General features: G+C 42.3%; 6 protein-coding genes across 14 annotated transcripts in view; 4 read left to right on the forward strand and 2 right to left on the reverse strand.

Moving 5' to 3' along the window:
* The first annotated feature begins 18539 nt into the window (after positions 1-18539).
* On the forward strand, positions 18540-120499 carry mpped1 (metallophosphoesterase domain containing 1). 2 transcript variants are annotated; one of them, XM_039792315.1, is made up of 7 exons: positions 18540-18626; positions 26454-26860; positions 29549-29730; positions 52446-52671; positions 106810-106925; positions 112506-112619; positions 117613-117731. In XM_039792315.1, the coding sequence occupies exons 2-7, from the start codon at positions 26682-26684 to the stop codon at positions 117729-117731; spliced, it is 936 nt and encodes a 311-aa protein (XP_039648249.1). In that variant the 5' UTR covers positions 18540-18626; positions 26454-26681. The 2 variants fall into 2 exon arrangements, with proteins under 2 accessions (XP_039648249.1, XP_039648250.1); XM_039792316.1 differs by lacking the exon at positions 18540-18626 and having other exon boundaries at positions 26682-26860; positions 117613-120499.
* Positions 120500-121304: 805 nt separating this feature from the next.
* On the reverse strand, positions 121305-191791 carry LOC120553669 (EF-hand calcium-binding domain-containing protein 6-like). Of its 6 annotated transcripts, none has more exons than XM_039792321.1 (33): positions 191690-191777; positions 191169-191218; positions 190907-191035; positions 189910-190068; positions 188289-188509; positions 183056-183177; positions 182859-182919; positions 167763-167899; positions 165171-165289; positions 163347-163480; positions 162778-162926; positions 162501-162602; positions 158362-158452; positions 155570-155824; positions 155218-155378; positions 153188-153325; positions 152086-152299; positions 147565-147679; positions 145970-146097; positions 143816-144045; positions 142799-142862; positions 142607-142725; positions 142353-142523; positions 139460-139615; positions 137899-138109; positions 137622-137816; positions 134214-134378; positions 133606-133812; positions 130280-130463; positions 130006-130193; positions 127157-127306; positions 126464-126640; positions 121305-123420 (listed from the first exon to the last, which is right to left on the reverse strand). In XM_039792321.1, the coding sequence occupies exons 4-32, from the start codon at positions 190055-190057 to the stop codon at positions 126518-126520; spliced, it is 4458 nt and encodes a 1485-aa protein (XP_039648255.1). In that variant the 5' UTR covers positions 190058-190068; positions 190907-191035; positions 191169-191218; positions 191690-191777; the 3' UTR covers positions 121305-123420; positions 126464-126517. The 6 variants fall into 6 exon arrangements, with proteins under 6 accessions (XP_039648255.1, XP_039648251.1, XP_039648254.1 ...); XM_039792317.1 differs by having other exon boundaries at positions 190907-191077; XM_039792320.1 differs by lacking the exon at positions 191169-191218 and having other exon boundaries at positions 190907-191077.
* Positions 191792-198566: 6775 nt separating this feature from the next.
* sult4a1 (sulfotransferase family 4A, member 1) lies at positions 198567-224999 on the reverse strand. 2 transcript variants are annotated; one of them, XR_005638196.1, is made up of 8 exons: positions 224654-224999; positions 211316-211446; positions 210291-210371; positions 208996-209122; positions 208741-208835; positions 204137-204275; positions 201728-201815; positions 199089-199199 (listed from the first exon to the last, which is right to left on the reverse strand). XR_005638196.1 is itself a non-coding variant. In XM_039792324.1 (7 exons), exons 1-7 carry the CDS (start codon positions 224820-224822, stop codon positions 199087-199089), a joined length of 855 nt encoding a protein of 284 aa, XP_039648258.1. In that variant the 5' UTR covers positions 224823-224999; the 3' UTR covers positions 198567-199086. The 2 variants fall into 2 exon arrangements, 1 of the variants encoding a protein (XP_039648258.1); XM_039792324.1 differs by lacking the exon at positions 201728-201815 and having other exon boundaries at positions 198567-199199.
* An 846-nt stretch (positions 225000-225845) lies between these two features.
* Positions 225846-249244, forward strand: pnpla3 (patatin-like phospholipase domain containing 3). Its single transcript, XM_039792325.1, has 9 exons — positions 225846-226466; positions 227678-227910; positions 228795-228860; positions 234480-234689; positions 237318-237378; positions 237506-237685; positions 237777-237909; positions 239035-239142; positions 247472-249244. The coding sequence occupies exons 1-9, from the start codon at positions 226280-226282 to the stop codon at positions 247695-247697; spliced, it is 1404 nt and encodes a 467-aa protein (XP_039648259.1). The 5' UTR covers positions 225846-226279; the 3' UTR covers positions 247698-249244.
* A 2598-nt stretch (positions 249245-251842) lies between these two features.
* On the forward strand, positions 251843-267656 carry LOC120553672 (sorting nexin-4-like). The gene is made up of 14 exons (XM_039792326.1): positions 251843-251955; positions 253379-253503; positions 253680-253818; positions 255406-255555; positions 255645-255692; positions 255793-255848; positions 257084-257156; positions 258641-258702; positions 263415-263480; positions 263652-263741; positions 265519-265618; positions 266254-266399; positions 266552-266666; positions 266768-267656. The coding sequence occupies exons 1-14, from the start codon at positions 251866-251868 to the stop codon at positions 266813-266815; spliced, it is 1308 nt and encodes a 435-aa protein (XP_039648260.1). The 5' UTR covers positions 251843-251865; the 3' UTR covers positions 266816-267656.
* Positions 267657-271301: 3645 nt separating this feature from the next.
* ttll12 (tubulin tyrosine ligase-like family, member 12) overlaps positions 271302-281763 on the forward strand; it is an 85346-nt gene continuing 74884 nt past the window's right edge. For both annotated transcript variants that reach the window (XM_039791863.1, XM_039791862.1), the window contains exons 1-2: positions 271302-271507; positions 272487-272656. In XM_039791863.1, the coding sequence (XP_039647797.1) occupies positions 271367-271507; positions 272487-272656 (311 nt within the window). In that variant the 5' untranslated portion in view covers positions 271302-271366. The remainder of the gene's footprint in view (positions 271508-272486; positions 272657-281763) is intronic.

The following is a 281763-nucleotide window of genomic DNA, read 5'->3' on the forward strand; positions in this document are numbered from 1 at the left end:
GTTAGTTTAATCCGTTCTTGGCCCGACGCGCCACTTCCTCGTCCTTACCGGTCCTCATAAAAGCAGTTGTTTTTTGTACCTTCAGACAGAGCCACACTAGCTCTTTCCCCCTGTTTCCAGTCGTTATGCTAAGCTAAGCTAACCCCACTGCTGGCTGTAGCTTCATATATTGTATAATTGATGGATATGAGAGTGCTATTAATCTACTCATCTGTCGACAAGAAAGTCAATTTCCCAAAAGGTCGGACTGTTTCTTCTTAAACATTGTGTAATCTGTAATCCATTATCAAGTCATTCATTATTATTATTACTATTATTATTATTATTATTGTGCATTCCTAAAGTCATATTGTAAAGTGGTACTCCCAGTATTTAGTGAATGGCCAGTATGAGCAAACCAATGTATCGGTCAAACCCTAATTCTGCACACCATGTACTATTTCTTCTTCTCTCCCATCCATCCCCAGATTTCTGCCCCTTCATTCACGTTTTTCTGCAATCCTCTCTTTCCCCCCCTCCACCTCCCTCTTGCTATTTTGCTCTGCTTTGTTTTCTGTGTTGTTGTTCTGTTTTTGTAATATTTATACTGAACGTGTCAGAACTTGCAGAAGCCCACATCACAGATGTACAACGCACATACACATGTGTAAGGCGTGTATGTTTGTGTGGACATACACAGGTGTATGTGCATGATGTGTTGAGAGATGTATTGGCCCACACAGTGTACAGGGATATCTTCTGAATTGGATTTCTCCATTGGCCCCGATGTGCACGAGGCAGAGAAAACCAATTGGTGCACTTAAAACCTATTTTTAACACAAAAATGATTTGAAAGACATGTGGGGAAGTGGGGAAACGTAAACCATTCCACCTTTAGTGGGTGCTTTATTCCTTTGAGCACAGGGAAAGATACAATGGGGTGAATCAGAAAGTCTATATTGTAATTTTTTTTTTAATAAAAAAAAAAAAGATATATAACAAGATGAGATAAACTACCTGCAAGTAACAGATTGTTACTTTAGAGAGAAATGTATGTGATGTAACTAATATTTGGAACTTTAATTGCACTTGAATTTTATATTTTAAACTGTAGGGGGAAAAAAAGATCTAAGTTACGTATTTGTTACCTTTTTTTTTTGTGTTGTTTTGAAATGTGCCACATGTGGCGGCTCCTGTTATTGCCCCCACTCTGTAGCTTGCAGTGACCCCCAACATCTCTCATTTACAGTAGCTTCAAGTCCCCTTCTCACACACAAAAAAAAAAACATTTAGGTTGAAGCTTTAGCATCTTAAATCTGTATGCGCACATCGAAAAAGACAACGTGAGCGTTAGATCACTCATACTTGCCAGCACCACTACAGCGTGTCTGTGTTTTCACTGCCCAGTCCTGCTTCATCCCTCAAACATGTCCTAGAGCTGCCAGAGAGAAGAGGCATCATCACAAAAGCTTCTTGTATGATGGCACTGCTTACATACTACATACAGTATATGCCTGTTTCTAAAAAAAAAAACAAAAAAAAAAACAACTACTTACAATATCTGCATTCACCCAGATGCAATCTCTTTCCATTAAATAGGAAGTATAGTGTGTATACTATGCTTTTCTTTTATAACCCAACTAAATGTTTCTGTGTCATTCCCAATGGTACTAATATGTCTATGAAATCCTATACCATGTATTGAAGATGGGCTCTATATCTGCACAATGGGACTGGAGTTGAAAAGCACGTACAGCATGGTGTGACTGGAGTTGGCCTGGAGGTGAATGTAGTGGCAGTCGGAGCGAGAGGGATCTGCTGTCTGACTGTCGGTGTGTCCGTAGCACTTGCAGCGTCAACTTTGAGCCAGTGAACTTTTATCTGTGTGTTGTTAACCCATAAAGAAGCAAGCCTTCCCTGACTGATGATTTTTTTTTTTTAAATGCTTGTCGGTGTTAAAGCTCCTCTAGAAACTAAACTCACGTCATTCATGAAAAGAGAATGCTTCTTGTCTTTGTGCTGAGCACAAGGAATATTAGGGAGTGTCAGTGCTCATTTAGAGCTTATCAAAGCTCAATGATTATAGATCAGAGGGAAAGTTTGGATTTTTTTGAAGTGGGGTTATGTGAGGTATTTATCCATAGTCACGCTATATTTTGAATATTTTCACAGCTTTGCCTTGCTGTCAGGCAGCCATTTTCGACGGGGAATTGAAGCCGTTATCTATGAGGGGCCATCTGGGACATTATTCACTATTACCTCACACACATACAAATGAAAGGCTCTTATAAACCCAATACTGAAACATTCTCATATACTGAAACGGGATTTCACTTTAAATAGTGTATATGAGAGTGTTTCGGTTGTGTGTGTGTGTGTGTGTGTGTGGGGGGGGGGTTTGTTTTACTATATTCATGGAGTCCAAAAACCGGGAATACAGTATACTTGTGGGGTCTGCACAGCCTTGTGGGGCCCAAAATGCTGGACCCCACAAGTTTTAAGGGCTGTTTGAGGGTTAAGACTTGGTTTTAGGATTAGGGTTAGAATTAGGTTATGGTTAGGGTGAGGGTAAGGGGTAAGGGTTAAGGGTTAGGTATTCAGTTGTGATGGTTAAGGTTAAGGTAAGGGGCTAGGGAATGCATTATCTCGATGACGGGTCCCAACAAAGATAGTGAAACAAACGTGTGTATGTGTCTGTGTGAGGTGTCAGTATAGTATGTGAGAGTATAATTTTTCACTAGTGTGTATGAACCACCAGATGGCCCCTCATAGTTATCTAAGCTCTCTTCAAAGCCACCAGACTCCTTTGACAGAAATTCATTTCATTTTTCATTTATTTGACCTCACAGAACACGGTAGCTCCTGGTCTAACTTAGCCTCACTGTATTCCAGACACTTGATTCTCTCCCACAAATTCTATAAATAGAAACTTTCTTTATGCGCAATATATTTGTATATGTCATCCTTGTTCGACTCAAGCCAACCTCCATTTTCCAGAGCCAGTTGTTTAGGAGAAATCAACCCGAGTTTCCAATGTTAGCCTACGAGCATTCGGAAAATGGCGAAGGGAGGGTCTTCAGCCAGGACGACAGGCAGAGGGAAAGACGTAAGACCGCAATGCACTAGTTTTGAAACTTGATCACCCACCATCAAAATGACAGAAACATAAAGGTCTCATCGAATATATATGGGTTACTTTTTGCAAATATTTGTACTTCTGGAAGGGATACACACATTAACAGATGCCCTTTGTAGTGATGGTCAAATGAAGCTTCGCAAACCAGTGTCTTTACTTTCTGAGCTCACTAGATGGCGCTCTCTGTTCAAAGAAAAAGGTGAAATGAATGGCAATTCAATGGGTTTTCAAACCCTTTGTTGAAATTCCTAGCTGTTTAGAATACTGTGAGTCCTCACAGTAATCCGGAGACAGTGTCTACAGACTGCTTTTTTCAAGATTTCTCCCAAATGATTTGCCCAAAATGTGTCAATCAAACTAGTGTGTGTGTGTGTGTGTGTGTGTGTGTGTGTGTGTGTGTGTGTGTGTGTGTAAGACATGCCCCCAGAGACTGATAAGCCAATCAGGCTTATCTTTTCACACATTGATATCTTATGGGACGTTATACCGTGCTCTGTGAGTAAATGTTACCGCGTTCTTGATCGATTGTTTGTTGTGTGACTTTGGCGTTTTAAAGAGTTAGGAAATAACAAAGCTAACAAAAACTAACTGATGGAGGCAGCGGTAGAGCAGCAACTCCCGTGTTCTGCGAGGTAAAATGTCCGGTGGCTTTGAAGAGAGCAGAGATAACGTGTTCAGTTCCCCGTCCGAAAGAGCAGTCTGACGGCAAGGTAAAGCTGTGAAAATATTTAAAATCTAGCGTACGCTTAAAATGAAATTGGTCTAAAAAAGGTTTAGCTGCCGCCCTCCGTCCACAGCAGGACATTGCTTAGCTTCCGTGTGAGTACTCCTGTATGCTTCTCCAAACCGGGGGGGTGCCGACCGCCATCTACTGTAGCCAACACACTGACTATGGAGAAGTAACCACACTATAAAAGATCCAAACTATCAGTTGACGACCATACTGTAGGTTGTGCATGTTTTAGCCTAATAACTGCAAAGCATGTCCATGGCATCCACATTAAATTATAAACGGCAAAAGCTTTAAAGCATCTAACTTTTGATTTTCATAGTGCACTGAAATGAAACTAACAAGACCGGAAGGCATAGAAGAAAACATGTACTTACTATTATTTGTAATCAATAGGCTAAAGCAGGCAACTCCACAAGAATGGTCCTGAATGGCACTGAACAGTTAGGGGTTGTATTCCAAAATATTATCATAAATGTATTCCATGGAAAGAACCCATAACAAAATGGGGAAAAAGACATAGTTTTACAGGCATTGGCTGATAATCACCCCTTTAAAGTATATATAATCCCAAATGTCGGCGAGGTCACTGGGACGATCCAAAATAAAGCATACTGTCATTAGGTATAGTTCCAGGCCTTGCCAATTAGCTGCCACACAGACAAGTTATGGTACGGCCTACTTCCTGTTTGAGGTGGGCACTGTTCAATATGAGTGTGATGAAAAAAATGATATGAAATGCTCTAAAATTTATAATTGACTGTTTTTTTCATTTTTCATCCTGAGAATGTATTCTATTGTGAATGGGTGGTGTGTGTGTGTGTGTGTGTGTGCGTGCAAGAGAGAGATTCTGAGTGTGTGTGGGTGTGTGCGTGAGCGAGTGAGCGTGAGAGCAGTGAGTTTTTGTGCCGGGCGCCTGTGATAGAGAAAGAGACTGTGTGTTTGTACTTTAGTCCAATTTGTAGAGGAATAATTTTAACGTTTGTGTTAGTCGGTTGTACCCAAAGAGAGAAACTGTAACGCAGTGTTGTGCCATTGTTTGGTCCATGAAACTCCAGTACTGAACAAATTAAATAAAACAGTAGCAGAAAACAGACTCCGGTTGTCTTTTTTTGTGTGTGTGTCCGTGTAGAATGTGAAACAGACCCAGAGAAGCCCTTGGAGCGGCTCCTATCTGCTCATTATATCTCTTATCTTTCCTCAGATGTGGCTCTGTGTGCCGTTAACGCACAACCCGCCTGAAGCACGCTCTCGGAAAATTTAGCTGACGCTGCTAATTTTGCTCTTATCTTCAAGTGACACAATCAGTGCAGCAGATCTGGATGCTACATCAGAAACACTCATCATCATCATCCACACTGGGATGATATTGTTTTTTTTTTTTTCATTCACATTCTCTTTCTTTGTCTTAAAGAGAAAGGGGATGTGAAATAACCCGTTTCAACCGCCTCGCTGTGAGGACATGTACGCTCTTCCGTGTTCCTTCCGTGACATTCGCTGGTTTCAGGAGTTGATGAATCCTGCTTGTAGCTGTCGGGAGCCCACCTTGTCCTGGTTAAATAGCAAACTGAAAACCCCTGTAACTGAATTGTTACCACAAACTGACAAACAAACTGCACACACAATAATAGAATAGAATAGATGTTAATTGGCATTTGCACAGGTACAGGGCCATACAAGTACATTGGAATGGTTGTGCATCGCTCTTAGAGGGAGCTCTACAAAAAATATAAGAAAAAAAATACAATGAAACTATATAAATATAAAAAATAAAGTAGAAGTGCAATATGAAAGAGAAAACAGCTGTGAGATAAATAAAAAGTATAATTGCAAAAGTGCTTCCCCCTGCTCTCTCTCCCTCTCTGCCCGTCTCAGATACAGTATTATGGGACCACTAAGGTCTATATAATCTTTTATATAGACCTTCTCTTGACTTCAGATACAGTATTAGGGGACCACTAAGGTCTATATAATCTTTTATATAGACCTTCTCTTGACTTCAGATACAGTATTAGGGGACCACTAAGGTCTATATAAAAGAGACTTCAGATACAGTCTTAGGGGACCACTAAGGTCTATATAAAAGAGACTTCAGATCCAGTATTAGGGGACCACTAAGGTCTATATAAAAGAGACTTCAGATACAGTCTTAGGGGACCACTAAGGCCTATATAAAAGAGACTTCAGATCCAGTATTAGGGGACCACTAAGGTCTATATAAAAGAGACTTCAGATACAGTATTAGGGGACCACTAAGGCCTATATAAAAGAGACTTCAGATCCAGTATTAGGGGACCACTAAGGTCTATATAAAAGAGACTTCAGATACAGTATTAGGAGACCACTAAGGTCTATATAAAAGAGACTTCAGATACAGTATTAGGGGACCACTAAGGTCTATATAAAAGAGACTTCAGATCCAGTATTAGGGGACCACTAAGGCCTATATAAAAGCATCCAAAGAGCACCATGTCATGGGACCTTTAACACAAAGAAAGCAGAAAGTGAGGGACATCCGGGGGAACTTCCAATGGCACCAGAACTATCCCGTAAATGAACCGTCGTCGACATAGACTAGGTTGAACTTCTCTCTCAAGCAGTGGTGGCCGGCCAATCAGAGGACGCGCTTGCAGCGTCCCAACAGCTACCAAGCTTAATGACCAACTCAGAGACAGAGTGGGACGTTTCTCCCAGAGTGGGTGCTCAGAGTCATTCAAGATAATACATCTATTAAATATTTGAAATGAGCAAACAAATCCTTTTTCACCGTTTGGCATTTCTAATATTAGAAATGATGTTAACAGCTAAAATGGGTCTATTCTGTATTCTCTTTAAGTCAGTGTAGCATCAAAATGAGTTTGAAGCTGCTATTTAAGGTAAAATAGCTACGCATTGTTATGCTAATAATGGATTTATTTATTGGGCATATTTCCCAATGGACATTTTGGTCATTAAAGATTAAACCTGCCGGACATCTACGTGGTCAAACCCTGCATGGATTTAATTTCTACAAAATTTGGGGACATGATGTATCTCACTGCTTGCATGTACTCATTGAGCCAGAGCAGACTGTATACTTTGCACAAACAAAGGTGACATCTTTGCTCTGCTTGTCTTCCTCCAGTGTTACTGGTTTTGGAAATATCCAGCATTGTTTTCCTCTGTCAGGAGGAGCCATTTCCTTTTGTTTGTTCCTCTAAAGTATAAAAAAAATAATAACGCAGCTTCCACAGAGCAAGATAATCCATCACAGCATGGCACCGTCATTTGGTTTGATCAAAGTTTGTGCTGCGAGTGTGTTTTCATCTCCCTGCTGCATCACACGGCACTCTCCTCCCCGTCAATCAGCTAACACCAGAAGAAGAGAAAGTTTGCTCCAGGAAATAAACATGTCACCTTACAAACTTTAGTGCTGCGTCCCTGTTCTCTTTCTTGTTGTGCCTTCTTCTGAGATAAGCTGCGGACTCAACAATCTGAGATTGAAGGGTCAGTGTATCTTTTGGTCATTCGATTTTCATTTCATAAACAGGTATTAAAAAAAACAAAAACGAATGGTTATTTGATTTTCGTTCTAAAATACAAAATTTGAAATTGAAATACAAGGCGTTTTTTTTCCTTTTCCTGGTCAAAAGCGGATGATAGATATTTAAAAATATGCTGTGATATTCATTTTCTATTTCACATAACAAAAAATAAAATTACTCTAAAATCACATCAGAGTAGGAATCCAAAGTCATTTTAGCCTGTGCTGAAAGCAACATTGGTACACTGGCGCTGTTGCCTTGGAAATAACAACATCCGGTCTCTGAATATAAAAAAACAGGCCTTTTTTCATTTCTGTTTTCTAGTGGTTTTATTTTTTTGTTTTACGTATAGACTATAAGTATGTCGAAAAAAGTGATAAAAAAACAATAGTATAGTATATCGAAAAAAGTGATAAAAAAGCCATAGTATAGTATGTCGAAAAAAACAATAGTATAGCATGTCGAAAAAATTTATGAAAAAAGCCATAGTATAGTATGTCAAAAAAGTGATAACACACTTGGCTCCACATGCCTGATAAAAAAACATAGCATAGCATGTCGAAAAAATTAATGAAAAAAACCATAGTATAGTATGTCGAAAAAAGCCATAGTATAGTATGTCGAAAAAAATGATAATAAAACATAGTTATAGCATGTCGAAAAAAGTGATAAAAAGCCAAAATAAATAAATAAATTAAAAAAATAAAAAAAAAAAAAAAAAAAAAAAAAAAAAAAAAAAAAAAAAAAAAAAAAAAAAAAAAAAAAAAAAAAAAAAAATAAAAAATTTAAAAAAAAAAAAAAAAAATATTTAAAAAAAAAAAAAAAAAAAAAAAATTAATAATATAAAAAAAAAAAAAAAAAAAAAAAAAAAAAAAAAAAAAAAAAAAAATTAAAAAAAATTAAAAAAAAAAAAAAAAAAAAAAAAATAAATATAAAAAAAAAAAAAAAAAATAAAAAAAAAAAATTTAAAAAAAAAAAAAAAAAAAATATATTAAAAAAAAAAATAAAATAATATATAAAAAAAAAAAAAAAAAAAAAAAAATTTATAAAAAAATATAAAAAAAAAAAAAAATTTTAAAAATATAAAAAATTTTTTTTTTTTTATAATTAAAAAATAAAATTTATTATTTAAAAAAAAGAAAAGAAAAAAAAATGATATTAAATGGAAAAAAGTCATAGAATATATATATATGTTACATATATATACATATACATATACATACATATACTGTATATATACACTATGGCTTTTTTTAATCTTTTTTCAACATACTATACTATTGCTTTTTACTGACATTTTTTTTGACATACTATATTATGGCTTTTAAACAAAAAAAACATTTGACATACTATGGCTTTTTTCCCCTCTTTTTCGACATACTATGCTATGGCTTTTTTCGACATACTATACTAAGGCTTTTCTTCTCTTTTTTCGACATACTTCACGATGGCTTTTTTATAACTATTTTGACATACTATACTCTGGCATTTTTCAACATACAACAGATTGAACCGTCAACCTCCAGTGTTCGTGAGGTCATAACCTTCACCTTATCTTGCTCAGCTATATCCACACCTGTAAAGACTCTGGTTTGAAGTTGTATTTATTGTTCACATTTCAGAGGAGAGAGTTGACAAACTGTCTACCCATTTGTGGGATTTGAACATTCAACTTCCGAGTGTGAGTCAGTAGCTTAACTCAGTGAGCTATTCATAATTTTGCCATTGTGAAAGTTTGTTCTATTATTTGTTGTTCACACTTTGTATTATAAACCTCTAAATAAATTTACTGCCATGATGATTGAACAAATGATCATCTCCAAACCAGCTTTCTATCACGCTGAGCTATCAAATCTACAGCACTGAATACTGTTTCGAGTATTTGACTTGTCCCTTCCACTTTTAGATTTCGAAAATGGACACCACCTCAGAGAGATTGAGCTCGCAACCTCCAATCTTCATGAGACTTTAACCTTCACCTTATCTTGCTGAGCTATATGCAAAGCTTGTAAAGCTTCTGGATGGAAGTTGTATTTATCGTTCACATTTCAGAGGAGAGAAGTTGAAAAACTGTCAAGACAAATATGTGATTTGATCCTTCAACCTCAGGTTGTTGAGTCAGTAATTTATCTCAGTGAGCTATTCCTGAAGCCAACATAGTAAAATTTGGTTTTATTATTTGTTGTTCACACTTTGTATTTGTCTATTCCTATGTACATACACTTTTATGGAATGCAGTTTAACTGATTAACAACACTTTTAGACATTTTGTATGTATGTATATTTTGACATACATACTCCTACAATTACTACTTAAAAAAATCACAACATACAATACTGTGAGTACAGTATGAAGAACACATGAATGATGTGAAGGAACTTCTCAGTTGTGGTCAAGAAACTCATCCCTTTGAGGAGGTATAGGGATTAGACACTTGGAGAAACCCTGGTTGGAGTCAAGAGTACTTTCCTATTCCCATTTGCTACAAGGACTTCTCCAAACTTCTTAGTTTTGGTACTTTCCTTTTACTTAACATCCACACCCACCTACTTAACTGGGGCATTGAACCCATGACCTGCATGTCCTCTAACCAGCATTCGATCACACTGTGCTATCTCATCCGATACTAATAGTTGGTTTAATGGAGTATGTGACTTCTTCATGTTGGGTGTTAGACCTTAAAATGTAGCATATCCATCAGTATTGAACCAACAACCTTCTGAAGAGGTCGTGGAGTATTTATCATGTTGAGATATCTGTGCAGATGGAGTTGTTTGGGTTGGAGGTTGTATTTATCATTCAAGTTACTGAGAAGAAAAAATGTAAAACTGATGACTGAGCTTGGATTTAATCCTTCAACCTCAGATTGTCGTGATGGCATCTCATCCTGATGAGCGATTCCTCTATCATTTGTTTTTCACACTACTGAGGACAATCCTTGGACATCCCAAGCCAGATAGGAGAGCCAGGGTAGATGCTTGATGCTAAACACGTTGCCACTTCTCTCTCTGCTTAAGTTTAAAGCTCTAGCATCTAGCATCTACCCTGGCTCCCCTGTCTGGCTAAACAATATTGGAATGTCCAATATCAGTCAAGTCTAATACTAGTAAAATACTAATTGTCTGTCAATCACCCTGACAGACAATTTAGTTATAGGTTGAACAGCCAGAATGACAAAGTCATTTAAACCACAAGAACTTTTCTCACCCACAGTCTTCTCCGTAATTTCGCGAAGGTAGGCTGGCTGGGTGTGGTCGGATGGTGTCACGGAAATGTTCATTATTGATTTTCATCACAATCTTTTCCTAAACCATAAATAAATGTAACTTCCAGAGGAGGTGGCGGAGGTGGTGGGTGAGTCAATAACTCATCACACTTTCACCCCGGAAACCAGGTGTTTGTGTCCCGCGTGTCACAACATGCAATAATAGTCGTTGTCAGGTTCAAGACCTGCTCGCTGCCTGCCACACTTAGACAGGACACTTAGAATAGGAAAGAGGTTAGGAAAGGTACAGCAGGGTAGAAGAGATTAGTAGAGTAATATGACAGGGTAAGCTTAGAGAAGAGTAGAAACTAGAGTAGAGAAACTCAGAAGACTAGAGACTAGAGTGTGCGAGTGGAGGAGAGGTGGGTGCCGAGTCTGGGGGCCGGTTGGCCCCAGACGGTGAAAACATGTTTTCAGTTTTTGGCTATTTCCATTCGGTTGTATATGTTATAGGGTTAGATATGTAAAGATTTACATATATACATACATTATCTAAAGATGTTTTACAGTTTCTCTATCATAGCATTTGTTTGATCATAATTACTGATAAAATAAGACACATTCTGTTCTATTTTCTGTTCTATTTGTCTGTATCAGTGAATATGATCGAGCCATTTAAATCAATTTCAGCTAAATTCAATTGTATTTATAGTATCAAATCGTACTTCAATTCAATTACATTTTATTTATAGTATCAAATCATAACAAGAGTTAGACTTTACAGATCTAGACCACACTCTATAATTTACAAAGACCCAACAATTCCCCCAAGAGCAAGCATTTGGTGCAAAAGTGGCGAGGAAAAACTTTTGACCCAGGGTCTTGGTGGGCGACCATCTGCTGCTGCCGGTTAGGACACAGAGACAGATACAGATATACAGATATAGAGAATTATGATTCATAATAATTATAGCAGTTGGTATGATGAACAGTGGTAATTATAGTAACAATAAAGATAATGGAACTATGACTAGAAATAATAGTTGTAGCAGTTCAGGGCGTAGCGGGGTGTTGCGGGGCATAGTAGGGCATAGCAGTGCGTTTACATATGGGGGGTTCCCATGTATCGTCTTCCCTTGCCACCCTGCCAAGATCTCTTACTACCCCTTTGCCACCCCATGTCAAATTTTCTAGATCCGCCACTGCCCAGATGTTAATGGCCTATAACTCTGACTGACAATGGCAGTGTCCTCTAATGATGGAATTCATGGCCTGTTTAGAATATTACTGTAAGCCCTCAGCTGCTTTGCTCTTGGTCATTAATCACATTTGACAGGCAGATCTGTTATTTCCTACGTGTTCCTTCCAGGTTGTCCAATCAGCAGCCGGCATCTGCAGGCATTTGCAACCATGCCAGATGCTGAGATTACTCTCCCTTCGTTATCTTGTTGCCTTCCTTCCATCCTTCCCTCTGCTCAAAGTTCACTGGATATGAGGTGATAAAGACAGAACATGGGCTGATTGAGTGACAGAATCACTGTTTGGTCTAATTACCAGATGGATCTGGGGCATTATAGGGCAGGGTAATACAATACATGTTACAAATCTGTAAAAATACAATTATATTTAGTTTACGATTCCACTACAAATCTTACAAAATGTATTGTGACACATCAGAGGGAAGGGACTGGAACGCTGAGTGATCTGCAGTCTTTATTAGTGCAAACACACATACTGACAGTACTGTGGCTTCATCAGTCATATTAGACAAGGCCATGGGGCATATACATATAGTATGTGGTCAATCTAGACTAGGTGTACATCTATCATTAAATGGTAGAATGAACACAGGATGTGAAATCTATTGGATAATGGAGCCAAGGGCAGGAGTTGCCAGAGTTAATACCCCACCATCCCACTATTACAGTTTTCACAACTGCTTACACACAATTCCACATTATGTCGTGCTACTAGCTAGCGCCGCTAGCACTCCTCTACTGGAGCCCCTGATGGATGTGCTGGGAGTGAATCTGATTACACTACATTAGGCTGTGGGTCCACTTACCTTGCTTTTGTGTGTGTGTGTGTGTGTGTGTGTGTGTGTGTCTGTGTGTGTGTGTGTGTGTGTGTGTGTGTGTGCGTGTGTGTGTGTGTAAATGGACTGTATTTATATGCCGCTTTTCTAGTCTTAAGGACTACTCAAAGTGCTTTTTCATATTACAGGCACCAATCACACACATTCATACTCTGTGGCCAAGGCTGCCGTACAAGGTGCCACCTGCTCATCAGATACAGTAAACGTACACACATATTCACACACTGATGTGTGTGTGTGTGTGTGTGTGTGTGTGTGTGTGTGTGTGTGTGTGTGTGTGTGTGTGTGTGTGTGTGTGTGTGTGTGTTTGTGTTTGTTCGTATGGGGTGGGTGGGGGGGATGAGTCATCATCATCAATCAATAAATGTGACCCAGATCTCATCAGAGATGGTTCTCCTTCCTTCTCTTCTTTGCCCTCCTCCTCCTCCTCTTCCTCTTCCTCTTTGAACTTGTCCTCGTTGTCCCCTGCCTCTCCGTCCTACTCCCCTTGCTCTTTGTCTATTGTTGATATCCACTGTTCAAAGCAGGTAATCTGACCTTTGACCTATTTATAGGCCTAGACTATAAAGCAGCGGTTGGCTATAGTGATCAGTTAAGCAATTAGTGTTCACACATGTAAGGAGTGTGTGTGTGTGATCTGGTGAATAAGATTAACATTTTGATTGGTTGTGTTTGGAAAAGGAAAAGCCCCTAACTAACGCAATGGTCGCGGTTCAAGTCTCGATTCTGTTCCCAACCCAACTCCCTAAGATCTGAACTACTGCCCCCCCATAATGTTCTTGACTTGAAATGAGTGAGTAATTTACACATGTGGCTGGTTATTTAGGCAGTGCAAAAATAAACTTCTACAACGTTGGCATTTTTCACCTTTTTGTGTTTATATACCTTACCTTCCCAGCAGGTGCTGTACAGAGGGAGAAAGAGCTGAGTGATGGGTGTTCGGTACATTCTAAATCATTGATTTGCCATAGATTATGGCCAGCAGATGGCGGACTCCCTCCAAGCTGAGACTCTGGAAGCTTCCATCCTAACTTGGGTGGTTATGGATGCGTGTGAGCTTCAGATTGTGGTCTATTTGTTTAGCTCATTAGCAGCCTAAATCCCAGTCCAATTACCTGCGGATAAACAGGAGCAGAGGTGGGGATACGCTGTAATGTGACTGATTATCCCTTACACGGCCAATAATGTGGGGAGTCAATCCCTTTTATTCATTTCAGCACAGGTGTAAAGATTTAACAGGCTGGAGCTTATAAAACACAATTTATTGATTTGTGTTTAGTTTGATCAAAGATGCCATGTCATGTTCAACAATTATATATTTCTCTGTATATATATATATATATACTGTATATGGAGTGGTGGCCTAAGGGTTCAAGAAGCAAGCTTGTTACCGGATTCCCTGGACTGACAGATAAATCTTGGTGGGAAAGTGAAAAGCAGCACTTTTACAGCCCCTCCCTCATGAGCAAGGCCCTTAACACCAGTGATGGGATCAAAAAACATCCCTGGCATTTGCAACACACCGGCTCTATTTTCAAACCACACCAACCTCACACAAACGATGACATAAAAACCGGCCCATAGCGGCCCATAGAGGGCGGCCCTTCTGGCATTTGCCCAAATTCCAGATGGCCAGTCCGTCACTGACACCAACCCTTAACCCCAACTGCTCCGGTGAGCTGCGCGCTAGAGCATGTGTGCAGTTATATTTCAGATCCAGATTTTACATGAAAAAACACCAGATTTTTTGTTTGTTTGTGTCTACTGTCACGTTTCTGATGTCTATGAGTTGTTGGCAGTTCCAACGGTGAGCCACCCCCTCCCCCAAAAACATATCACATGGTTTCATTTCAATAACTGTATAATCCTATTAATCATCTCACGACCCCCATAGATTTATCTTGTGATGCTGTGGAGGGGCCCGACCCCCAGAATGGGAAACCCTCCTCAAGCAGCTTCAAGAGTAAAATGCTGCTAATACAATGATGCATCAGTATTGACAATTTAATAATGTCATGTATAATACTATATCAGTCGCAGCATATTTCTGCAGAACATGTACTTTTACTTTTGATGCTTTAAGTTCATTTGCTGAATATATTTCTGTACATTTACTGAATTAGGATTTTGAATGCAGGACTTGTAATGATGTGTTTTCACATTCATGTGCGTTAGTTTTACTTAGAGTAAAGGATTTGACTACTTCTTGCACCGCTGGTAAGTAAGTTAGTAAGTAAAGTTTATTTGTATAGCACTTATCACAGACAGAGTCACAAAGTGCTTCACAGGCAAAATAAATACATACATTACAACAGATCAATAGTCATAAAAAGCACAATAAATCACAATAAATCGTAGTAAAACACAAAAGCATACATATAAAATAATACAGTCAGCAATGTGGCTAAATGAATGCCGGACTAAAAAGATGCGTCTTTAGCTGTTTTTAAAAAAAGATTTCAACAGAGGCAGCCACTCTTAAAAGTCTAGGAGCGATTGTTTCAAAATCTCTGTCACCTTTAGTTTTCAGCTTAGTACAGGGAACAGCCAGTAAGCCCTGATCAGAGGACCTCAAAGATCTGCTGACAACATAAGGGTGTAACAGCTCACTAGCCGTTGCATGACCATTGATGGCTCTGTGTATAATCACAAGAATCTTGAACTTGACCCTGAATTGAACCGGCAGCGAGTGTAAAGAGGCCAGGATAGAGGTAATATATCATGACCAAACCTGATTTTGTCTGCAGCCTAGCAGCAGCATTCTGGACTGATTGTAAACGATCTACAGATGATTTACTGAGGCAAGTAAAAAGAGAGTTACAGTAATCCTAACACGAGGAAACAAAGGCATGTATAACCATTTCTAATTCAGCGCAGGATACAACACGCCTGAGTTTTGCAATGTTTCTGAGGTGGAAAAAACAAGTGCGGGTTAAGGACTTAACACGTTGTCAAGGCTCAATAGAGGATGGATACCCGAACTGAGCCCGTCGGGACCCGTCGGTTGACATTTCCGAACGCGTTCCTACAGTTGCTTAATAAAAGGGGGCTTTCCACACAAACAAACGTACATGTGTCATTAGTATGAGAAAAAAACAAGATTTTAACTGTGTCGGGCTCGGACATGAATATCTTAATGCCTGTCGGGCTAGGGCTGGGTTCGATTACTGCTCTGTCGGACGCAGGCCGGGCTCGGACAGAAAAATGTGGCCCGATCCGCACTCTAAGGCTAAAAGCCTGATCTAAAGTCACACCAAGATCTATTTGGCTGGAGCGCAGGTTGGAGTTCAGTCACCCAATACTGCTAGCCACCTCAGAAACAATGCTGTTTGCAGCAACTATCAGAACCTCAGTTTTGTCGACATTTAACCGAAGAAAGTTACTGGCCATCCATTCTTTTATAGCAGACAGACACTCCTGTAAAACAATTAAATTATCAGACTGGTCGGGTTTAAAAGACAAATACAATTGAATGTCATCTGCATAGCAGTGCTATGAAATACCTTTACATTTACTGATAATGTGTCCAAGTGGAAGCATATAAAGGGAGAATAAAATCTGTCCCAGAACCGAACCCTGGGTCACCTCACATGATAAGGCAGTGAACTCAGACATGTCAGGGCCAACAGCCACAGAAAAACTCCAATCTAACACAGGTGAGAGGTGTGTCATTGTGGAAGTCTCTCTTTATCTCCAGTATGAACACCCAAAGGTTCAGGAGCAATGTTTAACCAATAGCAACACTTTACAGTTAGGGTTAACCTGCACCATCACATCATAGAAAAATTCAGAATGACATCAGGGGAAGGATGCATTGGTAGTGTAGGTGGAAGGCGGGACGTTTTATGTTTCTGTCTCCTGCATGGGGCCAAATGTCTCAATCTGTCCTTTGACTTGTTTTGTCCCTACCAGGAATTTCGAGAAATTAGAGAAAGGAGGCAGATGCATGCTGTAAATGGTGCATGACTCTAAAGAAGTTGACTTGTATTTGTAATCAGGTTGTAAGAAGTGACAATGGCAAGTTTTTAAGAAAATTTGGATCGTGCAACAAGGCAGGCCGGCTTGGTTCTTTTGGGGAATGATTGTAAAGATTTACAAAGAATATGTTTACGGTATTTACTCTCTAACTGGGACGTTTCGGGAATGATTGCTGCGGACGAAGTACACATGGCGATACAAATTAGGTTTAACCATGTATCCAGCTAACATAAATATATAGCTAAAATAGCTCACGTTACTGTATTGCGTGAACAGTTAACTTCATTCAATATTGTATGTGGCATTTTCTTTTGCGGGGTGCAAATGTTCCACCTAAACAAGTTCCTTCCCGAGACTATTTTACAGATCCACAGTCGCTGCATCCTAAGCTTAGCGCCGCCCAGGTCGATTGTGATTGGTTTAAAGAAATAAAAACAACCCAGAGCATTTTTTTCCTACTATTCCAGAATGTATCTGTGGTGTAGCCAGACCTTACTCCACAGCGCTGTGGAGATGGATCTGGCAATGCGAGACTACTGAAGGGACAACAGAAGACTACACCTGAAACGATTAGTCCAATAATTGATTAAGTCCCCTGGTTCCAGCTTCTCAGATATTATTACTTTTCCTCAACTAAGCTGAATACCGTGAGGGTTTGGGCTGTTTCTTGGACAAAACAAGCTGAGAATCTGTCAAATTGTGATGATCATCTCTCAGTATTTTCACGATTACTGTTCTCAAGTACAGTACTGAGGTACTTGTACTCTATTTGAGTATGTACATTGTCTGGCACTTGATGATACTTCTACTCCTCTACATTTATTTTACAGTAGGGCTGCTTACTTTGAAGATTGAAGTTTGATGATCAGTTTATTAAATATGATACAATGTCATAGATTAAACACCAACAGTATGCAACGTTTATTAGTAGGCTACAACATAAATTGCTGCATACAGTGATGCATCCATAATAATATAATGTAACACAGACAGGGGTCAATCTGTCTAACGAGAAGTATTTTTTTTATCAGCTAATACTGTAGGCTACTTCTAATTCAGTAACAATTTGCACGTAGGACTTTTACTTGTAATGGAGTATTTTGAGATCTGAATATTTCTACCAACACAAAATAAATAGGCCACATAAACAAAAAATTTTTTTTCTTTTAATTAAATGATGCTATTCTTGTCAGTGTGGCAACGGCTTTGAAAGCGCATCTAAATCATCATGTTGGAAGATTAAATGAACAGAAAACATATTCGATCAGTAGAATGAATAAACATGTGAAAGACCACAACTCAAATATTTGAAGGGGAGGGGTGCAGGGGATATGCCCCCCACATGCCCTTGTGCAGCTCAAAACAAAAAGATGTATGTAGATTGAAACTGCAACTTCTGGCTTAACTTAATAAAAAATATTAAAAAAGCATAAAAATTCACTAGAATGCAGGACATGAAGTGTTTGACGCTGAAAATGTTATGGGGGAGGACCCCCAGACACCACCGTTATTATATGTGTGTGTGTGTGTGTGTGTGTGTGTGTGTGTGTGTGTGTGTGTGTGTGTGTGTGTGTGTGTGTGTGTCCGCCACCAGTGTTGAAATAAAACCTACGCCCTTGAACCTCAGTATTTATAAACCCCTGGTCACGGCCCTGGTGGCCCCAGTGGGAGCCTTTCTCTGTCGCTGTGTGACCGGGGATGAGCCCTGTGGAGCCGCGCAGCAGCTCTCGGTCCTCCCTCCTCATTGTACCGCTCACCGGGAAACACGGTGGGCAGGACTGATGAGAGAGAGAGAGAGAGAGAGAGAGAGAGAGAGAGAGAGAGAGAGAGAGAGAGAGAGAGAGAGAGAGAGAGAAACGGATTTCTCCAGCGGTGCACCACGGGGAAGCCTGCGCATTCAAACTGACCAGCGCGTCTCTCTGAGCGCACACACCGTCCTCTCTCCACATCATCCCTGAGCAGCGGACCACAGGAGCCGGTAGGTTGATTCCTCTTCATTATCTTCTAGGTGCATTTTTTTTTTGTGCAGAGGTGTCATTTTAAGTATGCATGCGAGACCGGAGCAGAGACCTGCATTGAACCCTCGTAGCGCTGCGTCTTCCCCGGGGTTAATCTGGGCTCGGGACCCTCATCCGAGTGTCTTGGTTTTTTTCCCCTCACATGTGAGGGGGATTCTGCGGTGGCCTGAGTAGCTTGGAGTTTAATAAAGGCATGCATTCACCCTCCCAGATATAACGCTTTCTAGCAGGTCTCACCGGAACGCTTTTATGTTAGATCAGATTTCAGTAAGAGCGCATCGAAAGGGCAAAGTCTCCGGAGCACAGCTCAGGGCTGGAGAGGTTTACTGGAGCTTCCGAACAGAAAGAGACAGTTGGTGCAGCAGCCGGTGGGACCAAAGTTTGATCGTAGTTCAGTCAAACAGAGCGCAGGATGCAGAATCTTCGGAGCGCAGGGAAACTGCTGCAAAATGTGCGCGAAGCTGATAATTCACAGAGCACTTTGATAATTCAGCTAAAAAGGATTTAATGTCTCATTTTAATTAAGGTTTGCCAAATTTTGCCAGCAAACTAATTCATTGAAACTAAATGAAAGTAGTGTGGAAGTGAATACAGGATGAATTATAGATGAAAGGGATAGTTAGTTATAAATGGCATATTGCAGAGAGAGAGAGAGAGAGAGAAAAAAAAAATCTGTTGATTTCATTCTTCCATAATTTTCCATCTTGGCTCTCTTTTTTTTTATCGAGATGGAATTTTCCTCATAGATTCTGAACTCAACATTTCATAGCGCTACGGCTCCCGTCAGACCAGCGCACGCTTAAGATCTCCAGGCTGTGCATGAAACAGATACTGTAATACAGCAGCACACTCTGATGCACGTTCATTTTCTGCGTGTGTCCATATGGAGCAAAACGAGCGAATAAGCAGAGGAGATTACCACACGGTCTGATGTGACCGGCCGCTTGTTAAACAGGAGGATGTGCCCAGAGGAGAGAGCCGCAATCAGACAGCCTCTCTTCTGTTTTTTATCAATCACTCCAGAGCCTCACCAACATCTAACATACAGTACAGTACAGTAGTACAGTACAGTACAGTACAGTACAGTACAGTACAGTACAGTACAGTACAGTACAGTACCGGACAGGACAGTAGTACAGTACAGTACAGTACAGTACAGTACCGGACAGGACAGTAGGACAGGACAGTACAGTACAGTACAGTACCGGACAGGACAGGACAGTAGTACAGTACAGTACAGTACAGTACAGTACAGTACAGGACAGGACAGGACAGGACAGGAAAGACAGTAGGCTACAGTACAGGACAGGACAGGACAGTATAGTATAGTAGAGGACAGGACAGGACAGCTCAGTACAGTACAGTACAGTACAGTACAGTACAGTACAGGACAGTACAGTACAGTACAGTACAGTACAGGACAGGACAGGACAGGACTCTCTCTGCTGTATCTTTATCTGTGGGACTGTTCTGGTCCATATTGCTGCTGCCAGGGGCTTTGTTCCTCCTCTTTTCTCTTCTTTTTTTTTCTTTTGATTTCTCTTCTCTTCTTGCCCCCCCCCCCACACACACACACACACACTGTGCGCTTTGGATATTGCACTAGTCGATTTTGCGATTTCGATAAAATTGCGATTAATTGAGCTGCTCTTCTCTTCTCTTCTCTTCTCTTCTCTTCTCTTCTCTTCTCTTCTCTTCTCTTCTCTTGACTTGACTGTCATTAACTGCAGAGTTGAACTCAGTGTCTCAGTCCATCTGAAAACATCATTGTCCATAAAGTCTGTGTAGTGTCTTGGATCATATCTTGCGGCAGTGTGTACCATGATCGAACTTCCAGAGTGTTTGCACATTAGGAAACGCAGAAATGCATATGAAAGTAGATAACATTTTTCCATGTTTTATTTCGAGACTTGAAAAGTAATGATTCTGATTGTGACGCATCTCTGTAATTTGATTTATTTCAACATTCATTGGTGAGTTCATTCTACATCTAAATGGCACAAGGGTGCAAATCTTTATGTCGGCTCCTTTGTGCACGGTCTTGTTATGACAAAAAATTCACGTTCATTCCAGAATTCTGACATGGTACAGACATCTGGATGATGTGCTCTGTCTATTTTAAGCATCAAGTAATCAATTGAGTTTGTTGTAGTACTTTACTCTTCAAATTATGATCTATACTTTACAACTAAGGCAACTTTTTCACTCCACTGACGATATCACAGAAAAGAGAATAATGTTACCAGGGGATATGGCTGAGGAAAGTATGACTGAAAGCTTATGAATATATGAAATAGTCTCTTACTTAAAATAAAGGGGATATATTTATTTACCATGAATATAGTACTGTAAAGTGTAACTTGCTCTTTAAAGAACACGAAGCGTGTGTAGACTCATGACCATTCTTTGTTTTGTAATGCATGTCGAAGATGGTCAAAATACCAGTCTTTATAACAGCATACTTAAAAATACAGTAAAATGTGATTCTCAGGTAAAATTATAAATGAAATGTACATACAGTATATGTCAGTAAAACATTAAGATAATCAGATAGATGATATTGTTAATGTGTTGTATACAATTATAGAGACTAAGGCTACATCCACCCTACTACGTTTTAATTTCCAAGCAGCATTTGGTAACAAAAACGATCTCTGTCCACACAAGCATTTTGGCTCCTCATCAGAAATGATCCTCATATTAACATACCTACACCTAAGCGCAAACATTGATGACTCTAAACGTTCTCAAATTATAGACTTCAGATCATTTACCATCGCTGAGCAACATGACAAAGAAGATTATATTGTTTTTAAGCAATATTTTGCCTTAAAAATCATTTGTTTCAGATACGTCTCTAAGGCCATTCCTACTCCCTATTGCACGTTCTGTCAACCTGAACAAACTGGAACTTTCCTGCACATGGTCTGGGAGTGTGAACAGGTGCATGATTTTTAGAATAAAAAAACATCAATTATATCTGATGTGATAGGATGTCGAATTCTTACTGACCTGATCGTTTTGTTACTTAATAACAACTCTAAATTACATCTGCTTGGGAGACAAAAGAAAGTTTGGTTAGCCGGCTCGACTGCAACCAAGAAAATGATAGCTCAGCGCTGCATGTAGGCAGTTAGTTAGTCATCCCAACGCAGTTGCTAGTTGTTTAAGCTGCTACAGAGCTCTGTCACAGCTCGGTCGTATCAGCGGCAGTTAGTTGATGTGTTTAGTCGAAAATGGGTGACTTTGAGACGGGTACAGAGCACCGCGAGCTGCCGCTCGTTTTGGCTGATATTACGGTTAAATTTAGTCAACAGAATACAGGTGTTTTGCCGGAACGAAAATTAAGATTAGGCACCAAAATGACTGGTTAAGATTAGGAAAAAGATCGTGATTTGGTTTAAAACATTCCCAAGGAACACGCTTTTCCTGGGTGAAAGTCTATAGTTTTCAACGGGAAGTGAACTCCGCTCTCTGGCTTTAAAATCCTGTGTTTTAACGCGCACCCATCCTGGAATGCTTACGAATTACAGTGCTTAACTTTCTGTAGCTTTTTGAACGAATGGTTCATGAGAACAGGCTGGTTATCCATGTGGATTTAACCACTAGATGAAACCAATGCCAGGAATGGAATGCTAGTTGTGTGGTGATGCCAGAGGAGCGGGCTGTGGGTCCAGACCAGAAGACTGACATTCTCTCCTCAAGTAGGCACATTATATGTAAATCACAACTCTCCTTGCTCCGCCCCCGCAACCCCACCCCTCCATGCCAAAACGGTGATAGAAAGTTGAAACTGTAAAAAAAAAAACTATCAGCGTAAAAACGGACTGAACTGAAAGAATGACTTGAAGAAAAAACAATCAGAAGACGTGATTGAAAATCACATCAGAATAAAAAAAAAGAAAATCTAAATAAAATGAAATAAATTTCAATGGCTGTGTTTTATTTTTCAGTGGAATTTCTTTCAGTGCCAATGTTTCCTTTTTCAATGCCAAATTTTATTTCCAATGCCAAAACAAACTGTCACTGTTCTAGTGCCGTCACATTGTGCCGTCTTTTCATTTTGTCTCTCCCTGTATTTAGTCCTGTATTTTAAGGAAGAACATTTATTTATTTACGATACATTATTCATTCACAAAGAAAATTGGTGTCCTTAAAGGTTGGATTTTTCCTAATCTTTTTAATTAAGGCATTAAGATCAATTTCCAAAAGATGATTTTTGTATTCCTTTTTAGTCAACTTTAGCATGGGTGTCCTAATTTTTTCACATGACTGTAAGTCGCTTTAGGCAGGGTATATCTGTAATGCCATATTTTCATATGGCAAGTAGAGATTTCAATGGACTCTTAGTCTTAGTTATTTAAAACTGTTGAAAGCTGAATTTTAATAAATGATAGAATACAAATTATTCTGATTTAATAAAAATGATATCAAAGCACAACTGTAGTCGGAGCTGACTTTGTTGGTATAAACACTCCAGGTGGAGTTATCTGACACGTATAAGGAATTGAAATTAAAATTAGAGTTAAGAGTGGACAAAGGATGCTGTTAATGTTTGTGAGCTGAATTTTCAGTTGTCCTGTGCAGCCTACATGATCCAGAAAACTGCATTTGGGCCCCAAAGTGTTATAATCCCGCAGCATCTGCTAATGCATCTTTCTGTCTCACACTGGCAGTGTGAGGGGCTGTCACATTCATGACAGAAACACATTTCAGGGTGCACGCACACGCCTGCGTACACATCAACCATCAGCAACACACACATGCAATGTATGCACTCCTGAAACACATTCACCGAGCATGCTGGGATTTGCCCGTGACAAAACAACCGCGGTGTGAAGTGTGAAGTGTGTATCCGTCACGTCAGTGCGCTGTCAGCGTGTGAGGCTGCAGTGAAGGAGGAATTCGAGATGGCAAGGCGACATCGCATGGCGGTCCAGGCGGACTTTGCCAAAAGCTGCCTGTCCCCAAATTATCACCTCCGTCTCCAGCATCGCCGTTATCTCAGCGACTCTCAGCAGCCGCCACATCCCCTGAAAATGAGCCGCGCAGCTGAATCCATTCTTAATGGGCGACACAAAACGTGCAGGCCTCACACACCAAGGACGGGGAATTTAAAGGATTTTATCAATTCGGTGTATTATTTCATATCTCTAGAGCAAAATAAAGAACATACTGTACACAACGGCATTTAAATGAACAACAAGAAACATTTCCAAGAGCAAAGACTACAGGACATTTGCAAATAATAAATCATTCGAGCTCTTGAGCTACAATTTGCAACCTGACTAACATTCTGCATAACATCCGTTTTTTCATTAAGCTACCTATTCAAGGGGAAAATGTTGTGCTCCGGCTGCTTGTGTGGTTCTGTTAGCTGTGAATATCAGATTTACTACAGTAAGTACTATGGAAGCTGCGAGGGATGCAGAAGTCGCCTGTAAGCTTTTAAAATCACAACAGTTCTATCATTTAATAGAATGCTTTGGCAACAAAGCATACTGGTGTTTGCACACCCTTCTAAAATCAAGGGTTTCCTTCACTGTAAAAAAGATTTTTCAGTTTTTGTCAGCAATACATTTTGTGTTAACAAAACAAAAAACATTGAGTTGTTCTGACTATTGTTATTGCAAGTTCCCAGTTGATATTAGTTGTTATAAAAACTTGGGAATTAGTTTGTACCCTGAACTTTTATCGTTAGGGTTAGGGTTAGAAAGAGTTGTTCAAACTCAAAATAATTAATGCAACTAGTTTACTCGTTATTTTAAGTTGATACAACTAAGCCCCTTTTACAGTGTTCTCAGGCTGCATGAATAACTGTTTTTCAGGTTGTTGTTGTTGTTGGGGAGGTCCCTTATAAACCTCCATGTAAGATGGATGTTCTTTTTGTGGTCTCATTGATTTGATATATTGATAATTAACATCTTTGAATTTGAAAATGCTATATTTTAATGCCTGTATGAACATGTTTGGCACTTTTATCAGTTTCTTTTACTTTGGCAGATTTGTATAGTTTATAGTGACATACACTGTTCTCCCAAATTAGTTGACTTTACTAGAAATTTGCGTGGAAACCATTGGCCTTAAACCGTTTAAGTTTTAACACAATGTGACACTTAACAGGTCAAGTTGTATTACCACAGAGTGTTAAGTTGATGCAGTAGACAAATCAAGTTTACTATAGTAGACACAGCTAGACTTATCGAAACTACAGAAAGAATTGTTCTAAATATGTTCTTTTCCTTATGACAGCCTGATTTTAAGAACAATGTACTCTATACATTAATTCCAGTAAAACAGAAAATATAACAATGCACAAATTGCAATTTCCAATATAGTCTGTAGAAGACATTTCAATCAGGAGACATCACAGATTTCCTATCTATAGGACCTAAGTTATGTCACTTCCCAGACCCCTTCAGTACTCCCCCCACCCACCCCCGGGTCTCGGTCATGGTGCAACAATAAATGAAGACAAACATGAAGACTAAATCAGCCATACAAAACTAAAATCAAGATAACATAAATGCACACCCAAAACATTAACAGAACATTATTAAAACACACTTTAACTAGGACAGAAACCGTTCAGAACATGTTTTTTTTCCCATGAGCCTTTGCACCACTTCAGCCAAGAATGGTTCCAATGACCCCGCCCCTCCCATACAGAAACTTATCATCCTTAGTTATCTCTGCTAAATATGAATATGTGCACTGCATACTTAAGCTGATTATTACAAACAATTTATGTGATTTAGTAATGAATATGGTTTTACACAAAACATGAAAGAATAAGTAGTGACCACTACATTTTTTAATTCCAACTAAATCTGGGTTTACTTTTTGATATGGTTGATCCTTTTACAATTGTAAATGCATGTGTGGAAACAATTTGCTGCAGTGAACAAAAGTCACTACATAAATAGTATCTCGTAGTTTCCACTAATAGATAAGAAGTGAGTGTTGTCATGTCTTTAGGTTACCTTACACACAGACTACGGTGGCCCTGCAAATTAAGAAAACACAGGTCCAGACTAAGACTTTGTTTAACTATTCAATTCAATTTTATTTATATTATCAACTCATAGAAAGAGTTATCTCGAGACACTTTACAGATAGTAGGTCTAGACCACACTCTATAATTTACAAAGACCCAACAATTCCAGTAATTCCCACAAGAGCAAGCAGTTAGTGCGACAGTGGTGAGGCAAAACTTCCTTTTAGGGAGAAACCTGGGACAGACCCAGACTCTTGGTCTAAACCACACTCAATAATTTACAAAGACCAAACAATTCCCCCAAGAGCAAGCATTGTTTGTGCAACAAATTACTAGGAGCACTGTGGCCCCTAACAGAAAATTAAAGGGGCGCAGGCAAAATATGTAGGGGCAGACACCTTAAATCGACCTGTAACGCAATTATTCACATTTCTCCTTAGTTACAAAGTCAATAGATGATGTCAGACCTAAATGATTTTTAGAAATCAGAGGTTTTGGAACCTGTTCTCTCTAATATTTCATACCTTAGTTTAGATTTTGTTGCCAGACAAGGTGACAACAGTCCAAAACTCCAAAATATTCAATTGACAATGATATCAAATAAATAAAGCATCAAATCTTCCAATTTATGAAGCTGAAACAATAAATATTTGGCTTGATATATGGCTTAAACTGTGAAATCATTTTTTTTTTTGGCAAATTTGTGTTCAAGTCAAGTCATCGTTTCAACACTAATCTGAATTGCCAACACGCTCTTCATATTAGCCGTGCTCTGTTGTGTTCCTCTCAGGTGCGGAGGAGCTGCAGAGAAGAAGAAGAAGAAGAGGAGGAGGGAGGAGGTGATCGCTGTGACTGTTGGCTCAGCGAGGGTTAGAGCCTGTCAGCAGCCTCCCAGCAGCAGCCTCTCCTCAGGCCTGAATCTAAAGCGAAAAACCACAAGCAGCTAAACATCCCAACCCGACACCTCGCGCTGGTCCAGCCGCTCTGATCCGCTCTGATCCGCTCCAGTCCCAGTGTCATGGCCTTCACCCTGTCAGAGATCATGGCAGCGAGACGGCAGCAGTCGCAGGCTCAGGCGCAAGCCCAGCGAGGCAACAGGACAGCGGTGGAGGTAGACGAATACAGCACCAACCCCACTCAGGCCTTCACCTTCTACAACATCAACCAGGGACGCTTCCAGCCACCACACGTCCACATGTGAGTCCAATATTGGGGTTTTTTAGGATTACTTTTCTCTCTTTCTTCATTCTTTATTTTCTTTCCTCATTCAATTCAATTCAATTTTATTGATAGTATCAAATCATAACAAGAGTTATCTCAAGACACTTTACATAGAGATAGAGTAAGTCTAGACCACACTCTATGATTTACAAAGATCCAACAACCCCCACCCCCAAGAGCAAGCAGTTAATGCAACAGTGGCAAGGAAAAACTTACTTTTAGGCAGAAACCTCGGACAGACTCGGGCACTTGGTGGGCGCTGCCGGGGCACAGAGACACTGATACAGATGTAGAGAAATATGATTCATAATATTTATAGCAGTTGGTATGAATTACAGTGGCAATTATAGTAACAATAAAGATAATGGAACTATGACTAGAAATTAATAGTTGTAGCAGTGCAAGGCGTAGCAGGGTATAGTAGGGCATAGCAGGGGCGTAGCAGGGCATAGTAGGGCATAGAAGGGCGTAGCAGGGCATAGCAGGGCATAGTAGGGCATAGCAGGGCATAGCTGGGCATAGCAGGGCATAGCAGGGCATAGCTGGGCATAGCAGGGCATAGCAGGGCGTAGCAGAGCATTTAAGTTCCTTTGTTCCATCCCTTTGTTATAGACTATGTTTTTTATGTTTTTATTTTCTATGTGCTATACCTTTCGTCGACTTATTTTTGGGAACCCAACATGCCAAGCCCCTTGAGGGGTTTTCTGGTTTTCCTTTGCATGTCGTTTTTACTTATTTTGTCTTTTATGTAACATTGTTTTGTTGCTAAATGTCCTAAATAAATCCAATATAATATAATTAATATATAATGTTTTTGAGATTCAAACCAGAAATTATTATTATGCATTAAAAAAGTGTTTTGGTGTTTAAGGAAATAAGCTTTTTTGACTTTCTTTCCATAAGAGAGATGATTCATTAAGAATGGAGCTGGAGTCAGGACGTGGTTAGATTAGCTAAGCATAAAGACTAGGAGCAGGGGGAAACAGCTGGCCTCGCTCTGTCTAAAGTTTTTTTTTTAAATACAGCAAGAAACACCTCTAAAGCTCACTAACTAACACCTTGTATCTTAATTATTAAACCTGTACACATGCAGAAAAAAATAAAATGCCATTGTTACAGCAGCATTTGTAAAAATGGATTTCTGGACTTGACACTATGGTGATGTCATTTTGAAATGAAACGAAATAACAATCTGATCGTGTTGGAAACACCAACACAAGAAGCTCCCAGCTGTAGTCAGTTCATGGATGTTGTTAGAGGGAGGCGTCAACCTCTAATTTTCTTGTTACATTTCTATATGTTGTCATATTCTATTTTAGCAAGACGCCTGCCTGTTTCTGGTTCTGCTCTTGTTTTAATTAGCCGTGGCCGCTGTTTGCTGTTATTGCAAACTCAACACTTCCTCTGTGTTTACCTGCTGTTTTATTAATAATAAAGGATATAAAAGCATATAGCGTGTATATTTCCACAGCACTGATTCCATCATTACAATAAGAGTCATGTCATACTCACTCTCTACTGCTCAGAAATGCTGTTTTGAGTTACTAAATGGATCACTATTGCTTTCCCCCCCGATGGAGTGGGACATCACTTACTATACCCTTAACTCTGAACAAAAAAACCCGGCAAAGTAGAGGCAACTGAAATGAATTTGTGAATAAATGAACAGTATTTCTGAGGAAAAGCGACACTAGAGTGGTGAGTATGACCTCCACTGTACTAATGGAGTCAATTGTGGAAATATGTCATAACTATCATAGTTTACCAAGTGAGGCATTATAGTAGGCTACATATAATTTATACACCTTCAATGTTGTTTACCTGGCTTGTATTAACACAGTTTTGAGGGCATTTCCGGCAACGCAGCTGTTGGCCTTCTCTGACTTCCACAAGTTCAGCTTTAGTTTTATTTTCAACTTTAGTTGAGTGTAGTTTATACCACCGATGAAACGGTCTTTTGAACACTGCTATATTGATGCTAAGAAAAAGTTCCCTCCGTAGCTCCGTGAAGCATCACGTAACATTTCCTTACATTTCCGTATACTCAATAGAGAGATGAAACATTTTTCATGAACCCTCATCTGTATTTCATTACTGTGTGACTCGCACTTCCTATCGGCTGTCCCACATGGATGCATATATCTCCTTTCCCACTTCCACTCGTCTCTCTTTCTCTCTTGTGGTGGGGTGCAGAGGAGGCAGAGTGGAAGGAGGAGGCAGGGCTGGGTGTAATCGTACCTGGAGGAGAGCTCACTAAAGTGGGCCACGGTTATTCACCAGCTCCCCTCTTTCCCCCTGGAGACCGTGTGGATCTGCACACTCGCTGGAAATCCCACAGGACTCTACTCTTTTTCTATATCTGTGCTTTTATTCTTTTTCTATCTCTGCACATTTCTCTTTCTGTCTCTCTCAGCGCCACGCTTTTATTGTGGCCTCTCGCTACGTCTCTTGTTTCCGCCTCTGCCTCTGAGTCTGTGGGGATGATTTTCTGCTGGATACTAATTCAAACTTCTTTCATTGTCTTCCTCTTGTCTACCAGAGAGACTTTGCGTACAGTGCTGTGTCTCTTTCCTCTGCATTGTTGAAGAGCCGCAGTGTGACCCCTTTTCCCTTCCCCTCTCCCCTAACTTTCTTGTCTTCTGTTGTTCTTTTCCCCCGGTTCAGGGTGGACCCGATGCCCCACGACACGCCCAAGCCGCCGGGCTACACCCGCTTTGTGTGCATCTCGGACACTCACTCCCGCACCGACAGCATCCAAATGCCGTACGGAGACGTGTTCATCCACGCCGGAGACTTCACTGAGCTGGGACTGCCCTCTGAGGTCAAGAAGTTCAACGATTGGCTAGGTCAGCATCTCTGAAAGTTGTGGCTCTGGATCCAGGGCGGGTCAGGGCCCTGTTTTCTGTAACTAGGTTCCCCTTGTGACACTTGAATAATAAGGCCAGGGTCAGTGCCTGGCTAAATTTACTCACTGTGGCTGCGATGCTGAAAGTTTGAATAGGAGAGGATTCTTTGAAGTTTTCAGAATCTCAGGGCTTTTCACTATAATTTAAAGGACCGTATCAGTGGTTTTGTATGTCTTAGAACTTTGAATGCAAGTTGAAAATCGACTTTACTTTACTGATGATCATTACATACATGATGAGTTCAAGGACGCTCTGAGAACATCAGAGATTTGATTCAGCGGTGTAAGAAGCAACAGGATTTCACAGTCCGCTCATTGTTTGTCGTCTGTGTTAAATAAAGAGGTCATGAATGCAGCGCTTTGTGGCAGCTGATACTCAAACCTTTAATAAAAGGTTCCTTGAACACACCACAAGGGAGAGGTTTTCAAAGGTCTTCTGCTTACAACTTCCACACAATGATACATTTGACAAAAGAATGAAGTTGACTGAAGGTCTCTTCAAGTGGATTTTCCTAACCTACTGATATGAATTGAAACCAACGGCTGCCAGGAATGAAGAAAAAAAAATCTAACTAAAAACGGATGCCTAGCTTTGGAAAACAGGCCTATCTGTGATTTGTGTTAAACATGCAAAACCCGCAGTATGGTCCTTTAAGTGTGATGTGGTGCGGTGTGAGTCTGGTTTGTGTTACAGTCCTCTCAGCTCTGACAGAGACTGCAGGGACACCCCAGATCATAACTGTATGGTTTAACACCGACAGCAGGAACAAACCAGCTAGAGAGGTTCATTCTTCAGTTTTCAGAAGCCTAAATGATGGAGGAGATGATCCCAAATTAATTGTTTACATTACATTTTTAATTAGATTTGTCTTATATCAAGCCAGATTTCTGACACTATTTATAGATACAGACATTTCATGTATTTTCATCCTCTTACTACATTCCCTACATATCCAGTTTTCTTTGTTAAGGCCAACTCATTGTTGCCGCATTAGCATGTCCGTGAGGGTCTGTGCCGTGTAAAATGTGTCCATTTGTCCATGTCCCTGTGGAGACATCTGCGTGGTTGAGTGACTGTGCCCGCTACAAGCACACCAACATGTGCATTTGTTGCAAAAAACAAACTGGCCGCTTGTTTTCGTGCGCTTGTGCTGTATTCCCCATCACTGGTCCTATTTTTGTAAAGCGGTCGCACACGTTCGTTTATTTATTTTTACTTGTTCAGCCAAATGCAAAAAACAAAGGAGCTCTTCTTCTTGCTGTAATGAGATCGCCATCTTATTTTCTAGTGCACATGTGTGGAACACGTCTGTGTACGCACGCTCCCTGGTGTACTATGTATAGAAGCTCTGGCACGGCTGCTGTTTTCCGCAGTCTGCAGTAATCTACGTTTAAGGCGTAGCGGAGCATGGTAGGGCATAGCAGGGGCGCAGCAGTGCATGGTAGGGCATAGCAGGGCGTAGCAGGGCATGGTAGGGCATAGCAGGGCGTAGCAGGGCACGTATGCAGGGCATAGCAGGGCGTAGCAGGGCATGGTAGGGCATAGCAGGGCGTAGCAGGGCATGGTAGGGCATATCGGGGCATGGTAGGGCATAGCAGGGCGCAGCAGGGCATGGTAGGGCATAGCAGGGCGTAGCGGGGCATGGTAGGGCATAGCAGGGCATAGCAGGGCATGGTAGGGCATAGCAGAGGTGTACGGAGCAGGTAGGGCATAGGGATGGTAGGGCATAGCAGGCACAGGGGCATGGTAGGGCATAGCAGGGCGTAGCGGGGCATGGTAGGGCATAGCAGGGCGTAGCAGGGCATGGTAGGGCATAGCAGGGCGTAGCGGGGCATGATAGGGCATAGCAGGGCGTAGCAGGGCATGGTAGGGCATAGCAGGGCGCAGCAGGGCATGGTAGGGCATAGCGGGGCATGGTAGGGCATAGCAGGGCACAGCAGGGCATGGTAGGGCATAGCACGGCATAGCTGGGAGTTGCGGGGCATGGTAGCACACAACACGGTCTCACGGCAGTTCATGAAATGGTCACGTTATTTTTAATCTATTGATTCGTGTTCACAGGGACGTTTTTGTCGTTTTTTTCGTGGTGGCCAGCACGGGGAAACAAAACACCACATGCGGGACGCGATCCCCGTGCCGGCCACCACGAAAAAACATCCCTGCGAACACGTATCAATAGCTTAAATAACGTGACCATTTCACAAACTGGGTTGTAGCGCATAGCAGGGTGTAGCGGGTGTTGCAGGGTGTTACGGGGCATAGTAGGGTATAGTAGGGCGTTGCGGGGCATAGTAGGGCATAGTGGGGCGTTGAGCAAGACCACGGCGCCAACTGCAACCACGGTTAAGTTGCCACCCCAATCCAAGGAAATCTGCGAGGCGATAAGACTCAGTGAATGGAGTTTGCTCAGTTGACATCCCTTAAACTCAAATGTCACAGCAACAAAAAAAGACACGGAGATGCAGTTGAAAGCCCTGGGGGGGGGGGTGAGTAAGTAGAATTTGAGTTAAGTCAAAGCTTTCCGGTTGCAAAGCAGAGGTTGTCCACATACGTTTGACCCCCATTAGTATGTTGAACAACTGAAATGTGATATAAATAAGCATTAAAGGGTAGCATATCAGATATTTAGTCATAATAATAAGAATACAATATTTCTGGTTTGTTACTGTAACTATAAAGAGCAGGTTATTTAGTGTTCGGACTTCCTTTTGTCAGGCAGAGGCGTAGAAACTTCACCGAGCTCAGACTTTTCTTCTTTGACTTTCTGCGTCGCCAGCCTCCACTGGAAGCGTCTTATCTCTGTACCGAGTTGGGAGCGAGTGTAAAGTCTTATCATCGCTACTGGATATCTGTTGGAAACTGGAATGAGGTGACCTCGTACGAAGCAGCGTGACAAAAAAAAAAAAAAACCTGTTGAATCAGTAAATCTACAACAGTGGAGGTAGCAGAGCAGTCCAGCTATCATCACTATCATCATCACTGTGGCCGGCGTCATCCACACTGGCACAAACCTCCCCGGGAATGGTAGAAGCTTGTTAGCGGGTGCACAGGCCTTTGTGTATTTGTGTCTTTCTCTGAGGGAGAGGAAAGGAGAAGGGGGAGATAAGGGGAGAACTTGTTGTCCTTCCCCTTCTCACACACACACACACAAACACACACACACACACACACACACACGTGCGAGCTACAGGGAGCGCAAGCTGCAAATCCGCTAGCCCACACTCCAGCGGCGAGAAAGGCAACGGGAGAGACGGCAAAGAAAAGATAAGCCGAGCCAAACGCGCCTGCTGCTGCCTCTGAAGTCGCTCTCTCCTCTCTTCGTCCCTTCCTCCTCTCCTCTGTCCTTCTCCCCTGCAACTCTGCCAGCTCTTCCTCTTCCTCTCGTCTGCTCGTATAAATATTTATAATCTGGCTATTCCTATTCTTTCATTCCATCCTGCTCCCCGTCTCTGTCTCACACACACACACACACACACACACACACACACACACACACACACACACACACACACACACACACACACACACACACACACACCGTTCCATTCTGTAGATGAATGTAACTCCTGCTGTTTAGTGTGTGCACTGCAGATTTACAGGGAGATCAGGTTTAGCGTATTCATTACGGAGGCGTCGGTTCAAACTGAGCCTCGGTCAGGGAGCGCTATCTGCTCCCCCAAACTTTCTACTCTTATCTTTCCTCCACCGGAGTCTCTTCTCAATCTTTTCTTTACCTCCTCTTTCACTCCTATTTTTTCGTTAGCGTAGCTGCTTCAGTTTTTTTCTCCTTTTGTCCCTTTTATCTCCCTCTATCTTTCTTCCTCCCTCAAACTCATTCTTCCACCTCTATCCCCTCTTTCTTTCAGTGTTAAGTTTTCATTTTCCTGTCTCTCTCTCTCTCTCTCTCTTATCACGTTCTCCTCCAACCTCTCTCCAGTTTCAGCCCTCGGTGGCAGTGATTCTTCTCTCAGCTCTTATTTTTAGCAGGAAATCAGCCGGCTCTCGGGGGCCGCTGGCAGCCGCTCAAGGCTTTGTCAGGGATGGTGAACGCTGCAGGAGAGGGGGTGTGGCGGTAGGCGAGGAGAAGAGAGGAAAAGAGGGGAGGACTGAGGAGGCATGAGATGAAATTCATGCAGGGAGAAAGGAAGTTGGAAAAGGAGGGGATGGCAGGGGAAAGAGGAAGTGGAAGTTTAAAAAAGACTAGAGAGGAGGGGAGAGGAGGAGGAAGACTTCTCCCGAGAGAAGGGCTGCCTTACCTGGGTAAACTCACAGCTCACAGACCTGGAGATGATGCCACATTTCTGCCCTCTGTTGTCATGGTGACCCATGCAGGTCCAGCTGTCAGTCACTTTATGAAGACTTGAGTTAGAGAGTGAGTGGTTCGAGACGAGTGCAGTCTTGTTAGCTTTTTGTGAGTCATTTTACCTTACTTATTTAGGTTTTCTAATGGATTGTTAAACAAACAATTGGATTTAATCAGTGGTAAGAAGTATTCAGATCCTTTACTTAAAGGAAATTATATTATGCTTTTTGGCTTTTCCCCTTTCCTTTATTGTGTTATATATCTTTTTTGTGCATGTTATAGGTTTACAAAGTGAAAAAGTCCCCCCCAAAGGGACTTACCATCTCCAACAGAAAACACTGTTCACCAACTGCTTCAAACAGCTCTACTGTAGTCCAGCCTTTACTTCAGAGACAAACGTGGTCACTTTGGAACACATGTTATAATGCTCGCCTAGCTGCTAGCATGGCACGCCATCATACTTTGCTTCTGACTGGCTAGTAGTCCTTACCTAGGTACTGTCAGGGCACACCCTCATACTCTGCTTCTGACTGGCTAGTAGTCCTTACCTAGCTACTGTCAGGGCACGCCCTCATACTCTGCTTCTGACTGGCTAGTAGTCCTTACCTAGGTACTGTCAGGGCACGCCCTCATACTCTGCTTCTGACTGGCTAGTAGTCCTTACCTAGGTACCGTCAGGGCACACCCTCATACTCTGCTTCTGACTGGCTAGTAGTCCTTACCTAGCTACTGTCGGGCACGCGCCCTCATACTCTGCTTCTGACTGGCTAGTAGTCCTTACCTAGGTACTGTCAGGGCGCCCTCATACTCTGCTTCTGACTGGTTAATAGTCCTTACCTAGGTACTGTCAGGGCACGCCCTCATACTCTGCTTCTGACTGGCTAGTAGTCCTTACCTAGCTAATGTCAGGGCCGCCCTCACACTATGCTTCTGACTGGCTAGTAGTCCTTACCTAGGTACTGTCAGGGCACGCCCTCATACTCTGCTTCTGACTGGCTAGTAGTCCTTACCTAGGTACTGTCAGGGCACGCCCTCATACTCTGCTTCTGACTGGCTAGTAGTCCTTACCTAGGTACTGTCAGGGCACGCCCTCATACTCTGCTTCTGACTGGCTAGTAGTCCTTACCTAGGTACTGCGCATGTGCGACTCCCAACAAAGAAGAGATGTCTCACTCTGTAGCTAAAACAGAGAGCTCAACACACAGGGTGAAAAGAGGAGCTGCAGCAATGTGCAGTACAACAAAAACCATATACAAACTAGGAAGTTTATTATCAGAAGGCGAAGCACTGTTACTTGGGTGGAGTGATTTGCTCGCAGCACCTGAGAAGTCCTATGGTGAGGAGCAGAGAGTAACAACGGTGCTTTTCAGGTGTTGCGCTAATTACTCCGCCCAACTAGCAGAAGTAGCAGTGCTTCGCCTTCTGAGAATATAGTTCCCAGTACGTATACGGTTAGAAGATGGCTGTGTCTCATGTGACCTTGTTATTTGTACACGCTGTGACTCTACAAATCACAACATGTAAATAGGAAAATGTTGGCGTTATTTTGTCACTTATTGGGAGCAGTAGGCTAGATGGAGCCGGTTACCTCCAGGATCTGTGCTAAGCTAGGCTAGCGGTGGGGGCGTCAGACAGAGTTACGACACACACAGAGATGAGAAGGGTATGTATGGATTTATCTAACCCTGGGGGATACGGTGAATAAGACAAAGTCCAAATAAGTTGCCGTGTTCCTTTAAGTGAAAGTACTAATACCACACCGTAAAAATACTCTGTAAAAAAACGAAAAGTCCTGCATTGAAAATGTTACTTTTAAGTAAAAGTATGTAAAATCAGGAAAATGTACTTAAAGTATTAAAAGTAAAAGTACTCATTACACAAAAATCCTCTCATTTTAGAAACTAGAAACAATCAAAACAGTTCTGTCAGTCAACTAAGTAACTAACTAAAGCTGTCAGATTAATGTGGTGGAGTAAAAAGTACAATGGAGTACTCAAGTAGAGAGTGGCACCTCGAGTAGTACCTCAAATTGGTTCTTAAGTATACTGTACTTGAGAAAATGTACCTAATTACATCCCCCAACTGGATTTAATTAGTAAATCAAAAGAAAACTATTCAAACTAATTTTGATAAACAATTAATTGTTGAAGTCAAGTACCAAGAATATATATGCCAATCATTGTCTGTTTTCAGCTTCTCAATGTACTGCTTTTCTTTGCTTCATATGGTTATGAACCAAATATCTTTGATTTATCTAATCAAGTAATTAAGGAAACATCATGATGGACAGTTGTTTTGTATTTTATAAAGGAAATTATAGAATAAATGGTGAAGACGTTTATCAATAACAAAAATAATTGTTAGTTGAAGGCCTAATTCACAATCATTTCCTACTTATTTAGGACTGGTTCCAAATCCCCTGTTTCCTAAAGGCCCTGACACACCAACCTGACAGCCGACCGAGGAAAGGCAGTCGGACTGATCAGTCTCCCCAAGTTGGTCAAAAAAGTGCGGAGACGTAATACGTCTCCGTAACAGCAGGTGGTGCTAATGTGTATTGTCGCCCAAAAAAGGAAACGATGGAACATCTCTCTAGACCTAGTAAACACAGAGAACGCTGTCGTCAGTCCTTGTTTTCATCAGAGAGGGTTGATAGTAGTCAAGAAGGATCGTTGTTGTGAAGAAAATACCACGGCTAGTAATAAGAAGATACTGGCGTTGTCAGCTCCGGTTTTCTCGTACACTGATTCGCTAGTCAAGGGCTAGCACTCCACCAATCAGATTGGTCATTGAGTCCAACAAGTCAAATCGGCCAAAATGAACGCCTATGGCTCCTCCGACTGACACACCGAACAGACTCGAGTCACCGACCTCGCCAGACTGTCCGACGGCCGTCAGTGTGTCAGCGCCTTTAGAATGATTTCTTCTCCTCCGATTCGTCCTCCAGTAAACATTATTTCAGTAGCAGGTGACAAAAAAATGGTTTCACATGGGACACAAACGCCGGTCTCCTGGGGGAAAGTCCTGTTTGTTTGACCCATCCACCCCCCCTCAACCTGCCCCTTTACGTGCCCATTTATACTTCTTCGCCTGATTCTTCGTTTGCTCCAACAATGATTACTAGGGCCACTAGAGGTTGTCGCCTAAAAGGGTTAAAGTAACTATGGGTCGTTATAGGCTGCTTGCACAATCAACCTATATACAGCGTTTACTGGGTGAGGACGACGATTTGCGGTATTACCAAGCAATGATAATGTCATAAAAATGAATGCGGGCTTGCATTTACTGTGATGATTACACAAGTCAAGCAAGAATTCGAGAGGCTGCAAAGGGAGTTCTATTCTTTACAAAAATGGAAACCAGTGGTTTCTGCAAAAAACTGTGCAGCATTTAAACACAGCATCAAATGTTAAGTTTACATAATTAGTATTTAAGAAACTAAAACGTGCAAACAAACTGCATGGTCCTTAAAGGATAAAAACTTTTATTTTTACAGTATATGTTTCCATTGGTGGTTGCTTTCTTCATACATTTTGTGTTTTTCTTCATAAGCCTGTGTGTGTGTGTGTGTGTGCATGTGATACCAAAAAGGACGACTGTAAGCGATGTTGAAAAGCCGCTGTATGTGCAGGAGCGAGCATGGGATTGTGGGGGATGGAGGCAGATTGTGCGGGACAGGTGAGAGGAGAGACAGTGGGGAGATGTTGTGAAAGGGAAAAGGAGGAGAGGGTTACTTAGGGCGACGGGCAAGGCTTAAGCTTGTGAGCAGCAGCACTTCAGTCCAATTGTCTCCAATAATGGCCTCTTTGATCAGGCTTTCAGCACACACCCGCGGCTGTGAATACACACACACACGCCAACAGGCATCCACGAGGGTTTCGTAAGCCGAGCCGACGCTTCTCTGAGTGCTCGCGTGTTTGTTTGTGTGCGCTGCCCTCGCTGTAGACTTGAGTGACGTCTTTATTCATGCCGAGTGATAGCGTGAGCCGGAGGAGCCGAGCGGGAATCTACTGCAGTGAATGTTGTTTAAATATGGATATCATTGTGCTGCCGAGTTGACGCGAGGTCAAGTGAGGAGCAGTTTTAATTCTTAAAGGCTTTGTTCTCTCGCTCTTTCCGTTCTGTCCGTCTGACTTTCACTTCAGCGACTGACCAACGCAGGCCAAAATGCTGAAGATTCACGATAGATCAATTAAAGCCGGCCATTTGCGGTGATTTTCTGTCTTTGTGGGTATTCAGGGCATTTCCTCTCTTTCATGAACCCTAGGGAAAAAAAAGGAAACATCATCCCTTATTTGTTTCACGTAGCGGAGGGTTTTTAAGGAACATTGCGATACTCATTAATTAGGCCCACACCTGTGGGCTTGAGTGCTTAGCTTGCTCCTCTGCAGAGCTGGAGCTGTCGTCAGCTCGGATTTACAATTTACAGTTACAATGTTTCCAATGGTGACCAAAGTTGCCGCAAAATAGCTGTCAAAGTGTATTATAATAGAAACCTTTCAGAGTAAGTGAAGTGAGTATAGTGACTACAGCGGATGCGGAATGAGTCCTTAACCCCAAGTGAAGGAGTTCAAGTACCTCAGGGTCTTGTTCGTTAAATGGCATAAAAATTCTGCTGTAACAGGGGAGATTGTTAAAACCAATGGAACGCCAGCTTTCGTCTTGGTATTAACATTATGTCTCGGTGTCCCCTTAATAAAGAAACAACCACAGGCCTCTCGCTCTGACTCTGGGCTGCGAGGTCTGCAACTCTTTATTTAGCCCCTGCTCTACTCTGTTCCCCTAAACTGCTGAATAATAGATAAGTGACGACCATGATGCGATTGCCGTGTAGGCACTTTAAATGTGAGTTTGTGTTTTTTCTTTGCCAATGGAGAAGGAGTGTATGTCTCCCATCTACCTCTGCAGCTGCGTGTGTGTGTGTGTGTGTGTGTGTGTGTGTGTGTGTGTGTGTGTGTGTGTGTGTGTGTGTGTGTGTGTGTGTGTGTGTGTGTGTGTGTGAGTGTTCTTGTTTAACTATATTCGTGGGGTCCAAAAACCGTGAATCCAGTATACTTGTGGGGTCCGGACAGCTTTGTGGGGCCAAAATGCTGGACCCCACAAGTTTAAAAGGCTGTTTGAGGGTTAAGACTTGGTTGTAGGATTAGGTATAGAATTAGGTTAATTAAATAATAGGTAAATTGTAATTTCCCCACTGGGGATCAATAAACAGTATAAATTATTAAATTATTATTATAATTATAATTATGGATAGGGTGAGGGTAAAGGTTAAGGTTAGGCATTTAGTTGTGATGGTTAAGGTTAGGGTAAGGGGCTAGGGAATGCATTATGTCAATGACGGGTCCCCACAAAGATAGTGCGTGTGTGTGTGTGTGTGTGTGTGTGTGTGTGTGTGTGTGTGTGTGTGTGTGTATATGCACGTGTGTGTTTGTGTGTGTGTTTGTGTGTGTCTGGCCCTCCGTCACTATCCTCGGTCAGCTGTTGCCCCCCGCCTCCCCTTTGGACCTCCTCTTCACCTCCTCAGCTTCACTCGTTCTCCCAGCTTGCTCCCTTTAGCAGCGAGGGCATTAAACTTTCATGACTGCTGTCTTTTTCTAGCGCACTCTTCTTCTCTCCTCCTCCCCTACCTTCCTTCCTTCCTCCTTATTCCTTCTCTTGCCACTTTCCTCCCTTTTTCCCTCTCTCCTCCTCTCGTTCTTGCGTCCTCCCCAAAGCCTAATTTTCCTTTATTCTCACACTCTCTCTCTCTACTTTATTTCCTTCCTATCTTTTTTTTTCTTCTTCACCTCCCTTCCTTATTTTTACCCAGCAGTGAGCGTTACTGGAGCAGAGCATAACAAGGAGGTTTGACACTCCTTTACGGATTTTAATATTGGAAAACTCGACAGAATTTCAAGTGACTGTAAAGTTAAGCAAACCGCTTCCCATCTGTCCCTCACTGCCTTTGTGTCGTCTATTTGCACACTTGAAAGACTGTGTTCCTGGCGTTTATGTGCGTGTGTGTGTGTGTGTGTGTTTCTTTCATTTCCTCCAAGTTCAGAAAACATTCGGAGGAGACAGAAGCCTCTGTGGATATCACTTATGGAATGATGGAAATCTTTTTCATAATTTTCTCTCTCTCTCTCTCTCTCTCTCTCTCTCGCTCTCTCTCTCTCGCTCTCAGATTTGTTTTTTGGGTCAGCGTCAGTGCGTGTAATTTTCTGTTCGCAAACTGTTGCTGAATCTGCATTAACCCTTTCTTTCAAGCAGAAAGAGAGGGCCAAGCTGTTGGAGAGTGAAACACAGAGCCTTGACTGGTCAAGCAAATGTGTCGCCACATTAGAACAACAATGCATCATTTTACTACCTCGTCTGCAAAGCTAACAACTGTTGTTTCAACAAATAAGAACAAAGATGAAAAAATCCGATTTTTCTTTTGTCAACGCATGTTGCAGGGCAAAAGAAAACCTGATCACCAGCTAGTTGCTAACTGTGAGTGCCTGCTGTTGGTGCTAGGCAGTGGGTTTATCAGAGACGTCTTGTGGAGAACGAAACAAAGTTGATGAGAGCTATGAGACTAAACCAAACCAGACTAGAAAACCAAAACAATGAGCTAAAAGGCTCTAAAATGCTGCAAGGAGCTGAGGAGACCCGCACAGTTGGGTGATCATTCTCTGTCCCGACTCGTCGTTTACGCACACTTGGTCAGGACGCCTTGGCGTTATGTTTTTAACGCTCTGGGTACCTCTTTTGGCGTACTTTTTCAAAGGTCAGGTTATGGTTAGGTTAAGGCAACAAAACGCAACAGACGACGTTTTCAAAATTCTGTTGTTGTGCGGCAGCCCCTAAACGACTTCACAGATACACTCGCTTACCGTCCCACAACGATCCCAAATGGCAAATCTGATGTTTTACTGGTCGGGAGTAGGAGTGGGGGCTGGGGACACCATACAATAGTTTTTTGAGCCCTGTAAGCTAGTTTAGCTGCAGATGTGTCTTTTTGTTAATAATCGACGTCGTGAGCCAATGCCAGTTATCTCAAAATGGCATTAACCCTCTGAGGTCTAAGGGCATTTTCACATATCTTCTTAAATTTACCTTTTTAAGGGTATTTGCATATTCGGGATCCCCGTGTGTTTCGTATCAAAATGTTTAGAACAAACTCAGCTTTCCGTTTAGTGAGACCCAATTTTTTTCTAGAGCAATGTGTAAAGAGATAATATGGCGTTAAAGCTGAAATGTTGGCTTTTTGAAAGTCCTCAAATCTCACACACTCACCTGTCAAAAAAATACACAAACAATATGATTATGCAAAGACCCTCAGGATCGTGTACATACCTGCAGGCGGCACGTGGCACTTTTACACACATTTACACAGGCCGCCTTGTGGAGGTTGTGGGAGGATGGAGGTTTTAGTGGCGACAAGACAGCAAATCTGGGATGTGTCTGACTGGAGGCGGCAGGCACTTGACAAAAGAGCAAAGACACTGAGCGAGAAGGGATTGGAAAAGCACCAGAGAGAGAGAGGAATAAAGGGATGAAGGGGCAGAAGGAAAGACGTAGACCAGCTGTTTCCACTCCTTAGCGCAGCCTCGCTTTTAGCCTGTCTTTTAGCCTATGTTTTCCGCCAACATTTGCACTCCTCCTTGCTCACTTTCTCTCTTTTTATCGTCTTCTTGATCTGGCGGAACACGAGGAGGTTGCCGCCCTCTTTTGCGCCGCCGCTGATTCCCTCACAGACAAATTGAAAGTATTTGTTGCTCAAAAGCAGCCCTTTGAATTCAAAGACAAAAGATGGCGGGGCGACAAAGAGGGGGGAATGTCTGCCCAAATGTTTAAATATAAAAAATCATAGTGAACACTGACAAAGTGACCTAGTCATCATGTACTGTGTGAAAACTCTTTCTTGGCACTCTGAGAGTTCATGGTGAAGCTCCTAACTTCCAGAGGAGACGCAGAGAAAAGAAAAAGGAAATAGAAAAAACACTTCAATCTTGAGTACTCTTGAGCACACGAACTTATAACCGGTTTCGGAACGGTAGCACGTGAATTTGTTTGCGATCATCTATCTTTGACATAAGCATAAAGGTACATCCTGCCGACTACTGCGGCGTATGAGGGTTGTAGTTTCACATTTCGGCTAAATGTGGCGCCAGTAGAACTCTTAAAAAAAAACAGACATGGGACAGATGGCGAGTGGCCAGTCACTGAATTCATCAGCATTCATGAGAAGCCCACGTCGCTCGTTTGGGAAAGTCGCGGCTTAATCTTCAACCACATTACCCTGGAGGCGACATCGACACACCGAACGCGGAAGCGGAGCAGACAGGATGAAAGAGACAGAGACGGAGTGGAGGAGAGGGACGGAGAAAAGAGAGACCACCTACGAGGCCGCTTGATGAAGCGCTGTATCTGTCTTTGTCACTGCTTCTTTATGTGTGTGTCCTAATGTATGTTTGTGTCTTAACGTGTGTGTGTGTGTGTGTGTGTGTGTGTGTGTGTGTGTGATGCATTATGTTCAGTGAGTACATTGTGAAGTGTTAGGAGGTGCTGCTGTACTCAGATAAAATGTGTGTTTTTGGATGCGCGGCTCAGTAGGTGGTGTTTGTGTACGCCGTCTTATAATTGCCGGCTGTCTTTGTTTTGCGTCTGCTTCTGTTGTGTGTGTGTGTGTGTGTGTGTGTGTGATGAGACGCGGCGGTGTGTGGGCGGTGGGTTCAATGAAACGAAACGAGTCTTAAGTTTAAGCCGAGGTGAGAAGGCGGGAGCCTCGCCGCTTCTCTTCCTCTTTCGTCATCCATCTCTACCTTGTTGCTTGTCTGTCCCTCGCTCACCTCGCTCCGCTTTGCTCTCCTTCATCTTTCTTCGCTCGCATCCGGTCTTCCCTCTCTGTCTCTGACTCACACATGCTGTATAGGAATTAGGACTGATCCGAGCTGAGTCTTTAGCTTGTCTGTCTTTGAACATCGGGTGCCGTTGCTTTTGAAGCTTCCCTTTTGAATTATTGCATTTCTGTTTATGCACGCACAGATAAAGGGCCGGCTAAAGCTGCGCTGTTTGGTTTTAATCTCACTAGGTTCTATACGTAAAGAAGACACACAGAAGCTGTGGGGTGTATACATACACACACACACACACACAAACACACACACACACACACATATACAGTGGACACGGGCATATGTGCACGCAAAAACGTAGACGGAGTTTGGTATTATAGAATTTGGGCCATCCATTCATTAACACAACAAAGTCCGACATGGCCGCAAACAGGAAGAGGCACGCTGTCAGACAGGTTGTAAGCAAGCCAACCGTTTTCCAGATGACCTAAACCACACGTGCATTTTAAATACATGAATATATGAATACATTATTTTAAATGCATCCGGTCAAAGTTGAACCAAGAAGTTGGTCTGTAAACTGTGATGGATGTTTACAATGGCAGTTTTGGTGGAAAGTAACATCCATCACAGTTAGGTAATACTGTACTTAAAGCCATAGTGCGTAGTTTCTGTCCCCCACCATGAGGAATTCTAAGTAATGACAACAACACTGTCGGCGCGTCCACATGATACAAGCCTTCCGTGATCGCGCGCGCGCCCCCACCCCTCCTCCACACAGTTGCTAGTAGCCAAGGAGGACACGGAGGATTAAAAAAACATGATGGACTCTTCAGAAGAGGTCATTATCTTAACTTGAGTTTCTCGCCAGACGCCACAATCTCCTGAACATAGTCCTACTGAGAGATCCAGAGAGAGTTGTGTGTAGCTGATAGTCTTAATTAGCTTTGGAGCAACTCATTTGGCAACGGCTGGAATGTAACGGACGTTCATTAATATCAAAAAGTTACACACTGAAGTTTTAAGTACAATTTTAATGTACTTGAGTGTTTCCATTTTATATAACTTTATACCTCTACTCCACTGAGTTTCAGAAGGAAATAATATATACATTTTTACTTCACTACATTTAGCCTATAGCTACAGTTTGTACCACATTAGAGTACTGCTTACCTGCTGATGTATAAATAATATCGATCCAATAAACTAACAGGATCCATTTTGAGTTCTGAGTTCTTTTCATTTTGATACTTTAAGTACACTTTGCTGCTAGTACTTGCATACTTTATCATCTTTTGGACTTTTGAATGCAGGTAATGGAATATGTTTATAGTGTAGTATTACTAATTTTATTTTAAGTAAATAATCTGAATATTTCTATTTCTGGCGCTGCTTTCTGTAGGTATTGATCTTCAACTCTCATCAAGAAAGCAAATAAGCAAATGTCCTAAGATGTCAACCTACTCCCTTAGGACACCTGTTCTTAAGCTTACAAAATGAAAGGGTAAAGGGCCTCGAGTGATGCATGACTTAAAGAAAAAAAGGCAATTTGGCCTGCAAAACAACGTTTTAAAAGCAGCTGAGAAACGTTCAATAACGTTACCTCACACACCACTGTGTTGATGAACTAAAGCTCCAGATGTGGACTGATGTGGTCATATAAATAAGATCCAGGTTGTAATAAAGTGGACTTTTCCTTTCATTTTATTTTAGCAGAATTTTTTAGCTGCATTCACTCATACTGACAAACATATACACACTGCTATTAATTTAATCATTTTTGGTTGGCAGGATATATTTGGCCCCTGTTTTCTGCAACTGCACACACACACACACACGCACACACACACACACACACACACTTTGGTATTAAGTTATTTGGCAGGATGTTTTGGGTTTTTGGCCACTCGTTTTTGGTATCTATGCAGACACACACACTTAGGAATTAACTTTGTCTTGGCAGGCAGGACATTTCTGGCTTTTTTCCCCCCCTGCATGTACACAAACACGCATATAAGAGCACATACACACACACACACACACGCACACACACACACACACACATGCACACACAATGGGCAGTAATCCTCCTGTACATGCCAGAGCTTTGGGCAGAGCAGGGATTTTCCTCTTCAAAGAGCAGACCACCCATCGCAGCCTCGGAACAATGGTGGCCGAACTCCGGAAGATTTCCTGTGGCGGGGTGGGAGTCCACACACACACACACACACACACACACACACACACACGCACACGCACGCGCACACGCACACCTACAAATACACACTCACCTGTCAAAATACACAAACAATATGATTATGCAAAGACCCTCAGGATCGTGTACATACCTGCAGGCGGCACGTGGCACTTTTACACACATTTACACAGGCCGCCTTGTGGAGGTTGTGGGAGGATGGAGGTTTTAGTGGCGACAAGACAGCAAATCTGGGATGTGTCTGACTGGAGGCGGCAGGCACTTGACAAAAGAGCAAAGACACTGAGCGAGAAGGGATTGGAAAAGCACCAGAGAGAGAGAGGAATAAAGGGATGAAGGGGCAGAAGGAAAGACGTAGACCAGCTGTTTCCACTCCTCGCTTTTAGCCTGTCTTTTAGCCTATGTTTTCATCCAACATTTGCACTCCTCCTTGCTCAATTTCTCTCTTTTTGTCGTCTTCTTGATCTGGCGGAACACGAGGAGGTTGCCGCCCTCCTTTGCGCCGCCGCTGATTCCCTCACAGACAAATTGAAAGTATTTGTTGCTCAAAAGCAGCCCTTTGAATTCAAAGACAAAAGATGGCGGGGCGACAAAGAGGGGGGAATGTCTGCCCAAATGTTTAGATGCCCCCCCCCCGCCCACCCTGCACTTACACACTTACACCCACATCCTTTTTTTTCTCGGTCTTTTGTCACAGAACGCAACACATTCATTTTCATTTGATGCAGCAATTGTATTTTTGTGATTGATTTTTTTTTCTTTGTGGACACACACAATACGAGACTGTGTTGTTGAATTTCTTTGTTTTGTCTTTGTATTTTTTATTTTTTTATATTGACAGCAGTTGAAACCGATTCACACACATTGGCTGCTTTTAGTCAGAGTTAACTATGTGGTGTTCAGCTAGTTGGTATTCACACCTGGTCATTTTGCAGCTTTTTTTACGGGGGGAAACTTTCAAAAAATGTACCCATGAAATTGCAATTTAATTCTGCCAAGTAAGAGCGTGTGTGTGCGTGTGTGTGTGTGTGTGTGTGTGTTTTATATTTCTCCTTGCGATTTATTTCTCTCAGTTTACAGTTGGCTGTCAAACTTCATGGGTGAAAAACTGCTAATGTTGCAGAATTCCTGAGGAGACACAGATAGTGTTTATTTGTCGAAACAGTTTATGAGCACCGTGTTGCCTTGCTGTTTGTCTTCCTCAGGCTCACACACACACACACATACACACACGTACATAGACACACAAACCGTATATTCATTCCCCTTACTTATTTTTGATGTTTGCATTTTAGTCATTTAGCTGATGATCTCACCCAAAAACTAAAATATCTTAACATGAATCCAACATATTATTAGCAAATATAAATCAGCCTGTTTGTGAAATAAACCCATTGATGATAGGCTTACTGGCCTATAGGTAAGGGAGTCACTAAGGTAGCCATCCACAGATAGAGTTCATCCTATGTAATTATTGTATATTGTATATATTGTATATATATATATAAAATCATTCCAACAATTATTATTTTAATAGCTTAGTATTCTATGCACTAAAAAGGTATGTATAAAGGCTTTTACAAGATTTGTACAAGTTTTGAGCACCGACCTTGGAAATTCCAAGCCCGAGATGGCTGTGTGATAAATGCAAGTTAATTCCAACTTATTCTTAAAACTGCACTATTAATATTTGTATATTAACAAAAGGCTCAAATGCAGTGGCGCAAAAAGCTGGTATGCGCTATATGCGGCGCATCGGGGCGCAGCACCATGGGGGCGCCAAAGCGATGGCTAAAAAAAAAAAAAAAGGATTTAAAAATTATTTTTTATATCTAGCTGCTTTTGTGCGTTTCAAAATAATTTCTTACATAACATTGTAGAGGACTAACAGGCTAGAATAGGCGCCCTATCTCATAAGATACCATCATAGAATGTTGACACAGTAGTGAGTTGTCATCTATGGAAAAATATGGATAAAGCAAAAAAGCTGTTGGGGGCTAAATGGAAAAAGAAAGAGGGAAAAGGAGATAGCATGTCAAGGGATGCAACAGCAGTTAAAGAAGTGGATGGTGAAAGGCAACAGGTAGGATTTAAAGTGTGACGTTTGTGCTTGGAGGCTTGTAAATATTCATGTTACTGGGAACACTGGGAATGTAGCAGCCAAATGGGGGTTTACGGCTAGCTTAGAATATGCAAAACCCAGGCTGCTGAGCTACAATAAATGACAAGAATCTGGAAAACATAACTAATGCAATAACTCTGGTACTATGGAATCATGCATAGGCCTATATTTAGTTTTAACATTAGCTGTGGGACATATACAGGCTATAGTTACATCTGTTGGGTGACATGGAAGCTGTAATTACAGGGTCACATCTCTCTCTCTCTCTCTCTCTCTCTCTCTCTCTCTCTCTCTCTTTAAAGGTCTGTGCTAAGTGGCTCTCCATATTTGTACTTTTTAAAATCACAATACAAAATGTGAATGTAATTTCAACAGCAGTACAACCTTACTACATACTAGTTGTCTTATCTGATGCCATCACTAGGCTAATTTAAGAATTGAATTGAGGCTGCTATATTTAACAGTGAGTTCATTTCATTCAGGTGTGAGGATGGTGGATCAGGAAAGACAGGGGAAGGCAACAGGTTGGTCTAACATGAGGCGGAAGTATAGGGGGAGCCACTTGATACCTACAGATTCATTTCTTAATATTATTAATATGGAAACGCTAATATGGAAAATCTATTACATAATGTTTGTTTGACAATATGTCTTAGTGGAGAAGAACACAGGCAAGGAGTGAATGAGACAGACATGAGGTCAGCAATGGCTAGAGATGAGACCAGTGATGACATCACATAGAGATGAGACCAGTGATGCCATCAGGTAGAGATGAGACCAGTGATGACATCAGGTAGAGATGAGACCAGTGATGACATCAGGTAGAGATGAGACCAGTGATGACATCAGGTAGAGATGAGACCAGTGATGACATCAGGTAGAGATGAGACCAGTGATGACATCAGGTAGAGATGAGACCAGTGATGACATAAGGTAGAGATGAGACCAGTGATGACATCAGGTAGAGATGAGACCAGTGATGACATCAGGTAGAGATGAGACCAGTGATGACATCACGTAGAGATGAGACCAGTGATGACATCAGGTAGAGATGAGACCAGTGATGACATCAGGTAGAGATGAGACCAGTGATGACATCAGGTACAGATGAGACCAGTGATGCCATCAGGTAGAGATGAGACCAGTGATGACATCAGGTACAGATGAGACCAGTGATGACATCAGGTAGAGATGAGACCAGTGATGACATCGGGTAGAGATGAGACCAGTGATGACATCAGGTAGAGATGAGACCAGTGATGACATCAGGTAGAGATGAGACCAGTGATGACATCAGGTAGAGATGAGACCAGTGATGCCATCAGGTAGAGATGAGACCAGTGATGCCATCAGGTAGAGATGAGACCAGTGATGACATCAGGTACAGATGAGACCAGTGATGACATCAGGTAGAGATGAGACCAGTGATGCCATCAGGTAGAGATGAGACCAGTGATGCCATCAGGTAGAGATGAGACCAGTGATGACATCAGTACAATAGCATGTGCCATCAGGTAGGAGACCAGTGATGATCAGTAGAGATGAGACCAGTGATGACATCAGGTACAGATGAGACCAGTGATGACATCAGGTAGAGATGAGACCAGTGATGACATCGGGTAGAGATGAGACCAGTGATGACATCAGGTAGAGATGAGACCAGTGATGACATCAGGTAGAGATGAGACCAGTGATGACATCAGGTAGAGATGAGACCAGTGATGCCATCAGGTAGAGATGAGACCAGTGATGACATCAGGTAGAGATGAGACCAGTGATGACATCAGGTAGGAGTTCTATTAGTTAGACCACACACAACTAAATGTCCAGTATGGTTTGAAGTTCTGTTGACCAACCTATTCACGGTGTCCTTTTTGGGGAAAAAATAGTGCAGACTGAGATGGAAAATATAACAGTTAGCCTATATGTCTGACACTGGGGACGTAGTAAACACATCAGAACGCAAATTTAAACATCCGCAACACATATGCTCGAATGCCATCAATGATGATTTATTTATTCTAATGAAAATACAGTACAAGAAAAAAGTGGGATACAATAATGTGTGTGGTGACGATTAGGTTGCCAAGGGCAACCGTTAATGTTGAGCCCGTATTTATATATATATGTATGTATATATATATTAAATTTAGCATTTGGCAGCTAAAGAATCAGGCATTTTTCTCAGGGGTTGGTGGAGACCAAACCAGAGCTAAAAGCAAAGTGAATATTGGACTTACATTCATCAGGGGGACGAAACACAACTCCAAAACAACATATACAGGGATAATCTGTAAATGTGTTTAGAGCTTGTTCTGCTGCCACCAAGGGGACCATAAAATCAACCAGGTTTAGTTTTAAATGCCCTTTAATAAGAATATCTGGTATATCCAGGTATATTATATATAATATATATATTATCGAACAATAAAAAGATAAATCCTATTAGAAAATGTTTAAATAGATTAGGACCAGTTTACTGAGTCCGGACCACGGCAGCAGTTTTGGACCCGAGCCGGATTAAAAACCTGAATCTTCACTGTCCACGGGAATGTTGTAGGCAACTGCTGCCAGAGACTGGATTTTCGAATGTCAGTGACCATTCTCTACCCGTGTGCTTTTTTTATCCACGCGCAGTAAGTTGAATAGATATCCAGAAGATAGCGGTCACACACAGCATTACAAAGCCCATACAATATTCATGGCAGTCCACAGACTATAAGACTTATAAAAATAAATAATAATAATAATAATAAAAAACAACGGGGAAATTTGCATGAAGATGAGCCAGGAATTTTGAGAAATAACAGCCCAGACAAATCGTGTTCGGGCAGAGAATCAAAGCTCTGGCTCAATTCAATTTAATTTATAGTGTCAAATCATGAGAGAAGTTATCTCCGTTTTAATTTGTAATTTACAGAGACCCAACAATCCCACACACACACACACACAGCAGTTGGTGTGACATTGGCGAGGAAAAACATCCTTTTAAGAGGCAGAAAGCTCAGACAGAACCTGACTCTTGGCGGCCTGCCATCTGACGCTGCCGGTTTGGAGACAGAAAGAGAGCTACAGACAGATATACAGAAATATGATTCATAATAATTATAGCAGTGGGCATGATGAACAGTGGCAATTACAGTAACAATAAAGATAATAGAACTATGAATAGTAATAACAGTAGCCCGTGTTAAGACAACATTTTTCTCCATCTCGTCCCTGCAGCTGCTTCACAGTAAAAGCCTTCCAGTAGTGCCGACAACTGGACGGCTTTCAGCTGCAGTTTGTGTTAGCCTGAAACGCTAATTTGCCGTTGAATAAAAGTTCATCCAAATGTACTGTATATTTGTAAATTTTTGTTCAAAGGGAAACATTGTTTTGTCTTATTGAGTTTGTGAAATGTCATTTTACCATTGTAGTTTCTGAGTTTCTCAGTAGATATCTTTTCTCAAAACATTTTGCATGAATAGATATTACATGTAGGACATTTCAATTACTGATATGACCAGTCCAGTGTGTTAGTTCGTGCAGTGCATTCCAAAGGTTTTGCAGCCAACAAAAGTTGCACTATGGTTCCAAAAGTGTAATGTCTACTTGACTATTACAATATTTCCTCTGGCAATACATTTATCAATATTTGTGAGGGAAAATCTAGAGCAAGGTAAATACTGGGACTTCAGGACCCACAGTGCAGAAACACATTGATGATCCGACGTTGGACATTCAGCGAACGTGCAAGGATTTAATGCATTTTTGGTAAGAAGACAGACCCGTTGCCTTCAATCCTTTGCATGAGATAGAAATACAGGCGCTCAGTTGTCCTGTGGGCTCAAATAGGGATTTAATCAAAGATCATGATAACATTTTTATTTTTTAATATCCATGGACTATCGAGCGAACGTTACTTCAAATGCCAAAGTCTGACAAAAAACAATCGGAAATATCTTTTGATTGTGCGGTGGTGTGTGTGTGTGTGTGTGTGCCCATGTGCCTTTGTGGAGGTGCAGCCCCTCATTTATGGGTCTATTTTGGTGTCTGCTTGACAACTAAACACAAGCCCTTCTGAAGGGGGGGGGGGTAAAATAAAAAAAAAAAAAAAAAATTAAATCATATTAATAATTATCCAACAAAAAAAAATAAAAAAAAAAAAAAATTTTTTTTTTTTTTTTTTTTTTTTCTCCCTCTCCCCCCCCTTTTTTTTTCTTTCTCTTTGTTTGTATTTTTTTTTATTAAAAAAAATTTTTTTTTTTTCTTTAAAGCTCAGTTTAATTACTCCTTTTCACTAACGTGACACGTTCATGCACAGATGCACGCAAACTCGCACACACGATGGAAAGTCACTTACAAACACACATGCTGACACAAAAAAAAAACGCCGTGCTGATTGAACTCGCCGTCAGCCACTCTACCTGACAAAGCAGACCCCCAGATGTTTGTCAGCGTTGGTTCTCCGTTGCCTCAGCAGAGCTTTGAAAACATCATGTAGATTTGTGAAAGGCCGGCGCGCCGCTGTGTTTGATGGGCGCAGATCGATCGCGGGCCCTGCTGTGCCAGGCTCTGAATAGCCAATTAAAGCCATTGAGACAGAATAATGGGGATGGGTGGTATGAAGGAGTCAGTGTTTGATTAGAGGGGGATGATGAGAGAAAGGAGGAAAGACGCAGAAGCTATTGCCATAGTCGGTAAATGTTTAATATTCTGCGCCGTAAACTTCACAATGATCACTCTGCTTTCCCTCCTCATCATTCCTCCAGATAAAGTTCAGCTACGCTTCCATAAACAGAAGACAGCAGTGCACTGGGTTGAGACCTTGACTGATGGGAGGGAAGCTAAGACAGATGTACAGATTTGCTAGAAATGGAGGGGAAAACAATGCGAAAAGCCATGTCGCATGCGAATGCCAAGCCGTCTGGGATGGGTTTCATATCGTCCTCTGATTTTCCCTGTCCTCCTTGTCCTTCCCCCACTCCGTCTACCACCACTCTTTCCTTCGTTTCCTTTTTCTTGTTGCGTTTGTACTTCATCCTCAAATGCTGCCTCCTCTCCACATCCTCCTTGTCACTCCCCAATCACTCTTTCATTTTCCTTACTTCCCCTTACCTGTTTCTCCCACTGTTCTCCTCCTTCCTTCGCCACATTTGTCCTTCCCTTTTCTCCTTTTCACCTTTTTACTTCCCCTCTCTCCTCCCATGCCAGGTACCCTGCCCTACGACATCAAGATAGTAATTGCCGGAAACCACGAGCTGACCTTTGACCAGGAGTTTATGGCTGATCTGATCAAGCAGGACTTCTACTACTTCCCCTCTGCCTCCAAGTTGAAGCCAGAGAACTACGAGAATGTCCAGTCGCTGCTCACTAACTGCATCTACCTGCAGGACTCCGAGGTCACCGTGCGGGGCTTCAGGATCTACGGCGCCCCCTGGTGAGTAACCACTGCCACGGCAATGCACACAAGAGCGAACACCTACTGCAGGTACAGAAGAAAGTACTTATTTTAAGTGACATTTATTCACCAGCTTCTATAAAAATAACACTCAGATCAGTGTTACGCAATATTTTGGCCTTACATTTCAAGGTTGCACTTTGGTGCAATTTTTTTATTTCAAGAACATCATCACAGAAGTATCTTGTAATTACAGAATCGTCAGACCTCAATTTCATTCCGATAGTGTCTTGTATGGGAGGAATGGTCAATGAAACATTTTGGTAGCCACTGTTGATGAATCCACATTTCTGAGACCTGAGCGCTTGCTTGCTGCTGCTAAGATGCGAGATAAGTAATTTGCTTTTCGTATTTTTTTGCCTCTCTTTGTGCAGAAAACATTTACCACACGTGAAACAACCAACACTATAAAAAAATATTTCTCTCTAAAGGTCAGCACGTACTGATTGTGTCTTGTAGCACTGCATCACTTGATGCTCATTTAGCACACACCAGAAATGCCATACAGACAGATAAGCTGGGAACACCTTCTTCGAATGTTATCAGCTGATTGAATGGCCATTATCAGTTGTTATCACTACCGTAGATGTGAGGCTGTATGGCCCAACTCTACCTCCTAGTTGGCTCAGTAGGCCGTTATCATCTAATAGTAGGCTGGTTCACCCATTCGTGTCAATATTAGACTGCTCAACCGCAGCGTTGTAAGATGACGTAGTATAAAGAGCAACAATGGTAAAGAGTAGTATAAAGAGCATGAAATGCATGAAACCAAAAGTCACCAACTTTTTAAAATTACATTGTAAGTTAACTTTCTCACGTTATTCATTTATGTTTTGTTTGAATTCACAAGCATACCTGCGTTTTTGTGCTGTGTGTTGTCCTTTTCAGGCTATTAATATCATCCCTGCTGTAGTGAGCTTGGTGCTTCCTTCTGGGGAGTGATGAGGTCAGAATCTAGATGCTAAGTATTAACAGTGTGCATGTTCTACCTTCATATAATCCATAATTGACTTGCTGAACTAGCATAAAAATATGGGTAACACAAGTCATGTAAAGTTTCAGTCAACTTTATTTATATATATCCCATTTTATACTGTACATAGTAAAATTCAACACAATGTGCTTTACATACAAATGACATAATAACAATCAGTGCAGAGTATACAAATGCTAAGATATGCAATATAACCTGCTTTTAAAATTGTTCAGTGTGGGGGTCTCTCTCAGGTCCTCAGGCAGCGTGTTCCATCTACTTGGGGCATTAATACAGAAGGTAGCCCCTCCTGCTTTTGTTATTATGAGGAATAATTAAAGGACCTCTGCCTGTGGACCTGAGTGTTCTTGCTGGTTTGTGTGTAATTAGCATGTTTTTATATACGGAGGTGCAAGACCACTCAGAGTATTTATACAAGTACCAGAGTTTTAAAATGAATTATAGTTGAAGGGGAGCCAATACAGAGATCTAAGAACCGCTATAATGTGCTCATACTTTTAAGTAACGGTTAGAACACGTATAGCTGCACTATGAATTAGCTGTAGTCGCTGCACAGCTGATTTTGAGAGGCCGGTGAATAGACCATTACAGTAGTGTAGTCTGTTGTTATTTTTGCATGGATTCATTTCTATTTTTTCTTCTTTTTTTCCCAGGTTTGTTTATTAATTTCAAAATAGCAATACAAAAGCAGTTGAAAATTTTTCTATTTCTATTCATTTTAATGATTACACCCAGATTTCTGGCTTCACTTTTGCTCTCCAGAGACAGAGATCTGAGATGATCTGCAATTTTCTGTCTCTAAACCCATCAAACCAAAGAGGAGTATTTCTGTTTTGTCTTTGCTCAATTGCAACAAGTTCTTTGACATCCAAAGATGAATATCATCAATACGTTAAGTCAGAGAATGTATGGAATTTAAGTCATTAGGTCATAATTTTGTGTTTATGTATAAGATGTTCGAGTGGGAGCATATACAGATTGATTAGTAGGTGTCCAAGAATTGAACCTTGGGGCACCCCACACATAGTACCTGCTCTGTCCGAGGCAAAGTCTCCAATGGACGCAAAAAACTGCTGGTTCTGCAGGTAGGTTTTGAACCAGTTTAAAACTGGGTCAAATAGGCCGACCCATTTTTCTAACCTCTTTAGTAGAATTTCCTGGTCAGCAGTATCGAAAGTGGCACTGAGATCAAGGAGCACAAGAACAGATAGATTTTAAGAGTCTGTATTTATGCAACCTGATCTCACAGAATTCCGTGAAATGAACACGGGCCCTTAACTCAAAATCCGTGGCAGTTTCACGGAATTGCAACAAAATCCGTGAAACTGCCACGGAATAATTCCGTGAAATGAACACGGATCGCCAACGGATCGCCGAAAAAGAAACACGGGCTTACGTGACACGCGAGAAGAACGGAGCGGTTGGGTTCAGGAAAAGGTCGTGGGTGGGCTTATGGTTCCGTACCATACGCGGGACATGCTTAAAAAACAAACAAAAAAAAACACAACTGACAAACGCACACCACACGCGGGACACGAACTCCGCTGTCTTGGGTGAAAGTCCTGTGTTTTACCCATCCGCCACCGCAACCAACCTTCTTGTGCGGAATTCCGGCCTTACATACTACTCACTACCGTGCTACGTCATCTTGTCATTGACTTTACATTGGTATTGTTTTCCGTGGTGGCCACACGGAATTTTCACACATTCCGTACCACTACCACGGAATGAGCTGTTACCAGTCCGTGCCCATTTTACAGAATTCAGTGAGACCAGTATGATTTATATGTAGATTGTTCATAACTTTGATGAGTGCTGTTTCTGTGCTATGGTGTGACTGAAAACCTGATTGATAAATGGCTAGTAGGCTGTTTGATGTCAGATAGTTATTGAGCTGAGAGTAAACTGTTTTTCAAGAATTCTGCTGAGGAATGGTGAATTGGAGATGGGCCTATAGTTTGCAGTAACTGTTGCATCAAGGTAGTTCTTCTATTGACGTGTTTTAATGACAGCTGTTTTAAGTGTTGCAGGAAATATACCTGACTGAAGAGACCAATTGACTATTTTAATATCTCAGCCAGCTGTTATTATAAAAATGTGGTAGGGAGAGCATCCAAACACATGTTCATCTTATTATTCACCTTAACCACTTGTGTCCAGATATTGTGGAAGGGTTAACAATCTAACTAATGGTTTCGTCATGTCATAATGTAGTTTTGAGACCTTTATTGGGTTTATATTTAGCATATTCCTAAATTTATTTGTTTTTAGTCAAATAGTAAGGAGGAGGAATAGGGTCGATAGGGGCCTAGCAGCATATTTTTGCCCAAGGCCTCATAATCCAGCCATGATTTGGTGCCAAAGTTAAAATGTTGGTATTGTGATAATATTCTTCTACTGTTCTTATTTCAACTTTATCTCTGCATATTTGAATCACTAAAATGCTTTTTTATTTAGCTTCCACTTACATTGCTTTCTATTTTTCTGCAACTCCTTGTGGACAGGCTGCTATGTGTGTGAGTAGTATGAGGGTGAGCATGTAAGTGGTTAGCTGGTGGTCCATGATCTTCTTTGTGTGTGTGTGTGTGTGTGTGTGTGTGTGTGTGTGTGTGTGTGTGTGTGTGTGTGTGTGTGTGTGTGTGTGTGTGTGTGTGTGTGTGTGTGTGTGTGTGTGTGTGTGTGTGTGTAGTGCACGGGGCATGTCTTGGTGTGTGTGTGTGTGTGTGTGTGTGTGCCCCCAGTGCAGGATAATTGGTTTGCTGTGATAGCAGCTTCCCCTGAGTTTATTGCTCAAGCCACTGCAGAGAGTTGCCTGAGGTGGACTGACAGGAAGAAGGGAAAGGGGAAAGAAGAAGAGAGTAAAATAGTGGGGCAAAGAAGAGATGTAGGAAATAATGAAGAGGTGGTGATTGATATGGAGGAAAAAGACAGACAGACAGAGAGACAGACAGAGAGAGGGAGGGAGATTTAGGAAGAAAATATTTTATTCAGATTCACCGGCTGGCCCAGGCTGGTGTAATGGGCACATGAGGTGACGAACGAAAGTGTGTGTGTGTGTGTGTGTGTGTGTGTGTGTGTGTGTGTGTGTGGGGGGGGGGGGGTTGTGTAAGAATATCTCTGTCTGAATGTGTGAATGTGTGCTGTGGGCTTGTGAGTGTATGCACCAGTGTGTGCTCTCACTTGCCTTGGACTGTATGATGCTGTGTGTGTGTGTGTGTGTGTGTGTGTGTGTGTGTGTGTGTGTGTGTGTGTGTGTGTGTGTGTGTGTGTGTGTGTGTGTGTGTGTGTGTGTGTGTGTGTGTGTGTGTGCGTGTGTGTGTGTGTGTGTGTGTGTTCCTGCAGCACAGAGGGGCTCCAGCTGGCTCCGTGTATCCCCCCCTCTGCACTGTCTGCTCCCCTCTTCCCTCCTATCTTACCTCCTCCTTCTATCCTTCTCTGCTTCCTTCCATTCTTCCTTCTTTCCTTACCCTCTCTGTCTATGCTTCTATCCTTCCTGCAACCTTCAATTATCCCTTCTTCTATCCTTTGCTCTTTCTTCTTCTTTCCCTCCATCTGCTTTATACTTCCTCGTGCCTTTCCTTCCTCCATCAGTTTAGTCGTCTGTTCCCCTGAACTCCCTCCTTCCCACTCTTTCTTCATCTGTGCACCCTTTTCCACTCCTGCCCCTCACCTCCCCAATCATTTGATGGGCTCTGCATGTAGATGGATGACACACACACACAGCAGCTCCCTCCTCCACATGCTCCACTCTCTGGCAGGAGTAGCGGGGCAGTGCTTGTTACAGTCCTTCCGTCACCATGGCGATGCCAAGCTGACGCTGCTTTACAGTGTTGATTACACTACCCCCCCCCCCCCCCACACCCCCCACCCCTCACCACAACCACTATCACCATCCCCTCCACCACCCGCTCCATTCCCTAACAGGAAACATATTCAATACAGATCCAATTATACTCGTATATGTACCTCAAATTTTGAACTGCATAGACTCTACCATGTCATTGTTCACTTAAAGTAAGCTGTCCTGTATTGTTAAACGAAGAAATAATGAATCACAGCACCCTAACCCAAGTAAACAGATGGAAACAAAAATAATATGAAAAGTATAGTGTAATATGGCAGTCATGTGATGAAATCACAATTGTATTTCATATATGGTAAAAAGCAGTTTTTCCTTTTCTGAGAATATGATGATTTTTTTGGATATCATCAGGCTTCGATAGCATTTTTATCAAATCCAACTTAAGTATCAAATCTTTTAAATCCCCTATTGAATCTATTTAGGTTTAGCTTTTAAAATTATATTTAACCTTTATTCAACCAGGAGTAAAGACTCATTGAGATTAAAAATCTTATTTTCAGGAGTATCCTGACCAAGTCAGGCAGCAGCACAAATATCACAGTTGCAGACGTAGTAAAAAAAAACATATATCATTTTAAAATGAAAACAAAGAACAAAAGCAAGTTATTGAAAATCACTTTAAAGGTGCTCTAAGCGATGTTGTGTGACGTCACTTCTTGTTGACGTTCAAAGTATTGTCAAACAAAATGGAGGCTAGCTCGCCCCTCCCTCCTCCTCATCCCGTCCCCTCCCCTTCCGTGCTTCCGAACACTAACCCCTCCCCCCCCAACTCCCACCCCAAACTCCTTCTTGTCGGTTATTGGCTGGAACACAGTTTGTTATGTTTGGTGGTGCAGGTTGGCCAGTTTGTTTTTGTTGCCGTTTGTGGAGTTTGGGCTGTCTACAGAGACCACGTTTTTTTACAGTGTGTTCAGGGGACAGGTAGCTAGCAGATAGTGAGGAGATGTTTTTTACAGTGTGTTCAGGGGACAGGCAGCTAGCAGATAGTGAGGAGATGTTTTTTACAGTGTGTTCAGGGGACAGGCAGCTAGCAGATAGTGAGGAGATGTTTTTTACAGTGTGTTCAGGGGACAGGCAGCTAGCAGATAGTGAGGAGATGTTTTTACAGTGTGTTCAGGGGACAGGCAGCTAGCAGATAGTGAGGAGATGTTTTTACAGTGTGTTCAGGGGACAGGCAGCTAGCAGATAGTGAGGAGATGTTTTTTACAGTGTGTTCAGGGGCCAGGCAGCTAGCAGTTAGTGAGGAGATGTTTTTTACAGTGTGTTCAGGGGACAGGCAGCTAGCGGATAGTGAGGAGATGTTTTTACAGTGTGTTCAGGGGACAGGCAGCTAGCTGAGTAGTAGGAGATGTTTTTACAGTGTGTTCAGGGGACAGGCAGCTAGTAGATAGTGAGGAGATGTTTTTACAGTGTGTTCAGGGGACAGGCAGCTAGCAGATAGTGAGGAGATGTTTTTACAGTGTGTTCAGGGGACAGGCAGCTAGCAGTTAGTGAGGAGATTTTTTTACAGTGTGTTCAGGGGACAGGCAGCTAGCAGATAGTGAGGAGATGTTTTTACAGTGTGTTCAGGGGACAGGCAGCTAGCAGATAGTGAAGAGATGTTTTTACAGTGTGTTCAGGGGACAGGCAGCTAGCAGATAGTGAGGAGATGTTTTTTACAGTGTGTTCAGGGGACAGGCAGCTAGCAGATAGTGAGGAGATGTTTTTACAGTGTGTTCAGGGGACAGGCAGCTAGCAGATAGTGAGGAGATGTTTTTTACAGTGTGTTCAGGGGACAGGCAGCTAGTAGATAGTGAGGAGATGTTTTTACAGTGTGTTCAGGGGACAGGCAGCTAGTAGATAGTGAGGAGATGTTTTTTACAGTGTGTTCAGGGGAAAGGCAGCTACCAGATAGTGAGGAGATGTTTTTTACAGTGTGTTCAGGGGACAGGCAGCTAGTAGATAGTGAGGAGATGTTTGCTGTATGTGACAAAAAAATGTTGTAGCCCAAAAAACGCGTGACATCAATTAGAGCACCTTAAAATGTGTACATCATGTTTTAATGCTAAACATATACTGTATGTGAAAGGGACAGTCAATCCTTAAGCTTAACTGTATGGCTATCATAGTGGCTACTTTACCTACAGTAAGCTTATCTTCACAATAGGAAAAATATATATATTTGCTGGATTCATTTCATTGTATATTTTTAAACGTATTTTAAATTTTGAATAACGATGACATCATTTATGCGGCCCCCCTGCACTAACTCCTAGGACCCCCTCCCCTAGGGATCACGGACTCCCTGTTGAATATCTCTGATCTGTCTATTGTCTCTTTTCCCATTTCCCTCTTTTCCTGTTTTCTGATTGGCTCGGTGTTCCTTCATTTCTGCCTGTCACCTCATCACATTCTCCATCCTTGTTGTCTGCCCCTGTCTTCATCACTTCCTGTCTCTTTTTGCGCCACCATCAATATATCCACCTGCATCCACGGGCCGTTTAGTCGCTCCCTCTGCCATCCCTCACAGCTTCATACTCTCCTTTCTTTTTTTTTTTTTTTTTTTTTTTTTTTTTTCTCTTCTCTCTCTCCTTGCTCTTCTCCACAGAAGTATTCTGATGCTGGATGCTTTTCAGCGGGCTCTTCCAGTCCATCCCACGCGGATCGCTCACACACACACACACACACACACACACACACACACACACACACACACACACACACACACACACACAGGTTATACTTTACTTGAAGGTATCTACATAAGAGTGACATGACACTGTCATGAACGTGTCATAAACATTATAAACAAGTCAAAAACGTTTATGACATAACGCTGTGTCATTCAGTTTTTGTCATGACAAGTTAGGGTTAGGGTTAGGGTTCATGTGTCATGACACTGTTACCCACAAACATATCCAGTACTTAACACATATCCCCATCCTAACCCCACACTCAACCCAGCCTAAATTAGATTGTGCTTGCTCCATTCTCCTCAAACTCTCCAAATTTGTCACTGCATGCATCGGCGGAGCGAGGGGATGGCGTGGAGAGCTCTGCTCCACTTCTTCCTCCTGACGCTAATGCGAGTTTGCAAGTCATCTGTCACGGACACAGCGCAAAGCCACCCTCTGTCTGAGCGCTAAAGGTACGGGGATGGGAAACTCCCGTGCGTGTTTCAGTCTGAAGGGGACAGTGAATAGGATTGTAGGATGCATGGGTATAGACCTTAGTGATCCCCCATGCACAGAACTCACAGCCCCCTGTCACTGAAGAAAACTTGCAACACACACGTACAAGAAAAGAGGAAAGCATGCGCATGAGGTGTTTTACATGAAGTCATACAGATTGACAAGTAACTCATGGATTGGACAGCTTTGATGATGTCATCCTGCATCATGAGGACATACGAGGGAATCAAATTCCCTGACTCACATCAGATCATGCCGCACTATAATGCTTCTTATGGTGACACTTATGTCCGGTGAAGGGATAGACCGATTATCGGCCCTGAACCGATTTATTCTTGGAATCCTTTCAAAAATTAGGATTCCAGTAGAATCCTTTCTCTCTTATTTGTGAAAATACCTCATATAACTCCACCCCTCAAAGAATCGGATTGAATTGATAAGAACCGGAATCAAAAGGAAGAATCTCATTTGGAATCAGAATTGTTAAAATCTAAACGATCCCCAACCCTACTTGGAGGGCCCAGTTTTCAAGCGGTGCCAATCCAATTGTTTGGTCCGCACCAGAGTTCTGATTGACTGCTTTCACACCAACCCAAACAAACTGCACTGAAAGGTTAAAGGTCCTATGACATGCTGCTTTTTGGATGCTTTTATATGGACCTTAGTGGTCCCCTAATACTGTATCTGAAGTCTCTTTTATATAGACCTTAATGGTCCCCTAATACTGTATCTGAAGTCTCTTTTATATAGACCTTAGTGGTCCCCTAATACTGTATCTGAAGTCTCTTTTATATAGACCTTAGTGGTACCTAATACTGTATCTGAAGTCTCTTTTATATAGACCTTAATGGTCCCCTAATACTGTATCTGAAGTCTCTTTATATAGACCTTAGTGGTCCCCTAATACTGTATCTGAAGTCTCTTTTATATAGACCTTTAGTGGTCCCCTAATACTGTATCTGAAGTCTCTTTTATATAGACCTTAGTGGTCCCCTAAACTGTATCTGAAGTCTCTTTTATATAGACCTTAGTGGTCCCCTAATACTGTATCTGAAGTTCTTTTATATAGACCTTAGTGGTCCACTAATACTGTATCTGAAGTCTCTTTTATATAGACCTTAGTGGTCCCCTAATACTGTATCTGAAGTCTCTTTTATATAGACCTTAGTGGTCCCCTAATACTGTATCTGAAGTCTCTTTTATATAGACCTTAGTGGTCCCCTAATACTGTATCTGAAGTATCTTTTATATAGACCTTAGTGGTCCCCTAATACTGTATCTGAAGTCTCTTTCCTGAAATCCAGCCTTGGTGCAGAATTACAGCCACTAGAGCCAGTCCCACAATGAGCTTTCCTTAGGATGTGCCATTTCTGTGTCTGTAGCTTTAAATGCTATTGAGGCGGAGAGAGGGGGGGGCAAGGTGGAGGGTGGGGGTGTTGACCAACTGCCACTTTGCTTGTTTGCAAGCCATGATGTCTCTCTTTCTCATGGGTGGGCCAAATTCTCTGGGCGGGCAAAGCAGAGAAAGGGGAGGTAACCTTGCTCCTTATGACCTCATAAGGAGAAGATTCCAGAACGGCCCATCTGAGCTTTCATTTTCTCAAAGGCAGAGCAGGATACCCAGGGCTCGGTTTACACCTATCACCATTTCTAGCCACTGGGGGACCATAGGCAGGCTGGGGGAACTCATATTAATCTTAAAAACCTCATAAAGGGATATTTTCATGCCATGGGACCTTTAACTACCATTTGTTTTTTTCAACCTGGACCCTATTTCCCTATGTTTTTGTGAAGTGACTGATGGGAAAAACAATCTTTGACATTGGTCCAGTATTAAGAGAGATTGCTGCAGTCGGCAGCAGAGAAACAAGCTACAATGTAGGTTAATAGAACAACTGTCCAGCTTGTATTTGCCTTCACAAAAGTGCTCGTTTTCTTGCTGACAGGCTCAGGTTAATATTCTAAGTGTCTACAGTACAGGCACTTTATTTCCCCCCCCACCCTGTATTTATGTGAGCCCACAAATATATTTTATGTGAGCATTTTGAGTAATGTACACACACTGCAACTGTTACGGAAATCACAGTGCGTAGTAAGATTTCTGACTTATTGTTATTCTTATTACTGTTAACCTTTCTTTTTTTTTTTTACTATGGCACACCGGCAAGTCTGAGCCAAACTCAGTAGTGATGTAGTGGAATAAATAAAAGCTCCATTGTATACACCTAATTAAAAAAATTATGTTTTTTTTTTGGGTGGGGGCGGGGGGTGTGCAAAAGCTTTTATTTATTTGCTAAACAAATACAGTCCAGCAAGGATGAACAATGTTCTGTAGCTATATTTAGGCGACCATTTGTCAAAAGAAAAAGTCTTGCGTTGACTCTCTCAGTGAGCCTTTACTGCAAGACTTATTTTCCTCAGGCTAAGACTAAATAATGATAAGGATTTCTAGTTGTTTCCAGTGTATTATCCATTATTTCAGTCTTTTTTTTTTTTTTTTTACATTTTAAGTCAAGTTTTCTGCTGCAGATTTCTTCACTTGTAAAATTATAGGACATCACAGATTGCAAGTTCAGATGGAGACACTCCAGCACTTTCGTTCCATTTTATTAGCATAGAATTATAAGGTATTATCTGTCTTTCATTTATTAATTAAAAATTGAGCACCATCTTTCTATCACTGGACGGAATAGTGCTTTTACAAAAACAACTAGTTTTGAAATGAGATATTCGCACAGAAAAGTACATAATAGTTTCACCAGCTGGTATCATAGATCTTGGATGCTCGAGATCTCAGAACTGCTCTTTACTCATAATTTAGCAGCTAAGATTCTCGGCAGCCGAAACCAATCTGGCAGCCTCGGCAGATTACATCTGAGTCATTATTAATAATGAGCTGCATGGCCGGGACACGCAGCTTTGCACGTTCATGGATCTGCTCCTCTGCGAGCACAAACACAGCCATGAGTACGAGCGTCTCGCTCTGGGCAATTTTTTCATCAGCAGCCAATTAAGAACAAACTTATGTCTAATAGGAAAACGAGTGGAAACATCTTCTTCTCTTTATTACAGTGATGCATTCTTCTGAATCTACTTCATATATTACATTGGAAGTGAGGCATTGTCTTCTTTAACCCTCAAGTTGTCCTCTGGTCAGATTTGACCCATTTTCAAAGTTTTTTAATATCAGAAATATGGGACGTCGAAATAAGCGCAGAAAATGTTGAAAAACAGACAAAGCGTTGGGAAAGCATTAGCAAAAGTGCAAAAAAAAAATTTAAAGTGACAAAAACAACAATAAAAACGTGTTTTATTTCATGGTCGATGTAAGACAACACAAAGGTTAAACTAGAAAAACAAAGTCTTCACCTTGACATTAACATAAATGTTCAAAAGTGCATTCATGGCCAGATGTATGGCAGAAAAATAAATGTGCATTTTTATTCTACTGGCCCCCTGCTGTACATGGCACAAGACACTCTGTAATTGATTGGTCTACCAACAGAAATTATTTTGGGATTTACGATTAACTATTTTCTGACAATCCATTTTCTAGAAAATAGTTGTTGGATGTATTGATAATGAAAACAATTATTGGTTTCAGCCTGACAGTACACAATGACATAATAATAGTAATCACTTAGAAAACAATTCAAGCAATTCGATTAAACACAACTTTTAAAACTATGAGCACGATATGAAAAATGAAGGTCGTAAAACTAGATTTTGACACAAAGCCTCTCTACAGGCCAGAAGACGGGAGGTGGAGGACCCATCATGCTTGATATTATATTTGCAATGTAAATGTGCAAATTTCAAACAAATTATCAAATTATGTAGAGCCTGATATGGAGTGAACCTGGGTCTGGGGGTCTTGGGCCTTGTGGTTCAGACTGAAAACAGGTACCAGGTACTAGTCAATGTCAATTTTATTTGTATAGCACCTTTCATTACACGTAAAATCATATAATCATAATACACATTAAACACAAAGCATGAATAGGTATATTGTGTATAGGAATACACAACAAAAACAAACAAGACATACAAGTGTGACCGTACAAATTCACACACACACACACACACACACACACACACACACACACACACACACACACACACACACACACACACACACACACACACACACACACACACATTGTAATTAAACAAATTCCTCCTCCATGCAGTGGGGGGCACCAAATTATTGTCAATATTTGGAAAGTATTTTTCAAAAACCACATTGTCTTAACATGAATCAGACATATTGTTAGCAAATAAAAATCAAGCTATTTGTGAAAAAAACAAACACATTGATAAGTTTCAGATCCAGTTACTCATAAGGATTTACTGTGCCACATGTTTGTTTAACATTAAAACATGATTTATAAAATCATGCCAGCAATTATTATTTTAATAACTTAGTATTTTATGCACTAAAAAGGTATGTATAAAGGCTTTAGGTGCCCTGCACGTTATTTTAGGCCCAGTTTAATATGCAACTTAGTTTTATACAATATATGTAGTAGTGGGTCCCTGCTCCGTCTCTCTCAATTATGGGGTCCTTGGCTTAAAACATGTTGGAGACCCCTGGACTACATTACAGTAGTACGTTACAGTAGTATAACCTGCTAGTGCGACATGAAATACGATCCAGAAAGTCTGGTTTGAGTAACAGATCCGAGAGTTTGAAAGCTTATGTGACGCCAGAACACAAAAACAGTGGTTTCTAACCCTCATACAGCACTGAAAAGGTCTGGCAGGGTTATCATGAAGTAAGGAATACAGGTTTCACATAACAAAGCCATCTGCTGCTGCTGCTGCTGCTGCTGCTGCTGCTGCTGCTGCTGCTGCTGCTGCTGTTGCGCGACCTGACCGGAAGTCAGGACAAGGTGCTAAATAAATACTGTGAAAGTATCGAAATGCTCTATCCACAGAGAAATGCACACAGAAACTGTGCCTTAGAACAAGCAGTCAGGACTTCGGTACGATTGTGATGTCACAACTACAGTATATAAAGGTAGGAAGTGCCGCTACAGTGCCGTTAGAGTCATTCCCCGGCTGCAATGAAGGTGCAGAGACTGGCCACAGCAGCACCTCTGTGTTGCCTTGCGGCATCTCGGCTGTTTCGCCGGACCGGCCTCATTCAAATGAGTGACAAAGCACAAGTTGGTCTGAAGTACCCCTAAACTTGATCCCGGCACCCCTAAAAAAATAATTGCAAAACAAAATAAAAAAAATAGTCTGGGTTGTGAGCTAAGGAGTTCTGCTCTGGGAATCTCACAGCGCCGTTAAACTTAACCCAGAATCTAATGCCTAGATCATTCAGAAAAAAATGTTGAGCCATTTTCAGAAAAAAAAGTGCTTGTCAGCTATTGGTCTAAATCGCATAAATCTCAAATTTTCAAAAGTTATTGATGCATTTTGGAAATACCTGCTTTTCAATAGATGGATATCAGATTTAATTTGTTATACCACCTCACCTTTGTAGTAATGGCCCTGTGGCTCAGCAGAATTGTTGGTGTCTAGTTACATAACTCAGGGTTTCCCCTAACACGATGGTCCAAAATTATGTTAGCTCAGTATAATAACTAAAAAGAAATTGCGTTCAAAGAGTGCCAGGCACCCCTGAAGCTCTGATCCTAGAATCGTCCCTGGTGAGTGCACAACAATATTTCATTTAAAAACTATTCACATTTTGGCTGGACAAGCGTCATTATGACATATCTTTTTAATGGAGTTTTGTCCAAAAAGGTACAACAGATCCCTCACCTGGCTGCAGCACTCAGCCCCAATGCACTTATTTCTATAGACATCAATCCTCATAAATATTTAGTCATCTCCTAAAAAGACTGGTCGCTCGCTGTAGTTGTTATCCAGTCCCTCCAGAAAAACATGATTATGCGATTGCATAATTCAATGCATAATCAGCCAAAGTCCGCATAATTATTATTTATTATTATTTACACTTTTGCCGCATAAATTGCAGTTTTCCGTGCAAAATATGCGGTGCTTGCATGATTTCATAATCCCCGCATTTTCGTTGCAAAAAAGTCACATATCTTATATCTTAGCAGAAAGTTGAAAAATGTTGCGTTTACTTCACACAATACTTTTTTTTCTCTTTTTCATCAAGTTCCCACAATTTTTGCAAGTTCCTGCAATTTCATTGCAGAAAATTGCATAAATATCCCACATATTCCATTGCATTTTTTAAGAAAACGTGCCGCATAATCAAGGATTTTTGCCCGCAACAATCACAAAAAAACTCAACGCATTTTTCTGGAAGGACTGGTTATACAAACAAAAAGTAGGATATAGTGCATTTGTTGGGGACTATTTTCAGCATATTATTCACATTTAGTGTTCTAGTGAGTATTTGTGGCAGCAGGATGTGGAATTGAGTCAAATAAAGTACAGTGAGTGTGTGTGTGTGTGTGTGTGTGTGTGTGTGTGTGTGTGTGTGTGTGTGTGTGTGTGTGTGTGTGTGTGTGTGTGTGTGTGTGTGTGTGGTAATGAAGGAACATGTCACCCAGTTCAACAGTGTGGCTCACTGATGTGATTTTGACAACAACGGAGCTCTGTGGCACAGAGGAAGAAGCTATATCAGGCTTTGATACAGACACAATACTTGTGAGCAGATACATTCCTTGGTTTGGGTATTTTTGTGGGGGAAAACATAGAATATCACCAGCCTCCTCCTTTCAAAATGTAGCCTATTTTCCAGGCGACAACAGACGTGTCAAAGCTTGACAAGAGACTATTTTGGCTCGAGGGTGTTTGACAGATGCTTGGAATAATTGAATTTCAGGGGGCAGCCCTAATAACTTTAAAACTAATAGGGTGACACACTTGATTCCAAATCCTAGGGGGATGTTTAGTAGGGTCAAGTCTGACTCGGAGAGAACTGTTCATTGGTTGAAAGTTGTTGTCTTCAAGTACCGTCTGGTCTTTGAGCACTTTTTTTTTTTTACCGTTGAACTCGACAGGAAGGTTGAGACAGAGACAGGTAGGAACAAGCAAGCGAGGACAGGCAAGGGGGCAGATGAGGACAGCGGAGGCAAAATGTCTATATAGGCTGCTACTTATGGGTTAAATCTTTTATAAAGATGGTCTCTGAGGAATGTAAGACAGGCAGGGGAGACGGACAGCTCGTTCACACACACACACACACACACACACACTCAAACAGACAGAGAGATGAGAGACAAAGTAGTGTGTTTGTTGATGGGGGATTTTTCTTCTTTAAATGAAAACGGCAGAAATGTATCGCTCCCCGCTGCTCCGCGTGGAATAATTAAGGACGGAGATGCAAAAGACTTCTTAATTAGATTTTTTAATTATTGAGGATTCACTTCTCCTTCTATAGTGGCCCAATTAAGAAAGCTCATCAAAAACTAAAGAGATGAAGAGAGGCCTCCTCTCACCCCCATCCCCCCATCCCCAGCCCCATCTCGTCTTCTCCCCCCTCCAACACACTCTCTCATTTGACAGAAATGGACTACCTGTGCTCCGTTTGATAGCTTGTCCTCGCTGATGAGTGAGAAATGGAAGTGACTCTCGCCGACTTTAATTAACTTGCTTGTTTTCGCGGCCCCGGTGAAAGTAAAGGGAAAATGGAGGGAGAGTGGAGCGGTGGAAAAGGGAGAGGTAAAATGCAGCGGTGGCGTGCAAAGCTTTCCCTTTCATGATAATGAGTCTAATGATGGTGGAGATGGCATGAAGGTAATTTGACCATCTTTCTCTTTTCGGAGCGGCTAGAGTTGGCTTTGTTCCCCCTCTGATGAGAAGACACTTCAGAGAAAGAGAAGTTTGAATGAAAAGACCGAATGAGTGACAAATCCAACTTCTTAAAGTCCCCACCGGTGGCGTTGCATGTTTTAGCCCATTAACTACAAATTGTGTGTTTAGTTTGCGTTACTGCCAAACGTTTTCTGAAGCATCCTATCAGTGTTTAGACTGATTTCCTCCCTTGCAGGCAGCCATTGGTTTCACTTCATTTCAGGAAGCTATGAAAATCAACTTGCAGAAACTAGCTAATCCATCAGAGTGAACGTTTAGTGGCCTTTGTTTTACACTGTCATCATGTGGGAGTGTGGTTGAAAGCGGCGACCATTTTGAAGAACATACCCTGTTGGTGTGTTCGAGGACAGTCTTGACTTTCAAGGTGTGAGAAATGGCCTGAAAGACACAAAACGATGACGATTCTGGCCGTTTTGTGCATTGAAGAGGCTGCAGTTTGGCTGCCAACTCTCAAATCTTGGGTGTTGGAGTTTCATTAAATGCTCAAGAGGAAAACGAACACATGGGCCATTTTTTATTTTTGTATTCTTCAAATCAAAAGTTCCTGAGAAGCAACCTCCTGCGGTTGTGCAAAGGCATCACTAGTGTAATATTACACAGCCATTAAAAAGCCCTTACACAGACTGCATTTTACCTCTCATGAGTAATTAGTTTCAAATCAGTTTCGTTTGGAGTTCAATGATGTAGTTGAGTAGAAAACAACTCTGTCCTTCCGTTTCCTGCACACAATTAGAATGAAAGATGTTACAGCATAGACGTTTCGGCAACAGCGTGGAGTGTCACCCGCCGTCTCGACCACAAACTTCACGTTAGCATCACGCTCCTGGCCGACAGCATTCATGCAACACTGAGGCGAGCGTCTATACTGGCTCCATCTGGTCCTCCAATTTCAAAGCCCCGAGCTGCAGGGCAGGGAGGTTTTGGCGATCTGAGCAGAGTTGTCCAGTGGCAGTAATTGTACAGTGCAGGTTACAGCTCCTCCATACCCAAGAAGTTCCTGGGTCTCGCTTCCTAGCTGCTGGGCAAAAGTCAAAGGAGAGTCTGGGATTACAAACCGTAGCAGACTGTGCTGCTCTCTGGCACCTCTGCTCCGTCTAGGCTGCAAAGTGTAGATAAATGTATTTATTCAGGCCGTTTTTTGGGGGGGCATCAACCTTGTGTTTACGTGCATATAGTCAAAAATAATAGACTTATAGTATGTGTCCACTGTCAGCGTCATTTCCACGCTTCCCATTAATTTCTATGGAAGCAGCCGTGCAATGCATTGTGGTAGCATCACTGCAACATTATGCAAATGAGGAGCGGCAGGCTCGGCTCGACGCCTCTCAAAAGCCCACGAAAATACAGTATCTAAAACTAAAACTGACCGTTGTCGATCTGAAACGAAGACAGATTCAGCAACTGCCTGGCCTATTTCTCACTTAAAATGTTTGCAGAAACACATTTCGGTGAACTATCTTCGTGTAACCCTTTAGAGGTGGGGAACAGAAATGGATTACTCTATAAAAATGATTAATTATGGCCAGTGGAATCAGAAGTTCTATGTTCGACTACGGAGCCCAGGATTAACCAAACAATACGCCAGGAATGACTCAAACAAAGTTATACTTTCTTGAGAAACAAAATCGCTTCCCTTTTATTACATGGGTGGGAAGGATAGCCAAAAACATATGAAAATTACACACTTTAAAATTGCACAAATCTTACCCGGGGTAAGTAGAAAAATAAAAAATGTAAACAAAACTCACAGCTGTGATTTAAAGTTTGGAATTTCCGCGTTCTCAGTCACTTCAATTCTGTTTCAGTTTCAGTTCGGTCCACTGTGGAAGTGGAGAGAGTTTGTCCTACCGCACAGTTGGTGGTGGGTGTGTGTATGTAATGAAGTGTTGAATTCTGCAGGCCGCATCTCTAGTTCTCCTCTGGGCGCGGCTGCGCCATCAATATCTCGATCCAGGCTCCAACATCCAGGTAGATCAAAGGTTCAAAGGGTCCAACAAAAAACCTTGACCTACAGTGAGTAAGGTCAGAACAATCATTTAGCTTTTTTCTTTTAGCTTTCAATCATGAACTAGAATATTATTCATGTTAAATCATCATATTAAACTGAACATTGTAATACTGATATCACAATATCGGTAAACTATTCTCAAAATATGCTTAGAGATGATGATTGAAAAACCTCTTCAATATAATATCAAAATACTGCTTCCACATAATAGAACACAAAATAACAGATACTAGTAAGCAGACACTGTGTGTACCCTTGGCCATGTGAAGGCATGTTTAAACACATCTCAAATAAAAAAATGTAACACATAAATTTAAATATTAATGTGCCCAAAATACACAGATAAAAGTGCTAAATCAACACCACTTACAGTTAAGTGTTAATGTATAACAAATACTAAAACAACATATTACACAGCACTGGATTAAGTCTGCAGCTTTAACATACCAAGCGTAATGGTTTTAGCGTTAGTGAATGGTGTCTGCCATTGTGCTAGTTAGCATCTCAGCTACGCTGCGGTGCGTTAGTGTTAGCGGCTAGCGCAACGTATGTGGTTAGCATGGTAAAACGATCGCTCACCGATGCTTTTCTGCGTGAGGGACACCCCGCTTCTCCGGGCTGCACTCTCACAGGTCCAGGGCTCCACACTGGATTGTTTTAAGAGTTTTTAATCCGAAGTTTTAACAACTTTTTTGGAATGTCTTGACGAGGTAGGTATCGTTCGACGCGGGGTTTGCTCTCTGTTCTTCCAACAGCTCAAGGGGAAGTGAACTCTGCCCGTGCAGGTCAACAGTCCGAGCTTCTTCCTGATTGGCTGACAGCACGTCCCCAACCCACCTCCTTCAAAATAAACTTCCTATTTATTTTCTCTCACATTTGAATTGGTTTTTAGACAAATATGTTTTTAATCTTTAACATTAATAACATACTGAATGAATTGACTTTTTAATATAAACTTAGCTCTTAATATAGATTTTTAACCTTGGTTACACCCTCCCCTCTTGAATTCATGCACGCCTCTGTGCATGGGAGCGGCTGTTTAGTAACAGGTCTGAAGGATGAGTTCAGGTTTGTTCTTGAATCCTCAACTTCCAACAAAGCATCAGTAAGAGCCGTAGTGAGGCCTTGAAACAGAGACTGGACAATGGATATAAGTGGGCTTCCAAGATGTGAATACTGCAGTCGTTCAGGTCTTTCTCTGTTTCTGGTTGAACGTCTTACAGTGCTGCTTTGTCCATCAGTGTCAATAATTTCAGATGGCACTGTATCACTGGTAACTTGTGCACCATCATCCATCTCTCTCTTTTTTTTCAACAGGGGACATCCTTTTCAGGAGTTTGTATAGTTTTCTCAGTAAGGTCATCTCCAGCAGATCCAGGGACACTGAAAGGTAAGTATACACTTGTCGATTCTTTAGCCCTCGTTTCTTTTTCAGGTGTTGTACGAGAAGTAGCAGGCGAACATCCACTCCCGACAGCAGCTGGCAGAGCATCAGGTAGGTCTCCTGTATCCGCGCTACATGAGTCGCCAGATGAATTAACGGGTAAGCGATCTTCACCCACTGGAGCATCGACAGGTTTGGATATGTTTCTTCCCTCGTTCTCTGAGAAGGTGGACTCAGGATTGATGTTTGATCTGGGAATTTCATAGACAGTTGTAAATCTTCCAATTTCTTTGTCTGGCTGTTCTCTGAACCACTCGTATGGAATGTCATCCTCGGAGTCACACTGGTCATTGACATCATCAGACTGTTCAACTGACTTGCGTTCGTGTTGCCTGCGTGCTTTTGGCAAATCTGGCTTTTCAACACTCAGTGGGAGAGAACCACAGGGAAGTAGGAGGTCTCTGTGAAGAGTCCGCAAAGGGCCTTCCTTGCTCTCTGGTCTGAGGATGTAGACTGGAAGATCCCCAGCTTGCTTCACCACCACATAAACATCCGACTCCCACTTGTCAGCAAGCTTATGTTTGCCGCGCAGACGGACAGCTCTCACTAACACTCTGTCGCCAGCCTCTAACTTGGAGGCATTGACGTGCTTGTCGAATCTTGCCTTGTTCTTTGCTGCTATCTTTGTGGCGTTTTGGGTGGCTATCTTGTAGCTCTCTTCCAGATGAGACTTGAGCTTTTGTACATACTGTGAGTGAGACTTGTACTCACCATCCCTCAAGGGTAACCCAAGTGCCAGATCGATGGGCAGCCTTGGGCGCGACCAAACATGAGTTCATAAGGTGTGAACCCTGTTACATCATTCTTCGTACAGTTGTACGCATGTACTAAGGGTTTCACAAAGTCGCCACTGTGATTTGTCTTTATTGTCAAGTGTTCCCAGCATGTTCAGCAATGTTCTATTGAATCGTCGACTGGATTCCCTCTGGGATGATAGGGAGTCGTACGGATTTTGTGGATTCCAGCAATTTTGCATAGCTCTTTGATTGTCCGTGACTCAAAGTCAGGTCCTTGGTCACTGTGCAAGCCTCAGGGATTCCATAGTGGACCATGAAGTTGTCCCAAAGGCACCCTGACGGCGGTCTGAGCTTTCTGATTTGGCGTCGGGATGGCAACTGCATACTTTGTAAAATGATCGGTGATCACCAAGATGTCTTTTGCACCACTTCTGTCAGGCTCTAAAGACAAGAAGTCCATACAAACAAGTTCCAGAGGCCTGGTGGACTTTATGTTCACCAACGGTGCTGCCTTTTCTGGCTGTGCTTTTCGCGGATGCACCCGATCACAGGTCTTAACTTTTCTTTCCACATCAGCTGCCATCTTTGGCCAGAAGAATCTGGTCTGTACCAAATCCAAGGTTCGTTCAATGCCTAGGTGGCCCATATCATTGTGAAGGCTCTGCAGAACTACAGTCCGGAGCCCCTCAGGTAAGACAAGTTGATATGTGACTCTGCCATTGTCTTGACGTTTCCTGTACAGCACTTCGTCATGCATTTCAAGACGATTCCACCCCCTTAGAAGGAAGGGGATACCAGAGAGTTCTTTTCTGACTGTTGGAGGTACTTTTTCTCCACTCTCCATTTGAGCTATTACCTCCGGAGACAGGGGTCAGCTCGCTGTTTGTCTCCATTTCTCTCGACACAGATGGGGAAGACCAGGTAAATCACCATGCTGCTGTTCGTTCACAAAGCTGTCCGGTAAGGCCTTAGGAGATGCCAGAGATTGCACCAGCGTCATGCCTCCATCTCTGTCTCCACATTCATCAGGTACACCACAAACAAGATGCCTCTCACAGATGGCGTGTACAATGTCTTGGCTCACAACACTCCCCCAAGATCGGCCAAATGTGTTTGTGTGAACTGACTGATGCGCTCCTGTTCTTTCTGGGACTTTAGGTCATTTGAAAGCTCTCCGTGTGGTCTTCTAGAGAGACCGTCTGCATCAGAGTTCAGTTTGCCGGGTCTATACTGGAGCTTGAAGGTAAAGGCTGACAAGGCTGCTAGCCATCTGTAACTGGTGGCGTCCAGTTTGGCACTGGTGAGAATGTACGTCAAGGGGTTACTGTCTGTCACGACAATGAACTGGTTTCCGTACAGGTAATCATTAAATTTTTCAACGACAGCCCACTTTAAAGCTAGAAATTCTAACTTGTGGGCAGGGTAACGTGATTCACTGCGTGATAGCCCTCTGCTGGCGTATGCAATCACCCGCATGTGACCGTCCCTGCTCTTGATATAGGACTGCCCCAAGGCCCAGGGTACTGGGCGTCTGTGTGGAGGACGTAGGGGCAACTTGGGATCAGCGAACCCAAGAACAGGAGCTGTGGTGAGCTTTTCAATGATGGTGTTGAATGCTAGCTCACATCGGTCAGTCCAGCGATCACCGGGCCTCTTTGGATCATGGTATTGGTTAGTCTGGGTCTTGTTTTTGATGTTCTTGTGCAGTGGGGGATAGCCAGATGTCAAGTTGGTGAGGGGTTTGACAATGGCGGAATAGTCTTTTATGAATCGTCTGTAATAGCCTGAAAATCCGAGGAAAGACCTTAGCTGTTTCAGGTCTTGGGGCCTTGGCCACGTTTTCAGGGCTTCCACTTTTCCAGGGTCAGTCCCCACTCCATCCTGTGATACGATATGCCCCAGGTACTTGACAGATGTTTGAAAGAACTTGCATTTCTCCGGGGAGAGCTTAAGGCCGAATTCTCTGAGACGGTTCAGGACTTTCATCAGCCTCACCTCATGTTCTTCCAAAGTCTTGGAAAAGACAATGATGTCGTCAAGAAATACAAGAACCTCCTTCAAATTCATATCTCCCACACATCTCTCCATCAACCGCTGGAACGTACTCGGAGCATTTGTGACTCCTTGAGGCATCCGGTTAAATTCCCAAAATCCCATGGGACAGACGAAGGCGGTTTTGGGTTTGTCTTTTTCCTCAACCTGGATCTGATAATAGCCGGACTTTAGGTCAAGGACGGAAAACCACTTTGACCCAGTGAGTGAGGAGAACGCCTCTTCCATATTCGGGAGGGCGTAAGCATCTTTCACAGTCTGGAGATTGAGTTTCCTATAATCAATACAGAGACGGACCTCTCCGTTCTTCTTCCTCACTACCACTATGGGTACGACGAATGGAGACTCAGATTCTCTGATCACTCCAGCTTGAAGCAGTTCTTGTAAATGCTACGGACAGCCTCCACGCTCATGGGGATGTATGGGGGGGGTTCTGTGCTTGAATGGCGCGTCTCGTCTGAGAGCTTGATTTGGTGTTTAACCCGATCAGTTTTGCCGAAGTCAAGATCATGCTGTGCGAAAACTTCAGGCATGCTGTTCAGTTTCCAGGTGATATGCTCTTTCCATTCAGCAGGAACTGGAGAATCACTGAAGTTGAATGTGATGTCTGACTTCTGGAGAGAGTCTGATTTTGAGGTAAGTACACTATGCTCTTGTGAGAGAACTTTCTGAAAGACACTGATCTCACCAATAATACATCTTTGGGGGACAATAACATCGTGGTCTGACTCATTAGTAAGTACTACTGGGACTTTGCATGGCTTTGTAGTGGGCAAATCAACAAGGCAGGTTTTCACCAGTAGACCACCTGGCAACGAAGATGAGGAAGGGTGCTCCAGAACTACTGATTTCTCCGTAATGAATCCACTGACTGCAACACAACCTTCCAAGACCACGGTCTGGCCAGCTGGGACCAACTGGGGGTCTTTGCCATGCATCTTCACCAACCCAAGGTTACCATCCTTACTCTGCTGCTGCCTGAGCTCAAGGACTTTGAGCACTGCCTTGTAGCCATGTGCTGTTGGCTGTTGTGCCTCAGGAGAAGTTTCACAGTACATCTCATATAGTACATCAAGCGTGTTGGTACCGATCAGCATGAGTGAGTCAGAAGCAGCGTGAACATCTGGAACCACCAAGGCGAGTGTTGGCACCTCGATCTCCGCTCCCACGAACTCTTTAGGGAAAGTGACACTCAGCTCAATGTATCCAAGATAAGGTACACACTGACCATTGGCTCCCTTGAACTTCCAGTAAGTCGAACAGTGGTTTGATTTCATGTCCAGAAAGGTGTTGCTGATAGAAAGACTGAGGGACCGTGGTGACTTGGGAGCCCGTGTCCAGTAAGGAGATTGTGGAGCTCCCCTCCACTTCCACTCGTGCGTGTGCTCTTTGTGCCTACTAAGCCTTTAGGTAGCTTGAAGGGACGACCTCTTGTATAAGACTGTTTTAGCATGACACGTTGCTTGGGTTCAGTGGGACATGGTTGACTAATATCAGTTCGTTGTCTCCTCCGACAGGAACTGAACTCAGTTTAAAGGGAAAGTAGGGTGTTCTGTGCTTCCCACAACTGCTGTCGTTGTCTCAGTTCTTTCCGTTTGCTGCTACCAGAGCAGGGTTGGCATCGGACTCACAGGTGGCAACGACGTGCCATCCTCCCTCCCCACAACGAAGCAGTACCAAGGCTTTGGCTTGGAAGTTGTACCCTTGTGAGAAGGTAAGTTGGTTCCTGTGGTTGCATGGTCAGGTTTTTGTGTGTCACCGTTGTTGAAGTTTCTCTTTTGGGAGACACGGTCTTTTTTTCTTCATGAAGGATGTTAGCTGACTTTCAAGTCTGCAACTTGTTTCCTTAGCTCATTTATGCTGCTAGTGTCAGGCTCAGCTTGGGTCTCACCGCAGTTACACACAGTTTGCACGTGGGACACAGCTTTGCTTCTGGTGCCCAAGTGTTGTTTCATTCTCATGGCCTTGGCTTCTTGCCTATCTTCCTCAGTACGTAAAAGCATTAAGAGTGCAGCGAATGATGGGGGTTCTGTTTTTTATGTTCTAGGCAGAGGTCTTTAAGGAGAACGTTGTCCCAACAGCCCCTGCAGAACTGTCGGACGAGGGTGACCGTCCACGTCCTGTGCTGGGACGCCTCTCTGTGCACAGCTTTACACAGGGAAACTTGAAGACGCTTGCAGGTAGGAAGACGGGTTTTCTCCAGAGTCCTGGAACGGTGTTCATGAACCGAACAAACAGTTCCTCCCCATCTTCAACGGTGGCAAATGCAGAGTCTAACATTTGCAGATATGCTGTAGGGGATGCTTCAGGACCAAGATGTCTAACAACATCAGAAGCTGGGACAAGAAGACTCTCAAGGATTTTCCTTGTTTTCTCAAGATCAGAAACAGAAACATCTTTCATCATTAAATCAACATGAGACCGCCAAGTGTCGTAATCAACCTCACTGTATGGTCTAAGGATTTTCCCTTCCCAGAAAGCTCTCAACCTCAGAGTGGAATGAGAGTGTGATGGTTTGTCTTCGCTCCTTACAATGTGCTCCACCACTATCTTTTGCACCTCAGGTGGGTTGAGTTCACTGGGGCTCAGAGTCATGGGTGTCTTTGAGTTAAATGAGGGAGCAGTTGTTCTCTTATTAACATCCAAGAGATCAAGTTGGATGAGAGGGGAAACATCAACCAGCTGTTGTGAGGGAACGTCATGCTGGCTGGTCTCTGCAGCCTGCTCAACTTCCTGTAGGTGTTGGAGTAGGAAAGATCCTCACTGGTCCAGCACCCCCAATAGACTGCTCTATTTGGGACATTACCTCCTTTAACACCAGCTCAAAATCCTTTCCACTGAGCTTGGCTATTTCCTTGAGCTTGTCAAGTTTTTTTTGTGTTTTTGTGTTTTTTTTTTTGTGTAGACACTTGCAAGGGCTCGAACATAGTAGGTGATATCAGGACTGTCTGGTAATGGGTGAGTGTAAGGCAAAAGAGGTTCTAATGCTTGTACAGCAGTGCCGTGGGTTATACTCTACTATCATGTTTGTATGAAACTCTGTAGTTGGGTCATCTATCTTTACAGTCCTACTGATTGAACCATATTTTTTCAAAAAGTCAAAAATGTTTTCATCTTTCTCGATCCTGTCAACCCACTCACTAGAACTGCATTTGGGACCCTCGATGCTCAATTTATCAATAATATCCATTTTCTAGTGGTGTGTCGAATTATCATGCAGTAAACCAAAGCAGTTAGTTCCAGGTAATTGTTTGGCAATGAACTGGGCCCCGGCTTGGCTCGGCCAAATTTTATGTAACCCTTTAGAGGTGGGGGAACAGAAATGGATTACTCTATAAAAATGATTAATTATGGCCAGTGGAATCAGAAGTTCTATGTTCGACTACGGAGCCCAGGATTAACCAAACAATACGCCAGGAATGACTCAAAGTTATACTTTCTTGAGAAACAAAATCGCTTCCCTTTATTACATGGGTGGGAAGGATAGCCAAAAACATATGAAAATTACACACTTTAAAATTGCACAAATCTTACCCGGGTAAGTAGAAAAATAAAAATGTAAACAAAACTCACAGCTGTGATTTAAAGTTTGGAATTTCCCCGCGCTCAGTCACTTCAATTCTGTTTCAGTTTCAGTTCGGTCCACTGTGGAAGTGGAGAGAGTTTGTCCTACCGCACAGTTGGTGGTGGGTGTGTGTATGTAATGAAGTGTTGAATTCTGCAGGCGCCGTATCTCTAGTTCCCTCCTGCGCTGCGGCTCGCCATCAATATCTCGATCCAGGCTCCAACATCCAGGTAGATCAAAGGTTCAAAGGGTCCAACAAAAAAACCTGACCTACAGTGAGTAAGGTCAGAACAATCATTTAGCTTTTTTCTTTTAGCTTTCAATCATGAACTAGAATATTATTCATGTTAAATCATCATATTAAACTGAACATTGTAATACGATATCACAATATCGGTAAACTATTCTCAAAATATGCTTAGAGATGATGATTGAAAACCTCTTCAATATAATATCAAAATACTGCTTCCACATAATAGAACACAAAATAACAGATACTAGTAAGCAGACACTGTGTGTACCCTTGGCCATGTGAAGGCATGTTTAAACACATCTCAAATAAAATGTAACACATAATTTAAATATTAATGTGCCCAAAATACACAGATAAAAGTGCTAAATCAACACATTCCACAGTTAAGTGTGTAACAATTATACAACAACATATTACACAGCACTGGATTAAGTCTGCAGCTTTAACATACCAAGCTAATGGTTTTAGCGTTAGTGAATGGTGTCTGCCATTGTGCTAGTTAGCATCTCAGCTAGCGCTCCAGGTGCGCTAGTGTTAGCGGCTAGCGCTAACGTTAGCGGTTAGCATGGTAAAACGATCGCTCACCGATGCGTTTTCTTCGTGAGGGACACGTCCGTTCTCTCCGGCTGCACTCTCACAGGTCCAGGGCTCCACACTGGATTGTTTTAAGAGTTTTTAATCCGAGTTTTAACAACTTTTATTGGAATGTCTTGACGAGGTAGGTATCGTTCGACGCGGGGTTTGCTCTCTGTTCTTCCAACAGCTCAAGGGGAAGTGAACTCTGTCTGCGCAGGTCAACAGTCCGAGCTTCTTCCTGATTGGCTGACAGCACGGCCCCAACTCCACCTCCTTCAAAATAAACTTCCTATTTATTTTCTCTCACATTTGAATTGGTTTTTAGACAAATATGTTTTTAATCTTTAACATTAATAACATACTGAATGAATTGACTTTTTAATATAAACTTAGCTCTTAATATAGATTTTTAACCTTGGTTACATTCGTGAAATAAAAGATCGTATTCCCAACGAGCCGCCATTATGGTCTTTTTTTAAAATCCAGGAGCAGACAGCCCCACGTGATGCATTCGTCCAATCAGGTGTAGCCATAACGGCTGTAGGAGGGTGTATCCTGCACAAGGTTAGTAACAAGCATTTCTGTGGCATGAGTGTACACAGATGGAAAGAGAGAGGAGCTCCGTGTGTCAGAGCTTTGACAACGCACTTTGCCTTCTTCAGAGCTCGCGAAACGTCAGCTCACGGAATTAAGTCTATGCTGCATATAGTGAGTCATGAGCAGTAGAGCACACCTTTGCTACAGGTTTGACTGTCGGAGCTAATGGCGCGTTAGCTGGAACTTTGTTCTGCTGAGTCTTGGAAGACAGCGTGTGTTTATTTCAACTATGCGTTCCCTTCTCTAGTCTTTGAATCAGTATTGGTCCGTGGGGTAGGGACGAGGTTGAGGTAGTCGGTTGGGCACTCAAGGTGTCTGACTTGGGCACCACTGTGGTTCGCATCATGCCTTCATTTGTATCAGCTATGACCGTGAGCGTTGCCCAACCTTAACCGTTTTTTTGATAGTTGTAAATATACAGCTGCCAAAAATGCTCAGTGTTCCAGTTAACTCTCAGTTAGATACCTTTCTAAGTTGAGTTCCATAGTCTACTAAAAATAGTTCAAACCTGGCACCCAGGTTGCTCAGTTGGTAGAGGGCTCGGTCCAGGGCCGGTTCTAGGATCAGACCTTTAGGGGGGTCAGCCCCCTAATGAGAATGTGACACGAATAAATTGCCTTGCAAAAGTGTTAACCCCCTGCTGTGTGTGTATATATATATATATACTTATATTGTTTGTTCTGTTTGACCTATTTGTTTAACTTATTTTAGAGAATGTGGGACATGCACCTACAACACCAAAACAAATTCCTTGTATGTGTAAAAAAACGTACTTGGCAATAAAGCTTTTCTGATTCTGATTCTGATTCTAAATCAGTAATTTCACTTTTATTATAACAGAGGATAAATGCAAAATATTGAACATGTGAACAAAACTGCAAAAGTCCTTTTATGTACTACCAGAATCAAATGAATTGATAATGAGGTGTAAACAATAAAGAAATAAAAAATATAACTTTCCTTGACTGGGTTACAGGTGTATAGCATTGGCGACAGCGACACAGGATATTAAACCTGTTTCTTTGGACCTGTAATTGTTTGCCATCTGTCACTAACAGACAAGTTCCAACAGACACTAACAGAGCCCCCCTAGAAAGGGTCTAAAATCGCCACTGGCTCAGCCATACGAAGAGGTCTATTCCTCGGCGCAGAGGACCAGGTTTGGAATCCGACCTGCAGCAGTTTCCTGCATGTCTTCCCCCTCTCTCTCCTCTTTCATGTCTGAGCTGTCCTGTTGATTTAAGGTGGACATTTCTAAATAATAATAATAATTGAAACCAATAGCAGACTGGAGGGAAGGAAATGAATGTAGAAACACATGGTATGCTTTGGAATGCTGTTGGAGGTAATGTAATGTCTGCACGGCTTGTAGTCAATGGGCTGTAACATGCCGCACCGCAGGTGTGTTCCTTTAGAGATGTAAAGAGACAGAGAGACGTACAGTTGGGAGTTCATGCTTTTCTGGGCCTCCTCACCAGAGCCCACACTAAATTAACATTGGATTCACTTTGAGACTCCCAAATCCCCCCCTGGGCCCTGTCCTCTCCTCTCTCTCTCCTCTCCTCCACCATCCCTTCATTCTTCCATCTCCCACCTCCATCCCCGTAGCACTTCCATTCCCACAGGACCCAAATAAAGTAGCCTACGAACACTGAACATTAATAAACGGGTACTTAAGGGGGGTTGGCGGAGGAAAGAAGAAAGAAAAAAATTGTCCTACTTTAACACTTGTCACTTTCCCACCCCCACCACCACCCCCTTCTGTTTTTTTTTCCTACTCTTCTCCAATTTCATCTTCTCCTCCCTCCTAAGTGTCTGCCAGTCTACAGCCCTGTAGCTGAATAAACAGTTATAAAGGGAGGAAGAACAGACGAGAGGACATTTACTGTGTCGTTTCCCTGGAGGAATTTCTCTTTAAATTACCTGTTAAATGGCCTCCAGGGGCAGGACTTCAATGTGCGTGGGTGTATGTGTGTGTATGTGTGTGTGTGTGTGTGTGTGTCAGCATTTGTGTGCGCTTGTGTGTTATGGCACGCTACGGGGCATTTTCCTCCATTTCACACATGCCTTCCCTCCCCGAGGCATGTAGCATTGTCGAGGAGAAAAAATGGATTAAAGTGATTCCGTCCGTATGTTCCTTCTCGCCTCAGTCACTCTCTTCTTGCCTCTACACACACACACACACACACACACACAAACACACACACACACATACACACACTGCTCCCCACCTCTTCTTCTTTCCGTCTCGCCAGTTCATCAGCGAGCGGTTATGTTCGGTGTTTGACCACGGAGTCAGGGGAGTCGGGGTGCCATGGACACTGCAAAAAGTGTCCACGTCCCCGGAAGTCTTTTTTCGTCACATGCTTGAAAGCAGCAAATGAGAGGACTCCTTCTCTAAATACAGTTTTGTTCATCGCAGCAATTTTTGCACAAACAAATGTGTTCACCGTGAAACAAGGCAGATTAACTTTGATTGATCCACTCGCATTAAAATGAGCCTTTCAAGCAAGATAAACATGTTGATGTACCGAAATTTAGGGACATTGTCTCACTGAGAGAATACTGACAGACACACATTTGCAGACTCTGACAGTGTTTGGATTATTTAATCATAATTCCTGGTCATTTATTAGCGGTGTCTGACGGGGTTATTAGTTATTAGCACTTGCAAGAGACAAAGTGAGACGACACTTTCCTAATAATGAGTCACCACACAAAATCTGTGGCTGTGGATTTACAAAGACACCGCCGCAGATTTCCCGCAAATTTAAAAAAAAATTAATAAAAATTCAATTAAAACTAAAGAATGTTCACACATCTCCACCCCAAGCAAACATGCAGATATTACAGTATTTTAAACTGAAGAAAAAAAAGATTCTGTTTTGGTCTGCTAAAGAGGTCCCTTTGTTTGCTGGTTAGCTTTAAGTACCTGTTGGCTGTGGCTACAGGAGGAAGAACGCCTATCCACCAATCGGAAGGTTGGTGATTTGATCCTTGGCCCTTGCAGTCTAAGGGCCCTATTTTAACGATCTAAGCGCATGGCGTGAAGCGCCTGGCGCAGGTGTGTTTAGAGCGTGTCCAAATCCACTTTTGCTAGTTTGACGGCGGAAAAAAGGGTCGCCTGGTTCTAAAGGGTTGTCCTTAGTGTCTTCATTAATTCATAGGTGTGTTTTGGGCGTAACATGCAATCAACCAATCAGAGACCATCTCCCATTCCCTTTAAAAGCCAGGCGCATTTGGACCTTGGAGCATTGCTGTTATGACGGAGGATTTGCACCCTAATATTTTTATTTGTAATCTTCTGCATGTGTGTGTGCTGCTGTGCGTCCCTGTGTGTGTAACAAGCATAGTGTGCGCATGCTGTGCACCAGCCTAGGCGCATGTTACTAATTTGCGTTTCCGCCTTTAATTTGACAGGGCAGCTAGGTGAGAAAGGGGAGAGAGAAGGGGAAGACATGCAGGAAATCCTCACAGGTCGGATTCGAACCCTGGACCTCTGCGTCGAGGCATAAACCTCTATGTATACAGTATGTTGGCCTGCTCTACCCACTGACCAACCCGGCCACACTCGATTCAAATATTTAATCGTGATTAATCGCATGATTGTCCTTTTGCAAAACAATCACACATTTTTAATCCGTTCTGAAATGTTTTTTAGGTCCATTTTTATTGTATTGACATTACAGAAGTCTCTCGTTAGCAGGTTCTTGGAAGCTACTTCAGCCTCTAATCTAGAACTGACATCAGGGATCATGCCGTGAAAATGCGTTGCCTTACGCTAAATAATAAATGACTGCTATGTAATGTACCCATCTCATTATTCTGTGGCTAACAGCAAAACAGATCTGCGTGAAATCTGGTCGTTGTCGCAAAGTGACGCATGCGCAACTCACATCTGCACTCGACTCACATCGGGTAGTGACAGCGTTAACCGCGCATCAAAACAATTAGTGGCGTTAAAAGGAACTTGCAATAACTTACTAACACGTTAACTATGACAGCCCTATTAAATATTCAAACTGTAATGATTGACAGTTGATACACTGTGTTCCTAAAATGCACTGTCCCTCTGACCCAGTGTTTGCCCTGTTGCCCTATCAGTTAACTAAAACACATCATAACAAAGCCAGCTGAGCTGCATTAGGACACTCTGTCTGTAAAGGTAACCTCAGCCTTCCAGAAACAAATGATTGAACTAAAATGGGGAAGGCAGATCTGGCCTTTTGTTTATCAATCATAGGTACAATGTTGTTTCCCTTTCGCAAGACACGGACTTCAGCTTGCCAGAAATTCGGCTGATATTTGAGACGCTAGCTGTTCATTTTCGTGTTCTATGCTGTACCTAAACAGGAAGCTTCCTTGGCATCGAGATAGCTCCAACATGTCTTGATGCTGCAGTGCATATTCTGGTCTGCTATGATGGATTTCTCCCTGTTAATTGCTGAATGTCAGTGCTCTAGTATTTCTAGTGTGGCTCTGCTGGAAATGTCTCAGAAGAACGTTGTGTTGTTTGCCAGTTAATTACTCATCCCAGCCAGTTTCTTTTTAATCAAGTGCTTCAAGTGTTTTTGGGAGGATTTCCCCTTTAAATCTAATCAAATGGTCTGTTAAAACGGGTAGTTTTCCAAGAACTGATTTGCATTTGAAACGAGAGAAAAGATTTGAGTTGTTGTTTCAATGAAATTGTTATCGATTCTTTATTTCTAACTTAATACAACATACAACGCATGGTTTCTTGCACAACGTTATTTGAATTGAAAACAAGGAAGCCAAATTGTAAACGGGTTAAAGGTTCAGATCTCCATTTCAGTGCGGTTGTACTGGGAGCAGGATATTTTTTGCAGCGTGCTGGGACCACAGGACAGGCTTCATCCTTTCCCCGGAGGGCAGATCGCTGCGCCGCGCCGCAGTGTGTCCCTTCTGCCACGTTGGCATCGGGGCTAACAGTTCTTGCCACAAAACCCCCCCCCCAACAAGCCACCAACTCTGGGTGATCTGGCTATTCTCCACCATTCACACACTGAAGTGCAGAAGACCGGAGGAGGGGGGGGGGAGGGACCTCTCTCTCCCTTCCTTTTTTTTCTATTGTCTTTCTGTTCCTTTTTTTCCTGCTCTCCCCCGCCCCTCGTTTCCTTCTCTCCACCGGAGAACTTTGAAATAATTTGCGTCTCGTGGGTTTTCTACACATTCTAATTTCCAACTAAATGGGACATCTGTTTGAGAAAAGGAAGATTTGCCACGGTTGCCAAGGCAACTATCACTCTGAAAGGAAGGGGGCAGGTTGCGGGAGGAAAGGAAAAAAAAAAACAGCTTTTATGGACAGAATTAGACTTTGGTGGAATATTATCCCTGCAAGACAAACAGCAGCGGGGCCTGTTCTCTCTTTCTCTTTCTCTCTTCCCATCCCTCTTCATGTCATCCTCCCTCTCTGTCTCTTTATCATCTCTCATTCCACTTACCCCACTGTCTGTCTGTCTGTCTGTCTCTGGGCTCTTTTCTCTTTTCTCGCACCCTCATGTCCCCCTCCCCTTTTCCCTGTTTCCCTTCCTTACCCTCTTTTGTCTCTCTATCCCTCATGCTGCAGCATCATCAGAACTATCATTGTGAAATCTGGCTCCAATTAGAGCCCTAAACCCCACTGTCCAACCCCCAGCCGCCCACCCGTGACAGCTTTTCCGCTGTCTGAAATATTCTCATCCGTGGTGTTGAAGCCCACCTCACACTCCCTGGTAATTGGTCATTATTTAGAACAGGAAGGGACAAATGTGCTTTCCCCAGCGCTTCTAAATGCAAGTTAAACGGCCCTTTATTATGCCCGCGCTAACAGTAAGGAATGGTGGTGTGTGTGTGTGTGTGTGTGTGTGTGTGTGTGGTGGGGGGGGGGGGTGTCTTGGCAGTTGTGTAAAATGTCACATGCTGCAGTCCAGACACGACAAGACCATGTGGGGATTTCTTCCCCTTCCCTGTTTGAAGGCAGGAAGTCTGAAAGTTGGAAAACAGGTGAAGCGCCGCTGAGTCTGTTTTTTTAAATCTGCTGTGTGCCCAACCTCAGGGACATAACAATCCATCAAGACACTCTGACAGGTTTATGCGGTGAAATGGAGCTGCTTTACCTGCTCCAACACAAACCTCAAACCGGGGCTTGATTGGAATAAAAAAGGTGACAGTACTCGAAACTAGCAGAATGCACAGCAGAACCTCACAAATCACGCACAAGCAATATTAATGTGAGAAATATAGTTACAATATTTCCTGAGGCGCTTTGTTAGAAGCACTATGTGTCAGTGGCTCTTAGTTCAATTGATATCCATGCAAGAGTCAGAGTGGTGGCCGAAAACAGCACCTGAGGAATATATCATGGAAATTGCTAAAGTAATAATACTGTTTAAAACATCAAATCTTGCAGCTATGGACTTAAGGCTGATATGTTGATAGATTTCAACCTTTATTACAACTGAATATGACAATATTTTACAACAGTGTATTTTCAGGTTTCAGTTGCCCTGTGATCCAGAAAGAGCGTTGTAATCTCTTTGGTTCAGGTCAAATGGTCTTTGGCGTTGTTATTGACGCTAAAAGTCTCCTTTAGCGTCGGATCTAAACACGCTTTATCTAAACGCGCTGGGTCGGGACCATTGGCGTCACTTTTGACACAGTTAGTTTTAGGGCAAGATCGTGGGTGGGATTATAAAAGGTACGTTTCCGTGACATGCGGGACAAGAACGGGACAGTTGGGTTTAGGAAAAGAAATATGGGACAGTTGTGTTTAGGAAAAGAAATATGGGACAGTTGTGTTTAGGAAAAGAAATATGGGACAGTTGGGTTTAGGAAAAGAAGAACGGGACAGTTGGGTTTAGGTAAAGAAGAACAGGACAGTTGGGTTTAGGTAAAGAAGAACGGGACAGTTGGGTTTAGGTAAAGAAGAACGGGACAGTTGGGTTTAGGTAAAGAAGAACGGGACAGTTGGGTTTAGGTAAAGAATAACAGGACGGTTGGATATAGGAAAATAAGAACAGGACAGTTGGATTTAGGAAAAGAAGAACGGGACAGTTGGGTTTAGGTAAAGAATAACAGGACGGATGGATTTAGGAAAATAAGAACAGGACAGTTGGGTTTAAGTAAAGAAGAACGGGACAGTTGGATTTAGGAAAAGAAGAACGGGACAGTTGGGTTTAAGTAAAGAAGAACGGGACAGTTGGGTTTAGGAAAAGAAGAACGGGACAGTTGGGTTTAGGAAAAGAAGAACGGGACAGTTGGGTTTAGGAAAAGAAGAACGCGACCAGGGGCTTCGGACTGGGGGGGGGAAAGGGGACTGAGTACCCAGGACCCTCATGTGAGGAGGGCCCAAAAAGATGCTAGAATGAATAGTTGTGGATGGAGGGGCCCATAGAAAATGCCTTTCTCCTCCTTCCTCCTACTCCTTCTACTCTGTCTACTGGTGGATTACAGCCTTGCATAGCCTTTAGCGCCACTCTTTTGAAAAAACTACGCTGTAGTCTAGTCTAGTCTTGAATTTCCCCTTGGGGATCAATAAAGTATCTATCTATCTATCTATCTATCTATCTATCTATCTATCTATCTATCTATCTATCTATCTATCTATCTGTCTTTCTATCTATCTGTCTATCTATCTATCTATCCAATCAATCAATCAATTTTGTCATGTGGAGAACTCAACGGTTTTATCTAGGGCTGAACGATCAATCGTTTTTAAATCGAAATCGCGATTTGAGAGACTGCAATTAATCAACTGTGAATATTTAGTTGAATGTTTGGCGTGACATACGGTTCAACATATTTTATTCCTCTTTTTATTATTATATTTACTGTTTTCTCATAAGATGCTGGAATAATGTTACATATCACAGATTGTTGTTGATTTTCAGTGGATTTTTGATTAATTTTGTATGACTTTATTTAAAATGATGGTAGAAGGTGCATTATGTAGATGCTGCTATTGAACTGAGTCATATCTGACATTTCAGTTTACAAGAAAGTAGTGATATTTTTATTTTATTTATTGGAATTGTTTTTAATTATAACTTTAGCTTTTGTGATAAATGTTCTGTTTGACTCTTCAGTGTTCCATGTTTGTTAAAAGAAAAACACTTATTGCTGGCTGTTCATACCCATGTTCTCATCCTCGCATAAGAACCGTTTTGATGGCGTTTCATGTTATAGAACTCCATGACATGTTTTATCTGTTACACAGTGAATATTGAACTTTAGCTTAACTTTTATTTATTTTTTATCGCCAATCGAATCATAATCGCAATATCTGGCAGAAAAATCGCAATTAGATCTTTCCCCCAACTCGTTCAGCCCTAGTTTTATCCCAGAGAGTCTACACTGAGTTGAAGTTAGTTTAAGGTTGGTATTGACTTCTTGTATCTGTGAGCCCTGTCATGTGTACCTTCAATTATTAGAAGTATGTATGCAGTGACAGTACTCAGTGGTGAGTACAGGCCTAGTACACACCTCATTCGAACACCCCCAGTGCCCACACACACAACGCACGCTTGAATTAGGCCTCCTGTGTCGCCTGTGCAGCTCCAGGCAACTCCAAATGACACAGCAACTCACCCACCTGCTCTGTCAGCACACACACACACACACACACACTTTCATCCACACACACGCTGCAGCCTACACCTGCTGTACCGAGGGAGGCTTATGCAGGGCTGAAACCATGTGCTCTGATCCAGCCCGCCTTCATCCCCCTGCGCATCCAGCACACATCCCGAGCCTCCGCAGAGACTCCTGCGCTCATCCCCTCTTCCTGGTTATGTTTGTCCACCCATCTGCCTTGTCTTCAGGTCCCTCCCTCCTCCTCCTCCTCCTCCTCCTCCTTCCACCCTCCCGTACTCACATTTTCACACTCTCCTCCCTGAGAAGATTTTTTTTTTCCCGTTCTTTTCAGAATTCTTTTACACACTCCACTTCGGCCGATTAGCGCGTCGTTAACGTTTTTCCATGTCGCTGTTCCCCCCCCCCCGCCCCCTTCCCAGTGAGAGTCGTCTCCGGCGGGAGCTCATTATCGCCGGGCATGAAGCTGACTGCCAGGGTCCCGGCTGATTTGTCACATCCCAGTTCCCTTCCGCCGTCGAGGCCCAGCAGATTGGGGGTGTTGTTGAGTTGGTGTATGTTTGTGTGTGTGTGTGTGTGTGCGGGGGTGGGGGGGGGTTATGGAGAGGATTGTATAGAACTGCCTGCTCTGGGGAGCATCGCAAAGTGTTTTTCTACGGCCTGTGCTTGTTACTGTCTTGTTTCTTGACAGTAACTCTTGTCGGCAGAGAGGGACGACGGCGAGTCATGTTGCGCGTGCATCGAGCGTTTCCCATGTGCCGTTTGTCACGTCGCTGGTATTGTTTACAGTAATTCATGCAGTTTTGTTTATGGCTTTGTATTGTACTGTGAAATGGAAATTGCGCCCTGGCAGTGCTTCATCCACTTACAAGATGCATGAGATGGGCTGGAGACTCGGGGAGGAGGAAATCATAACACAGGCAAAGATTTATGACTCAAATAGACATTTTTCAGCATGTGGGCTTCATTAGTTTGTGTAGATCAATTCATCTAGGAGTCTGACAATGGTTTGACTTAAGTATTCTGTGTCAGCATCGTATTTCTCCGAGTTGTACATTGAAATAAGGATGGACAATGTTAACATTGCATCGAATCTAACCACAAACCACATTCCTGGGATTAGTTTTGTATTGTTTGGCTTTGTCTCCTGCAGGCTTTAGTATCCTTGAAAGTTGCTGTATTTGACCAAATAAATTAACAGTCGTAGAGCTAAATGAATAGATGAATGAAAGGACGGCCTCAAGTGCTTGATTAAAAGTCATTCAGGGGTTAATTCATTATTGCACCTAACCAGTCCAAACAAAACATTAAGGCCTCACTTCTTCCCAACCCTCTGATGGAGGTTTGATTCTGCCTCACCTCAACAAAAAACAGGCCAATCTGAGTCTTTATATGTCAGCAAACACTGAAAAGTCTGAGTGTGGTTGAGTGTGAGTAAGTTTTTTTCCCCCAAGTAGATTTTCAAGGTATGATTGAACCTAATCAACTCATTAGTGGTCCTCAAAGTGGGGTCCAGGGACCCAATGAAATGACTGTTGAATTAATTTAAATGACCAGTTGATCCCAATTAGAGTATTATGAGAAATCACTCTGCTACTATCTCCTTTTGCTGACTGGTAGAATATAAATTAGAGACTCGTCCTACAGTCAGCGATAGATATACTGGGGTGATAAATAAGAAGGTGGGACACAGTTGGATTACAAACCGCCATGGGCCCTCAGAACTCAAGGGCCCCAGGACACTCCAGCCTCACTGTGTGGCAAATGATTTCTGCCAATTCAATTATAACTTGGTTTGTGAGTAGGTCCAACTGACATGACAGGGCACTTGGTGATTTAATTAAGGTGACCCACCTAATTAAGTTGACTTGCCCTTAGTCTATATCAACGACGACTCATTTAGGGGATTGCTCAGGTGCTGCCGAAAGATCTGTCGAATGTCCCTCATTGTCGGCCGGATGTCCGTTACCTTGGGCTTTCTCTGTGTTGTCATTCTAAACTCCGGTGGATTTGTGAGGACTATGGTTAACTGCTCCTCAGATCTCTGCAGGGTAAATCCAGACAGCTAGCTAGACTATCTGTCCAATCTGAGTTTGCTGCTGCACGACTAAAACTACTTTTGAACGTACACGTTCTACTTCTAGGCTGGTTTTTAAAGCAGAGTTTTAAGCCAAAGGCGCTCTCCGTGCAAAGTGTATTAGCTCCAGTAGAATAACTAATCTCCGTTTAAAGTAACACACCCAAACAGCATATTTCATCAACATCCTCGTATACAGAGCATTCGCGTGCCGGGGTAAACGGAAGTCAGCATACACAGCATTGCTGGTAGTTGCCATGGTAACGTTAGTAGTCTCAGAGAACGAGACGTCATGACCCAATCAGGCAGTGAAACATTGGCGTCAGAAGTATGAATCAAGCTTAGCTCGAGATCAGTGAGTGATAAAGTCACAAGTTTGCTTTCAGCATCAGCCGGCAGAGATTCCCACTCATTGTCTGTTACGTTTACTCAGTCCTGATATTACTCACAGTTTAAAGAAAGTGTATTTCCTTCATTTTCCTTCCATGCCGAACTTCACTTACCTGTAGCGTTAGCTGCTAACGTTAGCCGCCATGCAGAGTAGCCGCCCTCCCTCGACATGCAGAGCAGTGAAATCCTCGAAAACAAACTCACAGATATTTTTAGCTTGAACCGGGCGGAAACACCAAAATGTATGTTGCACCCTCAGAATGAACTGCCAAGAACACGTCCATCTTCATTTTGCAACGTGACGTCAAGACCCAATCAGGCGACGAAACATCGGCGTCAATGTCGGAGTTGCCAAAGGTCTCCATTTGCGGCCGTTGAGACTACGACTCAACCCCGCAGATTCCTAACCAAAACCGGGTCAGAAGGGTTTTCAAATTTCTCCGGTTTAGGGGCTCGGAAACGTCAGAGCAGTGTGAACGGAAGGTGTAAACGTAGCAAAAGATATTCATTTTAAAACCAAAACGTAGCAATGTAAATGTAGCCCTCGTCAATTTTCCAAAGACTATAGAAAGAAATACACTTGTGATATCAATGCGTGTGAAATGATGCACGAAGCTCCTAGAATCTCCGCTGTTGTGAGGCTGCAGTCATAAAAGCGTTTGATTCATGTGTAATGTGCCTTCTCTGAAGGATGGCTCCGTCACTGTCTGCAGTTCAATACTACATCAACCACCAGTTTGAACACACTCCCTGTAGGACCACATCTTGTGAACTGAGGGTGCGTGACGTGAAACCCTCCTGACATCAGACTTGGATAGAGAGCCAAAGTGGCTGGTGAGAGAGAGAGAGAACGATGGAGAGGGAGTGAGTGTCAGAAAAGCAGAAGAGAGCAGGAACAGGGGACCTCCACCATTCATCTGTCACTAATCCAGTGAATTATTCCTTCCCTCTGCTTGTCCGGCACTATCCCACTTTTCCGTCTTTGCTTTTGCGCCTCATGTCTTTTGTTTGGTGATGTTGTGTCTCCTTTCATTTCAGGTTGTTCCCCCCCCCCACCCCGTCTTCCTTTTCCTCCACCGCTTGCTCTGCATCGTTCTCTTTGTCTGCCTATCTATCATTCCTCATCCCAGAAGCCTCCCTCTATTCCTTTTTCTTCTTTTTCCACACACACCCTCCACCCCTCTATAACGACTTATTTTATTTAAAAAAAGACAGGAAACATCCAGGAGACTGAGACCTGCCAGGTGTGTCTGAGTGTAATTGATGCAGGCCTCGAGGTGTGATATTTCAGCATTTCAACAAACAAGCAGATTTTACAGCCTTGGGGATGGATGGATGGATGGATGGATGGATAGATGTACAGGAAAGATGGATGGACAAATGAGAGGAAGTTGGTGTGATGGCGGTGCGTTTTTTTGGAGGGAGGCAGCTGCCAGTGACAGCAATCACTTGGGGGGGAAACGAATCTGTGCTGTTTGAGAGGAGGAAAACCCATTATTCACAAATGTTTTTCAGCTGTTCTTTTCCTGTCCTGACAGAATATTAGATGATATTGAAGCTCGTCCCAAAAGGGTTCAAGGATCATTCCGGTTCCTATCGGTAATAACGGCATCGTGCCAAGTAGGGAGTGCATGTACGATGCCGTCGTGCTCATTGTATCTGGTTTATCTTGTCCATATACAAACAGAAATGCTGAATGTCTATCATTCATCTATCATACAATTTATTATCTAGTGCACTATATTCTCTAACAAGGCCGCGTCCACGCCATTCTACTGACAATCCCGCAATGCAACGAAACATTAAAAACATGAGATTTATCGGTGCTGATGCAAAGGGATGGGGACTCACAAGTGTCCAAAATCTCAATTTACTGCTTTCTGTAGAGCGGGGGGTTTAACGCTGTGAGACTGTGGGCCTCCACCCAAAATGAAGACAACTGTGCCCCGGAGACAACTGTGGAATGTAAGACGTTACAATGGAGTCAGTGAGTTACGCTGGTTTAGGAACCCCTCCTTTATTTTGCCTGTATTTATTACCAGTTTGGCAAATTGCGCCCATTAAAAGAATGGCGAACTAGACATATTTGGCCAAGTTTTGACTCTGAGGAAAGTTTTAAACACCTGAGCAGCCTCTATGAGCGGACGAATTAGCTGCCAGACTCCAATAACTAACGTTCAGTTGTTTTTAAGAACACCAGCATGCACCTGTCTCTCCCGCCTAACACAGTTCTGCCTCGCATCTCCTCCTCCCTCCCAGGCAGGGATCAAACAACCAATCAATTTATCATACAAATTATCAACAGGTAAATCCATGAAAATCCTGAAATGAAGGTGTGTTTGTTTGATGAAATAAACAGCCTCTGCCTGTGTGATATACTATACAGCTCACACACATATGGGCGAGTGAGGGTCATCAAAGAAACAGTGAGAGAGTGGGTGTATGCGTGCACGTGTGCGTGCGTGTGATGGTGCTGATGAGTGTGACAGGCTAGTGCAGAACATACACTCCAGGCCTCCCACACACACACACACACACACACACTCACTAACTAACTCACTCACTCACAGACCAGGGAAACGCTTGTATGTCCTCTCACTGTTTTTTTTAATAGAGCTCGCTTGGTGTGTGTGTGTGTGTGTATGTGTACGTGGCGTGCATGTGTGTGTGTGTGTGTGTGGGTGTGTGTGTGTGTGTGTCAAATGGACAGATGTCCCCACTCTCTGTCCCACAGATGGGCTCTGTGATGCCACAGTCTCCTTGTCCAGGATTCACAGGATGCTTGGACACACACAAGCAAACCAAACCCAACTCGGCCCTCTACTGAGTTTCTGAGTGTGTGTGTGTGTGTGTGTGTGTGTGTGTGTTGCTAGTGTATCAGCGGAGAGAAGACTGTGTCAAGCATAAACTAGACTCTATACAGTATAAGCGTGTAGAGAGCTCTGGCAATCTTCTAATCCTTCCACCATACTTTCTGCTGAGACCCCCGCTGCACTCACTGCTTACCTGCAATTACACCGTTACAGAGATCTTACTCTCCCTCTCTCTCCCACACGTGCGCACACACACACACACACACACACACACACACACACACACACACACAAAGAGGTAGGCTACTTAGGATAAGAGAATTCCATAATACTCCCAAAAACCAGAACTGACATGTGTTTACATCTGTGTGTGTGTGTGTGAGTGTGTGTGTGTGTGTGTGTGTGTGTGTGTGTGTGTGTGTGTGTGTGTGTGTGTGTGTGTGTGTGTGTGTGTGTGTGTGTGTGTGTGTGTGCGTGTGTCCTGGGACCTGCTGTGAGTTACATAAGTCATGCTGAGGGCCAACATGTCTCCAATCTGCCTCTCTGCAGAGAGGTGTGGGGGTGAAGACACAGTCAGTCACCGCCACACAGGTGGAAGCGGGGGCCACAGGCAGGCCACATTAAAGGGTTAGTGCGCCTCGAATCCAACACGACCCGCTCTCTCCTCTTCTCTGCCTTCTGACCTGTTAAGTCACATTTTCTTTTTTCGTTTTTGTCAAAGTTGCAGTGTAACATGCGCGGGGTCAATTTGGGTCATTGGATTTTTTCATAGCTTTGGCATTATCATTCCTATTGGCCACCCATGGTAACATTGTACTCCTTAGTTAATTGCTGGGACATCAGCAGAAATAGATCCAAGAAACACGAGCAGTCAGACCTCCAGGTTAGCCAAACTTATTTGGAAAAGACAACAAAGGGGGAAGTTACCCAAACTGACTTTGTTGTACTTGAATATTTATTTTTTCCAGTTTCAGGTAACACTGCGGGGGAATTTAGAAAAGAATCCAAGTTGAACGGTATCAAGGATGTAAACCTGTTTCTCATTAGCTTCTGTTGTACAAATGAGAAATCCAAGTTTGCCTGAATGGTCAGAATCGTACAGCTCTCTGAACTGGAGTTTTTTTTTCATATATCAGATTCAACAGATGTGTCTGCCGGTGAGCGTTGCCGGTTTGTTTCTTTTTCCTCCTTGTCAAAAGTCTCTCCATCTTGTACTCGCGCTATTCTGCTCTCCGAATAAATCGCGCTGACCTGAATCTTGAGAGCCTTCCCGGCATCGAGTGCGTATGGATCCGATCCACGGGCCTTCTTCACAGCAGACGGTTGAACTTGTCAAATCAGGAAAAGCACAGGTGGAACTAACAACAGTAACAGTGGCTCTGTTTCTGCCATTACCTATGGCAATAGTTGCAGTTCAAATCTCTGCTGTGAAAAAAAGTCTCACCTTTATTTTCACTCTGCTTTATTTCCACTATGGCAAAAGACTGTAAGATGCAGCTTTTAAAAAAAATATTATGTTTATATTTTGTAACCTTAACCCAAATGTTCCTTCCTCATATATTGCAAACATCTTATATGGTGCTTATCGATGCAGTTGTGTGTGTGTGTGTTTATGCTGTATGTAGAGGAGAGTAAAATTAGTGGTGAGTTAGGGGATGGATGGAGTGACGTGGTGTTAGGACACACACACACACACACACACACACACACACACAGTGACGGTGAGAAGGGCACGGCAGGGGAGTCTCTGTCATATCTTCCAGCACTCTTCCTCCCATCCATCCATCCATCCATCCATCCATCCATCCCTCCCTCACTGCTTCTGTCCCTCCTCCCTGCACCCACTCCTCTCCCTCTGTCTCCATTCTTCATCTCCCTCATCATAACTTCACCCATATTCCACTTATTCTCCCCATCTTGTCTTATCTGCTGTACCAAATATGAAATGTGTCTTTTTGCGTCCTCCTTCTTACCACTGATTGACCTAAACACGTTCTGTTGATACGGTACCTCTGACGGCGACGGCATCCTATCCGTTTCCAGCAAAACAAGGTGAAAAAAAAATCCATGTTAGGTTCTTCTTTACAAAAGAAATAAAGGTGATGTGCATTCTTCTTAGAAAACTTAGTTTTTAGAAATGTCTCATGATATCGTGTCTCTAGAAGTTAAATACACACGGCGTACTATCGAATCGCAAATACTTCTAGAATCACGATGAATGAAAATAGCGATACGAATCCAATCGGCACCCATGTATCGTGAAAGAAGTGAATCGCAACAAAAGCACATGGTCCCAGCCTCACTTCTTACTGTCTCTCTCCCCTCCTATTGTTCAGTGTCTCTCTCTCTGTCTCTCTCTCTCTGTCTCTCTCTCTCTGTCTTCCTGCTGTGAGGATGAGCCCACTCCGGCAGGCTGACCCGCGATTAAACATCAAAGTCCGTACATGATGGGAATCGAATGGCATGCGTGTGCAGTGCTGTCGAGTCGAGTCGATGATAAATAATTCAATGAAGAAAAAAAAACATAAAGCAACCTGTTCCGTCTCTGCGTCCCCCCCCCCCGCTGTGCTGAGTGGGCCGAGCGAGTCAAACTCTCACATGCCTGCCATGTAACACCACGGGGCTATGTGAGCGCCGAAGCACACGTGCACATTTTTGCCTGTACACACACACACACACACACACACACACACACACACGCACGCCTGTTTGTGTTCACGAGCGCCGCCGTGTCTATTGAGTTATAACTGTCAAATTTGCCTAAACGAGCACCGCTAATCCCATTGTGTGGGAGGGAAAGAGGGGATGGCGGCGAGGAATGCGAGGCCGGGTAGACCCGTGTGCTTTTCGAACACGCTTCCTTTCACGTGTGGCGTCTGTTTTACATCTCCAGCTGAGAAGAGGAACATTTTGATTGTGTCCTGTTGTCTTGTATTTTAATGCAGCGTTTCTCAAATGGGGGTACACGTACCCCTAGGGGTACTTAGGTGAGATTTTGAATTTATAAATATCACTCATGCATAATTCCTAAAACAATTATACGCTAATAATGAATACATTTAGTGATTCTAAACATTTGAAACGTAGCATTTAAATGCTTTTCACTTGCAATATTGCTGTTTGGTAAATCGGACAATGATAACGCAGCGCTGTGTTGTGCCTCTTTATAAAGCTAGGCCTGTTTTTTCTACCCAAAATGTTTTGTGCTGCTCAGTGGGTACTTAAAAAACTGAAAAGCAATATTTCAAAGGGGGTACATTCTGGGAAAATAGTTTGAGAAGCACTGATATTGACTTTGCTTTGAATGGTCTTCTCTGTCGTGATCAGATCAGGCGTGATGTTAGGGAACAATGGCTCTGGTGCTGGCGTTCTTACTGCTGTTGCATTCGAGGAGAGACTTTTTCGACTTTTTGTATTGTTCAATTCAATGTCAAGTGGCTCCGGTTAAGAGCTTGCAGCTCACAACGTAACTCCTGATCACCTGTGGCTGTCAGTGGGTTTAAACACACACTGTGGGAGTGATATTTTGGAACCAGGAAGTAGGACTTTACGATTACACAGTGCACAATTACACAGTAGGACATGAACTCCGCACCCCCTGCTTGAAAGCCTTGCGTTTAATGACCCACCCATCAACCCCAATCTCCTCCCCCACGCAGATAAGAGCGGTCTTATTCAGCAGCAGTCAACGGTGGTGCATACAGTCATAAATACGTTTCGTAGCTATATGTACGAATGGCGTGGACACGGTTGGACCTCACAAGTCGGCCACACAGCTACTGAACAGCGGCAGGTGATTGTGAAGCATCCTGTGTTACCCCTGCTGTGTGGACCCGAAACCAAGCACCGTGATACGCTGACGGGGCAGGAAAAAAAGCACAGAGAAGCAGCGAGGAAAGCCCGGCTTCTGGCCCGCACCTCAGGGGCGAACAACAGAGGCTGGGTCGGCTTCTGAGGCGTCCCAGCTGGCGGCCTCACCTGCCACGTGATTTTGCGGAGGCTTTGCGATCGACCTCCGCCAAGGCGCTGAAGTCCCATGGGACTTTTTCTAATAGAAAAAAAAGTTCCCCATGAGGAAGGACAAAGAAGTCCAAGGATGTAAGGAGACAGACGTCAGGGAGCATATAATAATATATAATATGCAGCTATGCTTGTGTGCTGCACGTCAAACCCAGGACAAACATCACTTCACAAATGTGTGTGTTTTTTGTGTGTGTGTGTGTGCCGCCGCGCTCCACTCCCCCAACCTGCCTCCCAGCAGGCAGCTATTAGGGTCGTTAAGTCATGAGCAGTTAATTAAACCTAGCAGAGGTGATCACGGCTGGGTGTTTTGGCCGCGTCAGTGCCTGATGTAGCGATTAGCACGAGGCCCGTGTTACACACTAAGATGGACCTCGTTACAGTAATCCTCTTTAATTCTCATGTCTTCCCTTTTTTTTTTTCTCTTCTTACCCTACAACCGCAGCACTTCCTCACCTCCTCCTCATCCATCTGCGTCTGCATGTGTTTGCTATTTTGTTGTTGTTCTCTCCCTCCTAAGTCAGGATCTCCTTTGACTGTAAATGTTTTGACATTGGTGCTGTTACCTCAGTTGCAGTACTAATACCAGAATTATAGTTGTATTTGATACGTTCACTTTTTTATTTTTTACAAAACCCTTGCATTTAAAGACCAGAGCTGGCTTTATTCAATTTTTTTTGGATTGGTTCCTACTGAGGACATTAATCTGTAAATTAAATTTTTCTAGTTTTTCAAAAGGGAAGAAATGCATTTGTAGTGCATTCATTGGGGACTCTTTTTAGCAGCGGATTAATCCCCATTTGGTGCTCTAGTGAGCATTTGTGGCGACAGGAGGGTGTGTGTGTGTGTGTGTGGGATTGAGTGAAAACGAACTGCAGTGTGTGTTCCTGGTAGTGAAGGAACATGTCACCCAGGGCAACAGTGTGGCTCGCTGATGGACAACAACGGAGCTCTGTGGCACAGAGGAAGAAGATATATCAGGCTTTGATACAGACAAAATACTTTTTTAGTTGATAAATAAGCACAATTAAAACATAAAGCTGCGCTAGTCAATACATTGATATGAACGATGGATTACATGACTGTGGTTGATGTAGGTGTCACTCACAGCAACGACTCCACAGAGAATTATGAGCCAACTCTGCAGATTGTTTTAGCGTCTTTTAGCTCGTTGTTTTGGTTGAATGCAGCCTGCGACTTTAATGTGTCCCAAATGTCTTTCAGTGAAAAAGCTCTCTCTAAGGAAATATGTGATCAAAGAATAAACGTTGCCAGTGTTTTTGGTACTTGAAAATACACAGTGCTACCAACACATTTTGGTAGGTATTCAAAAAGTACACTCTAAGAAATAAATTCCTGTAATTAAAGAACGGAAATGTAGTGTGTAGTTACAGTTAGAATACAGAACATTTTGTTAGGCCTATATAAACTTCTCTCATACAAAGCTGCCCAGTTAAGTCAACTTCTAAAACATTGGAAAAAGTGTCAAAAAGGTCGGGAAAAAAAGCTACAAAAGTGTCACAAAAGGCCAGAAAAAAGTAACAAAAACTTGAGACGAAAAATGTGACTTCTTTAATCTCCCAAAACCAACCTCTGTGGCTGACAAAAGTTGTCGGAGCACAGATTATGCAATTCGAAATGCAAAAAAAAATAAAAAATCAACTGCGAATGACGTTCTATGGACAATTTCTGTTGAAATATACAGTCATACCACTGTTAATACACAGATATTTCTTAGAGTGTACTATAGTTTAATACGCAGTCCTTTCCCCCATCTCTACACTGTGCCTCTCTCCTCCCTGCTGGACCTCAGAATACCTTCACTGTTGATGTGGTTTTCAATAATTCCCTCTCACACACACACAGGAGGCAGCCTCTCAGAGAGGGGGCTGCTCTCCTGGCAGCAGGTCGTCTCCCCCTAACGAGGAGAGTGGGGGGGAGAACTGAAGACACACAGAGAGAGATGGAGAGAGAGATGGAGTAATATGTCAAGAGGAGACAGACAGGGAAGGAGGAGGAGAGGGGAAATGGACAGAGAGCTGTGATGAGGGGGAGAGATGAAGATGAGAGAGAATGAGGGGAAAGAGAAAGAGAGAAGGCAGGGAAGGGTGCTCGGCAGCCCTCGGCAGAACCCTTCAATGATTCATGGACTTACTCCAGTGATATCAGTGGGCCTCCGTTAGTTAGACACACACACACACACACACACACACACACACACACACACACACACACACACACACACACACACGCAGTGATACATGCAAGCTCAAAAACTTAAGCAAAGAGCTGTGCATTGCCGTGCTTAGTGTTAAATCCTTTAGTGTGTGTGTGAGTGTGTGTGTGTGTGTGTGTGGGGGTTGGGGTGGATAGAAGTGAAATGAAAGTAATGGTTTGAAAGCTGTTGTTTTTCTCCCAGTGTGTTGCCTTAAAGACGTGCCGGGGGATCGAGCGCTCTAACACAAACATCTGTTTTCTTCTTTTTTAAAAACCCGTACCAAATGCCAGCCCAGCACATTATAACAATCTTTAATGTGCTACAGCTACACGCTTCGCCTGATTCTCCTCCTCAACGTTAACACAATTTACTTGTACCATTGTAATCCCTTACCTGATAAAAAAAAAATGATAATTCATAATTCTAAAGCAGGGATAATATCCATGGAATTACATTCAGTTAGTCTCAGGTTGGCTCGGCAAACACACGAGTCGGCCTCTCATGGAGAGAAGCTACGGCCAGTTCCTTGTAAGAGATTATCTCTCTTTAAGAACCGCGGTGGAGACGCCTAGCCTGACGAGCCAGACCCACATCCAGATGTTGGGTCTGGGAACTCACCATTGGTCAGGGCTCAATCCGAGGGGCGGGATAAACGGTTGTCTTTCAAATTCCCTCTGCACGCAATAGGATAGCGCTACAACCAACCAGAGCAACGCTAGTCGATGGATTCAACTTTTGCCGTATCCGGTCGGCAAAACTCCGAACACATCTTCCCTTTTTTTAAGAATGATTTCTGTGCCGTTCTTTTCTCAAAGAGATGCTGAACTCCAAGTCTTCCAGAAGACCTCTGTTCCCAGCAGCAGCAGCCATAAGCCCCGCCCACAGGCTCTATACACGATGTGATTGGCCTGACCAAAATTTGTTTTTCCAGCTCGCAAGCCAGCGGAGAGTTGCTAGACTGACCCTGGCTGCACATTACATTTGCTGCCGCTAGATTTCTAGGCTAGGAGACGCTGTTATCGCAAATGAGTTGACTTTACTAGGAATTAGCGTGGATACCTACTACCTTACACGGTTTAGGTTTTTAACAGGTCAAGTTGTATTACCACAGAGCAGTAATGCAGTAGACAAATCAAGTTTACTATAGTAGACATCACTGAAAACCATCAGTTAACATAAGTTACTTTTGTTTAAATATAATAAATACGAAAGATTAGGTTCTACTTATATAAACTATAGACAGAGCACTTTACATAAATATGTTTCTTTCCTTATGACAGCCCGATTTTAAGAATTAAGTACCCAATACATTAGTTTCAGTAAAACAGAAAGAATAACAATTCTCAGATTGTATTTTCCATTGTACTCTGCATGTATGTTTCTCCTTGGTCCACCTCCCTACCCAGACCCCCCCCCAGGTCTCGGTCATGGTGCAACAATAAATGGAGACAAACATGAAGACTAAATCAACCATACAAAACTAAAACCCAGATAACATAAATGCACACCCAAAACATTAACACAACATTGTTAAAAAACACTTTAACTAGGACAGAAACCGTTCAGAACATGTTTTTTTTCCCATGAGCCTTTGCACCACTTCAGCCAAGAACAGTTCCAATGACCCCTCCCATACAGAAACTTACCATCCTTAGTTATCTCTGCTAAATATGAATATGTGCACTGCATACTTAAGCTGATTATTACAAACAACTAATGTGATTCAGTAATGAATATGGTTTTACACAATACATGAAAGAATAAGTAGTGACGACTAGATTTTTTTATTTCAACTAAATCTGTGTTTACAGTATACCGTCGGCATGGATGTTTTCCTGGCACGGTGGACACCATGAAGAGGTTTGCTGCAAAATGAGATATAAACCATTTGACAAAGAGAGGCGCCTTCTCCTATAGAATGATTGATGTCCCAAAACGATCCAAGCAGCGGTACTTTATAAAGGATCCTGTAATCCTCGGCTGACAAAATGATAGACTGCATCGTCACTCTTTTAAGTATACTGAATGTCAAACCTGAGTTCTTTTTCTATCCAAAATTAGATAAACAGCCTCCAAAAAGATTAAAATAAAGTTTTTAATTCCAAGGTATGTTTTCACGAGTTTTGACAGGAACTCAAAAGCAACATTGATCGATCACAGATTGTGTGGGAGTTAAACAACAGGCGTTGGTAGCCGGAGACCCGGAGCTCTGGAGCGGCTAAATACAACCAGCAACTGCTGCTCGGATTTTATCCTCCATCACACCATAAACTGTTCAGGTTACAGCGCTTTAGTTTAAAGGTCCCATGCCACGAAAATGTCACTTTATGAGGTTTTTTAACATTAATTAAAAATTAATTTGCTTTCGAGCAAAGTGGCAGTTGGTCAAGGCCACACCCCCACCCTCCACCTTGCCCCCCCACCCTCTCTCCTCCTCAATAGCATTTAAAGCTACAGACACAGAAATGGCACATCCTAAGGAAAGCTCATTGTGGGACTGGCTCTAGAAAATACCTCTATTTTAGGTATATAATGGTCTCTTGGTGAAGTATACCACAATGGGGGCAATCCCATGCACCCCCCCCCCCCCTGCAAAATTGCACCTTGGTAAAGAGTATATGATTGGTAGTTAAACATGCAAAAGTACAATATGGTCCTTTAAGTTGACTTGAACTCCTCTATCCATGGATCCAAGCATCTGGTTCTCTCCATCCTCATGAATCTTTCTCTTTGCTCATCTATGACTCTGTTATGCATGTTATACAGTAAATATATATATATATGAAAATAAATCAACATCCGTTGGTCGTTTACCATATCTCCTCTACTCCTTTGCTCTCTCGTCATCCCTCCATTCACACTGAGAGAATCGGGAGCATCAACTGCACCACAAGAGCTCGTTCCATTTTAATTGAGACGTCCGTGTGAAGATGGACATGAATATTACATTCCACGCGGCCTATTAATATGCTAAGACCAGTCTAAATGTTTTAATATTCGCAGTGTGAATTATTGAAATTGTGTTCATGGGCAGCATCAGATCATTCGTCAGAAAAGTTTTGTCTCTGGTGTTCAGGAAGCGAGGGGATTTTAATCGCGTGCACTCCAGCTGAAATAGGACGCGATTTCCCATGATGCACTCCCACATGTGCTTGACCACCCCTCCCTGCGCACGTGACCTGGAGTCCCCATTTTTAGCTTTCTTAATTAGAGAGAAGGACTGTGTGTGTGTGTGTGTGTGTTTGTGTGTGTGTGCAGGCCTGTCTTTCTGTCTCCCCATCTGTCTTTGAAGTCACCAAGCATGTCAGACCACACACACACAACACACACACACACACACACACACACACACACACACACACACACACACACTCCGGATATTATTCTAAAAAATCCTCATCTGATGTTTCACTGAGCACAGACGTGTCGGGCAGCGACCACAGCGATAAAGTTGGCGTTTCGAGTGACTGCACTCGGCAATTTAAAAAAAAAAAGGCTGGTTGCGCGGCGGGACGTCGTCGCCAGCGGTTGCACACACACACACACACACACACACACACACACACACACACACACACACACACACACACACACACACACACACACACACACTGTTGTGCGGGTGTTGGAGAGGAAGATGGATCGGGGTACAGATTGTAAGTGACATGTTAATTTCTTCTCCGTCACTCACGGCCGAGGCGTCCGTTATCAAAGTAAAGGGACACGAGCCCCAGCCATCAAGGCTCTGTTCTTCTTCTCTTCTTTTCTCATTTCTCCCCCCTTTTCTTCCCTCGTCTTCCTGTCGTGGAGCGTCCCAGGGCTGTTTGTGATCAAGGAGATGTTTAATGTAGCTTTTTTTTCCCCCAGGGACCAGCTTGATTCCTCCCCTCATCCTCCGCTAGATGACTGCTCTTCATAAGACCCCCCCCCTTTGCGTCTCACCTTGATGGTCAACCCTCATGTTTAGACACTAAAAGGAAGGAGACTGACATTGTGTTTCTTCCTTGTGTTTTTCATTTTAAAAGGGGGTGCAAACTGCGTGGGGTTAGCATAGGGGGGGCATTCATTCAGACATCTGGAGGTGAGAGGTCAAGGAACCTCTTTGAAAAATGCCCCTGCCAGTTTTTCCTATGGCAAAATTTGGCCTAACTTTGAAGCATTATTTAGCCCCCTTCCTGACAAGTTTGGGCGGATGCCTTCAAGCAGGGGTGTCAAACTCAACTTCACTGAGGGCCACACCGGAAAATAAGAATCACATCAAGGGCCAGACATGTTTACTTTATTGATATGCTTTTATTAAATCAAAAAAGCCAAATACCTTTGACTGTATTATTGCATGTGTCATATTGCCTTCTCACTTACAGTTTGGTCGACATAAAGTCCTAAAGAAGTCAGGAGAAAGTTCCTCAGCCATCGTAGAAAAAAAGCGCCCAAAAAACATCGGCAAAAGAGACCACATCGGAAAAAGTTGTCAAAAACTAGGTGGGCCAAAATGTATTGTGAACCTAAATTGATACGTGGGCCGGAACATAATCTGCTAGGGGCCAGATTTGGCCCGCGGGCCTTGAGTTTGACACGTGCCTTAAAGCAACACTATGTAACTTTTCCCTCTTCGGCCCCCCTACAGGTTGTCTCATTGGAACTACAGCTGCAGCTAAAAGTTCCATAGCGTTGCTTTACAGTCCCTCCAGAAAAACGCGATTATGCGATCGCATAATTCAATGCATAATCAGCCAAAGTCCAAAGTCTCATATTTATGGGGGATTTTTTCAATAACGGCGCACTTTCGCTGCATAAATTGCCGATTTCCGCGCAAACTATGCGATTATGCATGATTTCATAATCCCCGCATTTTCGTTGCAAAAAAAGTCCCATAATATATCTTAGCAGAAAGTTGAAAATGTTGCGTTTACTTCACACAAGAGCAGCCATTTTCCCCTGTTGCCATGGGAACGTTATGAAGTGAAGTAATTACGCGACGTGAACATCATCGAAAAGCAGGGTGTTGGGGGAATCACTTTTTTTTCTCTTTTTCATCAAACAACAGTTTTTGCAATTTCCACCAATTTTTGCAAGTTCCCACAATTTCTTCGCATAAAATTGCATAAATATCCCGCATATTCCATCGCATTTTTTAAGAAAACGTGCCGCATAATCAAGGATTTTTGCCCGCAACAATCACAAAAAAACTCCGTGTTTTTCTGGAAGGACTGACTTTAAGTCAGTGGCTCCCAACCTTTTGGGTCTGAGGTCCCCCCACAGCCCTGTCAGATGAACTCACGTACCCCTTCATCGATTCCCAATGTATTTTTCAAATGTATGACACTATTTATATAAAGGTGGATATTATATGAGAAACAGTTTGGTCAGCAATCTGTACTGCTAGCCTACTAGGTTACTACTACTTAGAATGAAGCTGAATATTTGACAGTTTATCCACTGAGGTTACTTTTACTGTAAACAACAATTACAACCATTTATCCACTACTTAGAACTCTAACTGTTCAGCCATTACTTTTAGCTACCTGTTAAAACGTCTGTGCTCACTTGCTAACTCATTTTCTCTTACATAACTGCAACATCGACTGGAGCTGAGGTGTTACAGTTGACCTATATTATTTTTTATCAAATCATAATTTCAAAATTTTCTAAATTGCACTAGTTGGATATAATCTTTCAACGTACCCCCCTGGCAACTGCAGCCCCCTGTACACGTACCCCTGGTTGGGAATCACTGCCTTAAGTCATCTAGTTTTAATATGATACCAATATCTGCACTATAGCTTTAAAACAGAGCCCGCTAAAAAGGACTAAAGCACTCATTTGAAAGAAAATGGAGGCACCGAAAATTGGTGCTTGGCTCAAGAATATTGCGCAATGTATGTCCTTGGAGATATATATATATATATAGAGGGGGGGTATGAGAAAATCTGGAGGCCATTTGACCAGTTTGTTAAAGAAGACATAGGGGAGCTGCTTCTGTGATACTGTCATATCATTTTCTTTTTTCGATTGTTGTAGTAGGGCAGAGGTTGAGAGAGAAACTGTATTGTCGTTTGGGACCCAGGACGGGTTCTGAAAATTGTATTGGCTATGAAAATGAATAAAAACTTAAAAAAATAAATAAAATAAAAAAAACAATAATGGAGCCCGCTACAGCCTCTTAAAGAGCCTCTAGTAAGGACCCACACACACACACACACACACACACACACACACACACACACACACACACACACACACACACACACACACACACACACACACACACACACACACACACACACACACACACACACACACACACACAGCCACCATTTCTTATGTTACAGTAAGGTTAGTCAGTTATAACAGAAAGGACATAAAGGGTCTGATTTGACAATGAGTTTAAATTCATCAGAAGAGCTTACAGCACCGAGAGGCCACATATTTGCTGTCGGTGCCCAAACGTTGCATATATGCTAAACAGGAGAACTGCATTCACAAAGTGATTATATTAATTAGACCCTTGTCAACACGGACTCATCACAACCATAAAAGGATCAACAGTGTCAGCAAAATAAAAAATAAAAATAAAAAAAACGTCATCAAAGTGTAGTATGGTATTTTGTCCACAGCACAAATTAGAAGTAGTTCATTTAGTTGTGTTGTACGTACATGTTCCTGCTGTTTGGTTTTGTGGCCACTGTGTTCACACACACACAGTGTGTGAGTGGAATGTGAACAAGTTGTTAGGTCCAGTGTTCCCCTCAACTCTGATCCCTTTTTAATGAGCAGCGTTATTAATGTAAAGGTTACTTGATGTGAGAGTGAGGTGTGTGACATATGATTCAAAACATCCCACATGATGTCTGTACTTCTGACAGTGAGTGTACTAACCAATACTCTGTTTTTCTTTCTTTCGGTCTGTCTGTGTGTGTGTGTGTGTGTGTTTTGTGTGTGTCTGCAGGCAGCCCTGGTACTACGGCTGGGGCTTCAACCTGCCGCGGGGTCAGGCTCTGCTGGACAAGTGGAACCAGATCCCCGACAACACAGACATCCTGGTCACACACTGCCCCCCACTGGGTGAGACACACATTACAGCACATACACGCACGCACACACACACACACACACACACACACACACACACACACACACCACACACACAAACCATAGACTGACACAAATACAAATACTGTATATGCATGAACAAACATAATGGCACTGGGCACGGGCATCACAAACACATACTTGTACTTGTGGCCATTTGTTTATTTTGTTCATACACACACACATGCTCCATGATGCATTTGAAGGTGCACATGTGAACAGATCACTGAACTGTGAAAAGACATTCTAATGACATGATCTTTTAATCTCTCTCTAAATATGAATACAAACCATATATGCGCAAAATATACACAAGCCAATGCAAGTGGTGGAGAGAGAGAGAGAGAGAGAGAGAGAGAGGAGAGAGAGAGAGCAGCAGCAGGAGGAGGTGGAGTGTGTTGATATGGATGGTAATACAGAGGTAAACACACGCTGTAAATGTCTCATCAAAAGAAAGCAACATGCATTTGCAGCCTGCAGTTATTTTACATTTCCCTCAAGATCACATTCAAGTTTGTGCCCTGATTGTTAGCGTTACAGTAAATCAGATCAAGTGTTCTTGAATAACAGCCTAATCTGATAACGACTTCTCATTTATATACAAGCCTATATTTAATCAGCATTTTCTTTTCACCACTGCAACCTTCCTGTAAAGCTCAAGTCTACACTCGCGCAAGGCACCGTGGCGCGGCGGGCCTCTGCAGATGGCGCGCAAGCTACGAGCGTGCACGCAGATGTGTGTGCTCAACTCACTGTTTGTTGTTCTTTTTCCAAAACGCGGCGGGCATAGAACAAAATAGATAGATAGATAGATAGATAGATAGATAGATAGATCCAGTAGCTTAGACAACCATACCACAACAAACACACATATATCACACATACATAAACATCACTCACAGAAATGTAAAGAGTTGACAATCTGTGAAGTGATTCCAAAGGTCTGGTATGGACTGACCATGTGATGCAATGAATGACCAGGATAAGGAGCTATGGTAGAGTGTGTGCAGTGGTGGTAGTGCAAAAGTGAACAGTGCAGGGATTGAACAGTGCAATAGCTTATTATTAAATATTAACTATGGCTATGAAAAGAAAGAAAAAAATCGTAGAGAAGAAGTCGAGAGCGGAAGTAAAAGAAAGCAGGCCGCCTGCGTGATAAACACCGTCGTACTGGAGTTCTAATGATCCAGAGGTGCACAGCCAACGCCACGCCAACCTGCAGAGCCTTTGCGCCGGACAGGAAAGGCGCGGCGACGTTCCTTTTCTGGCTCGCGGAACACCGCGGCGACCATAAACCTTCCTGTAACGCCCATTTGGGCTCAGTTTAGATCAGTAAATTCATCGGAACACCACTCCAGCCTGCTGCGTCCGTTTGATGAATACGCTGCATGGGCTTGGGGAGAAGGCGTCACATCTGTGCCTGAAAAACAGGCCCCAAAAAACTGCAGTAAATCTGGCCCCTCTGCCGTTTATTTATTTAATTATGTATTTATGTATTCATTTATTGACCTAAAAGTAGTCACATTTAAATATATTGGGTCTAGAAATACTAGCACCAGCCTATAAAATATGCATCATGTTTTATATTTGATCATCATACAGGAAAGTGATGACAGTGAGAGTACGACATGCAACAAAGGTTGCCAGCTGGGCCTGAACTGGGGACATTGCAATTAAAATGCTAGTCCACCATCATGTGAGTTTTTGTAAACGCTCTCTACGATGCTTAACCCCTCCCCCACCCCCCACCCCCACCCCAGAGGACTTGACTCTAGTGGTCCTGGCAGCAAGTACATGAAACAAACACAGGACTTTCCCCCAGGGGACCGGCAGTTTGTGTCCCGTGTGAAACCATTGTTTTTGTCACCTGCTACTGAAATAATGTTTACATTATATTATTATCCTACGGAGGAGAAGGAATCATTCAAGAGTCGGAACAAACACAGATGCTGGCTCACAAGCGAACTGACATCCTGTAGGCACGTCTCCGTCTCACACACATCAACACACACAACACACACACACACACACACACACACACACGCTCGTGCACACACAATCTTATCTCTCTCTCACTCTCTCTCTCTCTCTCTCTCTGACTCTCACTCTCTCACTCACACTTTCACACCTCATCTCCCGCTGCAGCTGTGGTGCTCAGACGAGTGTGTGTGATTGATTTCTGTGTCTTGCGTCGCGGCTGCGAACACCGGCGCCCGTTTATTTTTCCATTCAGCTTAGCGAAGTGTCTCCAGCTATCTGCTCGTATGAGCCACCGGCATATGGAGCTGCTACAGCAGGCTACTAATGCATCACACATACACACACACACATACACAAACAGACGTTTTACTATCTTTGTCGGGACCCGTCATTGACATAATGCATTCCCTAGCCCCTTACCCTAACCTTAACCATCACAACTGAATACCTAACCCTTAACCCTTACCCTCACCCTAACCATAACCTAATTCTCTCCCTAATCCTAAAACCAAGTCTTAACCCTCAAACAGCCCTTTAAACTTGAGGGGTCCAGCATTTTGGCCCCACAAAGCTGTCCGGACCCCACAAGTATAGTGTATTCCCGGTTTTTGGACCCCACGAATGTAGTTAAACGAGAACTCACACACACACACAAATATACACACACACACACACACACACACACACACATTCTCTGAGCAACAGAGGGAATGGCATGAGAAAGAAAGAAGGATAAAGGAAAAAGGGGATGGAGAAGAAAAGTGTGGACAATTAAAGAAGTGAATTCTTTTAAGCACTAGAGGTCAAGAAAAGAAATCTTTCTTCGAAATCTTTTTTTTTTTTAAAAGAGTGTGAAACGAATGATGGCCCAGAAGGTGACGGAGAAAAAAAAGGAGTGTGAGCAAGATGTCGTTTTGCACTGCACCGAAAGCTCCCGTCTTTTATGAGGCGCGGTCAAAAACGGCAGATCGGCAGCTAGGGAGGAAAAATATGGCCTCTTTATCTGGCTGTGAGAAAGAAGTTAACAGCAGAGAGACAAAGAGAGAAAGCGAGATGAAAAAAAGAGGAAAACAGGCGCAGTGCCCATAGCAGCAGCTGCTTTGAAACAAGCGGCACATTAGAGCAAAATACCCCGAGACACAAAAAGCCCTCGTAACTTCTCACTTCACTTCCACAGTCTCACAAGGCTTGTAAAGAACACATTTACAGTTTTAAGGCATTTCATACTTAAACTGATACTAAAAGTACGGTTGTTGTTTTTTTACAGGTAGATACATTTAGAGGACAAAGAAGTCCGACTGTATTACTTTACCTGCATGAGTGATTCACTGCCAGCTGAGAACATGGAAGTTTTTATGTCTGTGCTGAATCTGAGAGGGTCCATTAACTTCGACTTGAGTGGGATTTTTAGCACTTTGTTTGGTAGTCAAAAAATAAGAAATGCATAGAGAATCTTAAAGTCGTCCCCTAGAGAGTCTTTTTCTTTCTCTTCTTTTGAACCGGTGAAGACTTACTCAAGATACCGTATCATGAAACTTGCTACTTCTCATTTGTCACAGCACATAAGCATACTATTATATGGCCACAATCTTTTGTCTAGTTTTGGTCTAAGTCTAAGCAAGGGGCTAATTCAAACGACAGTTTGACATGAGAACTGACATGAGATTTGCGGCTTGGAGTCGAGGCGCAAAAATAAGGACTCCCGACTTTACTTGGACTGATTTGAGACCTGGCTTACTTGAAAATCGACCGCCTAAAAAACTTGACTTGAGACTTAAAGGTCCCATGGCATAAAAATGTCACTTCATGAGGTTTTTTAACATTAATATGCGTTCCCCCAGCCTGCCTATGGTCCCCCAGTGGCTAGAAATGGTGATAGGTGTAAACCGAGCCCTGGGTATCCTGCTCTGCCTTTGAGAAAATGAAAGCTCAGATGGGCCAATCAGGAATCTTCTCCTTATGAGGTCATAAGGAGCAAGGTTACCTCCCCTTTCTCTGCTTTGCCCGCCCATGAGAGAGAGAGAGAGAGAGATGTCACGGCTTGCAAACAAGCAACAATTTTTACAAAATAAAACTATGAAAAGCAGTTTTGGGTCGTCTTTCCACTTTTCCAACCATCACAACTCTAGTTGTGGTTGAAATAAACACATAGTTTACCGATCTACATGTGAAAATACGTTGGCTCTATACACGCTAGAAGTTTTGTTTATTTAAATGGAGTCTGGTGGGTTTAAGCATTACTTAATTCATCATTTTTTTATCTGTAATCTTAGAAACAATGTTCATACAAAAGTGCAATCCCAGAGACGACAGTAATGACCTCTTTCCTCCACAGACATTTTTGGTAAAGACAGAACTTTCTGGACCCCCACTTTTATGGTGTCAGTTTTCTGGCAGCTTCCAGACAAATTGTGCCATCAGTGGATTACAGATCTTTAAATTTGCCTCTCTTTTCTCGAGAAGCTGTCTGCCTGAAGAGGATGAACCTGATTTTGGACACTGGTTGGAAAAAAAATATGCAGTTTATAAGACGTCATATCAAGCTTTGAGAATTTGATGAGGTATACAAATTTCTGGCATTTCACAGGCAAAAGTTTCGATTGATCAAAACAATCCTAGCGGGACTTTAAGTCTTTCGGTTTCTTTTTCTCATTTGATAATTTGTTCTTTTGTTCACTTCACTCTATTTTTCTTTTTCCTTGTCTGGCCAGAGCGACAGAAGGCAGGGGAAGATGGAGGCACGAGCTCCTCAGTCATTTTATTTCTCCGACTTGATGCTTTTATTGACTCAGCATGAGCAGCATCCCTCCTCTCAGAGCAGCCACTAAATCATATACCCTCCGTGCTTCATCCTTGTCACACACACTGTGTAGTCTGCATCTGTGTGTGGCTGTGATTGATCTTTATTTTTTTTATGGCTGCTTTTGTCTTTTGTGTGTGTGGTGTGATCTGCAGTTTGCCATTAGACAAGGACCCGAAATGGCGAGCGTGGTTCTAAAACGTGATGTATCGCTTTTTGAAGGGAGATGAAATTTATGACCCTCGCGGAGGCACATTCAGCCGCGGAAATCACCGAAAATCACATCACACGGTTGCCCGTTGAACGCATTAGTGAAATGATCCAGAGAGGATCATTACTGTACAACCGCCAGTTTGTGTAGAAAACTAACAGGATTAAAGTGGCTGTGTGTAACTTTGTGTGTGTAACGGCCGCTTTTAGACAAAGGCGGTAGTACTTTTACCACACCTGCTGTTGTCAATTCCAGCTTTGTCGAGTCCAAGACAAGTCCAAGACCAGGACTAGTCGAGACCGAGTCCACAAAGGTTCAAGTCCAAGTCAAGACCGAGTCAATACCGAGACAGGAAAAAAATAAAGATTCCTCTTCAAGACCACTATGTATATCTTCTATTTTAAGATGATCATTTTCCTTTAGCCTACCTACCATTTCAGCACCTCGTTATCTCATTTTGGGCCACAGCTCTTCGTCTGTGGCCTGGTGACGTTCGCAGGATCCGTGGAGAAGCAGCGGGTTTAGAGTGAGGTGTGTTTGATTCGCATGTCGCTGTGTGCAGGTTTCCTGGACTGGGTCCCGAAAAAGATGCAGCGCGTGGGGTGCATGGAGCTGCTCAACACAGTCCAGAGGAGAGTCCAGCCCAAATTACATGTGTTCGGACACATTCATGAAGGTACGCGCATGCGCTTGTAAAACACACACACACACACACACACACACACACACACACACACACACACACACACACACACACACACACACACACACACACACACACACACACACACACACACACACACACACACACACACACACAATACTGCGGTTACTACCCAGGCACGTATGGTACATATAAAACATCGACATTGTAAATTAACATGACAGTTTTTACATCAAATGAAAATTCGAGTTCAAGCAGAGGTTGAGTAGTGTACTCACATTGACTTTAAAAATCTATATTTTCTCCTGTTGTTACGTACTGTATAATAAAGCATTTTTTTTTTACAATTATGGAAACTTCACCTGCAAAAAGTCTGACCATGTTTAATGGAAAAAGGGGGAAAAAATGAAATTGATATGCAAGAAAAAAACAACCATGCGTTTTAAATTCACATATATTCATGATTTTATCTCAAGCTTTTGAAAACAAAATATGTGCACACACACACACACACACACACACACACACACACACACACACACACAAGAGTTATCTAACAAAGTTAGTATCTTCATACATATCCATATGTGGATTTACACAGTGAAGTCAACAACAACAATAAAAACCTGCTATTTTTGAGTATAATTTAGAGAACAGCTAAATGATTTTTTTTCTCCTGAAAATGCAGACGAGTTTTTCAGCCCTGAGTAGTGTCTGCAGTCAACCTCACAATCTACGACAACCTCCCCCGAGAAGGCGGAACAGCTTGTATGTTACCTGAAAACAAGCCTGTCCTGTGGAGCCCCCACTACTGCTTGTAAAGCTTAAATGAGCATTTTAACATTTTGATCTCCCTGGATGTTGTCAGTTGGTCAATAAGAAGACACTAAAGAGTGTTTGGTGGTCTTTTAGTACATCAATCAGACGGGAGTGGGAGAAAGAATCCCAGTAGAAATCACACCCTTGACTCATGTGTGTGTATTCATTTACATCCCCACATACTTATTTGCAATGTGATGTTTTTCAGTCAGGGATGTGCTCTAAATATAATCTGATCCCCCCCTCCTTTTTGTATTTACAGAATTACACATTTTGAGGTTGACATAAATCCTAATGACCTAAATTCATATGGTTGCGACATCATGTTTAGCATCAAACTAAAGGGGCCTCTAGCTTTACCGTATTCTGAAGGCGGCAGTTTGTTTGCACACATTTCCACCATCACTCTGTCTACATTTTTCTCACATATCTAAACATATACCTTATTATGTAAATCCGACAGTCACATGTAGATGTAGCGCAAATAGAGGAAAAGTCATGTATCTAGATCAGGGGTCTTAACTTAAAGCTTTAGTGCGTAACTTTTTGATATTAATGAACGTCCGTTAACATTCCAGCCGTTGCCAAATGAGTTGCTCCAAAGCTAATTAAGACTATCAGCTCCACACAACTCTCTGGATCTCTCAGTAGGACTATGTTCAGGAGATTGTGGCGTCCGGTGACTTTCCCGCGCAGAAACGCGAAAAGGGTGAAGATAATGACCTCTTCTGAAGAGTCCATCATGTTTTTTTTAATCCTCCGTGTCCTCCTTGGCTACTGGTAACTGTGTGGAGGAGGGGTGGGGGCGCGTGCGCAATCACGGAAGGATTGTATCATGTGGACGCGCTGACAGTTTTGTTGTCATTACTTAGAATTCCTCATGGGGGGGAGACAGAAACTACGCACTATGGCTTTAAAGAGAGACGGAGCAGGGACCCCCTACTATATATATTGTATAAAATTGAGTTGCATATTAAACTGGGCCTACAATACAGAGAAGGGCGGCCTAACGCCTTCATACGTACCTTTTTAGTGCATAAAATACTAAGCTATTAAAATAATAATTGTAATTCATGTGGCACAGTGAATTCTCAGTTATTAACTGTATCTGTGGATGGCTACCTTACCTATAGGCCAGTAAGACTATCATCACAGTTTTCTCACAAATAGGCAGGGCACGCCCTGCTATGCCCTGCAGTGCCTGCTACTGGCATTTCTTAAAACCAATCACAATTGCCATGGGCGGTGCTAAGCTCCGCACAGAGCCACTGCAAGATAGTCGTGCGAGAGAAATCTCAGATTGGACAGATAGTCTAGCTAGCTGTCTGGATTTACCCTGCAGAGATCTGAGGAGCAGTTAACCATAGTCCTCACAAATCCACCGGAGGTTAGAATTCCGACACAAAGAAAGCGGAAGGAAACGGAAAATACATGCATCCGGCAGATTTCCGTGCAGCACCGGAGCAAGGACACTAAAAAGGGAGTTTTTCCTCACCACTGTCGCACTAAATGCTTGCTCTTGGGGGAACTGTTAGGTCTTTGTAAATTATAGAGTGTGGTCTAGACCTACTCTATCTGTAAAGTGTCTTGATGAAATTATAACATTTATAATTTGGTGCCCCCCCCCCTGAAGTAACTCTGAGGACCCCCTGTTGAAGATCTCTGATCTAGATCATAGTATTATCTATGCCTTAAGCTCAATATTTGTAAGTTCATTAAATTGACTGAAAATTCAATTCTAGCCACGTAAGCTTAGATAATATGGATGTAATGTAGGCTACAAGAGTTTTCTCGAAGAGCAACGATGAATGATGAAAATGATTAAAGGGTACATTCGAGAATAGCCGAGCCGCATTTCATCCCAGGCCAGCCAGGGGCAGAGAGGCCGTCTCCCTGGACTGAGGATTGCTTCCTCGGTCAGGGCTTCAGGTCAGCACTGAGCCCCGGGAGCAGTGCCCCCCCACCCCCCACATCAGAGAGAACCAGATTAGAAACTCAGATTTTGTAACAGGAGAAAAAGGCCGCTCTCTTTATAAATGTGAGGACTCAGAGATATTCAGAATGATAGACGTTATCCTCAGTGTGTTTTTTGTATTCATGCATTCTAAATCTGAAAGGCCCAACACAGACATCTGTTCGTATCCAAGAGATGGTTGAAAGTGACACCTACACTTAAAAAAAATCACTGATAGCGCAAAGCTAAATTGCAGTACTTTCGGAGAAATGGTATTTAACTTGTGTTTGACAAAATGGTAACACTTTTACATCTGCCATTTGGAAGGAACGTTGATCCAAAGTGCCTTTGAAGCAGCGATTTTTTTTTTAACTGTAGCGGTGTTAGTGTCACACTGATGCTTACATTTTCTCAAACTGAATTCTCAGCATTTTCGAACGCGCTGCGATACCTGGCGCTTAAAACGTCCAATAGATGATGTTTGGGTATGTATTGTGATCCCCATCAGATGCATCTCAGTTGCTATTCGTCCTGGGCTCCACTGTGATTGACAGTACTCCCTCTGATTAGTTTGTATCATTTAACCATATATTAGTGGATTATTACTGCATATTTGTGTGCCTTTTGGGGAGTCAACATTTTAGTAGCATGCGGTTAATGGGCTGCAGTGAAGTTTTGCACTATTATGATAAAAGAAAAACTGCACATGCTGAAAAATGCGTGTGTTTAAACTGTATATTAAGGCATTCCTATTAACAGGCATAATGTACTGGATGGGAGGAGAGAATGGAAATGTATACAAATAGATGCTTTATGACTGACTACTGCAGCTCAGACATGTAACATCTGAGATAGGCATGGTGTCAAACACTGAGGACGAGAGACTATGGTCAAAACAGAGAAAAAGAGAGAAATACAATGACTGATAAGACAACTGGTCTATTTTCAGTAATAGTTGAGAAAATGAAAACATTTAGCAGTAAATTAAAAACATGCATGTATTACAATAAGTCCTCCAACCCATATGCCCACATAGGTCGTCTAACACAGGGGTTCTAAACTGGTCTCCCCCTGTGAGCCACATTTCCCCATGGTCATAAAGTCGCCACCCACTTTTATAGAATTCAAAACAAGCATATCTATTTTTTCAGAAATAGGCTTCGAAAACACACGCACATCATTTAAAAAAAAACCATTAATACACATATTTACGAAGTGTATTTCAGAGCACATTAATAAGAAACTGAGGAGGATCATGCCAACTGCATTGGACAAAAGTGACCATGAAAATAAATAAAATATCAAAACTGCAAAAAACAACAACAAATAAGCCTGAACATCAACAACAAACTTAAAGTACACGTTAATCAAATGATGACTACGGCGCTAGACTGCTGCACGGCTCTGACTCGTGTCCGTCAAAATGAATCAGATGCGCATTAAATATTATTTATTTAATTTTGACCAGCTGTCTGCGAGCCACCCAGAACAGTTCCTACCAGTTGAGAACCACTGGTCTAATACACACATTAGTCGAGGGAGTAATACATGACTAGCACCCTCTAGTATGACCCACAGGAGCCAGTTTAAGACCGACGCAGTTGTCAACTTCCCGTCCAGCGCCCGCGTCGTTTAAAAAGCAAATGCACCTGCGGGCGGTGTGTTCAGGTGCTTTCTGTGAGTATTGCTATCTTGAGGCAGTGGGAAGCGATCGCGCCATTGACCAACAAAAACCTGTTCTAAAGTCAATAACGCAGCATTTCATTGTTATTTTGACAGCCCATTAGTAAGCACAGCAGCAAACATGCAAACAAAAGATTACAAACAAAAATATTACAATGTGAAATAGTATTATGATATGATCTGCTTGCTCATGGGAGATGATCTCTGATTGGTTGATTGCATGTTACACCCAAAACACACCTCTGATTAATGGAGACACTAAGTACAACCCTTTAGAACCATGCGCCCGGCGCACAGACCCTTTTTTTTTGCCGTCAAACTAACAAAAGTGGATTCATAGACGCCCTAAACGCACCTGCGCCAGGCGCTTCACGCCGTGCACTTAGATAGTAGGGCCCTTTGTGCGTTCCTGTCAACTCTTAAATGTATTTAACCTGAGCACACCTGTAAGACAGAAACATAGATGCTCCCGTTTTAAGGTTCGGAAACGTGACTGTCTATGTTTATGCTGATGGCGTGCAGGAGCTCACCTTTTCCACTGCTCCCCAGGTTACGGCATGATGACCGACGGCACCACGACGTTCGTCAACGCCTCGGCCTGCACGGTCAACTTCCTGCCCATGAACGCGCCCATCGTCTTCGACCTTCCAAACCCCCGGGCCACATGACTAAAGCCAGGTCGCCCAAAAACGCCGGCCGCCGATCAGGAGAGCTAGGTGAGGTCGGGGGATGAGAGCGGAGCAGGTTTTCTGTAAATACCAGGCAGTCGTGTGTGTTTAACGCCACACACACACACACACACACACACACACACACACACACACACACACACACACACACACACACACACACACACACACACACACACACACACAGTATGGCACATGCCTGGAGATAGAGCGGACTCAGTGAGGAACGCTCCCTCATGCTATATTAATGTTATTTTTTATCTGCCACCATTTCTTCATCTCAACGCTGCGTCTAAAAGCAGACACACGGACGAGGCGGAGAGACGCTTTTACATGCGGACAAACGGACATTTCTCTGTCCTCTTTTACTGCACTGACAATCTGATGGGACTCTCAGAGAGACAGGAGGCACCCAGACGTCCCGGTTGGCCCTTTTTTTCCACTTCATTTATATGAACTGTAAATCACAAAGTGAAACGACCCAACGCCTCGTCTCCGGGACGGTTGTGGATAAGCCTCGACCTCGACAGCAACGGAACGTTTGCCCAGGGGGATTGGAACGGAACTTTTCCCCCCACTTTTTAAACATTACTTTTCCTCATTTCGTCCCGCCTCTTTCTGCCACCCTTATCTTCCTCCTGTTTCTCTCCCCTCCTCTGGCCCGGAGCACGGTGTGGTGTGTGTGTGTTTTTGCCAGTGTGTGTGTGTGTGTGATCAAATTGAGTGTGTGAGGGCAGCAAGAGGTCTCTGCCAGGGGCTGTGTGAGAGTCAGGGTGTCAAACATGACACCGCTCCCCTGGGCCCCATTACAGCCCCCATAAGCCTCTTAACCACATGCAGCACTTTCCCTTTTTTTTTTTTTTCTCTCCTCTCCACTCCTCCTTCCACGTAGCTCCCCTATCACCTTTTCTCCTCTTTTTTTTCTCTCCCTCTCAATCCTCCATGCTGGTACTAACTGAGAAGGCGGGCCTTTTGGACTGCAGGTAACATACGACGTAAAGGTGCTACATGCTAACGCTGCTTCTGTACAGTCACGCTAACCTCCCAATTTCCAAGCCGCGGTGGTCATTTCAAGCACCCTCCCTCGAGTTGGGAGAGATGGAACTTTTTATCCTTTTTTTTTTTTTTTTTTTTTAAAGAGGAGTAAATCTGTAACTACATGTAGTGTAACTGGTCTTTGTAAATGTACTCTGTCAATGTAAAGAAAATAAGAACTTGAAGATTTCCACGTTGTTGCTATGCTTTAAAAAAAAAAAAGTTCATATTTGTGCTTATTACATTACCTTTGGTCTATTTCTTAGTAATGTAAATGCTTATTATGGTATTTTCTCTCTCTGTGAAGCTGCTCGGGCCCCATTATGGTGATTATTAACTATTTCACGTCTCTTTAGCGGTCGTCTGTGTTTTAAAAAGAAAAAGCTTCATTTTTTTTCCTCCCTTTGCTCTATTTTCTGAATTTGGCTGTTCTCAGTAAGAGTCTGAATGTGCTTAGCATAACAAGACCACGTCACACTTTGATCCTCCTGCTCTCCGACATTAGGTTTGAACGTTCCCTGGGGCTGCAGTTTACTCCCGCTTCCTCAGCACATCAGCATTCATTGTGCCAGCTGATGTCTTAATGTTTCTGTGTGTGTGTGTGTGTGTGTGTGTGAATAATGGTGGGAGGTGCGTGCACTTGTAAGAGCACGAACAACAGTATGAGTGTCAGTATGTGTTATGCTAATGTTATGTGGAGCAGTTTGAGTTTTAGACAACGAAATTGCAGACATGTTGGCTGATCGTGGCTTCTTCAAGAGGCTAGGTTTAGGTTTAGAATTAGGATTAGGTTTAAGGTACGGTGCACAGGGTGAAGCGAGTATGGCCACTGCAGCTTTAAGAACAAGGGCGAGTAGTGAAATCACATTTATCAATTTGACAACACATACATCCAGAGCTTAAATTGGAAGTCCTAGAACTAGGGCTGGGTATCGCTCAAAAATGTTCGAGACCGGTAGCGATACCAATACCGGTTCCTAAACGATGAAATACAACATTACACATTACGGCACAAATCTTTTTATTTATTTTTCAGCTCCTACTACTTGAGCCCTGTGCGTAACGTAGAGTTTTCCCTGCCTGCCTCTACGACGTGTAACGTTAGACAGCCAATCACCAGCATTATTAGATATTGGTAGAAGCATGCTGCATGCTTATTGGCTCACTGACTCTGATGAGATTTACTCCTTAGGTATTACAATTGGGCATTGAATAACGAGGCACTTTTCGATACTCAATGCTTTAGAGTGCCTTTAAAGTTTTGAAATGGGTACCTAATACCCTTTTCTAAATGTGGCATATGTGAAATTGGTGAATATGACAACGCATTCTCATGAAAGAAAATTAATGCATACCAAATCGTACGATATCCTACGAAATTAGGCGGCAACCGGTTGGTCATGTGACGATCGGTCACATGACAGTTACGTTTAGCGGTCTTTACAGTTCAATTTAGCCGACAAAAGGTTACTGGGAGCCGTCTACAGAGCACCGTGAGCTATCAGTTGTTTTAGCGGCCGTTGCTAGTTGAGTTTAGCCGACAAAAAGTGACTTTGCACCGCGAGGTGACGGTCCTTTCAGGTGCCGTGGCAGTTTGTAAGACAAAAAGTAAGCATCATGCAGCGACAACACGTAAAGCTATAGTGCGTAGTTTCTGTCGCCCCCATGAGGAATTCTAAGTAATGACAACAAAACTGTCGGCGCGTCCACATGACACAAGCCTTCCGTGACCATGCAGCTGCTAGCAGCCAAGGAGGACACGGAGGATTAAAAAAACATGATGAACTCTTCAGAAGAGGTCATTATCTTCACTCAAGTTTCTGCGCGGGAAAGTCACCGGACGCCACAATCTTCTGAACATAGTCCTACTGAGAAATCCAGAGAGTTGTGTGGAGCTGATAGTCTTAATTAGCTTTGGAGCAACTCATTTGGCAATGGCTTGTTACACACTAAAGCTTTAAGTTTAGGCACCAAAACTAGTTAAGATTAGAAAAAAGATGGTGGTTTCGTAGTTATATGTACGAATCGTGAGAGAATAACAGCCTAAATATGAATGTGCTGGCAATATTGTTGGTGCAGGTTATACAAGTTAGTTATTAGTTATTAAACAGCTGGTGGAACCATCAATGGCGTCCAAAGACGATCGTAGGTTTATTGATCACAAATCTTTGAATGTGTGAGCAGGTAATAGGGTTTTAGATTTAGTGGCTAATAATGAACACTGCAGTATGATGCCAACTCAAATTGACAAATTGTCCACAAAAATGTTGCCCAGTCCTTTTAATTTATCAAACAGAATGATGGCAGTCAAACAGCCATGTGGCAAGCACAGTCACTGACTTCCTGAATGGATTTGATTTTCAATTCGATTCAATAACAATTCGATTAGGGATATTTCAGTTGCAAAACCAATTTTGCTCGGATATGAAAGAGATTCTACAAATGTACAAGGCTCCCTCTAACCTGGTGCATTATTCAAATGATTCATGTTTACATAAAGAATTGACCCAGATCCAGTTACGATAACGTACTTTTTATTAAACACGAACACACTACAGCAGTCAACACAATAAAGTGCAGCTTCACTGAGTGACATATCATTCAGATATCTTGAGTTTAGAGTCCAAGGGACCCCCTTTTAAAATGGCCATGCCAGTTCTTCCCTCGCCAAAATGTAGCCTATCTTTGGAGTTTTATTTTAGTTTTATCTTAGGTCTTCTAGTTTGATATGATACAGACAGAGATCGATTCTGGATTTTATAAATCGATATTGAATCATTCAAAAAAATATTGGTTTGAATCAGGAAATAAAACTATAATGTCATGAGTTCAAATAACAATCTTTGCGCTGCATCGCTTACTGTACCTTTAATTGTTCATTAAAAAAACTAAAAAGTTGCGCCATTTTGTTAGTAGCAAGTCCAACTTATTGGTTTTGTAGCGGTTATTTGTTGAACTCTGGCACAATATATCATTACAACCGAGGATTTTAGGCATGAAGTGGGCAGACTTTAGATCAGGGTTAGCAGTGATAGTTTGAATGTATCCAGAGGACAGTGTGCAAGCACAACATAGGGCGTGTGTGTCTGTGTGGGTGGGTGTATTTAATAGGAATAGTAGGAGAGTTTAAAGGTCCTGACACACCAACCCGATTATCGTCCGTCGGACAGTCTGGACAGTCGGTGTGTTGCGTTCTGTCGTCAGTCAGAGCGGCCGTCGGCCTTCATTTTGGCCGACTTGACTGGTGGAGTGCTAGCCCTTGACTAGCGAATCAGTGCACTTATGTTAGCGTGACGAACAGCCTCTTAAAATCTGACGAAAATCTTTCAAACTGACCTTTGTTGATCTGAAATGAAGACAGATTCAGCAACTGCTGAATCTGAATCGCTTTAAAGGTTTTCGGAAACACGTTTCAGTGAACTATCTTCGTAAAATATGAGATTGTATTCTGAACGAGCCGCCATTACGCTCGGTTGTAAAATCCGGTAGCAGCCAGACCCACGTGACGTGTTCGTCCAATCAGCTGCCGGTTTAAATTTTTTAGCCGACAATACAGATCAGCGACGCCTGCTGTTATGATGACGTATTACGTCTCGTCCCACGCGCAGAACATACGCTCAAATCGGCGTTGCTTCGGTGTTTTCCGAGGCCCTTTTTGGACCAACTCAGGGGAGACTGATCAGTCCGACTGGCTTTCCTCCTGCCGTCGGGGTCGGTGTGTCAGGGCCTTAAAAGGAGAGGGAGCGCTCAGCCTCATCATTTAAAACACAAAGTTAATTAATTAATGTCTATGAAGGAAAATGTTCCAAGAAAGGAATAAAGGGAACTATTGAAAACCAAAAGATTGGAGGATCTTTCATCTCTCAGTTTCATAAAAAAGCTGTCTGTTTGGTCCGACTCTCCACTTCCAGTCCTCATTTAGACGTCTCACTTTGATGCTCTTCTGCTTCAGTAGCTGTGTTATGTGTTTCCTGTTTTTCCAAGAAAAAAAAAAAAGAGAAAAAAAAGTGCTGTACTATTTCTTGATTTCTTTCTTGAGGCATGCTTAAAAGGAGTTAATGACTTCTGCTACTCAGACAATCTGCATATGAAGAGTTTTGTTCCAAAATGAGATATCTTCTGTTTGGGGAAAGAAAATAAATATAGGGACGCCTACACAGGCTGAATGATTGACAGCTGAGACTTGAAAGCAGATTGCGGTGGTACTTTTTTTAAAAGCATCATTAGTAGCGTGCGTCCTTGGTAACATTTTTACTGACTGGACCCTCTATATTTCAACAAGACTAGATGGTTATGAACTTCAGGTCTTTTCCTTTTCTTTTTTTTTAAATGGATGTATAGCATTTTGGAATGAAAGTGTTCATATGGTATTGTATTTTGCCGTCGTTGTTGGGGGCTTTTTTATTTTTAAACTGTAAAACAAGTAAACGAAGACCCAACAGTGGCAACATGTTACTGGGTTGCTCCTGGAGACAACTCTAAAAATGTAAAGTACCTCTCTTTCTTAAAACCAGAAGGATTTTGCTGGTTCTGAGAGATTATTCACTGATTGAATAAAACCTTATCTGTGACCGGTGGATCATGCTTCCTTACTTCCCTTCCTTATGTCTCTCCCCGCCTTTATTTTCTTGTTCTAGAGAGAGAGAGATAGAGAGAGAGAAAGAAATTAAGGCTGCTGAGGAAACTTTTCCCCGTCTTGGTTCTTCTCTTTTGTTCCACTCAAAAAGGTATCTGTGTCTCGTATCAATTATAGAGCCCGGAGCCAGCGAGTTAATTTCCAGTAGCAACAGCCCTCTCCGTCTCTGTCTCCCATTTTGTTCCGCAGGTCTTCCACACCTCTGCACATTCTAATGAGAACCCCCGTTCAAATAATTACATTAGTAATCCCAGGGGAGACCGGGTAATTTATTCGCAGATGGCTTTGTACTTTGCCATTAATACAACTAGCTTTCATATACTCTTTCTCACTGTGCCTATCCAACAATAATCCTGAGCTCCTTTTATTTTTTTTTCCTCAGTTTCTGATCATCCCTTTTCCATTTCCATCTGCTAGTCCCTCTCTTAGATTCCTCAGATAATGACTCCCAGCTCTCTATGACAGACGTCCCCTCTACCTTCTCTGCCATCCATCACACTTCACACTTCCCGTCTGAACAAAAGATGCGGTCCTTCCCGTCGTCTGCATTGCTAAAAAGGCACTTTATTTGATTGGCTTTGGAACACAAATCAGAGTCAAATAGTCACAGAAGGTGGACAACCCTGGGAACAACTCAAATTATTTATCAATCTCTCCTTGGTTCATCTTTATTTCCTCATGTTTTTCAGTCATCAGATCCCTTGATGGATGGATTTGTCGTGTCAGTGGCAGATCTTGCCGTCAGGGTCAGATAAACCCACCAATGGGCCCGGGGGCAGAAATGAGCTATGGGCTTGGTGGACAACAGGAAGGACAGGGTGCATCTATTTTCAAGCGAGCAGCGGGGCGTTCGGACAGTCGCGCAGGAAGTGAAACGGCGAGAGCATCCAGTCAATTTACCAAAATACACCCCCCAATATCGCATTTCTCCTCTACAACGCCATGGATGACGAGAGATCATCTTGGAGGTTGAAAAACATGATAGACATGAGAGATTTTTTTTATAAAGACAACGTCAGAAAAGTGAAGGCATGGAGGTTAATTACAGGAGTGCTTGGAGTGGAAGGTAGATGCTAGCTCAATAAACACCTGATTGTTCTGTAAAGTACAAAGTAGAGACAATATAATCTGAGAGTCGGGCAGCAAGACTCTGAGACCCTCCTGGTGTGGTGTGGGGCGTGGCGGAGGACGGAACAAAACCGGAAGGCAGAATAGACGCACCCAGTGGAAAATGGGGGTCACTAGGCTCGTTCGAGATGAGCCAGGTCTGCACAGAATCGATCACCGACGATCGCAGCCCAACGCATGCCGGTTAGATTTGTGTCCGACCTGATTCCGACGTCATGCACACGTGGGCAATGATGACCTCACGAGACCAAGGCGGCTGCAGTTCTGAGACGCAGGCAGCGCAGTTGCTTTTCACCGACTGCAAGACCCAGGGCATGCTGGGAAACGCCGGCCTCTCAGCTGATATAACAGCTGATTGGTTCAGAATCGACTCGACGTGATGACGTTTTATATAAACTTTATATTGATTTTGATTTGGAGGGATTTTAACTGCTATTTGTCTGATTTAAAAGCTTATTGTGTACAGAACACATGTTGTGAGGCTGATAGTTACGTTTAGAAGTCAGAGAGACTAAATCTGTTCAGATTATAGATCATCTACAGTGTAAATCAGCAACAGATCGCATGTGAGCATTTTGACAGCTACTCTGTCATAATAAAAACAACTGGAGACTGTGTACCAGCTGATATTTGGGTCTGATAACATTTTATTAAATCGGAATCGGACAACAGTGTTTCTGTCACTTCCTGTTCAGCCTGAAGGCTGCTGGACATGGCTGGAAACTGTCCGACTTGAGAGCGGATTTTTGTCACCGCCCCCGGCTGCTGCTGCCTGCTCTCGTCTACTTTACAGGCGAGGCGCAGTTCATCTCCAACGAGCCTGCTTTCTCAATCAGCTTCTTGTATCAGCGATCCTGTTCCTTCATGTACACCCTGTTTTCTGTGTCTGGTTTGAAGTGGGTGGGATTTTGGTGGAAATAATTATACATTCAATGCCAAAGTTTTTCAAATTCTTGCTCTTCTACGATATCTGAACATGGAAACCACTGCATGGTTTAGGGTTCAAGTTGATTGCAGGTCTGTCTATTGCTATTCCCGACCCCCTTACTTTCCGCCTCACTAGTGAAACACTATTGTTGGAAGTAGAATGTAACTCTGAGGTGCTGAATTTCCAACATGAACATAATTCCAAAGAACACCGAGCTATAATGTTTAGTGTCAATATTTAATGTTACAGAGAAATACATTTTCAGGGCATTTAAAGCTACATTGTGTAAGAATTTCTCCCATCTAGCGGTGAAATTGTATATGACAACCAACTGAATATTACTACTAATATCATAATAATATTAATATTACTACTGTGGCTGAACCCGAAATGATCTCTTAGTATCTCCATCGTTTACACGCAGCTGTTCTAGCCACTCCAATATTAACTTTGGTCTTGTAGCTTTGCCTCTTTTTCGCTTCCTTGGCGACTCCGTTACATGTCCTCGAGAATAGGTGTGATCCTCCATCTTCAACAGGCTTTCAAATCTGCCAGCAGTCGCGAGTAATCTCCCGGCTGGCATTCGTCACGGTGCCACTGAGTGTTAAAGCACGAAAGGCGGAGGTATGTCCCTCTTTGGCTAATGTATTTTAAAGATGGAGGCGCTACATGGCTGCCGCCATTCGAGCGACTCGCTCGTTTGTATTCGCAATGATTCTGAATGTCAGATTCTACTCTTACGAGAATACTTTGATTAGTTGGTGGAAGTAATTACACATGAATGAGCACATAGTTGTGAAAGAACAAAGGGCTTTTTACTAAGAATCAACTCAAAACATTACACAATGGAGCTTTAAGATTATGTAAAATGCGGAGTGATCTGCTCACCATTTCAGGTTATATTTTGCTTTCTACAGTGCATAATTACCATATAACAAATTGCACTTAACCAAAGGACCACAAAGTTATTGCCAAACACTAAACCTGGGGTCCCCTGAGCGTCTGGGGCCTCAGCAGCACTAGGCATCTGAATGGAGGTCAGCGAAGAAAGGCCCACAGGAAGTTGTTGTAGCGGATCCTTCCTGCGGTGTTGGCATCAAAATAAGAGCTGAGGTGGAAGAACTCCTCCTCTGACAGTCTGACGCTGAAGCGGCACAGCACCTGCAGGGCAACAGCGGCAAGAGTTGGAGTTGGAGTGCCTACGTGTGAACATTTGTGTGTGTCCTATGAGTTTTGGGTTGGGGTTTAGGAGACGTCATCCCTGAACAGGCTGCTAATTGTTTCTATCGATTAGCCCAGGGAGCCTTGTCGTCTGTGAAATGTACAGCAGGTAAACGACAGGGACAATAAAACGGGAGTGTCAGCTGCTGCTCTCCTGGGCCAAAATGTCAGAGCCATCTTGTTTCAACCTTCAGCTTAATTGAACAATTAAAATTACTGATTGGCTGTCAAGTGGTGTGTGTGTGTGTGTGTGTGTGTGCACTTGTGAGTGTGTGTGTGTGTCTTGAGCATCATGGATTTCCAGCCACCCTCCATCATTCTTCTACATTTTGATAGAAGAGACACAAGTGAAGCGATCTCTTCAATAATTCATGAAGAACCAGTTTGTCTCTGAGTGTTTTGACATTCTTCAGATGCAGCAGAGCAGGTGGAGCTCTGCGGGGTAACCGACCTCACCTGCCTAAAGTCCTGCACCGAGACACTTCCCGTGCGGCTGCGGTCACACGTCAGGAAGCAGCGTCTGATGGAGGCCCAGGAGGAGTGAACCACATCGTGCATCCTCAGCATGACCTCCACGCAATCTTTGCTCAGGACACCCTGGCTCGCCTGAACCGGACCAGACCGTTGCAGAATCCCATCCATCAGATGGGGTACAAGGCCCAACCAGGAAGTCACGAACAAGCAGAAAGAAAGAAAAAACAAATAAAGGTGAGAGCCCACATTAGCGCCACTATTTCATTTCTTCACAAGCTGAGCCGCAGAACAAAGTGTTGTTTGTTCTATGATCAGATAAAAAAAGGTTTTGTCTGTAAACTCGTGTAGAGACACGCCATAGAATCAGATGAGATGCAATGGGGGGGGGGTCTCGGCAATTTTACACAGATGGTGGTGGGTTCGGTCAAGACAATGCAGGTCTTTGTGATTCCAAAGTTGGTTTGGAAGCTTGCAGCTCATGGGTTGCCAGATAAGGGCCCTCACCCACACGCTCCATTAAAGCTTGGGGGGCTCAGCTCAGTCGCTCAGCGGGAGTCTTTTAAGAGCGTGCCCACCCGTGTGTCATTGTTCAAAGCTTCATATACACCTCCCCATGCCAGAAAAGCACCGCAAACTCACCAAACTTGCCCAGTTTGCTTGTCATAGGAGACGATAGTCGAGAGCCTGAGGGTGGGAGGTCCCCGCTGAGTTTACACAATCTGGCAACCCGGCGTCCGCCCCTCTCCCCCCCCCCAAACACACACACACACACACACACACACACACACACATACTTATAACCCAATTTAAACTTGCAGCCAATAACAGTACAATACATCAGATGTTAAACAGAGGAAAGGAGAGGGACTGCAGAGTTAAAATGAAATGTGCTGCTCAGCATGGGCATGTGTAGCTGAAAGTACATACCCCGTGTCCCATTTCACATTAACTCCAACTGTGATGACTGAATACATGAGGGAAAAGTACATTTCCAAATTGCTAACATGCATACTAAAATCTCGACCCGCTCGTCTGGTACAGTCTGCCATGAAGGTGACGGGGGAGGAGTGGGGAACCTCTCCCTTCAGCCAATCAGTATTCTCCACCCAGACGATACAGAGTGCCCAAATGCAGACTGAACCGTTTTTTTAAAAACTCATATGTGCCAACATTGATCAATATGTTAAATAATAATGCTTTTCGAGGCTGTATGCGTTGTGCAATAGTATCACAGTGTTTTGTTTATGTAGTGTGCAATTTACTGTATGGGTCCTGTGGCTCTCATTGATGTCCATTTTTTATTATTTCTATTTGTTGATCTTTATTGTAAGTGCAGCTAAAGTTGCCAGGTGCGGAGTCCATGAAAAGTTTTCCCCAAGAGGACAATAAAGTATATTATATTGATAAGCATACAGTACAGGCCAAAAGTTTGGACACACCTTCTCATTCAATGCGTTTCCTTTTTATTTTCATGACTATTTACATTGTAGATTCTCACTGAAGGCATCAAAACTATGAATGAACACATATGGAATTATGTACTTAACAAAAAAGTGTGAAATAACTGAAAACATGTCTTATATTTTAGATTCTTCAAAGAAGCCACCCTTTGCTTTTTTATTAATAAGGGAAAAAATGCCACTAATGAACCCTGACAAAGCACACCTGTGAAGGTAAAACCATTTCAGGTGACTACCTCATGAAGCTCACTGAGAGAACACCAAGGGTTTGCAGAGTTATCAAAAAAAGCAAAGGGTGGCTACTTTGAAGAATCTAAAATATAAGACATGTTTTCAGTTATTTCACACTTTTTTGTTAAGTACATAATTCCATATGTGTTCATTCATAGTTTTGATGCCTTCAGTGAGAATCTACAATGTAAATAGTCATGAAAATAAAGAAACACATTGAGTGAGAAGGTGTGTCCAAACTTTTGGCCTGTACTGTATATCAGCATATATCAGTGGGCAGCGGTGGCCTAAAGGTTAAAGAAACGGGTTTGGGACCCAGAGGTGGCTGAATCAATTCCCAGAATGGCAGGATAAAATCTGGGTGGGGAAAGTGAAAGAGCAGCGCTTGTCCCTCCCTCATTACCATCACTGAGGTGCCCTTGAGCAAGGCCCTTAACCCCAACCGCTCCAGTGGAGCTGCTCAGTAGCCAGCAGATCAGACTGTGGTTGTACTGGGCAGCTTCCAGATATGAATGTGAAACTGTGTGAATGTGATCAGGTCATTGTTGAAAATGAGAATTTGTTCTCAATCAACTTACCTGGATAAATAAAGGTTAAATAAAAAAATAGATATAACTGATCCCCATGTGTATCATATCAAAATGCTCAGAACAAACTCAGCTTTGTGTAGTGACACGCAAAATAGTTCTAGAGCAAATGTGTGAAGAGATAATGTGACCCTAAAGCAGAAATATTTTTCAAATCTCTTGTGAAAACATACCTAGAGCTACAATTGTTTTGGTGCTTTGGAAATGAGTTTACAAAAGTATTGGGTTCACAAAAGTAGCGTAATATATGAATAAAATAGTAAATAAATGTCTTAAATGAAAAATGAAAAAATGAAAGGAGTGTTGTCGAACATTGCTTGGATTAGCCAGTGCGTTGTTTGTCCTCAGAGGGTTAAGTCATTCGCAATTTGCATTTTATTGCCCCATGTTGCATCAAAGTGGAGGAGATACAAATGTATATTAGGAAAAACTTATTTCTTTAGACAAAATGATTTACACCCTTCATTTTTAGCTCAGTATTAGATGGGTTGGAGACACATTTAAGAGCTTAATACATGCAGACATAGAATTGCAGTAGAATAAAAATGTTTACCGGTGTAATAGGAAGAGGGAGTCTGCGTCGCTCATATGCCGTCTTGGTCTCTGCTGGTTTTAGGTTCAAGAGGAAGTGACGAAGGAAGTCGTGATATGAAACGGAACCATTATTGGTGATGTCAAACTTCTCAGCCAGACGCTCCAGCTGCTCCTGAGTCATACTGATGCCGAGAGATTGGAGGATCTCTGCAACACACAGTCAGTCCTGAGCATGTAGCAGGTAGAAGGAATAGCTCAGGGTCATATATGATTGCCTGTGGTTTGCTGCTCACCCAGGAAGGAGGTGGTGCTGATGTGTCCCTCTCGCAGAGGATCTTCCTCGGTACAGTTCCTCTGGATATCTTTCCAGCAGCGCTGCACAGCCCCACGCAGATTCCTCTCCGTGCTGCCCAGCGGGCTTCCTGTTCCCGGCCTCCCCACTGAGGCAGAACGCCTGGAGGTGCACTGGGGGGCAGACTGAGAGAGGAATGAGAGGAGGTGAGGAGTAGGGCTGCACGACTACACTGAAGAAAAGTCTCATCTTTAGTTATTTAAGAGTGGTTTGCACCAAGCAGCTGATTCCAGCGCCCTGTGTCGACCAGTGGTAGAATGTAACTAAGTACTCAAGTACTGTACTTAAGTCCAAATGTTGATGCACTTGTACATTATTTCAGTCTTTTCTTTTCATGCCACTTTCTACTTCTACTCCGCTACATTTCGGAGAGAAATATTGGACTTTTTACTCCACTACATTCATCTGACAGCTTTAGTTACTAGTTACTTTACACATTAAGATTGTTGCACACAAAACACATGCAGTTTATAAAATATTGATGTTTTATTATAAATGAAACTACCCAACAATACACAGGCCAACAAGTCCAGCTGAAATCATTAGACCATTAAACACTTGATTGACAGAACTGTTTGGATAATTTCCAGTTTCTAAAATGGGAGGATTTTTCTGAGTACTTTTACTTTTAATACTTTAACTACCTTTTCCTGATGATACTTACATACATTTTCAATGCAAAGCTTTTACTTGTAATTGAGTATTTTTGTGAACGACAAGAGCGAGTCATATGTTGTAAGCTTATGTGTTAACACACTTTGCATTACGCACATAAGGTTAAGAACATGAGGTTAAAGGTGCAGTAGGTAAGCCTTATAAAACTAACTTTCTGTCATTTTTGCTGAAACTGACCCTATGTTCTAGTAGAATTACATGAAGCAGGTCATTTAAAAAAACATCTGGCTCCTCTGGCTCCATCTACAGCCTGTAGTGGGATTTGCAAAAAACCCTGTTCAGATGCACCAATCAGGGCCAGGAGGGGTGTCTAACTGCGTGTCAATCACTGCTCATGCACACGCATTCATTCTCCGTTGTGGGGGGAGGGGCTTATGATACCGCTGGGCTTTAACGGAAAGGGGGGGAGGGACTGAGAAGTTGTCGATGTTCAAATGTTTGGTTAAGTCCTGGATCTTCACAATCCTACCTACAGCAAATATAAGAGTTTTATCAACTTCAAGTTTACAGTATGTTCGGTTATCTGAATACAGATGTAAAAGTAAGGCATTGTTATTTTTTTTATTTTTTCGATTTGTTCACGACTGAGTGGTGTTGATTTGGTTACATTGCCATTAAGAAAAGAAAAGATTGACAATGAAAATAAAACATTTTATAGATCCGTGCATTTGTGTGTAACTTTTATTGTTAAAAACTTCGGCCACCGGGCATCTTCACGTTATCAAATTTGGCACTCTTTATCACCCTTGCACTGGTGTCTACACAGGAGGTGTAATGTTCATATTTTTTTTTTTACTGTGGTGCAAACTTTTCTCTATATGTTTCTTCTTGGGACAAAAGGTGTCGAAAAAGGACACGCGCTTTGCTCTGTTTATTTGGCGTGTACATAGCGTGTCTCACAGACATACACACAAAGGAAAAACACCCCGCTCAACTGTAACTGCTCTTTGCTTTCAATTTCATCAATTTCATCTGTATATCAGTGTATATATACTGTCTATTTATATAAGGGTGTTTATTGTGTAAATATGTCTGTTTTTTATTACTATTATTATTATTATTATAACTGATTCTAGTTTCTTGTTCATATACTTTATGTATATTTTTTTCTCCTATGTCTACTTAATGTGTATTTGTGTTATTCTGATGTGTGTACATTGTTTTTCTTTTGAGCTGCTGTGACAGGAATTTCCCCAGTGTGGGATTAATAAAGTCTATCTTATTTGTCAAAATGTCAAATATCTCTAAAATATAAGCCTTTCTCTAAAGAAGAGGCCAGACTCTCTGTACAAATGAAATGGACCAGAGTCTGGTAGGACCAGGCTAGTGTACCACAGTCTGGTAGGACCAGGCTAGTGTACCAGAGTCTGGTAGGACAGGGTTAGTGTACCAGAGTCTGGTAGGACCAGGCTAATGTACCAGAGTCTGGTAGGACAAGGCTAATGTACCACAGTCTGGTAGGACAAGGCTAATGTACCAGAGTCTGGTAGGACAGGGTTAGTGTACCAGAGTCTGGTAGGACCAGGCTAATGTACCAGAGTCTGGTAGGACTAGGCTAGTGTACCAGACTCTGGTAGGACCAGGCAGGTGTACCACAGTCTGGGAGGACTAGGCTAGTGTACCAGACTCTGGTAGGACCAGGCTAATGTACCACAGTCTGGTAGGACCAGGCTAGTGTACCAGAGTCTGGTAGGACCAGGCTAATGTACCAGAGTCTGGTAGGACCAGGCTAGTGTACCAGAGTCTGGTAGGACCAGGCTAATGTACCAGAGTCTGGTAGGACCAGGCTAGTGTACCAGAGTCTGGTAGGACCAGGCTAACATTCCACTGCCAGGTGGGAACACAAGCACCTAGAGCTGTTCACTTGTGATCTGATCACTCATATCGGACTTCAATGCCAGGTGTAAAAGGGGCCTAAGGGGGGATTTCACACCTGAAAGTCCGAAACCACAGTCCGGACCAAGGTTTATGTTTTTGTAACATTGTATACATTTGATCCGACGGGCTTCCCCGTCTCCTCGTATGCTCTCTCTGCGTCGGAGTTTTTTCAACTGACTGCTCCTCTCCCCGTGCTACCGTCGGTCTGACACAGGCATTGTTGATTAAATGCATTTTCGCTATGGCATTAAATTTGAGTCTCAATTTAAAGCCAGCAGGGAGACATTTTCATCATGGGGAAAAAAACATGTTTGGAAACACATGATTTACATTTTGCAGGGAAATTGGAAAGACTCAATTTTTTGGAGCTAGCAAAATCTATCCTCTGCTCAAACCTTTATTTCTGTGTCTGCTATTATCCACATAAGTGAGCGAAGATAACCTTTCTCATTCAGTCTGACTGATTTTCCAAATCCTACCTTTCTTGCTCGGTGTGCTTTTGTAAGTGGCACACACTCACACAAATCTGAAGAGTGCACAGAGCAGAGAGGGGCAGCAGGGATACTGTGATGAAGTGTCCAAGGGTTTGTAAGTGCTCAGAGCAGTGTATTTGACGGGGAAATAAGTAAAAGTGAGTGAGAGAGAGAGAGAAGAGAGAGAGAGAGAGAGAGAGAGAGTTATTAGTGTGCTTCAGTCTTCAGTCATGTGCTGTACCTTAGTGCGTTGCAGAATGGCACCTACAGTCTCTGGGCAAAATGCTGTTGCTGAGGCTGTTTGTCTGGGCTCAGAGGAAGGCGATGGGACATTGTTGGTGGGACCCCCTGCTTCTGTCCTGCTCAGCGCACCAAAACGCTTCAGAAACTCTCTGTACTGCAGCTTCTTCTGCTCATTTACGGGCATCTGACTCCACACACACTCAAACTGAGAAGCAAAAGGAAACACACACACACACACAATAATCATTTGCACTGTGGGGGGGTAGGACCCCAAAGCGAGCTACAAACAGCACAGTAAATTGGCTTTACGGATGACTAACTCTCTCAAGCAGTCAATAATTATCAGCAAAGATAAATTAGATTTTGATCAGAATAATTAAAGAAAACATATCAGACTAAAACGAATGGTACTGGCAAATGCCCCGAAAGACTCATTCCCTCACAGACTCATTTCCTCATTTGTAACCATGGACGGATGCCAGTATGTGTTGTTTCAGCTTGAAAGCACTGGAAGAGTTGTTGGAAATGTGCTTGTTCTCTTGCATGGCTAGAATTCTCTGAATTATCATGGACTGGAATACAAGCAAACAGTTTCTCTGGCTTCACCTGATCCTTTGTGAGTCTCGGGCAGTGGTGTTCACAAAGCTGTCTGAACTGCCCTTTAGAGATTGTAGTGCTGTTGGACGGGTCCAGATCCACGAGCTCTTTGGTGATTTCATACAAGTCACCGGAGACGACTTCCTGGCTCTTACTCAGGCACCTCTCTGACGTCTACATCATTATAAACAGTAGCATACAACACACACACACACACACACACACACACACACACACACACACACACACACACACGCACAAACACACGCTCTATATGAGGCATACAGGGAGGGACGACATACAACCAACAGAAAAGGTCAACATTTTGAGGCAATACACTCATTTGCTTGCTTTCTAAGGGTGCTTTCACACCTGCCTCGTTTGGGTGAATTGCGCAAATAGAGTTGGTTTTCGCCCTTGGTGCTGTTCGTTTGGGCAGGTATGAACGCAGCAATCGCACTCGGGTGCGCCAAAAGCGTACCAACCAAGCGTACCGAGACCTGCTTGATGAGGTGGTCTCGGTACGCTTTAGATCCAACTCTGGAGCGGTTTGTTTGTGGCGAGAATGTGGTCCAACCTCGAACCGCACCAAATACTGCATGCGTACTCCAGTAGTCTGAGCTAAATGTCAACTGTTGTCAGCTGTGCTTTGCAATCTGCGATGCGGCAGATCAGTACTGTGGCAGCTTCGATGTTTCTCTCACAGAAACAGACTGCGGCCAAAGCAAACAAACTATAGGTGTGAAAACGTCCTAAGGGTGAGATGAGAAAACGAATATCACTGCCATGGCTGTGTTGAGCACAAAGCTGGAGTCAGGATGTGATTAGCCTAGCTTAGCATAACAAGACTAAGCCCCTGTTACCTGCTATTAAAATCCGATCTGAGTGATCGGATCACAAGTGGACAGCTCTAAGTACGGGTGAAAACACTCTCAGGACGTTTGAGGACGTTTTGAGATCCGATCTTTAAAACCACATTTGGAGGTGGTCTAAGCCATGTGTCCACATTCTTTTAACAGTGAGAACGGGAATGCATCTCGTGTCCACATAAAAGGCTGCCTACTAAACTCTAAGCCAGACTACGTACTCATTGAAAGGATTTCTCATGTCACAGACCCCACTGAGTGAATCGTCAGCGTTTTTGTTCCTGTGCTGCCTTCTCTCGGCTGTCGGAGCTCTGTGCGGCCGATTGCCTGGAAAAGGCAGCCGTCGGTATTAGGGTTGGGTACCGAAACTCGGTGCCAATAGGGAACCGGTGCCGACGTAAACGGTAGTAAGGAGACCGAATAAGAACGAAAGTTTCGGTGCCTCATTTCGGTGCTTGACTTTACACTACACCTGACAGCATGTAACGTTAGCCTACCTTTAGCTAGCAGCTGGATTAAACACCGGTAAAATGTTGACAGCTAACGTTAAACAGTGTAAAGTGTGACTATTTCACTGTGGAGGACTTCAACAGCGGGATGTAACAGTCTGCACTGCAGCGCAGCAGCAGCTGCCGTTGTCGGAATTCATAGATATACAGTATGTTTCTATGGTCGGAATGAAACAACACAGACGGTGCTTTCACTTGCAGGTGCCGTCGTCGGAATTAAACAACACAGACGGTGCGTTCACTTGCAGCTGCCATTGTCGGAATTAAACAACACAGACGGTGCATTCACTTAAAACAGCTAGCCTCGTGGTGCATTCACAGTAATTGTAAAATACCCTTTTCCCATCTGGGGTTCAACAGCAATATACTGGTGAAATAAGTTATTGTTATTGTTATAGTTATTACATTATTATTAAATCTTTAATTTTGACCATGGCCTTAGCAATAAACAAGTCACTGACTGTTGTTTACTACCCTTAGTTTTTTTCTTCTTCTTTTTTTTTTTTAACTTTATTGAAAAGTACCGGTTCAGGCACCATTTAGGCACCGGCACCGTTTTAAAAGTATCGATTTAGCACCGGAATCGGAAAAAAAAAAAACGATACCCAACCCTAGTTGGTATACAATAACTTATTTGTATTTTCATAAAAAGTCCCCAAATTCACCAATATGTAGGATATTACTACAAACTATCAAGCCCATGTGCCGTCTCCTTCTGTTATTTATTAGTCTCGCATTGCAAGAGTTTCAAAGCAGCGGCTGCGGAACAGTTTCACTTCCTGTGAAAATCAGTAAATGTTGGGTCTTCATCAGCATTACCGTAACACGACTCCTATAAGCGAACATGAATAATAAAATGAAGCAGATATAATGTAGAAACTAAACTTCAAACCACAGAAATGCAGTTAGAAGCTACAAACTGCAGACTGAGAGCTGAAAACATAGAGACTTTCTCTCCTGCACTGGTCCCGCCGCCCGTCAGTAGACATCCTTATGTCGGCACACTGACAGACTGTGGGATTGATTTATGTGAGAGTAACAACGGATATTTAGAAACACACACAACCAGCCTATATGTAAACGGAAACGATGTACGTGTGTATTTGCATATAGAGCGGGGAAGTGAGATCCGATCACAAGTGGTCACTCAGGACGAATTGGGAGACACTTTCCACTGCTAGGTGGGAACACACGCACCCAGAGCTGTCCACTTGTGATCCGATGACTCAGTTTGGATTTAAAAACCAGGTGGAATCAGGGCCTAAGAGTCTACATCCATGCTAGCGGATTTGTGAGACTGTACAGCGGTTCTTTGAACTAAATTCTAGCATCAACATGCTAACATGTTCACAGTAGCTGTGCTCTGAGTCAACTGTCAAGCAAATTTTGAGCGAACCTTTGAAATGTGGCAAAAAAGAAATGTAAATTAGGTGCAATTCCATCAACTGGTTTGAAGAGAATAAACTAAGCCACAGCGTAGATTGGTCAGAAGTTGGCGCAATAGGCTACGCATGGCTGTAATCCACCAGTAAACTGAGTAGAAGACATAGAGGTAGCTAACCGGAAACAAAACAAGTCGCCTTGGCCATTTAATCCATCTACGAGAGAAAAATGGAGAGAGGTCTTTAGGAAGTTGGTTTAATTGAACTGGCCGGAGACGAAGACACGTTATGGGAATATCCGGGAAGATGCAGACAGCGGAAACAGCTGATCAGTCCTCTGAGTTACATGTTCTCTACACCAGAACTTATTTGACAGAGGCGTTTCCATATCCCATTTAGAGCATCAACCACCTCAAGCGAGTGTAAAAAAAAAAATGTACGCAATTGAGGAAGTTTTATCAAATTTTGCCATTTCCATCAAGCTTTTCTAAAGCGCGACTTTAAAATGCACATCAAAATGTGTGATGAAACACAGCTAATGACAATGTAAACATGCAGATGCTAAGCGGGGAAAAACGGTGACCGTGTTCCCCACGTTAGCATCATCGGAAGTGAAAAAGCATATTTCCCTTAAGTAGCTCCGGAAACAGCTTCTCTTACCAGTGGGCTCTGTGAATGAAACGTGTTGAGGAAATCCTTCCAGTTAACAGTGCAGTTCTCACGGTCCAGCTGCAGTTTGGTCAGCATGTATCTGTACTGTTTGTCTGACAGACGGGCACAAAAGTTCTCCAGCACCTGGCGAAATTCCAGCGCTTTGACTGTCCCTGTCCCACTCTGGTCAAAGGCCAAGAATGCCTGGAGGACAGAAAGAGACACTGAAAAGTGATCAGCTGAGAAACCGATGACAAAGAAAAATGAAGCATGTTGTAAGCTTCACCTTATACAGATGAGGTGCTGACGCAGTTACTAGTTCTCGCATCCTGGCCAGAGCCAGACCTGGACTGAGGCTGTCCAACGACTTTATCTGGCCCACAGCATCAGGAGAAGCAGGAGGACGCTCACACCTCTTCTCTGCTTTAGGGTCAAACTCAGACAGGAAGTCCATGTAAGATAGCCTCTCACCGTTATCATCCATGGGAACCTCAAGCCTATAGAGACACACAAACAAGTTGGTTTCACAATGAATGATTTAAACTAACAAGTGCAGATTTGTTTTTAATTTAACATACTTTATTAATCCCGCAAGGGAAATTAAGCCTTTTTCACTCTGTTGTTAGTAACACACATTACACACAGGCCTAAAATACACACACATGCTCAGGACGTGTACATGCACAAAAGGAGAGAGACGTCAGATTGAGGGGGCTGCAGCTGTTGATGGGCTGCCGCCTGAACAGTTGGGTTTCGGTGCCTTGCTCAAGGACACCTTGGCAGTGCCCAGGAGGTGAACTGGCACCTCTCCAGCTACCAGTCACATTTCGGTTCCCAACCCAACTCCCTACGGACTGAGCTACTGCCACCCTAGTGTCACATTGCCAGACCTTCCTCCACAGCGCTGTGGAGGAGGGTCTGGCTAGTCCACACAGCACTCCGGGATGGGAGAAAAACGTGCTCGGGTGTATTGGCATTTCTTTAAACCAATCGCAATCTAAACTTTACAACCACATTCTAGAGACGCAGGGCAGTCAGAGGATCTATGACTTTCCCAGTTATAGTGACAATAAGGGGGCTTCTGAGCAGTTCCCAGAACAGAAGTGCTCGCCATCCAATCTACAAATGTCAAAAGTTGTTGAAACCAAATCCATCCACCCAACCATCCATCCATCCATCCATCCATCCATCCATCCATCCATCCAGCCTTCCATCTATCCATCCATCCAGCCTTCCATCCTTCCATTCATGGTGTTCCTCAAGGTCCTGGTGTATTACAGTAATGTGGTATTTTGAAGGCTTTTTGCCAATTTTTTTCTCCAAAAAATGGTGATGAAAACACATGATATCAAACCCAAAATTGCTACAACAAATTATGAGACATCCGTAAGTGAGCATGACAATGGCCATCATATACTTCAATCATAATGTTGTAACCCCTTATACAATCTAACAAACCTTCAACATTTGAATAGGTGCTGAACTAAAACACAATGCTAATTACAGATGTATGACTACCAATAAATAAACAGACCCAATTCAATTTTTTTTCGATTGCTAAACGACAGTGGTAACAACTGAATCCACTAAACTCTAACCACAGTCTGCACTACCAACAGTCACCTGAGCTAAACAGTTCACATCACAGTGAGCAGGCTGAGGTTAAAGCCATGGGATAAGTGTGTAGAGTTTTGAAAACTGTGTTCAAGCAATGAGAAACAAACTAGAGTTTGGTCCACATGAACTGCTGCTGTGCAGACTGTGGTTTTGAGTTTTGCACGTGTCTCCAGTTGTGCCCACTGCTATAATGGCTGTCTCTACAGGGAAAAGTTAAGGATGAAGTTGACCTGTGCAGGTGATTTACAAGCTGCTCTCTCCGGACAGAGCAGCTGTAGGTTTGTAACAGGCTCAGCAGCTCCTCCACTGTCACTGTGCCATCTCTACTCGTTGCCAGGTGAGTCAGGGAGTCGCTCAACCCCTTGTAGTTCTCCTGCACAATCTGTCTGTGGACAGCACAACAAGAGCTCGGGTTATAACCTGTGCTGCTATGCTTCCATAGCTTCACTCAAGTATTTCTGTTCAGACGGACAGCGTAATTAAAAATGTGTTTGGCTTACTCACATCATCGGAAAACAAATATGAGAACATAAACATTTGGAAAGTTTAATGCAGATTCTGAAAGCAACTGTTAAACGAGAAAAATGTGTTTTTGCTCTCATACTGTAAATCAAAACTAATAACTAATACATTGACATACCTATCGTACAGTTACACTTTTAAAATGTGTGGGATTTACTGTAATAAGCCTTGTTGCATTGCATTCACAATATTCATTAAGAACAATATTTTTTGTATGGGCTTAATCATAATCACAGCATGTGCTTAAATGTTTGTTTATTCAAATCCCCTGGGGTACGGAGCTCGTTCAGGAGAGTAGCCACGCTCATATTACAGCATAAGTAATATTTATAAATTGTACTGACACTCCAGAGCAAAGCTTGTTTAGAAAACTAATATCTGTACATATCAACCTATAAATATGTTCTCTGTTGTTTTTAGGGCATATATCCTGTCTAAAAGGCAGAGCAGGATACCCAGGGCTCGGTTTACACCTATCACCATTTCTAGCCACTGGGAGACCATAGGCAGGCTGGGGGAACTCACATGTTAAAAAACCTTGTGTGACATTTTCATGCCATGGGACATTTAATAGTTATTAACAGCATTTGATACGTTTTAAACTACAACAGACGGAAAACCTGGAACACCCACATACTGTATGTCGAAGCATTCACAGCTACTAGACAGCCAACAACACAGAACAAACGCATGGGAACTGCAAGGAGAGGATGAGGGAGTGATATATGTCATTTGAGACAGCTGGCACTCTGTCACTGTTAAGAGGGACTCCAATCTGCAGTGTAGCTCATTCACTTCACTGATGAATGGAGAATTATACAGAGTTACAATGCCATACAGACCAGCCAAATAACCTCACACAAGGCGGAAAGCCAAAAGGTCAAAACACATGAAAATTTGATAAACCCGGGCCATTGCATACCCATGACGTAGGCTTGTGCAATGCACAAATCTAAAGAAATCATCTCTAACTCAGTTATCAAAAACTGCATTAACAGTACATGTTTTCAGTTCAATCATTTTAATTCTTACAACTGCTGAATTTAATGTTTTTTTGAAGAGCAGATATAGAAAAGCCAACTTAAACTATTTGATCCGTGGTGGATGGGTCAAACAAACACAGGACCTTACCATGGAAGAGCAGGGTTCAAGTTCTGTTTGAAAATAAAAGGAAACGAACGTCACATTCAGCATGACATGCTTAACCGGATGTAAAGTAACGTCTGATTTTAACCCAAACCAAAATCTTTCTTTCCAAACTTAACCAAGTAGTTTTAATGCCTAATCATAACCGATTCGTTTTTGTGCCTAAACATAACCAAACTGCGACCGTTTGACAACTTTAAAGACGTGTTCAAAATTGCGTCCGTTAACATTCCCTGCTTAAGATAAAATGTCGTATTTCCTGCCAACGCTAGGGGCGCACATTTATGAAATGCTCCTGCGGGTCGTATTAGAGGATAGGAATAAATGATACGGTTTGGACTTAACCACTTAACCAGGTTACAGTAATTAAAGACTTAGTCTCGCATTGCCAGACCTTCCTCCACAGCGCTTCGGAGGAGGGTCTGGCTAGTCCACACAGCATTCTGGGATGGGAGAAAAAAACATGCTCCGGTTTATTGCCATTTCTTTAAACTAATCCCAATCGTCTTGAGTGGCGCTAAGCACCGCACGGAGCAATGGCACTTCTGCAAAATAGCCTCGGGAAGGAACTTGTTTTGGTGGAACATGTGTACGTTCAAAAGTAGTTTTAGTCGTGCAACAGAAAACTCAGATAGGACAGATAGTCTAGCTAGCTGTCTGGATTTACCCTGCAGAGATCTGAGGAGCAGTTAACCATAGTCCTCACAAATCCACCGGAGGTTAGAACGCCAACACAAAGAAAGCCCAAGGTAACGGATATCCGGCCTAAATGAGGAACATCCAGCGGAATTTCCGGCGGCAATCCCACAAGTGGAACGTCGTGTATATAGACTATTAAAGACTTAAAGCAATGGGTATACAGCCTTACTCTGCTTTTTTTCAAGTTGCTGTCCCAACCAGAGGGACTGAAAATTATACAAACATACTGCACAGAGGCAGGAGTACATAACAAGGACACAAAGTGTCATAGATGTGAAAAAAACATGAACAATATTATTTATATATTTCTACTTTCCATTGCAGTTAAACAATAGGCCTACAGAAAAAGCAGCACTTCCCACGCCGATGATTACGTGCTCTTGGTTTTGCACCTTCAACACCTCTACAACACACATGACACACATCTATGCACTGCTTTCATTACTGATCCACCCACGCCATTGGCTTGTGTGAACCTTTTGTTTCAAGTAAGTAAATCTCTTGCAAGGACTTATCCTTAGAGATAGGGTAAGAAGCTCAGACATCCAGAAGAAGCTCAGGGTAGAACTGCAACGGAGCAGAGCCAATGCATGCTGGAGGGATTGCATATACCATCTGGCTTGGGAAAGGATGTGGCTGAGGAGAAGGACATCTGGGCTACCTTACTTAGCCTGCTGCCACTGCTGACCTGGATAAACGCCAGAGAATTGATCGATGGGTAATCTAAAATTGTCCACAGTATCCTTCTTCACTTACTCAATGCACTCGAGCGATGCAGCGTCAGAAGACACTGGTCTGTCAGCGTTCTGCCGGGCAACAGCTTGGTTGAGCTTCTGGCTCTGAGGCCCGAGATCCCCTTCGTGATGAAACCCCAGCTTTTCCAGGAAGTCACAAACTGCCACGCAGCCCCGGCACTCTGGGTCATACCTGTCAAAATGAAGTAAAAGAAATTGTGGCTGGCACAGCCAAGAGCCCTGCACTGTATGATGTAATGATGGTGTATCTCTTACCTCGACCAGAGCTGGTCGAACTCTTCGGAATTCATGGGGAGAGCATAGGTGAAGAGGAGTCCCCTCAAGCTCTTTTTATGGATCCAACCCTGGCCGTCTTTGTCAAACTGGCACAGCACCTGACGGGAAAGAGAGGAACAGGTCCAGATCATTGCATCGCGCAAATAATCAATTTAGGTGTGTTTTACTGACCTTAGACATGTCTGCCCACTTGTAGCGAGCGTCAGACACCAGGAGTTCATGGAGCTGCTCTTGTCTGTCAGGAGAGACAGAAAACAAACATTCATTCAAACTTTCTTTATCCTCGAGAGATCATTGAGGGGCGACGCTCATTTTCAATGTCATCGAGTCACATTACAAAGACAAATATAGAACAACAACACAGAAAGTACAATCATAAGAAATATGGAAAGACAATAATGAAGCATTCAGAATTGGAAAAATAATGTGATAAATGCATTAGGATAATAGGGATGCAAAAGAAAATACAATTAAGTAAAAGCAGTTACATGAAGTTTGCAGGTTTAAAACCAGATTTCTAAACTGTCCAAGAGGCACAATTGAGTTGATTTTAAGAAAGTGCTGTAATTTATTCCAGAAGTCACTAAAACTAAAAGCAGTTTTTTCCAAGTTCAGACCGAGCTCGTGGAACATGAAGTCAAAGCCAGTCAGCGGAGCTGACTCAGACAATGTCCCTCTGAGTAACAGAGAAGTTCTGCAAGGTTAGATGGCAGTTTTCCAATAAGAGCCTCATAGATAGAGATACCAGTGAGTAGCTTGTGTTTCTTGGAGAAAAGCCACCCAATACTTTCATATAAAATACAATGATGGGTAACATAGACATGACGGGTTATGAATCTTAAGGCGGAGTGATAGACTGAGTCCAGAGATTTGAGAGTTGAAGATGATGCCTGTCTATAAATCACATCGCAACAACCCTTTTCCTACAAAACATGGGAAAGATGCTTTTGTTTCTGTAGAAATGGCCATTTTTTGCCTTAGTCTGCACACAAGATTATCAATGGGAAATTTGAAGGAGAGCTTTTCGTCAATCCAGATGCCAAGGTATTTATATTCTGTGACTCTCTCAATCAGAGGTCCGTTCATAGTGGAAATATTAAGGTTAGAGTAATCGCTACATACAGTAGAAGCACACCAACTTTCCTCAAAATGTCCAAGCATCAGTAATAATAACCATATCGGACTCACACACGTGCTGTTTGTGTCCCTTGTTTGCGTTTGCCATTGTTTTCAACAACGTGGACAAATTCGGCGTAGTTGAGGTTGCCCCCGGGATGCAGGCCCATCAGATCAAGCAGCCGCTGGTACTCTGCCTCCCTGCAGAAAAATCCCAAGCTGCTGTACAGCCCTTTGAAGTCACTGCAGTCGACCACGCCTTTACGTTTCCTGTCCATCAGTCGGAACGCTGTCAGGTTGTCCTGATGGGAGGAGATTGGGTTATCAGAACAGAGACATGTCTAGAGTTTTCATTCCAAGAAAGTAAAGTCAAGTCAAGTCAGTCAAGTCAAGTGGGTTTTATTGTCATTTCAACCATATACACTGTATATAGTGAGAAGAGACAACATTTCACCATGGATCAAGTGGTCTTACACATTTAAAATATATAAAAAACACATTAGAGACATTTAGTGCACACACATTATAGATTATACATAAAGTGCAATTACTACTTAAAGTAGAGAATTTAAGACCGACAAGGGAGAGGACAGACAACAGACAACAAAAGACAGGGCATAAGTAGACTTGTAACAGAGCACTGATTGTTATGAGTTAGGTTCACCGTGAAGTGGAGGTAGAATATATAGAATTTAGCATCCGAAAAAAAAAGTGCAGGAGCGCATTTCAGTTCAGCGTAAAAATGTACATCATGTTTTGTTATTCAACAGTCGGACTGCTTGAGGGAAGAAGCTCTTCCCCATTCTAGAGGTGCGGGCGGTTATACTATAGGGTACCTTCTACCTGATGGCAGTAATCCTTTAATGTATAATATGTAACATTTCCTCATTAAAATGTCTAAAAACTACTTTTATTTTGTTGAGTTGTGTACTTGTATTGTCCGAAATGTTTCCAACAAATGTTCAAACTCAGGGAAATCTATAATTTTCTTAAAGCTAACAGCCCATATGCATATGCATATTAGCGTATATTAGCGTGAGATGACCTTCACCCACTCTAGTTGGAACACGGTCAAATCCAGATGATATGTCTGAGAGCAAATCGTACAATGTCACAAAATATACTCTAACAGTAATACAGCATACATTTTTTTTTATAATTGCATGCTATTTTGCAACACAGTAATGCAGTAGAGACTTCATTTATTGATATTTTTTATATTTCGATCCAGTTTACTAAAACACGCTACGTGACAAGTGGCTCATGCTAGCCACCAAGCTAATGCTCATGGTGATGTTATAATTACTCCCTGGCTTTGTTGGCGTGTTGCTGCATATCTCGGCACGTTACCACCGCCTGTAGATCATTGGAATAGAGTGAAACCATTGGCAGGATTGTGTATCGCCTCACCCACACGTGCTTGTGCATTCATGTGTGCGTTCAACGGATAAACAAACCAGAGACCCGCTCATAAAACAACAGCTCCATAGCACTGCTGGTGGTAGCGGAAACTGGACTTTTACCAATACAAGTTCCAGGGTGTCATTGGAGCTGCTCATGAATCTGATTACAGACCTGCACGCCATCCCCTCTGCTGCCTTGTGTGCTGTACATCCCAGCGCTCTGATCTCTGAGGGAGTTGCCATTGCTCTCCGATACTGTAGTTGCTGCTGTGCGACAAGTCTATAGCGAGAATGCAGGAAGGCTTCTCTCGAAGACGTCTCTTTGTTAAAACTTTCACAATGGCTTCATACAGAGATGTTCTTATTACTTTTGTTTAGCTTCTACCGGCTTTCCTCATTCTCCTCCTTTCTAGTTGGCCGCATGTTTTCGAAGGATTCAGAAAAAAAGGAAGAGCTTGGCCCTGTTTCTCTAAGAATCCCAATTCATTTGTAGACTATTTATTATCTACTTTGAGACTAAAAATGCTAAAATGTAAATATTCAAAACACTTTGTAAAAGAAGTTCCTGTTTGGAGACATTCCACACAGCATCACTCGCTCCTTCAGTTCCTGTTAACGTATCTTATGGCATAACATGCCCATAGAGAAGGCCAAAATGGCTTTTGATGTAATTAAAATCTTAGGAAATATTCCTTCAAGGAAAAAGCAGCCATTCACTTTTTGAGTCTTTTTGAGACATCCTTTTTTATGAATTAAAATAGCAGCTAAATGCATTGCTAATTAGCAGCTGGTCTGAAAGACTTGCTGTGAACATCTTGCTCACCCCATGGATGATCTTGATGCTGGTCTTCATGACAGCCAGGCACTGCTCAGCTGAAGTAAGCAAGGGGGCGACCTCATCTTTACCACCATGACCCCCAGAGCGCTGCTGCCCGTCGCTGGCTGTGGCCTCTGCAGAAACCACAGGGGGGAAACAGATGTTAAATGGCCTTTTAATCGATGGGGGATGACAGGATATATTTATTGTTGGCAGGGGTGGGGCAAGAAGGGGGGCATGGGGTGGCACCGGCCCCAACCTGAAATATAATTGGTGCCCTCCCCCATCCTTTGGGCTGGAGTGCTGACAAGCTGACAATTGTGATTTCCATTGGATCAGAGTACTGTCACTTGGCTGCCTGTTCTGACAATTGTCCCAGCCCTTGTCACATGACCAAATAATGTTTCCATGGTGACTATCCAAACTTCTGATACCATGGAACCACTGAAGCACTGGGATTTTTTCTTTTCTTTTCTTAAAGTGGCAAACTCAGCTTATAGAAAATGTGTATTGTATTCAGATAGACATTTTTTCTTTTTAAATGAAAACAAGTGAAATTAATAGTAATAATTAATAATTGTAAACAGATTTTCTATGCTGTATTCCGATAAAATCTTGCCCACCCCCCCTGACTAATTGTTGGTGTCCTCAGTGCCACCCTACTTCAAAAATCCTGGAATCGCCCCTGATTGTTCTTATTGCTGTTCTGATGATCCTGCTTGTTCACTGATGCAGTGATGCTGAGTCTATGCTGCCCTGACTAATGTTGTATCAAGTCTGTTTTACGTTGCACTTGAAAATCAATTGCCCATCGGGGACACATAAAGTTGAAAGTTGAAGTTGAAGTAATCAGGCACATAATTAACTGGTTCTTAAATTCCTAGTCTTTGTGAGGGTATTATACCCAACAAATTGGAATTTTTGTTCCATTTTGGGAATCACTAGTGTTTTTCCACACTCCACAGAACGCCCTTCGTGTCTTAAAGCAAACTGGGCATTTAACTGCCTGACCTAATTCATATTTAATTAGACGCACACTTGTATTCTAAATTCAGGAAACTTGATTTGTATGCCTTGCAAACATGACTAACTTTAGGCCCTGGCTTTGTTTGATGATTCTATTTTTTTCCTTTTTGTTGTTATTCTTTCTAGTGTGTTTCTTTTTCTTTCTTTTTTTTTTAAAGAGGATACAAATTAGAGCGATGCCCTGCTGCTCTGTTTTCTGCTTTCAAAGCATATAATTAGCCCAAACAAGCAAAAATGAGTGCGATTCTGAATCTGTGCTTCCCCGCTCTGCTACTTGAGAGACGGAGAGGCTCACTCTATACCCTATTTATAATCCGGGATGATTTCTCCAATGGCTCATGTGCTAAGAAAGACATCATTTTACAGGAAGCAGGGGGCTTATGTTTGATCACGGTGGGTGGGTAGGAGTTGGGATGCAAGGCGAGATGGAGTGGAGGGGGACGGGAGCCTGGTGGGGAGTAGGAAGGGATTTAAAAAAAATCTCTATTTAAGCAATGAAAACCCTGCCATGCAGAACTGATGGGATTGCTGACGCTGCTGGTCAAGATGTTCTGGCTGCCGTTCCTCTGTCTCACCCTCGTACTTCACCAGGAACAACGAGCGCTCGATCCGTCCATCCCTGAAGCCCAGCTGTTCAGTCAACTTGTGGAAATTCTTATCGTCCAAGATGACCCAGCTGTCCTCTAGTATCTAGGGGTAAAAGAAGAGAAAGCAGGACAAGCTGACAGTCTGCTGCACTGCACTGTGCTTCAGGCCGGGTTGCATTGACTTTTACAGGTACACTAGGAAATTTGACCTGTATCTTTTACTAACCAGATATGGGAGATTTACAATGCCTAAATGAAACGCAGTAAAATGCAATACATATTGTTATATGTATGTTTTATTTTTTAAAGATTATTTTTTGGGGCTTTTCCCTTTATTTGATAGTGACAGTGGATAGACAGGAAAGGCGGAGAGAGAGAGATGGGGGATGACACGCAGCAAAGGGCCGCAGGTCGGACTCGAACCCGGGCCGCTGCAAAGGACTCAGCCTACATGGGGCGCACGCTCTTACTGGGTGAGCTAGAGGCCGCCCCGTTATATGTACTGTATGTTTTGTTATATGTACAGTATATAGGGGTGGGTATCAAACTCTTTTTTTTGGTAACGACCAAATTACGTCAGCTCTATCGAGGACCGATTTAAATCCAGCGGTGCCACATTTCGTTACCTGAGAGCACGTAAGCGCAAGCTTATCTGTCCTCTCTGCATGTTGACAGAGAGCGGGGGTCTGACACACACACACACACACACACACACACACACACACACACACACACACACACACACACACACACACACACACACAAAAAGACACAAAAACACAGACACACACAAATTCGAGCAAACTACGTCGTCTCTGCAGTTTAGTTGAAGTCACAGAGAGTCATGGCAATGCCGATGAATTGGTTGCAGGTATGGTTACAGTTTTTTCAAAACTTCAAGTAGATAGCGTAAGCTGCGATATGATATTAACGGCGAGCCGAAAGCGGTCGCGGTGCACTTCCTCTGAGACAAGCAGGCAAAACAGCGGTTTCTATGCCCTGGGGACTGACTGACAGGCTGAGGCTGTAAGGCAAGGCAACTTCATTTCTATAGCACATTTCAGCAACAAGGCAATTCAAAGTGCTAAACATTAAAGAGCAATTAAAAACGGCCAGGAAAATATACTGGCTGAAATAGGAAAATATACAAATCAGGCATGTGATTGGCTAAGGACAAAAAAGCAGGAAAATATACGGTGCACCCAGTAAGTACCGTTTCGATGGGTGATTTAGCAAATGCAATTACACTTTATGTTGTTTATGTTGCAACAGCTAATAAAGACCTAACTAAAGACCAGAAGTAAAATTGGGATTTGTTCCGTGGGGGGGGGCTCACCTTAGGGGGGGGTCCGGGGGTATGCCCCCCCGGGAAAAAGATTTTGAAAAATAAACCATCAAATGGCACTTTCTGGAGAGTTTTGTGCAAAGCAATGGAGAAATTGAGTATTACAGGATATGTGCAAAACTGCAAGGTTAAGAGCCTATACTTTCCATTGTTGTAGTATCAACAGGTATTAGGGCATTTAGCATTTACATTACTGTTAATCAGTCATCACTTGATTACACATTGTATTACCTTGTTATGATATAAGAAGTGACCCATACAATGTGCCAAACATAATGTGCCACATCAAGAGACAGCAGCATATGACAGTAGCAACAGCTGACCAGATTTGGGTCTGTGGTGACCAGGTCCACCTCACACAAACTTCCTTCTCCCAATCTTTCTCTTTACTACAAGACACACACACACACACACACACACACACACACACACACACACACACACACACACACACACACACACACACACACACACACACACACACACACACACACACACACACTTTAACCCCTGGCTAAAATGTACTATTTGAGAATATACAGATTTTTGTTGGTTTCTCCAAATACCTGAGGAAAACTGTCATTAGCACCACATAATAAAAAGATTTCTGGCTTGTTTGTCACTTTTTGCAATGCTTTTGGCAATTATTTTTTTAAAAAGTTTTTGTCAAAAAAGCTTTCAAAGCTTTCTTTATTCATGGTCAATAAACCGAATTTATATGACATAATACCTATTTTTTTTAGGTAAAAAAGCAGAAATTATTAATTATTTTGACTAACAGTTAAGATCAGAGGATGTTGATTGGATCACAGACTGGTGTATGTTAAAGTTTAGTCAGGATACGGTTTTAAAACCATTTAAACTTTTTTTTTTCCAAATACTATAAAATTGTATATAACAAACCAAAATTTAATGAAAGTTATCATTAATTGTACCTGCATATAACGTTGTATGGAACCCATAAAACATATTCATGCATCCATGTTAACCTTTCTATCCCCTGCTGTGACTTATCAAGTCTGGACTCTGTGCTGCTGCCAGCCTGTGTAGCGTTGATACGTTACTCACCGTTGATCATCTGTTAGCTTCAGCTGGCTAACGTTAGCTGTCAACCTCCCAACTAACGGTTACCTCAAGATAGTGATCTAGCGAGGATTATCCCTTCAGACCACAGTGGACTTCAGTGGACTCTCCATCCAAACTCCCAACTGGACCTTCGTCGGCCACGACTGACGGACTCTTTCAAGTCCACGTACTCCCTGTCTCCGCCGATCACCTGGTAGCTCTGAGACACCTGGTCAGCTGTCAGCTAACGCCAGCTAGCTTCTGTTAGCTTCCACCGAGCCCAGCACATCTGTTCGCGCTGTGGAGGTCTTTTTCCCGGCTGTGAAATTCATGGTGAAATTACGATTCCTGCCCTTCAATCACTATTATTGGCCAGGCGCCGTGCTTACGCAAGGTAACGTAACCTGATTTGTTCAGGTCTTATCCCCTGACCAATCGGCTATGGTCAAATGCCTGCTAATGCGACCCGGTCATTATGTTTACCAGTGCTATGCGCGCACTCAAGATTTTAGCGCACTCAAGATTTTAGCTTCCCACAATTACATGAACATGATCGACTGCGATGTTGGCGTTTAAATGCTCTGCTGCATATCACAGTAAGCGCTTCCTAACTAACAGCATGACCCAGGAAGGGCTCAGCCAGCCAGTGCTGCACCAGCAGGTGCATAACGCACGGCCGTTCAGTGCTGCAGTATAACACCACAGACCTCTACACACATCAGACTGCTCGGTTATAACTCCACTCTGGTACTCAGAAGGCTGCTTTCTTAAAGGACAATTCCGACGCAAAATGAAATGTTCTCTGGGATATGTTTTCATGCTAATCTAATGTGTCTGTAGCTTGAAACTAGCTACCGCAAACCAGTGTTTAGCTGCTAACGCTAGCTTTCGGGGGAAAGGGTAAATCACTATTTCTACACCACTAACAAGGCTCAAAATAGCACCACACTGAGGGTCCCTAAATGCAAACCGAAGCATTGAGAACTTTGTAAGTGTACGGACAGTTCATTAAAAAGGTAGATTATAAAGACCGTAGCGTTAATGTTTACATGCGGCTGCCATCTTGGATAATAGTCATGACCAGTCAAACAACGAACGCCGTGCAACCAGTAACCAGTAACATAGCTCAAACACAGCGTTCGTGATTCGACTGGTCATGACTGTTATCCAAAAATGGTGCATGTGAACATTAAGGCTAATGTCTTTATAATCAATTAAATAAATATATTAAATATAATCACATTCGATTAGCATGAAAACATATTCCAGAGAACAGTTGACTCAGTACCCGTGTTATTAACCCCTAGGTTAAATTTGCGCCGGAATTGTCCTTTAAACAGATAACTTAATTAAAGAATATTTAACATTATTATACATACATACATACATACAATTATATAATTATTATAACCAATTTTAGAAATGAACAGTGAAAAAATAGAAAGAATAAATAGAAATAAAACTAGAAGGGCAGACCTTCACATAGGCATGCTCTATCTCACAATGTTCATGCAGTGTGAATCTTCCCAGTCGGGAACCCATTTTTGTAATTATTCCAACACCACATGAATGCAGCACAAACACCCTATCTCGCAATGTTAAAGAAAGTGAAAATAATTTGTGTATTCACCCCCTGGTTCAGATCGGCTTCAAAATGATACACCCTTCCAACAGGTTTCATGGAAATCAGGCCAGTACTTGTTCCGTCACGACAAACAAACCGAAAAAACTGAATCAAAAACATACCCTACTTGGCGGAGGTAATAAATGGCTAAATAAACATCAGTACTGTATGTTCAGTATCAGTCAATTGCTGACCATTTAAATAAAGAACTACGTAATGACACCATTTCCAAATCACCCCAAGTACTGTTTTCTGCATTATATGGATAGGTTGTCATATGGGCACATATCGGACAAAATAGATGCCGATACGGATACATACCGATATGTCTGTAATAGGCCAACATCGATGAATCGATCAGGCTCTACAAATATATCTACAATATCTACAATGTACACATCTGTGTGGAGATTGGCAGGGTTTGGTATGTCTGCTTTTAAGATGGTCATGTAGCTTGTATTTGTTCCCCACTCACCTTCCGTACATCTGTCTCTGACAGCGTCCCATCAGAGCTGTGGGTGATGGCCTGGATGCGGTCAGTCAGGCTGCTATGGCGTTGCTCTAACCTTACTCTCATCCTCTGGAAAACAATTTCCAGGATGTTGCAGGTGTCCGAACTGACTTCAGGGCTGGAGGGAGGCCGCTGTCCGATGACTGACTGCAGGGGCGACTGAGGCGATGTGCATAGCCTGTAGGGCAAATTGGTTGGAGCTCAGTAAAGAATGGGACTATAATAAAAGTTGGCGTAGCCAGGGCTGCAGTAAGGAGTCTGTTTGCACAACTCCAAGGGACCAATAAAGTTGGAGTTAAACCCAGTTCCAAGTAAAAAGTGAAACCAGAGCAATTTATGCTGTATTCCAATCTAAAATAAATGCAACAATGCATCTTCAAATGTGAAAAGTAATTCTTACCATAAATAAGACAAATGAAGAACTATCTATTGACCTATTGGCATGACGTCTGTACTTCAACCCTTCAAGAACCAAAAATGAATTCATATGTAGTGACCAATCAAAGGTTTGATGGATTAGGGGGTCAGATTAACCCTTTCAGGTTAAGGGGTTAGGGTTAGAGGAAGGCATCTGACATTTTCTCTGCAGGAAAGTCTATCTGAGTGTAAGACAAGTCTTAAAAAAATATTAAAACGTGGAAAAAATGTGTTTAGATGCCAAACTAATCCTGCTTATTTTCAGGTGAAAACACACTCAATACCTAATGGCAGATATATGTCTCAAACAACTTCTGGAGTTGGGGTGACACACTGTATCAGACCTTTGTAAATGACCAATAATGTCAAGCTACGTATGTCAAACTGGAGTAATTACACATTATCCTAGGCACTAAAGATGACCAGTGAATATAAAGTGCACTCCACTTAGTCACCAATGGTTGACTGATAGTTGATGGTTGACGGATGGTTTTCATTTTGGGAGTTGAGGGGCAATCGGATGTGTGTCTGACTACTTAAGACACAAGAGTTAATGCAATGTTGCTATATTTGATACAGTAGGGCAACAGCCATTACAGCACAGGCACGTACTGAGCCATGTACTCTGTATGTCTCTCCCCATGCTCACCTCTCATGGTAACTCTTCTCGTGGGACCAGGATGTGTGCGTTTCATCTGATAGTGGTACTCCCAGGTTTCGGAGAAAGCCAGGGTAATAAACCAACTTGGATGAACTGCCAGGTCTAGAGCTTGAGGTCTCACAGAGCCTGGAAACACAAAGAGAATGTTTGAGAGTGAGCTGAGAAAAACCCAAACTCAACACCAAACTGAGCAGGTCATAGATGTATCACTTAGCAGTCAAACATCCTATGCATATTTCTGTCTCCCCCATGGGGAATTCTAAGTAATGAGAACAAAACTGTCAGCGTGTCCACATGATACAAGCCTTCCCCCACCCCTCCTCCACGCAGTTGCCAGTAGCCAAGGAGGACACGGAGGATTAAAAAAAAATAATTAGCTTTGTAGCAACTCATTTTGCAATGGCTTGAATGTAACGGACGTTCATTAATATCAAAAAGTTACGCACTAAAGCTTTAATGTATGAACACTCTTAAACTGTGTCCACTTTAACAGCAAAAAAAAATGTATCCCTTGGGGCAGAGGAACAAGTTTTACACACAACATCTGATTTATCATCATCACCGTACAAAGTTGTTTTTATTTCAGCTCTATTTTGGCCTCAACCAATTCCTGTGAAAAATCGGCTGGCTAGATACTCCACTAAATGTCGACCATCTAGTTGCTAATCTGTCGTAAGGTGCTGGGCGGGTTATTTTAGGAGATTTTTTTGCTAAAAAAAAAACAGCTGCCTCCTGCTGCTGGAAACAAGGTTAGTGAGAGTGGAAAATGCAGGTCATACAGTCAACACAACGAGTCAAAAGAGTCCAAAAAACCTCCATAGAGCTGAGGGGTACTGCAGAGTAGGGCTGGGTGATATATCATTATTATATCGACATCAGTATATGAGGCTAGATATCGTCTTAAATTTTGGATATGGTAATATCGTAATAGGTGTTGTCTTTTCCTGGTTTTAAAGGCTGTATTACAGTAAAGTGATGTACTTTTCTGAACTTACCAGACTGTTCTAGCTGTTCTATTATTTGCTTTTACCCACTTTGTCATTATATCCACATTTATTGGTGATTATTTATCAAAACTCTCATTGTGTTAACATTTTGTATAAGCCACATGAGTCAACCTTAAAATATCGCTGCAACATCGACATCGATGTATTTGGTCAGAATGTTTCTGTAGCTTTGTGTAATGTGAAAGGTATCTTACTCAATGTAGGAGAAAATATTAATAAGTGTAGCTTACCCTTAGTCAGTTACAGCTGAGAAGGGTCTGATGTCAACCAGGCTAACTCCCTCCAGCACTCCCATGCACTACTGATGTTACTGATCGTTCATGTCTCGTTGATTTTTTGTAAATAAATGCATGAAATAAATTGTTTAACTTCTTTGACCACCAACCTTTTGTGTGCTCTCCCTCCTTCTTTGTCTGAACTGCGAGCCAGTTCATGATGACAAGTAGCAGAGCAACCTGAAGCAGCTGAGCTGAGCTTAGCAATGTGGAGAGATTGCAAAACTCTGTGTTGTTGAATTTAAAAAGACGGCAGTGACAGTCCCTGAAAGGCTGTAACTCTCCAGTATCTTGAAACATATTTTTGTACAAGAACAGGTAAAGAAAAATATTTTTACATTTTGGGAAATTTTTTTGTTGTTGCTGTTAAACACCTCTGAAGTTTATTAATTAAAACCTGGTATCTTGGTTGTTAAGCCTGTACACAAACCGAGATATAAAAGCCACAACGTCTGATTTTATGTGTTGTAACAATTTCTAGGCGAAGAATAGCTTGGTGCGGTAACTTATGTTCTGTTTAATCAAATCAAATACAGCACGCTAATTAGTGAGCTTAACAGACATGCATACATGCCGGAAAGTTGCTGTAAATGTGTCATGTTTACATGTCAGCCCTCTTTCTTCTTCTTGAGGTCACAACGTTGCTTTTGATGTATTTCTGAATACTGCCATCTTTTTTTTGATTACTGCATTGTGTGTGTGTGTGTGTGTGTGTGTATATGGGTGTGTTTCTTACTTGTCGAAGTGTGTGTCTGAGATGGGCATGCTATAGCAGCTGAAGACCTTCTTCAGTTCTTCCTGGGTGACGTATCCAGTGTGCTGAGGGTCACACAGCTTCAGAGCTGCCAGCACGGAACTGAGCTGCTCACACAGCTTGTCCAGCGGTGAACTCTCCACCTTAATATAGATATTGTGATGACTATTAAAAAAAACAATATATTGTGCAGCCCTAACACACACACACGCGCGTATACACACACACACACACACACACACACACACACACACACACACACACACACACACACACACACACACACACACACACACACACACACACACGCTTGCAAAAGGTTAAATAAGCATACAGCAGTGTCTTCAGTTTCCTCAGGGACACCCAGGATCTCAGCAGTGTTTGCAGGGGAGGGTGGTGGTGGTGGAGCAGAGGTGATGCTGGGGTTGAGCCTCTCCAGGCTGGCCAGCTGGATGACCCCGGTGTGTTCTGGGTCCAGTGCATTGAGCAGCTCTGTGATCTGTGAGTGGGTCTGGGGCCGGGGCTGGGTCCCACCTGGTCTCTCCAGCAAATGTCGCAGGTCTGCTCTGTTGATCCAACCTGCCTCCTTCTGGACAGAAAAAGCTACGTGAGCATTCTTTTTCAAATTGTATTCACAGGGACATGAGGGCAGATATCATAGCGGGGAGAGGTATCATCATGGGCAGCGTAGTTAGGGCAAACGTGGGACCCAAGTAAAAAACTGATGTCATAGAGTAGAGAAAAGTTAATCCGGGCAGGGTCAGGGCTCCAGAATTAAACGCCCTGTTAATGTATTCGGTTACACTTTACTTGAAGGTATCTACATAAGAGTGACATGAAACTGTCATGAACGTGTCATAAACCTTATAAACAAGTCATAAATGTTTATGAAATGACGCTTCTTTTAGTAAGTGTCATTCGGTTTTTGTCATGACAAGTTATGGTTAGGGTTAGAGTTCATGTGGTCATGTGTCATGACTGTGTCATGACAGTCTCGTGTGTTCATGAGACTGTCATGTCACTCTATGTAGATATCTTCAAGTAAAGTGTTATTATTTATTCCAAATATGACTGTTTAAGTATTTCCAATACTTGAAAGGGTATTAAAGTCATCATTAGCAAACAATTAGTTTAACTGTGTTGTTAAAGAAATCTGTTGCATGGGCGCCCGGGTATCTCAGTTGGTAGAGCGGGCGCCCATATATAGAGGTTTACTCCTCGGCGCAGCGGGCCCGGGTTCGACTCTGACCTGCGGCCCTTTGCTGCATGTCATTCCCCCTCTCTTTCCCCTTTCATTTCTTCAGCTGTCGTGTCAAAATAAAGGCTGAAAATGCCCCAAAAAAAATCTTTAAAAAATAAAATAAATCTAAGCCATCAGAAGAGAAGTCCATTAAAGGCCTCCTTAGATTAATCCTTAGATTAGGAATGGGCAAGAGTAATGTTTTCCCAGATCAAGGGATCGCGTGAATTACTCGAGGGGGAATCGATTCCTTGCAAAGGGAAGTCTACTTTTTAGAATGAGAAAGATTCTTTAAGCGCCTGTCAGCAAGCAACAACAATGCACAGCAATATATCCGATGCATGATGCTTGTTTTCAATAAAAACAGTCAACGCTACCGTTAGAGCTGTGCCCAACAGTGTGAAGCTTCTAAGCTTCATTCATGATGTTGACACTCGAATTCTGAAATCAACATTTAAATGCTGATTTAAGGGTGTGCCTCTGGAGAAAGAGCTGCGCTGAGCCGCAATGCCAAAATACTTCTACTTCCTGTTTTGACATTTGTTTATATGTCACTGCTAGTAGCTACTTGCTAGTTAGCTCCATTGCCTGTTCGCTTTCTTTTCTTTGATGGAACTACAAAATTACTTCATCCTGATGTTCCACCTTAAATTGTGTACTCAAGGGCTTAGGGTTAGGGTTAGGGCTAATTTATTTTGACAATGGCACCGTAACAGTTTTGCATGCGACACAAAAGAGCATTAACAAAACTCATTTCAAATGTATCACAATTTTAAAATGATGTAAAGATTGTACAATTTAGATAGTTAATAAATAAAGTATTAATCTCCAGAGGAATGTCATTAAATGAGTTCTAAAATTTGAGATAAAATCCAATCCAAACACTTATATTAAAGGGCTATTACTGTATATTGGATTACATTAACAGTATATATATTAATGGTGTTGTCTTCACTCCTTCTTATGGTTATGATACACAATACCTTATGAGAAGCACTGTAATATTATGATAGCACTACTACTAAATGGCAAAGTAGCGTGTCCATCTGACGTCTATGTTTTCCGAGCTCTTGAATGCTTCCCCAGAGAGAGTCTAAAAACCATAGTTGGCTTCGAACCTGCCAGAGTGAAAAACCTCATTATTGGCTGGCGGTGTGAGGACACTTTTGTTTGATCTCCCACCCATTGAATAGATTATTAAAACAGTTGATGGATGGATTTTTTTTTCCCCTCCCGTGCCATTAAAAGGAGGAGATTTTGGCAGATAGATATGTGTGATTCATATCTGGGAGAGGCTTCACACACACACACACGCACACACGCACACGCACCACTTCCTCAAACCTGGAAGCCAACCGTTGTTTTGTGAGTGGCGGCAGCAACATCAAACATAACTGTGAATTAATGGAAAATTCAACCCCCCCTTCCCCTAAAGTTTAGTCAGATTCCAAAGTTTCATCCAGCTGAAGTAGACTGATTTGAAATTAAAGAGGCAGAACCGGAATGCGGAGGCGTGTTGAAGGGGACGGCTGTCAGACGAACATATGGCTAGTGACTGAGTGGCTAACCAGTGGCCATATGCAATCATCTAATCATGTTTATGGCCATCAAAAAAAGCGGTGGATGATGATGACTGGCTCATCTGTAAAGCTGTGTGGCATCTATATTTAAAGCATACACCTGAGCATGTGCCTTTGTCTCTTAGCAATCTGCTGCGATTACTCCCTTGTGTGCTGTCTCGTCACATTGACAATCACTTCCGTCTCGTCTGTTACTACCGATTTTTTTGCAAGGGAGATATAGAAACAAGGGAGAGGTTGGAGAGCGTTTTAGTGAGTCTTTTGTACAAGTAGGAGGTTATTTACTTCCCCCGTACTGACTCCTACCGTGTCCAGCAGGTGGGGAATCTCTTTCAGTCGAGGGTGAATGTCCTGGACATCCAAGTTGTCTTCTTCTAGGACAGGCTGCTCCAAAACCCTGAGAGAGGAGACAGATGATAAATCAGAAGCAGGGCATATGTGGCCGTCAATTCCAAACACCTCTCTTCAACCAGTAGCCGTTGCTTCACCTCGCCATCACCTCAATTATTGGAATTTATCTTGTCTAAAGCACCTTCGAAGCACCTGTTGTAGTCAGTCCCTCTAGGATTTCGCAGCCTTTTTTTGAGATTGTTGCAGCCCAAGATGCCAGATTTTGCAGGAGCTTTTGTAAAAAATTGTGATAAAAGTTGAGATGTTGCAATGAAGTTGCAGGAGACAGTGAAAGTTGCAAAAAAAGTTGTGATTTTTTTTTATAGTTCTTTAAGATAAAAGGAAACTTAAAACTTAAAATTACTCTGGGCTGAGTTGTCCTAGTAACCTTTCCAAAAGGCTCAGGATGCTGCAAATGTTGGTATAATATGAAAATGGCTGGTGGATTTAAGACAAAAAAATAATAATTTATGAATGAATCAAAACTGAACATACAGTGCCTTGCGAAAGTATTCGGCCCCCTTGAACTTTTCGACCTTTTGCCACATGTCAGGCCTCAAACATAAAGATATAAAACTGTAATTTTTTGTGAAGAATCAACAACAAGTGGGACACAATCATGAAGTGGAACGAAATTTATTGGATATTTCAAACCTTTTAAACAAATAAAAAACTGAAATATTGGGCGTGCAAAATTATTTAGCCCCCTTAAGTTAATACTTTGTAGCGCCACCTTTTGCTGCGATTACAGCTGTAAGTCGCTTGCGGTATGTCTCTATCAGTTTTGCACATTGAGAGACTGACATTTTAGCCCATTCCTCCTTGCAAAACAGCTCGAGCTCAGTGAGGTTGGATGGAGAGCGTTTGTGAACAGCAGTTTTCAGTTCTTTCCACAGATTCTCGATTGGATTCAGGTCTGGACTTTGACTTGGCCATTCTAACACCTGGATATATTTATTTGTGAACCATTCCATTGTAGATTTTGCTTTATGTTTTGGATCATTGTCTTGTTGGAAGACAAATCTCCGTCCCAGTCTCAGGTCTTTTGCAGACTCCATCAGGTTTTCTTCCAGAATGGTCCTGTATTTGGCTCCATCCATCTTCCCATCAATTTTAACCATCTTCCCTGTCCCTGCTGAAGAAAAGCAGGCCCAAACCATGATGCTGCCACCACCATGTTTGACAGTGGGGATGGTGTGTTCAGGGTGATGAGCTGTGTTGCTTTTACGGCAAACATAACGTTTTGCATTGTTGCCAAAAGTTTGATTTTGGTTTCATCTGACCACAGCACCTTCTTCCACATGTTTGGTGTGTCTCCCAGGTGGCTTTTGGCAAACTTTTAAACGACACTTTTTATGGATATCTTTAAGAAATGGCTTTCTTCTTGCCACTCTTCCATAAAGGCCAGATTTGTGCAGTATACGACTGATTGTTGTCCTATGGACAGAGTCTCCCACCTCAGCTGTAGATCTCTGCAGTTCATCCAGAGTGATCATGGGCCTCTTGGCTGCATCTCTGATCAGTCTTCTCATTGTATGAGCTGAAAGTTTAGAGGGACGGCCGGGTCTTCGTAGATTTGTAGTGGTCTGATACTCCTTCCATTTCAATATTATCGCTTGCACAGTGCTCCTTGGGATGTTTAAAGCTTGGGAAATCTTTTTGTATCCAAATCCGGCTTTAAACTTCGCCACAACAGTATCTCGGACCTGCCTGGTGTGTTCCTTGTTCTTCATGATGCTCTCTGCGCTTTACACGGACCTCTGAGACTATCACAGAGCAGGTGCATTATATAAGGAGACTTGATTACACACAGCTGGATTCTATTTATCATCATTAGTCATTTAGGTCAACATTGGATCATTCAGAGATCCTCACTGAACTTCTGGAGAGTTTGCTGCACTGAAAGTAAAGGGGGCTGAATAATTTTGCACGCCCACTTTTTCAGTTTTTTATTTGTTAAAAAAGTTTGAAATAGCCAATGAATTTCGTTCCACTTCATGATTGTGTCCCACTTGTTGTTGATTCTTCACAAAAAATTACAGTTTTATATCTTTATGTTTGAGGCCTGAAATGTGGCAAAAGGTCGAAACGTTCAAGGGGGCCGAATACTTTCGCAAGGCACTGTATGTGTCAGTGGCTTGTTGATCTTTACATTGTTAGTTAATTTCCTATCCTGGCCTGGGACACACATTCATACGGTTTGATAAAGTAATTATTGGACTTTTAACTTATCATCGCACTTACAATAACGAGCGTAGCTGTCCTCAGTTTAGGTCATTGTGTCGTCTCATCTCCGGTTTGTGTGGGTGTGTGCCCATTAGTAGTGGGTTGGTGTGCGTGTCAGTAGCGGGGGGGAACTGTATGAGCAGCAGCCCCGCCCCCGCCCGCTGCAGACAGCCGACAGGATTAAAACAGCAGCCGCTTCAGCGACTTTAGAGTGAAAAATGGTTACAGCGTACATTGGTGTTAAAATGTATACAGGTTGGCAGGACGGCCTGACATTTTTTGCACGGTTTTTCGCTGTACGTTTTCTTGGTAAATGTGAGATGTTCGAGTCTCGTCTTCAGATCGGAATTTCGGAAACAAGCTCTCTCTTACTCCTGCTTGGTCAGTGGCACTCAGAGTCACATTATACTGAGGTAAAGTCTGGCACGTGGGACTGCTGGGATTGGTTGACGTTGTGTCAAATTTGCGAAAACGTTGCGGTGATCACGATGATGGTTGAATTTGCGTGGTCTTGACTACAACGCTGCCACCCAGACACGATCACCGACTTGAAATAATTGTTCTGTGTAAAATTGATATGTAAATCTGCCAGCACCAGGACCTTAAAAGCTCTCCAGAAATCTTCTACCATGGTTTTAATAGGAGCAGTAACTAGATAGATGAGGGTTCTGGGTGAAGAACGCAAATGGTTGCATCGTTTTTATGGAAATGATAATGGACTGCATGGCCCTTTTCTCGTCATAGCAACCACTCAAAGCACTTTACAACACGAGCCAGCAATCACCCATTCACACATACCTGTACATTTATACACTGGTGGCAGAGGCTGCCATGCATAAACATTCAAACGCCATGGGTAGCAATTTGGGGTTCAGCCTCTTGCCCCAAATACTTTTAGACATGTAGAACTGCAGGGGGCCAGGGATCGAACCCCCGACATTCTGGTTGGTGGACGACTGCTCTATCTCCTGAGCCACAGCGGCAAATAAAAGGTACTGGCCCGTGTGTGATGGATTCAGAGACAAAATCCAGCTCCATCGAACAATAAGGTAGTATGGGCATTGTAAAAATGAGAATGTACTGCCCGATATCCCTCAGATTTACATTCATGTACTGTAGAATTCTGCATTGTTAGGGTTAGGGTCGGTATGAAGTGCTAATGCAGGGTTGGGGTGGTAGGTGGGTGTAAAATGCATCTGATAGCATCTCAGTGAGAATTTAATTTCAAATGTCAGCTAACGACAAGGAAGCGGAAAGAGAGGACTTTTGTTAATGGGGGGAAGGGGGGGGGGAGCTTCAGGGAAATGCAGGGAAGAAGAATTGCAACCAAACCAGCGCAGAAAATGAATAGATGTGGAGAAGTCACAGGTAAGTAAGAGTGAGGGAGATCGACGTCTGTGTCTGTGACACAGGGAGGGGGAGAGAGAGAGAGATATGTAATGTTATCTCCACTGGAAAGACTTTTTTTAATAATAACGTTTTAATAATGTTGTCTAGCAAACAATTATTCATTTATATATCTATCTTTCTCTCTCAGGCCACCCTTGTGAAGCCCTTTGTGTTTAGTTAGATGTTGCTCAGCCAAGCAAACAACGGAAATTCTGGGATGCCATGGCCATGGTATAAGCGGGATAATACCCGCCACGTTTGTACCAGGCGCGAGGCCCCCAGAGGCGCGAGGCCCCCAGAGGCGCGAGGCCCCCAGAGGCGCGAGGCCCTGTACGCTCGCACAGCTGGCCCAATCCATGCGACGGTTCTGCTATGACCTCACCACATGTGTTGTTTGTTTGTTTTTTACAAAGGACTAAAGCTATCATTTCAAAACTGACCTGTCGGTGTGAAGATTTGTGTCGCCCTCGTCTCTGACCGGGCTCATGAAGTGGCCCAAGAAGTGTTTCCACCTCACTGGCCCTGTTGCTCTCACACCGTAACTGCAAATACACACCAATTCCAAACTCCATGAAAAATATATTACACAGAATAGATGATTAGCTGGATTTTAAGATTTAAAGAGTAAAAGGGCAGGGAGGTTGAGGTCCAGAGTAGGTTGGTAGAAAGAGGGAAGAGAAAAGAAATTATAAATTAATAAAATATAGCTTTCCCTACTGGTTGGTCAGCTTCTGGAAGGAGTGAGGGTTCATGGGAAATATAAAGCTGCTGAGAATGGCCCTGAGGACTTCCTGTTTGACCAGGCCAGAGTTGGTGGTGTCAAAGGCCTGCAGCGCTTGCCACACCGGGGTAGAGTTCATGCACATCTGATAGGCAGAAGAACACACTGATGTACAAACATTCATATTTTAGAGACAGACCTCTCTCTTGCTTTGTTTTTTTTTCTCTCCTTAATAAAGACAGGAAATGAGTCATTTCTGGTTTTGGTTGCCATGGCGAGCATCCCCGTGCGGCTCTAGGATGAGACAGAAGAGCCATCCCCGACTCTGCCGCCTTTCCCGCAAATTAGCCGTGATTAACACACTAACTCAGGAACTGATTTTTCTGGGCAAACATTTTAATTAGAAGTGTTCCCTCTGCCGTTTGAATCCTGACATGCCACTTAGAGCCAATTTAGCCCTGCGTCTTTAAGCGGGATAATGCAGGGGAGAAGGCCAGATGGTGACACGCAAACAGGGGGGGGGGAACAAAACAAACAAAGTCATTCAGACAAGTCTGTGCAGTACCTTGTCGTAGAAGAGAATCTGCAGCTCCCTGTGGCGCAGGGCTGATGGAGCATCGTGTAGACTGGAAAGAGACTCTGCCCTCTGTTTCCGCTGTTTAACTTTCTCAGCTGGTGGTGTGCCTCGGCTGCACATTTCTATAAAACAGGATCTTTACAATACCTCTGGATTCCACTGTGTACTTCACAAACATGGTCAAGATGGTTTAAAACTACAACTGGATTTAGATTCGGCTTTGCAATTCATTTCAATCATGTGTAGGTTTTTGGCCGTGCAAGTGGCTCTGTAGAGCATGATGGCAGTGCCAGTTAGTCGTTGTACACTAAACTATCTCAAAAACTATTGAATGGATTGCTTTCAAATTTGGTACAGATACCCATGGTGAGACATTCTAATGACTTTAGTGATCCCCAACTTTTTCCCTCGCACCAACCTGAGGTTGACATCTGTGAATTTGCGTTAAATATCTCAGGCTCTATGTTTCCCCTTAAGCTGCCTACACATGATCCGCAGTTTGTTTTCCTATGGGGAGGGCAGGGGAGACAACTCTGAGAAAGCGCTACCCTTGGCGTCAAATGTTCAAATTATTTCAACTTTGACCACGTTGCCACTAGTCTATAGCCACAACGTTCCACTTCTGGGAATGCTCCGTTGTCATTGGAAGTTCCGTCCCTTTTATCGGCCGGATGTCCATTACCTTGCGCTTTCTTTGTGTTGCCGTGGATTTGTGAGGACTATGGTTAACTGCTCCTCAGATCTCTGCAGGGTAAATCCAGACAGCTAGCTAGACTATTTGTCCAATCTGAGTTTTCTCTCGCATGACAAAAACAACTTTTGAACGTACACATGTTCCAACGAAACAAGTTCCTTCCCGAGGCTATTTAGCAGAGGCACCGTGGCTCCGTCCAGCTCTTAGTGCCACCCATGATGATTGTTTTTGGTTTAAAGAAATGCCAATAAACCAGAGCGCGTTTTTTCTCCCATCCCGGAATGCTGTGTGGACTCGCCAGACCCTCCTCCGCAGCGCAGTGGAGGAAGGTCTGGCAAAGCGAGACTACGTTACCGCTGATCTATCAAGGCGCAGCCAATTCCAGAAGCAATAATGACGTATACCTGTGCTGCGCTTTCCCTCACTGCTCTGCCCCCTACCTCGCGGTTTTACAGCGGATCATGTTTAAGCTGAATTGTAATTCATTTGGCGATCACATGACCCTAAATCCAGCGCCATAATCAAGTTAACAATACAGTGCTGCAGAAATGAGTCCTAAAACCCGGAAGAGAGTTAATATTTTTGCACTTCCGGTTCATTGTCTCAAAGTTTTGAATTTTTGAATGGGTTCTTTGTTAGATGCCTGAAAAGGGGTTAACACACGCTTAAGAGATTTTTAATAAGATCGTCAGTAAATACCCCTCTAGTGATTATTGAAGATTTTGTCTTAGAAAAGTGGGAAAGGATATTACAGAGGTTGTTGGTGATGTCAGATGTCACCATGAGCTTAGTAGCAGAGATTTATTTTGTGGGTTACATTCATTTACTAATAATAACTTAATGGACCAAGTTATTCTGAAGAAGCTGTCCCACGTGCTTTAACTTTTCCTAAAGTAGCTAGTTGTAAGACAACGACTATGTGGCTAACGTTTGGATAACCAGTGTTACATTAGTATTAGCATTTAGCTGAAAACGGCCCTGTGCCAAAGCACACCCTCACACAGCAGCTAGCATGGCTGTAGACTTAAAAGTCCAATTAGCATCTCAGTTTGTGTTCCCTGCTGCTATCTCTCATCGTATTCTCGAAAATTCACATTTGAATTCCACGGCATCCATACCTAGCTTAGTGCAGACTGGAGCAATCTTGAAGTTATGGCTGTCGTCAAAGCCTAGCTTGTCCAGGAACAGTTCGTAGGAAATGGCGGAGCTGTTATTGGGACTGTAGTGATTCCACAGCCTTGGAACAAAAACAAAAAAAACATATGCTGGGTGATAAATGGTACAGTTATACAGTCAAGAGCACCCATGTCAACGATGAGATGCTGATCACGCTTTCTCCTTGACTTTATCAGTTACAACCATAGACTGTATATTAAGTCTATGCGTGCGTCCGCGTATGTGTGCGTCCGCGTGCGTGTGTGTGTGTGTGTTTGCGTGTGTGTGTGTGGGTGAGAGAGTGAAAGAGAGAGAGTCCTGAGCGCTTAAACCAATTAAAGCCATTGAAAATGAACCTGTCACACACAATTCTCTAGAGCCGCATCAAAAAAGTTAAGGAGCGTTTCTAGAGTGGATTTGACTGCAGGGCCTGAAGTTTTAAAAGTCAATTAGCTCGCTCTCATCAAGACAAGGGCCGACCACAAAGTTAGTGCTAGTGATCTCGTCCCAGCCGGCACACCACTTCCCACCACAGGGAATACCAGTACTGTTGGATGACAGTGTGTGTGTGTGTGTGTGTGTGTGTGTGTGTGTGTGTGTGTGTGTGTGTGTGTGTGTGTGTGTGTGTGTGTGTGTGTGTGTGTGTGTGTGTGTGTGTGTGTGTGTGTGTGTGTGTTCAGACATTCATATGTGGAGCTCAGATTTAATATGTTTGTGCACCAATTCAACAACCCAGAGTTGTACAGGCAGCTGCGAGCATGAAACAAAAACTGGGGAGAGACAAAGAATGGCACCTGTATGGAAAGCCCTTTGAGCATTAATTCCTATTCCTTGATATCAGACGTCAGGTTCCTCCACAAGTTGGTTTTTTGTCAGTACTGGTTGCAAATTTGTTTGTACTAGTTGGATATTTGGTCTTACCAGTTGCGCAAAATTTTTTACTTGTCACTTTTGTTCAGCAACTAGTGGAACATTTGTCTAACTAGTTACAGCAGAAGCCTTACTAGTGACGCTGGGCAGCGTACTAGTAGCAGCAAAGTCCAAACTAGTCAGCTGTTGGACGCAACAGTCATCCTGTGGACCATGCTAGTAACACCAAAAGTCCTACTAGTTAACTACATGGCTGCAGAAGCTCTAACATGTTAACTAGTAAACATGAATTCCAGTTACTAGTTTACTAGTGAGCTACATCTCTCTGTACTAGTTAAAGCCTCTTTTGACCTTACTACTTAACTAGTGAGCCTAAAAATATTTACTAGTTAACTAGTGATGTCCAAAAAGCCTAGTAGTGACACCAGTGAGATACTAGTAGGCTTTTTTGGACATCAGTAGTAAATATTTTGAGGCTCACTAGTTAACTAGTAAGGTCAAAAGAGGCTTCAACTAGTTTACTAGTAAGCATTTTGGCTTTCACTAGTTAACTAATAAACATTTTGGACCACACTAGTTAAAGAGGCTTCTCTATAGAGCTCCCCCTACAGATTCAGAATAGATATTTGGCAGCTCCTATGTTTCCTTGTGTCTGACTCCTCTCTTGGTCAGTCTGCTGTTTCCTCTTTTTCTGTTCCTCCGACAATACTTTCCTAGCTTTCTGCTTCTTTTTTGCCGGCTCAGTCCTGAATGGGCGTATGTATAACCATTCCAATGACTCCGAAGCTGTTCAGTTAAGGTAAATTAAGCTAAAAAAACGACATAGTTCCCCTTTAACTATTAAAGTCAAAATGTATCTCACTTGTAGGCTTCTTTGACATCACCCATTAACTAGTAAATATTGAACTACCCACCCTGACTCTCTTATCTTACTACACCTCAACTAAATGAATGGAGTGATTGTAAGAGAGTATGTGTATCCTTGTGTGGCTCATTAAACCTTTAGAACATTGTGAACTGAACCCTGCTTCGTATGGCTTTGTTCTGCTAGCGCTCGCCACTGCTTTCAGAATCAACTCGCGGGGGGGAGGGGTCAAGCCAGTAGATGAAAGGATTCGAACCACGATTCCCCACACATGGGTACATCAGAAAGATCTACGGCCATTTCAAAAGCATTGCACATATCCCAACGACAGAACAAACAAGAGACAATCATACATTCCTTTATTTACGGTGCTATCTTGCGCATGGTCGTTAATAAAGACAAAAACACTTCTTTGGCCGGTACACCTCCTTGCTTCCTGTAACGATAGCTATCAATCAAGGTAGACTAAGGAGGTCTGTGTGGGGGAGATCGTCCAAATTGCGCTTGCTGAGTAGTTTTATACACGCAGGTGCCATTCTTTGCCCGTCCCTATGTTTTGTTCCACGCTCGCAGCTGCTTGTACATCTCTGGGTTGTTGAATTGGTCTGGTACAGTAATATCTGCGTGGGTGAAAATTTTTTTGTATCTGCTCGTGAGCATGTTTTATCGCGCTCGGGAGATGTGAGATAAACCTGACGCCATAATAGCAGTCAACCAGTCCTCATGTGCAGTGTGTGTGGGCCGTTGCATGCGGCTGCACAGATTTGATGTGCGATCTGTTGTGTCAAACTGTGTCAGGCGAATACCACGGACCCCCCACCTCTGAAACTCCTTGTCTGTCAGGTGGATGCAATAGTTGTCCAGGATGCGGCGGAACTCGTGCCGCTGGATGTGTCCTTCTCTGTTGTAGTCAAACAGGCGGAACACTCTGATCACGGTCCTCAGGTTGCCTCCGATCTGCAGGGGGGGGGGGGTTCACACACAATGATTGACAGCAACAGCAACACTACACCTCGGCGGCGCCTGTGAACTCCTGAACCCGAGCGACTTGTGGGGCTCGGCTCGCCGGAGCTTTCATCTTTGTGAACATGGTTATTGACACGCCTGCCTTGATCTGTGGAAGCCCGGGTCTATTCCCCAAAGTGCTGACAACTGATGAGGTGGGAGAGAGCAAGGAGGAGACGCAAAGCTGGCTGGTAGACGGATGAAATAGAGAGAAGAGAAGGAGGAGGGAGGGTACTAAGGGGGATTATGGGTCAGTAAAGCACAGACAGAGAGGTTTGTAGTTCAGAACAGCAGCTTGAAATGGATGCACTCCTGTGTTTCACAGCTGAAAATTGGGAGATATACTTAAGGGTGATCTGATCTGAAGGATGATGATCTACACTTTAATAGAATACATACAGTAGGTATTTTAATTTAGAAATCTTAAATTACAGAGCTGAAATGATATCCAACTAGAGATGTTTCAGCTGCAGTGAGGCTATTTCTGGGATATAGAGTACATATAACTTTAATGTTAAAGGTTGTAAATAAATCATCGTTTCTATAGACACCGTTGTTATCGATGCTGGTGAAAATAGATTACAAAAGTATGTCATGATCAAATTCATGTGACACCTTGAAAGCTCAATTAACTGCTGCGCAAATGTAAATATCATGTCTAAAAACAAATAACTATTCTTATAGATCATAATATGACACTACAAATTCCATTAAAACCAACTCAAATGTAACTTTTTAATTCCTTTTCAATTGCCAAGCAGTTAGTTAAGACAGAATTATGAAAAATAGGCTATACCATGTGGTTAATTCATGTAGACTACTTATTCATCCAATTACAAGAAAACATGCTGATGCATGATATATATCGTTATCAAGATATGAAATTACTTATATCAGGATAGAAGATTTTGGCCATATCGCGCAGCCCTACTACCAATAGTCAATTGCAACATCTTAAAAAAAATGTTGCCTAACTACAATGCACATGGCAACTGTGGTATGGGAAAGATTGTGTTTACAGTTAATAGAAAGGCTAAAGTTAAATGCAGGTATGTGACTAGACCAAACTCTAGTACCTGCAAGAAAGTCTAACGTGTTTCATGGACATCCACCACCCCTCCACCCTCACTGCCTCGCTATGTAAAGGACACACGACTTCCCACATTGGTACCCAATCCTCCCATTGGGAGCAAATCATGGGCTGCAGAACCATCCCAAGTGTACATACGTAATTCCTAGGCTGAATTTAATAGAGGGCACAATATTGGCCCTCATAAGAAGCAAACCAATATATGAGTCTAACTCAAACAAACAATGAGCAGTTAAGGATCAGAGCAGCAGAGCACTGAAGAGCTAGAGGCCCAAAAAGATGACATACATGTGTAATTTGGAACACCCTCACGCTCTGGGTAGCTGGATGACGAGGGTTTTGGATCTGGTTAACACTGTCAGAGCTCAGTGGCAGTCACTCAAGTTAAGTCTGAGTGAGCGCCCCCAGCCAAGTCCAGCCCGGTCCCCGCCTTCCATGCGACAGCTCGCTCCGTAGCTCCGGGGCGCCACGCGAACCGCGGAGGAACAAGAGCAGAGATACTAAATATACCCCCGGTGACTCTTGGGTAATCAGAGTCCTCTGTCGCCCAGAGAAGTCTCCGTCTAATTGCACTCTGATTAGACGAGCTGCCAAGTCTCTCAGTGAGAGGCGTGGGGAGGGGGGGAGCCTCCCTCATGTCCTGTTACACTGACACGAAATAGAGCAGATGGAGTAAAGTCAAGCAAAAAATATACAAGATGCTGACCTCTGAAACGACGTTCACCATTTCCTGCAATGCACCAGACTAGGTTGGGTTTCTACTGTGTATTTCCAGATTCCCATGTCTTAAGTTCTCGTTTGGGATCACAGGGGAGGGGTTTTTCTTTTCTTTTTTTTGGTACAGCAGTAAAACTTTGAAAATCTCCACTTTTGTTATCTAACAACTTCAGCTACTGTTCAAGCTTCCTTACAAGCATAACAATTAGCCCTGCATTTACTCCACCTTTCATTCTGCCAGAGTCGGGGGGAGGGGGAGGGAAGAGAGGCGCTCCACAGCAGCCTGTGCGTTTAAAAAAAGATCAAATGAAAGTGAATTTATTAAAGACAGATATAAATATGATTCTCCCCGCCATGCTCCCCGATCTCCCTCCCTCCCGCTCCAACTTACAGGATTCTGTGCTAATTAGAAATGTGTTAAAATCACAAAGGAGGGAGAGAGGAGATCATACGGTATTAATGAACAGAGACAGAGGGATATCATCCAATCTCCATCTCCATCTCATCTCTCCCTCTGCACACACACACTCCCCCTCTCCTTTTATCTGCCTTTGTGTCTTCCTCTTCTCAATTCCCTCGCAAACTTTGTTTCCCTTTCTTCCTCTTTCTTTCTTCTCCCTTTGTCTTTCAGCCCGTGTCTCCCTCTGCCTTTTTTTCCTCCTTCAAATTCCTTGATAATCTAGTTTTTTTTATCTCCAATTTCCACCCCTTCCTTTTTCTCTGTTTTTCCCCCCTCTCTCCACTCCCCCCCCCGTCCGCCGGTAGTGCCAGCGCTCCATTAGGCAGCTGTGTTCTGGTTGGCGTGGTTGGAGGCCTGGCGCTGTGCCGCTCTCGGAGTGTCTCAGCAGCCCTCGCCCATCCGTCTGCCCACCCAGCCCCATGGTCCTTAATTAATGAAAGCTCTGTTGTTTTTGTTTACCGGCCTGTTATATGCTAATCCAGCAAGCCCGTCCAGCCACGATGTCTGCTCGTTACCCTCTCAGCTGATTAGTCCATGATCTCAGCCACGACCCAAAGTCCAGTCTGATAGCCATTTGATCACTGTGTATTCTCTTGCACGCTTTAAGGGACCGTTCACACAAATGGCGAAAGAACATTTTTCCTCCCTTACCTCTAGTGGTATCTAGTCATGCAGATACTATTGGTTTTATTTGTCCTGATATTGAGATATCTGTCTCTACCCTAATACAATATAAGTGAATGTAACTTAATTTGTGGGATTCAATTATTGCATTTCAAAAACTCAACAGCCACATCTCTTTCCAGACACAGTGTCTGTGTTACTCTAGAACACTCAATTTTCAGAGGGACTATTTCTTTGGTAAAAACTAGTTCCAATGAAAACTGTTCACAGTGAGGTGAGGTCTATCCGGTGTAGCTGGGACACTGTTTTTGTTTAATTTTTATTCTGTGTACATCACAAATTAATTTCCATTCACCATTGACTATTTTGGGCATTCAGAAAGTAAAAGTTAGTTTCCTTTTCTGCATGTTAGGAGACATCCAAGCCTAGCTGAAACTCTCCAGAGTGAGTAATTAGTACAAAAGATGAGCAACTGTCCTACAAAAATATGATTCTTTGCACAACAGACACAACCAAAAAACAATTCAAGGTACAAAACTGTACAAAAAAGGAGAAGTTAAAAGGTGCCCTGTGCGTGCATAAGGGCACCACATTACACATTCCTGCCGCCATTTTTGGAGGCGTTAACGAGCAAAGAAATGTAGTACTGCGCCAACATAGGCATAGAACAAGACTGCAAGCAAGTAAACAATGCACAATACCTCTGAGCCCGAGCAAAAAAACCCTGCATCTCTGATTCATAACTTAATAACTTTATAACCATAGTGAGTAGAAACATACCGTCTTCTGCAGCTTAAAGCTAACACTCGCCGTTCTGCTAATGTCTTTGGTGTCTTCGTAGCCCTTACGGAAGGTTTTGTATCTAGCCTGGAAATCCAGAGTTTTTCGGGGTCTTTGTGCAATAAATCCAAACTGTTACATCCAAGTTTGACACACTATGTCCATCATTTGTGAATTTCCGTCCGTTTGTCGCCACCGATCGCCGCTAGCTCTGATGCTAACCACCATTTGGCATTTCCCATGATGCTCTGGGAGACCATTCTAACCAATCAAAAGCTTGTTTACGTCTTGTCAGCCAATGGAAGGCTGGTCTGTCATTGCAGACGAAACAAATAAGCTTTGCGAATGTTTTATAAGGAAGGAAATGCATCTAACACATTTGGCAGGCCTCAAGGGTACACACAATGTGTTGTGGTGAGAAACACTGAACACTGAAGAAAACTAGTGCACGGATTAATAGAAACTAGCTCAGATCTAGAAGAGGTTTGGACAGTGATGAATGAATGAAGGAATTAATGAAATTAAACTAAATCTGTTCATATATGACATTACTGGATCTTTAGTCTATATCCACGACGTTCCACTTCCAGGATTGTTCAGGTGCTGCTGGAAATTCCGCCGGATGTCCCTCATTTAGGCCGGATGTCCGTCACCTTCCACTTACTTTGTGTTGGCGTTCTAACCTCTGGTGGATTTGTGAGGACTATGGTTAACTGCTCCTCAGATCTCTGCAGGGTAAATCCAGACAGCTAGCTAGACTATCTGTCCAATCTGAGTTTTCTCTCGCACGACTAAAACAACCTTTGAACATACACATGTTCCACCAAAACAAGTTCCTTTCCGAGGCTATGTTGCAGAGGCACCGGAGCTCCATCCGGAGCTTAGCGCCGCCATTGACGATTGTGATTGGTTTAAAGAAATCCCAATAAACCACAACACGTTTTTCTCCCATCTCAGTATGCTGTGTGGACTAGCCAGACCCTCCTCCGCAACGCTGTGTAGAAAGGTCTGGCAATGCGAGACTACTGGATCTTTAAACCGGTTTGCTTCATTTTCTGACCTGTTTAAACGTATTAAAAAAATTGTCAGGTTTAAATCAGGCTCGGGCTCATAATTAAAGTTAATGTGTCGGGCCAGGCCGGGCTCGGACACAACGTGCACTGGCTCGGGTAGGGTCGGGCTTGATTTTTTGGGCCTGGTCTAAGCTCTAACGGAAAGTAATTTTTTTCATTCATGATGAAACCTACACTTCGACCTAAAACTAATGAAAGAACAAATCTGCATCGAAGAACATGACAGGATATCCAGGTTACGATAAAAATTTAAGTGTAGCACTAATCCTCGCGTCTGCTCCGTCTCCCTTCAGATTAAAGCACTTGCATGTGATACAGACATTATTTAGTGTCACACACGAAGCTGCGTTTCAGTATATTCAGTCAAACTGTGCCGACTTGGAAACAGTGTGTAACGACGCGGCTTTAAGAGACATTCGACTCTCCTCTCTCTGTCAGCCAAAGCTCTGCCGTGCTTGCTCTAACCTTTTCTGTCACTATGAATTATGGGAGGGAGACAAGCAGAGGGATAGAACAGCTCTCTGAAGAGGAGGGATGAAAGAGGGAGATGAGAGAGAGAGAGAGAGAGAACGACATGGAGAGTTGGAGGGGAATGAAGGGAGACGGATCACAAGCGGGAGCGGAGGAGGAGAAACCGCTGAGTGACAAAGAGGAGGAAAGAGAGGATAGCGAGAGGAGATCAGACAGCGATCATAAGAGAGCGCAGATATGAACTTTCTTTTGTCTGTCAATTAGAGGGCTAATTTCTCTCTGGTTGGGCTCCAGAGTGCCAGAGACAGGCGGCATTGAAGTGGAGCCTAGAGGGATAATAATGGGCTCTGGGACCATTCTGCTGCCGTCGCTCACTATCCAAACATTGGTTTAACAAAGGCACTGCATGACCTAAACAACATGGAGGGTCTACAAGAGGGCTTCCCAGGAATACTGGGCTCCAGAAACAGATGCAGATTAGAACACAGACCCCCATTTGATGAAGATCAACTCCTGGGAATCCCCATATGGGAAGCTCCCTGCTGTTGTGTTGCTATATTTAGGAACTGCTCATGAGAGTGACAACTATTAGGAGAGACATTTTTGAGAAACCAGTCAGGCCCCCAGACCAGTTTGCCACCATTCTGATACACTGTGCTCAAGAAGGTCCTGTCTTTGTATTACTTTGACATTCTCCATGAGCATGTTGATGGTGTCTTTTTAGTTTACGTGCTTGTTTTGAATTGTTAAAGACGAAAGTCATTACAGTTGGCAACCAGTAACATAGCCCAAACACGGCGTTCGTCGTTCAACTGGTCGTGACTGTTTTCCAAAATGGCGCCCGCATGTAAACATGAACGCTACTGTCTTTATAATCTATCTTTTTAATAAACTGTCCGTACACTTACAAAGTACTCAATGCTACGTTTTACATGTAGGGAACCTCATTATGCTACCGTTGAAGTGTGGTGCTATTTTGAGCCTTGTTAGTGGTGTAGAAATAGCGATTTACCAAGTGCCCCGAAAGCTAGCGTTAGCAACTAACCACTGGTTTGCGCTAGCTTGTTTCAAGCTAAAGACGCATTCGATTAGCATGAAAATAGATCCCAGAGAAAACGTTTTGCATAATCAAAGTGTGCATTATAAACTGACTGATCCTGGATTTATAGTAGGGTGACCAGATTTCCCGGAACTAAAACTGGGACACTTTAAATGTGATCGTAGTGCTCGTGCACGCACACGCTTTTTAACGTGAACATGTGCCAGCCCAGGTCAGACATAGACACAGACATATTAGACACAATTTTGCCAACAGCACACGTAGGCCTACTGCTCACAACAAAATGGGCTATCTCAGTTAATATTCATGAATTGTCTTGGGATGTAGCCTACATATCTAAGAAATAATATTAAAAGACATTGCGTGAGTTTCGTGGGGGACCAAATTTATTTTTTCAGAATTAAAGCATTCTTTTGGAAAATGCACCCACTGAACTTGTGAAAAGGTATTTTTCATTGCATGGCACTAAACAAATTATTTGGAACTGCTGCCACAGGCTTGAACTAAAGTTATGGTAACACTTTACGGGAAGGGTACATGAATTATAAATTAATGCATTAATTAATTCATGATTTGTGCATTACTTCATTCCTTTATATCTTATGAATTATCAGGAATTGATGCGAGTTCAATAACCTGTTTTGCCTTACATGCCTTTGATTATTTGGAATGGTTTTGTATAGGGGTGCAACACAACACAAAACTCACAGTTGGATCGGATCACGGTTATGAGTCACAAGGACTCGAGACAAGCAACTTAAAATCGGGACTGTCGCAGTCAAACCGGGACGTCTGGTCACCCCAATTTATAGGCCAATATTGATTTTTTTTTAATCATTTTTGATAAGGATTCTTATATATGTTATTAACCCCTAGGTTCATTTTGTGCCAGAATTGTCCTTTAAGAGCATGTAAAACGGGCAGGTATATGATCGACAACTAGTGAGAGAGCTTACAGCTGTATTTCACAAAGTGGCAGATTCAGACAGACAGGCAGACCAAGATTAGTTACAACTTCCCAAAAATGGGATTAAAATGACAGAAGTAACATACTCATCCATCACAGAACAGACAGCAATGTGATTGAATGTTAGTCCTGCCTTAGTTTATTTTTTATTTTTTTATTTTTTAACACAATTCAGCTGCAGCTTGACTGTATTCGCTAAACCAAAAAAATCCCACCTGTCTGAAAAGTATTGGTCTGTTCCAAAGTGTTCTACTTTTCAAAGATCTTTCAAGATTATTCATGTAGATGCATTGTGATAGAGGGCCCTTCTATTGAAAAAAAATGGGGGCAAAATGTTATTTATGGGGCATCTTTATGTAGTAGAGCAACGCATCCTTGTAAACGGGTATGTGGGATATCGTACGAAAACGCATGCACACCAATTCATGATATCCTACGAAATTAGGTGAAGGCTGGCTGATCACCTCCTCCGTGCATGGACCAGAGCGCTCTTATACAGCGGCAATCAATGTGGTAAATATTAGGGATGCACCGATCAGACTTTTTCAGTCCCGATACCGATGCCTGGGCTTTGTGTATCTGTCAATACCCGATACCGATCCAATACCGTTGTTGAATTAATAATACACTGTATACCTTCCACCTTATACCTTCCTTCCACCGTGTGGAAGAGACTAAAGCCACAAGACTTTCCTAACTAAACACACAATCCCCGATCCAGCTATTTTGTCAATATCGGGACCGATATCCGATCTTAATATCAGATCGGTGCAACCCTAGTAAATATGCAATATACAATTACAGTGTGAGGCCTCGGGGAAGACCCAGGACTAGGTTGAGGGATTATATCTCCAACCTGGCATGGGAACGCCTCAGGATCCCCCAGTCAGAGCTGGTTAATGTGGCTCGGGAAAGAGAAGTTTGGGGTCCCCTGCTGGAGCTGCTGCCCCCGCGACCCGACCACGGATAAGCGGACGAAGATGGATGGATGGAAAATTACCGTGCATTACTTTTCGTTGCTATGTGTACGAATGGTTCATGAGAAACGCCTGAGTACATAATAGATAATTTCCCTTTTTAAAAACTGAACATGAGCATGCATTAAATTCTTACCAAAAAGGTATTTGAAGTAAACAATGCAAAGATTGCAACAGAACTAATCGTGTGTAACCCTTAGTTCACCGTACTGGCTTTGAATTTCAGGAATCCCAATGACTCAGGATGTTTTTTTGGATTGTACTGTATCTTTTCAGATTCAACTCTGCACTAAGATTACAGAAGTAGTGAACAAAGCCCGAAGAGGAGCAGACCCAGACACAGATGGAGTATAGACTGTCGAGAAACATCCTTCATTCCAACCTTGGATGGCTACTTCAGTGTGTGTGTGTGTGTGTGTGTGTGTGTGTGTGTGTGTGTGTGTGTGTGTGTGTGTTGGGGGGGGTTGCGGTGATCTTAATTGAATATTGATAAGTGAGGCAAGCACACGGGGTAAACAGCTGTGACTGGTACTTCATATGTGTGTGCGCATCACTCATTATCAGGCCCAGCTGGTCCTCAGAGACGAGTCATCAGACGGTGACCGCACACACACATGACCTCACACACTCGTTCCTACACACTCACACTTATTACAGTAATTGACAAACAATTTTGACAGAGATCAAAGTCACCAAAAGTGTGTAGACTGCAGAGAGAGAGAGAGAGAGATTCCCCCGTGGCTTTGTTGTTCGTTCAGTAAACAGGCCCCCGAATATCTGATTTATTCCAAACTTTTCTCTAAGACAGAATCTCATTTTGTCCCTCGGAGAGGTCGCTACCTAGGTAGTTCAACATCTTCATCCTGTCGCCGTGACAACAGACGAATCGTCTTAGTAACACAAGTTAGATGCAGAGCATTTGTGGAGAGGGATCAAAATATGGTATTTTTTTGATTAAGTAGAGTAGGTAGAGGCTTTACGGTTGCGTCATAAGTCACCTAGCAACCGCAGTTGGTGCCATGATGGCGCTCCGTTGGAGAACTGGCTGTGCATGAATAATGGCTAAATATACTGATGGAACAAAGACCAAACAGACAACAAGGGGAAGCACAAAGCTGATCAGTAACAGCAGTCCTCGTGCACTACTTTGGTACCTTGTGTGACCTCTTGACACCTCTAGCCATAGGAGCTACTAAGCCTAAATCTGCAGGTTTTGAACGTAATCCTATTTTATCACCTAAATTTCGGATTTCTGATTTTTAAAGTGGCTTACATCTCTCTCCCTTATTCCTGTCATCTCTCTCCTGTTGCTATTTAAAGCTAAAGTGTGTAATGTCTGTCTCCCCCATGAGGAATTCTAAGCAATGACAACAAAACTGTCGGCGCGTTCACATGTCACAAGCCTTCCGTGATTGCGCACCACCCCTCACCCCTCCTCCACACAATAGCTAGTAGCCAAGGAGGTAGGGCTGGGCACCGAACGTCGATAATTTTATGGCACCGAAAAAAATCCTATGAGTATCGAAAAAAATTATTTCTTTCGGTGCCAAATTTCGGTTCCAAAAGCATCTGAGCGCGTAAGCGCAAGCTTATCTGTCCTCTCCGCATATTGACACAGAGCGGAGCTCCGACCAACACACACACACACACACACAGAGGTGCGGACGGAGTAAACTACGTCGCCGGCTCTGTAGTTTTGTTGAAGTCACAGAGAGTCTCGGTTGGTTTCGAGTGTAGTTACAGTTTTTTAAAACTTCACGCAGACAGCGTTTGCTGTGATATGATATTAATGGCGAGCCGAAAGCAGTCGTGGTGCTGGTGACGTTACACTTCCTCTTAGACAAGCAGGCACAACGGTGGCTTCTCTGCCCTGATGACTGACTGACAGGCTGAGCTTGCAAGGCACCTTAATTAATGTTACTCTGAGTGAGCAGTTTTACCAGATTTTTTAATTTTGATAACTGTCTTGATTCCCAATTAAGGTGGAAAATAAAAGCTTTGTGTTTAATGTATTTTTGTTGATGTTGAAATGGATTTTAAAACATATGGTATCGAAAAAAGTATCGTTAGGAACTGGCATCAAAACTGAGGTATCGAAATTGGCACCGGATAGAAAGGTTTTGAACGATGCCCAGCCCTACAAGGAGGACACGAACGATTAAATATTTTCGCTCGAAAGTCGCCGGACACCACAATCTCCTGAACATAGCCCTACTGAGAAATCCAGATAGAGTTGTGTGGAGCTGATAGTCTCAATTAGCTTTGGAGCAACTCATTTGGCAACGGCTGGAATGTAACAGATTCATTAATATAAAAAACGTTACGCACTAAAGCTTTAATAAAAAGGCAGAAAAGGCGAAAAAGATAATTTCAATAAAATATTTTTCAAAGGGTGCCTGGACCTCGTTTACTTAGGCCTCATTTTTCCTTCGTTAGACACGAATAGCACTGCGTTCAAACAACACAAGGGGCTGTGTTGGTGGGGGGGGACATGCAGCTTCAGGTACTTCAGGTTCTATCCCGGTGGTCCTGGGACAGAAACGCTAGTAGCAAATATTGGATCAAATTCATTGGTATTAATAAATGTAACTTAAATGCCTGGTGTGGGTTTTCACTAGGGTATGCTTCCTGTTATGTTTTAATTAGCTTCTAAACTAAACTCAACTTGTCTGTAATGTGGCAACAGCTAATAGTGTTTGTCACTTCAGCAATTAACTAACAATAGGGAGATCAATGAGCTCCACCAATTTCATGTAATAATATTTGCAGCGCAAAGTAAACCTCACGCACTTAAGCCCCGCTGCTGAAAGAAAGATACTAGGGTGAACACTGGTTTTACAAATGATCACAGCTGATCTATGAATGTTATCTGTGTTCATAATAATGGTAAAGTGTATCTGCAACAAAACTTGGGGTCTGTTTTAACTCTCAGGTCTTTTAAAACACAACTTAAAACCTTTGTGTTTTCTGTTGCCTTTGATTACATTGAAGTTGGGACAATTGATTCGAATCTTGGACTGTTTACTTCCATTTTATTATATTTCTATCTGCTAGTTTGGATTCTTTTTAATCCTTTTATCTGTCTTTTTGTACTGCTTTGTGTTTCTTTCGCATGCCTTTGTATGTCTTATGTAAAGCATTTTCAATTGCTTCGGTGAAAGGCACAGTACAAATGAACTTGCCTACAAAAACTGGAACATACCAGACAGAATATCTAGAAAATATAAAATGTGGTTTGACTAGAACTCCTATGACTAGGTGTTTATTAAATTACCCCTGACAAGGTTGATTTGTTTCACTGAGGGTTACTATGACACAGTCCTGTCTCGTTTCATATCCCTGGCTGGCATCGTATTATCGCTCTGAGAAGTCTGTCTCTTTGAACACATCTGGTTGGCTGGTAAGAGAAGTAGCAAAATAACACACATATACACAGAAAAAACGGCATGATGTAGAAAGAGGAAGATTTGGATGAAGTACGAATAAATGTGTATTGCGTCGACTGAAGGATGTGGGCTGTGAAAGATGTTTTGTTTCCTGAATACAGCCAACATAGAAATATACAGTCATACACACACACACACACACACACACACACACACATTATGCATGTCTGCAGTAAGGATTAGGACAGCCCTGATAGCCCTCGGGCCTTCATTTGTCCACAGATACATTTTCTGTGTTTTCACAAGAACATCCACAGACTGGTTTAATATGTGGAACACAAGCAGCACAAATCCAGAGTCAATTCTGTCATGCCCTCCTACGTAGAGCCTAAATTCTGCCAGAGCTGGCCCCACAGACATGGCTGCTAAATGCATCACCCACACACACACACACACACACACACACACACACACACACACACACACACACACACACACACACACACACACACACACACACACACACAGAGGATGATGTGAGTCATGTTTGTGTTTAGATTGCGCTCATTGGTTTTTTTGAAGCACTGTGTGTATAAAGTGTGCCTTTGCAGCATTAATGTTAAAGCTAGAATTCACCCTTGCATACTCTCACATCATCAATCTATTGCTTTCAGGGAGTGTTCACGTTCATTGACCTTAGCTGAACTAACGATTATTTTAATAATCGATTAATCTGTAGATTATTTTTTCGATTAATCGATGAATCGGATAAAAAAAACAAAAAAGCATTAATTTACATCAACTCAATACATACATACTTTTTGTTTAGGTAATAGTTGTGTAAAGGTAAGTAACCCAAATATCAGATACAGACAAGACACAGACAGACAGACAGACAGACAGACAGACAGACAGACACGCAGAGACACACACACACACACACACACACACACACACACATTAAATTATTACCATCATTGTAGTAAATGCAAGTTACGTTCATTTATACACCACACACTAATATATTTGTCAACAATAACTGATATGGGACAAAGCACATAATATATACATGACAGATTGAAAATGAATGGGCCAAAAAAGGCAAGTGAATAAAACCGTGACTTTAGTCTTGCAAACTATACCACCCCTGCTTTATTACTGTTATTAACGAGCTAACGCTAGCTTGTCATGCTAGTCAGCTGGATAACGAGTAAACGGCAGCACTAGAAGAGCTACTGGAGGGACGTAGCGTTCCTCACTTCAGAACGGAACAGAAGAAGGATAGTGTAGTGACTTCACCCTGCTGTTGAGCTCCCTTCCTCCTCATCAAGGACTCCAACATGTTGACGTTTTAGGTGCTGACTCATCACCGTGGTGCGCCCGTGCCATGCCGTGTCGCTTTTTCTTATCTTGCAATTAACATGTTTTTGATTTATTTAGTGTGAAATGCTCCCACACCTTGGATGACTTAGGTCGTACTGATTTCTCTGCCTCCGCCGTGTGTTTCACAACAACGTTACGGGTCTCTCGCTCTCTCCGGTCTCTCTCCGGTCTCTCTCCGGTCTCTCTCCGGTCTCTCTCCGGTCTCTCTCCGTATTTCCTCTACCCCCGCTCGGCTCTTTTTTCTTTTCTTTCGCTACGCGCTGCTCCTCTCTGCGCTCAACTCAAATTTTTTTATCTCCGCGACTGAGTGGCGTAATAGTTGCGCGACACAACGAATCGATAATGAAATTCGTTGCCAACTTTTTTAGTAATCGAATTTTATCGATTTTATCGATTCGTTGTTGCAGCCCTAATAATTTGTACAACAAGATAGAGGTTTGCCTGAAACTTGTCATCAAGCTGAATTAGTATAAGTAAGCTTGCAACTGTAAAGTAAGTTTATCTCGTGTGTGTTTACGGCGAAACGATAAAAAACTGTAAATCATCAGTATGTATTAGGACACAATTCAAATGCCTAAAGCACCAGTCGCACCAGAAAGTGGCACAGCAAAGTTCATCCATGTGTCCTGATGAAATGGGTGGTGTAAGCTTATTGATGCAACCCGCAGGGCTAGTTGGTGAAGTACTATTGCTGGCACACTAAGGCTACGTTCACACTGCAAGTCTTGATGCTTAATTAGGAGTTTTTGCTCAGATCCAATTTTTTGTTTGGCTGTTCACATGACCTTTTAAAATGTGGCCTATATCACGCTGTTGCACTAAAGTTAGGGAGCTTATGGAGGATGTGTTTTCGCTTTTATTTCAAAATGTTTGTGTAATGGCAGCCGTAACATTAATGAGCATACACTAATTAGGTCTAACACCTCCCTCTCCCTCCATTGACTTGCTCCATCACTGTTGTAGGCCTAGTCAAGTTTTTAATCTTACTGTCTGTGTCTAGGGCTAACTCCAACCACCGCATAATTGGGACAAATGTCGATGTAGATTGAGGTAAAAGTCGCATCAAATCCGCCTTGGTTGTTCACACTGCGGCCACATTGAAAAAAAAATCTGATTTGAAAAAAATCAGATCTGGTCCAGATTTGAGTGTTCACACTACTTCTGAAGAAGTCTGACCTGGTCACTTGACCCCAAAAAAAAATCGGATTTGGGCCACTTTTGCCTGCAGTCTGAACGCAGTGTTAGTAACTGCTGACACTCTAGCCAGCCAGGAACATGCTAGCATTACTCAGTTACAGCTAGCTAGCTCGGTCTCTAAAGGCCCTGCCTCACCAAGCAGATAGCCAACAACTAGTGGCGACGAAGACAGACTGTGGCGTTTTCTCAAGTCACCGGACGTCGCTTTTGTCTTGCCAAAATTTGCACTTGAACACACCGAAAACACTACAGCAGGTGGCCAACAACTACGTAAGTTCTGCGCCTGTGTGAGAGGAAATAACTCTCCATGCCAGCATGCGGCGGTAATCTATTCATCATTCAAAGAAGGAAACCGGGAACTATGTACTGCTTCACATGTGCGTACATCTACGTCTGTGTGAGCACCAGTACAACACGAGAAACAAAATGGGGACTCGCTGATAAAAGCATTTCTCCAGAGCACCGCTTTTTGGCAAAAACTCCACAGGGGGCATTTACTGCATTATAAAGAAAATGTTTTGCCAATCTTCGGTGCTGAGCATTTAACTTCAACATATTGCCACCGGACGCTGTGCCTGACCACCAGTGAAGCACAAATCCCGGGTTGCGTCTTTTAACTAGGGCTGCACAATATATAGCTTTTTGTATCGCCGTCGCAATATCAGCCATAATAATATTGTGCAGCCCTACTTTTAACAATGACCAAGTCAAAGGGAGGGTACAAACCTTGTCTTTGAGATGCTTCTGTATCTCAGCCAGGGACATGGAGGTGTTCTGTGGACTGCGCCTGAGACAAACAGACACACAATACAGTTCATTTGTGTTCAGCTGCTGCCACCAAACGCCTATAAATGCAAAGCAGCGTGATATTTCTTTGTTTAGAAAAGGTCTGCTGTGGTGCTGGAGAAGAGGAGTGTGTGTACCCCACGCTGCTGCTGCTGCGGCTGCGGCTGCGGCTGCTGCAGGCTCTGTGGGCCGCGGGAGCTCGACTGAACCGCCTCAGAAACTGCGTGTAGTCCACCGTTTCACCGCCCCTCTCACACACCTACAGCAGCCACAAAACACAAAGGCATGTAAACGCACGTGGCTCTACATACTGTAGGCAAGGCAAGGCAGCTTTATTTATATAGCACATTTCAGCAACGGGGCAATTCAAAGTGCTTCACATAAAACATTAAAGAGCAGTTCAAAATACAAAAACAGATAAAATACGAGAATAAAAGTGACAGTGCAGTACGAGAAATGAACAATTATTTAAAGAAAGGCGGTTGAGGCGGACCTGCGGTTTTCTGGGAGTTAATTCCAGATATGTGGAGCATAAAAACTCAACGCTGCTTCCCCCTGTTTAGTTCTGACTCTGGGGACAGGAAGCAGACCTGTCCCAGATTAGGGCTTTAACTTTTGCCCAAAAATCATATTCGAAGTTCGTTTTTATATTAATATTCGAATATATTTGAATATTTATTAATAATATTTTGACCATTAAATGCCTTCAGTCTAAAAAAAAAAAATTAAGTCAGACCCTGGATTAAACACAAACAGTGTGCTTTCGACAGGAAGTTCGGAGCTTTCACCGTAGCCTACATAAGTGGTCTGATGTTTATACTCGTGTGCTGGTGTGTGCGTCGAGCCAGTGTGTGTTGCCAACTTAGCGACTTTTTTTTCACAAAAGCGACTAGCGACAAATCTGGTGACTTTCTGTAAAATAAAAAGAGTCGCCAGTATTGTCCAGCGAGCATGCCATGTATTTCTCTCCTGTGGCCGCCGAAACAGTCTCCTTTCTCTTCTGTTGTGTGACTGAGGAGCAGCCCTGCCCCCCCCCTCTGTGCTCTCTCCTCATGTGCAGCAGCACTGAGCAGCAGGTAGGAAGGGGAGAAGGGACAGGGTGCGGCGCCGGTGTAGGTAGGAGAGACAGCGGAACGCGACGGGAGAAAGACGCCGCTGAGCTGGCCTGGCCCTGGCCTGGCCCTGGTCTGGCCTGGCCCTGGTCTGGCCTGGCCCTGGGCAAGCCAGCTTTCTTTGAGAATTAGGGGGGAATGCAACGCTACCGAGCCACGGCCGAGAGACGTGCGTCGCTGCGACGTGTAGTTACATTTTGAAATGCGTGAAAAAGCCTCGGAATCTGAACTGAAAACAACGTTTACAAGCAAACGCATTTACAAAAAATAATGCCCATAAAAGGTTCGAATATTAAGGGCTGGCTAATATTCGTTCGAATATCATTATTTTTTTTAATATTCGAATTATATTCGAATAACGAAGTTCGGAGTCAAAGCCCTATCCCAGATAGAGGATGGATACCCGAACCGAGCCCGGCGGGACCCAGCGGGACCCAACGGGCCGGGCCGGGTTCGGACAGATATTTAGAAATGATGTTCGGGTTCGGGTCCGGCTCGGTTTCTGATGTGCACATCTGTTGACATTTCTGAATGCCTTCCTACAGTTGCTTAATAAAAGCGGGCTTTCCACACAAACAAACGTACATGTGTCATTAGTATGAGAAAAAAGACCTGTAAAGACACCGTTACAGTAGTCAAGTCTACTGAGGACAAAAGCATGGACAAGTTTTTCCAAATCCTGCTGAGACACAAGTCCTTTAACCCTTGATATATTCGGATATATAGTAGATATATACTGTACACAAAACACAACTGTGATGATGAAAAGCAAGAGGAGGATGAAGATGATGGTGTGGGGGAAATACTCCATGTTCAACATACCCCTGCACTCAAGCCCACTCCAAACTTTTGCGTCTGTGATAATGGCACATATGATGGTGTCTCCGTGGAGACGGGAAGAGCATGGTTGTGATGTGGCTGGCTGGCGTCAGGTGGGTTGAGCAGTAATTTTCAGGACGAGGCTGTTTGGGGAATACACTAGGTGCCGTTCTCTGGAACGGGGTTGGCGGGGGGCACACCTGGGAAATGCAGCCGCATGCTTTTTATTCTGACCTTGTGCTGTTTTACAAAACACACACATGGACACACACACAAACACTTTACAGAAAACTGGTAAAGAGTTGGCACATACCCAAACACACAAAATCAGGGAACTAGTTTCCACAAAACCACACACACAAATACACACGTGCATTCAATCAAGCAGACAAATACTTGGCACACACACACACACACACAAACGTATACCTATTTTGGTGGCTCATAATCAAAGTACAGTCCCTGCTGCCCTGCCCTACATCCTTCCATGGTGTAATCCAGTGCAGCGGTCCCCAGCGGAGCTCCTGGCATTGAGTCTTATTATAGACACCACACTGTCCAATTATCACTGCTATCAGCAGCCATGGAGCGTAACACACACACACCTCAGGGGAGGAAGGGGGGCCTCCGTGCTCTATATACCTGTGATGGTGTTATTGCACCTGCACTTCAGTTTGAGGCTGAAGGTGAGAGCGAGGTCAGCGGCTGATGGTATGGAGGGCAGGACCATAAGACGTGTTGAGACGTCTGTACGTCGGGACAAAAACATCCGTAAATAGTATAAAATAATCATCTTAGCTGTTAATCACTCTAAAATGAACGCAGGGAGAAAAAAAAAGCCATTTGGTAAGTGAGGAGACAGAGCTTGAGCTCTCCTGATGCGGTGGATTTTCTCTGTCTTGTTCTCTGCACGAGTCTGGCTGTCTGTCACCAGCGTCTTCTTCATCCTCATCAGATTTGTCAGCTGTGATTGTCTTTTTTGCCGTCGACCCCTCCCTCCTCCCCAATGAGCTTGAATTATTCAGGCATATTTCTTTTTACGGGCCCAGCTTTTTCAGACGCAGCACATTTAATACTTGATCAATATTTTACGAAAAAGAGATCTTGATGGATGAGGCCAGATAGATAAATAAAGAACAGAAGAAGAAGAACTAGAAGAAGAATGGGCGGTGGGGGGGTGTGAGGGGTGTGAGGCTGCTTGTGGCTTCTCGCTCCCCCCAAGCGCAAAGCAACTTCCACATCAAAATGTCACCAGAACAACAGCTGCTATACCAGTGGTAGTCCTTTAAAGTAAACTTTCGACAGTTCTCCAGAACACACACACACACACTCATACGCACAGTGTCTTTAATGAATAAGACGGTGAGTGGGAGGGGTGGGCGAGGGATGGAGGGAAGTGGGGTTGTGTATGGGGGGGAGGGGGGACACAAAGTGCTGATATTATGGGAGGAAATCTGTGTGGGAAAGACAGGCAGTCAAACTGTCAGGCGTGAGCGCTGAGACGGAACAAAGAGGAACAGTGGAGACGATTACAGTGGCGTAGCAGAGTGACAGAGGCATCGCGCACACAGATGAAGACGAAGGGAGAGGGGGAATCATGCCGCCGTGCACAGACCCCAAACACACCACACACACACACACACACACACACACACACACATTCACGCTAGATTGATCAATGCCAGAGAGTAGAAGCATCCTGATCCGAGGCCTCAACACACTCATTAGACTTCATGGGTGCAGAGTGACGACTTCTACTTTCTACACCGCCCAGAGGTTTTCTTTTAAATGGATTCCTTCATTTTTAGTAAACATCTACAGGCTGCTGAGGAATATATGGAATAAAACATAGCAAAGAATGAGCCAGCGGGGCGCCCGGATAGCTCAGTTGGTAGAGCGGGCGCCCATATATAGAGGTTTACTCCTCGACGCAGCGGGACCCGGGTTAGACTCCGACCTGCGGCCCTTTGCTGCGTGTCCTTCCCTCCTCTCTCTCTCTCTACCCTTTCATGTCTTCAGGTGTCCTATCAAAATAAATGCCCAAAACGCCCAAAGACAAATCTTAAAAGAATGAGCCAGTGGGCTCGATCAGAGGAAAAAACTGATGCCAGCCAACGCAACAGAGGTGCAAACAAATAACGTCTGCTTTAACATCTGCCAGGCTCACTTCTCCGCTGACCAGTCTTCACAGCCACAGAGCATCATTTGTCAGTGTCAGCTGCCTGGAAGAGATTTAAAAAATAAATCTTCTACTGCCATCTTCTGGATGATGCCCCACGTAACAACATTTGGAGGATGAAAATCGAAAGCCTCGTTTCCACCAAGCAGTCTGGTTCCTTTCAGTTTATTTTGCTTCACATTGGAGCAGTTATTTTTGCGTTTACATTGTCAAAAGGTTTTGGATTGTACCAATAGAACCGCTGTATTCCGTCCTGTTTTTTTTCGTTAGCCCCCCTGTTGAGGTACCTAGCAAATTAGATCCAAACACTGCAGTCAGCGGTTGGTGCAGACGTTCCTCTGGAATCGTCGGTGATGAAGAATTACAGCGAGCGCTGGATGGGACAGTGAGGAATAAAAGGCTTTTCAGCTTGTTTCTCAGCATATGGCTGTCCGCAGCTCTTACCATGCGGCCACAGCTACATTTAAGAGTACCGTCTGCGACGAAACCGCTTAAAACTGATTTTAGGTACATGTCCGTACAGATTATATGGTTCTAAAAAGGTACAACACAGAAAGAGTTTGATAGAAACACGACTTAATACACACTTCTGGTTAAGCCTTTTTTGGCCCTCCCCCCTTCCACATCCTAACCAAGTGTTGCCCAGATACCATCAGCGCCAGTGTTTTACAGTAATCACTTTCGGAGTTGGGAGGGAGGTTAGAGCAAAGAGTCAGACATCAGGTTGGGAACTAGACCTTTTGAAGGTTGGTCCTGAAATCTAATCTAAATTTGATTATTTTTGGCATGACAGCTGCCTCCTGCCTCCATTTCTAGCCACTGGGGGACCACAGGCAGGCTGGGGGAACTCATATTAATGTAAAAAAACTCATAAAGGGACATTTTCTTGCCATGGGACCTTTAAAAAAAAGTCAAGTCCTTTTGGGTCATCTGTCTCAGGTTTAAGTCAAGTCTCAAGTCATGAAAACCAAGTCAAAGTCAAGTTGAGTCGTTTATCAATGTAAGTCAAGCAAGTCTCAAGTCCCCAAATTTGCGACTTTTGAGTCCAACTAGTGTCAAGTCATGTAACTCGAGTCCCCCACCTCTAATACACACCCACAGAGTCCAGGTCTCATCGGCTAGTTGAAATAAACACCTGTGTTGGGAGTTCATGGCCTTTGAAATCAAGTCAGAACAGCCCCTAGCTGATGAAGCAGCAAACTTGGTGAAGTGCTTTCAGGAGACCCTGACCTCTAACCTCCGTGTTAATGTCCCTCTCACCTCGTTGAGGACAGTGTCGAGCTGGTTCTGGCTGAGAGACAGCAGGCTCATCAGGGTTCGTCCGAACTCCTCTCTGCTCGCCAGCCCCGTACCATCAGGGTCCACAGCCACGAAGGCCGACCCGATGTTCGCCAATCTGCTGTAGATCAGAGGCTCCACCTGCTCCAGGGTGAGCTGCCCCCCTGGATGGACTGAGGGGGTCAGATGAGGATGAAATATACCTAACAAAATAACAAACAAGTACACATTCCTGTATCCCTAAATATACTTCCACTACATGGACATTTGGACTGCATTTATATAGTTAAAAGGTAAAGGTACTTTATTGTCACATACACATACATGTAACAAAATTCATTTTCTGCATTTAACCCATCCCTCAAGGGAGCAGTGGGCAGCCATTTACAGCGCCCGGGGGCCAACTCCGAGCCAGTGCCTTGATCAAGGGCAGTGACAGGAGAACCTAGTACATGTTTTTTGATGGTGGGGGAAACCGGAGCACCCGGAGAAAACCTACGCAAACATGGGGAGAACATACAAACTCCACACAGAAACGACCTGGATTCAAACCCAGAACCTTCTTGCTGTGAGTGCTAACCATTGGGCCACCATGCTGCTAGCTAGTACATAGCGCTTTCCTAGTCTTACTCTTCCTGCCATATGAGGTGCCACCTGATTATCAGATAAACATTCATGCACATAGATGTAATTTATGGGTTACAAGCCATCCAATAATTAAAACTGGGCTGGGTTTTTGTCGCGCTTTCAATGCTTTTGTTTAGACAATTTCTTCAACTTTTTTTTGTCGTCTTTTTTGAGGGGTTTTTTCTACGTTTTTGGCGCTTTTTTCCCGGCATTTGGCGCTTTTTTTGAGGTTTTTTTTGCAATAATGTTTTTGTCGCTTTTGAAGTTACTTTTCAAAAAATGTTCTATGTTTTTGTTGGGACCTCCCTAGATAGTTGGAGATCTCAACCCTGGGGGTGGTGGGGTTTGAGAACGTTGAACCCAAATGTATGCCCTTGTTCACGCACAATGATGCAGCAGCATTGGAGCAATTCAGGGTTCAGCGTCTTGCCCAAGGACACTTCAACATGGGACTACAGGGCCAGAGATCAAACCACCAACCATCCTATTGGTAGACGACTGCTCTACCTGAGCCACAGCCGCCCCAAATATTTCCACAGAGAGAGAGAGAGAGTCCATAAGTGGTTTTTATTAATGGTGGTTAATACATTGTTTTTTTTAAATCACTTATCATCCATTAATAAGAAAGAAGTTTTAATGTCTTAAAACACAGAATTAAAGTAGAATTAAATGTATCATACTCTCTAATGTCAAAGTTATTTCTTTTTATCAATGGATTATAAATGATCTATAAAGCTTAGTAAGTGATATATTAAGCATTATTAAAGCCATGAGGGTTGTGACTAACTTAGAAACAAGCAAGCATTTAGCATTGTCACAGCGCAGGGCCAGGATAAATCATTCTGCAGACCCAACTGATATCAAAAAATGTCTGATTCAGTTAAAAAAAAAAGTATTGACCAATTAGATTATGAAATAATATTAAAAAAAACAGGCAACTACAGCTGAGGAAACTGAAGGTTAAAACACCACTTACCTCGGTCTCTGTGGACCCATGTCTGCCTGTGTCCGCCGCCTGTCTGTCTCTTTGTGGAGGAGTGTGTGGCAGTGCCCAGAGCGGTGTGGGGCCGCGGGCCGATGACCAGGTGTCCCAGTCCAGGGTGAAGAGGCAGCAGCTCGGCCATACTGGGTGAAACTGGTGTGTGTGTGTGTGTGTGTGTGTGTGTGTGTGTGTGTGTGTGTGTGTGTGTGTGTGGAGAGAAGCAGGAGGACAGGAGGGTGATAAATGACACTGGGTAGTGACTGCGGTTGCTAGTTGACACATGAACATGATCTCTCTCCCTCTCTCTCTTTCTCTGTGTGTGTGTGTGTGTGTGTGTATGTGTGTGTGTGTGTGTGTGTGTGTGTGTGTGTGTGTGTGTGTGTGTGTGTGTGATGAATCAGCAGTTGGCACTTCCCACTGTATTCAACCATTCAGTCTAGTTTTGTTGCCACAGCTTGCTATTGTCAAATCTGTCACCATGGAAGCAAAAAAATAAAAGTATTTTTCTTCTAAATGTTAATGGCAAGACATTCTATGGGCAAGACAGATATTGAATAAAGTTGTGGAAAGAAACTAAGTACATTTACTAAACACTAGCCTATACTTAATAGTACTGAGTTTCATGTGTATATTACTTTATACTTGTTCTACTCCACTACATTGATTAGACAGCTAATAGTTAGCTTGTTAAGAGTTAAGATTTTGATTATGAGCATATCCAATAAAATCCAAGGCTGTCCAGTGTCACTTTAATGCACCAGTAATGATAATCCATAGTATAATATAATCATGTAACAGTGACATGGTCTATTCTCCTGCACAACAACTTTTAGTTTAGACAGGCTACTTTAAGTGCATGTTGCCGATAATAGCCTACTTTTTGTACAACTTAATGTGGCTACATATCTGTATATCAGTGTTTAATAGTAACAACGACCCTGAATGTGAAAGGTGTTGCTCTAGTGACAAACCCAGAGAGAATTCTCCCTACCTAGCTGCAGTTCTGTTCAGCTCTACGGAGATGTTAGCATCTTCCTGTTCATTGTTTTAGTTTTAGAACCACTACTTTTTTGGTTCACTTTAACCGCTTATGAACCTCGTTTTCAGCCGGAGCAGGCACCTGTTTTCAGAGGGGGGAAAAGCCTCTAAAGGCCACTACAACCTGCTCAGAAACGGACAGACAGACAGACAGTTTACTCAAGAGTTAATGAAGACCAAAAACAGAACTAAAACAGACTGAATATTGGACTTACGTTACATTCCTTAGGTGGATACAAACACGACTTCAATGCTAATGTTTCTGCTGGATGTGTAAAAGGGGAGCTGTTAGCTAACAAGTTAGCCATACCAATTAAAAAGGAGATATGATAGGCTATGTTACCGCCGCCAAGTGGCCACATCGGTTATTGCAGGGCTTTTTTTGTTTAAACCATAGACTGTATAATATTAACAGTCTATGGTTTAAACGCTGGGCTTGTAATTTGCATTGTGGTAGGGTTGCTATTTTGACTTTCAAAATATCTTACTTTTACACAGTTGCCACTGTGGCCACATGACGATTACAAGATAATTATAAATGCTTAAACAGCTAGTAGCACTAGAGAGAGGAGACATAATTTAGCACACTGACTCAGTAGTGCCATTTTCACAGTAGTCTACTGTGTCCACGTTCGGACAGTTTTTGGCTAACGTTCTATCAAAATATCTATATAAATACGAATATATTTTTTTTTTGGTTAATTTAATTGTGTAAAAGTAAAGGGTAACTTCTTACCTTTCTAACGGTATATCGTTTTAACCGTTTACTTTAGCTTTTACTTTACAAGAGTGAGTTAGCCGTGCGCTACCCTTAGACCCGCCCTTCAATAGCATTCACAAACTACTATTGGCCAGGCCATGCTTACGCAAGGTAACGTAACTCGATTTGTACAGGTCCTATCCACTGACCAATCGGCTATGCTTAACCACTCGAGGTCAATGCCTAACCCCAACCAATCGAACTGCTATTGAAGGGCGGGTCTTGGCGTGGCCATACGCCGCCTTCACACTGGCAGTTGAAATCAGCTCCGTAATACGCCCCCAGCGGACGTCGTACTACACCGTTGAAAAGCTTCGGAAGCGATTTACAAAAATGGCAGAACAACTAGAAGGACTGATAAGTGTCTGAATGTCCGATTCTCTATGACCTCTCTTATACAGCTATAAATAGAAAGGCTGCTGCGTGGAGTAAAGTTGCCCAGGACGTTGACATGTCAGGTCGGTTAAATGTGATATAGCGGTATAATGTCAATAGTTCGGTGTCTGTTGCTAGCTAACCAGTTAGCATTAGCAGGTTTGTTTATCAGTACCATGGCAACGCTAACTTCCGTCGGATAGGAACCGTCCGTAGCTTTTCGCAAGAGTTCAATTTTTTGAACGCATCCGGATGACCAACTGACACGATTTTTTTCGCACCGCACTCGTTCGGACCCGGTTCGGACCCATTCGCATGCGGTCTGCGAATCTCCATAGGAAATGAATGACTTCCGGCCGTTTCAAAGCCGTATCGGAGCTGATTTCAAGTGCCAGTGTGAAGGCGGCGATAGTAGGAAGAAAAGAAATTGGCTAACCGGACAGCCTTTACTTCAGAGACAAACGTGGGTCACTTTGGAACACATGTTATAATGCTCGCCTAGCTGCTAGCGTGGCACGCCCTCATACTCTGCTTCTGACTGGCTAGTAGTCCTTACCTAGGTACTGCGCATGTGCACCTCCCAACAAAGATGGAACAGAAGTGCGATGCCTCACTCTGTAGCTAAAACGGAGAGCTCAACACACAGGGTGAAAAGAAATGAGCATAATATGAGCACTTTAAGTAACAATCATAGATGTTCATGTGCAACCTGTTGATTGCCTACCCTACATTACAGCCCTGTATGTTCTCAATTTGAACTGTATTTCATGGCAGTAACAATCCTCATTCAATTGACTCTCATTTTCCATTTCTCCTGATAGCGGAACTTTGAGAGTGCTAGACACATGCAGCTATAGGACAAGACTTTTAGACACTGAAGAGTTCAAAGAAAGAGAACACAGTCATCAAATATTGCCTGAAGACACAACTTTATTAATAAACCAGCAAGCAAAAGCATGTCAAACAAAACGTAAGATGCCCAGGAAACAGAGACAGGCATGTATAAAATACCCAAACAAACCATAAAAGCGGAGATGGGCAGCTGAAGCCTTGCCATCGGCTGTAAACAGAGCGACGGAGACAAAAAAGGAACAATGAAAGGAAAGAATGAGCAGCCGTAAAAGAGGCGGCGTGACGACGTGTGTGCTGAGGTTGTCATTTACATCCGCACAATAAAGACATTCACGAGTGTCTGGTAGAGCGCAGGGACTGGTCTGCTGGACTGGAAACTACTGTGGCAACAGAGGCAAGAGGTGCTGGACTGTTTGTAAGTGATGCCTCAGGTTAATAGTCTGACTCAAGATACTGCTGCTGTTGTGACACTACAGTGAGTAGCAGAATACAAAACACTGATAATGCTGGTTATGGTCTTACTCTGCTCCCTCGGCTCTCCTGCAGCCAATAGCTGGCATTTCTGAGAGAACAGAGAGAAAGAGAGAGAAAGGACACTGTTCACCCATCAGCGGTAACATGTAGCATGGTTTCACACAGGTAAAGTGTTTGGATTATCTGGTCCAGTGGTGTAGTCTGTATTGTAGTGGGTATACTGTACTGTATATGTATGGGCCAGGATGGGGGGCCATATCATAGTGGGGGGTCTGGGTGTCCTGGGTGTGAACATTTTGAGCGTCAAAGACTTCATTTCCTGCATTCTGACACACTTTTATGAACCAATTTACAGCGGAAATACCTTTAATCAGCCTACGCGAAGAAGAAAAAACAGATGACAATTCAAAATATATCAAAATAATAATGCAAAGTATGTTGTTACATGTCATTGGCCATTTTTAAGTGGGTATATGGAAATCCTGGAGCTTTCTTAATGGGTATACTGCGTATACCTGCGTATCACGTAGACTACACCGCTGATCTGATCCACTGCTAAAAAGCATCTCAAAAGCATTAGAGATGGACTGACATCCCACTGCCAAACGACCTTGGGACATTTGAGATGTTTAACAGGTGTGAATACATCCATCTCTCTAATATGCATACTCAATCTTTATTCTTCCCAAGTGCAACTGTACGTCAGTAAATGGTCTGTTGAAATTGCCTTTACAGGATCTGCCCTCCATTGTAACGACAGCTGAAGTGACACTGATATTACGCTGAAATAACGCTGTTGTTCTTCCTGTCACATGCAAAGTGACAGGGAGAAAATGGCTCCATCAATTTCTTTACATATTTTATGGGGGCATTTTAGGCCTTTATTTATACAGGACAGCTGAATACATGGAAGGGGAGAGAGAGGGGGGAATGACATTCAGCAAATGGCCTAAGGGCAGAGTCGAACCTGCGGCTGCCGCGTCGAGGAGTAAATCTCTATATATATATATGGGCGCCTGCTCTGCCAGGTGAGCTACCCAGGCGACCCGCTCCGTCAATTTCAACACATACAGAAAGTAGCATGCTGCTGATTAGTACAACCTCTTAATGATGAGTCAGAGTCAGGGGCGGATGGGACAAAATTTTGGCCCTGGCAATTCCGTTCCTTACTGGCCCAATTTCAGACGGGGGACATTTTCACTTTATAATTGCATAAACCAGGCCCACCTGAGATTATGGCACCAGCAGCATGAGGCGCACTTACAGGCTTTCATAATTACATAATACACAGACTGAAGCAATTCGTAACACCGTCAAATAAACTACCATGGCACCATCTTAGAATAGAATGGAGATGCTTCCATATGTGAAACATATCATAACATACTTAAACACCCAAAACACAAAAGTACGAAGATGCACCGCACCAACTAGCTTTTATTTTGAAAAGTAGAAGCCCGACGGCACCAGACGGGCGGCTCCAGGCTGCAGACGTACAGTCTTGCATATTTTTGTCAATTTTTGAGCGATACGCCAGTGCCGCATTTTTTTCCTTTTTTCCAGGAGCCCAAATCGGCCCTTCTGGCATTCGCCAGAACTGCCAGATTGCCAGTCCGCCTATGGTCAGAGTCAGTCTGTGCACACGTTATTAGCTACTTAGTTAAACTGTTGTTGTGACTAAATAAAGAGCACAAGTCATTCTTCTTTTAGTTTTTTTAGCTGTTACCGTCAGGGTTATTATAACAAACTAAAATGAAAAATAAGCAGTGAAAAAATGTGCTTAGAAAAATAAAACTACAGTGAAACCGTATTGCCAGATTAAAAATGGAACGAAAATCAAATAAAAATGAGAGCAAATCATTTCAGTATAAGTTCTTTACAGAAATTAAACCGAGTTGACATTCCAGCAGATGGCGTTTGCAACTGCTTCATATCAGACACTAAAGGCCGTTTTACAGTCGCCGCATCCGAGCTGGCGCGCACCATCGTGACGTCAAAATGACGTAGATCTTGCCGGCGCGCCCAGATTTATGGTGCGCGAGCAGAGGTCGAGCACCACTCTTTTTTTAAAGCGGAAACAGGAGGCCTGAACGAGTTCACCGACAGTTCTCAGTGACTGCAAGTCTGTCTTGTAAACTTACAGGGTTAAGATGAGTTCTTTTATGAATGAAAGGCTTGATCCGACCAAGTAGCTCATCCAATCAAAACGAAGCATTGGCGTCAATGCTGCTGCCGGTTCTACCGTTGTTTACCTTTTTCTTCTTCTTCTAGTCTGTAGAAAGAGCAAAGTCGGTAGCCTTTCCTCATTAGCGCCACCTCTGTTCAGGAGAAGACTGCAGATAAGGGTGGGGGGGGGGGGAGGGGGGAAAAAAGTGGTGGGGTGGCGGGCTTTGCGGTGTGTGAGGGGGGAGGGAGGGGATTAAATTATAGGTGAATAAAAAAAAAAAAAAAAAAAAAAAAGGTTGTTTTTTTATTTTTTTTACAAAACTTTTATTATATATAGTAATATTTTTCAAAACATTAAACCGCACAAACTAAAATCCCTGTAAGACTAAAACTAAATATATACAAAATAAAACAAAGTAATTCTGAAAAACTGAAAGTAAACTAAAACTAGTAAACCCACTCTGAAAACCAACTAAAACTAAACTAAAATGAAATTGAAAATTCAAAACTATAATAACCTTGGTTACAATACAGCTTCAGGTGCATTACCACCACCCTGTGGACTGAAGTGCCGTTGCTAATTGGCATGTAGCCCGGAAAATGGAGACTGTAATCAGATCTGTGATCTGGCTAACGGAGATTCGTAGTCTATATGTGGCTAAGTGAAAACAAAAGTGTAATTAATCAGGATAGGACACAATTGAAATGACAAGTGTAAAAAGGGGGAAATCCTGTGTTTGTTTGACCCATACACCGCCCCAGCTTGCCTCCTGATATGGAATTTGGCGCTCATATACTTCCATGCTGATCCCGTCATAATTACTACGGCAACTAGAGGGCGGTGCCACCTGCAGTAACAATAAAACGTAAATATGGGGGAGGTTCTCGTCAGATCTTACCACTGTGTTATTGTTGATTTCACCACTGAGGGGCTGCAACATTACACATTTTTTAATTCTACACTTAGGCTACGTTCACACCGCAAGTCTTAAGGCTAAATTCAGATTTTTTTGCTCAGATACGATTTTTTGTTTGGCTGTTCAATGACCTTTTAAAATGTGGCCTATATCACGCTGTTGCACTAAAGTTAGGGAGGTTATGGAGGAAGGAAGCATTTTCGCTTTTATTTCAAAATGTTTGTGTAATGGCAGCCATAACATTAATGAACAGGTGCTGAGGAGGAGAATGAAGAGAAAGAGAGCCAAATTGGATATTAATTTTACTGTCTGTGTCTATGCCGGTGCATAATTCGGACAAATGTCGATGTAGATTGACGTAAAAGTTTCATCAAATCCGCCTTGGTTGGTCACACTGCGGCCGCATTGAAATAAAAATCAGACCTGGGTCTGATTCAGGACCACATATGGAAGTGGTCTAAATCTGATTTGAAAAAAATCAGATGTGGGCAAGATTTGAGTGGTCACACTACTTCTGAAGAAGTCTGACCTGGTCACTTGACCCCAAAAAAAATCTGATTTGGGCCACTTTTCCCTGCAGTCTGAACGTAGCCATATAGTGGGTGTTAAAGATCATTGATGAATCCTTGAATTGAATGGCTAAGTCGGTCTACAAACCCTGATGCATTCTGGTTGTATAACTAAGCAGTGATAAGACAAAACTCTCCCTCTCTCTCTTTCTCTTTTTCTCTCTCTAACACACACTCACCTACATCCATACGCGCACATAAAGCTCATACATAGGTGGCGATCAGTGATGGAGGCTGAAAACCCTGCAGCACTTTGAGCAAAAAAAAAAAAACAATGAGCACACACACAACACGGCAATCTCCTGTGTTGTGACACTGAGCTGCTGGATCGGTTGAGGCGTGATTGGCTTCTTCTCTACAGGTTTGGCTTCACCTCTTACAGTTACCTTCCATGCGTCTACCTGGCTTGAAACCACTGCTGCGTCATGACAACAGCTAATGCACTCAGTTTGAGGGTTGGACTGATATACCGGTTTGACAGATTCATGGGCAGATACAGCATTAGTGTTGCGTGGAAACCCTGTGATTCTATTTGAACAGTTTGTTCAGTTATAATATAATCACCATATATAGGCAAGTGAATTCCTCACTTACAGGCAGTATTGCACTTTAGTTTCCTCACCAGTAAATAGGTGTGCGTGTGTGGCCCGACCTATATAGCTACTGACCTCCGATAAAACAGTTTGAGCCCCTCTGTAGAGGTCTAGTGTTTGATGGCGGTGTAAATGTTTCTGAGGGTTTATCCTCCTGACAACCACAAACATTAGACTCAATCACTGAGGCTATGTACAGATATGTGTGGCTGATCAACGCTGCAAATAACAAGTCAGAGTGATATGTCTGTTCTCTAACGGGCTTTGTTGTGTGGAGGGTGAACTCGAGCAGACTAATGCCTGGATAGTACCTTTGTTTTTTTTGGTTCCACCTCGGTCGAGGTTCCAAGCGAGCTGAGCCTATATTACTAGAAGGTAGAGTTACAATGCAGACCAGTCTGCAATGCAGACTAGCCAGACCTTCCTCCACAGGTCTGGCTAGTCCACACAGTATTATGGGATGGGAGAAAAACATGCTCTGGTTTATTTGCATTTCTTTAAACCAATCCCAATCGTCATGGATGAAGCCGCGGTGCAGCTGCTGTGGGGTGGGGGGGGGATATGCTAACCATGGCACTGTGTGCTGTGGCACAAATGCTTGCTTGTGGGAAATTGTTAGGTCTTTGTAAATTATAGAATGTGGTCTAGACCTACTCTATCTGTAAAGTGTCCTGAGATAACTCCTGTTGTGATTTGACACTATTAATACAACTGAATTGAAATTGATTTAAAATAGACTTGAACTTGTTTTTTTGGTGTTGTCCATGTCTTCATGTTAAACTTGACCCTTTCACTGTGTGTTTTCACTCCGTCAAAGTTTTATTGGGACATTTTGGTTGCCTAAAAATCTCTCGTTCAGCGTTCTGCCAGCCAAATTAGCTAGCATTCATTCTTTTCAAGCATCTGGCTTTTCAGCTATATTGGTGTGTGATTTTCTCTGTATTTCAGTCACAAATATCTGCACGTAGCTTGAATCCCTGTTATGAACGCGGTCATATTGTGGGAGATTTTGAAAAGAAATGTTGACCTGAATACTTCAGCTCAAAAGTATTGATATCGGCCTTCAAAAAACCCTATATCAGTCGAACCCTGGTTACTATATACACATATACATACACAGCAGTGGGGACATACTGTGGAGGTAGGGGTTGAGGGAGGTTTGGTTTAACTATCGGCTGAGAAATTTCAATAAATTCCCAATAAAATCTGGATTGGTTTTGATCAGTCCACAAAGGTGGAATTTTGGATGTCTTGTTGACTTGAGACAGATTGCATTCTGGGAAAAGTCTTGGAGTGTAATCCCACTGTCAGACTGTACCATTGGACTTCAGACATATTGACTGAATGGAGGTGTACAGTAGGAGCGTGGGTTTGGTCAACTGTACTGGAGCCGATCCGTGAGGGTAGAGAGTGGCGTCAGGTGCTCCTCACAGGCAGAAGTCAAAGGTCAAGTCGGACTTGCCCATCTTCTGTCTGTACACAGCGTCAAAGTTTTCATTCATAGACACAGTGAAGACATCCTTCCACAGACCTGCACGACCTGCAGGCAGGATACACAGGGACAGGGACAGAATTTTAAATTTGAATAAATCGTTAACTTAGAACAGCTCACTGAAAAAGTGTCCATCTGACAAGTGTGATTTCCATTGGATCAGAGTTCTGTCACTTGGCTGCCTGTTCTGCCAATCTTCCCAGCACTTGTCACATGACCAATTAATGTTTCCATGGTGACTATCCAAAATTCTGATACCATGGAACCAGCACTGGAATAGTTTTATTTAAAAAGTGTCAGTCTGAGCTTATAGAAAATGTGTATGGTATTTGGATATACAATTTGTTTAAATTGAAAACAAGTGAAATTAATAATTAATGTGATGTTTTATTTAGCAGCATTACATTGTGTTGTTCTATTCTATCCAATATTTCCTATATTTCTTTCAAGAAAAGTTTTTGGGCATTTTAGGCCTTTATTTATATAAGACAGCTGAAGACATGAAAGGGGAGAGAGAGGGGAATTACAGGGAGTCGAACCTGCAGCGCCGAGGAGTAAACCTCTATATATGGGCGCCTGAGCTACCCAGGTGAGCTACCCAGGTGAGCTACCCAGGTGAGCTACCCAGGTGAGCTACCCAGGTGAGCTACCCAGGTGAGCTACCCAGGTGAGCTACCCAGGTGAGCTACCCAGGTGAGCTACCCATGTTTCTAAGCAGATTTTCTGTGCTGTATTCTGATAAAAAAAGTGATCTATATCTGTTTCATTTGAATCACACTTCCATGCTGAAATGACTCTGTTTTTAAAAGAAATATACCAACACGTCTTAATTATTTGTTATAGAAGCCACTAGAACTACCATCCATGCCCTAACTACTAAAACCAGTGGTAACTTAACAGACACTAGCACTTATATCAGGACAAAAAGTGAAAATGGATAGATTGGTTATTGAAATTGGTTGAAATGGATTCGCAATGGAACACACTCACTTATGTCATTTCGAAGGGTGAAAGTTCATTATTTGAGAAAATTATCTTTTTCTCTACAGAAAGAGTTCTCATTCTATCCTTGTTTACTTTATTTTCAGAAATATTTTTCTTCAATTTATGAATCATGAGCAGTAGGGTTCACTACACCACATTTTCCCTCACAGTATCGCCTTCATTTTGAAGGAGATAGAAAGACACAGATTACTCATGGGGTCTGTTTATTTCCCATTTATACAATATGCTAATTCACTTTAAATTAAATGAATGTTCCAAAAATAATAATACTCTGTTAGTTTTTTTCTTCAGATGGCACTAATTGCATAATTAATAACGTTTTAAGAATAACAATATTTTGCTATAATGGTTGTTTACCCCAGTCGGTAGCAGGGACCCCCTACTACATATATTGTATAAAATTGGGCTACAATAAAACTGGGCCTGCAATAATGTGTAGGGTGGCCTAAAGCCTATACACATAACTTTTCATGGTGCCCTACAATACTAAGTATTAAAATAATAATGATTTGCATCTTCATATATCATCATATTTTAATCTCAAAAATAGATGTGGAATGCACGGTGAATCCTTAAAGTGCTCATATTATGCTTTTTGGCTTTTTCCCTTACCTTTATTGTGTTAAATATCTTTTTTGTGCACGTTATAGGTTTACAAAGTGGTACTGTCAGGGCACGCCCTCATACTCTGCTTCTGACTGGCTAGTAGTCCTTACCTAGGTACTGTCAGGGCACGCCCTCATACTCTGCTTCTGACTGGCTAGTAGTCCTTACCTAGGTACTGTCAGGGCACGCACTCATACTCTGATTCTGACTGGCTAGTAGTCCTTACCTAGGTACTGTCAGGGCACGCCCTCATACCCTGCTTCTGACTGGCTAGTAGTCCTTACCTAGGTACTGAGCATGTGCAACTCCCAACAAAGATAGGAACAGAAGTGAGATGTCTCACTCTGTAGCTAAAACAGAGAGCTCAACACACTGAGCTGCAGTGCAACAAAAATATGGTGTTTTTTGAAAATGAAACCATGTAAACCTATTCTAATATAACCTCTAAATACAATTATGAACCTGAAAATGAGCATAATATGAGCACTTTAAGCTTACCTGTATCTGTGGATGGCTACCAAAGTGGCTACCGTACCTACAGGCCAGTAAGCCTATCATCGATGCTGTTGAGGTTGTTTTGTTTTTTTTACGAATAGGCCGATTTATCTTTGCTAAATATGTGTATATGTTGAATTCATGTTAATATATGTTCTCAGATACATTTTAATTTTTATGGGAGAAAATAACAACAAAAATGTGGCGGCCCCCCTGCAATGACTCTGAGGACCCCCTAGGGGTCGCGAACCCCCTGTTGAAGAGCTCTGCTCTAACTGCTGTTTGAACATCTTTGCAGTTGGCCTTAAGGCTTTTCATTTTGCTTCGGTCTTCATGTAGCCATGCTCAGAATTTACGGCCTTGTTACTCTGCATTATTCTGCATGATGAATGGAATGTAAAGAATTCTGACGATTCATCTGACCGTTTCAGCTGCCAAAGTGAAAGCAGCCTGCCGCGGCTCGGACTCACCTGCTGTGGCGTGTGTAAGACGGATCAGACTGACAGCTGTCAGCTGTGTGTTAAGCCTATAGCACATCAGACACCAGACTTCCATGCACTAAAAGAAAAAGAATTAGATGGGGGGAGGGAAAAAATAAAAAATAACATATGACAGAAACCATAAGTAAACCAAAATCCAAATAGGAATGGAAACATGAACCAAACTGAAAAATTACAACAAATTAGGGAATAAAAATGAAAGACGTCTACATGAAACTCAAAGAGGGCTATATCGTGGGCTGGGCCTGCAGGTGGAAATCAACAGTGCAATCTGGGTAGTAGATGCATCATGTAGCCACATGGTGGTGGTAGAATCATCTCAACCTATCCATGTACACAACCTGAAGATCACGTGACCTATTTGGATAATTGTGGAAGCTTAAAGTGCTCAATATTAAATACATTTAAAAAAAAAAAAAAAAAAGGACTATGAGGATTATGAAATAAGCTGGATCATATGTATAAATAGTGTTTGGGGTTTTTATTTTATTATTAATTAGTTTTTTTATTTCATTGTGGCATTTTTCACATGGACACTTTCATTTCATAACTTCACCCTTCATGACAGCGGTGACCTGTGAGCCAATCAAAATGCCCACTCTCTTTTACAGTAATGCTAGACATGGCTGTCGCTCTAGCTAACAGGAGCTAACTGCCTGAATCTGGTAGCAGCTGATTGTTTTGAGCTTGTTTGCTTACGAGGCAGGAGGCAGGTGATTGGCTGAAAGGTGAGATTATGAAATGAAATGATGAATAAGCAAATATGACTGACTGACTGACTGACTGACTGACTGATTGATTGATTGATTTAATTTAATGATAAAAACACATATTACCCTGCACCCCAATCATTACATACACTCTCTGCTACATGGTATACTTTTAGAGTAACTGCACCACTTAACCCTTGTGTAGTTTTTTTAAAATCAGAAATATGGGTTTCTTTCAACCAAATTACCCACAAATAACATGGATGTATGTCTCTATATTGTAGAGAACCAATAGAATGTTCTTCGCAGGTGAAATAAATGATTACTTTCATTGAATTTTGGACTTAACTTTGACATAAACCTGTCTGTGGTCCACTCAACATCCTCTGATCTTAACTCTTAGTCAAAATAAATCATAATTTCTGCTTTTATTAACTAAAAAATTTGCTATAATGTCATTTAAATTAGGTTTATTGACCATGAATAAAGAAAGCTTTGAAAAAAGTGACATAAACGTCAAAAAAAAACCTGCCAAAAAACAAGTTAACAAGTTAAAACAAGTTAATGGTCGACGGGAAGACAACACCAGGGTTAAGGGTTATATATAGCGAGATCAATGATGGTGCGTGCCTATATGTGTGTGTGTGTGTGCGTGTGCGTGTGTGTTCTGTCTGTTATTCAGTGTAACGGGGGCACTGATCTCGAAAGAGAAGTTGCAGTCAAATTTTTTTTTTTGTCAATGTCAAAACTGCATAGACACTAGAGATAAGGAAGATTTTGTTCTTGTAATTTGGGTGAACTTAGTCTTTAAAGCCCATGCTCTATCCAGGTTATTGACCTAAGATAGCTTCCCATTCAACAATCGTATTGATCCCTACAGCTTCCCATCACAACAGATTCCAAAAACAGAGTTATATGATTTCTTTTTTTCCCTCTCCTTCCCTGGTCTTTAAATAGCTTTCGCTCTGGTAGCTCAGATGATATCATGAGATCATTAGATCATCAGAAGAACATTAACCACATTATGCTTTCTCTCCTCTCAGTGTCTTCCTCTTCTGGCTGTATGGTTCTTTTTCCCAAATACTGTATATCCAAAACTCGTGGCATTACCACAGTGCTGATTTCATTCAGTCTTCTACCAGGAACTGCATTTGTTGCACTCATTCATGGAAATAATGAGTGGAGGTAAACTAAATAATGACGTGTTTCTTGTCTTTTCTGTTCTAACAGATGCACATAGACACTTACAATATATTTAATTGTATGCAATTTGAGAGTAGTCTACTAGTCTTTTAAACATTTTCCCCACACTGTTTGGAATTCACAAAAAATATGATATCACTTAGGCTAACTGAAGAGATTGGATACACCCATACATGCAGCCATGGGACACCAACTGTAAAATCACAAGCTGATGGAGCCAAAAAGAAGAATGTCAGGTGCAGAAAAGGTGTAATAAAAATAGTTTAAAGACACATTTGGTTGATCTTGCGCTTGTAAATCTGTGCTAGAGATACTCTTCCACAGTGTCAGTGTCAATGAAAGCCCTTCCACACAGACCTCTTAGTAAGTCAGGCCTGAGGGGAACCAGAAACACAGAACTCTGCCTAGTTAGCAGACAAGAGGAAGTGAGCAGTGTTTTCCCTCTTCCATTTCCTCTCCCACTCACCCCTGCAGATGGACAGCGCCTCCGAGTTGCAGCACTGCTCAATGAGCTGGTTGCAGCTCTCCACCATGCCCTCCAGCTGAGCCTTGTCACAGGAAACACCCAGGAACCGGGCTAACTGTTCCACCAATGGCCCCAGATCCTGGAAACCAGAGGAGAGGAGAGGAGAGGAGAGGAGAGGAGAGGAGAGGAGAGGAGAGGAGAGGAGAGGAGAGGAGAAAAATGGGGGCGTATAAAAATGGGAAATCTATGAAAGCAATATCACACACAAATACAGAGAAAACCTGCCTCCCTCTTGAATTCTAAAAGCTTTAGTGCCAATGTTCTAACATGCTCACAATGACAACGCTAACATGCTGATGTTTAGCAGTTATAATTTTCACCATCTCGTTTTAATGTAATGGTATGCTAACATAGCACTAAACACAAAGTAAAGTTGATGGAAATATCATTGTTTTTACAACAAGATATAATGTGTAAATCAGTTAGCCCTGGAGAAGCTGGTAGGCAGATTTTGTTAACTTTGGACAGAGCCAAGCTAGACATATCCCCCTATTTCCAGGCCTCCAGGAAGGGCGCTCAGCCTTGCAGCCAATACTTTTCAGTGGCCACTTTTTTACAATGAAAAAAAAAACTAATGCCAAGACACCTCCAACTGCAAACAAGTTTGATTATGACTCTTTCTGCTATACATTTTTTATCAATGGACTTTTTGTAATTGAAAAACTTGATATGATAAAGCCTGACATCACCACAATGTAAAGTCTATTGGCTGAGAGGGAACTGGGGGGGGGGCAGCGGCAGAACTGCTACTGTGCATATTCAGTGGGCCGCATATCACCGAAGTAAACCAGGAAGCTTAGAAACCTTCGGCGTAGGCGCCAAGCAAGCAACTCCATTGAGCTAAATAGGCCCCATTTTAGGATCCGGTATCCAGTTATTATTATATATCCATGCCTATTTCAGTCTTTAAGCTAAGCTAAGCTAACTGTCTGCCTTACTGTAGCTGCTTCCTATTTAGCGATCTTCTCATCTAACTCTTGGCATGAAAACAAAAAAGTGCATTTGCCAAAATGTGACACCCGATCGTTCAGTCTCCCAGAGTAGGAACTTGACCCACCAGATTCAGTTTATCTCTTTGTCTTAGTTTACGCTGTATTTTATGCGATGGGAGTGAGAATGTGTTGCCCATTAAAGACCTTTAACTGCTTCTCTGTAGTGTGTGTTTTGTCTCAAGAATTTGGGTCAGAAAAGCTGAAAACCTAACAAAACTATTGTATTCTTCAACAATAACTGCCTTTTTTTAAAGGGCACCGGAACAAACTGATCCTTAACATTGACATGTTATTACCTTGTAACGTTGTTGTGGTGTGTTAGCAAACCGTTGCCTAGTTACACATCCAGCAGACAGAGCAACATTAGCAATCATTTGGACCTGTGTATATGGACACCAGATGCATGTAAGTCTCAATATTCCCTCTCCTTTTAGCTCTGGTATTGCTCTCCAAAAACTCCTGAGAAAAAGCTTAGCTCCCTAGCTGCTAAATGCTCCGCTACATTCACCAGCTAGTTGCTATCTTTGGCTGTCTGCTGTTTGGATGCTGGGCAGGTATTGTACGTCTACAGTGGATTAATCAGAGATGTTGCTGCTCTCAACAAAATGAGAGGAGTGAGGCTAAACCAAAACATTTAAAGTGCTCATATTGTACTTTCTGGCTTTTTCCCTTTCCTTTATATATCTTTTCTGTGTATGTTATAGGTTTACAAAGTCAAAAATCCAAAAGTCCCCCCCAAAGGGACTTACCATCTCCAACAGAAAACACTGTTCACCAACTGCTCCAAACAGCTCTACTGTAGTCCAGCCTTTACTTCAGAGACAAACGTGGGTCACTTTGGAACACACGTTATAATGCTCGCCTAGCTGCTAGCAGGGCACGCCCTCATACTCTGCTTCTGACTGGCTAGTAGTCCTTAACTAGCTACTGTCAAAGCACGCCCTCATACTCTGCTTCTGACTGGCTAGTAGTCCTTACCTAGGTACTGTCAGGGCACGCCCTCATACTCTGCTTCTGACTGGCTAGTAGTCCTTACCTAGGTACTGTCAGGGCACGCCCTCATACTCTGCTTCTGACTGGCTAGTAGTCCTTACCTAGGTACTGTCAGGGCACGCCCTCATACTCTACTTCTGACTGGCTAGTAGTCCTTACCTAGGTACTGTCAGGGCACGCCCTCATTCTCTGCTTCTGACTGGCTAGTAGTCCTTACCTAGGTACTGTCAGGGCACGCCCTCATACTCTGCTTCTGACTGGCTAGTAGTCCTTACCTATGTACTGTCAGGGCACGCCCTCATACTCTGCTTCTGACTGGCTAGTAGTCCTTACCTAGCTAGCATGTGCGACTCCCAACAAAGATGGAACAGAAGTGAGATGTCTCACTCTGTAGCTAAAACAGAGAGCTCAACACACAGGGTGAAAAGAGGAGCTGCAGCAATGTGCAGTACAACAAAAATATTGTGTTTTCTGAAAATTAAACCACATAAACCTATTCTGATATAACCTCTAAATACAATTATGAACCTGAAAATGAGTATAATATGAGCACTTTAAGTTGCATGTGGATCTGTTTGTCTCTAGCTTCAAAAACAATGACATTAATTTCTAATGAGCAGGCCCATTTCCTTGCAGTTTAATGAGTTAAAAAGGAACAATTTCAAATTAGCTCTCAGATCTGCGGCAGTCTCTGTAAGTACCTGCTTCACTTAATATATACCAAGTAGAGGATAAATAGCCCTAAGAGTAATAGAGCATCGCGAAGGTTTCTTTATTCATACACAAGGCATCGATAAAATGAAGCTATGTTATTTTAACAATGCCAAAAGCAACGTGAAATGTTAGATCAGTTGTTGTTGTTGCTGTTCTCTATCAGTTTTTGTGTCTTCTCCCTTCCGTTCTAAAAGAATCTATTCTAAGAAAAGCCTATCTGCAAAACAGAGGACATGTCTGAGCCTGAGCCTCGTAAACATGATAGCCCAAGATAAGGTAAAAAGGGACCTTTGGCAAAGCAAAGGGCAAATATTGATTTGGCATATTATGTTCTTTTTCTTTGACTGGAGAGTTTTACGCAAGAATGGTATCTAAAGATAGCATATTGCAGAATAATATTTAAACTAACTTGGTATTTAACTTTTTTTTTTTTTTTTTTTTTTTTTTTTTTTTTTTTTTTTTTTTTTTTTTTTTTTATTTTTTTTTTTTTTTTTTTTTTTTTTTTTTTTTTTTTTTTTATTTTATTTTTTTTTTTATTTTTTTTTTTTTTAATAAAAAAAAAAAAATAAATGCACTCTATTCAATCCCACATTTCTCCCTTTTTTTTTTTTTTTTTTTTTTTTTTAGTAAAAATTTAAAAAAATTTTCCCATCTTTTTTTTTTTTTTCTTAATTTTTTTTTCTCTTTTTTATATATATAAAAATTTAAGAGTAATCCTCACAAAAAGGTCTCAAACTGATAGTTAGAGGGTGGAGTTAAATGATGTCAAAATAAGAGTTATTCAATTCAATATATACCCAAATATTCTGGATACTTTTTGTCCTTTCCTTTTATTTATGTGAATACATGCGAGAATAGATGTAGGTGTGCGTATGTATAGTATATATATATGTATATATATATATGTATGTATACATATGTGTATGTATGGGCTAAATGTTGTCATGCCTCTTAATACTGCAATATGTTTTATACATGGATTTGTTTCCAATAAGGAGTCGGTGGGGCGGGTGGGGTGGGGTGGGCGAGGCGGGACGAGCCAGAGCTTTAGCGAGTGTGAGTGTACATGTGCTGTATTGTCTTATGTCTCGATGACCCCCCATCGAAAACGAGATGCTTCATCTCAAGGGGTTATCCTCCTAACAATAAATTTCAATTTCAATAAACCTGTATTGTCCCCCGAGGGCAATTCTGGTGCAACATGAAAAAATAAATAAAAAAATCCTGGGAGAAACATACTGTACATACGACAAAACCAAAACGCTCTCAACAACAAGTAGCAAGAGACCTACTGAACATAGGGCAACAACAACACACTGTAAACTCTAAATCATCTTGCAATGGGATCACACCAGCCGCAACACCAGGGGCCTAAAGTGGGCAATGGCCCCTTGCCTACTTCCTACCCCCTTACTTTCAGCGCTGTCGCTTGGGCCACACCCTATCTTTGAAGTCAGCCTTCTCTCTGAACTCAGCTACACACTTGTAAAGTTTTGTGACTGTATCTAACACAGTTATTACGCCATCACTGTGACAAAAATCTGGCCGCAAACAGGCAGAAATAGGGCATCCCGTGGGGAGTTCACTGCAACTTCACTGGTTTGGCCACTATGTTCATTTTGCTCCAAAGCCAAGTATTTGTAGGTACTAACAATCTCAACTGTGTTATCTGGTATGACAGTCTGAGATGGAGTGGGTGCTTTTTTTTTTTCTAAAAATCCATCAGCATGTCCTTTGTTTTGCTCGTATCCATCTTCAGACGAGAAGATTAATGATTAATAGCAATAAAAAAGCTATCAGACAATGGCTAAAAAGAAAAAAGAAGCACAACAGTGAGGATGTTACCTTGTACATGTCTTCATATTTCAAGAAGAGGACATTAGAGTCATTACGATGTTCCCAAAATTCCTGAACATGTTCAAACCAGGAACCATATCCCACTTTGAGAGAGAGAGAGAGAGAGAGAGAGAGAGAAAGAGAGAGAGAGATATAAACATACAGCTGGATGAACTTAACAGTAGTCTGGAGACAAAACAGTACAGGAGTTCACTGACTTGGAACCAGATAGGTCCCAGTGTCCCAGTCCTCCTACATACGTACGCTTGTCATGCATGAAGCGCCGGCAGAACTCCTGGAAGGTTCCCCGGTAGCTCATGGTCCTGAGAGAGCGGTGGAACTGGTAGTAAGACACCACCAGGTCCTTAGGGTTACGAGCCATATAGATCACCTAGGAGAGAACCGCAGGGTACACAATGTGGGTTAGGGTTAGGGTTAGGTCCTAATGTAAGGCTGTTGTTGGAGTACAGTACAGTCCTGTAGAATTTGGTTATGGGAGTGGATCAATTATGTTGTCTTCAGACGTTGCATATTAAAAACTAGGTTTGTTTGCATCATATCTCCATTGGTTTTTTAAAAACAAATATTGCATTTCTTTATTTTTTTCTTTTTCTTTATCATTTATTATATATATATATATATATATATATATATTATATTTACATTACATCTATATATACTGTATATATTACATATACATCTTTACAGTTATCTCTTTTGGGGTGGCAGTAGCTCAGTCAGTAGGGAGTTGGGTTGGGTTGTTGGTTCAAGTCCCCATACGGACCAAAGTATGGTGGTGGACTGGTAGCTGGAGAGGTGCCAGTTCACCTCCTGGGCACTGCCAAGGTGCTCTTGAGCAAGGCACCGAACCCCCAACTGCTCAGTGTGCCTTTTCCCCTCACTCTGACATCTCTCCATTAGTGCATGTAGAGGTACTGAGCATGTGTGTGTAATTCAGGCCTGTGTGTAATGTGTAAAACATTGTAATTTCCCCTCGCGGGATTAATAAAGTATACATTATTATTATTTACAGGAAAGGGGAGAGAGAGGGGGAACGACATGCAGCAAAGGGCCACGGGTCGGATTCAAATCTCAGCCCACATGGGGCGCACTTTCTGCTGGGTGAGCTAGATGTCGCCCCTATTTTTATCTATTTAATTATCTATCTATTGTGATTTTATTTTAGACTTTATTCCTAATTACTATAGATTATATTTTACAGTATACAAATGCATCACTGTGCCACTTTGCTCAGAAACCGTGCACTATTACACTATTGCACTATTGGTAACAATCTGTTTTTTTTGCACATATTGGACCAAATATATATGTTTGTATGTACACTGGCAGGTTATTGCTCTGTAAACAGCTTTCTAATTTCAATGTATTGTTTCGCTGGTCTACTTATTCTTTGCTCTCCTCTTTATCTGCGTGTAGACGGTGCTGATGCATTGGCATCAACTCTACCCTAAAATACAGCTACCAAATCTGAAGACGTCTAAATAAGCATCTTAATGCAATGGAAAGTCATGGCTAGTGTCCAGTCTCGCTGGACTGACCTTGGCCTCTCCGTTGTGCATGGCCGTGGGGAGGAATCGATAGGGGAGATGGCTTTTGATCAGACGAGGGGACGTCAGCTCCTGTGGAAACACAAAGCAAAGTCATTACTTTATTATTTATTACTTATTACTAAAGCATGTGCAGAGGCTAAGCCCAAGCGTTAAGCCCTTAGCTTTTTGATCAATGAAAGTCCAAGTCATATTTGCAGCTAAAACAATTGGTTCCACTTATTTCCATCTCATCGTCTTTGGTTTCCCAGACAAATTACTGCTTGTATGTGTGTGTGTGTGTGTGTGTGTGTGTGTGTGTGTGTGTGTGTGTGTGTGTGTGTGTGTGTGTGTGTGTGTGTGTGTGTGTGTGTGTGTGTGTGTGTCGTGGTCAAAAACGGTATGTGCTTTGAAGATTGGTTCCTATTAACGGCACTAATTGGCTCTTACAGCATGTAAACATGTTCTAGTAAAAAGCCAAAATACAAGTATTAACCTGAAAATGAGCAGAATAGGTCACCTTTAATAAGAAAAACAGCACCTTATACATTCCGTGCAAGTTCAGGCTTTCTGTTAGAAATATGTGAAGTAGCCCAAGCTGAGATAACATCATCAGGGACATTGTTTTTCAGACTTTGGAAGCCGTTGTGCAGACTGCAGAGCCACAGAAGACATGTTTTCACATTCACCCATTAGGCCTATGAGTCATCTGGCCTTTAAGTGCAGAACCAGTCTTGTAAGGAAGGTCAATGGGGTTCGTTGGGTGTTTACAAGTTTACAGCTACAATAGCAACACTAGCTATTCAGCTTGCTGTTTGGACAGACAGTGCATGTGATTGCAAGCGAGGCTTCCTCATCCACGTGTTGTCGTGATGCTGCTACACCCAGCAGAAGGCACACCCACAACGATGCCTAGTCGTTCATTCATTATTTTGCCAGCTAGCAAATCTTAACCTAAAAGCCGCCACAGACCCAGAACTCCTGCAGTCCTGAAATGAAGAACTGAATGAGTGCTAACCTGATTTCAGCTACATTACCTGTATGATGTCCAGGCCAGGTTGGGGGTACTCTAAGACGGGCAGCTGTTCGTCGATGTTCATGAGGCCAATCTCATCTGGGTCTGCTCCCTGACTCACTAGATACACCACCTCCTGAAGTAGACTAGTGCCTACGAGGAGAGAGAGAAGAGAGCCAGAGGACAGTCAGTCCTGGGACGTCAGGGAGAGAACAAGGAAGGTGGTTGTCAGTGGTGGAATGTAACTAAAAACTAGATATTCTGTCTGGGATGTTCCAGTTTTTCTAGGCAGGTTCATTTGTATTGTGCCTTTCACCGAAGCAATTAAAAATGCTTTATGTCAGAAATACAAAGGCATGTGAAAGAAACAATGCAGAATAAAATGACAGATAAAAGGATTAAAAAGAATATAAAGTAGAAGCAGTGGTGAAATGTAACTAAGTACATTTACTCAAGTACTGAACAAATTTGAGGTATGTACTTGTACATTATTTGATTTTTTTTCATGCCACTTTCTACTGCTACTCCGCTACATTTCAGAGAGAAATATTGCACTTTTTACTCCACTACATTCATCTGTTACAGCTTTAGTTACTAGTTACTTTACACATTCAGATGTTTGCACACAAAACACATGTAGTTTATATAATACAATGTTTTATTATAAATGAAACTAACCAACAATATAACGGCCTACAAGTCCAGCTGAAATGATTAGACCATTAAACACACAACTGGTCGTTTCCAGTTTCTAAAATGGGAGGATTTTTCTGCATTGAGTACTTTTAAAGTACATTTTCCTGATGAAACTTTCATACTTTTACTTAGGTAACATTTTCAATGCAGGACTTCTACTTGTAATAACCAGTCCCTCCAGAAAAACGCGATTATGCGATCGCATAATTCCATGCTTAATCAGCCAAAGTCTGCATATTCATGCGGGGGCCACATTTTTTCAAATATGCTGCACTTTCGCCGCATAAATTGCAGATTTCCGTGCAAAATATGCGGTGCTTGCATGATTTCATAATCCCCGCATTTTCGTTGCAAAAAAGTCACATATATCTTAGCAGAAAGTTGAAAAAATTTTGCGTTTAGTTCACACAAGAACCGCCATTTTCCCCTGTTGCCAAGGGAACGTTATGAAGTGACGTAATTACGTGACGTGAACATCATCGAAAAGCAGGTGTTGGAGGTTGAATTTGACATGTACTTTGAGTCTCTTAAGTTGGTATCCAATAAGAAAGCTATCTTAATATCTGATGTCAAATTTCTTAGTTTAAGTGCTCCTGCTGTTTATATTATTAATGATTTTTTGAAAGTCTGTCTCTTTTGTATCTTTTATTTCCCTCTGTTTAGACTAGCTAGCTTTTACTTTAATATTATATTATTTGTATATATTTTTGTATCTTATTTTTTACTTATTGCAATGACTGAATATCTGTAAACTTCTTCTTCCACCACTAGTGGTTGTACACAGGGGATGAACTTAATAAAAATAAGAAAGCCAAACCAGCTGTTGTAATGTTAGATGAAAGAGTGTTTGCAAAACTGGTGTGATCACACACAAGCGCCAAACTAGTGTTTCTTTAGATTATTAAAGAGAAGAATCTGTTACAAAGTGGAAAGTCTAGCTGCACAGGATACCAACCCCCATGTACAATCCAATGGGGAGAAAAAAAAGCTAAAAGGAGAGTGAATGTTGGACTTGCTTTCCTCCAGGTGTCGTGTTTTCAGCTTGATCTGTCCCCAAGTGACACAAAAAAATACAAATTCATGGAGCTTTGAAAAACTACACCATTGATTTAGCATTGCACATTTGCACGGACTCACAATGGATAGTTTAAATGAAGAAAATCAATTGACGAAATCAATGCAGCAGATCCAGACATAGCGCCCTTCAGAAAGAAATGGACACATACTTCGACCAGTGAAGGATATCAGAAGTCTCTTTCCCCGTGCTGGTTGAGCGTTACTGAGCAGCCTCCAACTGAGCTTGAAGACGTAGATGTGACGTGAGCAACCTTGGGAGGTAACCTTGCTCCTTATGACCTCACAAGGAGAAGTTTCCAGAACGGCCCATCTGAGCTTTCATTTTCTCAAAGGCAGAGTAGGATACCCAGGGCTCGGTTTACACCTATCACCATTTCTAGCCACTGGGGGACCATAGGCAGGCTGGGGGAACTCATATTAATGTTAAAAAACCTCATAAAGGGAAATTTTCATGCCATGGGACCTTTAAAACAGCCTTTCTCATCATAAGACTACTTTATCTTTGTGTGCAGATATGCTCAAATGTACTAGTCCAATGTGACACTTCTTTTGAGTTTAAAACTGCAGTAAAATGCAGGCTGGAGGCTGCTCTCAGATCCCTCCGTTTTTTATCAGAGAATGATCAATTCAGAATCAATAGTTTTTTAATAAGCTATGACAGCAGCGACTGTTCTCAGAGGAAGATGACGTGTAGGCCACAGTATCTGTGTTGCCTCAGGCTGGCCACATGCTCGCTGTGAAACCAAATAAATCACGACACCAAGATATTTGTCAGTTTCCCTAAAAAAAAAGCTCTCTCGCTCTAAAAGAAAACCTTTATTCATCATTTGAGCCAGTTGCATGTATCGCTGTACTGCATGCACGGAAGGGTCCAGATTCATTCATCAAAATTCTTAGAAATGTATGAAACCATCTGTTTCTTGATTTCAGACAGAAGCATACAAAAGCAGCTTCTCATTTCTAGCCGGTAGCCTATGCAGTTGTTTTCAGCTGAGATGACAACTGCTGCTTCTAGATTTGATCAGCTATAGCTAGCTAGCCTATCAGATTCCAGCTGATTGTTTAATGTTACCAGCTGATTCCCCTATAAAGAGGTCTTAAATATGCACTTCACGGCTACATACACATGTAGTAAAAGACAGAGATTAAAGCTGCATGTCTCAGGCAAAAAGTCAAATGTCAATGTAGAAGAAATGTAAGCAAACAGAAAAATGTTGTTGTTGTCTAGCCGTTATTAACCTAAATTCTTTTTTATTGGTTCTAGAAGGCCTGGACCTCTACAGTCGCCTCTCTCCGCAAAATGTACGCTGAATTGTCTATTCTACAAACATGAGTTGTGCTTTATATGGTTGACATTGGACGGACGCTCATCAGGATTGTGAGATCAACTTGCCAGTAGTCTGGATTAACAGAATTAAATCACCAGCATAATTGCCTAACATGATGTGTTCATCTTCAGCTCTCTGTGTTGCCATTCTCAAAGTCTGTTCGCTTTGGAAAAGAACAACAAACTTCGAGCTACAAACTACACGCTAAAAATGGCAAGTTTTGAAGAAAATTTGCATCGTGCAACAAGGCAGGCCTGCTTGGTTCTTTTGGGGAGTGATGAAGGTTTACAAAGAATATGTTTATAGCATTTACTATCTAACTGGGACGTTTTGGGACCAATTGGTGGAGAGTGCTATGGACAAAGTACACACAACGATAAGTCCTTCCCGAGACCATTTTGCAGAGCCCCCATCACTGCGTTCAGAGCTTAGCGCCGCCCAAGTCCATTGTGATAGAAGAAATGCAAACAACCCAGAACATTTTCTTTTTTATCATAGAATGTACTGTATGTGTGGTGGAGCCAGACCTTACTCCACAGCGTTGTGGAGATAGGTCTGGCAAAGCGAAACTAACTTGCCAGTCTCCTGCCAACTCTGCTAACCTCCTGCTGGTTCTGCTAGCCTGGGCTAGCTAGCTGGCTGGTCAAGTCTGGTCAAATGTACACATCAGAGTAAGGTGGGAAAACATAAGCTAGCAAGATCATTTCTGCGGCTATCTCATGACTCCGAGTCACTAAATTTCATCTCAACCCCCCTAAAAATTATAATTCTTAAAAACATTTAAATTTAAATTTTTTTAAATCAATTTTAGTGCTTCAAGTGAGAGTTTGCGAACTTGTCTGTTAGTGAGAGAGGACAAACTATTACAGGTTCAAAGGTCTTGAAACAGGTTTAAAGGTCCCATGACATGGTGCTCTTTGGATGCTTTTATATAGACCTTAGTGGTCCCCTAATACTGTATCTGAAGTCTCTTTTATATAGACCTTAGTGGTCCCCTAATACTGTATCTGAAGTCTCTTTTATATAGGCCTTAGTGGTCCCCTAATACTGTATCTGAAGTCTCTTTTATATAGACCTTAGTGGTCCCCTAATACTGTATCTGAAGTCTCTTTTATATAGACCTTAGTGGTCCCCTAATACTGTATCTGAAGTCTCTTTTATATAGACCTTAGTGGTCCCCTAATACTGTATCTGAAGTCTCTTTTATATAGACCTTAGTGGTCCCCTAATACTGTATCTGAAGTCTCTTTTTATATAGACCTTAGTGGTCCCCTAATACTGTATCTAAAGTCTCTTTTATTTGGACCTTAGTGGTCCCCTAATACTGTATCTGAAGTCTCTTTTATATAGACCTTAGTGGTCCCACTAATACTGTATCTGAAGTCTCTTTTATATAGACCTTAGTGGTCCCCTAATACTGTATCTGAAGTCTCTTTTATATAGACCTTAGTGGTCCCCTAATACTGTATCTGAAGTCTCTTTTATATAGACCTTAGTGGTCCCCTAATACTGTATCTGAAGTCTCTTTTTATATAGACCTTAGTGGTCCCCTAATACTGTATCTGAAGTCTCTTTCCCGAAATTCAGCCTTGGTGCAGAATTACAGCCACTAGAGCCAGTCCCACAATGAGCTTTCCTTAGGATGTGCCATTTCTGTGTCTGTAGCTATTGAGGAGGAGAGTGGGAGTGGCAAGGTGGAGGGTGGGGGTGTGGCCTTGACCAACTGCCACTTTTCTCGTTTGAAAGCCATGATCTCTCTCTCTCATGGGTTGGCCAAATTCTCTGGGCGGGCAAAGCAGAGAAAGGGGAAGTAACCTTGCTCCTTATGACCTCATAAGGAGAAGATTCCAAAACAGCTCATCTGAGCTTTCATTTTCTCAAAGGCAGAGCAGGATACCCAGGGCTCGGTTTACACCTATCACCATTTCTAGCCACTGGGGGACCATAGACAGGCTGGGGGAACTCATATTAATGTTAAAAAACCTCATAAAGTGAAATTTTCATGCCATGGGACCTTTAATATCCTGTGTGTCTGTCTCCGATGCTATGCACCTGCAACCCAGTCAAGGAAAGGGTTAACAGAAACGTAGTGTTGGCCAATCAGAGGAGGTTGGTGCCAGACTCCCGCCTTTGGCTGAGTCTCTATCTAATCTGTCAGAGGGAGAGCAGGAGACGGTTGTGAAGTTTAACATTGGTAGTCGCCAGAGAAGAAGTTGGTCATTTCATGGCGCAGATTAGAACACGAATTAAAACGTAAGCAACTAAAATTGCTTGTGTCGAATTGGTCGTTATTACTGTGACTTATAAAGTTCCAGGTGTAGTTCCATCAAGTGTCAAAAAACGTTAGCTGACGTTGTGCTTCAGTAGCTAGCTCAGAGATCATCGGTTATCGGTTAGAACTTTTGCAAGGCCCTGTAGCCATGTCACATTCTCATTAGGGGGCTGAGCCCCCCTAAAGGTCTGATCCTAGAATCGCCCCTGCTCATCAGGATAGAAAAAAAATCAACTCAGCAGTCTGCTGACTCTGCTAGTCTGGTCAAAGTTTTCAAATTACATCAGAGTATACACAGAGAAGAAAGATGGAGAAGACAAGCTCAAGCTAGCAAGACCATGTCTGCGGCCATCTCATGACTATAAGAGTCGCTCATCATGATAAAGAAATCAACTCACCAAGAGTCTGCCGACTCTGCTAGCATGGCTGGTCAAAGTTTTCAATTGACATCAGAGTATACACAGAGGAAAAGTTGAAGATGGCTGTCAGCTGCAACTTGATATTATTTAGAGAATTGCACTTTTATTTCCACAGTCAGCATGAGAGGCACTGAGTTCCATCTTAACAAGCCAAAGGTCACCATGCAAGCGTCGGCTAGGGTCGCACACCACCTTTGGACTCAGGGAAATGTTTCTGTAGAGACATATAACACTATACTTTCTGGCAGTCTGATGGAAAGATCTGGGTTTGGTGGGTGCCAATAGAATGCTAACTGCCTGAAGGCATAAGTTAAAATTGTGGATTTCATTAGCTACATTTTTCCAAAATGTATATTTACATTTCCCTGTGCTTGTTAAGAGTAAGCATTAATCTTAGTTGCTAACTCTGCTCTTGCTTTCACTTTCATTTTCTGGGGTTCCAGTGTAGCACGCAGATATACGAATAACAGATATCCGGGCTAAGACTTCCTCTTCCGTGCACTGCTCATTGTTTGCAGTCCGAGTCAATACTTTTTGTAGGTGTTTTAGGTCCAGACGACATTTAGGCTAATCTCTATAAACAGATATCTGCATTTTGAATGCAGATACATTTTTTTTTAAAGCTAGACGATAGCCGATTGGTTCCGAGATTGCATTTCGGCAAACGCATTCTGCCTCTTTTGGTCTTGACACGGACTGTTTACCTGCATGCAACCAAAGCAAACATGATTGGTCAATACTACTTTGACTACAAACTGAAACCAGAAGGTTTCACTTGCCAAGATCTTGCTGCCTACAGTTTCTGCATTTATGCAGATATCTGTTTATAGAGAGTGGGGAACGTTAGCGTTGCATCTTCATAAAACTGGAGATATCTTGAGAGACAGATTACATAAACAGGGATGGTCCAAATTGATGTAGCAAAGATTGAAATATTCTTTCTTGTAGTCTTCAAGGGTTGAGCTCCAAAAGACAATGAATCCTACACTTCCCTTTATGCAATTAGCATTAGATTAGCTTTCATTAGACACTCTCTGCCTGGTACACATCGACATGTTTCAAACTCCATGTCCCGAGTCCCCAAATGCAGGTATGAATTTGTAATCTGAAAATCCAAGATAACCCTAATGACATCATCAGGGTTATTTTCTCAGACTTCAGAAAGCTCCTCCATGAGCCACAGAATACATTATACTGTTACATGTAAACTATTTTCACAGGCTGATTCATACTACTACTCCCCACGACTAGTGGGGATTTCAACCCGTTCTCACTCCGAACTTGTAAAATACGGACGCTTGGGCATTGGCATGTCAGCATCAGATACGACGCAAAAAGCGCTTGAAGATGACGTAGCATTAAGAGCGACAATGGTAGTGAGTAGTATGAAAGCCCGAAAATCCGCATAGGGAGGTTGGTTGGGGGGGTGGATGGGTCAAACAACACAGGACTTTCACCCAGTAGACCGCGGTTCTTGTCCTACGTGTCACGTTTCCTAAACCCAACTGTCCCGTTCTTCTTTACCTAAACCCAACTGTCCTGTTCTTCTTTACCTAAACCCAACTGTCCCGTTCTTCTTTTCCTAAACCCAACTGTCCTGTTCTTCTTTTCCTAAACCCAACTGTCCTGTTCTTCTTTACCTAAACCCAACTGTCCCGTTCTTCTTTACCTAAACCCAACTGTCCCGTTCTTCTTTACCTAAACCCAACTGTCCCGTTCTTCTTTACCTAAACCCAACTGTCCCGTTCTTCTTTACCTAAACCCAACTGTCCCGTTCTTCTTTACCTAAACCCAACTGTCCCGTTCTTCTTAACCTAAACCCAACTGTCCCATATTTCTTTTCCTAAACCCAACTGTCCCGTTCTTCTTTACCTAAACCCAACTGTCCTGTTCTTCTTTACCTAAACCCAACTGTCCTGTTCTTCTTTACCTAAACCCAACTGTCCCGTTTTTCTTTACCTAAACCCAACTGTCCTGTTCTTCTTTACCTAAACCCAACTGTCCCGTTCTTCTTTACCTAAACCCAACTGTCCCATTCTTCTTTACCTAAACCCAACTGTCCCATATTTCTTTTCCTAAACCCAACTGTCCCGTTCTTCTTTACCTAAACCCAACTGTCCCGTTCTTCTTTACCTAAACCCAACTGTCCCATATTTCTTTTCCTAAACCCAACTGTCCCGTTCTTATTTTCCTAAACCCAACTGTCCCGTTCTTCTTTACCTAAACCCAACTGTCCCGTTATTCTTTACCTAAACCCAACTGTCCCGTTCTTCTTTACCTAAACCCAACTGTCCCGTTCTTCTTTATCTAAACCCAACTGTCCCGTTCTTCTTTACCTAAACCCATCTGTCCTGTTCTTCTTTACCTAAACCCAACTGTCCCGTTCTTCTTTACCTAAACCCAACTGTCCCATTCTTCTTTTCCTAAACCCAACTGTCCCGTTCTTCTTTTCCTAAACCCAACTGTCCCATTCTTCTTTTCCTAAACCCAACTGTCCCATTCTTCTTTTCCTAAACCCATCTGTCCTGTTCTTCTTTACCTAAACCCAACTGTCCCGTTCTTCTTTATCTAAACCCAACTGTCCCGTTCTTCTTTACCTAAACCCATCTGTCCTGTTCTTCTTTACCTAAACCCAACTGTCCCGTTCTTCTTTACCTAAACCCAACTGTCCCGTTCTTCTTTATCTAAACCCAACTGTCCCGTTCTTCTTTACCTAAACCCATCTGTCCTGTTCTTCTTTACCTAAACCCAACTGTCCTGTTCTTCTTTACCTAAACCCAACTGTCCTGTTCTTCTTTACCTAAACCCAACTGTCCCGTTTTTCTTTACCTAAACCCAACTGTCCTGTTCTTCTTTACCTAAACCCAACTGTCCCGTTCTTCTTTACCTAAACCCAACTGTCCCATTCTTCTTTACCTAAACCCAACTGTCCCATATTTCTTTTCCTAAACCCAACTGTCCCGTTCTTCTTTATCTAAACCCAACTGTCCCGTTCTTCTTTACCTAAACCCAACTGTCCCATATTTCTTTTCCTAAACCCAACTGTCCCGTTCTTCTTTACCTAAACCCAACTGTCCTGTTCTTCTTTACCTAAACCCAACTGTCCCGTTATTCTTTACCTAAACCCAACTGTCCCGTTCTTCTTTACCTAAACCCAACTGTCCCGTTCTTCTTTATCTAAACCCAACTGTCCCGCTTCTTTTTACCTAAACCCATCTGTCCTGTTCTTCTTTACCTAAACCCAACTGTCCTGCTTCTTTTTCCTAAACCCAACTGTCCCATTCTTCTTTTCCTAAAACCCAACTGTCCCGTTCTTCTTTTCCTAAAACCCAACTGTCCCATTCTTCTTTTCCTAAACCCAACTGTCCCATTCTTCTTTTCCAAAACCCATCTGTCCTGTTCTTCTTTACCTAAACCCAACTGTCCCGTTCTTCTTTATCTAAACCCAACTGTCCGGCTTCTTTCTTACCTAAACCCATCTGTCCTGTTCTTCTTTACCTAAACCCAACTGTCCCGTTCTTCTTTTACCTAAAACCCAACTGTCCCGTTCTTCTTTATCTAAACCCAACTGTCCCGTTCTTCTTTACCTAAACCCATCTGTCCTGTTCTTCTTTACCTAAACCCAACTGTCCCGTTATTCTTTACCTAAACCCAACTGTCCCGTTCTTCTTTACCTAAACCCAACTGTCCCGTTCTTATTTTCCTAAACCCAACTGTCCCGTTCTTCTTTACCTAAACCCAACTGTCCCGTTATTCTTTACCTAAACCCAACTGTCCCGTTCTTCTTTACCTAAACCCAACTGTCCCATTCTTCTTTTCCTAAACCCAACTGTCCCGTTCTTCTTTACCTAAACCCAACTGTCCCATATTTCTTTTCCTAAACCCAACTGTCCCGTTCTTGTCCCGCGTGTCACGGAAACGTACCTTTTATAATCCCACCCACGATCTTGCCCTAAAACTAACTGCGTCAAAAGTGACGGCAATAGTCCCGACCCAGCGCGTTTAGATGTGATGCTAAAGGAGACTTTTAGCGTCAGTAACAACGCCAAAGGCACCTGACCAAGCGTCCGTATTTTACGCAATGGGAGTGAGAATGTGTTGTGATTTCTGACACGCAAAATTTTAAATTGCATCTTATTTGAAATTTTGCAATCCTCCTTGCACAGCGATGCACAGCATGCAGCCAGAGATGAGGGCGTCCTCTCCTCAATGTCACTGCTTCTGTTTATACTTGCCCTGTGGTTTGTGTGTGTGTGTTTGTGAGCGTGTGTGTGTGTGTGTGTGTGTGTTTGCAGTGCAGAGGTGGGTTGCCTGCAGGGAGACACGATTGAGCATATGGCTGATGACACAACAGTCATAAATGCACTGCCATCGTAAACTGTAGCGCAACCCCACACTCTCACCCACCCCGGTTTAAAGAATCTTGGCCAAGACTGTCACATTTCTGCGGCATCCCAACCATGTGGCCTGCTATGTGCTTTCTTTCCCTTTGCACCACAAGAGGACTGATACACCAAAAGGGGAGATTCTTGCTTTCTCATGTGCACAAGAAACGTAGAGTTCTTTGGATGTAAATGAATGCATAACTGTTTTCACTCCACAGTGTCATCTTGTTGAATGGAGACCAACTGTTTACAGCTTGGAGGACATGCATGCATAGATATCTATATGCATGCATGTATTTGTGTGTTAAAGGTTCTCAGCACAAGACACGTTGGTCTCCATCCACAACATTTGAATGTGGAAGATTCAGATCACAAGGAGTTACATGGTAACCCCAAAAAATACCAGCCCAGTATCCCTCAGAATAACATACTGTAGAAGGAATAGCAGTTTTTTTCAAATTATTTGATATAATTTCAGAATTCCACTTTTGTTTCCACAGTCAGCATGAGAGGTGCTGAGTTCCAGGAGAGTCTAAATGAATGATGAAGAGTATAGCACAAGGCCTCTCTGGGGTGGAATGGAAGGCTGCAACACAAATCTATGCTTGCAGGGCAAAAACCTAAACAGGAAGCTGTTACACACGGGAGAGTTTGGCTCTGCTGCTTTCTCTCACGGTATCATGTAACAGAACGTGTATACAGCAGTATTATGCAGCAACGCGCTGCGTTCCACTCACTAACATATGCATACAAATATACAATGCATTCACGCAATTGAACCCATCAAGCGTTACTCGTTGTCCTAATGAAGTCTACCCTGTGAAAATATATGATTTATTCAAAAGAATTTCAGAACTGAATCAAAATTATATTATAAGACCTTTTTGTTGTGTTTTTCAGTGTTCAAGATCAAAACTTAATCTTTCAGTTTCAATTGTTGTTGTTTTTTCTTCAAAGTTTAAGATTAAAAATTGATCTTTTTGTTTCAACAGTTTTTTTCAAATGATCAATATTTTTGGCCCAGATTTAGCTGCGTACCCTGTGTGCTTCCCCTCATTAAACCCTGTGACCCCCCCTCTTACATTTTTGTTCAGACCCCTTTATTCTCTGGCTTCTGGTACTGTTACGACTAAAGGCTTGGCCAGAAATTACAAGGTAACACTTTACTTGAAGGTATCTACATAAGAGTGACATAACACTGTCATGAACACATGAACTCTAACCCTAACCCTAACTTGTCATGAGAAAAAACGAATGACACTGTCTGACAGAAGCATTACGTCATAAACGTTTATGACTTGTTTATGTTTATGACACGTTCATGACAGTGTCATGTCACTCTTATGTAGATACCTTCAAGTAAAGTATAACCGATTACAAGATCAAATTCAATTTATTCTGATGGAATCACTGTGATTAGTGGACTCGCTCACAGGGGCCAATCTGCACAGTTTTTTCACGTCGAGTTTAACTTCTGTGAACTCTGACCTGTAATTTGCCACCTTATTTTCCATCTTCAATAACTTTTTATTGAACAAACGTTTGTTAGTAGTAGATTTAAGCTTTAGTCAGACTGCATAACAGCAACTAGAAGCCTAAAATACACAAAGAGCTGAATTAAAAGAACAGACAAGAAATAAAAACCCAATAAAAGAAACTGGCAGCTCGTAAAATCAGGATATGTTTTCTGACAGAAGTAGGTTCTCAGATGAGACTTGACCCTTGTGTTGTCCTCCCGGCTAAAGAAATGTTGACACTTTTTTTTCTCAGTTTTGGCCCTTTTTTCGCCATGTTTGTCACTTTTACGTATGACGCTTTTTTCCCCTCACCACTACCAACTCATACAGCGGGTTTTACACTTATTCTTGGAATACATGGACACTAAACCTACTTTTTGAGTTTAAAAAGCTGAAATATGCTATAAAATTGAATAAAACACCCAAAATCCAATGAAAGTAGTGAACTGGTCCTTCATTTTACTTGATAAGAGCGTTAAATGGAACCATCCATGTTCATTTTTTTTTGCAATTTGGTTGAAAGTAACCCAAATTTTTGATATAGACATTTTTTTGAAAATGGGTCAAATTTGCCCTGAGGACAACAGCAGGGTTAAATGAAGACAGTGACTCAGACAGCCCTGTTTCCTCAGTCCGATTGCAAAAGCCCTGCTTAAAGCTCTGTCCCCTTTAGTGTTCAGCCTGGACTCTGGAAGAGTGCACCAAAGTCCATAAGAGATTAAAAGGTCTAATATATCATCTGGAGCCAGGTCATGGTGGGCATTAAAAGTAATAAATAAAACATGCTACTGAGATGCTAAACCAGAACAAGAAATATAATTCCCACGACAATAGTAGGCTAAACTATATCCCTTCTGCCTCACTGACAGCCGAGCTCCAGCTGCCCAGAAGTCATCACATGACCGGGGGGGGACCCACCCAGCGCACAGCAGGGCATCGCGCACGGCAGCCCGGCCTGCAGCAGCGCTGCGCAACGGCACTCCGAAGCTGGATGTAAACACCAACTTCCATCCGTGTCTGATAGCGCGTGGGATTATGTTGGCAGGCAGGTGCACAGGCCAGTTTAACTGACGCAGGCATTACTCGATTCAATTGGACTCCCGTTTGTTGGCATCTGATTAGAATAGCCTATACTGGGATAGATCCTGGTTGTAAAAGCTCGATAAGATGTAGTTCCGCAGCACCGGCGCAACCTTAACGAGATATTAGATAACTGCAGATGACTGTGACCCGCCCAGTCCTTTCCTCACAGTCCCAGAAGAACAGGAGAGAACCCACCACACGTCCTCCCCCTCGTATTGCACTTCATTTTGATCATGATTGCACATTTCCCGTTAACTCACGCTGTGGTCAATAACTTCTGTATTGCACAATGCCCAATTGCATAATACCATATCAAATATAACCCAGCATATCTATATATAACAATATTGCACCAGTACCCTATCAGGCATTGCACATCCTATAGCCATAATGGTAAGTACCAACAAATAGGTTGTAAATGCACTCGCTCTGTGCTATTATTTATATTTCTATCAAACTTTGATGATCACAAGGGGAAGCCTGCCGCTGCAGCACGGAGCAGCAGACCGCCGAGGCATGTGGAGACACACAGAGAGAGAGAGAGCACCGTGCCGAATGGAGACGCAGATCGAGGCTTGTTTACCTGACTTTGGGTAGGTGACGATCCATATGTCGCTACTTCTGAGCGAGAAGTTGGCGATTTCCTCCATCTTCCCTCTGCAGAAGGGTGGCAGCCGCACTCCATCAAACTCGAAGTATTTGCTGTCAAACTCAATGGGCGTGCTTGGCGTGTCTACCTCGCTCTCAGCCATCCTCGAAACGAGCCGCCAGTGCAAGAAAAAGGAAAACGCGCACACCCACGCGAACGATTTTTGGTTGTTGTTGTTGTATTCAATCAAAACGTGAGGATGACGGTGGTGATGAGGTTGATTTGAAACGGTGCTGCTGTGGATGCTGCGCGGCAGGCGGATGGGTTGACCTACAGCCAATCACGCAGGAGAGTAGTGATGTAATGCGCGCGCACGAGTCCCCAGCATCAGGACCACTCGCGCCGAGCCCGAGGATGCGCGCGACGGCAGATGAAGGATGCTTCGCAACACATTAAATACTCAAGTAAAAACTATTACCATAAGGCTGCTGTAATAACACATCATGTTATAATCCTATTATAGGCCTACGTCATACAGCCTACTCAATTACCATGTTATACATACATCATAAATACATAAATGAGTCTTATAATGTCAGTCTTATAGGCTTTTATAGTGATTTTTTATTGTGATTTTAACTGTGTTAATTGTGTGCAGTCCTTATAATATACAATTAAGATAATACTTTAAAAGCTATTAGGTCTATGTAATAAAAAAGCAGTAAAAGGTTTTCTTGACAGTGAGTGCAAGTAGGCTAAACTTGGCAAATTTACCAGCTTTCCCAAATCTATAACTTGCTTTTTCTTGTGAAAGGCCCTATTCTCTTGTAAACACACACAGCAGTGAAAAGGACAGTGTTCTATCACCATTATAAATCATGTCTGTGGTCACCATAGAAATATTAAACAGCTATGATAAATCCGCTAACAACTGCTAGGCAAAGAAAACAGAAGTAGCCTAAGGTCTATACGAGGGTTAGTGCGTTTTCTTTTCTTCCCTTTTTTTTAAGGGGGCTGTGACGTCACTGCTGTTGATTGGCTCTTGTGTAGTAAAATGAATTGATAGACGTGCGTTAATCCAATCAGGCTCTCAGTAAAATATGATGCCTTTACTGTCCCTCGTAAATCTTACTTTATAAATAACCCGCGACAGGCACATTTAGTAACCCTCATATTCCGGTCATGCGGGTTATGGTTATAAGTCTAGCCTCCTTCATGAAACTTGGTTAAACCACATCTTCGACAGCAGATAGCGTCAACACTGGACAATAAAATAATCCAACAGGGGAATTTTCTTAGCTGAACACTAAAACACAAGTGTGCATGTAAACAGAAAAACTTGTTTTGGTTTTAGCTCTTTATATCATACAAAATCTAATACCCGCTCTTCGGTAAAAATAATTTTAGAATTAATTTCCTTATAGACGGACCACTGGACCACTGTTATCGGTGTTCTGATAGTTCTGACAGCATCTGAAGGCATCATTAGAAGTGCGTCCTGCACTTTCCTCTAAGCCAGTTGTTGACCTGTTGAGTAATATGCCGTCTGCCTTTCTCCGCTGAGCAGGACTGCTAGCCGTGTGACCGCTTCCCACTGTCCGCTCTCAGGTCTGCCCTGCCATGGTCGACCTAAACGGCGGCTGGAACCTGTCTTTCGCCGGGTGCGGGTTTCTGGGAATTTACCACATCGGAGTTGCTAGCTGCTTGCAGGAGAAAGCGCCCTACCTCATCGAAGGGGCCACCAAGTTGTACGGGGCCTCTGCCGGCGCTCTGACCGCCTCGGTGCTCGCTAGCCAGGCGTCCCTAGGTAAGACAGACCGCTGTGGCTCGTTAGCCTGAGCTTTATGCACACTCGAGGCAGTATATGGAGGACACAGGAAGTCCTGTATTATTATTGTTATTATTATTATATATTTATAATAACACATGTATATGTGGTCTGTTGTATAGATGTAGTTTTTCTGATATAGCCTATATTGAACTACACTGACTGATCTTAATGCTAAATATAATGTATGTTCGTATAGGCTATTTGAAAAATGTATCTTTGAAATGTAGCTCTAACATTTTTCAGTTCACTTGGTGGCGTGAGGAATTGTGAATTTGAGTAGATTTTAGTTAGAATGTCTTGACAAAACTTCCCCAAAAATGTATTTTTCTGCATATAGAAATACCAAAATATATGTACTTTTGATATTTCGTTTTTCATATACAGTATGAAACCTAGTATTGAAACAACAACATTCAGTTTCCCAGTGTCCAAAACATTCTTCATCTAAATGTTATTACCATATAGGCTTACAAATACATTAATATACATTAAAATGTACTTGTGATATATAAATGGCACTACTGGATCATAAGAGAAGTGTTTTGTTGGCTGTGGACAGTGTGTCAAAGGCACCCTTTCGCTTTCTCTCCCATGAATAAGCAGTGGAAAGGGCTGATGTCTGTAGAGAAGTGTATCGACCAACAAGAAGCTGCGTTGACCTCAGCATAGGTGATATGGAGAAAATCAGATATCACGATATTCTTGACCAAATACCTCGATATCGATGTTGCAGCGATATTCTAGTGTTGACAATTGGTGTTCTAACAAAAAAAAATATCTTCACACTTAGATTTTAGATGAATAATCATCAGTAATGTGGACATAATGTCTAAGTGGGAAAAAGGCAAATAATAGAACAGCTAGAACAGTCTGGTAGGTTCAGAAAAGTACATCACTTTACTGTAATACAGCCTTTAAAACCAGGAAAAGACAACACTTATGTCATATCACGATATTACCATATCCAAAATCTAAGACGATATCTAGCCTCATATCACGATATCGATATAATATCGATATATTGCCCAGCCCTACCTCAGCATCTAGGTTAAGTCATCGGAAGACCTCACACAGGCCACTGTTGGTCACAGACTCCTTAGTGAATATTGACCCAGTCACAGGTTGACACTTGAAAATGTTTTTATTCTGTAGAGCCTCAAATTCTTTTTTCTTTCTCATTTGTTTAGCCCAATGTTGTGAAGATGTGATCCAGGTGGCAAAAGAGGCCAGGAAAAGGAACCTGGGCCCCCTTCACCCCAACTTCAACCTGGTCAAGGTGTTAAAGTCTGGCCTGAATCGGGACCTGCCCTCTGATGCACATGTCCTGGCCTCGGGGCGGCTGTGCGTCTCGCTAACCCGAGTGTCTGACGGGCAGAATGAGCTGGTGTCGGAGTTCAACAGCAAAGAGGAACTCGTCGAGGTGCGGGGAGTTTTTGTGACATTGTTTTCTTTTCAATCTTGAGAAGCCTCTACGGCAGCGGTGTCAAACTCAATGTCACCAAGGGCCACGCCGGAAAATGAGAATCACATCAAGGGCCAGACATGTAGAATTTATTGACATGCTTTGCTTTTATTTAAAGATAAAGTCAAGCCTTCTCATTTACAGTTTGGTCCACATAAAGCCCCCCAAAAAGTCAGCAAAAAAAGTTCCTTAGCCATCACAGAATTGAACAAATCAAGCAAAACAATGATTACTTTTCGTCACCTTCCTAAAGTAATTTTTTTCAGGTTTTTCAGAAAACACAAAAAACTAAACGGCCTAAGTCACACGCTTGACATAGGCAATTATACTAAAGGTTTAGAATCACATGACCTGTTCAACTGAGGATGTAAGCAATTTTACCAGAGGTGGCCAGCACCATGAGGAGATGATTTAGGCAAAGAAATATGTTTTGTTAAAAAATGACATTGGCCATTATTTTAGGAAGGTGACGATTTTTAAAAGCAGGCTACCACACAGCCGACTCACAGCAACCTGTTCCACAGCCTGAACATGAAAACTCTGCTTCCGTGGGAGTTTCTGAGTCTCAAAGTCGACAAATCTGCCAAAATTTTGCTTTAAGTGTGGCGTAATTGTATTTTGAAAAACACCTTCCCGTCTTTTTGGTTTGGTGCAAAAAAGACGGAAAATAGGCAGGCCAAAATCTATTGTGAAACTAAAGTTGATATGCGGGCCGGATCAAAATTTGCGAGGGGCCGGGTTCGGCCCGCGGGCCTTGATTTTGACACACATGCTCTACGGCTTCCATCATGATAATGCAGGCCACAGGAAATCAATTTGCTGTGGTTTAACTCTGTCCACAGGCGCTGATCTGTAGCAGTTTCATTCCCATCTACTGCGGGCTGATTCCTCCATCCTTCAGAGGAGTGGTAGGTGTCTTTGGTTGAATTGCTACTCTTTGGTTTCCCCTTTTGCAGTGTTTCCTTTAGGATTTTTTTTTAGCAGTATGGGGCAGGTCTGTCCGAACAACATGAGCTGACAGAACCGACAAGTTGAACGTTGTCCAATTAGAACGGACCCACCGCGGTGACCTTTTTAGTGGAGCTGTTGGTTTAATAGTCGACTCGGAAGAAAGCCAACATTTTGACGATAAACTCCATCAACACAACAGTACGTGGAGTTAAACTGGACGGGCCCACTAACCTCTGAATAGTTCTACTGGTTGTTAAATTGCAATGTGAGCGGCAGCCAACGGGGGGTGCACTACGTCGGCAGGATCATTTAAAAGGCAATCGCGACTGCCTGTGCGTCTGCCCTGTTTCTGATACCGTGGCGGCAGAAATTTTGCCATGGCAGGCTGCCACTACAAAATCAACATAGACTGCCTTTTGGGATGCACAATTATTTTTACAAAATTGTATTTCATTATTTTAATTCTTCTCCTAAAATAGTCACATTGTTTGCCTAGTACATTACAGACCATTCATTGGGAACCATGTACTCATGTGACTATAAATAAAGTAAAAAAAAGGAGAAGGGAGTTTCAGTGGCAAAGAAAGGTCTTATTTTAAGAAAAATGTAGCAACAAGCAGGTTGAAAAGGGAAATGAGAGAAGGAAATCTGAATGTTATATTAAAAGTAAAAGCATGGTCTGTATTTCGAAGATAATTTGAATTGCCTTTGGGTCCAGCTCTAATTCAAAAACATATCTACCTTATGTAAGTATTCCAGGAAAACCTCAGTAAACGCCTGGGAGAATACTCCGCTGAAGATATCGGTCAAGGTACAAGGCAGCTATCATTAGAACAGAGATCATTTTGTTTTCATTACAAAAAATCAGGAGGAGTCGTTTGCATGTTTCGAAAGAGTGCTGTGATAATCATTTTAGCTGCGAGTGCTAGTTTCTGATACCACTGTCGCCTCTACATTGACTTATCAGCTGCTTTTGGACTTTGACAGTGATCTTATTGGGATTGATAGAGCTATGGTTACTGTGTGTGTGTGTGTGTGTGTGTGTGTGTTCAGATGACGTTATATAGCAGTAACAAAATGCAAATTTCAGGTTTGTCGCAATGAACACTGATAAAAAAGAAATCAACCAGATGACATGAAATATAATCTAAAAAAAATACAAAGCATAATCATGCGATGAATGAAGAAATGTAGTTAACAAAACAGGTTCCGTATTGAAAGCGTCTGAAGTATCACTTTGAAATGTAAGCGCATGATATCAGTCGGAAGCTTATCACTGCATTGACCCAACATTTCACATGAAGTGAAACTGTTTACAACTGTTAAAATGTAAAAATAGCACAATTCAAAGGTCAGACAACAAACACGACAGAGAAAAGTCTGGATTCAACCAGATGACATCAGGTATAGTAGGTGCATATGATAACTGTGCAGTTCCGGGTTCATTGAATGAGTGTAATCATTCAATTGAGTAGTTTACATTAGGGCTGCAGCTAACGATCAATTTCAGAGTCAATTAATCTGTTGATTATTTTCCCGATTAATTGATAAGTTTGGTCTATAAAATGTCAGAAAATGTGTTTCCCAAAAAGCCCAAGATGACGTCCTCAAATGTCTTTTTTTGTCCACAACTCAAAGATATACAGTTTACTGTCACAGAGGAGAGAAGAAACTAGAAAATAGAAGAATCAGAGAATTGAAAATAGTTGGCGATAATTTTAATAGTTGACAGCTAGTCGATTAATCTTCGCAGCTCTAATTTAGCGCATATATAAATCAATTAAAATGGCACAATACGTTTTTTTTGCCTTAGGACCAGCGGTCAGACAGAGAAGCTCCAGTCACAAAGTAAATCACTGTGGAAATACAGGACATCCCGAACAAAAAAACTATCTTTGTGTACACATCAGCGCATTTCAGTGTCTATTCAGAGGAATAGACACTGGTGTCCCAGTTTTGGTGCCAAAGTTCACTGTCAAGTATTCTGTCTGCAGGTGTTGTCTGTGGATTCTGTACATTGTGTACTTTCTGCTGCCTGTGGCCTCAGAGCCCAGTTTAGTGTGACTCACCAACTCCATGTTCATTGACCTGAGGCATGACACACTGTGCAAAATAGCCTTGGGGAGGAACTTGTTTTGGTGGAACTTGTGTACGTTCAAAAGTAGTTTTAGTTGTGCAACAGAAAACTCAGATTGGACAGATAGTCTAGCTAGCTGTCTGGATTGATCCTGCAGAGATCTGAGGAGCAGTTAACCAGAGTCCTCACAAATCCACCGGAGGTTAGCACGCCAACACAAAGTCAAGTCAAGTCAAGTCAAGTCAGCTTTATTGTCAGATGTACTAGACATGCATGACATACGGCACAAATGACATTTCAGTCCTCTCGGATCCACAGTGCAAAATGTAATAAAAAATAAGTGTTCTATAAATAGAAAAGACATAGAAAGAAAGGAAGAGGAAGGTTACGGACTTCGTCGAAAATACATGCATCCAGCGCAACTTCCTGCGGTAGCGGAGCAATCCCGGAAGTTGAACGTTGAGGATATAGACTGGAATGGAATGGAGTTTCAAAATCTCATTTTCCAGGCTTGGAAAAGTCATGGAATTAGGATTTTTTAGTGTTTAAAAAATGTCAAACAAATTTAGTAACACTTAACGCATTCCCATAGTTTCCTTATCATTTCCTAAAAAGGGAACTGAAATGTAAAGACGTTCTAAGAAAGTTCTTTAAAAGGACTATGTAATCTGGTACTTATATTAGGAAAAATGGAGACAGTGTTTAATTGCTTTTAATTAGAGAAATAAAGGGAAGATTTAGAGAAGAATTTGGTATGTGCTTGGGTTGAAATTTCCTTAGATTAGATTAGCATTTTAGCAGTTGTTTCTCAAGCAAACAACAGCTACTATGTATCAAATATATAAAGCCCTGGCTCTTTCTCCAGAGCTCAAATTAGTTGGTACTTGCAGTCTAATGCCAACTTCCATAGTTTTCTCAGAGGAAACATCCAAGGGATATTGTTATGAATTACGGGACCCATAAAATATAGTGTTACCAGCAGTTCTTCACCAGCTAAAGCCCCAGTGATACTGGATTTTTGACACAGCTATATTGACTTTTTAAAAGTGCTCTAAGCGATGTCACGCATTTTTTATTACACACAGCAAACATCTCCTCACTATCTGCTAGCTGCCTGTCTCCTGAACACACTGTAAAAAAACGCGGTCTCTGTAGACAGCCCAGGGTCCACAAACGCCAACAAAAACAAACTGGCCAACCTGCACCACCAAACATAACAAACAGTGTTCCAGCCAATAACCAACAAGAAGGATTTGGGGGTGGGGGTTGGGGGGGTTAGTGCGCGGAAGGGAAGGCAGGGGGACGTCATGAGGAGGAGGGAGGGGCGAGCTAGCCTCTGTTTTGTTTGACAATACTTCGAACGTCAACAAGAAGTGACGTCAACCGACAAACCGTCAAAGATATGTATGAAGCAAGACTAAGAGTCTACAGCCATGATGGCAGTGCTTTGAGCTAAGTGCTAACCTCATGCATGTCTGTACTTTTATTACAACCAGTGAGATTAAAATAGGCCCAATACTAATGCAGTAAATCCGATATTACAGTAAGAAGTTCAATAATGTAGGTTTTATTTCATCAAAATACACATTTCCATACCCTATATGCACATTAAGGGATCCTGAGCTCCATTTCCTTACTGACCTACATTCAGTCACGCTGGCAGACACAGACGCTACATTTTTCACACGTTCTGTCCGCTGGCAGCAGCTCTGCCAAGCTGAATGGGATTTTACTGTTAACACTTGGAATAAGGTTAATCCCTTCTCCTCTATGGACATGTTAAGCCCTTCTTCTCTATCTAAAATGGAACTGGAGTATTTCATTACATAAATAAATGGGTAAAGTCTCTAAAAAAATGATGTCACCGGTACATCCAAAAATGTTAGAGCGATGTGACTGCCAAGGGGAATTGGCTTCTTGTTTTTGGTACAGAGCGGTTGGCTTTTTAGTAGGCTGAAGTGTCTTTAGGTTATAATGTCAGAGCGATCGCAGGCTCAAAGTACCATAATCATGGACAATATCCCAGATAGACATAGTGCAGTGATTGAACATATTGCTACTAACTACTCTTTCAACAAAGTTTTAACTACTTCAACTTTTGAATGGAAGTAGGTACTTACATAGGGCTGAGTATCGTTCAAAAACAATTGATACCGGGGCCGGTACCGGGGCCGGTACCAATGCCAATACCGTGACTTTGATACCGGTTCCTAAACGATACTTTTTTCCAATACCAATTTTATGAAACAAAAAGAAATTACAACATTACACATTACGGCACAAATCTTTATTTGTTTTTCAGCTTCTACTACGTGAGCCCTGTCTCTGTGCGTAACGTAGAGTTTTTCCTGCCTGCCTCTACGGCGTTAAACGTTAGACAGCCAATCACAAGCATTATTAGATCTTTGTAAAGGTGTGCTGCATGCTTATTGGCTCACTGACTCTGATTTACTCGTTAGGCAGTCTATATCCTCGACGTTCCACTTCCGGGATTGGTCCGTTGCCGACGAAAATTCCGCCGGATTTTAGTTATTTAGGCCGGATATCCGTTACCTTGGATATCCAAGGTAACGGATATCTTCCTTTGTGTTAGCGTTCTAACATCCGGGGGATTTGTGAGGACTATGGTTAACTGCTCATCAGATCTCTGCAGGATAAATCCAGACAGCTAGCTAGACTATCTGACCAATCTGAGTTTTCTGTTGCACGTCCACATGTTCCTATTTTGCAGAGGCACCGTTGCTCCATACGGCGATTAGCCCCGCTCGACGATTGTGATTGGTTTAAAGCAGAGATCTTCAACAGGGGGTCCGGGAGTCACTGAAGGGGGGCCTCCGAATTATTGTCAAAAAGGTTTTTTCATAAATTAAAAAGTCTTAACATAATTCCAACATATTATTAGCAAATATAAATCACCACTGATGATAGGCTCACTGGCCTATAGGTAATGTAGTCACTAAGGTAGCCATCTACAGATACAGTTCATCCTAAAATTCTTGTGCCACATGTATGTTTAAATCATGCCAACAATTATTGTTTTAATAGCTTGGTATTCTATGGAAAAAAAGGTATGTATAAAGGCTTCAGGTCGCCTACACGTTATTGTAGGCCTAGGTTAATAAACAACTTAATTTCATACAATATATGTAGTAGGGGGTCCCTGCTCTGTCTCTCTTTTAGTTAAGGGGTCCTTGGCCTAAAAAGCATTTCTTTAAACCAAACCACTGGTTTAAAGAAATGCCAAAAAACCACAGCATGTTTTTCTGCCATCCCAGAATGCTGTGTGGATTCGCCAGACCCTCCTCCGCAGCACCGCGGTGGAGAAGGTCTGGCATAGCGAGACCACTCCTTAGGTATTGTAATTGGGTATGGAATGACGAGGCATTTTTCGATACTCGATACTTTAGAGACACTTCGGTCGGTGCCTAAAAGTATTAAATTCGGTAGCTGCCCTATACATACAGTACATTATTTCTGTCTCTTTTTTTTGTATCTTTAGCGTTACGTGGATGGCGGGATCAGCAACAACCTGCCGCAGTCTGATTTGAAGAACACCATCACCATCTCTCCCTTCTCTGGCGAGTCTGACATCTGTCCCCGTGACGACTCCACCAGCTTCCACGAGCTGCGCTTCACCAACACCAGCATCCAGATGAACCTGGGCAACATGTACCGCCTCAGCAGGGCCCTGTTTCCCCCGGAAACCAAGGTAGGCCATGCTTCCGCCTCAGAGGGACGCCCTGTTGCAATTGATAATGTTGATTAAAAAAAAAAAATCTAAGACAATAACAAAAAATTATGCAAAATGGTGGTGCACTTTTTGGAGAGAATTTAAACGTTGGGTGTGGTTTACTTGGCTGAACATGCTTAAACGGCCATCTAAAGGTCAAGTTTTTGAATCAGAGTAATTTAATGACTGAGAAATAAAGCTGCACCAATCAATTTTCTTATATCAACAATGGTTCCAATTACTGTGTGAGAGGAATCATTGTAATGAACACACATCCAAATCTGCATTTGGAATCTGCAAATGCATCCAAATCTACATTTCCCCTCGGCTCTAACCTTTTACATTGCAACCTCTATGAGCTGATAGTTTTGGTTTTTAGTAGAAATAGCGAAGTAGAGTTTTTCCTTAGACAGTTAGACAGCCAATCACAAACATTAGTAGATCTTTGTAAAAGTGTGCTGCATTCTTATTGGCTCACTGAGTCTATATCCTCGATGTTCCACTTCCGGGATTGCTCCGTTGCCGACGGCAATTCCGCCGGATTTCACTCATTTATGTCCGTTGCCTTGGGTGGACTATGGTTAAAATAATGTGATTAGATAATCTTGAAGATGAATCGAATGTGAAATATTTAGTTGAATGTTTGGTGGACCATTTGATTTAACATATTTTTTCCTCATAATTATTATATTCACAGTTTTTTCACTAAGATACATTATGGAATAATGTTACATATCACAGATTGTTTAAAGAAATCCTAATTTCAGTGGATTTTTCACTTATATTTTATTACTTTATTTAACACGATCGTAGAATGTGCAATATGTAGCTAAAAATAAAATCGCAAATCGAATCATAATCACAATATCTGGCAGACAAATCGCTATGAGATTTTTTTTTTTTTTACCAAATCAGCCCAATTCAGCCCTAGCTTTTAGACCCAAAACACTCATGACTCACTCAATGATCAGTATGCCAGTATTAATGAAAGTAATTCCACACTCTGACACTGTAGTGGATTGCTGACTGATTACAAGACGTATGCCTCACTGTCAAAGGTGGATAAAGTCCCTTGAAGACACACATGAGAGCTGGAATGGACAAAGTGCAATGGCTTATTATTGCTATGATTCATATGCAGATCACCTCGGCTTGAGATATATCTTCTTAATCTTTCTCCGTTCCCTTTACCCATCACTGACAGAAGAGAAGTATCCAGATGTGCCCTCCCCTGTGCTCTGGTTTTCACCTCCTGTCACTCTCCTTTATCCCACGTTTTCTCTTGTTATTCCCTGGCCCTGTGATTAATGTCAGGTAACTTTGAAAATGGGGTGAGCGTTAGGGTAGAGCTGCGTTGTTGTTACACAGCCTGGCTCCTCACCGCTCCCCACACATGCGCGTTATGCCGTCTGGTTGCACAAATCTGTGTGGGGGGAGGTGTTGTTGCTACCACATTTCTAGAGACAGGAATGATCTCTTTGTACCATAACACATGAAAAATGAAAAACAAGTCTACCCATACACGCTTGACGCAGTAACTCTATGTCAACTTGTCACTTCACACATATTGACAGGTGCTGTATTGACATGCACAGGAAAAACAGAATTTGAATGTCAAATAAAAGAGATAACTATTCTGACCCACTAACCCCTGTCCCGATCATGCCAGCCACGGGATTGGCTGTGAGCGCCTCTGCTGATGCTAGAGCTCTCTTATAGAAGCTCTCAGAGTACTTGCCAAGTCTTTATTAAGTGAATGGGACATTTTTTGGAACTAAGTTATTTGCTTTTTTTAAGAGTTAGATGAGAGGTTTGATACCACTCTTATGTGTGTACATTTAGTATTCCACGGAAGATTTAAAAAGCCTAGATAAAAATCAACTAAAGAAATAGATTAAAATACAATACATATTGCTATATATCTGAGTATTCCTTTAAAATCTCCATACATTTTTCTGTGTCATATATGTTTTTGTATGCTCTGTTGATTCCTGTTCTGTGTAACACAAATCGTTTACCTTTTCCATTGAGAAAGTCAATAATAAGAAATTTGAACATTGAATGTTGAATAATTTCTGTTTTTTGTTCTTATTAGTGAGTTATCTTTATGAAAAATAGCTTACCGGTGTAAGGAATTTGTTCTAACGAGGCCCTAAGGCCTGTCAAATCTGACTCCAATTTATTAATTCCCGCGCCTTCTTTAATCTGAATTAAGTTTCCCAGAACACAAGGATCAATCTGAGACGAAGAGTTCAGTTAAGCAAAGGTTACTGAGTACAGCATAAGAGTTACAACACAACTGTGGGTTCACGAACAGCATCTAAGTTTCCCTGGCAACAGACATTAAGTCAGAGATGGTCCACCGAGATCTTGTCTGAAAATGAACTCTGATCTGTATGCTCCCCTCACAGGGGGGTGTCTTCTCGTTTCTAGGCAAAAACTGTCATCTTTCTTTTCACGCACACACATAAACTGGGCTGCCTTTCTCAATCAGTGACATCATTAATTGAGGAATTCAATTCGGGAATATGGGTGAGCCATTTTTAGGCTGTTGAGAAAATGACAGGTATTTCCCGAATATAAGATAAACTCTTTTGCTCTCCACAGGTAATGGCTGACATGTGTCAGAGCGGTTATAAGGATGCTCTGCGCTTCCTTGAAGAAAACAGTGAGTATCCTCCTACTGTTTTACTATGGTGACCCTCAGATAAGCTCGCCTAGTTATGATGTATCCCTATCAGCCGCTAGCTTAACCTTCGGACTGTGTCAACTGATGTCATGTTTTGTGGTGCCAGACCTGCTGATGCTCGATCGTCCAACCTCGGGCCCCGCCATGCCAGAGAGCCCGCCCACCACCTGCTGCTGTAAGCCTACAGAAACCACACAAGAGTGGGTGCTTCGGAGGCTCCGCCTACTGCGAAAACAGCACTGGTGGCTAGATGAGCAGATTGATCTGCCCACGCCCATCAAGAAAGGTGTGGTGTCATCCCAGATTTTGTGGTGCCTCTGTAAAGTATGTTGACATGCTGTGTGGTTGACTGGTCCCGTTCTCTGTGTGTCTGTCAGTGTTCTGTGAGGCCTGCCAAGACAAATCCGGCCTGTATACCAAGGTGTCCGAGATGCTGCCAGTCAGAGTGGCCTCCTACATGCTCATGCCATACACACTTCCTGTACAGTCGGCCTACTCAGTAGCCCAGAGGTGAGTACACTGTAGATCTAAACCATTGACTGTAATAAAAAAAAAGACGTGACGTAGCAACAGTGAGGTCACCCATTTGTTTGGGGATTACCGTTTTGATGCCTCAAATTTGGCATTTGGCCGTCGGCATCTTGTTTTTCTGAAACCGGACGTGACCACGTTTACACAAGAGGGTGGAGCTGAGGAGGATGATGCGACTAATGCCGACCTTACACCAAACGACTTTTCAAGCGATTACACTGTCGCAGATTATTTTCCAATATGAGAAAGAAACCCTGAGAGTCTTGCTAGAGTCGGGGCGCTTTCCAGTCGTCTCAATCGTTTGGTGTAAGGTGGTCATAAAACTCAGTCCCAGTCGGTCTTTTTCCCATCTTGACATTCCGACAAAATCAAACGTGTTTGATATTATCGTAAGTTTAAGGTCTTGGCAGTGAAGTTAAAATTGCACTACTATTTAACGCAACTACGAGACATTTTTAACCGGTCATGAATCAATTGATGCCGCTCTGCTCTGCGCCCGTCAGGAGCAGCTTCTCGCTGCACAGCCGGTCCCCCGGAGCAGCACAATCTCCGGGAGAGTCCGGTACAGCCTGATCTCTGCAAACGGAGATCCCGTTAGCGCTAGCCTCACAGCCGAGCGTTCAGTTCCATTCAAAACGATGCAGTTTAGCGGTCTTATCTGCGCCAGCCGCATGTGTAAAATATATTAGCTGTGGATGAGAGGGAGGCTGGCTGCTGGAAATCAGACGTTTTGGCACTGGTGATTTTTCTTTGGCGGTGGCTATAAACCTCTTTGGGGGGGGCGCCAAAACTTTCTCTGTGTAGGAAAAACCCTTTCCCCATAGACTTCTATAGAAAATTACTTCTTTTTGCAACCAGTGGAGTCGCCCCCTGCTGGAAATTAGACAGAATGCAGGTGGCACTTCTGCATTGGCTTCACTTTTCAGAGATGGAAGCTACAACCAGTATTTTTTACAGTCTATGATGATCTATGTCTGCCCTTTTAAGCAAAAGAGTTCTGCACTGAAAACTCATTCAGTCAGGTCCATGACCAAGTTGCTTTGTTTCCGTTTTAAACATCAGTTCAGTGCCTGTTCATCTAATATGATTTCTGCTCTGCCCCAGGTTTGTGGAGTGGATCCCAGAGGTGCCAGCTGATATGCGCTGGCTGTGTGGGGTGGCAGGTGACATGTACCAACAGGCCTGGAAAGGAGCACCGGCTAGCTCTATTGGGTAACAGATGGTTTTCCATACAGTGCAACATTCAGTCATACAGTTATCCACCTGCAAATTACAAACCAAGAAGGTTGTATATAAATGAAAATAGCAGAAAATTACATAACAATACAAAGAACAAAAGACTAGGGCTGGGTACCGAATTCAATACTTTTTAGGCACTGACCGAATTGCCTCTATAGACTCGAGTATCGAAAAATGCCTCGTCATTTAATACCCAATTTCAATACCTAAGGAGTAAAATCGCGTCAGTGAGCCAATAAGCACGCAGCATGCTTCTACCAAAATCTAATAATGTCTGTGATTGGCTGTCTAACGTTACACATCGTAGAGACACGCAGGAAAAACTCTAAGTTACACCCGTGCTCACGTAGTAGGAGCTAAAAAATTAAATAATAAGATTTGTGCTGTAATGTTGTAATTTCTTTTGTTGTAATGGATTTTATAAAATTTGTATCGAAAAAAGTATCATTTAAGATTATAGGTATTGGTATTGGTGCCGGTATCGAAAAGTTTAGAACGATACCCAGCCCTACAAAAGACTAGAGGTGTCACGATTCTCCAAATCCTCGATTCGATTACATTTTGCAATTCTAAGGTCACGGTTCATTCGATTCTCGATTTTTTATATTTTTTTTTTCTAAAGGTTGCTATGCCATTTTTAGACTAGACTTTTATGCAATATAATATCTGACCTTTGTTCGCATATATTGTTCGCATATATATATATATATATTAGGGACGTCAAACAATTAGAAAGATTAATCACATTTAATTGCATGAGTGTCCTAGTTAACTTGCGATTAATCGCAAATTAATCGCACATTTCTGTGCGATAATAATCTGTTGATAATAATAATAATAAGATAAATGTACTTTAAAAGGGATATTTTTTCAAGTTTTTAATGCTCAAGAGGGATTTGAGACTAGACATCCTCAACTGGTAACTCAGTTCACATCAACAGTACATGGAAATAACTTTTTGTCTTGTGGAGAGAACCATCTGGAAGGGCTTTAAGCCCAACTTGCCATTCAAAAGACCCTTTTCTTTATCCATTTGTGTTCAAGGTGCTTTGTTTTACTGCTAGCCATCCTCTCCCGTTCATGGATGTATTATAAGACCTGTAAGACGTGCTCTCATCTCCACTGCAGGGGGTTTATCTAACCATCACAAACCTGATTGCCTTGTTTTCCCAGTGTAACTTTAGCTGCTGTTATCATCGTAACTGGCAAATTATTGGCAGCCACTGGAGGACGCTCAAGCCCTTATTGATGTCAAACTGACCCAAAACAGGATGACACAGACACAACATAACTTTGCAACATAACATTTTTGTTCCTGAGCCATCAGAGCAATGCAGTAGAAGAGTGGGTCCAAAAAAAACATGAAATCTGTTTGCCTACTGGACTTTCACACATGATGACCACTATGTGGTATTATGATTTAAACCACTGTCATTTTAGTAGACCAAATAGTTAAGTTCAAACCTCTACAAATGTGATCTGTATAGATAATAGATAATCGCTTAAAATCAATCTGAAATTGGGACACTTTGTTTTTTTTCAAATGTAAGGAAGGCCCAAAATCATCTTAATTTATCTAACGAGTTTGAGGCATTAAGCATTTTAAAGAAACTGTCTTCATTGCAGTAAAGGCCTCAGCATGCTTCAAAGAAAGTGCTTGTCAGGTCATCTAAAAGCATCTAAAAAAAAATTTTATGACAGCGGAATCAGACGAGATTGCGCCCAACATCCCCCAACCCACCACCCTCCCAACCTAACATTCCGAAATCCTACAATCGCACTCATTTAATTCATCTTCTCTCTCTCGAGCTCTTTGTTAAGGAAAAACTCAGAAGCAGCTTGACTCTGCATATGGCGAAGTAGAAGTTTGGGGAGACTTTGATGACTTACACAGAAGCATTTAATAAACTCTTGATCAAGGAGATTTAGGATTAAACAGAGTGTGGTGTTGTGTAGTGTCATCCCAATTTTGAGGATCTGTGTATTTCCAAAAGGCATTTATCTCCTGCTGAAGCTGTAAAGTTTGGGCTATGCAAAGATATTGATGGCGCCATAACATAGATCTTGTTGTTGTGCAATACCAGTCTAGCTTCCTCTGGGGAATAGGCTATCTGCAGATGCTGTTTGTTTTAAAGATATGGTGTGTGTGTGTGTGTGTATGGCCCTCTGGCCTGTTTACATTTGATCATTTGACTATCCCGGAACACCACATTCCCTTGTCAGGCCCTTCTCACTCAACTCTAGAGACACATGTAGATTTATGCATGCCCCCTGGGCAGGCTTAGTGATGAAGTATGTCCAAATAGATCTTCTCGACCCCTAACCTGTGACATGGGCAGGCATGGATTGGCCGTCGGGAGTACCGGGAGATTTCCCGGTGGTCCGGTCTATTTATGTACTTTTTTTTTGACCGGCCCACAGAGAGGAGAGAGATCACATGTTTGGCCCACTTGTGTGTCTTTCATGTGAACACTGGCCATTCACATCCTTGGTCTTTGACTGACCGGCCCACAGAGAGGAGAGAGATCACATGATTGGCCCACTGGTTTGTCTCTCATCTGAGCACTGGCCAGTCACATCCCACTATGGCCCACTTCCATTCTACCATAGAGAGAGAGAGAGAGAGAGAGAGAGAGAGAGCGCATTTAAGTCCCGCCCCCACCGGTAGTGAACTCCACAAAGTGCCAGTAGCTAGCTAAAAAACACGAGATTTAAGCATGTCAAACGATGATTTTAGCACCTTTGTCTACCAGAGAGAGTTACTAAGCTAATGCTAGTTATATTTTAGCAAGCTGAGGCACTTGCAAACATAGTAGTCAGTCCCTCCAGAAAAACGCGATTATGCGATCGCATAATTCAATGCATAATCAGCCAGCGCAAGTGCAAGGATGGATGGTTGGTGTCTAGCCGATTGTGGTGGGCTGGTCTGGGTCTCAAGAGTCTAGTGCTGATTTTTTACCCCAGTCCAGCCCTGGACCTGGGAGTGACCTCTCTTATTTTAAGTTTCCCCCTTATCTAATCTTAACATTTACATTGTGTTTCTGGAATTTCCAACACAAAAATCTAAATCTAATCGCTTTGAGAGCGGATCTCCGCGGCGCATAGGCACCACTTGTAGCCGACCTGTAAGTATGCTTCAAATGACCAAGGTTGTACGAACTGTTGTCTGCATATATCAAAAAAAAAAATAAAGGACGGAGGTATCACTAATCCGTCCTTTTCCATGTGTAGAACCGTTACCACTGTGAATGTTTTAGAAAAGTAATGGTCTGTTGCCTACATTCATGCCATCCATCACATCGAAAGCATTCACAGTGGTAACACTCAGTTATACACATGAAAAATGACGGATTAGTGATACTTCCGTCATTTTTTTTTAGATACAGTCAGACGATGTGTACAACCTTGGTCATTTGAAGTATACTTACGGGTCGGCTACATTGCAGCGTAACAAATGCGGAGCGGATGCTCCAACACTACGCTTCCACTATAATGGTGCGTTCTTTTTGTCTTGTAATCGCGACTAGTAGCTCGAGCGTGACGTCACATCCGTGTCGAAAAACGAAAAACTAAATTGTTGCATTCTTTTTGTCACACAATACTACGAGTCGGAGAAAAGATGGATTTTTGTAACATTTTTAGTAACATTTAGGATTCTATTCACCCAGTTATTGACATATTACACACATATATTTCACAGTTTGATACATGAAAATTACGTTTTGATTAACGTTAACGTTAGGCTACTGCTCTGCTTTCTGCTCAAGACTCGGCTTAAAGCCATTGTTGTCATATAGCAACCGAGCGTCTGTAGCCAATTTCAGCTGCACAAGCTACAAAATAACTAATCAGGCGGTATTTAACTCCTAATAAGACTGTAGAGACATGCCTATAGGTAGCAGTATACAGCTCTATGTTTAACTCCTAATAAGACTGTAGCGACATGCCTATAGGTAGCAGTATACAGCGCTATGTTTAACTCCTAATAAGACTGTAGAGACATGCCTATAGGTAGCAGTATACAGCGCTATGTTTAACTCCTAATAAGACTGTAGAGACATGTCTATAGGTAGCAGTATACAGCGCTATGTTTAACTCCTAATCAGACTGTAGAGACATGCCTATAGGTAGCAGTATACAGCGCTATGTTTAACTCCTAATAAGACTGTAGAGACATGTCTATAGGTAGCAGTATACAGCGCTATGTTTAACTCCTAATAAGACAGTAGAGACATGCCTATAGGTAGCAGTATACAGCGCTATGTTTAACTCCTAATAAGACTGTAGAGACATGCCTATAGGTAGCAGTATACAGCGCTATGTTTAACTCCTAATAAGACTGTAGAGACATGCCTATAGGTAGCAGTATACAGCGCTATGTTTAACTCCTAATAAGACTGTAGAGACATGCCTATAGGTAGCAGTATACAGCGCTATGTTTAACTCCTAATAAGACGGTAGAGACATGCCTATAGGTAGCAGTATACAGCGCTATGTTTAACTCCTAATAAGACGGTAGAGACATGTCTATAGGTAGCAGTATACAGCGCTATGTTTAACTCCTAATAAGACGGTAGAGACATGTCTATAGGTAGCAGTATACAGCGCTATGTTTAACTCCTAATAAGACGGTAGAGACATGTCTATAGGTAGCAGTATACAGCGCTATGTTTAACTCCTAATAAGACTGTAGAGACATGCCTATAGGTAGCAGTATACAGCGCTATATTTAACTCCTAATAAGACGGTAGAGACATGCCTATAGGTAGCAGTATACAGCGCTATGTTTAACTTCTAATAAGACTGTAGAGACATGCCTATAGGTAGCAGTATACAGCTCTATGTTTAACTCCTAATAAGACTGTAGCGACATGCCTATAGGTAGCAGTATACAGCGCTATGTTTAACTCCTAATAAGACTGTAGAGACATGCCTATAGGTAGCAGTATACAGCGCTATGTTTAACTCCTAATAAGACAGTAGAGACATGCCTATAGGTAGCAGTATACAGCGTGCGTTTAACTCCTAATAAGACTGTAGAGACATGCCTATAGGTAGCAGTATACAGCGATGTTTAACTCCTAATAAGACTGTAGAGACATGCCTATAGGTAGCAGTATACAGCGCTATGTTTAACTCCTAATAAGACTGTAGCGACATGCCTATAGGTAGCAGCATACAGCACTATGTTTAACTCCTAATAAGACTGTAGAGCACATGCATACACACTGTACTGGGTAGCAGTATACAGCGCTATGTTTAACTCCTAATAAGACGGTAGAGACATGCCTATAGGTAGCAGTATACAGTCATGTTTAACTCCTAATAAGCGGTAGAGACATGTTATAGGTAGAGTATAATATTTTAACTCTAATAAGACGGTAGAGACATGCCTATAGGTAGCAGTATACAGCTATGTTTAACTTCTAATAAGACTGTAGAGACATGCCTATAGGTAGCAGTATACAGCTCTATGTTTAACTCCTAATAAGACTGTAGCGACATGCCTATAGGTAGCAGTATACAGCGTATGTTTAACTCCTAATAAGACTGTAGAGACGTGCCTATAGGTAGCAGTATACAGCTATGTTTAACTCCTAATAAGACAGTAGAGACATGCCTATAGGTAGCAGTATACAGCGCTATGTTTAACTCCTAATAAGACTGTAGAGACATGCCTATAGGTAGCAGTATACAGCGTATGTTTAACTCCTAATAAGACTGTAGAGACATGCCTATAGGTAGCAGTATACAGGCTATGTTTAACTCCTAATAAGACTGTAGCGACATGCCTATAGGTAGCAGTATACAGCGCTATGTTTAACTCCTAATAAGACGGTAGAGACATGCCTATAGGTAGCAGTATACAGCGCTATGTTTAACTCCTAATAAGACGGTAGAGACATGTCTATAGGTAGCAGTATACAGCGCTATGTTTAACTCCTAATAAGACGGTAGAGACATGTCTATAGGTAGCAGTATACAGCGCTATTTTAACTCCTAATAAGACGGTAGAGACATGTCTATAGGTAGCGTATACAGCGCTATGTTTAACTCCTAATAAGACGGTAGGAGACATGTCTATAGGTAGCAGTATACAGGCTATGTTTAACTCCTAATAAGACTGTAGAGACATGCCTATAGGTAGCAGTATACAGGCTATGTTTAACTCCTAATAAGACGGTAGAGACATGCCTATAGGTAGCAGTATACAGCGCTATGTTTAACTCCTAATAAGACTGTAGCGACATGCCTATAGGTAGCAGTATACAGCGCTATGTTTAACTCCTAATAAGACTGTAGAGACATGCCTATAGGTAGCAGTATACAGCGCTATATTTAACTCCTAATAAGACGGTAGAGACATGCCTATAGGTAGCAGTATACAGTGCTATGTTTAACTTCTAATAAGACTGTAGAGACATGCCTATAGGTAGCAGTATACAGCTCTATGTTTAACTCCTAATAAGACTGTAGCGACATGCCTATAGGTAGCAGTATACAGCGCTATGTTTAACTCCTAATAAGACTGTAGAGACATGCCTATAGGTAGCAGTATACAGCCTATGTTTAACTCCTAATAAGACTGTAGAGACATGCCTATAGGTAGCAGTATACAGCGGCTATGTTTAACTCCTAATAAGACTGTAGAGACATGCCTATAGGTAGCAGTATAACAGCTATGTTTAACTCCTAATAAAACGGCAGAGACATGTCTATAGGTAGCAGTATACAGCGCTATGTTTAACTCCTAATAAGATGGTAGAGACATGTCTATAGGTAGCAGTATACAGCGCTATATTTAACTCCTAATAAGACGGTAGAGACATGTCTATAGGTAGCAGTATACAGCGCTATGTTTAACTCCTAATAAGACGGTAGAGACATGCCTATAGGTAGCAGTATACAGCGCTATGTTTAACTCCTAATAAGACTGTAGCGACATGCCTATAGGTAGCAGTATACAGCGCTATGTTTAACTCCTAATAAGACAGTAGCGACATGTCTATAGGTAGCAGTATACAGCGCTATGTTTAACTCCTAATAAGACTGTAGAGACATGCCTATAGGTAGCAGTATACAGCGCGTGTTTTAACTCCTAATAAGACTGTAGCGACATGCCTATAGGTAGCAGTATACAGCGCTATGTTTAACACTAATAAGACGCGTAGAGACATGCCTATAGGTAGCAGTATACGCTATGTTTAACTCCTAATAAGACTGTAGAGACATGTCTATAGGTAGCAATATACAGCTATGTTTAACTCCTAATAAGACTATAGAGACATGCGTATATGGTAGCAGTATACAGCGTATGTTTAACTCCTAATAAGACGGTAGAGACATGTCTATAGGTAGCGGTATAGCGCACGCTATGTTTAACTCCTAATAAGACTGTAGAGACATGTCTATAGGTAGCAGTATACACGCTATGTTTAACTCCTAATAAGACTGTAGAGACATGTCCTATAGGTAGCAGTATACAGCGCTATGTGTACGACTTCTTCATTTGGTTACAACAAAGACAAAAGTGCTTAAAATTGTAGATAACCACAATGTTTACTACGTGTGATGCACGACGTAGCCCTCTTTGAAAGTGAGCTCGGGGTCCTCTGAGTTCAGACGACTTGACGAGTCATATATATACGACCTCGGGGGCGTTCTTTATGCAACTTCCGGGTCGTAACTCCGGAAAACAACTCGTAAAACGACTTCGGTGGACAAAAAGAACGCACCATAATCAATGAAACTGGCTACACCGGACACAAGAGCAGCGCCTAAGTGATGCATATGCTCCGCGGAGAGCCGCTCTGCATGCGCGAGGTGTGTGCGGCCCTTTTACACAGAAATAGATCATATAATGTCTATATTTATTTAAAATTAAACCACCGATATGCAGTAAAATGAATGTCAGTGAGCGTATTACCAGTTTTGTTTTGAGAGTTTCTGTTTTAATTTCTTGTTTCCCCTTGACGTTTTCACAGCGCTATGCCGGCTCCAAAAACAACCAACAACAACAATCCCAAAGCAATAGCTCTCCGTCCCGCCTGTGACTCACACAATCCTACCTACAATGCCAGTAAAAAGATACATTCCGCGGCACATCCGCTCCGCGAACGGTCCGCATATACGTTACGCGTGCATTGTAGCCAAACGATAAAAATGAAGCGTGGAGCTCTCGGTGGCCCAGGAGTTCTGGTAACGAAGAACCTTTGATCTTTGTTGCATTTTGCTTCTATTCATGAATGTGTTTTTTTTGTGTGAAATAAACTCTTAAACATCTGTGTATTTCACTTTACAGTGAGAAAGGCCTGAGGAAATGCCTGAGTGCGCCGCCTCTACCTACAGAGTGTGAGAAACCAATGCAGAGAGACAACCTGCCTGCTCTTTCCTCCATAGAGCTCCACGGTAACTCCTGGGAGAACGCCAAATCTACCTCCTCCTCGTCCCAAAATCATTCTCGCATCATCCCCTCCTCTCCGCAACAAGTCTGCTTCTATGTCGGCTCACAGGGTGATCAGCAGTAAAATGATTCAGGACCAGAACTTTAACAACGATTTGGTCAAATGTCCACTTTCTGTGAGGAGCTGGTGGATTGATGGACTGGTTAAATATTGAACCAATGGTGCGTAAATGTTTTAAGGAAACACACATTTATCTCTGACTCTGAACACTCCAGGCAGCACCGATATTTCACTGGGTGCTCTGGGAGACAGTGTCACAACTCACCCAGGATCATGGATGTGTTTTATTATCTCTTTTAATGCACAGCACAGAAATGTGTCTAGTTTCACAGTCTCACTACAACCCTACCTACCTGTTTGTTTAACATATACTCAAACGTAACAGTCATTCCTCATTCCAGTACAGCTTATTGAATCAAGAGCAGGGTTCCCACACATCTGTCATGGACAACATTTCAAAACTTTTCCATGACTTTTCAAGGACCCGTAATAAGATTTCAATGGGCATTTACAACATGTCACACGAATATAACTGTATACTACACTTTACTCCAAATGTTAATTATTGTATGAAAAGCTTTTTTCAATCTAAATGTTTATATTAGTTGAAGTACTTCAAACTACAGGCACAGTCAATCCACTTCCTTTATTATATCAGGCTGGAACTGGCTTTCCAGCATGAGGAGAAACCAGACCGATTGTACTATCAGTGCATTTTTAATGCATTTGATTGTAAAATCATTTTGGGATGCAAAAACAATGCATACATACTACATAATATTTCATAGCTCTCTATTCAATTAAATTCAATTTTATTTATAGTATCAAATCATAGCAGTAGTTATCTCAAGACACTTTACAGATAGAGTAGGTCTAGTGGCAATAATAGTCACAATAAAGATAATGCTACTGTAACTAGAAATAATAGTTGTTCAGGGCTTAGTAGGGCATAGAAGGGCGTAGCAGGGTATAGCAGGGAGTAGCAGGGTATAGTAGGGCGTATCAGGGCATAGTAGGCGTATCAGGGCATAGTAGGGCATAGTAGGGCTGCTCACAGATACAAATTGCAGCGGTCATTAGAGAGCCATGAAATATTAAATGATCACCTCCCCGGTCTTATTCAAACGTATCAGATTCAAACATAATTTCAGCTAGCTGGAGGGAGAGATGGAACGCAGGGAGATAACGATAAAACGTACTGTACGTGATGGTAAACAAAACACACATCAACGCAGATTAGAGCTACAGCACGTCTACAGCTTCAGTCAATAATACATGGAGGGTTATCCATGAAAGATTGCTGTAACAACTAATTACATTTAACACGACAAAATCCCTTGACTTTTCCACGCCTGGAAAATGAGATTTTAACATTCCATGACTTTTCCAGGTTTTCCTCGACCGTGTGAAGTGTCTCTATATATCTGTCTGTTTAGGTCATGTCTGTTTTTACAGTAGTGATGTCTACAGGCACCAAATGACGACTTCTAGGGTACACGATGCAACTTCTGGCAGCCATATTGGAGGACTGTCGGCCTCTTTATTAATTTAAAGATCCCCTCCTTCTGTTTTTCTTATGTTTAAGTTCCCTTAAAATATGATATCTTGACTATACTGACTTGTATCTGTGAAGGTTTGTCACTAGAGAGGTGTTTTCACATTCCTCTCCTGAAGAGGGCGACGTCTGCGTACTTCTGTGAAATCTGAGATTCAAACATATCCCGGGCAAGCTTGATTAGGTACGTCACTAATCCGTAAACCAATTGCTGTCCAATATGCAAAAGCCAGCAAAGAAGCCAGATCCAGTATTTCTCGATGAGAGAGAAAGAGTAGAACGTGCATTCAGCCTCTTTTCAGAAAAAAGATGCTAGCTACACTTAACCATTCTGATACGTCTTCTAGTCGCTGATTTTATTGCACAACAGACTCCTCATCTGAGTCTAGATCTGACTGGCGCCGGGTTCAGGACACCTGGCAGGCTGCGGAGTTCCCGGTACTTTGGGCGCTTCCACCTTCTGTCTGAAGTCGGGCTGAGGCTCAAACATATGGCTGAATCTCTCCATGTTTCCTCTAGCCATCTTGACACACACCATCTTTTATCAGTACTGTAGCTCAAGCAGAGGTGGTGGGAATTTCTCGATAAGAACGAAATAGTTTTTAGGTGAGAAAACCATGTCAAACAATAAGTATTTAATTAGTATTTTTACATAATTCAAAGCATGTCTTTAATACCACTTTCACTGGCTAATCTAATCTAATTTCTCATCAAATCTGACCAGTTTGGTTTTTGACAGTGTTCCCTCAGTGGCCGTGGCTACAGCTGGAGCTCGGCCCTGCCGATTACTTTGGTGATAAGATGGTAATCATGACCGATAGAAATGATGGCCAAAGCTACTAAAGTGTCCTTCAACTGAGATGTTGTCAAAGACCGTGTACTGGGTCACAGAACTTTAAATATTGAGATAAATCTACCAAATAAGACACCGATCATAGACATTACTGACTAATACTTGCCGTTTAATGCAGTTAAACAGTTCTAAAGCCGGCAACAGAGCTCCACGATTGTGTCAGGTGGCTGCTGGGAAATTGAAAAAGCCTTTGTAGAGGTCACTATTATGACTTAATTTGTCAAAATGAAAACACTGATGCTGACTGTGCTGATTAAGAGAGTGCCACCGGTGTTATTGTAATGTCTGTGTTATCAGTGTATATATATATATATATATATATATATCCCACCTTCAAGTTGTAAATCTGATCTTACATCTCTTGTGACTTGAATGTGAAGCTATTTTATTGCACTGTGATATTCTCTGAAGATTAAACTATTTTAAATGCATTGTTTCATTTATTTGAGTGTCCTTCACCAAATAGTGACAGTAGAGTAAAACTAATGGCTGGCTGTCTTACTTACTTATCGACCTTGTTTTGCTGTTTATTTTGCAGGTTAGCCTGTTGAACTTTAGTGTTCGCACGTTGCACGGCTAATGTGTCTATAGCTTCGTTTACCCAGAGTTCCATAACCAGTGGACACAACTTCACTATACAAGAAACACTTTGTTTTGCTGGAGAACATGAGCTGGACAGTTTACATATACGTTATGGAATTGCTACTTGTTGCATTATGTATGCACATTAATTAATATTTCCATTTAAAGCTATAGTGCGTAGTTTCTGTCGCCCCCATGAGGAATTCTAAGTAATGACAACAACTGTCGGCGCACCCACATGATACAAGCCTTCTGTGATCACACAGTTACTAGTAGCCCGTTACTGGTATTTGTTGTTTATTTCATTTTAATATGTTTATGTTAATGTATGCACCATCCAGCAAGACAAATTCCTTGTGTGTTACTTACTTGCCAATAATAATAATAATAATAATAATAATAATGTATACTTTATTAACACACAGGCCTAAATTACACACACACATGCTCAGTACCTCTACATGCACTAATGAGAGATGTCAGAGTGAGGGGGCTGCCCATGGAAAGGCGCCTCGAGCAGTTGGGGGTTCGGTGCCTTGCTCAAGAGCACCTTGGCAGTGCCCAGGAGGTGAACTGGCACCTCTCCAGCTACCAGTCCACCACCATACTTTGGTCCGTATGGGGTCTTGAAGCAGCAACCATCCGGTTCCCAACTGACTGAGCTACTGATGAGCTTCAAACATGCCACCCCAATAAATCCTTTTCTGATTCTGAATCGGATCGGAGAAGTGCTCCACCTTTGTGAAGCCAGTCATACATTTCCAAAGGGATTTTCTGTTCAGCATACGTGTTTCTGTTGTTTAAAATAATTCAGTGATGGAAGTCGCGGTGAAAACTCGCTGGATAATTAAATTAATTTCAAGCGTAAATAGACTACAATGTATTTCGTTGTGCAACCCTGCAACGTCAGTGACTACAAATTAACCTTGAATTCCAACTTCAGAAGAAGAGACGTCTTAAATTGCTTTTTATTATTATAGTTTGCTTGCCTTCACCATTATCTGACTTTGTACTATTTACATTCTTAATAAAGTTCTTAAAAAATTGTTTCCCTACATTGACAGCACATCTAGTGGATGTATTCATTTTAGCTTAATGTGCTTTTCTGAAAAATATTTCAACATCTGTTCATGGATGTATAACAAAAAAACTACCATAACATCTGCTGGGTGATGGGAACCCTCTGCGCATGCGTGCTGGCTCACCACCAACCTCATCATCACTCAGCAGAGAGTAAAAGGATGGCGGAGGACGGGAGGGATGAGTTGGTGGCCACTGACGATGAGTCCGACCACACAGCTGCAGACGGGAGCAGCAGCCTAAACAATACGGTAAAACGGTAGCTTCCCCTAGGTTGTAACGTTACAGTTTCTCTCACTATAGCAGTGGAATAAAGGCTGTGTGTTCACGTTACAGTGTATTGTTTGCTAACAGTTAAAAGCTCAGGGCAGAGCTAGCTTAACGTTACGTCATATAGACAAGCTAGCCGAAAGCTAGTAGTAAAAGTATACGTTGAATTAGGCACAATTCAGTTAACATGTTCGCCATTAAAATTGCTTTCGACTCCAATGTAATGGAGCCATGGCTCACCCAGACTACTGTTATTTTCATGCTTAACGTTACTCTAGCTTGCTTAATAAATACTTTTATATTTGATATGGACAGCTGTTAGCTAACAGCCTATTTCATATGGACAGCTGTTATATGGACAGCTGTTAGCTAACAGCCAATATATATATATATATATATATATATATATATATATATATATATCACAGTTCAAAGAGTTTATTGTCATATGCACAGACAGAAAGCATGTTTCCCTGCACAATGAAATTCTTACTTTGCCGTCCACACTGCAATACAATAAATACCGCCGTCAATATTGCCGTCATACAATAAATACAATATCATACAAAAAATAATAAAAAAATAATAATAAAGGAGCAATAAAAGCAATTAAAGGCAATAAAGTTAAGGTAGTGCATTTCTTAATAAAAGCAATAAAAAGTAAGATAGTGAAGTTCCAAATAAGGCAATAAAATTAAACAGTTATGTCTGTGGTTGCAAACTCCTATCAGCTGTTTAGGAGTCTGATGGCAGAGGGGAAGAAAGAGTTCTTTAATCTTGAGGTCCTGCATTTCACACTTCTGTACCTCCGTCCTGAGGGTAGAAGTGTAAACAGTCCGTGCTGGGGGTGGGAGGGGTCTTTGAGGATGGAAGCAGTACCACACAGTAATGCAATTAGTCAGTACACTCTCGATAACGCAGCTGTAGAAGTTGTTGAGGATCTTAGGCGACATGCCAAACCTCCTCAGCCTCCTCAGAAAATACAGCCGCTGTTGGGCCTTCTTGACCAGCTGCGTGATGTGAGGTGTCCAAGTGAGATCCTCACTGATGTGGACACCCAGATATTTAAAATTGCTTACCCTCTCCACTTCAAGCTCCCGGATAAACAGTGGCTGATGCGTTCGCCTCTCCTTTCTCATATATACAGTATATATATATATCATTCTAAAATTTCCCTCGGGATGAATAAAGTATCCATCCATCCATCTATCTATCTATCTATCTATTATCTATCTATCTATCTATCTATCTATCTATCTATCTGTCTATCTGTCTATCTCTGTCTGTCTGTCTGTCTGTCTGTCTGTCTGTCTGTCTGTCTAACTATCTATCTATTGACCCAAACGTCTTGCAAAGATCTGTTTTCAGAGGCTGTTAATGATACTGTGTGACGGTGTACTTTAGATGGTGGAAGAGGGCTCCACTCTCGTGCGCAGAATGGAGATCTGCGTTGCCGAGGCCGAGAAAAGGAGTGGTAAAAACACAGTGAACATGCAGGAAACGTTCACTGTGTACCTCATCGAAACACGGTGAGAATTGCAGCCTTTAACATTCATTTAAAAGGAAGTGCTATAGGTTGAGCTGAGATGTTTTGCAATCGGCATTTCCTCTTATTTAAGCTCTGCCGTGCATGCATTTACTTCTGCCTTTTGTCCACAGTGCAAAAACAACTAAAAAAAATTGTCATGTGACTCAATCTTTAAAGGCCCATGGATGCAGTCGCGGAAGGTCGTAACCCAGCCCCTGACTCTCTGTGGAGGAGATACAGTGAATTTGAACTTCTGCGTAACTACCTGCTAGTTACCTATCCATACATCGTGGTCCCCCCTTTGCCTGAGAAGAGGGTGAGTTCAGTGTGACTCTGCTTTCCAAACCCAGTTCAGTGATACTGTCCTTTAAGAAATGTCTAAGGCTACATATACGCCACCACGTTTTGGTCCGTCGTTTCCGAGCCCCTAAAACGGAGAAATTTGGAAACACTGCTGTCCCCGTTTTGGTTTGAAAACTCCCGGGTTGCTTTGTAGTCTAGACTGGCACAAACAGAGAGCTTTGGGAATGACAGTGCATGGCAGTCAGTCTTAAAGTGCTCATATTATGCTCATTTTCAGGTTCATAATTGTATTTAGAGGTTATATCAGAATAGGTTTACATGGTTTAATTTTCAAAAAACACCATATATTTGTTGTACTGCACATTGCTGCAGCTCCTCTTTTCACCCTGTGTGTTGAGCTCTCTGTTTTAGCTACGGAGTGAGACATCTCACTTCTGTTCCATCTTTGTTGGGAGTCGCACATGCTCAGTAGCTAGGTAAGGACTACTAACCCGTCAGAAGCAGAGTATAAGGCCGTGTCCTGACAGTAGCTAAGTTAGGACTTCTAGCCAGTCAGAAGCAGAGTATGAGGGCGTGCCCTGACAGTACCTAGGTAAGGACTACTAACCAGTCAGAAGCAGAGTATGAGGGCGTGCCCTGACAGTACCTAGGTAAGGACTACTAACCCGTCAGAAGCAGAGTATAAGGCCGTGTCCTGACAGTACCTAGGTAAGGACTACTAGCCAGTCAGAAGCAGGGTATGAGGGCGTGCCCTGACATTACCTAGGTAAGGACTACTAGCCAGTCAGAAGCAGAGTAAAAGGCCGTGCCCTGGAAGTAAAGATAATACAATTTAGGCAAATAAATAACATAGAAGCAATTATGGGAAATTCTGATGGATAGATGACAAACATACACACTCGTTAAGCTACAAATCCACAATTTTTAGTTTCCTGTACCTTTAAAAAAAAAGAGAAGAAGTGAGGTCCTGGTGGTCTACAGGTTAAAGACATTTTGTAACACTTTACTCGAAGGCATCTACATAAGAGTGTCATGAACACGTGCCACTATCATGAACACATGAACTATAACCCTAACCCTAACTTGTCATGACAAAAAAACATATAAACATTTACGACTTGTTTATAATTTTTATGACACGTTAATGACAGTGTCATGTCACTCTTATGTAGATACCTTCAAGTAAAGTGTAACCGACATTTTATTTTTTTTTTTACATTTTTCATCCCCTCTCTCCTCATTTCTTGTCAGCTCTCTACAATAAAATATTAAACAGAGGCATAAACTGCCCAAAAAACATTTATCTTGTTATCTTGTATAAAAGTTCTTGGATAATTCTCGTACTAAAATAACTTTTATGAAGCTGAAGGTGGCTGTATCACACATAAATGAGGTCACCAAAATAACATCAGCAAGAGTCAACAGTTACCACTTTCTGTCACATTTCTCTCCCATGGTTTAGAATTATTATTTTGTGTGGTACAACCCATTTTTTAGCAAAGTTATAGTACACACTTGAACTTAAACACAGCTGCAAGTAAAGAAACCACAGAAGTGAGGCATTAAATGTAGGCCGTTTCTTTGCTCTCTGGCATTGCAGGCGGAGTTTGTGTGGCATAAGCTGTCTGCTGACAACATGGACCCAGATTTTGTGGAGCGGCGCAGGATCGGGCTGGAGAACTTTCTGCTTCGCGTGGCATCACACCCAGTCCTCTCCAATGACAAGATCCTCCACCACTTTCTCACTGAGGTACATGCTGCTGCTCTGGGTCAGTGTAGTGACGATCAATAGGTCAGCGGCTGAGTGAATAACTTTTTGTTCACTGCTGTGTGTGGCAGGAATATGGCTGGAAGGAAGTGGTGTATGAGACAGGATTTCAGGCAAAGGTACTTTGTGGAACTTCTATCTCTTCATTCGCACAGGCAATGCTCACACATGTGTTCAGTGTTCACAAAGCGTGACCACCTTCTGATGCTCCTGTTTCAGGCAGATTCCAGGATCAGGGCTCTCAGTGCCACCTTCAGGGTGAGAAATCCAGATAAGTAAGTAAGTGTTTCCTCAAACACAATGTAAGAAGGTTTCAATTGGATTGAAAAGATTGCTAAAAGTTAGTTATTAAGAGTTCTTTTTTTTGTTATTGGAGCTGTATGTTTACCAGAGCTAACCTGATGTAATTTTTGAGATATAATAAGATGTTAGCTCAATCTTTTAGAAATAGGAGTAGATTTTTACAATCTTTATATGATCAATTTCCAAAGCAATTGTATGATTACAGAATATTGTTGTGCTCCACCCAACATGGGGATTCATCAATTAAACGTGTTTATTTTTATCGGTTAATGTATTCATCATTTGGTTCTATCAAACATCAGAAAACAGTGAAAAAAATGCCCAGCACAAGCCAGAGCACAAGATGACATCATGAAATGTCTTGTTTTGTCCAACCAAATTCTTACATTTGAGAACATGGAGACATCAAATGTGTGGCATTTCTGTTTCAAAAATGACTTAAATTGTTAATTGATGATCAAAATAATAATAGAATATTACAAATCGAAAGAATAACAAAACAAATGAATAATTTAGAGCTAGAGTGCAGAACTTCTTCATACAATATAAATTAACGTCCATTACATTCGAGCCCTTGCCCTTCACACAATGCTGATTCGGCCTCTCACCACGAGGGAAAGCTCTCTTTATACTTGTCAGTATATGTTACATATATATGTAACAGTGAATATGGTTTCTGTGGTGACATTCCCACGCTGGCACACCAGAAGGATGCTGGTACAGCTTATTTGTACTCTGAAGGAGTGGTTTAGTTCTACCTGTATTACTGTGTGGACCTTTTTTCACAGCAGACATGTTGACTTGTCATAGTAGGAGAAACACAGCTGAAACTGATAACCTTAATGATGGCTCACTTCCATCAAGTGTCCCAGTAATCTATTTCAGTGAGTCAGCATGTACAATACCAGGACCTCTGTGTGGAATGCAGCCATCATTAATGATTTGAATACACCTGTGCTTTTCCTGCTATGACATGTCAACATGTCTACCCTGAAAAAGGTCTATACCTTGACTGACAATAACAGGGGAGAGCCAGCAGCGACACGGCATTTTATGAATCACATTCTCCCTACCAGAGGGGAGGGTGACAGAAGTTCCTCACTCCAGCTTTAAAGGATGAATAAAAACATACACATTTAAATAGCTGGGTAGATGGTAGGTAAGGGAAATTGTAATCACTGTCTTTTGTACATTGTCTCTTACTCAGACGCTTCATGGAGATGAAACACTACAGCGATCAGCTGCAATCTCACACATCTCAGCTGCTCCGAGCACGGGCAGTAAGTCGCTCCCCCACACACACACACACACACACACACACACACACACACACACACACACACACACACACACAGATTGAATTCATGTTTGTGTATAATCTTTGAATAAATTGCTTTATGCTTTAACCCTTGTGTGGCGTTCGGGTCTGTGGGACCCATTTTCAATGTTTGGTAAAAGAAAAATTATGCTGTTTATTATTTATTCTAACTCAAACTCATTGACCTTGGCTCATTTTCTGTGAAGAACATAAAAAATATCTTATTTTCAATGACTGCACACGCTACACCCCCCCACACACACACACACACACACACACACACACACACATAACTATTACACATGAGTTGTTCGGGTCTACTCGTGTACCCGAGTGTATTTAATTGTAGGTGCTATGAAACTATGTTTTCTTTCTACACTTGCTATTCCCACCCAAAGTTACAAAATTTACAAAAATAAAAGTTACATTTCAAGCACTTTCACCTGTTCTGATTAAGTTCTAAGAAATAATCATCAATAATGATCAAAAATCTTGTTTCTATTTTTATTTATTACCTTTTTTGTAATTGAATTTCCTTATTTTCTCACAAAAAACGAAAATGATCATATGATCATAATTGTGATCTCACAGGGGTAAATGGCAAATATGAACCATAAATGATGTATATATCATTGGTAATTGAGCTAAAGTAAACCTCTGTAGTTTAAGTATTTTTACATAATTGTAAAAATACTGTTATGGCTGTATTGATTTAAAAGCCTTATAATGTGGTGGGTCCAACAGACCCGGGAACATTGGCTGGGTAACAAAAATATGAACATCACACAAGGGTTAAATCTTTAAACTGCAATAACTGAGTCGTGTTTGTGTCCACCTGATGAATGAAGTCCAATATTCTGCTGCCGCTCACCAGCTGGTCTCTTACTACGACACGATGAGAGCAGGGGGAGTCAACCAAAACAATGAAGTTGCAGCCCGACAGATAAACATGAGCTGAAATGGGGCCCCCACGGTAGTGCATACCATTGAGCCTGAGTTCTTATCACAGTGGCTCGGGTTTGAGTCCTGCCTTTCCTGACGATCCAAATAAAGCAGTAAAATGCAAAACACACAAAACATTGAGCTGAAAATGTTTTCACATTGTATTTTGATACTCGGAAATACTTGTAAATATGAACTCTAGCGACTTAAATAAATGTCATTGGTTATAGCTGGCACTGAACTCAGTAGGTCTCAGGAGAAAATACGAAATAATTTGAAAGTTCATTCTCACAGCAAGATCCTCCATTCAGTAGCTAACTGACCAGAGTAGACTCAACATTTTATCACCTCAGTTCTTACCGTTAAGGTGTACACTGATTATGTGTGTATGTAAATACACTAGCTCACGCGTTAGACTGGAAATCTGAATTTCATCGAGAAATATTTCCTATATTTTAAATTGATCCACCACTTACTTTCATGTATTTCCTGTGTCTCTTTTAGAGGGTTGCAGATCGACTCTACGGTGTTTACAAGGTCCATGGGAACTATGGGAGAGTCTTCAGGTTTGACAACAAGCATGTGATAACGTATACGCTGCGCATGACTAAAAAGGACAAGAATTGCTGATGAACGTGTGTTGTTTCTATTGTCCCTTTGTCATGTCAAATCAACTTATCTCTAAAATCACACAATACAACTTTAACTTAACGCTTTAGTGCTTAACCTTTTGATATTAATAAATGTCCGTTACATTCCAGCCATTACCAAATGAGTTGCTACAAAGCTAATTAAGACTATCAGCTCCACACAACTCTCTTTGGATTTTCGCAGTAACTCGAGTAAAGATAATGACCTCTTCTGAAGAGTTTCATCATGTTTTTTTAATCCTCCGTTTCCTCCTTGGCTACTAGCAACTGCGTCACGGAGGGGGGGAGGCTTGTATCATGTGGACGTGCCGACAGATTTTTACTTAGAATTCCTCATGGAGGAGACAGAAACTACGCACTATAGCTTTGAAGGTCTTTACAATCTGTACAGCATGCAGCACCCTCTATTAGGGTTGGGTACCAAAACCCGGTTCCACTACGGTACCGGTTCCTACGCAAACGGTAGTATTCGGACCGGATTAGAACGCAAATTTCCCGACTGAAATATTTTCCCTCTGTCGCTCTGGACAGCGGCAGCCCCTTTTTTTTTCTTTCTCCCTTTTCTGCCGAGTGGCGCACGTGCCCGCTCGCGGTGTGAAGTGCGTGTCCGCGCTATTCCCCCGTCATGCACTCTACAATCACTGCTGACAGACGGCTTTTTGTACACACTCTGAAACGGACGTAAAAATATCACACTCTCTCTGTAGTCTACCGTTAGCTAGCTACCGTAAATGAAGGCTACTTTTAAAATGGCATATTTTCCCTTTTGGACTCACCAAAACGGACGTAAAAGCATATTAACCATTCACTGCACGTGATCGCTAGTAAACATATTACACTTACTCTGCTAGTCTATCGTTCAGGACGAGACCCTGTAGCCTTGTGGTGGGGGAGGCGAGACAGCCTCCCCAAATTGTCTGCCTTTTCAAGCTCATACCTGTGTGTGTACAGACCTCTTGGACACCACCTGAGAGAGTTTTCTCCTGTGCAGAACATGTCATAAGTCAGCAGAGGTGTAGTGTCTTTTCTGCAAAAGAACTGCTAAAGTTTGAAGCTGGTTGGCATACCAACTCAACATTTATTTTGTTGGTACTTCTTAATAGTGTAACTGTTATTTGTTAAATTATTGTAGTTGTGTGTTAGGTGACTTAGGTTTAGTTATTATATATTTAAGTACTTTAAAACGTTAATATATTGTTAAATTGAAATAATTTTCAATAAAAAAAAAAAAACTCCATAAAAAGCCATAAAAAGTTTTTCAAGAATCTGTTTAGGAATCGTTTAGGAATCGGAATCGTTTTAAAAGTACCGGTTCGGCATCGGAATCGTAAAAATCCAAACGGTACCCAACCCTACCCTCTATCCTTAGACTCTCAAATTGAAATAAGGGAAGAAAAAAAAAATAGCCACCTGATTCCAACAAAACACTTTTAAATAAAAGATTATGAATTATAATTCTGTTACAGTAATGATGGTGCTGCAGCCTCAGAATGGGACTAGTAGGCCTAGGACTTTTTCGCCCGCAGGATTGCACCTAAATGAAATAGATTATAGGTTCAATACCATTTCACCAGTAATATTATGATTAAATATGAAATGAATACACTATATTGGAACTTACGTATTTACTCTTGCAGCAGTTTTGCTCCACGCAAATTCTCTCTCTTTTGCAGCAGCCGCTCTGTTGCTTTTTTTAACGAAATACATGTTCAAACTCGCTGTATGTGAGCATGAGTATTTCCGCCGACCATGTTTGTTTGTGGTTGTTGCCCTGGTGAATCGTAGTATCATGGCTCCATTCATGCTGCCTTTTTATTGTGGTGGTGCACGCGCTTAGCTCCGAGTGAACCTACTCTGAGTTGATTGAACCAACTCAAATCAGCTGTTCTGGAACCGAAAACTCAGAGTTTCCCATCTCACGGTAAATCAACTCAAGAGATCAGGGTTAGACTCAGAGTTTGGGAAACCTCCTTCCTGAAACAGACCCCTGCACTACGAATCAAGATCAACATGCCCTGGATTGATTTCAGTTACAGTTTCAGTTACCCACATAAGCTGTGTCACGACGCTGGTTAACAACTAGTTCAGTCAACCCATGGTTTCCCAATGCAGCAACGCGCGCGTTCACATAAAAGAGGCGGTGTTTGCACAACACGACCAATCGCAAACATCTACCAGAGCCGCATATTTAACATAAGAAGAGCAAACTATAATTCTACATAAATATGAAGAACACAGACACGGTTTTACAGGCAAAACGCAATACATTCGCTGCTTCCTAAAACAGGAAGGAAAGCTGGAAGAAAAAGAAGCCGATGCGTATAAATGCTATAAATGCGTAAATGACAACGCTTATCAACAGGAACAGAAACTACAAAAGTCCCTTTATGGACTACCAGAATCAAATGAAATGATAATAAAGAAATAAAAAATATAACTTTCCTTGACTGGGTTACAGGTGTATAGCATTGGCGACAGCGACACAGGATATTACACCTGGCTTGAGCCCCCCCTAAAAAGGGTCTAAAATTGCCACTGCTTATCAATATCACTTCCCCATCAGTCAGGCGCAAGATCTGACCATAATTATGGTGGCAGTGGTAAGCAATCGTGAGAGCTAGGCCTGTCACGATAACAAATTTTGCTGGACGATAAATTGTCCCAGAAATTATTGCGATAAACGATAATATTGTCATCGAGAGACCATTTGCATCTAATATAATGATAATGTCCAAATAATAGGCCTAATACTAATAATACTACTACTACTACTACTACTACTACTACTACTACAACTACTACAGGTACACCTTTTCAAAGATCAATACACTTTTATTTATAAAGAATATTTAACACTGAATATTGAACTGGAAGACATTTTAAATATCCACAATATGTCTTTGATCTCCTTTGGTATGTCGTCTTTCACGCTGATGTAGGCTACAGTTGTGGAATTGCCGTTTGTGACACGTAAGTTCTCAGACTAGAGACTCTGTACTACATTTTACAATTATTTAACACTAAATATTACATTTAAATAATATATAATAAAAAAATAAAATCTAAATGTATGGCTAGCTGCCACGTGGCGAGTAAATGTACCAAAATAGTTCTGTTTTTCAGCCTTCATTTTGGCGAAGGTGCGGCTTCTACTCCTCTGCAGGTCGGAGCTTCGTGGGGGCGGGCCGACACACAGACACACACACACACACACACACACACACACACACACACACACACACACACACACACACACACACACACACACACACACACACACACACACACTTTCCACACTCCGTGTCCGCGGACAGCTGTAGGCTTGTACCGTTAATGTTCTGTGCATTGTCGGACACATGGAGCCACTTTCCTGAAACCGCTTGCGAGACTGAAGAGTCCACAGCGGCGTGTATGTCCGAGCCCGTCTCCACAGTCTCCACCTGCAGGTTGTCAGCTGTGTGGTTTGGAATGAAAGGGAGAAAACGGGACGCCGAGTAACACGGGTGATATCGCTCATATACTTTCTTTTTTTGACGGCGCCTTAACTGCAAAGTGCTGCAGGAAACCCTGCTCCAACTCTCTCGCTCTCTCCGCCTGGAGTAGCCTACCGCCCACACAAAGACCATGCGCCTGACAAGAGGGTTCACTCCTCGTTACGCTAAGGAACCGAGAGTGGTCCTCCAGTCTCTTTGGTAGAGAGAGAGAGGGAGAAACGAGGAAAATAAACAAGCATGCAAACGGAAATTATCGCGGCCGGAAAAATTATCGAGCTCATTTTTTCTTATCATGCGATAACTCGATTTATTGACTATCGCGACAGGCCTAGTGAGAGCAAATAAAAAATACAAAAACATAATTCAAACCGATGCGTGCATTGGCAGCACACAGCTCAACAAGCCGACAAATAGCCTATACGTAATTCTGTCTGCTGAAAATCTATATCTTTCATAAAAATACCCATCAGGGAAATGTTAACGGGGTTGTCTGTCTCTAAATGTTTAACTTTTATGAGCTCACCTCTCTCTCTCTCTCTCTCTCTCTCTCTCTCTCTCTCTCTCTGTGCACCGAGCTCCACCGGATCCTCTAAGACCGGTGACGCCGTTATCAACCGAGTATCGATTGGTCAGTAGGCGGTGCTTTTACACCCGTTGATCTCTGATCTCCATCATAACCTGCTCCTGAGCAGGTTAGGTGTTCAGCATAAGTTACCACGGCGATTTAACCCGGTATCAAGTGATCCACCGTCGTGATACCCAAAACCCTGGTTGAACCTGAAGTTAGCTCGTTAACGCCAAATCTTGCATTGTAGTACAGGCCTCTGGTGCTTCCGTTGAAAAATGTTATTCAGTCCCAAAATTCAGGAGCATTTAAAGGCATACTATGTAACTTTTCCCTCTTCGGTCCCCCTACAGGTTGTCTCTTTGGAACTACAGCTCGCTGTTATTACTACAGATGAGAAGGATTAATAACACTGCATAGCTTTCATCATGGAAAAAAACCTCAGACATTTTACAAGTTGATCATTTCTCAAAAGTAGCGTATGCATGCGTGCGTGTATAGACTCGCCTTGCTAATTTGCAAATGTGTGTGTGTGTGTGTGTGTGTGTGCATCCATGTGTCCACTGCAGTGAGTGGAGCGCCATAGAGAAAGAGATGGGAGACGGACTGCAAAGTGCCGGTCATCACATGGATGCGTGAGTAATAGAGTCGAGACTCTCTGTTATAGTTTCGTGCAATTCTTCGACAGCTATTATCTCTTTATGTAACACTTACATTTGTAACACATACCGTAGGATCGTTACTGCCTCATTACCCAGCCCGTGTTGCTTGTGAAAAGCAGATGTTTTTTTGTCACTCACCTGTAGGTATGCTGCCTCAATAGATGATATCTTAGAAGAAGAGGAACATTATGCAGACCAACTGAAAGAATATCTCTTCTATGCTGAAGCTCTGAGGTAAGACAAGCAACATCTTCACACAATAGTTTAAAGACAGTGGCTCCATTAAACCGTATAATGTCCCCAGTTTAAGTCTTAGACAGTATTTGATTTTTTAAAGATCCTCTAAACAATGTACATATTAATATCTGAGTCAACCTGAACTCCTGACATCAGTACCTGATTTGGTTCAATCCATTTTTTACATGAGCCACACCTTTTTAGTCTCAATCCCACCAGTTTTTACACTTTTACGCTGTCACTGGTCATTCCACCAACACATATAGGCATGAAACCAGAGGTCAAAACGTCTGAGAAGAAAAAGATGGATTGAGATTAAAGGAACATGCCGACTTATTGGGACTTTAGCTTATTCCATACATACCCTTCTCATCTCTGTGCATGTTGTAACTCTGTCTGACGCAGCTAGCCTAGTTTAGCCAAGATCCTGGAGGTAACCGGCTCCATCTAGCCTACTGCTCCCAATAAGTAACAAAATAACGCCAACATTTTCGTGTTTCCATGTTGTGATTTGTTTAGTCACAGCGTGTACAAATAACAAGGTCACATGACACACAGCCTTCTTCTAACCGTATACTAGGGCTGAACGATTAATTGCATTTGCGATAATATCGCAATATGTTAAAACGCGATTTCCTAATCGCAAAGGCTGCGATTTGGTCTCGATTTGATGACTCGCAAGAGCAAATCAGTCTGCACTACGCAGAGAAAGCATCAACTTAGCACGCTAACGCTACACTGTACCTTGAGCTGATCTCTGTCATTCAAACAATTCTGAGTTGAAGTTTAAAACTTTTACAGCCATTTTAATAAAATGAAGGGTTTTGTTTGGGCTCAAGTCCATACATGCAGTTAATGGATACAGGCACGCAGAACTGAAGGCTCGGTTGGCAACGAGCTAGCTCTGATTAGCGGTTAGCTCCGTTATAAAGATATAAAGATATGGGTGGAGGAGCTGCCACTGAGAGGGCCAGGGGTAACAATCAGACTGATAAATGACGGTTTGGGGAGCTTTCACAGCAGCGTGGCCGCGGTGTTTCAACGGTTTTATTAGTACAGTTAATCCCACGGCAAGACCACAGCAACTAACGTAACGATAGCCTCTCTGAGCAAGTGCAGTGTTGACGCGTCGAACGCAATTCACGAGGGGAGGGGCTGGAGGCAGCTCCTCTCTGTGCACTGTAAAAATATATGTGTGTGTGTGTGTGTATGTATGTATGTATGTGTATATATATATATATATATATATATATATATGTATATATATATATATATATATATATATATATATATATATATGTATGTATGTGTTTTTACTTATTTAACTGTCTAGTGTGTAATTGTGTGTTGTTCATACTATACAATGATTTATTGTTTGTCTTTGTTGAATAATACAGAAGACAAAGAGCTTAAAAAAATAATCGAATATCGAATCGCAATCGCAATATTTAGGGAAAAAATCGCAATTAGATTATTTTCAAAAATCGTTCAGCCCTACCGTATACACACTGGGAACTATATTCTCAGAAAGACGAAGCACTGCTACTTCTGCTAGCTTGGCGGAGTGATTTGCTCGCAGAACTGTATTTGACTAATTAATGAATGCATTTGGCAAAATAATGAATTATGTTTGCATTACATTGAATATTCACATTTGCAAGCCTAATCACATGTGTGTTCACCGGGTATTGGCTCTTTGTGTTACTCTATGTCAAAGGCTTGTGTTAGAGCATCAGAGCAGCATGATGTTATCTCGAACACTTTGCTTTGGCAGGGCAGTGTGCAGGAAACACGAGCTGACCCAGTTTGAGCTTGAGATGGCCTCCCAGGACCTCATCTCAAAGAAGCAGCAACACGAGGAGCTGGCTACAGGGGTACGCTCAACTTTAGCTTTGTCTGTTAAGGCCAGTTTATGCTCCTGCGTTAAATCGACGGCGCGGGTACGTACGAAGGTAGGTGGAGATGCGGGCCCTACGCCGTAGCCTGACGTGCATCTCTCAAAAAATGTGATTGGTCCGCTTGGCCGTGTCTTGGTAGCGTCATATTTCCCCCTAGTCATTTCCTGGTTCTCCTTCTCCATAAACAACGTGAAATCCAGGAGAGGGTTAACTTCTCCTGCTCCAGATTTCCCACCGTGGTCAGAAAGAACAGGGGAGACACTTTGTTTCTCTCACTATGACCCTAGAGTCGCTACTCGCTCCAAACTAATCCCACCATCACTCTCTCACTCGCTCTACCACACACTCCCCACACACACACACACACACACACACATGCTGGCCCTGCTATTCTCCTAAAGAGATACGCTAGAACGACGCAGACACCAGCAAACAAGTATAAACCTCAGGCCACTTATGTAGGCTATGGCGAAAGCTTCTGCGTAGAGCCCACGCAGAAGCATAAATCCGCCTTTATTCTTAAACAGTGATCGCTGATTTTGTCATGTCAGACAGAGCAGATGTTAACAACTTCCAAACTGAACTGTTTTCTCTGTTCATGCCGTCCTTAGATTGTGCGGACGTTCTCCTTCAAAGGCATGACCAACAAGATTTTTGGCCAAGAGGCACCTGTGCAGAGGGAGGCCAGAATCAAGCTGCTGGAGGAGCTAATAGCAGAGGGGGAAGACACTGTTAAGGAGAAAACAGTCGAGTGCGAGTGAGTCATGGACAGTGCTGAGAGCTTGCAGATTATGTGTGAAATTAGCCTTAAAAGGGTTTTCTGACGGAAAAAATGTTCCGTCCATGATTATCCACAATATATTTGCCATTTTTTTCCTTGTGTGCTTCATTGGATCTGTTTCACTGCAGAGAGCACGTTGAAAGGGCGTGGGTGGATATGCAGCGCTTTAAGGAGCAGAAAGACAAAGATCTGCGGGAAGCGCTCATCAACTATGCTGTCATGCAAATCAGCATGTGCAAAAAGGTACAGAAGAGCACATCATCTGTCTGAAAGTTACAGGACAACTGGACTGGTCCTGTTCATGAAAAAAAAAATCTTTTTCCTCTCTCTCTCTCTCTCTGCAGGGAATACAAATGTGGAGCAATGCCAAAGAATGTTTCCTCAAGATGTAAAAGTGAAGCCATATTCAAAGGATTCCCAGCCTCAGTAATGCTCAGCTGTGGATGCTGGAAAATGACGCCAATGTCTTGTGGTTATGGTTTACAAACAACATGCGTAAAAAGATTATGTAGTTTCAAGAATTTTCACAAAATGCAACTAATGCTCAGTAGTAATTGACATTCACTGTTAACCTGCGGTGGAGTGAGAAAAGGGAGGTCCATGAGTGAGACACTGGAGACCAGGGTTCACACACTGGCTGGACCTTCTTAATATCTAGCCAAGACCATTTTCTCTCACCTTAAGGAGGCAGTTCGACAACTGTACATTGTCAAAGTCATGTCACTAGTTGGGAAGTGAAGTGACTTTGATAGATGGGAAGTGTGGAGTTTGATAGACGTGGCCATTTAACAGCCAGAGCTTTTTGGAGCTTGACCCATACAAGGGACTTATAGTCTGGCAATCACAGACACTGCTGCGCTGATATTGACCAGTCTTTTTAATATTGTGTATCTTCTCAGTCAGTTTATGGATCTGTAATACTAAATTCCTTGAGTGCAAAGTGTACTGATGGGTGCTTTTACTTCTATGTAACCTGTTCAAACCCTGTGAATCGTTCAGGCTGGTCTGAAACCTTTGAATCAAACTCTGGTATGGAGGAGGAAGAGGAAGAGGAGGCATATACGTATGTATGTATATATATATATATATACACACAAGATGGTTACACAAGATAAATTGGTAACCATCAGAAAGTGAAAAGCATTTTAAAACAGTGGCTTGTTTCACATAAATACATTTTGACTTCAGATAGACATCTAGAGCCCTATCTTGCACCCGGCGCACCGCGGCGCAAAGTCCGACGCAAGTGTCTTTGCCCATGGGCGTGCTGGTCTTACTGGGAGGTGTGTTCATGTGCATTCTGGGCGTGCTGGTCTTACAGGGAGGTGTGTTCATGTGATTTATGGTATTTTTTATTAGTATTTTTGGTGTGTTCATGTGCATTTTGCTGTTTACAGGATGTGTTCATGTGCATTTTTGTTATTTGGTTACTGGGAGTGTGTTAGGTCATTCTGGGTATTGCTATCTTGAGGCAGCGGGAAGTGATCGCGCCATTGACCAACAAAAACCTGGTCTTAAATGAATAACGCAGCATTTCATTGTTATTTTAACAGAGCATTAGTAAAATGCTCCTAGTCTTATGCACAGCACACAAACATGCAAAAGACGTTCGAGTTGTGTTGCGTGTTTGATGACATTATAGCCGTTACTGCTATCATCTTAGCACATATAACAATATAAGAACAAACACTCACCCTGGCAAAGACCAAACGATGATCATCTTGGAGCCGTTCGGTACCGAGGTTGTGGACCCACCCGCTTTATGCCTCCAGACTTTTATAAGGCCTTCATTTGCTGTCTGGTGTAGTACGATGTCTGAAGGACCAGATAGTTGGTGATGTCAACAGCCTCGACTGTTGGCAAATCTTTTAAGTTCTACCGAAAACTCACTCATCTTCATCAAAAAAAAAGCATGGCATCACATTTCCTCTATCTATGAATCAATCAAAGTGAAGAGGCTACAAGATATTGATAATGTCTGGGGCAATGATTCGAAAGACGTGGCAATGAAAGTAGTGTATTTAGTTGAGTTGAATTTAACCTTCATTTATTGACTGACTGGTTTGTCTTACATCATGGTTACATTTTTATTTTTTTTATTTTCTGTTTTGGACGCTTGCCAGCAATAAGCTTTGTGTGTGTGTGTGTGTGTGTGTGTGTGTGTGTGTGTATTTATGACGTTTTCATAACTCCCATTTGTCCATACCCTTTTATATTTCAAATTTAAATCCTCAATTTGGATGTATAGCTTTGGCTTGTTCTATTTATTTGAATAAAAAATGCGTTACACCACTGACTGTATTTGTATTTTGTTTTATTTGTGCATTTTAAAATACATAATGTTGATTTAGAAATATGCATTCATTTTTAGAATTTCACACACACACACACACATTACAGAACATCAACACCTCTAACTGTGGTAGAGGAATTATGTAGTGATTTGTAATAATAAATCGGAGCCTGTATGTTTAGGAATATTTGGTAAAGAATGTGCTTAGTTTATAAGGATAGAACACAAGAACATAATTCATATCAGCTTACTACAGTTTCTCTCGTAATGATTCATGTTAAGCAGTAACTGAACATAGACTACCTAGAACTCTGTAGAATAGATGATGGCCACTGCAGCAGAGAGTATAGAAACAGAGGCAGTAGCACCAGTATGAGTCTCCCAATGAACAAGTGACAACTACTTGGTAACAGAGCATCCTGAGGTAGATCATATCGGTGTTGAAAATGATTCTTGACAATGAAAACAACAGTTGTAAAATAACAATCTCACCACAGGGGCCATTAGTAGGTTCTTCTGGAGCTGTCAAATGTATCACAGGATCGTCAGCAAATGGACATTGCCCCTATGAAATGAAATGGAATAATAGATGTTCAAATGCCCTGTTTTTCAGAGCCTCTGAAGGACTTCTCGTCCATTTACAACGTATAACTCCATGACAACTGGACAAGATTGACAGTGGTATAAGGATTATTCAGATCCTTCACTTAAAAAGAGGCTATTAACGGGGCGGCCTCTAGCTCACCCAGTAAGAGCGTTTACCCCACGTGGGTGTGAGTCCTGCTGCGGCGCGGGTTTGAAACCGACCTGTGGCTCTTTGCTCCGTGTCATCCCCCATCTCTCTCCCCCTTTCATGTCTATCCACTGTCACTATATTAAAGGGAAAATCCCCCAAAAATTATCTAAAAAAATAGAGGCTATTAATACCAGTGTAAAAATGATCTATCCGAAATGTACTTAAATTATTTAGTAATATCATAGAAATTATTAAAACTAAATGTTCACATTATGCAGAGCAGCCTCCTTTTCATATGTTTACATATATACATATAATTAAATCATTGTTTTTAATACTGTATATCCCATATAAGGTTAATATCACCTATGCATTGAGCATTTAAATGTTAGCTGGTCAAGTTGGAGCTACAGCTATACGACTTTGTATATTATGTTATGAAAATCCATCTTACTAAGTGCTTGTTTATTAGTCATTTAGTCTTAACTGTCTATTTTTTCCTTCAAATGAGTGAAAAAAGATCTGCCAGTCTAGTTAAATTACTTACCCCTGGATTCTGATTTCATAAAATCAACTTGTTTCAAGAGCGCTGCTTTTGGATTAACCCTCTGGTGCATATAGCGGTCACTACAGTGGACAGCTGTTTAAAAGTAATTTTCTCCGAAATGCAATAGTTTCTATGGTGGAATTGCATATCAGTCGTTAGAATGTTCTCTGCTGCCCTCCTCCATTGAGGTTTATTCAGTGGTTAGTTGTTGTAACTACAAGTGAACCTCCGTGTCTGGGAGTCACAGGACAGTGTCTGACTGTCCCGGGACAGTCGTGGGAGTCACAGGACAGTGGCTGGGTGTCACAGGACAGTGTCTGGGTGTCACAGGACAGTGTCTGACTATCCCGGGACAGTCATGGGAGTCACAGGGCAGTGTCTGGGTGTCACAGGACAGTCATGGGAGTCACAGGACAGTATCTGACTGTCCCGGGACAGTCATGGGAGTCACAGGACAGTGTCTTTGTGTCACAGGACAGTGTCTGACTATCCCGGGACAGTCATGGGAGTCACAGGACAGAGTCTGGGTGTCACAGGACAGTGTCTGGGTGTCCCAGGACAGTCATGGGAGTCACAGGACAGTGTCTGGGTGTCACAGGACAGTGTCTGACTATCCCGGGACAGTCATGGGAATCACAGGCCAGTGTCTGACTGTCACTCCTCAGGAGTCAGGACACTACTAACAGGACAGGACAGTTTTTGCTGCCACTGCTGCTGCAATAGGGCTATAGAATGTCAAAGTGTGTGAAAGTATGGTTAAGTGTTTTTCAAAGCATAACATTAAATAATAGTTCATGGATTTATGATAAAACTCAATTTGATTCATTCTCCCTTTAAGTTTATACTGTTTATGTTGAGTGCTTAAGCGCATGTAGTCCAGTGTAGTCGACATGTCTGTAACTTTCTGAAAAAAATCATATGTTTGAAAATAAAAAAAGTGAATTTTTTTTTCATGCCCTAAGAAGAGTAAAAACACGTTAAAAACTTTCTTTGACTGAGGCTTTCATAATTCATGCATCAGAGGGTTAAGACAAAACCTAAAACATAAAACCAGCTGAAACGATTTCACAGGCAGATTCTTTTTCTGTATTTGTTTTATGAAAATATGTATTTTAGCACCCTGTGCTTGACAAAAAGATGTGTGCAGTGTGTGCAGTAGGGTTGATCTAAAAAGTAACTCCTGCCGTTACTTTACTTACATATAGAGTGGAAATAATAGTGAAAATACTCTAGTATAGGCATTGACATATATAAAAGAGTAGAGGGCGCTTTAAAACTCTCCCACAATGCATTGCTGGCTCAGCTGTCAAACTTCTTCCGGGTGTGCTAAGTCTACCTCCACGTGACTGATATATCTGCTTATAGTAATGTCAACAAACTGTATCATGATAAATGGAGACGGGGACGAGGAGTTCACGGGCTTCGTGGCCCTACACGGCGGGGCCCTGCAGTCCTCAGGACTCCCCCCAATCTACTGGAGGAGCCTCCATCACAAAATCTCGAACGAGGTCTGTCTTCTGCTAACTTATCCTGCCAACAACATATCACACGTGTTAACAAGTGGTACAGTTAAGTGTGCTAAAATAAAGTGCCTTATCTCAAATAGCTGTTTCCCAGTCGTGGAATAAACCGCAGTTCAATTGAAAAACAACTTTTTTTGTCATACGTTTTTCTCGTTCGTAATTTCCAACTGCTGTTCGTCACTACGACAACCGCGGACGCTGGAAGTAAAGTCGCCGGTTAACAGGCTCGCTCGTCACAGGCAGCGCTGCTGAGCTACGCTACGCCACTTTGGATTCAAATAAGTGACGTTACTAGCAAGTTGTGACCATAGACCGTTATGGTTATGACAAATGACATGCCCTTAATTGACATAAGCACACCCGCTAGCTTATGCCACGACTCCATGCTCGATATCCCGGCTGGGTCTACGAATATAACGTAACGTTAGCTAGCTATAACTCCACTACGTCCCGCTCCGTCACGAGGGAGGGAACTACGCCAAACTCGCATTCAAATCTAATGGTTTCACTTTTCCTTTATTGTTTACAAACACACACATCGGAAAAAATCAATGACTAAAAGCATTTACCAAACGTATATTTTACCGCGGTAAATTCGGCAAATAATGTAGGCACCAATCGGCGTGTTATTTGTGTAGATCTTTATAAAATAGTTGGTTCACACGCCTACTTTGGGGCAATGTAATATATAACGTTAGCTAGCTACATGTACGGTGCGTTTAGTGTGAGAATCGGAGGGGAAGGAACTTTGAGAGTTAAATAAGCGCTGCTTGGGTTATTTGATATATCTGCCGAGTTGAACAGTGGAACTACAATATATTAAACGCGTTAAAGCAGTATTATTGACACCTGCTAAAGATGAGAGGCAAGCCAACATTAAATTGACGAATTCTCCAATGGAGTCTGGTGGTGATTAGATAGATGATAAAATACAACATATTTCTAACATTTTTGTATGCCATAGATTTATGATGCTGGGGAAGTTTTCGGAATCATGCAGTTTCAACAAGAAGACAACGACGAGGAGGAAACTGGGGGTAACGAGGAGAGGAAGAGGGACAATCGTGTAGCAGTGATGAGCAGTAAAGTGGTTGTGACCCGGGAGAGTGGACTGCAAGCCTCAGAGCCGTCCAGGTGAGGGCGTCACACACCAGTAAATCCCCTCGAAAGATGTGACTAACAATTTGTTGAGGAAATTATTAAAACTCATCCAATTATTATGAAATTGTTATTTAATCATTCATAATAGCTAAATTGTAAGGTTTGTATTTTCATAGACATCTTATTTTATGATTGCACTTTTCCAGATAACCCATTTCTTGTCGAGTTTTAATTTCACATTAACAGCCCTCTCACCTTTTGCCTCTTTTAAATAGCAAGCTCAACAACTGCTACCAAATTTAGCTTGTTAGCTAGATCAGCTATGCCACTTCTGCGAATAAACATAGTACACAGATACAGTCCCTTCACCTCTTTACCTTTTTAGACTTAGCTTGAAAATGCTGCTTATGCCAATTAGCTAGCTAGGTTAGCTGTGTGTTCATTTTTTTTCTCTACATAGTGTATATATTTCTACTAGGAACATATTTTGAACCAAAATGCTGCAGAGGAAACTCTGAATTACCTAACTAGCCGCTGCTATTAACACCAGATTTCCATTTTTTCTGCCTAGCCTGTTAGTCAGTTAGGTAGGTAATGTAACTTGTGAAGCTTTGTTAAGCTGAAAAAATAGAATTGTTTCTGTGTAGTGGGTTTTTATTTAGCAGCTACCTAAATTTGACATTGCTGTTGCTCTAGCTTACAGGAGCTTACTGGCTAACTCCGGTAGCAGTTGTTGAACCTGCTAGCCTAAAGCCGCCCACACATGATCCACGGTAAAACCTGGTGCAGCTCTCGAATTGCCGCTGAGCGCTGCGCTCAAAAGTTAAAAATATTTCAATTTGGACTTCGTTGCCGCTGACCTATTTGAGATGCAACCCAAGCCAGAACCTCCCGCCTTTACCTCTTATATGTGTAGACATGGGATCAGCTAAAACGTGTGAGGGCAGTGCCATGAAAAAGTGGCATTTTGAAATAAAAATGAAGTCCTGTAATTATTATGAAAATAGGGAGGAAATATGAATTGAAAAATTTTGCAAATAATTGTTTAGACAAGTAATCAAATTCATTCGTAGTCTAGAGCAGCGACGGTTCACTTGCCAGATAGTTGTCTCTCAACTCCGGTAGTTTCGAAGAGCAGCAGTGACCGGGGCCTATCGTGACACGCTAAAAATGGCAAGTTTAGAAAAACTATTTGGATCGTACAACAAGGCAGGCCTGCTTGGTTCTTTCGGGAATGATTGTAAAGATCTACAAATAATATGTTTACGGCATTTCCTCTCTAACTGGGACGTTTTGGGACCGATTGGTGGGGATTTGCTATGGACAAAATACGCATGCCGATACACTGGCAAGAGCAAATAACGTTTGACCATGTATCCAAAAAATTATAAATTGCTCACGTAACTGTATTGTGTGAACAGTTAACTTCAGTTAATATTGTATGTGGCGTTTTCTTTTGAGGATTGCAAATGTTCCACCGAAACAAGTTCCATCCCGGGATCATTTTACAGAGATCCACTGTCTTAAGGACCAGAGATTAGTGCCGCCCAATACGATTTTTGATTGGTTTAAAAGAAATTCAAACAACCCCTGACCGTTTTTTCTCCTATCCTGGGGCCCGTTCAATCTCAGAACGGTGTGCACCGTTTTGCTATGGCTTCCTGGTTGAACGACATGTTTCCTCTGAACGGTGTGAAACCAAACGGTGTGCAACGGGCTTTGAGTTATGTTTTCCCTCGTTTGGTGGGTGTGCCCAGGGTCGGGCGTAGAACAAATTCTGGGCCCTGTAGAAAGGCATTTTCTAGTCTGTGACCCTAGTCCGTTTGACCGTTTCTAGTCTGACCCACAAAGGCCAGATGTAATCTGACTCCAATTAAGGTCACTACACCTCACACCTTTTTAAATCTTAATTGTCCGTTGACTGGTAGATGAGAAATAAAACTCAGGATTCGCTGGATTCAAACGTAACAAGCTTTAGTGAAATGATATTGCAATTACAAAATGCTACACGGATCAGACATCTTCAAGACAAGTCTATCCCTCTCCCTAGCAAACAGACAAGAGTCCCATCAGGCATCTGATGATTGCTATCTCAAACCCTCACCCTTTTATACAGTTTGCCCATCCTTGGAGGTGATGTTACAGTAGTCCAGGTCATCTTGGCTCTGCTGTCTGGTCCTCTCCTTTTCGGGCCCCTTCCCGGAGTGTCGCGTCACGCATGAAACCCATTGCCTCTCCCCACTCCAAGGCCAAACAGTTCGTTACTGTCTTGGATCTACAAATTGGATCTTTAAAATGTTTTTCTGATGAAACCTCTGTGTGTCTTATCTTTTCTGCTGACCTAGGAGTGATGAGAGCCCAAATCATCCTATGACCTGAATCTTACCTTTTCAGTTATTGCAAAATACATCTTAGATAGTGGCTTTGTTCTCTGCTCCTCCCGATCTGAGAGTTAGTTTTTTTATTTTTTTATTTTTTAATCAGCTCAATTATTTTCCTGGCCTGGTGCTCCCTTTCACATAGGTCAGATCAGGGGCGGTTCTACATTGAATTACACCCGGGGCGAGACCCCCTTCGAGCACAAAATATGACAGTATAGGTTATCAGAACTTAAAATAAATATACACTATATACATAAATGTGCCAACAATATATACAATCATAAAAAATTTAACAAGAGCAGAGAGCAACAATAATATAAAATATTAAGAATAATATACAAATAAAATATAGAAATATTCTAAATATCACAAATCCTTCATCACACAAATGTGAAGACACACTAAAGAGAACCTAATTATTACACTATAGCACTAAGAACAGAAAACCCAAACTAAAACTAAAACCTGACCTTTCTGGCCTTCCTTGATGCAAAATCATCAATGATGTCATCGTATGAAATCTGCTCCCCTACTGAGTGATTGATATTGATGACGGCGAGGCCATTGAGCCGTTCCTGGGACATGGTGACCTCAGGTATGACTTGATCAACTTTAGTTTGGAAAAGCTCCTCTCTGCTTGAGCCACATGGACAGACTGGGACCAAAAATCGCACCTGGCATTTTGGCCCAGACCGGCCCACCACAGAAGATCACAAATACCACCCGTCCTCGCTCTCCCCTGAATGTGTATAGCAACTCCTACTCCTTAAAACTACTAACGCCATGTAATGAGTAAGCAAGAATTGGTGAGAGTTGACATATTAAATACAATAAAACGGTATACTCCTCATGAATCATAAAACAAGCTATATATATATAATTTTTTTTTTTTTTTTCTTTTCTTCATTTATCAGTTTTTGGCTCAGTTTTATCAAGGGGCAAAGTGTTTTAAGGGGAGTTGTGCTTACCACAGGTTCTACTCTCTCTCCCTCATCTCTGTCCCTCTCCTCCCGAGTCTCCTCCTCGCTGCCACTGCCACCGACACACACCACCACGATCATCAGCCACGGGAGCTGATGAAGGTCCTGCTACTGCCGAAATAATGTCTTTTCGCTTTTTTCTTTTATTTGAGCCGCTTGGGTAACTTTTTCATTTTTGCGTTTAGACCATTGACATAAAAAGGTTTAGACTCGTCTTTCTCCGTCTGGCGGCAGGTATACTTCCCAGTTCTCCTGTCACCGTGTGTTTATCTTTCGCGCCCGCACCATTACGGACTAGTCCATTTCATTGTGAAAGTAGGGGGTGCAAGCAGGGCGCCTGCAGTTGCAAGGGGGGCGCCGATTTGCCAATTCCCCACACAGTGAATCGATAGCTAACCGAAAACCGCTTCGCAGCGCAGATGATTTTATTTATTTTTTTGTAAGTTCTCGTTCCGCCCCCCCATGTGACATGAAAAAATGCCGCCCCGGGCGGCTGCCCGGTTCGACCGTGCCAAAAACCGCCACTGGGTCAGATAGTCCTTTCATAGATACTCAGGAAGAGCAACTCCCTTTCAAACTTATCAGGTCAGTTGGCTCTCTCTCTCACAGGTGGTCAGGAAGATCAGAGAACGAAGCCACTCATGGTCTCTACACACATTTTCCACACAATATATCCTACAGCATCCACAGTTATTCATTCTAGCATCTTTTTGGTCATCCACAGCTGTTCATTCTAGCATCTTTTTGGTCATCCACAGCTGTTCATTCTAGCATCTTTTTGGTCATCCACAGCTGTTCATTCTAGCATCTTTTTGGTCATCCACAGCTGTTCATTCTAGCATCTTTTTGGTCATCCACAGCTGTTCATTCTAGCATCTTTTTGGTCCCTCATCACATGAGATCATCAAACCATGAGGTCGAACAGCCTAATGAAGACTCTGCTTATCACTGAGGTGATAAAATACCCTCCTGCTGAGGGCCCCTTTGTTTCTCTCTCTCTCTCTCTCTCTCTCTCTCTCTCTCTCTCTCTCTCTCTCTCTCTCTCTCTCTCTCTCTCTCTCTCTCCCTTTTCCACCTCTGAACTATCAAACTCTCATTGGCCACCTTGTTGGCTAAAATCCTACACAACAAGACTGTAACTTTAAGATTTCTTCACATGATAGGTGATAAACATCTTTAGGTAGTTTATCCTTCATTGTGCCCATTTTCTTCGGCTCCCTCAAAGCCGGAGCCGGACCCAGAAAAGTATTAGTATTAGTAGTATTAGTAAGTAGTAGTATTAAAAGTATTAGTAACGTCTTCCTAATGCACATTGCTGATATAAACCAGATGTATAACAACAACTCTACAGTACCTGTCATGAAAAATTCAATTCAATTTTATTTATAGTATCAAATCATAACAAGAGTTATCTCGAGACACTTTACAGATAGAGTAGATCTAGACCACACTCTATAATTTACAAAGCCCCAACAATTCCAATAATTCCCCCAAGAGCAAGCATTAGCAGTGGCTTTTGCGACAGTGGCGAGGAAATAAATCCCTTTAGAAACCTTGGCAGACCCAGACTCTTGGTAGGCGGTGTCTCAGGTCAATCAGGTCTCATCACTGGGCCTTAGCTTTGATTAACCAACTGTAACTTGCCCAGGAAGCCACAAACTACAGACGGTTACCTTTTTTTATTTTGTTATCCTTCCTTTGATCTCTTCCTACACCCATACACTCATTCCCATCCTTAGATAATTAACAAACAGCTAATAGTCAATAAAACAGTAAGAATGTAAGTCTGGTATTGTTAAAATACCTAAAGATGCATTTATCTGCTTCAAGACAACAGGGGCCTCATGTATAAAAGACTGAGCAGCTTTCATACCAGAAGATGGCATACGGCCAAAACTTGAAAAGTACCTACGCACAGAAATATTCCCATGTATAAAACCGGTCGTACGCCAGGTCCTGCGCACCTTTCCTTTATACATCACAATCAAATTGAAATTGAAATGAAATTGAGCGCACATGAATGAGTGACCGACCCCGCCTTGCCTCCTCCCATAAATCAATATGGAAATTACTATAAATGCGCCCCCGACGTCATTCTTTGTCCAATCACAAGGGGTTATCCCGCTGCAGACGAAAAAAAAAAAAAAAACTTCAGCGAAAAAAATGTTCTGTTTGGAGGTTTGTCAGCTTGGATAAGCAATAAAAGAATGGCAAATGGTGACCGGGCGGTGAATGCACCGAACCATGGCAGAAATAATAATAAAAAAAATGTTTAATGTCGAAGTGGAAATGAAGAGAATAGTGGCAGTGCCACACCAGTTACAGAACAACATGCGTGTCAGTCCAAATTATGCATAATAAGCAGTTTGAACTCACTGATGTAATGCCATTTATTTTATTTGTTAAGTGTTAGTAGGCTCAGTGAAACTGAGTCCAGCGCGAGGGAGATCTGACGTGAGGCCAGCGTCTCCACGGCAGGTGACGTGCGCACGGATCCACTGCGCCACGCATGGATGAAATAATGAAATAGTAAACAGGACTACAGTAACAGAAATATGTGCAGAATTAAGACAGTCAAGAAGGACCGGGTACACCTTGTTCGCTTAATAGCCTACAAATCATCCACGGGATTAATGACTCATCACATGAGTTAGCCCCCCCCGATGCAGCGTTTGTTCCTGGGGAGATGGATCCGTGCGTCCCGCCTCCTGTACGCCATGGATGTCTGAGCCTCAGCAACTAAAGACTCACAGACACTATTGTGTTTTCCGTGACAATCTTTTTGTTGCCAGTAAGATATTTCATCTATGGGAAATAGAGAGGATGACTGAAAGTATTTTCTAAGTGGATTTATCATTCATTCATTTTCCGTCCTCATGTTTAACAGAGGTTAAGTAGCCTGTGAATTAAACAGTTGATAGTTTGAAAGATGTGAAACATTTTCCACATAATATGATCAAACTTTTATGGAGTATCAGCAGATATAATTATGTTTTTTTCATAGACAACGTCACAGACCTATGCCAGTAACTGTAGTGGAAACTTTATTTTGTAATTTTTAGTGATTTTCAGCACTTTTCAGTTAGAATTCGCCACGTTACAGAGCCAGAAAAGACTTTGCAGACGGCCCGCACATTCCCAGGACTGCTCAGCAGTTTGCGTGACGGCCCGCACATTCTCACGTCAAGTTCATTTTTTTATACATCACAAAGTGTCTGTGAAAACCAGCGTACGCAAGCTTTTCGTGCGTACGCAACGTTTATACATGAGGCCCCAGGCCTCTCATACTCAACTATCCATGGACATGTAAGCTGCTAAAACGTGAATGCCTTCTTTCCTTTTGTTCCATTATGAGTGTATAACATTTTTCTGATATTAATGTTCCATAACTCTCTTAATTTAAGGTCCTGTTTAAAGAAAGCTGTCCCATTTGAAAAGAAAAGTTATAATGTGCTGATGCCTATTTTTTTACTTTTGATGTATTCATTAATGCACAGTATACTATGCAAATGTGTGTGTCAAGTGACTTTGTTGAACTTTTCCTGTTTTGGTGTTGTTATAATGTTAATCCAGTATTACGATAAATTAGCGATGGGAAAATATATTGTAATAAATTAAGTTTATTAACCATTCCTTTAATTTTCTCGAATGAAGTTCATATGTTAAAACTCCAAGGAGGAGGAGAGAAGAAGTACTCTGCTCCTCGCTTTTGAAGGCAGCCCATCAGAAACTGCCAGTTTAAAAGTTGACACCACAAAGGAAACTTTAGGATTTCTTTTAGCAATAGAATAGTTCTACTTGTTGATCACAATGTGGATCATTTAAAAGGCACGTTGTACAGCCCTATTTCTGATATTGTGGTGGCAATACAAAATCAACATAGAGGAGTTTGTTTTTTGACTTCTGAGGGACCCCCCCTCCTCTTCTGTGCTCTCAACACATGCACGCACACGCACACACACGGCTCCGATCACAAGCAAGACCCAGGGGCTGGGTGACATTCCCTCGGCCTGGGTACAAATTTTAAACTTTTTGGTCAACGTTTTGGTCGTCTTTTTCGACACTTTTTTCAGTGTGTTTTTTAAAATCTTTTTATCCAAGTTTTTTTTGGCCCTTTTTCCGATGTTTTTGACCCTTCATTTTTTTCAAATGCCATACAATTTGAATACAACACCCAAATTCAATGAAAGTAGTGACCTGATCATTTACTTAAGTAGTTGTATGGAACCATCGATTTTGATATAGAAACTTTTTAAAAATGGGTCAAATTTGATCCGAGGACATCAGGAGAGTTAAAGTTGATGTCTTGTTTTGAGTTTTCTGTTTAGTCAGGTTAAATTCAGTTCAATTTCATTATTTAGTCTTCTTCCTAAGTTATCCGTTTTTCAAATCATTTTCCCATCACTAATGGTTTCAGTTCAACAAGTAGTCTGTGTTCATATCTCATTCATTTTTGCGGTCTAAAGGCGCTGACACACCAACCCGATAACCAATTTGACTTGTTGACTCGGCCAGTGGGCAGTTGGACTCAATGACCAATCATTGGTCATCGATTGGTGGAGTGCTAACCCTTGGCTAGCGAATCAGTGCACGAGCTGACAACGCCAGTATCTTCTTATTAGCCATGGTATTTTCTTCCGTTCGGCGAGTAATGACGACTGCGATCCTTCTTGACTACTATCACCACTCTCTCATGAAAACAATGGCTGACGACAGCGTGCTCTGTGTTTACGAGGTCTAGAGAGATGTTCCCTCATTTCCGTTTTTTCATTTTTTTGGGCGACAATACAGATTAGCGCCGCCTGCTGTTATGGAGACGTATTACGTCACGCGCAGAGCGTATGCTCAAGTCGGCGTCGCTTCAGTGTGTTCCGAGGCACTTTTTCGGGGAGACGGGAGCAGTCTGATCAGTAGGTCTGCCGACGGTCGGCCATCGGGTTGGTGTGTCAGAGCCTTTAGTTATAGTTATTTTATTCTACTTTATTCTTCTGATTAATAAATCCCTTCCATTTATTGATAGAATCGTTGTCGGTCTGTGTTGTTCATGAGGAGAACTTGTCAATGTACAGCTACCAACTTTACAGCTTTTCATTTGAGTTTGATAAAAATACCATATTTATTCAATATAATTAGATTTAATGACGTTCTACTTGAGATTTGATAATTTAATGCATTCAATCTGAGCTCCTTCTGCTCTTAAACGAGCTGGTGCCCCATTAACGAGTACACATTAATATATTGATTTATTTAATAAAATAAATAAATTAGAAATTAATATCCAAAACATAATAAATGTGTAGTCATTCATTGATTCACGCTACACGTTTAAAAATACGCAGTGCTACGTTTAGTTGGGGCTGAACGTGGCCAGACCTTCCTGTGCAGCGCTGTGGAGGAAGGTCGCCAGAGGGTCTGGCTAGTCCACACAGCATTCTGGGATGGGAGGAAAACGTGCTCTGGTTTATTGGCATTTCATTAAACCAATCACAATCGTCTTGGGCGGTGCTAAGCGCCAAGTGGAGCCACGGTGTCTCTGCTAAATAGCCTCGGGAAGGAACTTGTTTTGGTGCGAGAGAAAACTCCGATTGGACAGATAGTCTAGCTAGCTGTCTGGATTTACCCTGCAGAGATCTGAGGAGCAGTTAACCATAGTCCTCACAAATCCACCGGAGGTTAGAACGCCAACACAAAGGAAGACGAAGGTACCGGGACGTCTGAAAACGGACATCTGAAAAGAGTGACATCCGGTGGACTAGGCATACAAGACTAGTTATTCAAT

This window comes from Perca fluviatilis, chromosome 23, assembly GCF_010015445.1.
Source record: "Perca fluviatilis chromosome 23, GENO_Pfluv_1.0, whole genome shotgun sequence".
NCBI lineage: Eukaryota > Metazoa > Chordata > Actinopteri > Perciformes > Percidae > Perca > Perca fluviatilis.

Excerpts from the sequence above, each read along its gene's own strand:
- mpped1 (XM_039792315.1), top strand. The coding sequence starts at position 26,682 with ATGGCCTTCACCCTGTCAGAGATCATGGCAGCGAGACGGCAGCAGTCG. Across the intron at positions 26,861-29,548 it reads CAGCCACCACACGTCCACAT|GGTGGACCCGATGCCCCACG; the intron begins GTGAGTCCAATA and ends CCCCCGGTTCAG. Across the intron at positions 112,620-117,612 it reads GTTCGGACACATTCATGAAG|GTTACGGCATGATGACCGAC; the intron begins GTACGCGCATGC and ends ACTGCTCCCCAG.
- LOC120553669 (XM_039792323.1), bottom strand. The coding sequence starts at position 190,057 with ATGGCCGAGCTGCTGCCTCTTCACCCTGGACTGGGACACCTGGTCATC. Across the intron at positions 142,524-142,606 it reads TTCGACCAGCTCTGGTCGAG|GTATGACCCAGAGTGCCGGG; the intron begins GTAAGAGATACA and ends TCATTTTGACAG. Across the intron at positions 130,464-133,605 it reads CCATTCTGCAACGCACTAAG|TCTGCCCCCCAGTGCACCTC; the intron begins GTACAGCACATG and ends TTCCTCTCTCAG.
- sult4a1 (XM_039792324.1), bottom strand. The coding sequence starts at position 224,822 with ATGGCTGAGAGCGAGGTAGACACGCCAAGCACGCCCATTGAGTTTGAC. Across the intron at positions 204,276-208,740 it reads AATATGAAGACATGTACAAG|GATCTGGGGCCATTGGTGGA; the intron begins GTAACATCCTCA and ends TCTGGTTTCCAG. Across the intron at positions 199,200-204,136 it reads GGCGCTGTCCATCTGCAGGG|GTCGTGCAGGTCTGTGGAAG; the intron begins GTGAGTGGGAGA and ends TCCTGCCTGCAG.
- pnpla3 (XM_039792325.1), top strand. The coding sequence starts at position 226,280 with ATGGTCGACCTAAACGGCGGCTGGAACCTGTCTTTCGCCGGGTGCGGG. Across the intron at positions 234,690-237,317 it reads TGTTTCCCCCGGAAACCAAG|GTAATGGCTGACATGTGTCA; the intron begins GTAGGCCATGCT and ends TGCTCTCCACAG. Across the intron at positions 239,143-247,471 it reads GCACCGGCTAGCTCTATTGG|TGAGAAAGGCCTGAGGAAAT; the intron begins GTAACAGATGGT and ends TTCACTTTACAG.
- LOC120553672 (XM_039792326.1), top strand. The coding sequence starts at position 251,866 with ATGGCGGAGGACGGGAGGGATGAGTTGGTGGCCACTGACGATGAGTCC. Across the intron at positions 255,849-257,083 it reads AGGGTGAGAAATCCAGATAA|ACGCTTCATGGAGATGAAAC; the intron begins GTAAGTAAGTGT and ends TCTCTTACTCAG. Across the intron at positions 263,481-263,651 it reads GCCGGTCATCACATGGATGC|GTATGCTGCCTCAATAGATG; the intron begins GTGAGTAATAGA and ends ACTCACCTGTAG.